At 37.2% G+C, this 257,702-nt stretch overlaps 6 long non-coding RNA genes across 9 annotated transcripts, besides 8 other annotated features; 3 read left to right on the top strand and 3 right to left on the bottom strand.

Moving 5' to 3' along the window:
- The first annotated feature begins 42,804 nt into the window (after nucleotides 1-42,804).
- On the top strand, nucleotides 42,805-103,269 carry LOC105376375 (uncharacterized). Its single transcript, XR_930599.2, has 3 exons — nucleotides 42,805-43,128; nucleotides 44,784-44,993; nucleotides 103,154-103,269. It is a non-coding gene; the product is annotated as an uncharacterized LOC105376375 (long non-coding RNA).
- LOC105376374 (uncharacterized) lies at nucleotides 45,254-51,850 on the top strand. Its single transcript, XR_930598.3, has 3 exons — nucleotides 45,254-45,332; nucleotides 46,765-46,970; nucleotides 51,747-51,850. It is a non-coding gene; the product is annotated as an uncharacterized LOC105376374 (long non-coding RNA).
- LOC107984197 (uncharacterized) lies at nucleotides 88,012-103,230 on the bottom strand. Its single transcript, XR_001747339.1, has 3 exons — nucleotides 103,122-103,230; nucleotides 102,203-102,400; nucleotides 88,012-88,780 (listed from the first exon to the last, which is right to left on the bottom strand). It is a non-coding gene; the product is annotated as an uncharacterized LOC107984197 (long non-coding RNA).
- A 16,719-nt stretch (nucleotides 103,270-119,988) lies between the features above and the next one.
- Nucleotides 119,989-137,767, bottom strand: LOC105376373 (uncharacterized). Of its 4 annotated transcripts, XR_001747338.2 has the most exons (4): nucleotides 137,639-137,767; nucleotides 132,479-132,633; nucleotides 129,723-129,895; nucleotides 119,989-120,051 (listed from the first exon to the last, which is right to left on the bottom strand). It is a non-coding gene; the product is annotated as an uncharacterized LOC105376373 (long non-coding RNA). The 4 variants fall into 4 exon arrangements; XR_930595.2 differs by lacking the exon at nucleotides 119,989-120,051 and having other exon boundaries at nucleotides 129,592-129,895; XR_007062036.1 differs by lacking the exons at nucleotides 119,989-120,051; nucleotides 129,723-129,895 and having other exon boundaries at nucleotides 132,335-132,633.
- On the top strand, nucleotides 131,228-159,113 carry MANCR (mitotically associated long non coding RNA). The gene is made up of 4 exons (NR_024475.1): nucleotides 131,228-131,249; nucleotides 149,618-149,845; nucleotides 151,573-151,697; nucleotides 158,095-159,113. It is a non-coding gene; the product is annotated as a mitotically associated long non coding RNA (long non-coding RNA).
- Nucleotides 145,412-146,611: an enhancer, noted in NCBI's record as "CDK7 strongly-dependent group 2 enhancer chr10:4704879-4706078 (GRCh37/hg19 assembly coordinates)". NCBI's record gives its function as "activates an origin of replication core promoter dependent on BRD2, BRD4, P300/CBP, MED14 and CDK7 cofactors, with strong dependence on CDK7, by STARR-seq in HCT116 cells {active_cell/tissue: HCT116}" and the evidence as "EXISTENCE:reporter gene assay evidence [ECO:0000049][PMID:35650434]".
- Nucleotides 145,412-146,977: a biological region, named in NCBI's record as "CDK7 strongly-dependent group 2 enhancer GRCh37_chr10:4704879-4706078".
- Nucleotides 145,827-146,121: an enhancer, noted in NCBI's record as "tiled region #14147; HepG2 Activating non-DNase unmatched - State 5:Enh, and K562 Activating DNase unmatched - State 5:Enh". NCBI's record gives its function as "activates a minimal TATA promoter and a strong SV40 promoter by Sharpr-MPRA in HepG2 and K562 cells {active_cell/tissue: HepG2 | K562}" and the evidence as "EXISTENCE:reporter gene assay evidence [ECO:0000049][PMID:27701403]".
- Nucleotides 145,847-146,141: an enhancer, noted in NCBI's record as "tiled region #4530; HepG2 Activating DNase unmatched - State 5:Enh, and K562 Activating DNase matched - State 5:Enh". NCBI's record gives its function as "activates a minimal TATA promoter and a strong SV40 promoter by Sharpr-MPRA in HepG2 and K562 cells {active_cell/tissue: HepG2 | K562}" and the evidence as "EXISTENCE:reporter gene assay evidence [ECO:0000049][PMID:27701403]".
- Nucleotides 145,995-146,977: an enhancer, noted in NCBI's record as "H3K27ac-H3K4me1 hESC enhancer chr10:4704513-4705495 (GRCh37/hg19 assembly coordinates)". NCBI's record gives its function as "activates a minimal SCP1, AML or CMV promoter by ChIP-STARR-seq in primed H9 embryonic stem cells {active_cell/tissue: H9 hESC(primed)}" and the evidence as "EXISTENCE:reporter gene assay evidence [ECO:0000049][PMID:30033119]".
- On the bottom strand, nucleotides 146,879-153,142 carry LINC00705 (long intergenic non-protein coding RNA 705). The gene is given in 3 exon segments (NR_015425.1): nucleotides 146,879-147,599; nucleotides 149,187-149,316; nucleotides 152,978-153,142. It is a non-coding gene; the product is annotated as a long intergenic non-protein coding RNA 705 (long non-coding RNA).
- Nucleotides 146,978-147,961: an enhancer, noted in NCBI's record as "H3K27ac-H3K4me1 hESC enhancer chr10:4703529-4704512 (GRCh37/hg19 assembly coordinates)". NCBI's record gives its function as "activates a minimal SCP1, AML or CMV promoter by ChIP-STARR-seq in naive H9 embryonic stem cells {active_cell/tissue: H9 hESC(naive)}" and the evidence as "EXISTENCE:reporter gene assay evidence [ECO:0000049][PMID:30033119]".
- Nucleotides 201,422-201,922: an enhancer, noted in NCBI's record as "H3K4me1 hESC enhancer chr10:4649568-4650068 (GRCh37/hg19 assembly coordinates)". NCBI's record gives its function as "activates a minimal SCP1, AML or CMV promoter by ChIP-STARR-seq in naive H9 embryonic stem cells {active_cell/tissue: H9 hESC(naive)}" and the evidence as "EXISTENCE:reporter gene assay evidence [ECO:0000049][PMID:30033119]".
- Nucleotides 251,076-251,577: an enhancer, noted in NCBI's record as "H3K4me1 hESC enhancer chr10:4599913-4600414 (GRCh37/hg19 assembly coordinates)". NCBI's record gives its function as "activates a minimal SCP1, AML or CMV promoter by ChIP-STARR-seq in naive H9 embryonic stem cells {active_cell/tissue: H9 hESC(naive)}" and the evidence as "EXISTENCE:reporter gene assay evidence [ECO:0000049][PMID:30033119]".

Here is a 257,702-nt window from a genome sequence, read left to right as displayed (position 1 = left end):
GTGCTATTTAACCCAGAATAGTTCAACAAACATTATCGGGTACTTATTATGGAGCCAGGCACTGGGCTAGAAGCAAGGGATATAAATATAATACCATGTTGGGAGGCAGAAGCAGGTGGATCACCTGAGGTTAGGAGTTCAAGACTAGCCTGGCCAACATAGCGAAACCCCGTCTCTACTAAAAATACAAAAATTAGCCAGGCATGGTGGTGCATGCCTGTAATCCTATCTACTCGGGAGGCTGAGGCAGTAAAATCGCTTGAACCTGGGAGGTGGAGGTTGCAGTGAGCCAAGATCATGCCACTGCACTCCAACCTGGGCAACAGCATGAGACTTCATCTCAAAAAATAATAATAATAAAAATAAATAAAGAAATAAATGTAATACCACCTGAATTGCTCTCCAGGAGCTTAGACTTATAAGGAAGGCAACCTTTAGATAGGTAACTTCACTTTCACATATTTGCATGTGAATATATACCCATATATAATAGGTATCTGAACTGCCCATTATGGTATACACAAAAGAGGAAAATAGCCTTTTCTTGGAGAATGAGAGGGTGCCTGAGTGGAGACATAAAAAATGATGAAAATATGTCTTCATAATAAATATGGTATAAAAAAAATCCAGGAAAAGAAATAGTGTGAGCAATACAGTAGAGTCACAGAAAGACAAGAAATGTAGCTTTTGTAGACCACAATATTTCAGGAAAAAGAAGAGATGAAGCTGCAGGCTTTTGCTAGAGATCCATTTTTAATATGCTGAGGAATTTATACACTTAGAGATGAAAGGGGTCTTTAGAAAGCTAAGAAAGAGGGATGATTGATATTCTACTTTGGATGGATGGTGCCGGGACTCAAGTGGATTCAAGTGGGGATAAGATTGGAGGAAATGACTAATGTGGCATTGCAAATATTTCAGGCAGAAGACAATGGCACTGGATGAGAAAGGATGTGAATTATTCTAAAAATGTTTGCAAAGCGAAACCAGCAGCATGTAAAAATGGCATCACGTCATCACCATGTGTGGTTTATTCTGAAAATGAAAGGGTGGTTTAATATTCAAAAATTAATCAATGCTAATAAACCATATTAACAGACTAAAGAAGGAAAAGCATATGATCATCTTTTGAGATGCAAATAAAACCCTGAAATAATTCAATGTTTATTCATTCAATACAATAAAAAGTCCTCAACTAAAAAAAAAAACCCACAAAATACCTACAAATGAAGTCATTTATTAGTAAAAGATTGAATGCTTTCTTTCTAAAATCAGGAACAAGAAAAGGATGTCCCCTGTTACTATTTTTATTGGTCGTTGTAGGTAGCTCAATAAGGAACAAGAAAAAAGAAATGAAAGCACATAGATTGTAAAAAAAAAAAAAACAAAACAAAACAAAAAAAAACTGTTTCTATTTACAGATAGTGTAATTGTGTAAGAAAATACAAATGAATCCATAGGAGGCTACTAGAACTGAAACATGATATTAGCAAAACAATGTTTAAAAACCAGGCCGGGGCCCGGGCATGGTGGCTCATGCCTGTAATCCCAGCACTTTGGGAGGCCGAGGTGGGTGGATCACGAGGTCACTAGATTGAGACCAGCCTGACCAAGATGGTGAAACCCCGTCTCTACTAAAAATAGAAAAATTAGCTGGGCATGGTGGCACGCGCCTGTAATCTCAGCTACTCAGGAGGCTGAGGCAGGAGAATTGCTTGAACCTGGGAAGCGGAGGTTGCAGTGAGCCGAGATCGCGCCACTGCACTCCGGCCTGGTGATGGAGTGAGACTCCGTCTCAAAAAAAAAAAAAAGAAAAAAAAAATCAGGCCGGGTGCGGTGGCTAATATGTGTAATCCCAGCACTTTGGGAGGTGGAGGGAGGAGGATCCCTTGAAGCCAGGAGTTTCAGATGAACCTGCCCAACATAGCAAGACCCTGTGTCTACGAAAAAAGAAAATTAGCTGGGCATGTTAGTTTGTGCCTGTGATCCCAGCTATGAGGTGGGAGGATTGCTTGAGCCTCCATGTTTGAGGCTGCAGTGAGCTATGATTGTGCCACTGCACTCCAGCCTAGGTGATGGAGTGAGACCCCCCCATCTCTAATAAATAAATAAATAAATAAATAAATAAATATCAGTTGCATGTTAATGTGCTAGCAATGAACAATTTGAAATTGAAATTTCAAGACTGCCATTTTAATAGCACCAAAAACCTAAAATAATTATGATGTATAAATGTAACAAACTCTGTGAATGACCTGTATGTCAAAAAATTTAAAAAAAAGTATGAAAGAAACATTGATTAAAGACCACCTAAAAAGACATGAAGATGTTCTCTAGTCATGATCTGGAAGACTCAAGTGATATTGTCATTTCTCCCCAAATTAATTTATAGAATTAATGCAATTTGAATCAACATGACACGTGATTTTTAAAATAAGAGTTGACACAGTGCTTCTAAAATTTAGTAAAAATTCAAAAGAATAACCCAAACCACACTGAAAAAGGGAGAACATAATTGGAGGGCTCACGCTACCTGGCTCAAGGCTCACTGTAAAGCTGCAGTAGTCAAGTCAGTGTGGCATTAGCAGAAGGATAGACACCTGAATGAATGAAACTGAAAAGAGTCCAGAAATAGACTTGCTAAATATTGTCAATTGATTTTCTACAAAGCTTTGCAAAGGCAATTCAATTGAGAAAGGAAAGTCTTTGTAGTAATCGATGCTGGGATATTCGTATGCATAAAAATTGCACTTTGACCCATATCTTGCACTGTATAGAAAAATTAACTCAAAATAGATTATAGACTTAAATATTAAAACATATAAAGTTTGTTTTTAAAATTGCTTTAAGTTCCAGGATACATGTGCAGAACATGCAGGTTTGTTACATAGGTACACGTGTGCCATGGTGGTTTGCTGTACCTATTGACTTGTCCTGTATGTTTCCTCCCCTTGCTCCCCGTCCCCCAACAGGCCCTGGTGTGTGTTGTTCCCCTCCCTGTGTCCATGTGTTCTCATTGTTCGACTCGTACTTATGAGTGAGAACATGCAGTGTTTGGTTTTCTGTTCCTGTGTTAGTTTGCTGAGAATGATGGCTTCCAGGTTTATCCATGTCCCTACAAAGGACATGATCTCATTCCTTTTTGTGGCTGAATAGTATTCCATGGTGTATATGTGCCACATTTTCTTTATCCAGTCTATCACTGATGGGCATTCGGGTTGGTTCCAAGTCTTTGCTATTGTGAATAGTGCTGCAGTAAATATACATGTGCGTGTGTCTTTATAGTAGAATGATTTATATTCCTTTGGGTATATACCCAGGAATGGGATTGGTGGGTCAAATGATAATTCTGGTTCTAGATCCTTGAGGAATCACCACACTGTTTTCCAAAATTGTTAAACTAATTTACATTCCCACCAACAGTTTAAAAGCCTTCCTATTCCTCCACAGCCTTGCCGGCATCTATTGTTTCTTGACTTTTTAATAATCGCCATTCTGACTGGCGTGAGATGGTATATCATTGTGGTTTTGACATATAAAATTTCTAGAAGTAAACTTGATGACCGTAAGTTCAGCAAAGAGTTCTTAGATATAAGAATAAAAACACTGTCCTTGAAAGAAAAGGTCAAATATAATTAATCAAAATTAAGAAATCCTGCCTTTTGAAAGACCCTGTTAAGAAAATGTAAAGACAAGCCAAACACTATGAGAAAATACTAGCAAAACATATATTTAATCAATAAGTAACATTCAAAATATATAATAAACTTTGAAAATTCAATAGTGAAGAAAGAGAGCAATAAAAATTGGGCAAAATATTTGATAAGACATTTCACCAAGATATATGAATAGAAAATAAACGTGAAAAGATGCTGAATATTCTTAATTATTACAGGAATTCAAATTAAACCACAATAAGATACTACTACACCTCTATTAGAATAATCAAAATAAAAAAGCACTGGCTACATAAGTGTCAGCAAAGATGCTGACCAAACAGAACTCTCCTCTATTGCTGGTAGAAATGCCAATGGTATAGTCACTTTGGAAAAAAACATTTAAAGTGGCTTTGTTTGTAATCCTCCCTGGAAACTGGAAACATGAAGAGACCTTTCTACCATATTCACACATTTACCCACTTCCAATCTTTATTTTACTAGGAATCTTTTAATGATAAACATATTCCAAATAAGGACCAATAAGGATTTTGAATATTAAAAAGTAGAGGTTTTTAAATTCTGAGGATTAGTGATAATGTACATGTTGGCACATATGTATTTTATTTTTACCTGTATACACTTTCTTATTCTTCTGCAAATCAAAGTATACATTAACCCTGAGACCCCAGCTCCTTCATTTCATCCTCACGTGATAAACTCTGGGAAAACTTTAAAACACATTTACAAAGGACATGATTGCAACTTTTGCATGCTCTTTCAGCAGAGCTAAATTCAGGATATAATTATTTTCTTTAAAAATTCGGTTGACTCAACATATTTTCTAAAGAGGAAATTCCAAGGCATTGAAAAACACATCTGTGTTATACAGAAAACATTTTCTAAGCAGGAAAAGTCTTTCTGACTATGCAAAATATCATCAGATTTTCAATTGCATGTTATCTCTATCCAAAGACTCCTTTTCCTTGAGTCAGTATGGTTTAGAAACATGGGCAAGCAAGTCATGGTAATGTCAGAAGCTTAGCCAAACTACTATGAAAAACAGATACTGTATTAAGGGATTTTCTTGGGACAAAACAGCAGCTTTTTAAGTCAGCTCTGCATCTCTGGTTTGCACGGTTAGGCTTGATAATGGCACGCGTCTCAAAAGCCCGAGATGAGCGATGCCTTCGCTGCTCCTCATAGACGTACTACCAACCACTGGTAATTATGTCTTTAATCTTTTGAAGTAAAATGTTGTTGATTCTTTTCAGCTTGTATTTTTCTCTACATCTCATTAAAAGCCTACAATGAGTAAAAGTAATAGATGAAAAATTGATGTGGATGATGGAATCTAGAAATGAGACTTGAGAGCCTGATGCATCACCTGTCCATCGCTGGTTTTCAACACATTTCTTCTGCCCCTCATGGAAGGAGGTGGGACCCACACTTCCAGCCCTTTGGAGCCCCTGGGGAAACTCTGAGATATTCCAGTCCCCACCTCTGTGTGTTCTGATGTCACAGGTCCACTCCACAGGAGGACTGGAACACAGAGGTCTGACACAACAGCCAAATCTAAGCTGCACAACTCTATACCTCTAACAAGCAGTTTAGAAAATATGCTGATATTATCGTTTTTATAAAGAAAACCATTTCAAAATTCTGCATGTTTCAAGAAGTTGGAGATAATTTCCTTTATTTTGAGGAAGACAATACTGAACTATGGGAAGATGGACAAGGTTAGTTCCAGCACAGAGAGTCAAGCTCTCGACAGACATTGGCCTGGACACACAGAAGGACAGGGTTCAATACTCTCTACCAAGCAAGAAAATCCTTCTGTTTCCAGGCTACTGGGAAAGCTAGTTCAGAAAAGGTGGGCTCCATATACTCTCATTCCTTTCTGCACCCCTAAAATCCTGAGACAAAGACATATTCCTAAACTAGGCAAATGTTCAAGCAGTCATTGTAGATTCTGAAACCAAAGGGAAGTGTGATTTGCCTCTTGTTGTATTTATTTGTTGTGTTGTTTTTGTTTATTGTTACCCTTCCAAGTCATAATAAGTAACATTTGAGAAGCTGCACTAAGGTGTCAAATGTCGCTCTTGATTACAGGTCAAGTACAATTTCGACAAATATTATTTTAATTGAGTGATTTCTTAACAACGCAGTGTCCTCATTCTGGTAGATGGGCCAAAGAGGCTTAGCTTTATTGCTTTGTTAAAAGTCAGTCACTCTGTGATGAAAGATGCTATTTTGCACGGGCTACTCTATAGATCTACATGAGAGACCTCCTTGAGCTGTGGCTACTTTTCTGCAGGGTTAGGTAGGGATGTGCTCTCCATGGTTCCTGCCAGCAGGAATCCCTCCCTTCCCCTTCCTGGTGCTCCTCCTCCACAAGTACACAGTCCACAGACCTTGAACTTAGGTAGTGAGAGTAAGAAAGGAAGGGAAAAGAAAAAAAGAGGTAAAAATAAACATCTATAAGTTCCATATACACTGCTGTGAGCGAATGTGTGTGCTTTAGCAGGAGAAAAATATTTTAGTATTGAACAAGCCAACTCAACCCGGACTTTTCCTGCAGAATCCTCAAATAATTAAGCATCCAATAGAAAAAATTAAGCCAGTATGTGACATCATCTGGCCTAGTTTCAAGAACAACTCTACATTAAACATTCTTCACTCTTTCACCTGATGGGCAGGTTGAAGTTTGGCATTGCCTTATACCCCATCCCTTGCTGAACACTGGAAAGGAAGTCACCCCTATGATTAGTGAACGTGTGTCTACTTGTCTGGTCTTCTTCTCGTTCAACAACAACATAAACTACAAAAGCCTGGATTTTTTCTAGTGCTAGGAATTTGGATCATTTAAAACATCTGATCAAATTCAGGTAAAATAAAACTAGTGCAGAAATTACCTATGAAAGAAAAATTGAATAAGAATAAAAGATCAGTGTGTTGGTTGCTTTCCCATCAAACTTGTACAAGGATAACATAGGCTCAGATATGTAAACATCTAAAAATTAAGAAACATGTGACATGAAATGTACACAAAATTTAAAACATGAAACTATAGCAAACTGGCTATGTACTGTTGTGTATTTGCTTAGAAACAGAATATTTCAAGAATTGAATTTAACAATGCATGAACTTATTTACAATTAAAAACAACTTTATAAGGCATATTTCTCAATTTTAATACCCAATCCAACAGCCCAATAAAAGTGGAGAAGCCCTTAACACTTCTTGTATCTTTAAAAGACTAACATTTTCTTTAAGACTTACAACTAAATCTTTAAATAAGAATTAGCTATTTTAACATTAGAAGATAACAATTTTTTAAAGGACTGCATTGTTTTTGCTCAGAGAGTTGCATAGAAAAGGACCTTATCCTCCCCTCTTTTTCTGCTACATACACACACACACACACACACACACACACACATATATACACATCCCCCTCACAAATCAAGTCTTTTCATTTAAAACAAATATTTTGGATGAGGTAATCCTAAGAGTGTCTGAAAGACAACTGTCTCTTTTTTGGTGGGGGAAAGAGTGGAATTGGAGAGAAATCATAAAAAACACTGATGTAGATAATTAGTTGAAGAAATAATATTCATGTTTTTAATAAAATTTTTAAAATTCATCTAAAGCGGTTACTTTATTCATTTGTTTTTACATTAATTCATCTAACAACTATTAATTAAAACCACTAGGAAGTGGAAATTAAAATACTTAAGCAAGTCTTTTTGGTTGCAATTAACAAAACCCCTCTGAGCTGGCAGAATGCAGCACCAAGGGCTGTGGTACAGATCTGAGGCACCTAAGGGAAGGCAGAGGGGCAGCAGGGCCTCCCAGGGAACCATGCCACAGGCTCGCTGTGACCCAAGGTGACAAACCTCTCATCTCTGTGTCTCTCTTCTGCTTTGTTCTTTTCTCTCCTTGCAAACAAACATGTTCTGATTTTGGGTGTGCATGAGTCAAAACAACCCAAACTCTCCTCAGCCCTGCCTGCAGGACACCAGTTAAGCGGCTTACAGACACTCGTTAGAGTTTGAAATCCAAATCCACATTCCAGGAAGAGAGCATCCTGTTGGCCTTGCCCTGCTCTCATGACATCTCAGGTTCATCAGTTATACCTAGAATGTTTCTCAGGAAGGGGTTTGGGCTTGGAGAGTGGATCCAGGAGTTGTGAAATCAGAACAGAGCTTTCAATGCAAGGGTGCCCAACACCCCCGCTTCATGATCTGATAGAAAATCTGATAATGTTATATAACCACACAAACAATGTTTGAAAGTCAACATACTGCCCTGACTGTAATGTAAAGGAGAAACAAAAGGAAGATAATTTAAGATAAAATGATATGATTTTAGTATTTAAATACTAAGACACACCCAACTGCACATCCATTATGTGTAAAATCACTGTGAAGGTGACAGTTACATTCAAATACGGAGCAATTTGATATAGGTGAGTTGTATCGGATGCTTAAATGCCATAAGAGCAATGCTCTTTGTGATGATTTTCCTGAAATATGGAGAGTTTAGGGTACATTTCTGAACTTAAACTACCATCTTCTCTCAATTTAAACATTAATTGAATTTCTATAAAATTTAGTGTATATTAAAACTATGCAAAAATGTGTGCTTTATTTAAGCTTGTGGAGGCTCAGAGAAATAGATTAGTGTCTGAGAGTCTGTGAGTAAGCAGCAGGGCCCTGGCAGGCTGTGCAGGAGGAGGATGGCTCTGCATGGCGGTGGCTGCTGTCCCACTCACTGTAGGACAGTCGGATCCCCTGACATGCTCTACTAAATAACAGTGACACCCACACCCATCGTGACACTTGCAGATATCCCCACACATTCCAGGTTACCGTGCCCATGAAGGGCCATGGTTTTTAGAAATACACTTCCTGAAAGAGAACTTCACAAGCATTAAATCCCATTGCTTCCCTGCCTTTCAGTTCCCAAAGCCTGCACTTTCTCCCACTGAAGTTTGTCTCTTCAAAGTTGCCAATGTACACCTTAAACACATTGGTAATGTTCAGCCCTTATCTTACTTGACCTATATTTCTCTGGCTACATTCATGCAGTTTCCCATGTAGACATCTCTTCTGATACCGTCTCTTTAGTGTTGATGCTCTTCAGATCTCAGCCCTACCGTCTCCACTTTTTATCCCACATGCTCCTAGGGGCATCCTTTTCTCTCTCAGACCTTCTGTGATTAGCTCTAGGCTGATGTTTCTAGCATTTATATCTTCAGTGCAGACCTCTCATTAGAGATCCACGGAGAATGTTCAGCTGCCTCCTAAAAATCTCCCTTCAACAGTCCCACAGGGACCTGAAATGCAACACCTATAAAACCAACCTTAACATCTCCCCACCCACCCACCTTTCCCCTGCCCCAGGGACCATATCTTAGTTTAATGGAGTAATAAGTGGAATAAGACACCCATAATCAAGAAGGTGTTGGCTGCCCTTCTGGGTGGGCAGAGCTATATTTTCACATGAGAGCACAGTTATCCTTGATCCTCTAAGTCACTCCAATGACTCTCTTGGTTATTGAAATGTTAGACTAGCAGATGCCTAGGCCCTGAGCAAAGACAATGCTACAATCTTCTGGTTCCAGGTGAGTGCGTGTGACTGTCTTGGGAAAAGCTGTGTTTCCCTAGGGCATTCGGTTCACGAAGAGTCTAGGCAAGGTGAATAAGAAGCCAAGGGAACTTGCAAGGAGGTGACTAAGACTCATCCCTCCTTTCCAAGGTAGGTAAAGAGGAACGTGGAGGCGCTGAGCTTGTGGCTCTGACCAAGAATCACTGGCAGACAATGATCCAAGGACCCTACAGACCTGGATATGAGGTTGGTGGGATGTTGTGATAGAAAATGCTGAAGATCCCAGTATCCAGTCTCCGCTCATTTTCAAAGTAACTGAACCTTCCTTCTAAGTTTTAGCTAGGAATGTGGCCACCCACACCAACCATATTCCTCCATTCCCTTCCATCTTCACAACGGAGTTCAGGCCAGTTGAATGGAGTGAAGGGAATGTGTGCGTGTGTGCATATGTGTGCGTGCGTGTGTGCATGCGTGTATGTGTGCGTGTGTGTGTGCGTGTGTGCGTGTCTGTGTGCGTGTGCATGTGTGTGTGTGCATGTGCACCTCAGTCACAGAGCTCTCTGCTCTGGACTTTTCTTTCCCGTCTGCTATAGAACATGGACATACCAGTGGCCTGGCTTCAAATCTACAAAGTAGAAAAAGCCTCCAGGGCACAGAATCTTAGCCTAGGTTTCCATGAACTAGTTATGAAAATCATAATTATTACCTTATTTGTATGAACTTCTAAAAAATTTATCATTGCCTTTAACTAGCAATGAGGAAAAAAGAAACAATAGCTTTAGCAGTGCCTCTGATCCACCAACTGAAACGTTAGATGATTTCATATCGTATCACAGTAATGGAAGAGACTTCAAAATAAGTGTATCGTTTATGCTCATCACCACTTCAAAGTGATGCTGGGCACCAAGTTCCTCCTTCAGACTGGGTTATTTAATGTCTTATTAAAGAAACATATGTTACCATAACACAGTTTTCAAATATTTTGTTTTTATATTTTTATATTTTGAAAACTATATTCATTTTGTTTCCTTTGTAGCCATCTGTTTTTTGTTTGTTTGTTTGTTTTTGCTCTTGCTCTGTTACCTAGGTTGGAGTGCAGTGGTGCGATCATAGCTCACAGCAACCTCCAACTTCTGGGCTCAAGCAATCCTCCCACTTCAGCCTCCAAGTAGCTGGGACCACAAGTGTATGCCACCACGCCTGGCTACTTTTTAAATTTCTTGTAGAGATGGGATCTCCCTATGTTGCCCAGGCTAGTCTTGAACTCCTGGGCTCAAGTCGTCTTCCCAAGTGCTGGGATTATAGGCATATAGGTGAGAGCCACCATGCCTGGCCATTTATATTATTATTTCTTTTTGAGGAGTCTATAGGCTTTAACATGCTGCCAAAAGAGAGCACTACATATGATAAGGGTGAGATCTGTTGCCTAGAGTGTGGTTTAATAATACTATGAGAGGAGCCTAAGTAAATGATTCCATACAGCAAACTGCTCCACAGCCTGGACCACTCACTGTGGAATTGCTACATGAAAGATGAATGAAATTCCATATCCTTTAGCACAGCCTCCATGTGCTTCTCTGTTTAGCAGGCATGGAATTGATTCTCCCTCAGTGTCTCCAAAAAGAACCAACCCGGCTGACGCTTTCCTTTTGGATTTCTAATCTTCGGAACTATGGAAGAACAAGTTTCTGGTGTTTTAAGCCACAAGTTTATGGTCATTAGTAATTGCAGCTCTAGCAAACCCATACAGATTTTGCTACTAAGAAACAAGGTCCTTCTGTAACAAATATCTAAAAATGTGGAAGTGGTTTTGGAATTGGGGGTTAAAGGCTAGAAGAACTTTGAGGCAAATGACAGAAAAATCTAGCTTGCCTGGACAAGCCTGTTGGGGGAAATATGAGTGCTTAAGGTGATTCTGCTGAGGTGAAATATGAATGCTTACAGTGATTCTGCTGACATGGAGACCTCAGCAGAAATCGCAGATGGAAATGAGAAAAGTGTTACTGGAAATGCTAGGAAAGGAAATCCTTGTTATAAAGTGGCAGAAATTTGCCTGAGTTGTATTCTGAGGTTGAGTGCAAAGGATAATTTGTAAGCAGTGAAGCTGTCTATTTAGCTGAGGGTATTTCAAGGAACGTGAAGAAAGTAAGGCCTGGTTTCTTCTTAATCATTTTGGTAAAATATGAGAGGAGAGAGATAATTTGAGGAAAGAATGTTGGAGCAAAAAAGGAACCAGGACCTGATGACTTAGGAAGTTCTGAGCCTTTTTGGAAAGCAAAGGATACCGTGATGAGGAAATTCACTGTGGACAGAGAAAGGATGTTCTATAATGAACACCAAGGGAGTGCCCAGAAAACTTTTCACTGAAAAGATTAGGCATGTATCGCGGATCCAATCTCAGCAGAATCCAGGAATAGAGACAGGGTTACCCAGGAAGAATTCTGGAGAACTCTTCTGTCTAGTGACATAGATTCCCTCGATATACACAGGAACCTATGAGGATTTTGAGAATGTTAAATCAGTAGAAACACGGCCAACTTTGACCCAAAGGGACAGAGACAAGACAAAATGAGAGAAAGTCATGGGACTTATAAACTTTACAAGCAGGAAACGCCAGTAGGGCTACTTGACAGCCAACATGCTCTACCCTTTCAGAAAAAGGAAGAATGACTCCAAGGACAGAGGTGTGGATGTAGAGAGCGACTGAGCTACCGCCACCTGCACCCAGAAGCCAGTCACAGCACTGCTGCAGGCCCAGGGGCAGGGGCCATCCACGGAGCTGCTGTGGGCCCAGGGTGTGCAGGATCATGCCGCAAAAGATTGTTCTCAGGCCGTAAAACCTAATAGAATGTGCTGTGCTAGGTTTTGCTTAATTCCAGTGTCCCCTTTATCCCTCCCGTTTTTCTCCTTTTTGGAATAAAAGAAAAAGCAATAACAAATGTCTTCCTAGTTTTAAATGGAGAAGATGTAAACACACCAATGTATCTTGGGAGCGGATAACTTGTTTGCTAGATTCAGAAGTCCACAGAAGGAGAGGAATATCATCACCCTAGGATGGATCCTTCCCAAAGTTTCACCCATATCTGATTTAGATGATTAGATTTGGTATCTTTGACTTGATAATATTTTTTGTGAGATTTGAGGCTAAGAATAGATAGTCCAACGCGTTAAAATTGTCAGGGATGTTGGGATGAGGTAGATGTCACCTTCTCATGGAGCAGACATGGATTTGGAGTAGACAGTAGGCAGATGGTAGAGGGCTGTAATGGTGCCTCTCCAAAAGATATGTCCACTGGGAACTTCAGAATGTGACCTTTTTTTGGAGTAAAGATTTTAGAAGATGCAATTAAAGGAAGAATTTCAAGATGACATCATTTTGGGTTGGGATTGGCCCTAAATCCAATAACTGGTGTTATTATAAGAGAAAGGAGATTCAGGTTTAAGACACATATACACAGCTCCCAAATGCAACCCCTGTCCTGACTCCAGCCCTGCTCAAATTGGTTGTTTTGGGGATAGAAAATTTCTTCTATTTGTTCCAATCAGAGTGATGTCCAGGACTTCATTTCATGATTGGGGAAGAGACTGGACCACAGGCTTGGAACTTCAGCCAGCCATTTGCTACCAGAAAGGAAGGCAGCCTGAGTGTGCAGCCCAGACACAAAAGACTGGTAGAACCAGGAAAATCAGAGGAGCAGAACTGCAGCATGCATGAAATTTCTTTTGAAACTTGAAATACAAGAAGTCGAATCCCTGAATAGACCAATAACAAGTTCTGAAATTGAGGCAGTAATTAAAAGCCTACCAACCAAAAAAGCCCAGGACCAGGCAGATTGACAGCCAAATTCTACCAGAGGTACAAAGAGGAAGTTGTACCATTCCTTCTGAAATTATTCCAAAGAATAGAAAAAGAGAGACTCCTCCCTAACTCATTTTATGAGGCTAACATCACCCTGATAACCAAAACCTGGCAGAGACACAACAAAAAAGGAAAATTTCATGCCAATATCCTTGATGAACATTGATGCGAAAATCTTCAATAAAATACTGGCAAACCAAATCCAGCAGCACATTAAAAAGCTTATCTGCCATGATCAAGTTGGCTTCATCCCCAGGATGCAAGGCTGGTTCAAAATATGCAGATCAATAAACGTAATCCATCACATAAACAGAACCAATGACAAGAACCACCACATGATTATCTCAATAGATGCAAAAAAGGCCTTTGATAAAATTCAACACCCCTTCATGCTAAAAACTCTCAATAAACTAGGTATTGATAGAATATATCTCAAAATAATAAGAGCTATTTATGACAAACCCACAGCCAATATCATACTGAATGGGAAAAGCTGGAAGCATTCCATTTGAAAACCAGCACAAGACAAGGATGCCCTCTCTCACCACTCCTATTCAACATAGTATTGGAAGTTCTGGCCAGGGCAATCAGGCAAGAGAAAGAAAGCGTATTCAAATAGAAAAAGAAGAAGCCAAATTGTCTCTGTTTGCAGACGACATGATTGTATATTTAGAAAACTCCATCGTCTCATCCCAAAATCTCCTTAAGCTTATAAGCAACTTCAGCAAAATCTCAGGATACAAAATCTATGTGCAAAAATCACAAGCATTCCTATACACCAATAATAGACAAACAGAGAGCCAAATCATGAGTGAACTCCCATTCACAATTGCTTCAAAGAGAATAAAATACCTAGGAATAAAACTTACAAGGGATGTGAAGGACCTCTTCAAGGAGAACTACAAACCACTGCTCAAGGAAATAAGAGAGGACATAAACAAATGGAAAAACATTCTATGCTCATGGATAGGAAGAATCAATAATGTGAAAATGGCCATACTGCCCCAAGTAATTTATAAATTCAATGCCGTCCCCATCAAACTACCATTGACTTTCTTCACAGAATTAGAAAATATTACTTTAAAGTTCATATGGGACCAAAAAAAGCCCATATGGCCAAGACAATCCTAAGCAAAAAGGACAAAGCTGGAGGCATCATGCTACCTGACTTCAAACTATATTACAAGACTACAGTAACCAAAGCAGCACGGTACTAGTACCAAAACAGATATATAGACCAATGGAAGAGAACAGAGGCCTCAGAAATAACACCTACAAGCATCTGATCTTTGATAAACCTGGCATAAACAAGCAATGGGGAAAGGATTCCCTATTTAATAAATGGTGTTGGGAAAACTGGCTAGCCATATGCAGAAAACTGAAACTGGACCCCTTCCTTGCACCTTATGCAAAAATTAACTCAAGATGGATTAAAGACTTAAGCATAAGACCTAAAACCATAAAAACCCTAGAAGAAAACCTAGGCAATACCATTCAGGACATAGGCATGGGCAAAGACTTCATGCCTAAAACACCAAAAGCAATGACAATAAAAGCCAAAATTGACAAATGAGATCTAATTAAACTAAAGAGCTTCTGCACAGCAAAAGAAAGTATCATCAGAGTGAACAGGCAACCTACAGAATGGGAGAAATTTTTGCAATCTATCCATCTGACAAAGGGCTAATATCCAGAATCTACAAGGAACTTAAACAAATTTATAAGAAAAGAACAACCCCATCAAAAAGTGAGTGAAGAATATGAACAGACACTTCTCAAAAGAAGACATTTATGCAGCCAACAAACATATGAAAAAAGCTCATCATTACTGATCATTAGAGAAATGCAAATCAAAACCCAATGAGATTCCATCTCACACCAGTTAGAATGGTGATCATTAAAAAGTCAGGAAACAACAGATGCTAGAGAGGATATGGAGAAAGAGGAAGTCTTTTACACTGTTGGTGGGAGTGTAAATTACTTCAACCATTGTGGAAGACAGTGTGGCGATTCCTCAAGGATCTTGAACCAGAAATACCATTTGACCCAGCAATCACATTACTGGGCATATACCCAGAGGATTATAAATCATTCTGCTGTAAAGACACATGCACTTTTATGTTTATTGCAGCACTATCCACAATAGCAAAGACTTGGAACCAACCCAAATGCCCATCCATGATAGACTGGATAAAGAAAATGTGGCACATATACACCATGGAATAGTATGCAGCCATAAAAAAAGTATGAGTTCACGTCCTTTGCAGGGATATGGATGAACCTGGAAACCATCATTCTCAGCAAACTAACACAGGAACAGAAAACCAAACACTACATGTTCTCACTCATAAGTGGGAGTTGAACAATGAGACCACATGGACACAGGGAGAACATCACACACGGGTGCCTGTCGGGGGTTGGGGGGCTACGGGAGGTATAGCATTAGGAGAAATATCTAATGTAGATGACAGGTTAATGAGTGCAGCAAACCACCATGGCATGTGTACACCTATGTAGCAAACCTGCACGTTCTGCACATATATCCGAGAACTTAAAGTATAATTTAAAAAGAAAAAAGAAACTTGAAATACTCTGACTTTTCAGTTAATGTGTCAATAACTTTCCTTTTTAGCTTGAGCTAATTCCAGTTGCGACTTGCAGGTTATATTTTTGTTACACTGTCACATTTGCTAATACAATTGATTCATAAGATTTAATTTACAGAATGCACAATATATTTTAAACCACACATTTGCATCACATATTTCTGAGTATATATGCTGTGAGAGCCTTGGTAATTTTATCTGAGAGCTATGTATTATTCAGAACCACTAAGATCATATCTTTCAATCCCTCATTTCATAAGTGAGAAACTGAGCCCATCAAAAATAATTGAAATTGTTCAGCTTAATAGATGTAGGTAATGATGTAGGTAGGTTAAAAATTAGTTCCTTTTGACACAAAATCACTTCTGCCAGCACAGGACATGTTTCATTATGTTCCATGAACTGTGAAATTCTTATTCCAAGTAACCAAGCTAAATCAGCTAAGAGAGGTTTGTGAATGTGAGAAGAAGTCCTCTCTCACACCTGGAGTAGAAATCGAGAACATACCATGAAAGATTACAGAATCCATTTCAGGCCTTGGAAGGACTTCCACCCGCCTCACAGAGCAACAGCTACCACCACAAAATGAAAGCTCAGGAAGAAAAAGAAGTTAGTGGGTGCAGCGCACCAGCATGGCACATATATACATATGTAACTAACCTGCACATTGTGCACATGTACCCTAAAACTTAAAGTATAATAATAATAAAAAATAAATTAATTAATTAAAAAAAAGAAAAGTAAAACAAACAAAAAAAAAAGAAGCAAAGTAGCTGCTGCTGTCCCACCTTCATTGATTGATTTATCTGACAAGTGCTACCTGTTACTTTATTCCAGGCCCTTTGCTAGTTCTTGGTGATGAATGATGAACAGAACTCAGGCTCTGCCCTTATGGAATCCAGTAGGAAAGAGAGTACAGCAAAGAGATAGTTGTAACACAGCTGGAGGGGGAATTCCTAGGGAGGAACTGGGGTCAGAGAAGGCTTCTCAGACTTCAGAGCAAGGAGGATTTAGCAGGTGGGAGTAGGGGGACAGCATTTCAGACCAAGAGAAGAGCATAAGCAAAGGTTTCTGACTGGCAGAAACAGGGAAAATCTGTGTCATTCACGTGGCTGAGGGATGGAGTGCAGGGAATTCTGAGCCCCCAAGAGAGAACCCCAAGACACCAGCAGAGGTAGAAGCTCACAGGAATCTCCACAAAACATAAACACCTCTCCATGAAATAATGATAATGAGTCCTTAGTTGCAGAAAAGGATTGAGTATCCGGCTATAATCTGGATAGAGACTTTGCAATTTAAAAAATCATTTTCAACGCAAGTGAATTTTATAACTTTTAAAGGCCATATGCCTACATCATTAGAAATCATATGTTTTGGATTTTTGCTTATAGAAGTATGACAGGTGGCTTTCCTTTCACACATTCTAAGGCATTTTCAGGTTTAGAAAACTGGAATGCATAATTGAACAAAATTCCTGTAAATAAACATTTATTTTTCTGTGTCTTTGCAGAAACTAAAAATTCCTCTCTTTAAAATATTACTGCAACATAATTTATCTTTCTGCAGAGAGATACCTAGATCACTTGAGTGTTTAAACATTTTATTTCTGACACAGCCTAGTCTCAATTGTTTTAATAACGTATTTTTTTCTTACTGTATACATATGTTTGTCTAATTACATCCTGGGTACTCTTGAAGTACTTTGAGCAAAAAGAGCAGATGTCAGTGTTTTCCAGCTTTATGTAAATTCTTTTAACATATGTAATCCCCCACTCAACTGTAATTTTTTTGTAATTAAGAAATATTTGAGGCCGGGTGCGGTGGCTCACTCCTGTAATCCCAGCACTTTGGGAGGCCGAGGCGGGTGGATCACAAGGTCAGGAGATCGAGACCATCCTGGCTAACACGATGAAACCCCGTCTCTACTAAAAATACAAAAAAAAAAAAATTAGCCAGGCGCGGTGGCGGGTGCCTGTAGTCCCAGCTTCTCGGGAGGCTGAGACAGGAGAATGGCGTGAACCCGGGAGGCGGAGCTGGCAGTGAGCCGAGATCGCGCCACTGCACTCCAGCCTGGGCGACAGAGCAAGACTCCATCTCAAAAAAAAAAAAAAAAAAAAAAAGAAGAAAAAGAAATATTTGTTGGATGCATCTTATCTATGTTAAACTATGTGTGCCTCATATATAGACTCTGGACTCCTTAGAATAATGTCTATAGTACTGGTGGTTAACCCATCACTTGCCACACTCCAGACATTCTAATGATGGTCAATTTGTCAGGGAAGCAGGAGCCAAGGAGGGACAATGTAATGCCTTTTTAGTTTAGTTCCATTCTGAGACTAGCAAAACGCATGCCTTGCCGGTCATGACCCATATTCATGGGATGTTTGTATTAAAGGAAACAGCTTAAAGGTACCTGCAAGGACACACTCCTACAACAACAGAGAGTCCAGATGTCCCAATACCCATAACAATATATGTTTTGAAGATAATAATAGTTATGCTTTGATGTACTCACACACTAGACGGTCAAGGCTAGTTTTCTTTAAATCAATACAGCAATAAATGTGTCAGGATGCCTGCTTACCTGCACGTAGATACAGCTTAGCTTAGTCTTTACATAGACAAGACCCCTATATAAGGAAAACTTAAAACAAAGCCTGGTGGTTTCTCCTCTTGCTTTCCGAGGGTGCCCTACTCTATAATAAAATAACTTTTAATAAACCCAGTTTTTTCACTGCACTTTGTGAATCACCCTGAATTCCTTCCTTCATGAGATCCAAGAATCTTCTCTTGGATCTGACAAATCCAGTAACAAATCTATTCCAAAACCTGCCGTGCTCTCTTAAATTTATTTTTTTTTAATTTTTTGGGGGGCATTTGGTCAGAACATTATAATTTCCATGGCCTTTTATTTGTTCTTCTTTTAGCCGGTTTCAAGAGTTCCCAAATCCTCAAAGTAGCAAGGCGACAGGAAGCTTACATTTAACCACATCTATAAATTGTATTCAATTTTTAAAAACACACAGGGTGTTAAAATTCTGTGATGCCTTTAATTATTCCTTATAGTCACACAACTGAAACTTCCTGTAGAGTAAAATGAGCTCATTGGTCGTAAAACAGCTCAAAAACTGAGTGTTCACCATGTTCATGGTGCTGTCATTTAAAATGGAATGCTCTATTTTATTTTTTTTTGTCATCTATATTGAGGTATAATTTACATACAACAAAAAGGAAACATTTTAAGTGTGTGCTGACAGGAGCATCATCATTGTCCATAAGAGTCATCCCAGGTTTCCTCCAACCCCACTCACTCATCTTTCTATCACAATTGCTCAGTTCAGCTGCTCCACAACGTCAAATAGATGGATGCACGCTGTTGCGTTTTTTTTATTTCTGGCTTCTCTTACTCAGCATGTTTTTGAGATTCATCCAGGTTGTGTGTTAGTCCTTTCTCATTGCTAAGTAGCTCTCAGTTATATGAATATGCTGCAATTTTTAAATTCATTTGCTTGTACCTGAACCATTGGGTTGTTTTTGATTTGGGGTTATGTACAAGTCTTGCCACGTACAAGTCTTTTTCTAGAAATAAGTTTTATTTATTTTGAGTAGGTATCCATGTGTGGGATTGTGTGGCCATAATTTTAAATTCACCAACAGCAGCATAGGAGGTCTGCAGTGGCTATGCATTTTCACTAAAAGTATTGTTAGTCTTTTAATTTTAGATATTATATTTGTTATAAACTGGTATCTCATTCATTATGGTTTTAATTTGCAGTTTTCTGATCACCAATGATGTTGAACCTCTTCTAATGTATTTATTGACCATTCTGTTGTGAAGTAGTACCTACTTAAGTCCTTTTGGCTTGTTTGTGTTATTAATTCTTATTGTAAAAATCATTTGTATGTGCTAGATAAATGTATATTTTTCCTCCATGTCTGTGGTTTCTAATTTTATTTCCTTAATGCTGTCTTTAGAAAGGCAGATGGTTTTACTTTTTATGATGTTTAATTTATCCTTTCTAAAAAAATGTATGTTTTATGCTTTTTGTGTTCCATCTATGTCTTAAGAAGTATTATAATTTTAGCTGTTACAATAAGGTCTCTCTAATCCACTTCAAATAAATTTCATAGTGTGAGATAGAGGTTGCTTTTCTTTTTCATACAAGTGTTAAGACACCATTTGTTGAATAATTTATCTTTTTCCATTGAAACGTATTTTTGTCATTGTAAAAAATTCATTGACCATATATGTATGGGTCTATTTCTGACTTTTTTTCTGTTCCACTGATCTATATGTTTAAATTTATACTAACTCTGAAATATCTTGGTTATTGTTGCTTTATAGTAAGTCTGGAAATAATATAGTGTAACTCTTTCAACTTCATTTTTCAAAATTATTTTTGCTTTTCTAGATTCTTTGATATCTACTTACATTTTAGAATGAGCTTATCAGTTTCTGTGGCAGAAATATCTGTCAGGATATGGATTAAAAATGCATTTACTGTATAAATAAATTTGGGTAAGAATTGATGTCCTATTGATACCATTGCCATACTGTATATTTATATTTGGATAGTCTTTTATTTCTCTCAACATTATGTTTTTCATCATAGATGTTATCCATAATTTTGTTAATTATATTTCTTGGTATTTTATGGCATAAACCACTTAAAATTATATTTTCTAGTTGTTTGAATATATTTAGAATTCTAATTTATTTTTTCCAAAGGGCTTGCCACCTAAACCCTTGCTAAATTTATTAATTAATTTTGGCAGATCAATTTTTGATTACTTAGGATTTTATATAGGAACAATAATATAATCTATAAAAAGAGGCTATTTTAGTTCTTCATTTTAAATCTTTCTTATTTTTCTTGCTTTTTTCCACTGGCTAGGAGCTCCAGTGAAGTATTGGCTACAAGTATGTAGAGCAGACTTACTTTCCTTTTTTTTCTTTCTTTTTTTTTTTTTTTGATCTTAGAAGAAAGACATTTGGTCATTCACATGAATTATTTTGTTAGCTATAGTTTTTTTTTTAACATGGCCTTAATCAGATTAAGACAGTTTCATTGTGTTTTTGACAGTTTTTCATGGATAGATGCATAATTTAGTCAAATGCACTTTTTGCATCTATAAGGTGATTATATATTTTCTTCTTATTCTGTTCTGTAGTGAATTACATTGATTGATTTTTGCTACTGAACGAACTTTGCATTCCCAGGATAAATCCTACTTGCTTGTGGTGTATTTTACTTTTAAATATTGTTTTACTTAATTTCTTAATATTTTGATTATGTTTTTATATTATTTAAATCTTCAAGTATATTCTTTTGATATCTTGTGCCAGGTTTTGGTATCAAGGTTATTTGCTCCTATGAAATGAGTTAGGGAACATTTTGTCCTATGTTTTTTTTAAAAAGCTTCTGGAATTGTTATTATTTCTACATAAAATATCTTATGAATTTAATAGTGAACCTATCTTATCCTGGTGTTTCCCTTGACAAAGATTTTGTTGTGAATTCTATTTTATAGTAAGAATACCTGCATGGGAATAGCTGTTTTTATACTATATTTATATTACACAGTATAAATACAGAGAGAATAGCTGAATTTAGGTATGTTTATAAATATAGCTATTCTTATGCAGCTATTTTCTCTCTTTCTCTGAATAATCTTACTAGAGTTCTGACAACTTAATCTCAAAGAAACAATTTCTGCTTTGTTAATTTTTCATTGTGTTTTGTTTTGTTTCATTAAGTTTCAGAAAACCTTTCTTTTTCTACATGCTGCTATTTAAGATAATCAATTTCCTTGTGAGAAATACTTCAGGTGAATATCACAAATACTACCATACTCTGTTTTCACTTTTATTCAGTTCAAAATATATCCTAATTTCTCTTGTGATTTTCTATTTGAAGCATGGGTGATTTTGAAATGTGCTATTTTATTTCTAAGTGGAATTCCTCTGGAGTTCTTATTGTGTTTGATTTAAATTGAAAAAACATGCCAATCCCAATTACTGGAGGATATCTTTTCTAGTAAGACTTCTGCAAATTTCCAATATATTTTTCCTTTTTTCATAGAATATTTAGAAATGTGTTGTTACAGTTCCAAATATTTAGAGGTTTCCTAGAAATATTACTAGTTTCTATAGACAAAATCTTGTTGATCAAACTAAACAGGGTTATCTTATGATATCATTTCATAATTTCTAGAGCAAAATACATCTATTGAAATATAGAAGATATTTTACTGTTAAAGAATTCTATTATATGTATGAGAGCTGCTGTTCTTTTTTTTTTTTTTTTTTTTTTTTTGACAGATTCTTGCTGTGTCGCCAAGCTGGAGTGCAGTGGCGTGATCAATCTTGACTCACTGCAACCTCCACCTCCCAGGTTCAAGTAATTCTCGTGCCTCAGCCTCCCAAGTAGCCAGGATTAAAGGCACCTGCCACTACATCCAGCTAATTTTTGTATTTTTTGTAGAGACAGGGTTTCACCATGTTGGCCAGGCTGGTCTTGAACCCCTGACCTCAAGTGGTCTGCCCCCCTTGGCCTCCCAAAGTGCTGGGATTACAGGCGTGAGCCACCCTGCCCTACCCAAGAGCTGCTGTTAACACCAGAGGTGTAGGCTATCTTGGGTCTGTTTTTAAGGGTCCAAGTTTTGGCTACAACATCCTCTACTGCAAAAACACTGGGTGTACGGTAGTACAAAAAAGGTTTGGTTAAAGTATTAACCAAAATATAAGTAAAATACAAGAAAATAAAATATAATCCACCATTTCTGAAATGGCTGCTCCATACCTTCTGAAGTCTCTCTTGAACCTCAGGAGATCACAGGGCTCCTCGTTCACCCTGACATCTTCACGGCAACAGTGCTCAGTTTGGACACTGAACTGTGGGAAGTACAGTAAATAGAGCACAGTTCACTGTGGGCTGAGCTTCCTCACTGTTGAGACGGCTGTGCTAGTCTCCAAGGCACAGATGCATTCACTGTCCCACGAATAAGATCTTAAGACGGGCCGTGATGCCTCCCACCTGCCTTCACTGCCCTTGATAGATGCCACCCTATCGACACTTCTCAGCATTTTTATCATCCTAGACACATTTATAATGGCATGTACTGCATTATTTTCCTGCACGTTTGACTAATTTTTGCTTTTCTGGATTATGGTAGTGACTCAAAGTATAAACTGAATTTATTTAATAAGAGTAGAAGAACTGAGGATAGGATACTGACATTATTAACATTAATGAAATGGGCAGAGAAGAAGATAGTAAATACGAATCTGAAAGTTATTCCAAGACATACGATGAGTAAGAGTTATTATGTAAAGAGAAGAGAGTGTCATTAAATACTCAACATTGTCAAATGAGTCAGAGAAATCAATTGTATGAAGAGTGACGCATGACTTTTTTTACTTGGCAATTAGAAGATCATGGATTAATTTTCCATGTACGTATTCAATAAAATACAAAGCACAGAAGCTGATGTATAAAGCATTAAGCTATATAAGGCAGTAAATAACAGAACTGATTAGAAAAAATATGGCGCACACTTAAGATGAAAAACTGTAAATCCATTAAAATGAGAATTGTGACAAATTTGTTGAAAAATCAATTTAAACATTGTTCAATTGCTGCTATGTATCTTGAAAGTGGTATAGTGTATTCTTGCTATTTTACTTTATACATTTTTCATGTTTTTCAAAACACCATGCTTGCTAGTATTAAGTTCTGAACGTCATTTCTTCTTTGTTACATCTCTTACTTAATGATAAAGATAATTTTGGCATATTAGTAAACCCCTAGATATGCAACTTTTAGCAGAATGAGCTTTCTAGCAGTAATTCAGATGTCTTAACTCTCCAATTACAATTACCTTTCTTGCCTGGAAGTGTGTTAAGACTTATATTAGATAAGCATCCCTTATGTTTTTCTCCAAAACAATTTTGGTCTACACCATATTTGCACATAGACATTATTTTTCATTCTCCTCCTATTTATTTTTGGCCGAATATTCTCTACTATTTTTAATTACTGGTGACTCAGGAAAGGATAATTTCTAGGCTTATGCCACCAAAGCAGATGCGTATGTTAGAAGAGCTATTTTACTTCGATCAGAAAGTCAGCATTGCCTGCTGAAGATGAAATTAATCCACCTTTTGTAGAAGCTTGATCACATTACCGTAACTCAATGACAAATATCACAGTATGATTATCTGTACTTGAAATTATAAATGTGTAAATCCTTACAGTATTCTATAATTGAAACATTATTCAAAATAATTTTCCACTTAAGTAATCTAAGTTAGTGTGCTTTTATAGTAGATTCAAGAGTCTATGGAATTTTGACCACGCCCTCATGCCCCTGGGTATTAGAATGTCGGGTGCATTAGTATGTTAGTGTATTGGTATCATTGTTGCTAATCCAGCCAGCCCTTCCTTATTTTGCCGTATCATTGCTGTTCTATTTGCACAGAGTGCTGGTGCTACTTTGCATGTTGAGCGTCGACAAGAAAATGACACAAAGCAACTTGCCAGCCATAACTTTACACTTAGTTCCATACATATTTGGAGTTAGCCGATGGCGTTTCAGCAAGCACATATTTTATAGGATGCCTTTAATCATAAGCCACAGCTTTTAATTTTTGTTCCTCTTGCCATGTTATAGATATGGCTGATGACATCTTCCTCCTTGTGGTAGATAAAGAAAAAGCACAAGAAAAATCATTTCCAGGCTGTGGTCTCACAGTGACTTGTGGAGCAAGCCTATAAATAAGGTACTGTGGATAATAAGCATGCTGTTTTCGTATTTTTTAAATCTTCCTTTTAAAATGCATTTTAGAAGGAATAGACCAAGCATGCATGAAATTTATGTAAGTGCTGTTGGCAGAAACATTACATATTTCCCCCTTTCAAATTGAAATTTTGAAACATTAAAACATGGTATTTATGACATAAAGTGAAATGTCTCACTCTATCCAAACATGTATTTCTCAGGCTTTCTATATTTATATAAAAAATAATGTTTCCCTTAACATTTTGCTAGTTTTCTCTCGTCATTAATTATATAAAGAGATCTAATTTAATATTTGCCAATGTTTTATTCACAAATGTGCTTCGTTGAAGAAGTAAATGGTTTAAATATTTTTATGATTTTATTTGGTCCAAACAGGTTTAGACCACCGTTTACCCAAATAGATTTGCTTTTGAAAACTCCAAATGGCAAAAAAGTTATATTTTTAGTATCAACATTTTGGATGTTTAGGGAAAGTTACTATTATATTGATATTGGTATAAATCGCAAATTTTCCAGCAGTCATTTTTAAAACCAGGATTTATTCAGACAGCAAGTAGTAAATTTATTTGAGATGATTATTTATACAAATAAAATATCTCTATTTGTTAAAACCTTAGGTACTGATTCTTATGAAGATGAGAGTCAATAACTCAGAAATAGCCAAATAATATTTGAAGGGAATTGACCTGCCAGTGGGGCCTCACATAATGTTAATCTTGGTTGTATATTAAAATAATGACAGCAATGATAGCTAACATTTCACGAGTAATTACTAACCACAAGGCACTGTAAGTTATGCCTTATATATATTATCTCATTTAATCCTCATAAGCAACTTATGAGGTAGATAATACTATTACCATTTTGAAAGCAGATAAAACTGAGGCTTTACAGATACTACAGATATTGTCCACTGTCATTCCACCAGGAAGTATCAGAAGGAAGTCTCTAACTCTATAACCTGTGGTCTTAGCCACTGTTCTACACAGTCAATGGTGAACAGAGGGGTGGGGTTACAAGACTATGGTACCTGCATGGATCCTAGAGGCTATAAATACATATATTTGCCTGGACAAAACTAACAACACGACAACCTGTAGTTGTTATTGTAACACTTTTCAATTTCAGATCAGGATGTGAGGTCTGACAGGTATCAGTAGCTAAGGGAACAGGCTGGACAGACTCTCTGATACCCTGGCTATCTTACACATTTTTGGGAATAATGATTGTTGTAACTGTAGGTTAAATGTGCTGAATTACAATGAACCAGTCACAACATTACCTTTTCCAAGTCATTCACGAAAGATGTGATGTTAGGTCAGATTGCACATATTTCTTTGGGGCATTCCTAGAATATTGTCCTTATGAAATTCCAATGCTGTATTTAAGAATACATTAAAGAAAAAGAGAGAGCTACCAATAGACTGATGAAGGAGAACCCATTTTGCTGGTGTTATCTGGACGTTGAGCTAAACAGGATGCAGGCAGTTGTATTCTAAAGTCATAACTATAAAACATATAATTTTTGAAATCTAAGCAAAGGCTATATAAATATAATTACTTTCCCTAAACTACTTATTGTCTTATTTCTAACTGTAGTAAGCAATTACCTCTCCAGCTAATATTTACGGAATCCATTTCAATAAGAAACAAGGAAAAAAGTAGAAGATTAATTTTTTTAGCCATACTTAACCTCTCAGTCACATTTTAACATGTCTTCACTGCTCCAAAATGTGGCACATATGCACTTGGAAATAGAAATTGAAGTTTGACTTGGTGGATATGGTCCATATATTAAAAGATACGGTCAGAAAAGGCATTTCTTGAGCTGTATCATTAACTTACTGTGAAGTATAGGGTGTAGACAAATGACTGCTAACGGAGCAGCCTACCTGTGTAACGGAACTTCAGTTTGGTCTGAAAACAATGGTCAGTGTTTGAATGTTGGGGTTTCACACAGGAGAGATGAATACAGTGGCTTTCCAGGGGCCGTTAATATGTGGAGTGGAGAAGCAGTCTAGGAATGGCCTTCTCACCAGGGAAGAGAGAACAGGAGTGTATAACTGTTCATCAACATCAGAACTGAAAGTTTTTGGTAAGGTATTACTTGCTGGTCATCTTCCAGACCCATTTCCATTACCTATTGGCTTTGTGTGGCTGTTTAGATAATGCCACATGAGATGCTCAGAATTTTGGACTGAGAAACCTGCTGATCAGCCAGATATATCCAGCGATCACTGGATTTTCTAAATAATTTCTGTTGTTCACTCTTCATTTCTCTACCTGGCAATCTCAGCAACTACCAACTCAAAGAGGAAGAAGACGTTCATTCCCATAATACCCTTCTTACTTCTCTAGGAAGCTGGTCTTGAATATCCTCAACTGCACAGAATTAGATCATATGACCCACTTAGCCACTTTTAAGGCCAGACATTCCCCCAGAAGAAGGGCCTGGGAACCATGCTCTCCAGCTGCTTCTGACTAGGGTGGTAAGACACACTAGCAGCTCGGTTTCATGTCAAGTGACATGGGCAGCTTTCTTCTAAAGCTTGATTTCACTGTGTGCCAGAATGCCTGTGTGGAACTCTAGTCTCAGAAGCTAAGCTATCAAGTTGTACTTGGGAAAATCCCAGGTGTGATGAAATTCTAATACCAGGGGCAACAAACCATGTCGTAGAGCTGGATAGGGAAAATACTGTCATTGGCAGAGTGAGCACACAAACATTACCTTGAGTCTGTCTTCGGTCTCTGGGGCTTGCTTCCTCATGGTTTTTCTATAGTGTGTTTTGTTATAGAAATAACTGCACATGACCTAAACACGTGTTTAGGGAGGACTGCTGCTCTCTCCACTGCCCCCAGGGTATGTTGTTGGATAGGTGATCCCTAGTAAATCCTGCTGTGGAAGAATATTAGAACATATTTCATGGATGCCTAAAGATAACGATGCTCCCACAACGTTATGTGAACATGTTCCTCACGGATAGGAAAGGGAATAGGGAAAGAACAAAGGATGTGGGGTCAGGGGCCCATAATGGAGGTTCAACTTTCAACTACTGAGTTTGAAATCCTGAATTCATCATTTACTTAAGAGAACTAAGAGTTAAGTAAGAAATTATCAAGCTCTCCTTTTATTAGCAGGGTTCTTTACTGCTATCGAAAGATAGAGATGCATGTAAGAAACTTGAGATTAAAGAGAAATAAGGTCACATTTTTGCAGATCCGAGTTAGAGCTCTAAATTTTGTTTCCCCTTAAATATTGCTTTTGACTGATTCTCTTCATGTGTGGGTAGAGTATCTTATAGTTCTGTATGTGTATTTTTATTTGTTCTTTTTCAGCTTCTGAAAATATTTCATTATGGCTTTTCAAACAATTCTCCAATATTTATTCTGAGCCTATTATGTACAGTAAGATACAATCATTAACTTTAAGAAACTTACAGTTCAGTTGAGGGGTCAGAACTTATGTGTATATAATCATACAACAATGTAATATAAATGCTAAATTTGTGACACAGACTAATAATGTTAAAGTATTGTAGTTGAGAGTTAACTGCAAATTGCTTGGGATGTCTAGAATAAAAAAACTTGGAGCTTATGGGATGCATGACATATGATACACTGCCAATAATAATAACCATTGTTAATGGTAAAAAAAAAATATGTGTGTGAATGTGTGTAATTTGGCTCCATAGACTTGCATCGAGAGAAGAAGGAGAGGTGAATGGGGGGAAATATCAGAATGATGACTCATACAGTTGTTGCAGCAATTAAGAGATTAAGAGGGATGTTTCATTGTTATAATGGAAAGGGGATAGAGAATTAAAGAGCTCTGCTTACTGTCATGATGGATTATATGCACGCAGCAGAAGAGGAAAGAAGTACCGCTGACAGGAAGACCTAGGGTCTTTTTTAGCCAGAGGTCTCTATAGACATGCCATCAATAGTAATGGCAACCGCAGTGTATCATCGTGACGATGTGCTTAATCAGGGCTCAGGTGTTGAGGATGTAGACTTGGGAGAGCCCCTTGTTGGTGTGCTTAAGGCATCCTGGTTTCAGTCAGGTCAGGTCCCCTCACCTAATACTGGCCTGAGGCCCAAGACCAAGATACAAGGACTGAGGCTGGTAAGTGATTTGAAGCAGTGCCTGATATTCATGCAAGAAGCTAGAAATGTCAGTTGCTGCTTGAGGTAAACATTTGTTTTCCAGAGTAAATGTTACAGCTTCTGCTTCTCATAACAGTGTCATTCAAGCATGTGTCTAAAGGACAGCAAGACATCATGGAAATAGCTTTCATTCTTAATCCATATTTGTGTTAAACTATAGAATCATTTAATCCACCAGCTCATTGTGATCATCAAAACAGAGAAGCTGCAAAATATTTCCTTCATTATAAAAATAAAACCAAGTGCTGCTCTCTGCTTCAGATTCCTTTTGAATACTAATGCATAAAAGCCAAGATTAAATTAATCTCAGCTGTCTCAGTCACACTTGGCTAATGAATCATAAAATAGTTTCATCTTCGTATGACAAGTTGCCCTTGATGGCAAATTAAAATCTTAATAAGGGTTTTTAAAATACGCATGCATATATACATGCACAATCTCTTTCATTAGAGCCCAATGTCAAAATACAAATTCTTGCTTTGCATTTCAGATATTGTAAACTTTTGAGAACATCTTCTAGATCTTTTTATCTGGTGGCTTCAAATTCTGTGTATGCAAATGCCTTTAACTTAACCTTCGAAATAATTGTTTTGGAAATCTTGATAGAGTTATTGGATAGTGGTTTGTTTTTAAAAATTATATGTATGTCATTTGTTAACTACTTACTTAAATAATGCAAAAATTAATGGTATAATTTTCTACCTCCCATGCTTCCTCAAGAACGGTGGCTTCTTTGGGGCCATGATGTAACGGAGATGTCAGAGACCAATTACAGAGGCAGATTGCCGCAGTGCTAGGGAGGAGAAAATTTTGGAAAAGGAGATGAAATGAATAAATAACAAAAGCAGTAACAGCAAATTAAACTTTAGCTTGAATTTTATATAGCACGTACTGGTAAAAATATTGTTTCAAATAACAGTGGCTGTATGGAACAGTGCTTCTCAAACTTTCATATGCACACACACCACCCGGAAATCTTGCTAAGTGTAGATTCTTACTCAGTAGATCTCAGGTGGAGACAAGAGTGCATTTCTAACCAGCTACCTGTGATGCTGATGTGCCTGATCCATGGGAAACATTTTGACAAGCAAGGCACAGCATAACGCACATGTAAATAGAATATTTTATTTTGTTGAAGATATAAATCCAATTTTAGAAAAAGGTGTATCTAAGCAGGTAGTTATAGTTTTTCTACATATGGCAAATTAGCCGGCTAACTTCAAATACCTTTTTCTGCCTACCTTTGAATTCTCTTTCTTGGAATTCTCAACATTGGCTTAATCTCATATGAGATTTGACTCAAGGGATTCCTAATGAGACATATTAGTTTAGTTGTTTTTTTAAAAGAAAAGTGAGAAAAATGGCAAAATATAAATTAAGAAGAAAAGCATAATTTTAAAATGATTATTACTTTTTTATTTGATTTGTTGGCTGGAAAAGGGTATGGCATTTTATATTTCTCAAAGTGGATTTAAAACAAGATTTAGAATATTACATCTAATTCTAACAATTTACTAATCATCAATAATTCTTACTTAAGCACCAAATCTGATGCTCACTGGAACAAGTATGTATTCAATTGTAATAATGTTTATGCCAGGTTAAAACTCCAATCCAAATGCCAAGACATTTAGAAAACTAAATTCTTAGATGTTATCTCAGGACTTTTTTTTCTCTTTTTCCAAAGAGAGAACAATGTTATTGATGCACTGACCTTTCTCCCAGATTCTAAACTCAAATGATTGTTTAAAAAGCAAAACTCTTACAGTCAAACTGCATACTTATTGTTTGAATGCTTCATAGCAAATCTCTTTAATAGATGTATTAGAATAAAATGTTTGTTGCACATCAATTCTATTATCCTTTTTTGTAGAATGCAGAGCCGAGGTACACTGTGACATCCAAGACTGCTGCCGGTTCTAGAAAAGCCGAATATAAGGAACAGGAGTCCGTTAGGGGCTTCTTTTATAGATGAGTCATATAAAACCATATGGAAAGACCCGAGGAAGATTTACCCATTGTTAAATTTAAATTCCTTTGAGTTATGGGAATTTAATTTTAGAAATATATACTTGGATTATGATATTTTTGCCTAGTGTGACAATACAAAGTGATAGGACTCAAACAAAAGATTCCTAACAACAGTAATATGCTACTCTTTCATTAGAAAACTATGAATCAGTGACTTTTAATGTGACATAACTGTTTTTATTGCAAAATATTTTCATATATTAAGTGTCAAATGACTATCACCTAAAACAAATTAAATTTTTACACATTTAAAAATTACGGGCATTACGTATTTTAAAATAAACTTTTTATTTTAGAGTGGCTTTAGGTTTATAGAAAAATTGTAACAATTAGAGGGTTTCCACACATCCCCCACTGTTTCCTCCTTCTGTCATTAGCATCTGATCTTAGTATGGTGCATGTGTCACAATTAATAAAGCAATATCAACATATTATTCCCTAAAGCCCCTAATGTATTTAGATTTTCTTGTTTTTTACCTATGTATTTATTTAATTTTTCTGTCCCAGGATCCTACCCCACCCAGGACACCATGTTAGTTACAGTTATTATGTCTTTTTAGGCTTCTGGCTATGACAGCTTCTCAGATTTTGTTTCTAATGACCTTTTTTGACGGTTTCAAGGAGTACTGGTTAGATGTTTTTCAAAATATGCCTAAACTTGAATTTGTCTGTTGTTTTCTTTTTTCTCATTATTAGACTGAGGTTGTGATTGTTGGGAATAAGATTACAGAGGTAAAATGCCATTTCTATCACATCAGTACTGGCTATTTGCTGTTATTGCTAACATATCACTGTTGATGTTAGCTTTGAACACCTGGTAAGGTAGGGTTTTTCAGGGGTTTCCATGACAAAGTGTCCGATTTTGTCCACTTTTCCACTCTGTATTCTTAGAAAGGGAAGTCATGGCTGGACGCGGTGGCCCAGGCCTGTAACCCCAGCACTTTGGGAGGCCGAGGCGGGCGGATCATGAAGTCAGGAGATCGAGACCATCCTGGCTAACACGGTGAAACCCTGTCTCTACTAAAAATACAAAAAATTAGCCGGGCATGGTGGCGGGTGCCTGTAGTCCCAGCTATAGCCTGGGTGACAGAGCAAGACTCTGTCTCAAAAAAAAAATAAATAAATAAATAAAAAATAAAGGGAAGTCACTATGTAGCCATTGCCACACTTAAGAAGTAGGGAGTCCTGTTCCAACTTTCTGATGGCAGAATATCTACAATGATTATTACGAATTATTTTGCATGAGAGATATGTCTATTCTTCTTGTTAATTGTTAATATTTACTTGTTAATTCATTCAGCTGTTGATATCAGTATGGATTCATAAATATTTATTTTATATTTTGGGTTATGACCCAATAGTATGTGCTTTATTTACTTTACTTATTTAAGTTTTTCCGTCTCTGGCCATTGGGAGCCCTTTCAGTTCTCTCTTGGGTTCTTCCAACATACTCATAGCATTGTGGGTTTGTTGTTCTTTTGTTTGTTTTTAAACTTTCTGACCTTCTGGCACTACAGTGATGCTAGGGCTTATCTTGTAAATTACCTGGACCAGTCCTGGACTCAGACATTTCTTCAGTAAGTCCTGGTTCCTTCCACTGGAAGATGGTATTAGAAACCAAGATCTAGGTGCTAGGTATGGAGGCTGCTATTGGTGGGTCATTGCTTCTAGGTCCTCTCAGTTGACACAGCACAGAAATGCAGGTGTGTACACTATCCCATGTATGTACGTGTGTCTGTAAATGTAATATTTTAATATATAAACATGTGTTTACCAAAACTGAATTAATAACATGAAGCTGTGTGCAAGTTCATACTGAGGCCTCCACCTCAACTCATAAGGATCATTGTAGCTGGCTCCTCTTCACTATCTATAACGTCCCACTCCTGAAATGAACACCAGGGTGGCAGCAGCTACCATCGATATACTTAACTGCTCAATATAAGTTTACATGCATAGTGGTTTCCCTAGTGGGAATCAACTTTATCAGCCAGACTGCAGGACTTAGGGACAGTCCCTTACAGACAAGTCTCATTTCAAAAATTACTCAGATCAGCACCTCTTTCCTCCATCCCCTTCAGGGAGGTTGTTTTATGCATTTTTAATATAGTTAAGTAAGACTTTTTCGTCAGATGTATTCTATGCTGGGCTCCCCTGACCTCCTAACTGATTTATTTTAAGCTTACATGCAGCAAGGTTTTACTCTTTGAGCTGTAATTTTCTGTGGGTTTTGACAACGACATGGTGTCATGTACTTATCATTACAGTACCATAAAGTTTCACTGCCCTGAAAATCCCCACACACTTCACCTACTCTTTTATTCTCTAACTCTGCCCTCTTTCTGACCATGTCTTATCTTTTTACAACCTCTATAGTTTTGCCCTTTCCAGAATGTCATAGAAATGGAATGGCACACTATGCAGTCTTTTCAGACTGGCACCTTTCACTTGGCAAGAAGCACTGAAGATTCACCCATGTCTGTGTAAGGCTCTGTGACTCATTCCTTTTTATTGTTGAGAAGTATTCCATGGTGAACCACAGTCTGTGTATCCATTCAAGTACTGAAGGACGTATTGGTTAATTTCTGTCTTGGGAAATTATGAATAAAGCTGCCATACATACTTGCTTGCAGGGTTTGGTCTAAACATACTTTTCAGATCAGTTGTGTCAATACTTAGGGGCATGACTACTGGGTCATATGGAAGACTATGATTAGTTTTATAAGAAACTGCTTAACTGTCTTCCAGTGTCTGCGACATTTTGTAGTCACCAACAATGAGCAAGAGTTCTGCCGGCTCTGCTTTCCTGCCAGGCATTGCTATTTTGGTGGGTTTAAGAATAACAATAGATGTGTAGTGAGTTTTGCCACTAGTTTAATTTATATTTCCACAATGACATATAATATTGAGCATCTTCGTCTTTTCGTGTGATACTTTTACCCTTGCTGAGGTATTCGTTCAAATTTGCCCATTTCTTTTCTTTTTTCTTTTTTCTTTTAACAGACTCTTGCTCTGTCGCCCAGGCTGGAGTGCAGTGGTGTGATCTCAGCTCACTCCAACCTCGACCTCCCTGGTTCAAGCAATTCCCCTGCCTCAGCCGCCTGAGTAGCTGGGATTACAGGAGCATGCCACCATGCCTGGCTAATTATTTATTTATTTATTTATTTATTTATTTTTAGTAGAGACGGGGTTTCACCATGTTGGCCAGACTGGTCTCAAACTCCTGACCTCAGGCAATCCATCCGCCTCGACTTCCCCAAATGCTGGGATTACAGGCATGAGCCACCATGCCCAGCCCCATTTCTTAATTGAGGCATTAGTTTTCTTATTGTTGAATTTTAAGAGTGTCGTATATATTAGAGTCAAGTGTTTTTATCACATATGTGTTTTGCAAATAGTTACTCATTTTCTTGGGCTTCCATTTTTATTCTGTTAAATGCCATTTGCAGAGCAGACATTTTTAATTTTAATAATGCCTGACCTATGAATCTTTTTTTGAGTGTGAATGGATCATGCTTTTGGAGCTGTATTTAGAAACTTTTATCAAACAGAAGGTCAGGTAGATTTTCTGCATTTTCTTTCAGAAGTTTTGCACCTTTGTATTTTACATTTATGTTTATGCATCATTTTGAGTTAATTGGTATTTTAATTTTTTATTTCCATAGGTTATTGGAGAACAGGTGGTATTTGATTACATCAGTTTTTTAGTGGTTATTTGTGAGATTTTGGTGCACCCATCACCCAAGCAGTATACACTTCACCCAATTTGCAGTTTTTTATCCCTCACTTCCTTCTCATCCTTTTCCCCTGAGTCCTCAAAGTCCATTATGTCATTCTTATGCTTTTATATCCCATTTTGAGTTAATTTTTGTGAAAATTGTACAGTCTGTGTCTAGGTTTTTTTTTTTGGAAATAGGTGTGCAACCGTTCCAACATAATTTGTTTAAAAAGCCTGTGTCTTCATTGAATTACCTTTAGGCCAACATAAAGAATTAAGTGAATGTGTTTGGATCTATTGCTTGGCTTCATATTCTGTTCATTGATGAATGTGTTTATTCTGTTTTTGAAACCACGCTGTCTTGATTACAATAAACTTTATAGCGAATCTTGAAATTGGATGATTTGAATCTTCTAACTTCATTCTTCTTCATTAGAGGACAATTCTAGATTTTTTGCATTTCTTCATACTTTTGAATCAGGCTGGTGATATCTAACAAATAACTTGCTGGGATTTTGAACATGAAATATTTCTTCATTTATTTAAATGTCATTTGATTTCTTTCATCAATTTTGTAGTTTTCCACATGTAGATACTTAAATATTTTGTTAGATTTGTTCTAACAAAAGAGTTCATTCTTTTGGTGCAATAGTAAATTGTATTCCTTTTTTACATTTTACATTCCAATTGTTTACTCCTAGTATACAAAATAATTATATATGTTAATATTGTTCCCTGTGACCGTGATATACTCATTTGTTACTTATATATATATATTTTTTAAATCTACAGAGTCATTCATGTGACAGTTTTATGTCTTCCTTTCCCATTTGTATATTTTCAATTACACTTTTTTGTCTTTTTGTGCTAGTTAGCATTTTGGGCATGATGTCAAGTGAAATCGTATGGGAGGACATCCTTGCCATTTCTAATCTTAAGGGAAAGTCATTAAGTTTCTCACCATTAGGTATGATATTAGCTGTAGGTTTTTGGTAGATATCTTCTTATCAAGTTGAAAAGGTTCCCCTCTATTCCTAGTTTGCTGAGAATTTTTATTTTGAATGGTTGTGAGGTTCGTCAAATGTTTTTTCTGCATCTATTGATATGAGCATATGATTTTTCTTCTTAGCTTGTTGTCATGATGGATGACATTGATTGATATTTGAATGTTGAATCATTCTTTTGTATACTTTACTTCAGGTATGAAATGATCCCACTTGGTTGTAGTGTATTTCAAAAAATACATTGTTGGCTTTGACTCACTAATATTCTGTTGAGCTATAATTATAAGACATGTTGGAGTCTAGTTTATTCTTCTGTAATGATTTTAATCTGGCTTTGGTGTTAAAGTAATTCTGGCCTCATAAAAGGTACTGGGAAGTATTCCTTCTGCTTCCATTTTCTGCAGTGAAGTTTATAAAGTTTAACCTAATTCTCCTGGTTTTAATGCCTAAGCATCACCCACCACTGTGCCTCACATGTCCCAGTGTATAATCTCTCTGAATCAATTTCTTTCTGTGTTGGGGAGGTATGGTTACTAGTCTCAGATTAATGGCTACAAATATACAGTTTGATAAAATAAATAAGACTGATAGATTAGTAGGCTGATTATAGTCTACAATAATTATTGTATATTTCAAAATATCTAGAAAAGAATAATTTAAATATTTCTAGCATAAAGAAAAGACAAATATTCAAGGTGATAGGCATCTTAATTGCGCTGCTTTTATCTTTATTGATTACGTGAATGCAATAAATTATCACATGTATCCTGAAAGTGTGTACATCTATTATACATCAATTAGAAAACATTTAAAAACTCAGAGAAGGAATCCTGGATGCCCGATCACTATTTATTCCACCTGTCAATTGGCCCTCCTGGTTTTGAACCCCATCTGATCACTGCATTTGCAAAACTCAGAACCTCTCGTTTTTTATCTTTCCCCATTCTTCAGTGAAAAATTCTCTTAGGATTCAGCTTCCTTTGTTCCGCTAAGTCGGTTTCCACCATCCCGCCCAAATATTTGTTAATGTATCTCATCCACTGCAGCCTCTCCTTTCAGTCACCTGTCTGTGAATTTATACTTCTTCTCTATAATTTCCTTAGGATTTGTGGAAGGAGCAGACATAGGCGAGCATGTGTCTAATCTACTACCTTTACCCAGAGTTTCTATAATTTATTTGCTTAGAAATGTTATGAAGCTTTTACAAAATCATATGACATCCATAATGCATTATTTAATAGAGCAGAACCTTACATTTTATGAGTTTATCGTTCACGCAAAAGTAATAGAAATCTGAAGGAGACTTGAAAGGCTTGAGGCTGAAAAACATCTAATTTATGGAATTTGAGAATTGTAGCATCTCTGGGGTAGAGTTGGGTGTTTCTCTTTGTGGCAGATCTTCTCCTTACTCTGGAATAAAATGATTTGATGAGTAAGTATAGTTTCATACACATGGTGAAGTTTCAGTATAAACTCATGCAGGATTGAGGTTGGAGCCTAGTCATTATTCTTGGTACAAAGGATTAACCCAAACGCAGTTTCTTCATTCAGAGCTACTGTACATTTATTTAGAAATGGAAATTGGGTATATAAACAAGGCAGCATCTTTGTACAATAGAGCATTTTACCCCTAATTTTAGATTTGAATTATTCAATGAAGAAACATGAGGCATATGCTTCCGGGAATGTGGAGGTACATGATCTCCACTCAATGCTCTGAAGAACATTCCATGGCAAGGACGTGGCTTGACTAACATGTCCAACTAACGATGCGCTCTTCTTTAGAAGGTTGTTTAAGAGTGGATAAATATGACTTTGGGGAAAATGGAATATTTCATTTGTGGTTTTTGGTGACCAAACCATTTCTGAGTTTCCGCTTTCCTCTTAAGTAAATAGCTATGTTTATTGTCAATTAATGTGGAGCAGGAAAGAAGACAGCACCCAGATTTCTGCCATTGTTTTGAGAAAGGATATTGGCAGGTTTTCCCAAGCCATCTCCTCCAACCCTCCTTGACACCCTTTGTCCTGGGATCTGGCTCAGTGGACACAGTTATGGGGGGTGGCACATATTCTCAGAGGATAGGAAGTTTATGGGGAAGAAGGGGAATGAAACCCACATCCAGAGACAGAATTATCTGAAACTTTAACATTCAGGGACTCTTGTTTGATAAATCCCTGCAAAATCCTGGGAGAGGCTTCCTCCTTGGCAATATGTTTCATAAGTCATGTTTTATAAATGGCTGCTTTTTATAGAAATTTATTTAATGAAGTAGAATCAGATTTTCTTCTGATTCAAAACCCCAGGAATGGATGAGTCATATGCCCATTTCCTACTCTAACTGCTCTCCTTTCTCCGCTGGAACTTTCTCAGCCAAAAGCATCATTTGGAAGAAGCAAAAACAATCTTATCTAAATGGATGTGTGCAGAGAGGACTTTGTATTTACAAATAATTTGTTTTATTTTCTGCTTCCTGTAGATGGAGCTAAATCCTTAAGCATATGTTTACATGTGATGGAATTCCCAGGAAGGAGATCTTTGAAAGACAATAATAATATCTGCTGCTGAAGGCTTTTAATTCTTTGGACAATAAGTGGTGCTACACTGGGCACAATTTGGTGCTAAAGAAAGAAAGTTATTTGTAGGCAGAATCCTGTACCTGCCTCCTAGTCTCTGCAGAGAACAGAGAGTTTGTTGTTGAATAGAAATGGCCAGCAGTGTTACTATTGCTGTATTTTGTATTTTATCTAAGGTCATATTCAACTTCTTTTTTTTCTCATAAAAAATTAAACTGTTAAACTGCCCATTATCCATTGTCCTTTTACACGGGTGTTTCCTGGTCTTGTCTGTTGCTCAATGTGATTGAATGACCATGTATGACAAATAGTAATGAGCTCATAGTATTTCCCTTAGTCAGTTAATAAACAGTGCATATCTTTGGAAGAAGAGACACACTTTATTACTTCCCCATATGGTTTCAAAGGGATGTGAGAGCACAATGAGTCAGGCCAACAGGAAAACTTAAAAAAAGAAACGGAAAAAAAAGTTTTTAAAGAATCTTATTGTGTTTCTCCCAAGTTGCTCATAGCAACTTGTTTATTAATTCTAGAAATAGGCAAAGAAATTTTATACCTTAATAAGAAAAGAAAAAGACAATATTTTAGGGAGTTTAAATAATATTTATATGGAAAACAATTTTATTAAGTGAATTCACATATGTCTTAAGTGCTTTTTAGTGTATCCAAGACAGCATTAGATACATGTTACTTCTTAAAAAAATAAATGACCCCTCAAAAAGTTTTTAAGACATTTTTCTATTTTTTTCCAATCAGCTTCCATTTTTGTAACTAGTATACTAATTCACGGCAAAGTAAAAACAAACCAATTATAACATAAAATATTACTTTGAGATATTTTGATTATTTTTAAACGTCATAATTATTTGAAATCAGAAAGCAAAAAATGCTGGAATCAAAGTTAATTTCAGCCTCCAAATGTTTAAACTGTGTATTAAAACCTCTCTCATCTTATGTAAATTTTAATTCTTTAAAGTTGTGACATTTTCAAAAATCAAATATATATTTTATTTGGATTAATACATAATCTTGCAGAATGAGTTTATTATAATTTTATTCATATATGAGCTTTAAATTTATATCCCAAATAATTCTCAGAAACATTGGAGTACTCAGTTTTGTAGGTTGGTTAGCATTTTGATGTATCATTTACTATTAGTTTTTAGAGGTTAGAGCATCAATGAAAAGAAATATTGGTAATATAGAGGCAAGTTCTGAAATCTGTGGTTTCCAAGTCAACATTCAGGATTATTCTTTTAAAAAAATATAATTAAATTTTCTCAAAGTTACATTTACTATATTACAAATAGTCTCTTGTTTTGATTTATTAGGAAGACGTTAACAGCATATTCTTTTTTATGCAGTTTTCTTAAGACTCCATTAAAACAAATGGCTTTCCGGTCCGTGCCCCCTTCCAGGTCAGCTAACAATTTTATATTGATTTGCAAAAGAGGCTCCATTATAAAAACCTTTTGTAATTATCTAAATTCCATGTGTTTAGGAAGCTTTTGAACCATCCAGGAATAAGCTAATTTCCGTAATGGTGAGAAAGAATTGTACAGTGGATACAATAAATGCTTGTCTACTTACTTAGGCTTGTGTTTGAGTCTGTAAGTGCATGATTTGCTAATTTTGTTAAAAAAATAGTAAAAATTCTAATCTTCATTTGTATTGTTTCCTATATAAAAAAGCAAACCATTAGCAATTATAGTCCTATTTCTTAGTCATATACTGTCAATCAGCTATCTTGAAGATGGAACTGGGAAACCAGAACTTATATTCAACATGATAAGGAAATTTGAATTCATTTTATATACTATAAAGTTTATAAAAGTTATTAATAAGTAACCATAAGAATGGATTAAAAAATATTTAAAGCATACCAATTGACAGATTTGTAAATATCATTGAAAAAGTCAGAGATAACTTGGCCGAGATATCTATAGCACCTTTACACTTTAAAATTTTAATATCAATATGCCTTCTTATGAGTTATGTGTTTGCATATTGACTGTGTTCAAATTTGTTATTTCAAATTCCCCTTTGTTTAGGACTCTTGAAAGCACACAGGACTAACTGAGTTAGGGCAATGGGCTTCCAGTGCCCTCTTGGCTGTCACCTTATTTAATAAGGCCTGGCTTGTGCAGTCACTAGTTGGATTGGATTATGTTCTTCCTGACATTTCCATTCACTCTGTTGCCCAGCCCTAAATATGTTAAGCAAGATGAGCTATCCTGGGGCCAGGATGATTTTCCTTCAAAAGCATCCTCATCAGATTTAAATATTTACTGCTTTCCCCCATATCAAAGTCAATTAAATAACTTCTCATACAATTTATGAAAGCCAAAAAGCAATCTAGAAAGGAACACATCCAAACCCATTGACTCCATTGTAGAAAGAGAAATGAAAACGTGGGTTTCACTGGAGTGTTCTGGCATGGAAGTAGTGTCTCTTGTTGACTTTAGGAATCCTGGAATGTGGCCCTAGGAAGGAAAACCCTTGAACATTAAGGGGCCCCTTAATGAATTTCTCTATTTCTCTATGATCTTTCTTTAGTTCCATAGCCCCCACCTAAGTAGAGGGTGAGGTCAGAGGGAATAAAGAAAGACATAAAGCAAATTATGCTGTCGGCTATCCAAATTGTACAACCTTATTCATGCTGATTATGTATTGCAGGCATATGCAAAAATAAGTTTGCATATCCTGAGCATATCCGACCTCACCTTTGTTGTGAATAAATCACAGACTGTCCTGGATTCCAGAAGAGTTCCAACCAGTGAAGCTGGCATTCCAGGAGAATCCTCTGATTCTTTTGGCAAAACTGAGTCAAGAACATATTGCCAGTTCTTCCTGGGCTCAACTAAATGTGGATTCCATTCACAATCACTTTTGCTTTGCATGTTGTGTACGCTTATGACCATCATGTTTATCAGCAGTTCCAGAGGGCAGCTGCGAGGTTGCTTCCAAATATTGCAATATGATTCCATAATGTTTTGTAGAATTTGGAATCCATTATTCTCATATTCAAGGACAGGTTTCAGATTTCAGCATTGAAAGATGTCTTCCCAGTTCTTTCATTGCTTTCAGGGTGCTCAGCTCACATGGCCTGAGACAGGAATTGTGCAGCCTCCACAGCCACCTAAACTATAGACTTTCTAGAGGACTCTACAAAAGCCTGTTTCATGTGCAGCATGGTGGAAGAATACAGTTAACTTTTTCAATACTAGAACCATAAAAATCACTGAAACTATATTACCTTTTTGTTTATCCTAAAAGAGACAAATATTCACCCTATCTAGAAACACAGAACATCTTCAAATGCACCTCTGCGTTGTTGAAAAAGGCATGTTTTGGGGAACTTTAAAGGTGTTGAATAATGAAGAATTCTTTTATTTATTCCTTTGATAATTCTACTAAAAGTGCATTTTTTAACAAGAAGACAGTTTCTTTGTTCTTTGTTCATTAACATTGCTGTATTCAACATAACTTTGAATCAAATTATCCCTTTCACAAAACTGCTCACGTTGTTTCCTGTTCCTTGGCACGATGAAGCCATGCATATGTATGACGCGTCACCAAGTGTCATTTTAGGAAAGACCCTGTTAGTGTGCCTATGGAGAGAAGCAGAGTTAGAGTATTGTAGCCATGGAAGCCACTTTACTTTGCAGCCTTTAGCTTCCTGGAGGGAATCTGGTGATGGGAAAGGAATTCCATTTTGCATACTACATTGTTAGCGTGCAAATGCTCCACTTATTTATATCATTCAATTCAATCTGGACATCTTACTTTAAAAATGTATATCTCAGTCCCTCTTTGAAGAAAAATATGATGAAAATATATGAATTAGAGCTCACAATTTTACATTATTTGTAGATCATAATAACGATCTTGGCATTTGTATTTACCTTACATAGAGATGGGAAAACATTTTGGAAGGTTTTTTGGAGCAATAGGAGAGGGGAATGAAATATCCCATTAAAACAGGAAGGACATTGCTGTCACCTAATCAGACAGCCTCAGGACTACCAGCAGATGGTGCAACAACCTATTTAATCCTCAGCATTATCAGAAAATAACCAAGAATGGCATCTTTCTTTGCTAATTAATTCTGAATACTCCTAAAAAATTATGACTTTAATGATAATAGCATTTAAAACGATAACCATAGAATCTGTAATAATTTTTTAATAATTATACATAATATCTGACTTTTTGAACTAAAAGAGACTTTAGAACTCTCTGGTCCAAGCCTTCTGTTTAACAGCTGAGGAAACTCAAGTTCTTAAGTTTAAACTTCAACCACCAGCTAAGGAGGGTCGTGATGAGTCTTGGTCATATGACAGAACCCATCGCTCATTGATTCAGCAACATTATCCCTCAGCAAATACGATTTCTAGCCCAATAATCAAAATTTGATGGGGTGGCGGATGGCATTTGATCATCCAAGTTAAGATTTTTCAGCAGATGTTTATCTGTGGAGACTCTTCTATTGTAAGAACATTCATAGTTTTAGAAAAGAGGCATTTTCTGGGAGAACATGCTCTCCTGTCCTCTCTGTTTCCAGCTGCAAACTAACGTGTCATTTTGCCAAATGCTTCCTGTCTAGCTTCTGGCTATTTCTGAGAGAGAGAGAGAAGGTGGGGGCAGGGGGAGAAAGAGAGAGAGAGAGAGAGATTTTTTTTTACACATTTGCTTTGTACTAGGAAAATATTTCTTATACAGTCAACAATAGCATATTAATGGGGATGATTTAAGGAGCCCAAGCTTCTATTCTGTTGCCAGAATGCCAACGGGAATGTATGCTACTTTTCAAAAAATAGGTGTTGACAATAGCCTGCAGTATTGCACTGTAGTCAAAGAAGAGTGCTGAAAGCTTCAGTTCATAAAAATGCTTGATTCATCAAAAATAATCACCTCACCTGATAATTGAAAGCTACAGAGAATTATTATGCAGCCGTGGACTCTCAAAAATTTATTCATTTTTGGTAATTAACATTATTTCTTCTTGATGATGTTGCTAAATGGCTTGAACCCAGTCTGAAGAACCATGCATGATCATTTATGCTGAAAAGAAAAGAAATTAGAAGCTTTTGTTGCACAGGTAAGAAAAGATAAATTTCTGAAAACCAAAATGTCCTACCAGGTCTATCCATATTTGTTTTATTAATGGGTAATGCTTTCTATTAGCTAATGAAAAGATGATGGTAGTTTAACAGTGGAATAACTTTTAATATATCATAATCAGAGAATACAAGGTAAGCAAAATTACAATCCAATGTCTGATTAGAAAAAAAAATTATTTTATGGAATTAAAAAATATTATTTTATTAAATAAAATATGGTTTTCTTTTGAAAGTATGTGGAAATCAAATTGCTAAGATCAATGCAACCATTTAACTGAGTTTCATTTTGACAAAAGGCAATCTGTGGCGATATTGCTTTAGAAGTAAGATGAAATGCATAAATTCAGATAAAACATTTTGCCGATTGCCTGGCTGAAATAACTGGTTATTATTATTGTTATTACCATTAGAAGACAAAAAAATGGTCTCCCAGTTTTCAGCATATGCTACTCTTAAGTAGAAGGACCTTTAACAAAAGCTAAGTGTCCAGGCCTTGGTTTACTCATCAAAGCAAATGACCACATCAGATGTTCCCTGGGAGCCTTCTGACATTTAGCATTTGGTGATTTTATCATCTCACTCCAAGTAAAGGAAGCAGCAAAACCTCTCTGATTGTATTTTGAGGTCTCTGCATAAATAACTGTAAAGCATATTTGACCACATTATGAGAAAATTTGTAAAATAAATTTTATTTGGAATGCCTACTTGAACTGGAAATTAACAATTAGAGGACATGACTTCCCTGATGTTTACCTCATTAGAAAATGTCTTGGACAAAACGCTGGCAAAAATCTTCTCTTGAAAACAATCCTTTATTATTTAAAAGGTGGAATTTATGCCCCCCAAATTTATCTTTCTAATGATATTTAACCCATTTTGCATAGCTCGTGTTTTCTTTTGTCCAATGTTTAAACTAGCTTTTATTTTTTTAATGATTAGAAGCTTGAACATGTAAAAAAAAAAACATTAATGACTTTCATAGCATGAACCAGGAAAACATTTAAAATCTGTTAAACCTAGTAATAATTATTTCAAAATGTTGCCTACTAATGATGACTTACTAATTATCACTTTGTTGTCTTAGTAACTACCTACCCTTGCTGAAGAGTTGACAGATTTTCAAATCTACAGATTGTGACATATAAGAATGTGTGAAACCTGGTGGGTGAGCCATCTTAGGCCTCAGTTTCTCCATGTGAAATGGGAGGAACTGGGCTGAACGAGATCTAGGTTGTCCTTCCATTCTGAGTGTGTTCTCTCAAGATAATGCTTGTGTTAATAAGGACTGCAGGGCTCAGTCAGTCAATGGGTTATGTTCCTTAAACCTTATCCAAAACATCCCGGGTGTTATGTGTTTCAAAATTCAGATTTTTTACATTTCTTTTGGATTTTATAATGGTAATACATTACAAAACAGTATATTATATAATCCCCCCAGCAAGGTATGGGGCAGCTCCATGTAATTAAGCTCATTATGGATTCTGTGGCCACTGGTATGAAATTGAGGGCGGTGACAATCAGGGACTCTAAATAGGTTGTCATTAGCTCAGGTCAGTTACTGTGGCTAAACACATTACGGACAATCTTTTTTTCTTTTTTTTCCTATTTGTTTTTACTGCATTTTGGATTTCAGAATGGTGGATAAAGATTGCGAATTTGCACAGCTATAAAGCTTACTAATTAAAGACTACAAACACAAAGAGAGCAAGCCTTGTGATGACTGCACAATAACGAGGATTCAGATACAACGTGGTCGCCACCTGACGCCCACCTCCACAAAAAGCCATTCTCAAAAGGAGAGAGACATTCATATCCAGAAGAGGGAGTCGGCTGTAGGGTAGAGGTATGAAATTCTCAGTCAGTTTTTACTTTGTTGGTTCCAGTATGATTTTCATTATCCTTACTTTTGTGTTTTTTATGGCAATGTAAACATACAAACTAGTGGGAAACAATGCGGTCTTTTATTAATTTGCAGTAACCCACATTGTAAGCAATGCAATGATTCAGACCTTAGTTATCAAGAGGTTTTATTATAGAACCACTAGTAACTCATAGACTCTTCCTGTTATGTGAAATAAATGAAGACCAGCCAACTAAGAAAGGCAAAGGCTATGTATTCTGAGCTCATCTGGATCAGAGGAGTCAGCACTGTCATTTGTGTTTGGCAGAGACTGAAAGGCAGGTAAGGGGCTGTGAAGCTTTATAGTGGAAAAAAGGGAAGGCTCAGTGTGCCCTGACTAGAGGCTGTTGGCTTGGGGAGCTGGAGGCAGGCTACCTAGAATTGGAGCATCCTATGGGATTGGCTAGGAGAGCATATTTGGTTTTCTCTGTTTGTTACTTAGTTGGGAGTGAGGGCAAAATTTAGAGAAGCTGTCAGTTATTAATCAAGGGGTGGTCATTTTGGGCAGATTGCTCAAAAGTGGAGTTTCTGGATGAGAGTACTGTTTTCTTTTTTTAGAGACAGGGTGTCTCTCTCACCCACCCTGGAGTGCAGTGAATGATCATAGCTCACTGCAGTCTGGAACTCCTGGGCTTAAGTGATCCTACTGCCTCAATGTCCCACAGTTTTGGGATTATAGGGGTGAGCCACTGCATCCGGCCCAGAGTATTATTTTCACATATGGTCTAGTTGTCAGCCTTTTGCGTAGTTGCCCTCTCAGTGTATGGCAGCTCCAGTGGTAGTTACAGAGTTTCTAAAAAGGAGAGACTCACAGGGGTAAATTTATGAATGGAGAATCTCAGGAAATTGTTATGACCCTGCATTTGCATAGAAAACTCCATCGTTTTTCTTGGGTTATTTGTTTACATGAAGAAGCTTCTGAGCAGGACCCACTAGACACAAGAGGTTGCAGGAGCCTGCGCTGCATCCTGCAGTCCACAGCTGCAGAGAATTTTTGTGTTAAATTCATCTCATTCTCATCAAGGAGCTGACATTAGCTTTCTAATTGTGATCAAACAGCAAAAAGACTTTAAGAACAGTCACGAATTTCAAATCTTAAATAAAATGTTCTCTTTTCATGCAAATCTCCCTCCTAATGAAGTATGCTACCAAATAATTTGCTTTGCAGTTCCCAGGGAAGTTATTGAGAAAATGATGAATGGAAAGAAGGGGGAAAGAATAGAAAGATTGGAAAGAGAGATGGGCCAAAGAGCTTCTGAGTAACTTGAACAAAATCAAATACCAGGAAAATTAATGATTAGTCAAACTAATCGATTTATAAGATGAATGGTCCACTCAGAATAAAAATAATGATATTAAATGGCAGAATAACTGCATTTGAGGTTATTGGAAGGAAAGAAAATCTCCACAGTGACTGGAGTTAATGGCCTGCTCCTGCCCTGCTATCAACTTCCTTCATTCAGAATATATATATTTTCTCTCTCTCTCTTCCTCCCATGGAATATTAATATCTATATGACTATTGGATTTGCTCACAAATCATAATAAAGCAAAATTATGATTTGAATATTACTCCCATATTTTGAGTACTCCCCAAAGTGCCTTTTGACTGATTAGAGTGATTTTTCATTTAGTGCATGAAGATACTGAGTTTAAAATGAAGGCTGTATACATAGCCCCTAAATTCATAATATCATTTTGCATTTTTATGAAGATGTTCGTCTGAAGATTTCAAAGCCCACTGCTGATTTAAGGTCATTCACATTCAGCCATGAAGCTGCTCTGAAGACACAGGAACTGCATAGCTCCCTACTGGGAATGTCAAGGGCTGTGAAAGGTCTAAGGTTTTATCCTACTTGCAACCAACAAGCTATGCAGCCACAGTTTTATGGATGCTGTCAAAAGACATGACACTCCTGGGTAAGAGACGAAAGACTTTACCACTTGTGGTGTAGTAGCCAGCTGGAGCATCTTGTGTTTTGAGTTAGTGCCAGTTGTCCCCTAAGTCCCACAGGTAAGGATGCAAGTTTTCCCAGATGGAGGCAGGGAAGCATGCAGGCATGGGGTGGTGATGCAGGAACGGAGCTCTGAACTTAGAGAACCCAGAGCTTTAATAATGGGTGGAAAGTGTATCATTCACCTGCTCTAGAAAAAGACATGGAGGGAGTCTCCTTCATAAAAGGACGTTTCATAGTGGTTGCTATTCAAATATCCTTGGAAAGATGGGCTGAGACACAGGGTGGCCAGTGCCTCTGCTCACAAGGTGTACCCAAATCCAGAAGCCCATGAAAAATTATCTTCCAAAACAATGATGAATTTTCCCATGAGCATACCACTCCACTGGCCACTATGATTAATCTGGTCAATTATTCCCCCTCTAGCATGCAGTTTAGGCTGCTAACAACAGCATGAGGGCAACCTGCTGTGGTGACCTAAGCTATGACACCCCACCCCAAGTCCGGGATGCAGCTAACTGAGCAAACTGCATGAACTGGGAGGCGGCCGACCATTGTTCACGCCTCTCCTTCGCGTATGTGTTTTCTACTGTTCTTGCACTGTAAAGGCAGAGGTTGCATCGGGCCCTTATGCAAAGCCCCAAATAATTACTGGCTGACTCTTCTCAGGGAACATTTGCTAACCCTGTCACAAGCCATAAGGTTCCACCACAGATTGCCCTGTGGCTCTCTCGTTACGTTTCTGTGTGGACGTTTCCACATGGTCTGAGGCATTCATCCAAGAAGAGCAGGATGTATTAGTGACTGCACAGATTCTGCCTTGGCCCACAAAGAGGACATCCAGGGCAGTCCTGGTCATCTGTAATAACATTGCCCAGTGAGTTGAGGCTGACCTGAGTACTGACTTGGGTTGAGTTGGTGTCACTGATCACTTCAGCCAAAGATGGGACATTTCTTAGCACCTGTTCTGATTGGCTGACTTCTATGGTCAGGATAACGGCTCTCAGGATGCGTATAACTGCCAAGTCTCTCCGGGAAGCTTCCCTGGGTTACCAAGGAATCCTCATGTCTGAGAGAGCTCCACCATCATCCAAGGGCCACACGGAGTTTCTTGCAATGCTTCAAGGTCTCCTGTAATAACTCCTATGATAGAAGTCACTGTGTTTTGGGGAGGTAGACTGCAGCATGCAGTTTTGACAGCATGACCAAGGTCATTGTTCAGGTCTGATTATTCAAATTCAAAAAACTGCAACCTCAGGCATAAAAGATTAAGGATGGAGCCCAAGTCTCTGGGTCCCCAAGGGGGACTGAAGCACATACTCACCCATCTGAATATGCTGGAGAACAGGAAGGAGAGACTCAAGCTTGTCTGGGTCTGTTGGATACAGACTCTCCCATCTCCACCCCATCAGGTCCTATGGAGGCCCAAGTTCAGCTGATGAAGTTAAGGGAGTGCTCAGTGCAGAAGGGTGGGAGGGCACTTGGGGCATTTTGGGGTCCTGTTTTTGTTGCTTCTGCATCTGATACAGCAGGAATTGAAGTATTGCACACTTGTCCTTCCCATTTCCAAGTGCTGCCTTCCCATCAGTAAGAGCCACAGTTAGAGAGGGACCAACAGGAGGATAACTCCCACATGCTTAGCATTCCAATAATGGAACACTAGGCATAAATTGATAAGATGCTTTCAATGCAATCAGTACTCTGCCAGGATTCACTAAGTAGAGAATGACTAAATATTTACCCATCTCCTAACAAAAATGCACAACTGAGGACAGATGTTTTGCACTTTTATGTGTCTACGGACTGTGTAAGAGGATTTGGCTGGGTCATCATCTTCTTCTTCTTCTTAGACTGGTTGATGGTGACCGTTCATTGATCCAATATGGTAAAGTCATGTCCTGGTCTGTGTTCTTCGGGGTCCACAACCCTCTTTAACAGCCTGTTGTAAGGTTCTCGACCACGTCACTGTCTAGCTAAACCATTCTGCATTTCAGTAGGTAAACCAGCAGGAGGGCTTAAAAACCACATTGCCCTGTCCACATCCCTATTTCTGATTCTTTTCTGGCCTGCGATCCTACATCTCTATCCTCACTTTAAACTGTTTTCCTCTTTTCTTCTCCTTTTTCCTGACCTCCTTTATGTTTTTCATTTCTCCTCCATCTGAATATACCAAACCATCCTTTTGCTTCCTCTTTTCTCTTCATTAATTATTCTAGGGGCTATTTTTTTTATTAGGAAGATGTATTATTTTAACATGCTTTATAAAGTTAGTGGCATTAAGGAATTAATGTCCTTGGAAACTCATACATGTTCAGCTTCTAGAAACCCCTGATTCCAAGGAGCAAAAACATGCCATCTCTGACAGTGTCCACAAGAACAATACCAGATCAGACGATAAAGCCAACACACAGCATAGCCAATGGCCACACATCCAGAAAACACTCTCAACAAATTTAACCCTTCAGTATTCACTGTAGCCAATATATATTCAATATATATAGCTGACTTTGTTTTTATATTTGATGAAGTCCTGCTATTTGAAATAAAATAATCAAACCAACAACAACAACAACAAAAACCCCATACATGGTGATAGCATATGTGAGGCAGTAGCAATTTCTCCATCTTTTCTGTCCTGTCTTTCCTGTTCTTCGTTCCCATGCTAAGAAGGGATGGATATATCTCGGAGATTACACAGGTTCTAGTCAAAGACTTCATTGTGAACGTTTGTTTCACATTTTCCCTGGATAAGGACTAATTAAAAGTTTGGAAAAGTATACCTTTTTTTTTTTTTTTTTTTGCAAACTTACCCATATTATGTGCTTTTTCTTGATACAGCTGCTAATCTTTGCTGTATATGTAGTGTTAGGAAGTCTACTTTAATACACACACACACGTTTAATGAGGTAAAATATGCATAACATAATTACCATTTTAACAATTTTTAAGTGTAGAGTTCAGGGGCAAGTACGTTCATGTTCTTGTGCAACTATCACCACCATTTTTTCTCCAGAACCCTTTTTATCATCTCAAACTGAAACTCTGCACCCACTGAACAATAACTCCCCGTTCTCTCCTCCTCCTAGACCCTGGTAACCCCTCATCTATTTTCTGTCTCTGTGTATTTGACTATTCTAGGTACCACATTAACGTGGACTTACACAGTATTCGTCCTTTTGTGACTGGCTTAGTTTATTTAGCATAAGATCCCCAAGGTTCAGCCGGGTGCCGTGGCTCATGCCTGAAATCCAAGCACTTTGGGAGGCCAAGGTGGGTGGATCACCTGAGGTCAGGAGATTGAGACCAGCCTGGCCAACACGGTGAAACCTCATCTCTACTAAAATACAAAAATTAGCTGGGCCTGGTGGCGGGCGCCTGTAATCCTAGCTACTAGGTAGGCTGAGGCAGGAGATTAGCTTGAACCTGGGAGGCGGAGGTTGCAGTGAGCAGAGATGGGACCACTCCACTCCAGCTTGGGCAACAGAGCAAGACCCTGTCTCAAAAAAAAAAAATTCAAGGTTCATCCATGCTGTGGCATGTGTCATAATTTCATTTCTTCATATTCCTGAAATACATTTCTAAATATAAATTTTTCATTACTGTTTTCATTTCAAGTTAAGTTTATCAGATCCTGTAGTCCAGGGACTTCAGTCTCTTTGAATTATGTCTTTCTTGGACAATTTGGGAGCTCTTTTGAGAAACTGAATACAATTTGAATACACTAAAATCTGAATCACACCATAGATAACGACATAGTGTCTTAGTGAGAAGAAATTTGATTCTGCTGACTAGGATACTAAAGTTTGACCTTTATGGTCATCTCTTAATAAAATAAAAGGAGAGCACTGGGCTATTAAATAGTTTATTCATGGATCATAGGGTGAATAAGACCTAGATCCTAGAGGAAATCCTCCCCACAAAGACACTCAGACTTTTATTCCTGTCAATGTTCTTGTGGATTTCAGGGAGCAATGATGGCTATAAATCTGCAACTCATAGCATTTCAGGCTAAACACATTCAGCCTTTATTACCATTGTTCATTTGACCTCTTTATCCAATTTTTTTCCCACCCACTTGCCAATATCACCTTGTTCTTATGTAGGCTGTGTTTCAGCCAGCTTAAGCCTTACTAACAAATGAGGTGAAATCCATCTGAGGAGGAAGCCGGGGCATGGTGGATTGAAATAGCTTGCCTCAGGAGCAGAAAATTTGGTGTGGATCAAGAAATAGAACTCCAAAGTATACCTTTCCAGTCATTGGCTTTAGCTGGAGCCAGCATCCTTCAATGAATCAGTCAACATTTACCTATCTGTTCCCCACAGCAGTTTTGCAAATCGCTTTCAGAAATCATTGAACCACTAACAGTTTATCCACTCTGCAAAATATACACAGCTCTTCCCATATCCAGGAGGGTTATCCCTTCTCAGCTGCGTTCAACACTTTTTACAACCCCTGATTTCAATAAGCAGAATACATCCACCTGCTTAGGGAAATTACTCTTACCATATAATTGCCTCTTATGTTGAAATGTCCATGAGACCCTCTCATGAAATAGGGGACAAGATAAAGCACAGATTTTCCCCCAACTCAAACATGCCTGTCTCATACATGTCATGCCCTTGGAAATGGCCAACACTGCTCTCTGCCTCCTGTTTAGGGTTAAGGCTTTCACTATCTCTTGCCACCTCTGATGAAATTACTAACAAATATATTATCCTTACCCTTTGTCTTCTATTCCAGCACTTCAAATGCATCAAAGGTCCAGAGAGAAGCTTCTTCTGGTCACCTTGATCTTGTGATGCAAGGCAGGTGGGAGCAAGGGCTCCACCTCTGCAGACACAGAGATGACGGGGTCGCCATGCCGGCGTTTTAGTCCCGGTTTCCTCTGCTCGAGTAGTTGGTGGCCTCCTGCCTGTTCCCTAACATAACTTCACTTTCCTTACCTGCAAAACGAAATTAGTATTTCCTCCCTCACAAGGTGCTTGATGCCCTTCCCCTTGCGTTTACTTTGCCTGAGAGACTATATCATATCTATGATTTTGTGAATGGGGCAAAAGGAATTGAGAGTGTCAGGGTATACCTTATAAATAAGCCACTAAAGGTTACATCCTCATTCCACAAACTGACCTAAACAATTTGGCTGTCACTAATAGATTATTTTGGTCAGTTATGGCATTTAGAGGGAGAAGAGAGAGTATATATATATGGGTGGGGTGTGTGTGTATGCGTGTGTATGTGTGTGTTTACAGTCAAAATACCAAAATATATCTATGTATATAAATATATTTGCTTTCTTTGTTTTTGTTACAATAAACTTGTACATACAATTCTGACACACATATTTTCATATGTAGGCACAAAAATAGTCATACAAAAAATACCACAAAAGGTAATAACAAAGTGGAAGAAGACATAGGAACAGAGAACAAACCAACACATAGAAAAAGTAACAAACATGGTAGATACGAATCCAGCTATATCAATAATCGCGTTAAACATCAATGGTCTTAAATATACTAGACAGTGGAATATTATTCAGCATTGAAAAGAAATGACCTATCAAGCCATGAAAGACAAGGAGGAACCTTAAATGCATGTTACTGAGTGAAAGAAGCCAATCTGAAAAGGCTGCATCCTGCAGGATTCTGACTCTATGACATTCTGGAAAAGGTAAAACTACTAAGACAGTGAAAAGATCAGTAGCTGCCAGGGGTTACGGGAAGGGGATGATGAATAAGTGGGGCACAGCATTTTGAGGAGGTGAAACTACTCTGTAGGATACTGTAACAGTAAATCCATGTCATTATATGTTTGTACACACCCATAGAACACCAGGAGGACAGCACCAAGAGGGAGCCCTAGTGTGAACTGTGGACTCTGGTTGGTAATGATGTGCCTGTGAAGCTTCATTGTTTGCAGCAAATGCATCAGTGTGGTGGGGGATGTTTCTAAATTGATAATGAAGGACGCCATAGGTGTATGGGGGCAGAGAGTTTATGAGAAATCTGTACCTTTTGCTCAATTTTACTGAACATAAAACTGCTGAAGCCATCATTCTCAGCAAACTAACCCAGGAGCAGAAAACCAAACGCCGCATGTTCTCACTCATAAGTGGGAGTTGAACAATGAGAACACATGGACACAGGGAGGGGAACATCGTCACACACCGGAGCCTGTCGCAGGGTGGGGAGCTGGGGGAGGGAGAGCATTAAGACAAATACCTAATGCATGTGGGGCTTAAAACCTAGATGATAGGTTGATAGGTGCAGCAAACCACCATGGCACATGTATACCTATGTAACAAACCTGCACATTCTGCACATGTATCCCAGAACTTAAAGTAAAATATATTAAAAAAATTAAAGTCTATTTTAAAAAAAGAAAAACAATCAGCTAACCTACTTTGGTAGCTCTGTTCTGCGCTGTCGGGTCTTCCATCCTAGCGTGTGACACAGGAGGGTTTCGCTGGCAGGACCCGCCCACTGCACATGCAGGTTCAGGTGACAGAGACCTCTGGAAAGATGAGGCCCGTGGGAGCAGGGGGCTTCTTGTTGACACTGAAGGTCAGGCTTCAGGAATGCCAGGGGCTCATAAAATCTTTTTCACTGAACATTATGCTGAGCAGGATTCATTTTACCAGTGAAAAAATATTTCTGACATCCTTTGTGCTTTTTAACAAAGCCTGTGGTGTGGATTTGCATGATTCTTAGATTGCTGAGTAACCACTTCGGGAGGGTTCTTGATTAGGGCACTAAAAATGTTAACACAACACCCGTGGGATGTAGATTAAGGTCAACTTGTCCTTGTGCGTCTCTCCTAGTGTTGATGGCAGAGTCTTAGTATTTCAGCTGACGAAATCTCTGCCCATTCTCTTCCAATGTTCCCTAATAAGCTACAGGAGGACAGAGACAAAAGTTTGACTTCATTAGTAACTTTTGGAAGTTGCCCAATTTAGGAAAAAGAGTTAATAAATCAGGAATTTTATAAGAACTTTTTGTTAAATCTGTAGTTATTCAAATCAGCCTCAGCATGATAAGACAACACTACAGGTTATTATAAATAGTTGAAAAAGAAAAATTAAATTCCAACCAAACAATTGATCCTTAACTTTTTTTTTTTTTGAGACGGAGTTTTGCTCTTGTTGTCCAGGCTGGGGTGCAGTGGCACAGTCTTGGCTCACTGCAACCTCCACCTCCCAGGTTCAAGCAATTTTCATGCCTCAGCCTCCTGAGTAGCTGGGATTACAAGTGCCCGCCACCAAATCTGGCTAATTTTTGTATTTTTAGTAGAGACGGGATTTCACCATGTTGACCACGCTGGTCTCGAACTACTGACCTTAGGTGATCTGCCCACCTCGGCCTCCCAATGTTCTGGGATTACAGGCATGAGCCACCACATCTGACCGATCCTTAACATGTGATAAAACAAATGTTATGTTGCTCAGCACATAGTTCAGGTACCCATTTTGAAATTCACTCTTCATCACACAGTGCCCCTTCTTCTCCTCTCCTGTGGAGACTGAGTTCTCATCTCCCTGTCTTAGATAGCATGAGACCCCTTTCTCTACTGTGGCCTTAGTGAACCCAGGAAGGGATCCTATACTGCACATGAGTGTGGGAAAGAGAGACTGTGGCTTGACGTCTTAGGGAACTTTTTTTTTCCAAAGGCTGGCAGAGACTCTTTCTTTCCTATAGTATAGTTCTTTAAACATCACACTCTTTTACAATCCTAACTAACTTTGTGATCGTGTCTTCCATAAATACCCCAGAATCCCAGTCAGAATATGCACTGTAGGAAGGGACTAGTCTGGGACTCAAATGATTAGATGAGTTCAGGGAATATGTCTAATGATGGATTTTGAGCTGGGTTTTTGAGTGTCGTTTTCAGTATCTTCATCATGTCCATAGCTATCATAGGCTAAGAATAAAACCAGACTGGTTTTCCCTAGTCAGCATTCTCTTTGTCTGATCTTCAGAGGTAAAGTCCAGATGCTGTAAGCCTTGACTGGTGCGGTGGTGTAGGGCTAGCAGCACGCTACAAAAAACGAGGGCCACGCAGTCCTGGGGAGGAAGACTCTACAAGTGCAATGTGGGGAAGGAGACTCTACAAGTGCAATGTGCCCGAGGCGGGCGGATAACTTGAGGTCAGGAGTTTGAGACCAGCCTGGCCTACATGGTGAAACCCAGTCTCTACTAAAAATACAAAAAAAAAAAAAATATTAGGCATTGTGGCACACACCTCTAATCTCAGCTACTTGGGAGACTGAGGCAGGAGAATCACTTGAACCCGGGAGGCAGAGGTTGCAGTGGGCCAAGATTGCGCCATTGCACTCCAGCCTGGATGACAAGAGCGAAACTCCATCTCAAAAGAAAAGAAAAGAAAAGAAAAGAAAAAAGAAAAGAAAAGAAAAGAAAAGATATCATTTGGGGATTCTGCTGCCTTGCCTGGGTCCTGGCACAGGAGTAGTGGATGCCTGACCATGCCTGGGTTGTCACCAATGAAAAATTAGCATCTGTAGGATTCTGGAGGAAAATGGCAGTCTTTCGGAAACTGAGCCATCTTTTAATACACTTTTCCAGGCTTCCTAATGGTCTGCTAACTACATTTTGGAACTTATCCAAAATAGATCTGGAGATCTATGTCTCCTTTTAAAAAATTAACTTACTTATCTTAAAATAAACTTTATTGGCAACAGTCTACCTTAAATTAAATGCACGTGTTTTTAATGTATAGACTGATGAGTTTTGACACATGTGACCACCACCTTGATCCAGACACAGAGCACTTCCATGTCTTCAGAATGCTCTCACCTGTCCCTTCACATCCCTCTGTCTACCCCCTACCCCACCCCAGGTGGCCTGAGCTGGTTTTCACCATTATAAGTTTTGCATGTTTTAGAACTTCACATAAATTGAATCATATAGAACATACTCTTTTGTATCTGACTTCTTTCAATTGGCTTTATGCTTTTAAGATTCATTAATATTGTGGTGTGTTAGATACACACAAAAAGTGTGCCCCTTTTTACTGCTGAATGGTGTTTCATCGCAACGTTTAGCGTAAATTACCGGTGGACAGGCATTTGGGTTGTTTCCAGTGTGACTATTATGAATAAAGCTGCTCCAAACACTAGTATATGAGGCTTTGGGTACATTGTTGTTTGCTCATTTTTAACATTGTCATAGATAAATACATTGGACTGGACTTTCTGGCTCATAGGTTTCATTTTATAAAAGGTACAGAACTATTTTCTACAGTGGGTGTGGAGTTTTACATTCCCACCAGCAAGGTATGTGGATTCCACGTGCTCCACATCCTCATTAATTTTTGGTAGTGTCAGCCTTTTTAATTTTAGCTAATCGAGTGTGTGAAGTGTTTCTCATTTTAATTTTAGTTAGCACTTCCATGATGAGTAAAGCGGAACATCTTTTCATGTCTAAGATTAAGAAAAATCTTAATACCTGAATATCTTTGTCTGTTCAAATAGTTTGCCATGCTTTTAAAAAAATACTTGGATTGTTTGTTTCCTTATTATTAACTTGTGATATATAAAAATTATTATGTTTCCAATACATGTGTATGTGTGTGTGTATGTGTAAGTGAGTCTTTATATCCTATATCATTTTTCTGTTTTTACTCTAAGTTCTGGGATACATGTGCAGAACATGCAGGTTTGTTACATAGGTATACATGTACCATGGTGGTTTATTGCAACTGTCAACCCGACATCTAGGTTTTAAGCCCCACATGCATTAGGTATTTGTCCTAATGCCCTCACTCCTGTAGCCCCCCACCCCCTCGACAGGCCCCGGTGTGTGTTGTTCCCCTCCCTGTGTCCACGTGTTCTCATTGTTCAACTCCCACTTATGAGAACATGCGGTGTTTGGATTTATGTGTGTGTGTTAGTTTGCTGAGAATACCGAAAGGATTATAAATCGTTCTACTATACAGACACGTGCACACGTATGTTTATTGCAGCACTATTTCCAATAGCAAAGACTTGGAACCAACCCAAATGCCCATCAACAATAGACTGGATAAAGACAATGTGGCACATATACACCATGGAATACTATGCAACCATAAATAAAATGAGTTCATGTCCTTTGCAGGGACATGGTTTAAGCCAGAAGCCATCATTCTCAGCCCCGCATGCTGACAGTTTTATATATACTTACTATTATATATAATATATAATATATAATTATATATATAATTTTTTGTATATTGACAGTTTGTCTAATTGTTTTATCAAATACTGATTGTGAACTTGTTTTAGTTCACCTATTTTAGTTCAAGGATAGTGTTTACTGTTATTCGTTTTAGTTCACTTCTTAATAAAGCTTGAGGTTTCAAGCTTTGCCAATAGATATATATTTATTTAGGATAGTATATCTTCCTTATAATTCTCTTTTTCTCTTTAATACTCTTTATTGTGAAGTCTGCTTTTATTATGTTGATATAGCTATGTTAGCATACTTTTATTGGTTTGCATGTTGTACATTTTCTTTCCTTGTAATTCAAGGAATTTGTCTTTTTTTAAAATAGCTTGTCTTTTAGGAAGTATATATATTGCTTTTTATCAAATGTGAAAAAATATGCCTTCTGATGAGATCTTTAGTCTAATTAAGTTTAACGTCATTGTAGACATAGTTGGATTTAATCATTCAATTTTGTGATTTTCTTTCATTTGTCACTTCTGTTTGTTCCTTTATTGCCCTTTAACTGCTTTTATTTTATGTAACTTATTCTTAGAATTCCGCTTTATTCTCTGCACTGCAATTCTGCACTAGACATATTTTTAACTTATTTTTAGTGGTTGCCCTAGGGCTGACAATATGAATCGTCAATTTATCAAAGATTATGTAGAGTCAGCATTTTACCATTTCACACCTTATACTCCACACCCTACAGTTCACAATTCACATGTTATAACTCATGCTTGCTGCCTCCTGCCACTCTCATAACACTCCACTTTCCAGATGTAACAGAATTATGAGATTGCAGTCTCACTCACCTGCCCACCATCATCCAAGCTCTTCTTGTCACACATCTTATATCTATATATGCTATAAAATTTACCTTATGATGTTATTTTTTAAACAGTTTTTAAAAGAAATTAGGAAAATGGAAAAGTCTTTTTTATTTTCCAACGTAGAGCTGCTTTTAGTATTCTTTATTCTTTTGTCAAATTCAAGTTTCCAATAGAAATCATTTTCTTTCATCTTGAGAATATTACTTGGCATTTCTTAGAGTTTAAGTCTACTGGTGACAAATTCTTTGGAAAAATCTAATTTTACTCTTGTTTTTGAAGGATATGTTTACTGGATATAGGGCTCTGAGCTGTTTCTTTTATGTTTCAGTACTTTAAAGCAGTCATTTTATTATCTTCTAGTATTATTTGATACGAATTAATAGAAAGTATACAACATTTCTCTTTTTTTGTAATACATCATTTTGCTCTGGTTGCTTTTAAGATTTCATCTTTATCTTGGACAGTGTTACATCTGCTTTTCTTTTTATTTATTCTGCTTTGGTGTGTAAGTTGAAGTTTTATTAAAACCTGGGGATTTTACAACTATTCTTTCTTCAAATACTTTTCCTCTCCTATCCTCACGGTCCTTCTGGAACTCAAAATATTAGCATACATGTATTAGGTTGTAGCATATATTATACTATACATGGATGCTAATCTGCTTGGTATTCTCTCGTGGGACCAGGAGACTCTGCTCGTTTTTCTTCAAGGATTTATTTTTCTCCTTTGTACTTCAGATGCAATAATATCTATCAACACCTTTGATTTACTGACTCTTTTACTCTGCCAAGCTTATGCAGTAGATTTTTTGGTTCAGGAATAGCCTTTTCAATGCTGGAACTTTTCATTTGGTTTCTGCCATGCTTTCCGTATCTTCACTGAGGCTGTGTCTCTATTCATTCATTAAGATCATATCTTCCTTTAATTATTTCAATATAATTACAATAGCTTGCTAAATCCAACATCTGTGCCATAAAAGGGATATATTTCTAACGGACTGTTTTTCACCATGGGTCATATTTACTTATTTTTTGTATATCTCATTTTTTTTTGTTATCGTGTCCTGGGACATTGTAGATGACACATTGTACAACCTCTGAATTCTGTTCTCATCCTCTGAAAAGTGTTGATTTTTTATTAGCAGGCAATACAGTTACTGCTGATGACTTTGAACTTGTATAGAATTGCTTTTTTAAAAATTGTATTTTCTTAAAATTACTTATTTATTTAGAGATAAAGTCTTGCTGTGCTCCCTAGGCTGGAGTGCATTGGTGTCCTCATAGTTCACTGCAGCCTTAAACTACCAGGTTCAAGTGATCCTTCTGTCTCAGCCTCCTGAGTAGCTAGGGCCACAGGCACACACCATAAAACCCAGATCACGTTTTGTTTTCGATAGAGATGGAGTCTTATTATGTTGCTCACGTTAATCTAGAACCCCTGGGCTTAAGAGATCTTTCCATCCCAGCCCCCCAAAATGCTAGGATTACAGGCATGAGCCACCATGCTAAACCTAGACTTGGTTTTATGCTTTGTCAGGGCTGATCTATGGAAAGACCAATTCATTTCCCTGAACCTCCGAAATCTCCCTTCTCTAAGGATTTTTTTGTGACAGATGATGTTTTAGGCTTTGTGAAGGTGGGGCCACAGTAGGAGTTACTCTAGGGGGTGGCTTCTATGCCCAAAATGAGACATCTGGGGACTCAGCTCTGTGCCTGAATGCTGTTGATGAGGTATCTTTAACGTCTCTCCATCATAGCAGGCTGGACTCCCAATGTCCTTCAGCAGGACTCTCCTATCTCTGTCCTCCGCTTAATCGCCCCTTAACATAAACCCTTAAGCAGGTTTATGTTAAGATGGGAGCAGTCATAGCTGCATAAGCATATGCAGCCCAAGCTCATGACGTGTCCCCAAAGGGATGCTTGCAATCTCCATGACACCCTCTTCTTCTGCCCCACAGACTCCCAAACCACCCAGACACTGACCCCTGCCTTCTCACCTCCCTGGAGTTGCCATTCTCTGCATGGGGGCCAACTTCCTGTACTGCTGTTCAGGAATTGGTCCCCCACAGAGAGCCAGGAGAATCGTGAGCTTCCTTTGTCCCTGTGGTCATATTCTTATGCTGCATATTCTTGTCCAATGCCTGAAAACAGTTGCTTCATAGATATGGTCTAGTTTGGTGTGTGTTTGTGAGACCAGACCATAAAAATTACTCCCTCATAGTCAGTGACATATTTAAAATTCTATTAAATAGTAATTTTTAGAACAATACCTCTGCTAATCAGAATACCTGACACATAATGAGTGTTTCTAGGGAAGCAGATGTGCATTACTCGAGGCGTTGGCATTGCCTTACTTCACTCTTACATCAGTCAGGGGAATTAGGATTTACTATCCCCATTTAACAATGTGAAGACTAAGGCTGAAGCAGGATGAATAATTTATTCAGTGTTATGTGCTAAGAAGGGCAGAGCAGCAATTTAAAGACAATTTTGAATGATTTCAAAAGTCATGCACATGATATATATCTCTACCCACAACACTTGCACATGCTGCCTTTACCAACCAAATCATACTGGAGGAAGCAGAATGTTTGAGCTGATAAAGAACCTTTACAGAAATGCCCAAGAAAAACTACCTGTCTCTAAATATTTTGGAAGAAACCTCTAAATAACGTATTTCTTGAAGCTGTGATTGCCAATTATTGATTCCCTGCAGAAAGCAAGCAAACAAATACATAAAGACAAATGGAGTACAAATTTTCTTGAGAACTAACTAGAAATGCGTATACAAATAAAAGTAAGGGTTTATTACCGTTTTGTAAAAATCTGAATACTCATGTTAATTTTTCTGAAGCGTAAAATAATCTGGTATGGGTGTTTTCGTCAGCTCTTGTTGCAATATTGCTGTGGAAAAAGTCACAAAGACAGAAAACCAAGAGCCTGTATTTCTTTCTCATGGGATTACAGGTTATTTGCAACTTACCTGGCTAAGCTGAACTCCAGAATTTGGACTAGAGGCTTCAGGATGCTGGTGCAGTTCAAGTCTGGTCCACATGTCTCCTCCTCCTTCGAGGGTCATTGACTACTTTGTGTATCTTCTTTTCATGACAGTTCATATGAGTGCAAGATGGCTCGATAGACTTGCACACAAGTTTAAAGATTTTTGTATACACCTCATTCCATTGTTAAAGCAAGTTGCATGGTCAAATCTAACATCTCTGGACAAGGACATGCATTCATACCACTCTACTGCACTGCAAGCTCACGCAGAGGAGCAGATCATAAAACGTGATTGATGCATGATGATGATAATGACCAACCTACCATCATGGACATGACCGTATGTTGATACTAAGCCTCTTAGTAAAATGAGCTAAAGAAACCAGAACTATCTGCCTTCAGCTCAGCTGTCTGATCAAAAACTTGAAATCTGGAAACAGTGGTATCTGGAAAACCTACTAAAAGTGGCTTTGGGAAAATATCAATTAATGTCAATTTCATTAATTATTCAGGGAAATCCAATCCAGTAAGCTAAAATATGAACATATGTGAACATGTCAATAAGATTATCTTTACTTTTTGAGTTCCTTTTCAGGATTTAGAATAATTTTGTTAAAGGGGGACGTGAAATAATTATAATTTTAATTTATTTGAAAAGACATATAATTGTATTTTAGGCACTGTAATTAAGTTCACTATTTTAAAGTTAGGCTATAAAAATGAACTCAATATATTTGCATATAATAAAATGTAAGAAGTATATTAGCTCTTGTTTCTTAAAATACAAATATATATTGGCTTTTGAAACATTTAGAATGTAATAGCTCATGCTATCCATTTCCTTATATTCTGAATATTTTAAATCAGAAATCAAGTCTCATTGAGTTTTCCAATTCTCACACAAATACAAGTTCTAAACTTTCCTGTAGAATTTAGAAGTAAATTATTTGACTACTTTTTTCACGCTCAAACATTTCTAAAATTTTAACTAACCTCATTAGTATTTATATCTTACCCCTCTTAAAAAGGAAATTTCATGTAATTATTATTTTTATATAGATTTTTAATGTTTTACTATAATACAGACTTATTTTTAAGCTCTAGCTGAAAAATACCTCTTAGCTCAGATATTTATTTTTTTACTTGGTACCTCTTAGTTTAGATGTTCATTTTTTTACTTAGTAGCTTTTATAGTATAAACTATTAGTCAAAGAATATGGTCATGTTTAAAATAAGGTATATTATTTATTGAATACAAGCAATAGTTCAATGATTTAAGTTCTATATTTATCTTCTCAGAGTAACTTTCTGTCAGTAAGAGGCAGATTTATGCAAACACATTTAATAAACAATAGTGTATTTTAACATCTTTAACCTACTTTTGAAGAAATATTCTATGTAATTCAAGAAAAATAATTTGAGTAACAAATATTATTCTTAAAATATATACATATATTTGACATTAAACATATATTTAAGAGTTTATTTGACATTTTCATGTATTTTTACAGAAATATCAGAGATGCTTACGTAGAATTTGGAAAACTTTAATTTTCACCAAATACTCATGTGCTTTGGGCTTACAGCATATGAATTTTGGCAGAAGAGAAGTGAACCAGAATAGAAGGAGGAGGGGATATTTAATAAGAGATTACAAAAATGCTTTCTCTGGGTAAGAGATGTGGTCTTCATTTAATGTTCAACTTAAAAAAATAAAAATTATACCATGGAAAATGTGTGATTTACAAGATATGTTAACAAGTAATAAAACCTAATAAGTGGATTTGTATTTTTTTAAGAGCATAAAAATATCAGTTTGGCTATTCAAATGCATTAGGCTGTTATTTAGGTCCTCTTTTTCTTTATGTGCCCAGTACTTTCATCTTTAGACCTTACTAATGCTAGATGTCTTCTTGTCTTACTTGATAGTTTTATATTATATTTTATTCAGCCTAGTGATGGGAAGAATACGTTTACAATATGTTTACATTGCACATTAGTTTCTTGTCATATTTCCAGAGATTGGATAATAACTGATAACAAGAGACAGGGAGGTTTTCAGGATTTTAAGTCCTTTTTTCTAGGACTTGCTTCTTTTTGATAAAGCAGTCTCTACACTGGGTCTTTATATAGAGTACTTTTCTCTCTGTCCATAAATAGACTTGGTTATAGGAGAAATGGCGGAACAGTTTGAGAGTATGGAGTTTCAAAGCAGAGCTCATTATTGATGTTAATAATTTATTAATTTATTAAACGTGGCATGTGGAGTGCTGTTCTAAATGCTTTCATGCATCGATGCATGAGGGTGCTGTGTGCAGTGATGCCGGGTCACATTGCCAGGATCATCCTCAAGGACTGAATGACCCATTTGCAGGAGTGTCAGGACAGTGGATGCTGACTGATCACAGCAAAGTCTGTCTCCAGGAATAACCCCTGGCCGAGCAAGCAGCCTCACTCCCACTGGAGGCATCCTTGAAGGGTCACGGGCCAGCACAGTTCCAGAAGTCCCCCTACATTAGTATTTATATTGTGTGATTAATTCAGCTACTTATGTTGCATTTATATTTATGTTTTTTGATTATTGCTGTGTCTATGTGTTTATGTTTTTTGACTATAATATTTATGCTGTTTGTTTAATTCTGTATCAATTAAAAAAAGGAATGAATTAATGGCATTCGCAGCAACCTGGATGAGATTGGAGGCTATTATAAATGAAGTAACTCATGAAAAGAAAACCAAACATCATATATTCTCACTCATAAGTGGGAGCTAAGCTATGAGATGCAAAGGCATATGACTGACACAATGGGCTTTGAGGACTCAAGGGAAAAGAGTAGGAAGGGAGTGAGGGATAAAATACTACAAATTGTGTGCAGTGTATACTGCTCAGGTGATGGGTGCACCAAAATCTCACAAACCACCACTAAAGAACTTGCTCATGTAACCAAACACCAGCTGTTTCCCAATAACCTATGGAAATAAAAAAATTAAAAGATTTAATGAAAAATAAGTCTAGAAGAAGTTCTTAACCCTTAGAGTCTTGTGGTCACAGACATTTAGATCCATATTTTTATATCAGCAAAATAATATGGTGATGAGCAAAGCACTTTGAAGCATAGAAACATTTACATTAACATAAAATTATATGGAAGAAATGGAATAATGTTTATATTCAAGGAGAAGAAAATGATGTAGAAATGCCAACTGTTATTCGAGCTTTTTCATGTATATTTTCAATGGATGATCTGAGAGATAAAATCATTCTGGTATTTAGATTTCACTACGTAAATTTAAGATCACATGTCTAATTTTTAGTCGACCTCTTTTTATTTCTAAAACTCCCATATTTGCTGATATGAAAATTACATTATTTACAACTATTTCAACTTATAACAAAACTTTATATTATAGTTTTAAATTTATTTTTGGTGTTAAAAACAGGCAAAAATTTCCATCAAATAAGGTGATTCCGAATTGTCTTTTGGCTAAAAATTCAGTCATGCTCTCTTATTTGTTCTAGCAGGAGAGTCAGTCTAATCCAGTCTTTTGTGGTGATCACCCATTCATGGCGAAAAAGAAAATTATTAGCAGTGAAAGAAGGAACATCATGAGGCAAACCACAAGCAGGAGGTAGCAAAAATGTTAAGATTTTTTGAAAAAGTACATTTGATTCAGTCAATTAGTAATTTAGGAATTCTTTCTCCCAGTTGATGATCTAAAGTTTTCAAATCCGAGGAAGGTCTACACCAGCCTCCTGCTCACCTTCGTAAGTCTTGACAGGACATAATAAAGAAGTCCAATGAGATTCATATTAATCATAGCAATACTTAATTAAACTTAGTCTTCCCAGAGCTGCCATACAAATTACCACAAACTTCATGGCTTGAAACAATAGACATTTATTTTCTCACCGTTCTGGGGGCTGGATAGTCCAAAATCAAGCTGTTGGCAGAGCTATGCTTCCTCTCAGGGCTCTAGGGAGCCTCCTTCCTGCCTCACCCAGCTTTTGCTGCCTCCTGTGTCTTGGCATCTGGCAGCATCGCACCCATCTCTGGGTCCGGCATCATAAGGGTGCCTCTGAGTCTCTTTGTGGACCCTCCAGTCTCCTACACGGGCACTTTCCCCGGATTTAGGGCTCACCCCACTCCAGTCGCCCTTATCCTGATCTTTACTTTAATAACATCCACAAAGATCCTATTTCCAAATAAGTCACATTCTGAGATTCTGAGTGGACATGAAATCCGGGTGGACACTATTTGACACACTGGCATTTTATATATGCCATGTTATCAAATATCCTTACCACTCAACAACAATAAAAAGAAAGTAACTGAGAAAGGAACTTGTCATATCTCACAGATGAGGCAGTTTAGGTAGACTGACATGTGCCAAAGTCAAAGCTGAGATAGGATTCCAGGATATAGGGTGACAAGTGCCATTCTCTGTGCACCAGCCATTCTGTGGTGCTGGCCATTGCCCTACCTCTCCACCTACTCCATGTCTTCATGAGGACCAGTGGTGCATGTCCCTATCACTAGCCTTGGATGGGCATCTCCTTGGTGTTGGCGTCACTGAAGGACAGGGAAAGGGAAGTGTTTTATGAAACTTTGCCTCCAAGATAGATGCAAGGTTCCAACTCTACACATCCTTCCCAGCCCATGAGATGACCTTGACTTAAATGACAAAGAAGTGCTTTCCAGCAGATGGAAGTCCTCTGTTCAAAGGATGAGTCCATAAGAGCCTGCATAGTCCAGCCCTTCAGGTACTAAAAGCATGTGATGCTCAATTAAAGCAGACAATCTGGCTTTCTGTGTCCTCATAACTGACCCTGATCAGAAAAATATGCTTAACCGCTACAGGCAAAACACTGCAGTGTGCTTCAGGTATCATGCTGATCTTATTACTATGTGACCTTTTACATTTGTGGCACTTATGTGTTGTCCTTAATTGTTGAGTGAGTATTATCAGGATAAGAAACATCTACAATTTTTTCATGCAATCCTTTTTTTAAGACTGCTTTAAAACGAAATATGTTTATCACCTCTGACATTTTACTCTATGTCTTTATAAAATAAGTATATTGTATCTGGAAGGAAATTATATTCCCTTGATATATTTGTAAAGACTGAGAAAAAGAATACATTTCTTCCCTCAAAATGGAGAATCACTATAAGCAGGTGTTGATGGAGTTATATGGAGGCATAAAGAAGGCAAACAATAATTCCATTCCTCTGCAGGACAGTTGGAGGTCTGACTTCAAATCTTTATCCAGTTATTCTATGGTTCAACTGGAAGAACTGCTTTATTTCCAGGCAAGAAACATCATTTGAGATTTTTCATGTATATTTTCAATGGATAATCTGAGAGATGAACCATTCTGGTATTTAGATTTCACTACGTAAATTTGAGATCATGTGTCTAATTTTTATTTTTTATTTCTAAAACTCCCATATTTGCTGATATGAAAATTACATTCTTTACAACTATTTCAACTTATAACAAAACTTTGTAGCTGCCACAATAGAATAAAGAGGACTTACTCTATTGCACATTTCAGAAAATTGACCCACTACCAGCAAGAGAGGCAGTGACATTATATTGATCAACTGGCAGGATTGTAGAATTCTATCGATCAACTCTTACTTGTGGCACTAAACACTCAAAACATTATCACCAGCATATTTACAAACTTTGTGGATTTTCTACATTTTCAGACTACAATATTTCTGGTCATTCCAGCTTTATAATTTCATTCGAACAAATATTAGAGCCAAACAGACATTATGCTTTTCTTCCCTCTACTCTTCCAGCTGGAATCATTGCAGGAGTTTTGCTCATCTGCCAAAACTTAAATCAACAGCTTTATCTTGTCAAGAGCGAAGCATAATAAGAATTACATCCACAACAATTGTCAAAGTGTGGTTCATACTTAATTATCATAATGGAGTTCTTAAAATAAGATTGAGTCAATATATACATACATACAAAGGTGAAAAGGCAAGTGGGGTATGCAACATAGTAGGATTACCATCAATCTCTGAAAATGAGAGATCTTCCCTTTTATATGAAAAGACAGACGGCGTCAGCCTGCTCAAGCTGATCTGGAAATAAACTACATTAGCATTTACAACAAACCCATGGCACTAAGAGAGATAAATATGGCCTATATGAATATATTAATGATATAGACTGATGATATTGGAAACATAAAGAAAATTAATACATTAAAATGATACATTTATTAAGTTTACTCCTTAACTATCTTATCAAAATAAAAAAGAATTTAATCTTAGATGTTTTGAAAAATTCAGAAAGCTAAGACTTTATGTAAGTTTGAATAAAGATATCACTATAAACTGATTAAAGTATAATGAAGGAACCTCTCTCTTCAGAATGGAGAGGAGCTGGGTATGGTGGCTCATAACTGTAATCCCAGAACTTTGGGTGGCTGAGGAAGGATTGCTTGAGCCCCAGGAATTTGAGACTAACCTGGGTAATATCGTGAGACCCCCATCTCTAAAATATATATATATATATGTATGCTTCTTGTGGGGAAACAAAGCAGTTCCTCCAGTTGAACCACAGGATAACTGGATGAAGACTTGAAGTCAGAGGGGCATGGTGGTGTGTACCTGTAGTCCTAGCTACTCAGGAGACTGAGGAAGGAGGATCACTTGAGCCCAGGAAGTTGAGGCTTCAATGAACTATGATCACACTACTGCACTCCAGCCTAGGTGACAGAGCAAGACCCTGTCTCTAAATAAATAAATAAACATTTAAAAAATAAAAATAGGATGGAGTAGATAGGAGAATTTAAGTGTAATCAGAACTCATGTTAGCTTTGCCAGGTTTGACTGTGTTGTATTGTCTAAGGAGGACACAAAACATAAACCTCTTCACCTCCTCCGTCCAAAAGTGCAAATCTGAACTTGCTATAAAATTAAAGTTGATGTCATTTTGCAAGACCTTTAAGATCATAGGTGAGAGCTTTCTCACAGTTACTTAAAATTTAGTTAAGTGAAGGTTCATGTTATATATAAGATTAGGATGTTTTTCCTAGTAAAAATAAATTGCAGTTGTAACATTTTCCCAAGATTAATGATACTAGCAGATTTGCATACAAGAATCAGGGTCATAATAACTCATGGTCATATGGTTGGACACACCAGACACAAGATTTTGTTGTTGTTCATGTGTTTGTTTTTTCATTTCAAGTGATTCTAATTAGTGATAAATGACTAATGTACCAGAGAATAAACTAGAATTATTTTCTTAAATAGAATGCTCAGTCTGTCAAAGTTTTCAAAATAGCACACTGCACAATGAAAAGCAAGCTCCCTGGAAATATTGATTGTTATTTAATATTTCCCCATTACCAGTACATCTTAACCAAAAGTAAATTTTGGTAAAAACTTATTCCTACAAAGTGACTAGAAGTTGTAGTATGGAAGAAAAGACATGTACTTTGTGGATACAAGATCCAGGGAAGCATGAGGACCCCCATCTAACAAATCAGATGCTGCTCAGAGCCTGAGAGCTATTGGAAGCCTTAAGAGGTTCATGTAGAGTCAAGTTCACGGACAGTGTGACCATATTTTTCCATGAGAATCAACGGGCCATTCCCCTTGCTGGAAAGGGAATCAAGTTACATACTGCAGGCTTGGATTTTATTTTAAAGTGTCATGCTCAATTAACACATATACACTAATCTGTTTTCTGAAGTTATATTGTCCTAGAATTCTGAATTGTGTTATAAATTATTCTTTTAAAATGTCCACAATAATCCTCTTCTGGCAGCTATCACAAAAATTTAAAGTTGTTCTAAAATCTACATCTATAAAAATAAACAAAATACCACAATTGTTTTAAAATGTTTTTCCTGCCATACTAATAACATCAACATCCAGAGTACTCATTGGCAATATAAAACTATAAAACTGACATTGGTGATATGAAGACAATATTGGTCCTACTCCTCCTGCCCTCTGTCTGGGGAAGACCTTGGTCTTTTTTTCTACATATTGACACATTCTCCACGGAGTATTCCTTAATCTCCTTTGTTTGAGAAGATTGCAATTTATCCAAGTTTCTTTTCCTTACCACACAATTAACACCTCATTATACAGTAGCTAATGCACTGATTATTTTTGTCTAGCAATTTAGCACTTGATAATAAATGATTCTGTTCTTCAATTTTCTTTGACTATGCTGCCTGGCTCCCAGTCCTGTTATAAACATTGTGTGCAGACCCAGGGCCTTACTGCCTGAGATCCAGCCCTGCTCCTTTAATTACGAGTGTGTATCATCTCAGGAAAATTACATGGACTTTTTTTGGCCTTCATTTTCTTAGTGCAGAATGGAGACCATGATAAACAATACAGTCATATGGATTGTTGTCCGAAGTAAATAATGATTACGTTCAAAGTATGTAGAGCTCTCTTGGAGATGTAGTAGTGTTATATAATGTTAGCTATCATCATCATTGTTTTATTGTTATAGTTATTTTTATCCTCAGTGCTGATGACCCTCAGACCATAGCATTTGAACTATGCCTTGCACGGGCTTGATCACACGGTGAGCCTTCCATGAATATAGTCTCCTTGTGCATGAGTGTGGGTGCGACTCATGTTTAAACTCTCAAAAACACTGCATTTGGTTACCCGAGTAGGTCTATGCAGCCATGAAACACAACTGTGAGATGTGGATGAGACAATAGTAGAGACATAAACTTATAACACATCAATAAAAAATGGTGCTGCTTCTAATGCAAAACTTTTCTGAATATCATGATGACACAGAGTGGAGGCATTGAAACAAGCTTGGGGAAGCTCTAAGGATAACATAAACGTAGCAACTATTGAAAACATTTTTGTTTCTTTAATTCTATTTATCTAAATAAATTCAACGTCATCATCTTTGAAAGTTCAAGCTGGGTACGGTGGCTCACATCTGTAATCCTAGCACTTTGGGAAGCCCAGTTTTGCAGATCACTTGAGCCCAGGAGTTCCAGACCAGCCTGGACAACATGGTAAAACCCTGTCTCTTACCAAAATAAAAAAATAAATAAATACATATAAAAAACATTAGCCAGGCATAGTGGCACACACTTGTAGTCTCAGCTGCTCGGAAGGCTGAAGTGGTAGGATGATCTGAGCCTGGAAGTTCGAGGCTACAGTGAGCCGTGATCGTACCACTGCACTCCAGCCTAGGCAACAGAGCAAGACTTTGTCTCAAAAAAAAAATATATATATATATATATATATATATATATATATTATATTACATATATATTATAATATATATATTCTAGAGCAGATTTAATATCAGGGGAGCATTAAATAAATTAGATACATCCACGTGGCAGAATATGATACACCCATTCAAAATGCCATCATAGAACATATCGAATGTAAGGAAAGTTGTTCATGATCAATGTTAAGGGAACAAAGGTCAGTATGGTTGAAGTTTCATGAAGAATGAAGAGGCGGAAGAGGAAGCAGAGAAAGAGGGGGAGGAAGAAGGGAGTAGCAGGAAAAAGGAGAAGGAGGAAGAAGGGAGTAGCAGGAAAAAGGAGAAGGAGGAAGAAGGGAGTAGCAGGAAAAAGGAGAAGGAGGAAGAGAGGGAGAAAGGGTATTTTCTTTCTGCTGAGTAAATTGAGTTTGAAACAAAAATATTTCTGACTGAAGAGTTTAATCTAAGCTTTGCATAACTTGAATCTATGCGTGAGACTCAGTATTATTGAGGAGGGGAGGTAAGAACAAGAAAACAATGTAAACGTCCCTTGCAGAACAATTTCTCTTGTTTAAAAATAGAGTACAAACTGAGATGCTGCACATAGCTCAGAAAAATCACATGTATATTTTTTATCTGAAAAAAAAAACAGATTAAGAGGACTATCTGGAAACAAATTTAATAATTGAGCAGTCTTAGGACACTCAGGGCAAAGGAAAGAACAATAAGGACAAATAGAAATCAACGTATATATGTTGTATGTATGTTTCTTAATTTACTTTACCTTAAAATCATGCTAAATAAGAAATAATTGTATATTGATCTAGAAAGCCGTCTCACTTTATAAACACTGCAAAATAAGCTATACATGCAGTTCTTAATTTGTTCCATTGGAAAATTTTTATAGAAAACACAAAGAGTATATATTTGCATGTTGTTTACATTTGCATGCCATCCCACGTGATTATTTTGAATTATAAATTAAAGTTAGTAATATTTATTCCATTTGTCATATTTAATCTTTTCTACTTTAACATTGTTTATTAGGATGAGAGTCATGAGACCTTTTGAAAATTAAAAGAGGAGGTCTTTAATCTGACTTGGTTATAGACACAGGCCTGGGGAGCTCATCAAGATTCCAAGCAGGAGACAATTAAAGTGTCAATCTAGTGAGATGTACAGGCTTTCTTGAAAACTCAAACGTAAGACACAACTTAGGCAATAAAATCTACAGGAAGTAAATGAAAAATGCTAGTGCTGACTGTCTATTCTGATCAATTTATTATTGATGTTGTTATTCATATATCAGAATGACTAATATATTCATAAATTTCAATTACATTACTATTACAGTCAGGTGGTATGTTAGTATTATTTATTTTATATAAGAATATGAACTAATGATATACATATATTTATACAAATACTTATATCCAGATAGATATTCTCCTCCATTCATGCATTTAGGATTCTATACCTATTCTCTAAAAAAAATAAATCTTTTCATGAACTGAATCAAAACTTCAAGCACTATGGCTATTCTCAATTCCCAATAGCAAACAAATTTCATGGTTCAATTCCAAATCTCTATTATATATGTGTGGCTTGTACTACCTAGCAATTTTTATTTACAGGTTAAACAGGAACATAAAAAAGTAAAAAAAATGCAAATAAAATTGGCAAATATATAAATAGCTGCATGTATAGGTGCTTATTTCATTTTCTAAGATGTCTGTATTTCATGTTATGGGTTGGAATTTGTCCTGAATACATTACAACCAAAGGCATGTTTTCACTGCTCAGCCAAGAAATAGTTTGTGGGTTATGAATTTGGTTAAAACTAAGATCATAAGGTGATAATAGGGGTGAATAGTTTCTGAATAGAAGAGTCACAGGTAAATCAGAAAAAAAGGAGAAGAAAGTAAATGTTTAGTGGCATCCCATTTTGGGAATAGATAGGCTGTTACATCAAAAAGAAAAAGACAGCAGTGAGATACGGGGGACAATAGAACTCTCCCACATATCCCTGTATTTGCTTACAAATATTTTCCTTGTCTGACGTAAAACAAATAAAAAAACGTACATTTCATTTAGATGCTGTGTATAGAGGGAGAACGCAGATACATTTGCTCTGGCAAGAACATTTAGTAGTAATTAGATGCCACAGGAAGAGGAGGTGGCTGAGACGGCTGAGATGGGGACTTGGAACAGAAATCTGACATGCAAGGGCTTTAAATACAAGACAAAGGACAGTCTGTAACTATACTAAGGCAGAGCTAGAAACTTCTTTCAGATACGTTATTTGAAGTTATTTGAAGAACCCCAGTAACCCTCTTCATAAAAAGCATCTTTATGTTGTTTTCTTTTTTAAAAAATTTTTCTTTAACTTCTGGGGTACATGTGCAGAATGTGCAGGTTTGTTACATAGGTATACATGTGCCATGGTGGTTTGCCACACCCACCAACTCATCATCCAGGTTTTAAGCCCCGCATGCATTAAGTGTTTGTCCTAATGCTCTCACTCCCCTCACTCCCCACCCCCTTACAGGCCCGGGTGTGTGGCGTTCCCCTCCCTGTGTCCATGTGTTCTCCTTGTTCAACTCCCACTTATGAGTGAGAGCATGCGGACAAACACCTTTATCTTAAAGAGTGTTGTCCAACTTGTTTCTTGCTCGTTAATGTTGCTGAGACAGATCTGTTTGAAGATATCCCACTATCTGCTTGAAGCCATCGTATTTTACAGCACACACACACACACACACACACACACCATCCTTGGACATGCCAGCAGATGTCCCTACCTAGAAAGTCCACTCTTCTGTTCCGTAGTCCCTGATGCATGGCTCTTTTTCTGACACACCTTTGTCCCGCCCCACTACAGTGCTTGGCAGAAATGGAGGAGAGAAAGAACATTTAAAATATGATGCCAAACATGGCCAGGCGCGGTGGCTCACACCTGTAATCCCAGCACTTTGGGAGGCTGAGGCATGCAGATCACCAGGTCAGGAGATCGAGACCATCCTGGCTAACATGGTGAAACCCTGTCTCTACTGAAAAACAATACAAAAAAATTTAGCCCAGTGTGGTGGTGGGCGCCTGTAGTCCCAGCTACTCGGGAGGCCGAGGCAGGAGAATGGCATGAACCCAGGAGGCAGAGGTTGCAGTGAGCTGAGATCGCACCACTGCACTCCAGCCTGGGCAACCCAGCGAGACTCCATCTCAAAAAAAAAAAGAAAGATATTATGCCAAACACAACCGTGTTCAAAACTGATTGCACAGCAGAAAAAAAATGTTACTGAACGCAAAAACTTATTTCAGCTGATTTTGGCTTTCAGGATGATATTGTGATTCCTATCAGGCAGGTGGCTTTTAGAGGAAAACGTTTCTAGTTTTGAGTTTGGAATTGTATGTAGCTACCTCCTTCCTAAGTGACTTGAAACAATAGAGCAAGAGTTTTCACTGACTGGAGCCAGTTCAGAAGAAAGTGTGGAGTTGTCCTAAAAGAAGAAAATATGATATTTGAAGAGCAGCAGGGAGCAAAGGGCCCAGAAATGGATGAAAGGCTTTGCCCCCTGGGGAGGAGGTCCATCAGCAGGACACTCTGTGAAGTGACTGGGGCTTTAGGTGCAGGCCACATAAGAAACTGTTGAACTGTGACACAAACTGTTTCATTACAGCAAAGTTCAGTAAAGATGTGTAGCACGCAATGTCCTCAAGCCTTTGGCATTGTGGAAAATTATTAAAAGGTGGTTACATCTTACATTTGGGTTTACTTATAAGATGGGCTACAATAAGCAGCTAGATAATTCAGCTGCAAACTGAAAGAGGAAGGAAGGAGGGAGGGAGGGAATGAGAGAAGGAATGAAGGAATGAGGGAAGGAAGGAATGAAAGAGGGAGGGAGGGAAGGAGGGAATAAGGCAAGGAGGCAAGGAGGGAAGGAAAAAAGGAAGGAAGGAAGGAAAAAGAAAGGAGGCAGGGAGGGAAGGAGGAAGAAAAAAATATAAATCAAAGATGACTATGAGAATCTCTACAGTCTATATTAAATTTTCCATAATAGGTGGGGGCTTATGCAGGTGTGTGTGTGTGTGTGTGTGTGTGTGTGATATTAAATAAGAAGGAAAGCCCAGATTAAAGGACTTGGAGACACATAGGTTATATTAAAATTTAACAACATGAGCTTGAACTATGGGAAGCAAGTATTCCATTTATTCAATCATCTGTGTAAATAATTTTAGGCACAACGTTAGGTTCTGGGGGACAGAGATATTAATAAAATGGTCTCTTTATCCTGGGTGTTATTTTTATTTATTTATTTGTTTATTCACTTTATTTATTTATTTATTTATTTATTTATTTGAGACGGAGTCTCGCTCTATCTCTGAGCCTGAGTGCAGTGGCGGGAACTTGGCTCACTGCAACCTCCACCTCCCTGGTTCAAGCGATTGTCCTGCCTCGGCCCCATGAGTAGCTGGGACTGCAGGCGCGCACCACCACGCCCAGCTAATTTTTTTGTATTTTTAGTAGAGACGGGGTTTCACCATGTTGGCCAGGATGGTCTCAATCTCTTGACCTTGGGATCCGCCTGCGTTGGCCTCCCAATGTGCTGGGACTACAGGCGTGAGCCACTGCGCCTGACCATGATTAATGAGTTAAGAAACAAAGTAGAAAGAAACCTTACATTTGGCGCAAGTAATGTGAACAAGCATACACTAGGTGAAACTTCCGAATATTCACAGTTATAATAGTTAAAACAAAAAGCAAAACTACGGAAATATAACAGCCATTTTAAGTTCACCGATAGGATGCAATTCTATCTGGAAAAAGATTCTTTCCATTATCTGGCAATCAAATGTCATTCAAAGACATCAGAAACTCTTGTAGACTCCTTGCCTTGCTTTTCCTGGATTTAAAAATCCTAGAGCTATTCTCACAGACCGTATGGGTCAGGGCTCCACACAAAACATAGCATTTTCCACCCTGGAAACTTCGCAATGGAAACTTTGCAAAGTTCGGGGTGGAGCTAAGGGAAACAAACAGGAGACACAGGAGGAACAGAAGCCAGGACTCTCAGGGAGTTATTGCCACTGCCCTGCCTCATGGGGCAAAAAGAGGTGGTTTCCAGAGCCCAGAAAAGGGCTGCAGTGTAGAAGTGTGTCACTGGACAAGGCCTGTGCCTTCTGCCAGTCAGACCCCCAAACCTCCTGAACCCAAGATCATGGGAAAGGGAAGCAAAATTTTTTTTTTCAAAATTTATCATTGTTTCCTTGGTTCCTAGACCTATTGACCTCAGGTATGACTAAGAGGTGGCACCAAACATTGCCTTCCGGTTTCATGCTTTACTGTGACCTTGCAGGGCAGTGCCTTAACAATGAAGGTGCCGTCTCCCAGCTAATGACTTAGCTGAGTCTTCAATAGGTCGTTCTCCATGTTGTGTTGCAACGTGGTGGGGCACATGGTCAACCACTGAATTTATATTTGTCTCAGGCGTCTACGGGTTGTCTGGGAAATTCTGCTGCTCTGAACTAGAACTGGCCAATCTCAGCTGGGCACTTATTCACCTGTGGCCAGCTCATGAGCAGGCTGGGAGCTGGCTGGCCTAGAATATTCCCAGCTGAGACAACCCAGTTTTTCTCCACCCATCTCATCCTCCAGGGGCTGGTCCAGCCTGTTCTCCTGGTTCTCAGAAATAGTGTGCCTGGGTTCTCAGAAAGAGTGTGCATGTTGTCAAGTCTCTTCTTGCAGCATGTTTTTTGCTGTCCCACAGGCAAAAGCAAGTCTCATAGCCAACCCAGAATCTATGTGGGAGGAAACTAGGAATGGGCGTGGAGACAGGGAGAGGTGGAAAATGAAGAACTTTAGTGCAATCTACCAGAGGTACGCTGGCCTCAAAACATAAGTTTGAAGGTGCTCCTTTTTAATTATTTTCTGGATGAGTTTATGAAACATTGTTTTCAGTTATTTCCTAAATGCTTAGAAGAGTTTCTCAGCAAAGTCATTTATGCCCAGATTTTCTCTTTTGGCATAGTTTCAATTACATTTAATCAATTACAGAATCAATTTGTTTAATAGCTAAACAATAATTTTAAGGTTCTCTTTCTAGTCTCAGTTTTGGTAAATTTGTATTTTTTAATCAAACTTATAATGTATTTTTTTCAATATTTGTCATAATGTGATGTTTTTATGTATGTGGGATTTGTAATCAGCCTTTTGTGATTCTTGATTTTTTTTTATTTGAAACAGAGTCTTGCTCTGTTGCCCAGGCTGGAGTGCAGTGGCGTGATCTTGGCTTACTGCAACCTCTGCCTCTTGGGTTCAAGTGATTCTCGTGCCTCAGCCTCCAGAGTTACTGGGACTACAGGCACCCACCACCACACCTGGCTATTTTTTGTATTATTAGTAGAGATGGGGTTTCACCATGTTGGCCAGGCTGGTCTCAAACTCGTGACCTCAGGTGATCCTTCCACCTCGGCCTTCCAAAGTGCTGGGATTACAGGTGTAAGCCACCATGCCCAGCCGATTCTTGATATTTTTAATTTGTGTTTTCTGTGTTATTTCTTGCTAGGATTTTATCAGTTGTGTTAATTTTTTAATATTTGGCTAAGAGGTAGTGCCATAAAATATAAAAGCAAGACATTCATACTGGGCAAGGAGCACCACCAGATTGTAATGAAGATCTGACATCTTTGAAAATAAAGTTAAAAATAAACAGTGAGATGGTTCATAATACACTGAACTATATCAGTAGCAAGGATGTGCACACGAGTTAAAATTTAATTCCTATGTGGAAATGTTGATGAATAAAAGAATATTGAACCTGGGGAAGCCCAGATCTGGGAATTCATGAAAACTATCTTCAAATAGTGGAGAGGCTGACATACGGAAGAGGGGTTAGTTTTTTTCTGTGCTTCCCCAAGAGGTTGGAGTAGGTAGGATTTACTAGTGAAAGTTATAGGGAGATGGATTTCAACTTCATTAAGGGAGACTATCATTGCTGTGCCAAGCAAGGATATCTTGGCTTAAGTTGTTCAAGGTGAAGCTGGATCCCTGCTTAGTGGAAATATACAGGGCTGTGGGTCTCAATATGTTCTCTCCCTGAGATCTTGCAGGAGTTCTGCGAGACCAAAATGTTTTTCAGAATTACACTGAGACCTCGTTTGCCTTTTGTGTTGCACTGATGGTGCACAAGCCATAGTGGAGAAAACTACGGATGGCTGAGCACAGATATGAGCAGCGGCATGAAACTACGTCAGCAGCGAGTTTTATTTTTATCCATTAGAACATTAAAAGGAATCAAGTGTTGACTTTATTTAAGAAACAGCACTAAAATAAATTAACTTACAATATCGACCCTTCAGTACACATCTTTTAAACATTCCTTGTGATAGCTGGGAAATATGCATACTTAGCTTCTGGAAGTCAAAGTATGATGATTATTTTAAGGAACAGCACTTGTGAGATACAGTTGTGAGTTGATTTTGTTACTTTTTCATGGAAAATAATTTTCAATTGAAAAAATAGCTAACAAGAAATCTTAGGTTATTCAGACATGGGTATTTAGTAGACATTTTCTTAAACAGAATAAACTGATCCTGTCACTTCAAGGAAAACAACAGATACTATTTGTTGCCAATAAATTTGAGCTTTCAAGTGACAGAATTTTGGAAAACATGGAACCACTATTGTGATCTTGAAGCTTCCTAGTAGCTACCTATTTCTCTTATGATATCAGTGGTGATGGTGTAAGTGTGAATTTTTGATACGATATATTTAAATATGTCAAATTTGGAGGAATCGAAAAACTAAAAAAATCTAGTAATTTCCAAGTGACATCATGCATGATGTTATGACATCATACATAGGTAAAAGATCCATTGAAGGTGGGACATAAACTCATGGATATTAATGTACCAGGGTACAGAACATTCACTGATAAGTTTTCAGATTCTACATTACAATTTTCACATTGATGCTTTTAAGAAATTACCGCTGTTCAAATTTTGGTATGGTATCACCTGAGGATAACCACAGTTATCTGAAAAGGCTATTATAATACCCTTCTTTTCCACATACATCTCTGTGTGATGCTAAAATTTTTTATATACTTCATCCAATACAACATATTTCAATAGCATGTATGCAGAAGCACATAGAAGTATTCAAAGAACCCAGCTATGCTCTGTAAATCAGACATTAAAGACATTTTTCAAAATGTATGGCAATGCATATTTTCCACTTCTAAAAAATATAGAAAAGATAGCAACTCATTAATAAATTGTTAACAGGGTATGGGTTTATTATTATTATTTTTAAATGAATCAATAAATAATCATTTAAATTGTTTCAATTTAACCCTGAATATGCTAAGGATTTATGGATATAACCTACTTAACCAAAAGCTCCTTAGGGTTCTCGAAAATTCTTTAAAATGTAAAGGGGTCCTGAGACCAAAATTTCCAGAACGATTATTACAGATCAGAGAGATGAACTCACCACATGAGCTTTATGAGTTTTTTTTTTTTTTTGAAAATACAACATTTGAACCCAATGTTGTCATTTTGGTGTAGAATATCTTGTTGACTTAGTTCCTTCAATACCCATGAGTAAATTCCCAAACATGAGTGATACCGATTGGTTGGCCAAAATGATTGGGACGAATGTCAAAATCCTTTCATTTTATTGTGTAAGCATGGTTTTATTTTAAAATAAAAGGGATTTCATACCTAACGCTTAATACACGTGTTCACTTATGTCATCTTTAAATAAATATTTATATCAGTCCAAAAAGCCCCTCAGCTCAGCCATAAGCTGACTGGTTCCAGAAGGTGACAGTAGTGTTACCCTATCAATATCTTAGGTGGAATAAAGACTTAAATGGTCTATACTTACATACAACAAAGGCAGGCAATTGTTGAGAGTCCTCTCTTAAAAATAATAAAAAAAACTTCAAATGGGTTTAAAATGTGTAGTATTCATTTTGTTTTACTCTTCCACTACGTTTTATGATTCCCTGGAAGGCACATTATATATTAATAAATGGCTGGTTTTCTCTTGATTTTTTTCACCTTATTCTTTCCAAATGGCAAAAATTTGTTTATGAGTGAACTTTAAAAGTTTGAGTAAGATGCTTCAATGCTAATTGAGTTTTTCCCTGGAGAAATCATTTCTAATTAAGATTTTTTAAAAACCTTGGCCTCTTGACCTAAACTTTTAAATGGCATTTTCTCATATTGTTATATGACAACCACACACATGTACCAACTGTACTCAAAATTGGAAATCTTCATCCCTAAAATATATCAAAGGTCTTCAGAAGAGTATTGACCTGGTAGTAATACGTAGTTTATAAATATGGTTATCTATTTTAAAAATCCATTAAATATAGACTGTTATTTCCCAAATAGTGAGAAAACAAAATTTTTTTCTTCTTTGTAACATTCCAGGGCACCTCAGTATGTAACTTTATATACCCAAGAAATGTGCTGTGACTTACAGGGTTGAGAAAACAATTGCTATTCTTGAACAGCCATTTTTTTCATTTGCTTAAGCAAATATTTAACAAATGTCATCTAAGTGCCACAAACTTTGCAACGCACCAGCGTAAAGTGGCAACCACACAAACATGGCTATAAGTAATATTGTTTTTGTTTCATGAAAATCTGACCCTGAACGCATCTGTGATCTGATATTCTTGAGTCCATCATGAGTATTAAGTGCTACTTTGCCATTGCAAATACAGAATAGCTCATGAATTGTTTCAGCATTTAGTATTAGCTCTTATTAATAGGTACGAGGAAGCACTCATTCAAATTTTTTGTGCCCAATAATTACATGGTCTTCACAATAATATTGTCATGTAGACTTTTCATCACCTCTGTTTTTCATACTGATATATATGATCTATAACAATATACCTAAGGTCAACCCATCTAAGAAAGTTAATATTGTGATCTATTGGTTTATTAGTTCCATGATGGTAGACATCATAATAGTTTTTTGAAATTACCTAAGTAAATAAACAATAAATTTGTTTTTCTAAAAAATCACTCTTAAGGTCTATTTTCTTTATAACAGTATATACAACAGAAACTTCAAACTAATACTTACAAAAAATTCAGTAATGTCTCTAAATTGCTAAGCACAAAACTGAGAAACAATGTCAGCTTGCAATGCCATTAGAAGCAATTTTATCAGCCAGTACATGTGCAGAAAGTTCCTGGAATCATTGGCTAAATGACTTGGTTTTCTTCTCATTCATACAGATGTATTAGTGGGATCAGCATTTACAAATAATAGGTGATGTAAAAATACAAAATGTAGAGAAGTGAATCTTTAATGCTTTTAGGAAAGATGATGAGTCCTACTGAACCTGAAATGAATGGTGATTATGATTTAGATAATGAGCTTCCAATAAAGTAGCCATGAGCTTCAGGCAAGTACAAGCTCTTAAGATGTGAGTGACATTAAAGACATTTCTCAAAATTTAAAGCAATGCCTCTTTTCCACTTTTAAATAATTTGAAAATATGGTAACTTTTATTAATAAATGTGTTAACAGGCTATGGGTTTATTATTATTATCACTTTAAAATGAATCAATGAATAATTATTTAAATTTTTCTCAAATTTCACTTTGAAAATGCCAAAGATTAATTGAGGTGTATTGTACATTTAAAATACACACCAGATTTCAAAGATGTAGTGTGAATAGAGGAATAAAACATATTTCATTCATAATTTTTATATTAATTACACACGCAAATGATAATTTTTGAATATATTGTTTAAATAATAGAGTTAATTTAGTTGGTTTAATTTTTTTAATGTCATTACTAGACCATTTAAAACTATTTGTATATGTCTTGCTATATTTCTATTGGCAGTAGTGGTGTAGACAACTGGTTAATAAAAAGTGTAGATTTTTTAAAAATTCGACCCCGCACAGTTTTTTTCATATATTAGCTCCACTTTGATAGTCAATATGAAACTTACCCAATTGTCCCATGGAACTGATGTTTACATTTTTTAAAAGAAACATAGAAATGGACACTCCCAGTCTTAAAACTCGAGAAGCTTACATTTGTCTTATCTGAGTTTCTTTCTCAGGAAACCAACCTTTAGGCCCACTGATGATATAAAGAAACTGAAATTCACCAGATCATTCCATCTGGAGAATGAGACCACAGCCTCCTCACTCATCTTGATTGCCAAACGAATCACACGTTGCCTGCTGACCAACTACTCGTCCTTACCCCTCCCTAATTGCTGTTTTTCTGCAGGTAGTACATTTCTTCTTTGCTATATAAATCTCCAATTTTAGTTGGTTGAGGAGACAGATTTGAGTGTGATCTGTTCTCCTTGGATGCTGCACCTGATTATAGCCCTCTTCCCTGGCAATACTCATTGTCTCAGTGATTGGCTTTCTGTGTGGCAAGCAACTGACCTACAGCACAACCCTGGTGTCGGGGTAACAAAAGTATTCTTGGAAAGGAAGGCGCTGATTTGCAATTAAGCTGTTTCTCATATGGCAACTCTGTATGGTATTTTCCACCCTGTTTAGAAGCTGTGTTTTATTTAATAATGGAAAACAAGTATTCCTCAAAATTTTCCCCGTAAATGGGCTTTCAAATGAATAGAATACTGGTCCTTTTTGAAATTGTGTGAAGATTCTTACATAATGCTTTATTCCATGTTTCTATGATTTAAAATTATGTTTCCAATTCCAATGGTTAAACACAACTTACTTACATACTCCCTACTGTCTGCTTTACACAAACTATTTCTTAATACTGCGGTTGACTGTAACATACTATTTGTATGCTTATACATTTGTTAAACAGCTCAGAATAAAACCCGGATATTTGAATATCTACCCCAAATATAAAAGTAGTATTTTGAGCAGAAACCTGTGATTTTTAACTGCCAACACTATAGTTATTCTTAAATAAAAGATAACATCTTTAAAAATAAACAAAATATGTTAATTTTAAACAGTAAAGGACATCAAAAAAATTTAATAAAAATGATTCTTTATGAATTTCTTTACTATTTATTATTTTTAAGATTCATATCCTGTGTTTGAACTCAACAACTTTTGGACTGGGTTAAGATATATCGTTAAATTCGGCTAAAGCAGTGTTGTCAGATGTTTAGGATTCATATAAATTATTACCCTCTAGTTTATTATCTTCAAATCTTTCTTCAATTATTGAAGAGTTTCATTTAAAATATATTAGAAATAATTTAAAAAGTATATATTTTATATTATATAGTATCACAATTATGAACTTAGAATTACAAAATTAAATTAAAAATCCAGATAATGTTTTCTATGCATGAAAATGTAAAATTTTGGAAATTTATTTTAAAATTCTCATATAATTTACTAAAAACCAATAATAAAAGTGAATGTTTCTAACTTAATGCAACTTACAAAATGTGAAATATTTTATCATAAGTGCCCTCACAATCGACTACTCTCAGGATGGCTAAATTGAACGTATCTCAAAAGTCAAGGTTGGTTAATCTGGCAATGTACTTTTGAACTTGGGAAATATAAGGCAGTTGAAAAATAAATGGCTTAAATTTTTACTTTCCTGATCCATAGCTGAAGTATTTCCATGGCTGTATGGGGATGTCATGTTTGAAAATGTTAAATTGAAGCAAGGTCTTGTGTTAGCACAGTGTATTTGAGGATTTATCATCTATTAAGGACAGACATTTACATATTTGAAAATGTTGATCTACGTGCACATAGCTTGTTTAAATTTGTGAATCACCTCTGCAATGAAATAAGTATAAAGACCTACAGTGTGATCTAATGTTAGAATGAGTCATAGTGGAATTATGTAGTCAAAGCAAACAGTGAAAAGACACACAATAATGTGGAAAGAAATAATGACATATTACTGAATAGTTAGACTTTGAACTTTAAAATAGATATCTGCTAGATATCATTCTAGGGCAAAGCCAACTATGAGAGAGTCATTTTTCTTTAAAAGGAGCTCTTTGTGGAGGCTAAATATAATTACTATTGTGTGATTTATAGACAGCTCTCGAGCAATGTGGATATTTTTATTCCTCTCTCTCTGAGTCTGACTGTTCACTGTTGTTACCTATTTGGATAAAATATCATTTTGAAGTTTGGCCTCTTTAAAAATTCTCTAGATCTACTGGTATAATTTTAATTTGGGACTCTGAATTTTATCACATGAAATTCTAAAAAACAACTATATTCTCAGTGGTCAATTTTCTTATATTACTTCAAAAAGAGAGAAGCTTTGAGTGAAATCCTCTTTACAGAAAGACAGTCTAAATTAGAGCTGCCTCTGTTTAAAGAAAAGTTTTCTTGGTTAATAGTGTTTATAGTATGTAATATGATCTAGCATGTGGTTTTTGTTTAATAAGAATATTTAAATATTAAGTTAATTCAGTATCTAACAATATATGTACGTGGGGACAAAATAATAAGAAAAAATATAGAATGTATAATACAAAAAGAGAATCTTTTTATGTGTCAAAAATGTGTATTCAGGAAATTGTTTTTACATTCTTTAAAACAACTGTTAAGTAGACAGAAATAACAAGATTAAGAAAATATCTATTTATGAGCCAGTATTCAAAAACAAACCACTAAGTGAAAATAGTTATACAGTTTTTAATAAATCTGAAAAAAACCTGTATGGTAAAAACTTGATTTTCTTATCACATTTGCACCCTTTCAAATACATAGATTTATTTCAGTAAACTTATTAGAGGAATGTTGACAATAAAGACATTCTACCTAAAATTATGCAACACGAGATATATAAAAACATGGATAGATGCATGAAACATTATGGATAGTAAAGGATATTTGAAAATGAAACGTTATGGGCAGTAAGAAATATTTGAAAAAAAAGAGAGATTAATGAGAGAAATTTTACCACTAAATATTAAAACACAATTAACCTCTAATAACTACTACTTTTATTAGTGTTGATCTGGTAAAAGAACATAAGACATTGTGTGGCAAAGTTGAGTCCCCAAAACTATCTGTAAGAATTTAATATATGATAACATTGCATTACAAATCAAGGGAAAGCATTGGTGAAAGAACGCAACTCAAAAACATATTTCGATTATTTTTTACTGCCTAAATTTTTAGGAAAAATTTAAAAACTGCATGTTTTATATTATGTACTATCACAGTTATGGACTTTAGAATTATAAAATTAAATGAAAAATCCAGATAATATTTTCTATGGATAAAATGTAAAATTTTGGAAATTTATTTTAAAATTGTCATATAATTTACTAAAAATCCTTAACTAATAAAAATGAATGTTTCTAACTTAATGCAACTTACAAAATGTGAAATTTATCATAAGTGCCCTCACAATCCACTTCCAAAATTCCAGGTGGATTTCACACAAATTTCACGATGAGATAAACGAAAGGAAAAGAATGAAGAAGTAGGAAAATAATAGAGAGAAAGGATGAAGAAAGTGAAGTAGTTAGGGGCAAATTTATGACTACAAGTTATGGATTTAGCTAGGCTTAGAAGCTAAAAGCAAAGATTACAAAATAAAATATTTTAGATTTGAGGGCATAAAATGTAAATATTTTTGGTCATTAAAAACACAATAATCAAGGCAGAGAATATGAAACAGGCACACACCTACAAACACACGCCCAGGTATAAGTGTGCACACACACCCAATGACAATAAAAATGGGCAAAGACATTAACAGACTTGACTAAAGAGGGAATATACATGGCTAATAAAACACAAGAAAATCCAATCCATTGATAATCAAATAATGGTAAGATAGTATATGGTGAATTTTTCTTTTTATAATTTTTGAGGATTAAAATTGTTTGAGGTGAAGTAATAGGATGAGATGGACTCTTAGACTATGCTATTTGAAATATAAATTAGTACAGTCTTTCTGATTATTATTTTAAAAATATGTATCAAGGACCTTAAAAATGTCCATGGCCTTTGATTCAGTAGTTCTATTTTTAGAAATGCATTCTGAAATATGAAATCATGATCAAAAGTATTTAGAACTTACCTTCAACATAAATATTAAAAAAACCAAGGACAGGTTTAATAGGTGGTTATTTACTAGCTAAATAGCATACTCATTTCTAAAGTATGTTTCCAATTAGGTTCAAATGAATGACCCAAAGACTTTCAATATAATCTTGTGTGAAACAATCAGGAGAGAACTGTGTACATTGCATAGTTTAATCTCAAAATGAAATATTGAAATGATAGGCAGGAAGTATACTAAAATATTGAAATTATTTTTCTCTGAGGTATGGGTTTGTATAGGATTTTTTTTAATGTAGGTTTTCTATATTTTTATTTCCATTTCTACATTTCTATTATTTTCACATATTTCCTTAATAATCACGAAAAATCATAACTCTTCCGAAAACCATTAAAAGCCTGTAATGTAAGAGCTATGCCACAGGGCACAGGGCACTCCCTTGCTGAAGCACAGACATTCTTTCCCTCAGTTAGAAAAAGTCTTCTCTAAGGAGGTAGAGCTTTTCCTTTTTTAACATTCATTATTAACACACACCTTACATCAACTTGAAAAGACATGTGCAGATTATAATGCTAAGTGTTTAGGAAAATTGAACCTAGGATTTCAAAAAAAGTGTTCAACAAAATTTCTACTCTTGAATGACAAATGAAAGCATTAGCTAAATGCCACAGGCCAGAAACTCATGCTTTCTAATGAAAAGAGAGGGAAGTAAAGATGAAGACTTCATAAATTATCTTTCAAACAGCTAAAAATAGAGAGATACTTATTTCAGTAAAAAATTATTTAACTTTCACAGCATCAATCACTCTTCATGAATTGACATGCACCTTCTACTCAGTAGGACTATTTCACTACTTCTTTTATGATAATAATTTGTTAACTCTTTGGGCCCAGATTAATGGAGGTAAACCCAATTGAGGACCACTAACTCCAGTACCAGTTCCTCCTTGAATTTCCTGGGACAGGAAGCCGACTTTGACTGAGTTTAGAGGGGCTTCACTAGCTGTAAGTCAAGAGCAGCAGCTCTGGACGGCATTCTGACAATTTCATTGCCAACCCATTTTGGTTTGCAAACAGGAAGTGTAGGTGCCTTGTAGACAAAATGGTGGCAAAATAAGATATTTGCCCTCCATAAAGAGAAGAATGTTTCCAATCACTAGACTCACCATGCCCTCTGGGAAATGAACTTTTCCCTTTGTTACTCATTGATTGATTGATTGATTCATTCATTCATTCAATGCATGTTTCAGGAGAAACAAAAAGTACACAAAAATAAGTAAAACTTAATAAATACTCCTTATAACTTTATAATCTAGCAGAGTAGGACATATTAGTCTCACACTTGTATCGTGTTCTTCTTCCATAATATTTTTACGCACTATGTTGACATAACCCGTGATGGGTAACCACAGAATAGTTCAACTGTTGACACACACCTATACCCTGCTTTACTAAATAGGAGGCCATGGGGGTGATTTTCTTTAAAAACCTGTTGCACACACACAAGCACACACACAATTTGTGGAAAGATTATAAAATAGAAATCTTCATAATCTATCTAAAATATAAATGATGAAAACATTTTAGAATTGTGTTTAAGACACATTTCTATGCTACAAATTCAATGTGCCTGTACCCAGTAATAAGCACCAGATGTTTGCTCCTGGGAGACTGGATAAAAATAAGACCCATGAATGACTTTGTGACCCATTTGGGGATTGTGAAATATGCATGGTTTTTGTAGAGAGATGTAGTTAGCTAACATACCTAAATGTAAGCATGTGACTGATGGGTGGTTGGGCATGGGGATGCAAAACTAGTTTTCCAGTTGGTCTTGTTTACTGAATGATCTCATGTTCTTTTTGCCCTGTGACCTCACCATCAGCAAAACAACATATCCTAGCTGATGGCTTACACTGGGCCTGACAATGAATAGGGAGGGTTTATTTGTTAGTCTGTGTGTGTTTGGTTGTTTTTTTCCTGGATTGCTTGCATAACAACCACATCAAGTTTCCCAACAATAATTTCTGAGATATTTTCCTAATTTTACTTAAGATACTCAGATTATATTGATTGGGGTCTCTTACCTCTTTCAGAAGGTAATCTTTTCTGCAAACTATGATCACTTTAAATAACTGGTTTGTAAGGTCAACATTCTCGACACTAATAGCTTTTCTAGACACTATATTTGCAGCTTGGGTGAAATGGCCCCAGATGGAGTTGCTGGGCTGTGACCTCATGCTCCACGTGTAGGGTACCCATAATTGTGTGTTTCCATTTTATTGAAATGTCCTATATGCAAAACTACAACTCTCAATGAGACTGTGCACAAGTGAACACAGTGTAAGATGTGGCCCTTTCTTGAGGTGCTGTTCTCAAATTGAAACTGACCCAATAGTCCCATAGATAGCTTTTTTGGATAAAGATAGGAATTGCCCCTTCTGGCCTTAAAGCTTAAAACTTACATTTGTTTTATCTGAGTTCTTTCCTCAGAAGAGGACCCCCAGGCCTCTCAAAAAGTATCAAAGAACTGAAACTCACAAGATCACGGCATCCAGACAATGAGACACTAGGCTCCTCATTCATTAGGACTGCTTCCTTACCCCTCCTTAGTTACTGTTTTCCCACACATGGTTACATTTCTTCCCTGCCATATAACCCCCTAATTTTAGTCAGTCAGGGAGATGGATTTGAGACTGAGCTCCCATCTCCTTGGCTGGAGAGACTGATTAAAGCCTTCTTCCCTGGAGTACATGTTGTCTCAGTGATTGGCTTTCTGTGTCGCCAGCAGCAGGACCTCGACTGAACCCTGGTGTTTCAGTAACAAAATGTGTGCTGCAGATTTACTGCTTTGCCTATTCTGCCAGTGGGGGCATTGACTGGAGTGTTTCAGTAGGGACAACCTTGTTCAAATAGATACTCTGAAATTTTATTATCATTTTTTTGTTTACTGAACCATATAACAAATTAAAAATCGCAAAATTCTAGTGATAACATTCAATTCCACCTCTGTAAGAATTCATATAAACTTTTAGTTTTTCTTGATAAGATGTTCTCAAGTGTGTTTTATGAAGTACTAATCTCACTGGCTGCTCTATAAAAAATGGGGTTTGTGTTGAAATAAGTTGGGACATCCTCCCACCTCTGTCTTCCCCTCCCATTGGGTTCCATATGTATTAGCACAGAGCACTAAGAAGAATAAAGGAACCTGATCACATTTGCTTAATCCAAATTTTTCAACTTAACTTGCCCACATGGCTCTTTTCAACAAAACCTGTATAAAACACCATAGAGACTGGATAAACATGAAACAAACCATTGGAAATGCTGACTCAGGGAGCCTCTGTCCAGCTGAATCTTGACTTCTCCTCTTCTTGTACCACACATGTCCTATTTATGTTCTGTGTGTACTCTCTAGTTCTTCTCTATCTCACCAGACTCCAGTTCTTTTTGTCTCACGTTGGTGTGTATTTCTCTGTAAAAAGAACTTTGTCATAATATACAAAAAATGGTAAATTCTGTGACTACATTTGCAAAGTGTGCAAAGTTCAGATTTTAAATGCTGGTTCTTCATTAACTGTATTTGGAAAGTATTACTTTTCTAGTGTTTCCTGTTAAATGCAGTAGGAAGTGGTGTAATTAATTAACACAGGATATTGTCTCTCCCTTTGCATAGTAGCCCTGTAGCATTTTGCCTATTGGATGTTCTAGGTCTGTCATCTTTTCTGTTTCTCCACTATAAATCCAAGATGAAGACAAATATCCTAGTGAACAGAAATATAGTCCCACTAAACTTCCTGCTTAACAACAATACATCTGCTCGAAGAAGCTCCAGAATTTTATTGCTTCACCATTTCATTCCCAGTATGGGGTGCATCACAACATTTTACTAACAGCACTAGTTACTGTATTAAGTATGATACAAAATTTCTGTTGATTTTAGAAAGAATAAATCATCCAGGTATAATTAGACACTTTAAAAATAAAAACTTTTATTCTCTATCTCTCTCTTTCACAATTTTCTGGAATTCCTTTCCATTTTTCTTTAATGTCTTTATTTGTCCTGAAAAGGACCGGGCATTCCATTTGCATTCACATTCATCTCAATGATGTCATGTCCACTTAGGTTCTGTCACTCATGAATCCTCACCCTTGAATTCATCTCTCAGTTTCCTGATCCACTTTGTCCCCACAAAAAGCGCCTACTTAAAAATGTGATGGTATTGCATTTTGTTTGCTCATCTATCTTCTTTTAAAGGCAACAGTCAATTTTGCATTCTTAGTAGCAAGCAGTGTGTGAACTAGCAAGTATCCAATAGTGGTTAAATAAATGGCTGATTTGTCTGCAACATATAATTCTTTATAACTTATATTTTGGTAACAAACTCTTCTAGAGATCCTAATTACAAATTGCTAAAAATTCATACCAGTTAAAATAATACCTTATAAATGTGCACGTATTTTCTATCATGCTGCTCATCATGTGCATACATGTTGTCTTTCTTTATGTGTTATTTTTATTTGCTATTATATAATAGTTTTTTTGACAATGCCTTTTTAATGGTTATTTTGACTGGCTGTATCATAGTTGAGTACTATGTCATTTTTTTATTGTTCAGTCATGTAAGTATGCAACTGTAAGTATTATTGTTCAGCAAACATTTTACTTCTTAGCTATTTATAGTTTGTGAATAATAGAACTAAAATTTGAATCCAGGTGGTCTGGCTCCAGAACTCCTGCTCCGAACTGTCATCATGCACTTCATATCTAGTCTATGTTTCTTAACATGAAATCATCAAAACAAACAGGTATGACAAGCTTTTTGGACAGAACAATGGTTTCATGCATTATTTTTAGAAGCAAAACTCTATAAGCCATGACAATTTCCAGGAATAGCATTGATTCATTAAAATAACCTTTACTTATTTGTGAGTATAAAATCATGCAGTATGGTAGTTCAATTTGTATTTTTCACAGAGTCAAAAAAGTTGTGAATGTTTGTTACCTAGTCATATTTTCACTTGTGAGAATTGTTTTTATATCTTTTGAAAATATGGCATGTGGAGATTTGATTGTATTTTTTGTTTTGAAACTAAGATAAACATTAAAATTTACCTGTTGTAACATGTACACATATATTTCCTAGTTTGTGTTTTTGTTGTAACTTTGTTATTCATTTTAGTTTTAGATGTATACATTAAATTTGTAAATGTGTTTTAGCTTTACATTTTCATTTTGAACTTTTAAATTCGTTTCATTTTTAAATGTTCTGGTCTGCGTTTCTGTCAACCTCAAAGTTGGAGGCATTATTACTTCCAATCGAGACTATCTTTAGCTTTTTAATGTTTTACCCCTTCATCCACTTGGAGTTTATTTTGGTATATAAATTTGCATCTAAGTATTTTTGTTCCAACGATAGCTATGAAAAGTCTATTTATTTTGTCTTCCCAGGTGAAACTCTAAAATCTATCATATGGAATTAGTCATGGTTCCCTCCACTACCATTCACCTGAAAATATTGACATTTATCCACCTACATAATCAAGTCCTAGAACCTGAAAAAAAATCTCATTATCCCATGCCACATCTCAGGTAATAGCTAAGGATGATTGTTATTTACTTAATAAAATGTGTGGGTACCTTTTTTCTGGGCAACGTTTTCCGAATTAGCTTTCTGCTCAATATTATATTTACTTGAACTACAATACCATTGGCCTTTGTTAAATTGCATAGAAATGCATCATGTTGAACCTATTTGCAGTAACTATATGTCTTCGGAGCATACCGCAATTCCAGGAAGAAAATGTGAGAAATCTTCTCTGGAATGAGAGCCCAGGACTTGGCTGCCAGTAACTGCTGCAGGAGAAACAGCCTTCTCTCCCCTGCGTTTGTGTTTCCAGCATCCCGGCCTCCCTCCACACTCTGTTACTTCCCTGGTGGAAGAGGGAGAGGATTATCTGAGTGGGAAGTTCAGAGAGAAGAAGCTGGCAGGCATGGTTAATCCCTTCACTCCTTTCTCTGGGATTCACCTCTCTGCAAGCTGTTTCTTCTTGACTCTTGGCTTTTGTGCATTTACAATAAGACCCCAGGCTCCAGGAAGGGAGCCCGGTGGTAGCACAGACACCTATGGCTGGGAGGATGGGTCTCCTAGTTCTAGGGCTCATTGTTCAGAAGTCCCTAGTACTGCAGTCCTCAGCCATATCTTCCCCCATAGCAGTAATAAGGCTGATATTTTTATCTCCCTCTACCAAACCTCTGCATTTATCTCTTAGGTGGTTCCAAGTCTGAGTGAGTGAGTGTCACTGGTTTTCTTTAAGTCCTCACAGGAATCCAAGATCAAGAATAAATGTGTTGAAAGAAATTAAAATATTAGCATCGTATATACTTAAAGATTCAAGATTCACTTGATCTACTTAATTGAATATTAGCAAAGATAAAAGACACGTTCTCATTTTTCTTCTCTTTGAAGCCTCATATATTCATGCTTGGGGGCTCAGGAGGCTAAAACATACTGAGAATATACACATCTGTCTTCCCAAATCTCTCCTCAATTTTCACAAAACATGTTTAAAAACTATTAATCTTGTAAACAAAAAATATTTGGTTTACTCTTATATTTAGAAAACTCTAAATGTCAAGGAAGCAAAAGTTACAGGTGTGGAATGCACTACCCTTAAATTTAGGGTGAACAGGTGATGGCAGCTGCCACCTGTGGGTTGCAGGGAGTTGACTGTGTGGACTCTTGCTCATGATGGCCTGTGAGTATTCACCTAACACTATCTGATAGCAATATTTTACAGAAATTGTCAAATGCCTCTAGTTTCTTTGCAACAGTCTTAAAGTAATAAGTGGCCAGACAATAGATTATAAAATATAGGGATGCATCCCTCTCAAGTTCAGGTCAGGTATTGTCTACCCCCAGCCCTAGACTATGGGGCCCTGGAAGGTAAATTCTCCTTCTTATTATTAGCTTTGTTATCAGATTGCCTCACAGTACTTATGTATAGCTGGCAATAAATATTGCCTAAAACAACATAATTGGATAATCTGCTAATGGTAAACATGAGTCTCAATAAGAGAACAGAAAAAGTAAGACGATCTGTTGAGCTTTCTTGTGAGCTATATGGTGAATAAAGTGTTTCTAATGGTTTCGTGTCTTTTAGATTTCAGGATAAATAGGTGCATATGAATCAGCTGATTTCTGTTACTGGAGTGCAGTAGTAGTACAGATTTCCCAAGCTTTGAATCAACAAACGCAGAAGTCTCTCTAACATTAGGCCCCTTCCCACTTGTTATTTTGTTGTTCATTGCTATGGGTTACCACATCTCATTCTGGAGAAAACAAAGCAGGTTTTCCAAAGTCAGGAAATCTTACACATCTTTCCAGAGAAGACCTTATATTCGACCCCATCTCAGTTTCCTCGCCTAACGTAGGAAGCAGGAGACTTCTCCAGTGTCACAAAGCTGATCAGGCATGAAAACTGAGTCTCTTAACTCACACACTAGAGTTTTTTGTTTAGCAGTTGTGACCTGGGGTAGACGCTCACTGCATGTATTGCCTTTAAGATGCCTGCTTTTGCACAATTCACAATTGCAAAGATAGGGAACCAACCTAATCGGCGATCCACTGATGAGCGGTAACGAAAATATGGTACATACACACTATGGATACTATTCAGTTATAAAAAAAGAATGAAATGATGTCTTCTGCAGTAACTTGGAGGGAACTGGAGGCTATTTTTCTAAATGAAGTAACTTGGGAAAGGAAAACCAAACACTGCATGGGAGCTAAGCCATGGGCATGCAAGGGCATACGGGGTGGTTAATGAACATTGGAGACCCAGAAGCGTGGAGGGCGGGGGTTAGGGAGAAAAACTACATATTGGGTACAGTATATACCACTAGGGTGACAGTGGTATATGCACTAAAATTTCAGACTTTACCACTATACAATTCATCTGTGTAACCAAATGGCCCTTGTACCCCTAAAGCTATGTAAATAATAAAATAAATATTATTTTAAAAAGAAAAACAAACAAAAAAGATGTCTGCTTTCTAAAAATCTAACCTTTAAAGACTGATCTGACAACAGTTATGAAGGATGGTGCTTAGAGAGAGAAGTTCTATTTTCCTGGGCAGGTGAGACAGTTCCAAAACAACAGCTATTTTTATTTTTCTTTAAATAGAGTTGCTTTTTTTACTGAACAAGACTTGCATTTATAGTAATTTTATGGTACAATATGAATAATGGTTCTTGAAATGCTATTTTTTCCAGGACAAATGTAAGCGCCAAGGCAGTTTTTTTTCCTATTCAATAATAATTATTTCCATTACGCAGAGAAATACTCAGATAAGTGGAACGATATCAAATTATATTTAAAGAAGCTAAAAATGTCTTGTTGGTTAATAGGTAATTCTAAATCAAATAATTAATTTTTTCTTTGTATTGAACCATGCAGAATAAAATTATTCTAATTCTATTCATCAAATAATTTAGTAAACATCTTTGTGTGTCTTTTATAGTTTTATATTCACTGTGCTGTGCTAGGTGTTGGGGATACAGAGATTCAAAAATGTGCAACTAATCCAGACTGGGAAGATAATTTCCTGAAGGCAGTGATATGTGGAGGTAGCTTTAAAAATGTGTAGGAGGTGGATGGGAATATCAAGGAGGAAATTCAGCATCGGAGAAGGTGTGAACTCATCAAAAACACACTTATTTAAGGCAGCAGTTCACAGTTCCAAGTGGCTGGGGCATAAAATTCAAGGTGGCAAATGGTGAGAAAGGAGAGTGGAGGGTCCCACTGGGAACTGATAGTGACTAGAAGGCAGGACTTGGACATCTGCTAAAGATTTAGGGTTTCCATCCTGAAGGCACTGGAGACTCCTAGCATGGGGTCAGGGCTGCATGAAGCTGTGTGGCAAGAATCATGGTTTGGAAAGACCACAAAGCTAATTATGGGATGGCTGAATTAGGGGGTCGAGGCTGCGCTCATTGGTGCCAGCTAGATGCTTGATGCACGGGTGAGGCCAGAGGAAATGGAGATTGGATGGAGATGAGGGTGGTCTGGAATGGACTGAAGAAAGCAGGGTGAGCCCTTCGCAGACCACTAATCTTATATTTTTAGAATATTTTATTTTAATATAATATTTTATAATATATTATTGGCTCAGTAATCATATGTATTTTTAAGTGATGATACCAAATGAGCTATAGTCACCCTACTTGAGGTCTGTGGAAAGGTATTAGTAGTTCCCTTCATCCAAAGTATTACAGACCTCATGTTTAGGCATGTTAAAAACTACAGAATGATCATCTTATTCTTTTTATTAGAAAAACTGTGGGAAATCTATGTGTTTCTTTCCCATGTATTAATACTGTTTGATGATAAGTAAGACAGTGAGCTTTTTCATCAGTTTTTGGGTTTATTCTGGCTTGTCTTTTGTTGCTTTTTCTTCTGATTTGCTTGGTTTTGAAGAAGTTGACAATCCTGGATGTGGACACTTTCTCCTAGAGGAGCAGGAGTGCAAGGAGACGGAACTTCTCTCTCAATGTGCAGGGAGATGCATTAGCTTAACAGCCCTGCCCTCTCATATTAGTCAGAGAAGCAGAACTTATAGGATATGCTATATATGTGTGTTTATTGTGTATATATGTGTGTATATATATACTATATATTACATATATCCACCTCCTACACATTTTTAAATACTTATATATGTAATACATATATATATACATATATATTACATATATATTACATATGTATGTATATATGTAATATATGTGTGCGTGTGTGTGTGTGTAAAGAGGTTTATACATTTTAAGGAATTAGCTCATATGACTATAGAGGCTATAGAGGCTGAGAAGTTCAGAATCTACAAGGTGGGCCAGTAGACTGGAGACCCAGGAAAGCACTGAGGTTGCAGTTTGAGTCTGAAGACTGTGTGCTTGCAGAATTCCTTCTTGTTCACTCAGGGGACGATCAGCCTTTCTTTCTGTTGGATGAAGCCCACAGCATTAGGTAGGGCAATGTGCTTTACTCAAAGTCCACCAACTTTAATGTGAGTCTCATGTGAAAACGCCTTCACAGGCAAATGCAGAATGTCATTTAACCATGTACCTGGGCACCATGGCTGGGGAGTTGATGCAAAACATTTCACAACTGCAACCCTCATCTCCCCGCCCTGCCCCTTCCACCTTCAGGAAAGAAGAGGAGAGAAGTGAGAGTCCTTTCCTTTCTCCCAGGAGCTGGATGCTCACCAGGGGCTGTGCTCTGCTCTCTGTGTTACACTGTGCTTCAGAAGAGCTGGTGCTGTTTCAGGTCTCCCTGATTTATGCAATTTCAATTCCATGCTACAAAATCTGAGTGCACTGGCAAAGAGCTTTTAGAAATAAAGAAGACATCAGATTCTAGACACAAAAGAAAGAGAGGGAGGTGTTTTGGCTTGGCCAGGACATGTGGCTGCAAGCTTTGGGGACAAGAGCTATGGGTCTCCTTGGCAGTTAACTGATTGGACTGGGCCTTGCTGCATTAGGCTCTAAGTCTTGTGACCTGGGCTGCCACCCATCAGTATTGGCCAAATGAAATTTCCAATTTGGGAGGTCACTTAAGCTGATGGAGCCTTTTCCACAGGATGAGGCACCTAACTGAGATGTGCCAGGCTGCAAGAGCAGAACGCTGAGCACAGGACACCAACACTCAGCACAGGCTGGGGTGGGGACTGAGGAAAACAAGGGTGCTGGGCCCAGCAGATGCAAGTCTCACTGGGGACCTCAGCAGATACCTCCCAAATGGCTCACACAGGAAGAGCAGAGGCTAGTCCAAAGCCCGTGTGGCTCCCCACTAGTGGGCCCGTTCATGTCACAACTTAAAGATTGATCAGCTCTTCTTGATTCCCCACTTGAATAGCAATATGCATCTGCTGGATATATTTCACTTTATCTGCAATCCAAACATCAACAATAGCCTAGAAAAATTGGCTTAACCCTTAAGTTCAGGTCGGGTAGACAGTTCACTGCTATTTCCTGAATTTCTTCATATTTCCAGAGAAGTCAGAATCTCATGATCATCTCTGGCTCTGTCATAGAACCAGTAGGTGTGCATGCAGTAACAGTCCAACACTGAGACAGCAAGGACTGCAGCAAAGAACGAGTTTAATGATTTCAGGGTGGCAAGCGAGGAAATGGGAGGAGAGCCTTAAATTTGTCTTCCTAAGGTGTTCTTGGCTGGGGTTTGTGAGGGCACAGTGGAGGGCAAGGGCTCATGGGCAACATCGCCAAAGGGCCCAGGGGAGTAGAGCCACATGCCCCCCCATTCCTATGGGCATCACCCCAAGCCACAATGACAAGCACCCTTCAAAGATTCGTAAGAGGGCTGGGGCTCAGGATGATTAGAGGATCATTCCTATATGCTTGATCCCAAAACACACCCTAGCAAACCCCATCCAGGGAAGGGACTCACATTGCCATGCCCCACCAGAGATGCCATGGCCAGGAGATTGCATCAGTCACTGGGGGATGGGACACTTTGAGAGTGGGCCTTGGGGATCAGGGTGCTTGTGTATGGGCACCTGAGAGCCCATTCCAGGAGGCAGGAAGGTAGCAGGAGTGGTTACCACATGTGAGCTGAGGCTCTGAGCCCAGGACATGCTCCAGTGTCCATGGAACTGCCCTTACAAAACAAAAGTTCCAACATGAAATTATCACAAAATTCAACACAATACCTGCAGACCCTGATGCCCTAAGTGTGGGGACTTCCTGAGCACAGGGCCTGGGTGACCACACTGGCCAGTGTCCATGAGACCATCCCTTCTGGCCAAGGCCTGCTGAGGTGCAGAAATTGCTGTTGTGGATAAATGCAGAGGAAAAAAGTGACCTCATGCAGCCAGCTCTCTTCCTGGTTTTTTTATGTGGAACTACCGGCCTGCAAAAAGCACCTATTTATCTAAGCGGGTCCAGGACATAAGAGTTTCCAGTTTTACAGGAGCACCGCCTCATGGGGAGGCCTACCCCAGACCAGCCTGGCTCCGATTGGGTGTGAAGGCACTTCCATACCAGGGAGTCCACTCACCCAAGATAAGTCACATCCTCCACTAGCAGCCTTATTAAGGGTCATATTTTGGTCTCTCATCAGCCTTGCTCTTATTTTTTTTCAATTTCTCAATCAGATCAAGGGCTGAGCTTATGTTATCAACTGCGTCCCTGCAATCCCAGTAAGAATATGCTTGGTTCTTGCTGAGGCTGACCACGTGTTAAATGCTTCCAGGCCTGCAGAGAGGAAGGGGCCTAAGTAATGTCTGTTCCTCTTATCCCCATGAGCATCAGTCTCTTTAAAGCCCCTCCTCAGCAAGCTGTTCTATAGACACACGCAATACTCATAGGCAGGTTGACCAGCACTCTCTCTTTCTTCCCCTGGTACAGAGGTGCATATGCTTCCAAACTTAAAACTCCAAAGGAAAGGAAATCTTGAATTAAAAATCTGTAAAGCAAGTTCCCTTTTACTGTCTCTCAATAATGAACGAGGTGCAGAATCAATAGCAGCATAGATGTATTCAGAGGGTAATCACAAGAGTTCATTCTGCTTCTGGCCTCGGCCAAGCTGTCCAGCCTCAGAGTTTATGTTCTAATAGCATAGCCTGGCCTTCCATACCCATGCCCACACGCCTGCTCCTTGCTTTTCTGTTTTGTTTTTTGTTCATGCTATTAACTATGCCTTCCTTGCCTGGCTGATTTTTATTCATGTCCCAAAATGTAGCTCGGAGTTGACTTCCTCTAGGGAGGGTTCCTATTGCCATTAAAGTCTCTTCCTTGCATATCCTTGATGAACTATTGTGGGTACCAGGGCCATAACTTCAATTACCATACTGTTTTGGGACAATCTATTTACTCGTCTAACTTCTCTTGCTAGACTTACAGAAATGCAAACACGGAAATCATATCTGTACCTTATTTACTCTTTTAAAGCCCCACCTCCAGTTTAGAGCTTGGTGTAGAGCAGTTCCATTGAAATACTGACCTGAGGACATTTCAACTTATATTTAGTTATGTTCTCATATTTTTCTAAGAGGTTCAAAACAAAACTGATAAACATGTTTTTAAAAAATGAGTATCTGATTGTTTAGAAATGCTTTTTACAGAAAAAGACTGATCAGATTCTAACAGAAGCAAAACTGCCTTTTAAACTATTTATTTTAAAGTTCTTCTCTCCCCATGTAGCTTTTACATGGTCTCGTGAGTTATGACATCAACTTCTTCTATGACCTCCAGAAAGCCGTTTTATGCCTCAGTTACTTTGTTGGTAAAATTAGCGATGATAACTACTGCTAAGCAATATTGATAAAAGTTGTTTGATTTGAAAGTGTTATAACTGAATGCTCCCAAACAATAATTCCAAGCACATTTTTCTAAGGTTCTGATGATTGTGTTAGTGATAAAGCAGAAGGATGGGGTTTCTATTTGACAGTCTGGTATTTCCATCTCTCAAATCAAGCTAGCAGAGTTAAATGTTCTGGTCATATTTAACTCACATCTCTTTTTTCCAAATTATTCAACTATGCCATGGAAAATAATATTTGCTTTATCCTATCATTAGACAGTATGCTGACAGGCTTATAAAATGACAAGATTTTTCATTTCAGTAAACCATATTTAAATCATCATCGTATTCCTTATCTATCTACTTGGAGGTAATTTGGTTTACTGCATTAATGTGAATTTTATATTTTTTGAGTCTTCACTCAAAATTGGTCCTATCATCTATTACCCAAATAAAGACTGTACTCAGAGATAATGTAGTATTAAAGAGAAATGTCTAAGCAACACAAATAATCTAGGAAAATTGTAAAAGAAAGTTTGAGGATAATGCTAAAATTTGAGTTTTGGCCTCAACTTGAGTGCATTGTGCCACATCCTTTGCTGTTAAGTTAAAATGCACCTTTGGTCAAATCATTTCCTTTGTCTACCCCCTGCTGTCATAGTTTCAGTGCTCATGTCTATGTCGATAAATTGTGAACTGCTAGATCTGATTTCTCAGTCTATTTTTATAATCTATTTTCTTTGGATATTTCAATTTGGATATTTCAACCTTTTAAGTTCCAGTGAGCAAGAGTAGACCAAAATTCATATTTGCATTCAACATTTGGGGACTAGGTTTTTTTTTTTATTACCACAATAAATATATGCAGAGTGATTTCTATGCGCGATAAGATTATAAGAGACTGATTGAATGGGTGAACTTTCCTTTGCTTCCTCAGTTTCCCAAGGCAGTGTGAGGGAAGTTTGGTGATCCATGCAGCTGGTGCCTGTGTCAGGTAGGAGGGTCCCAGGGATGGTGGGGGCACCGACTGCCTTTCCCTCCACCAGGAGGCTAGGGGGTGTCATAGTCCACTTAGTGTTGCTATAATGGAACACCTGATAGTGAGCCATTTATAAATAAGAGAAGTTCATTTAGCTCACAGTTTTGTAGCCTGGGAAGTTCAAGAGCATGGCCCTGGCTTCTGACAAGGGCTTTCACACTGTGTCATAACCTGGAGAAGGCCAAGGGGAAGCTGACACGTTCAAACAGAGGACTGAACAAGTGAAGGAGGCTCACTTTGTAACAACCCACTGTCACGGGAATCCAGTCTCAAAAGAGCAAGAACTCACTATTGCAGGAAGGACACCAAGCCATTCATGAGCGATCCAAACCCACGACCCAAACACCTCCCACTAGTCCCCACCTCCAGCACCACCACATTCACATTGGGAATCACATTTCAACATGGAATTTGACAGGGGACAAACTCAACTATAGCAAGGAGACTTTGCAGAAGTCAAGCCTCTGCCTGGAGTTACAGATGGACCCTCTACATTCTACTGCTTACAGGATCTGAGGTCCTATAGCACACTGTACTTGGCCTGCCATGTCCTGCAGAGAAAGAGCATTATACTCAGAAATGAAGGTGTTGTCATTTCCTCAAATCCTACCTCTCCTCACTGTAATCAGTGGACCCTCCATTACCATCAAACTGTAGCCATAGTGAATTGGGGGTGTTGCTGGTTAACCTTCCCTGTTTATACCTCATCAAATCTGGCCACTTCATGAAAGTCTGTTCTCAATCACATTTCTTAAATGTACCCTTTATTATTTCAGCACATATCTGCACAATCAGTAATTTTTATGAAAAATCAGAAACTTCTATTGAAATTAGGTGGTCCTGTTCTTAATCTCCCTTCCAGTTTTTGGTGCATCCATTCTTTCAGTATCACCTTTAACCCATTAGTTGTTGACTAATCATTTGCAGTGTTTCTGCAGTTGTGTCTACAAGACTCAAACTGACCCCTTGTCCTGGTCCCAGTGTTCTTCCAATTCCCACCACTCATCTTTGACATGAATGTCGTCACCATCACAGTCGCCCCCTAGCGTCCCAGTAACAGCCTGCACTGTGGATGGCTGCTGCTGGTTCCCGGGAGCACACCTTTCTCTAGATGACTTCCTTCCTGACTCCCCGGTCCAGATGGCTCTGTCAACTTGATCTATTTTTCAGGAAATGTTATTTGATTCTTCCATCAATCTCTGGAGCACAGTGACCCTGCCTTTGTTTTACCTGCCTTGGCAAGGGGCACAGAGCAGGAAATACTATATAATTCCCTTACAATTCCAAGTAGGGCTTCTGACACAGGTAAAATTTGAGGCATAGTGCCAAAACCATTTCTAAGCAGGTTGGTGCTCAGGGTGGGATACTACCCTGCTGTGAAGTGAAGGCACAGCAGGGAAGCAGGTGTGTCGGAGGCCCATTTCTTGGTATTGTGGCTGGAGAAACCTGTCTGTGACCTTGGGCATTTGTCTCCAAGTCTATTGGGGTTTGAGACTACAGTGGGACAATCAAGACCAGACCTGACACAGGAGTAAAATCTGAAAGTCCTCCCAGTCCTGATCAAGAGTGAGGAAAAATGAGACGGCTGAGCCCACAGAGGCAGGGACTCAGGAGCTGATGTTCAGGGGGGCTCTTTAAAAGTTGCATTTTGTAAACATTGTTAACGTGCTTGCTCAATTATTAGAAGACAGTAAGCATTTGGTAAACATTGTTAACGTGCTTGCTCAATTATGAGAAGACAGTGAAATCAACATAATACAAACTGAGGCCATTTACGCGGCTAAACTTTTTTGCACGTGGCCGTTTTAATTGCTCCTGTCTTTCTAAAGCAAGAGGAAATCCCATTCATTAATTTCTGTCAATCAACAAGAAAAGGATGACATTTTTTAGCCATGTAGCAATATTTTATTGAGGAAAAATCTACCCCTTTTTGGCTCTTACTGTAATAAGTATTCACCCATTTGATCATTAAGAAATAGATTCTAAGTTCCAAGGACACAACTCTTTCAAGTCAAAGGCATTATGTCATTATTTAAATTGTAATACATGTCAGCTTTGGGTCAGAACATGTGTTTCTTACCAGTTGCCTCATGTGTCGTACAAGCCCTATTTGGGAATTGCTTTCAGGGCTTTTTCTTCAGTCAGAGGGGCAAAGGCTGTAACTCAAGGAAGAAGGTGAATTTTGTCACTAATTACTGTCATTGTTCAGAAGGCAATAAACACTTTCCTTGAACAAGGTAATAGGTGAATCCTGCTTCCTGCTCCAACCACCAGCAGAAGGGTTTCTCCCCCACCTCTGGGATCAGCTAGGATAGTGTCAGTAGTTTGCTTTTGTTTGCTTATGTATGATGTACACGTTTGTATTATTTTCTTTAGAGAACTAAGTATATCAGAAGGCAACAGCCCATAATATAAGTTAAAATTGCATGCTGCATGGCTCTACAGTGTTTTATATATTTTTTCAAATTGAGTTCATTTAATAACCAAGTTGACTGTTACATTGGCAATTCCAAGTACTCAGAAAAGACATTACTCTACCTGTTTTATGTATGGATTGACAGTCAGACGTGCTAGATGACTTGACAAGTCTCCCAGTATTCCGAGTCAGTGGCCTTTCTTCCACTCAGTCCTGTATCACCTTCTCCATGGTGGGCTAGTTGAGGAAACCCTCACCTCAGAATGCTGGAATTCCCATTTAGCTTCCTGAGAAGTAGGAAGTGAGATTCTCCAGACCATCTTTAGAGAAAAAAAGGAAATGAGGGTAAATCGATATCCAGCTTATTTTTCAGAATCCCAGAAGTATAGTATTTAATCCCTTCCCATTTTTTATATCCTGTTCTATGTGGATGTAGTTAGGAATCATATAATGATAGTGGTTAATGAATATCTAATAGTGAATTAATATTTAACATTTCAGTTAGAATGGTAGATACTTTATTTACATTTTCTTATTCAATTGAATTCTTAAGACAATTTATAGATAAGATATTCCTTTTCTTTCTAATTTCCTTTTGAGAAAACAGTATTCAGAGATGTTGAACCATGGATCAAAGTTTACACATCACTAAATAGCTAACATGGGGTTTGAACTCAAACCTTGTTTACTGGAGAGGTTTCCAAGGGACACTACAGATTGGGCCAGCCCTGGCCAACACTGATGTTTTCCTCCTCCTTAATTCCTAAACCATCTGAAAGCTCTGTTCTGTATGGCACTGTAAAAAACAATGAAGAAACTTTGAATGTGCCCTTCAATAAAGGAGATTGAAGAGATGAGTGTTCTAATTTATTTTAAATCGCTGAGCTCTTTGGAAATGGGTTATCAAAAGCAGTGTCCTTAATCTGTGATTTGGACTTATTTAATGAGATTCTAAGTAGGTCTAAGGAGAATGTTAATGTTTCCCTTCCTGGAACTTTATAGCTTTCTACTTTTTAACGTTTCTTCTACATGCTCACTAACCCTTTGTCTATTTTGATGACATTATCCCACAGTGATCGTTCAATGCAGAGCAGCTGAGGAAGACTTCTGTGTCCAGTGGTGCCACAGGCTGGGTCTTGGACCGACCGTCCCCTTGAAAACAACCGAACATGTTGGATAGAACATGAGATTACAGAAGGGTAAGGAGAAGGATGGAAAGGAAGCAGATGACAAGGGAGAAACATGTGGACAGGAAAGAGAATTGGCAAAAGTTTTGAGAAAAACAAACTCAAAAAAATTGTTTTAACATTTAAGTTCAGGTGTACACGTGCAGGTTTGTTACACAGGTAAACTTGTGCCATGGGGGTTTGTTGTACAGATTATTTCATCACCTAAGTATTAAGCCTAGTACTCATTCATTGTTTTTCCTGATCCTTTCCCTCCTCCCACCCTCCACCCTCCAATAAGCCCCAGTGTGTGCCGTTCCCCTTTATGGGTTCATGTGTCCTCAACAAATTAAATTGGCCTTACCATCAAAACAACAAACAAACAAACAAAAAACAATAAAAAAGAAAACTAAAAGCCCCTTTAACAATAAGTAATGTGGCCAGGCATGGTGGCTCACGCCTGTAATCCCAGCATTTTGGGAGGCCAAGGCGAGCGGATCACCTGAGGTCAGGAGTTCAAGGCCAGCGTGGCCAACATGGCGAAACCCCATCTCTACTAAAAATACAAAAAAATTAGCCGAGCATGGCAGTGCACCCCTTTAGTTCCAGCTGTTTTGGAGACTGAAGCAGAAGAATCGCTTGAACCCGGGAGGCAGAAGCTGCAGTGAGCCGAGATGGCACCACTGCACTCCAGCCTGGGTGACAGAGCGAGACTCCGTCTCAAAATAAATAAATAAATAAATAAATAAATAATTTAAAAAATAAAATAAAAAGACAAAAAACAAAACAAAAACAATAAATAATGTGAGCTCGGCTTTCCCAATCTCATGTCAAGACCCATATAAATCAAAAAAATCAAAAGATTCCTTAGACAAGTAATAAAGTTTTTTTCTAAAAGCATATTTAACTTATTACTGTGGGAAATTTTAAAGCTATACGAAGTAGAATATCAAGGATCATGGACCTTCATGCGTCTATGACATAACTTGGACAATGTCAACTCAGGCCCATCTGTCGTCCCCTCCTCCTCTTCTCCATCTAATGGATTATTTTGAAGAAAATTCCAGAAATCAGAGTAACTACAATCATTACTCATTTATACAGATTAGAAATCTTACAAAATAGAAGCACAACACTATTCTTACATCTAAAAACTGAATAATAATTACCAAATCACCAAATTTGTGCCTGTAATCCCAGCTACTCCGGAGGCTGAGGCAGGAGAATCACTTGAACCCAGGTGGCAGAGGTTGCAGTGAGCTGAGATTGCACCATTGTACTCCAGCCTGGGCAACAAGAGTGAAACTCCGTCTCAAAAAAAAAAAAAAAAAAAAAATCTATTCTGTCTTCATTACTGTAGCCTCTTAGTTGGTGATCAAATTTACCTAATGGTTTCAATGGTTTTTAAACCTTTCATTTTTACATACTCAGTTTTATCATTGGTAGTGATAAAACAATATTCCTTTAGTTTCTAGATCCTTTTAGACTATTTCTATGGAGACACCTGAGTAAGCTTTCCAAGCTCTTTATTGCTTATTCATCTTCACCCTGTGGTTCATGGCAAAATTTGCAGGAAATAGTTTGGTCAGTCTATATCAGAGATTGACCACAGATAAGCTTTGAAGAGCATGGCTTGCTATAGCCAGAAGACCATGCCAACTGAGCCTCACATACTGTTTATGAATCATTGTGTGCAACTGTGCATAATCTCAGCTTCCTCCCAGTGTACTGCCTCATGCTTGCCAATTGTGCTCTAACTGCCTCTTGAAAGTATACACCCTTAATCTATTCTACAGGAGGCTTGGCAGCATTCACAGGTATTCCTCAACTTGCTGTAGATGCAGATGTCTGTGTTACTTCAGACTGCTTGCAGTGCTGTAAAAACAGCATTACATGGCGATTCTCAATGGCATAAGAGCTGTGCAAAACTATTATGCCTGAACTTGAATCACAGGATATGATTCAAAATGGACAAGGGAAATAACAGGAACTGTTTAGACGAGCATTTGTAAAAACACTCAGCAGTGACTTTTCTCCTTTGTCCTTTTTAAATTGTTAATCTCAAAATTTTAAAATCTGAAATCCTCCTTATTTTACTAAAGATACATCTAATACTAATCGTAAATAGTATATTAAAATTCGAAATTGAGGCTGAACTGGAAGTAAATTTGTTGTAAGTCATGCTTCGTAAACCATGGCCTTTGGGGTCTGTAACAGTTGGGTAAATACTTCTCAAATTCAGGCAAACAAGACACCTGACAAATATAAATTTAGGAAAGTTACTGAAGCAATTTATGATCAATATAGAGAAATTTAAGAAACAGATAAATACCATTATCCTTAACTCAACTTGGGATTTGCTCACAAAGTATCCTTCTGTTGCTTCTAAAACTTAGTCAATTACATAAACCAGGAGACTTGGCTGTGTGAGAAGTGGGCTGTGTTCATGATACCATGAGTAAAATCTATTTGGCTGGGAGCGGTGGCTCACACCTGTAATCCCAGCACTTTGGGAGGCTGTCTCGGGTGGATCACCTGAGGTCAGGAGTTCGAGACTAGCCTGACCAACATGGAGAAACCCCATCTCTACTAAAAATACAAAATTAGCTGGGCATGGTGGTGGGTGCCTGTAATCCCAGCTCTTCGGGAGGCTGAGGCAGGAGAATCACTTGAACCCAGGTGGCGGAGGTTGCAGTGAGCTGAGATTGCACCATTCTACTCCAGCCTGGGCAACGAGAGTGAAACTCTGTCTCAAAAAAAAAAAAAAAAAAAAAGAAAATCTATTCTGCTTCTATCCCTCTATCCCTCTCCCGCCCCATGAAATTTCAGTTGTCAGCTTCTTGGTGGGCTTGGTCTTGATTTAAATGCAGGAAGCACTTAATTGGCATTTGGGCAACAAAGGCAATAATTTTAAGCTGTTGTAGAAATGAAATATTAATATGAAATCCATTAACAGAAGATGGAGTTGATTCTCGATATCACTAAGAGTGGTCCATTAAACAAGTTACTTCCCTTGAAGTGGCTTCAAAATCCATGACTTAGTTACTTATTCAAACTATCAATTAGGATGGGATATTGTTCTGCACATCTATTGATTCAGATTCCCCAAAATGGAAACCAGAATATGTACATAGATAAAAATATTATAGAATATATAGAAGACATAAAGGGGTCACATTATTCCAGACATATACTGATTTAAAGTAGTTGTTTTCTAAGATGATCATTTATCTTTAATGAATCTTTCAACGTGAATACATCCTTTCTCTTTGAGAAATCATATAAAAGGTAATTGTGGCAAATTATATGTAAAATAATCAAGAATTCTATCACATTAAAAGTCAGGTTTTTTTTCCTGAATGACCATAGTTAAATGATCAATTTTTTAGTATTTTATATTATTTTAATGCAATTTTAAATTTATGGACAGTACAATTCACTTTTCTTTTGTGTCTAATTTGATAAATCCTGATGCATAGTCATGTAATCACCACCATAATCAAGATAAAAAAGAGTTCCTTACCCCCATACAATCTTCTAGTACTGACATTTGTAGTCAAACCACATGCCCATTTGTCCCTATAATTTTGTCTTTTCCAGAATGACATATGAATAGAGTTATATAGCATGTAGCCTTTTAGATCTGGCTTCTTTCCATTGACATAATGCATTTGAAATCCAACCAAGTTGATGAATATCTTAGTAGTCTATTCCTTTTTGTTGCTGAATTGTACCTATTCTATTGTATACATTAACCAGTTTGTTTACCCATTCACAATTGAAGGATTTTTTTCACATCATTTGTTGAAAATGCTGTTCTTTACCCTCGACTTGTCCTGTTACCCTTGTAAAAATAGTCACTTTACCATAAATGCAAAGGGTTATTTCTAGACTTTTAATTCTAATACATTGCTCTGTATGCCCAGCCTGTCTTCATTACTGTGGTCTCTTAATAAGTTTTGAAATTGAGAAATGTCAGTATTCCAAATTTATTCTTTATAAAGATAGTTTTGGCCAATTTAGATAAAGGTTAATACATTTTGTTGACTTCAAAAGTTTTTGGCTTTGTTGGTTACCTCTATTTGATTGCTATTACTTGTTTTATTTATTTTCACTTTAATGGTTCTCATTTCCTTTATTTTGCATGGGTTGGGTTTAGTTTAGTCTTCCTTTTCTAGTTTCTTAAGGTGGAACGTTGTTATTGATGTTTTATTTTTCTTTTTAAAATATTGGCATAACAGCAATATATATTCCACTGAGTACTGTTTTCACTACATTCCATATGCTGTGGTATATTGTGTTTTTGTTTTCATGAATCTCAATATATTTCATAGCTTCCCTTGGGATTTCTTCTTTGATGTATTAATTATTTAGGAATGTGTTAATCTCTGCACACTGCAAATTTATAAATTTTTCTGATTTATTTCTGTTATTGATTTTTAATTGTATTTCATTTTGATTGTAGAATAAACTTTGAATGGTTTTGATCCTTTTAAACTTACCGATGTATAATTTATGCTTACCATATTGTCTATCCTGGATAATGTTTACATGTACTTAAGAAGAATGCATTCTGCTGATTTGGATAGAGGGTATTATAAATCAGCTGTACCTTCCTTTGTTAAATGTCTTATAATTTTTTGTTGAAAACTAGAATTTTAAATATTGTTCAACAAATCTATCAACAGGATTTTCCCTTCCTCCCTGTGGTTTATTATTGTCTCTTTTGTTATTGCTGTTGTCGCTCTTTGTTTGTTTAGTGACTTCCCAGAACGAATTCCATAGTCTCTATTCTTTGCCATGTGCAATCACTAAGGCCTCCACTCAGTTTGTTGATGAGCTAATGACAGGTCACAAATTTCCTGAAATTCCTTGAACCAGTAAGTCTCTCACCCTCTACTGAGAAGTTCGGTGCATGTGTTGGGTTATGCCTTCACTTTCCAGCAGTTCACAAATCTGCCTCACTCTTCATTTCTTGTTTGAATGGAGTCTCAAGGACGGCCAGAAGTGAGAGGTTGAGGTGTTCTGAGGTCTTTCCTGGCACACACTTAGCCCTGTACAGGGGCACAATCTAGATTTCCAAGGGTGAGGTAGAGCTTTTCAAAGTCCTTAAGGTACAACTAATTCCCTATATATATTTTTTAGGCTTTTGGACAGATTCTTATTTGCCTCAATTATCATTGCTACCTCAGGCACTATTCTTATTTTTGCTTTTTTTTTTTTTTTTTTTTCAAATAACACAGGGCATTTCTCACTAACTGAGCTCTGAGGTCAAATAAAGATAAGGCCTGACAAAGATGCTTTTCTTGGTTGCTGTTAGACAGGACAAATGGTTTCAATTCTCCTGGAATAGGGAATTTCAGGGTAATCCGAAGATGGTCTTCCTCTTCCAGAGACTGCCAGGCTTCTGATTTTTAAAACTGCCATACTGCTTATGCTTCTGGTTGTCAAGAGTATCAAGAAACTAGGGAGAGGAGGATGCGAATAGGGCAAGTTTAAATGTCACAAAGCTTTTATGAAGAGTCAGCCTTTTTCTGGAATAAACACTCTGGAGAATGCTGCAAGTCTTTTGTTTATTTCTACAGTTCTGAAAAGGCTGATTGCAATGATTTTTTTTTTCTTTGCCAGTGATCTTACTGTTATTTTGGAGGAGAGGATTTTTGGAGGTCCACTATTTTTTAAGTACTCTCTTTGATAATGTCGATTTATGGTAAGTTTCAAATCAGGTGAAGTGGTTCCTCCAAATTTGTTCTTCTTTTTTAAAAGAAGTTTAACTACTTTACTTCATTTCCCTTTTTATATAAATTTGAGGATCAGCTCTTTAATATCTAAAAAGCATCCTGATGGAATTTTAATTGTTTTTGTATCATATTAAATGTATTTGCATTAAATCTAGATCCATTTAGGGCCAATTAACTTTCTAAAATGAGGTCATCAGATTCATATCTATAGTATATCTCTCCATTTAGGTAGGTCTTCATTTATTCTGTCATCAGTGTTTTGTTGTTCTGAATATACCAATCCCACACATAATTTTAACACCTAAATATTTTATTTTTGTTAGTTTCATTTTATTTATTTTTAAAATTTATTACTTTTTTATTGACAAATGAAAGTTGTATATATTTATGTTTTATAACGTGATGTTTTGAGCTATGAATTCATGGTAGAATGGTTAAATTGAGCTAATTAACATTTTTTATGATGAGAACATTTAAAATCTACTCTTTTAGTGACTTTTAAGTACAGAGTATTTCATCCAACATAATGTTCTCCAGTTTCTTCCATGTTGCAAAAATGAAAGGCTTCCCTTTGTTTTACTGCTGAATAATATTCATTGTGTATATATCACACATTTTCTTTATCCAACTATTGTTGATGAACCCTTAGGTTGATTCTGTATCTTAGCTACTCTGAATATTGCCACAATGGACATGGTAATGCAGCTATATTTTCGAGATATTGATTTCATCTCCTTTGGATATGCAAACCCAGCAATGGGATTGCTAGATCATATAATAGTTCTATTTTTAATTTTTTCTGGAACCTCCATACTGTTTTCCATAATGGCTGTACTAATTTACAGTCTTACCAACAGTGTACAAGGGTTCCATTTTCTCCATATCTTTGCCAACACTTGTCATCTTTTGTATTTTTGACAATAACCATTCAAACAGGTATGAGGTTTTATGTCTTGTGGTTTTATTTTGCATTTCTTTAGTAATCAGTGATGTTGAGCTTTTTTTTATATATATCTGTTTGCCATTTGTATTTCTTCTTTGAAGAAATGTATATTCAGGTTCTTTGCTCAATTTTAATTGGGCCACTCTTGAGTTGTTTGGATTTCTTATATATTTTTGATATTAAACCCTTGTTACATGTAGAGTTTGCAAATATTTTCTCTCATTCTATAAGTCATCTCTTCATTCTGTTTGCTGTTTTCTTCACTGTACAGAAGTTTTTAGTTTGATGTAATTTTATCTGTTTATTTTTGCTATTGTTGCCTGTGCTTTTGGAGTCATATTCAAAAATCTCTACCCAGACCAATATCATGGAGCTTTTCCAATATGTTTTTTTCTAGTAGTTTTAGTTTCAGGTTTGATGTTAAAATCTTTAATCCATTTTCAGTTGATTTTTGTATATGGTGTGAGATAAGGATCTAGTTTTATTGTTCTGCATGTGAATATTCAGTTTTTCAAACAACGTTTATTGAAGATACTGTCCTTTTCCCATTGTGTGTTTTTGGCACCTTTGTCAAAAATGAATTGACATTAAAGGTGCCAATTTATTTCTGAGACCTATCTATATCACTATATTTACAGTGGGTTTCTTGCAGATACCTTACCACCATACAGTCAAGTCTTTTTGTTTGTTTGTTTTAATTCGATTTGTCAATCTTTATTTTTGATTTGGTGTGTTTAGATTATTTAAATTTAATGTAATCACTGATTTGGTTAGATTTAATTCTAACATTTTTATTATTTTCTGATTGTCATTTTTTATTTTTTTATTTCTCTGGTTCTTCCTTATTATCATGGACTGAAGGTTTGAATCTTCCTCAGATTCATATACTCAGGCTGTAATTTCCATTGCTACTATATTGAAGGTTAGGGACTTTATGGAAATAATTAAAGTTACATTAGTTTATAAAGGTGAGGCTCTAGTCCAATAGGACTGGTATCCATGCAAGAAGAGGAAAAAAAACCCAGCACTGTCTCTCTGTGCACACACAGAGAAGAAGCCATGTGAGGACACAGCAAGAAGGTGTCTGTCTGCAGGGAAGGAAGAGAAGGCTTGCCAGAAACCGCAGCTGCTAGTATCTGGATTATGGATTTCTGGCCCTCAGAACAGTGAGAAACTAAATGTCTTTTGTTGTTTAATCCACCCAGTCTGTGATATTCTGCTATGAGAGTCAACATCAAGTAATATACTTGCCTTCATTTTTTTGCTTTTATACATACTTTTAAATATTTCATTTAACATGTGCTGTGTTTTAGCTATATCTCTTTTTACTATTTTAAGTGGTTGATCAAGAAATAAAAATATACCTGTCTAATGTCACGATTTTCTTTCAGTTATTATTTTACCTCCCAACATAGCAGACTTGCAACCAAATAGAATCATTTGGCCTCCTCTTTTTATTACAGTTGCCATGTGCATTACATCTGTCTATTTATCTATCAGTTATCTATCTATCTATATCTATCTATCTATCTATCTATCTATCTATCTATCTATCTATCTATCTATCATCTATCTATCTATATTAAACTGCCCCAGACAAGATTAGAACTTTTGTTTCCTAAGGTCATGTATATTTCACAGCTTTCTAGCAGTAGAAAAATATTCTATTACTTTGACCCAAATATTTACTATTTGTTTTGTTTTGTTTTGTTTTGTTTTGTTTTGTTTGAGAGAGGGTCTGGCTCTGTCCCCCCGGCTGGAATGCAGGGGGGTGCGATCTCGGCTCACTGCAGCTTCAACCTCCTGGGCTCTAGGAATCCTCCTGCCTCAGTCTCCCAAGTAGCTGGGACTACAGGCACATATCACCATGCCCACCTATTTTTTTTTTTTTTTTGTATTTTTTGTAGACATGGGATTTTGCCATGGTGACCAGGCTGGTCTCGAACTCCTGGGCTTCTGGGTTCCTCCCACCTCAGCCTCCCAAAGTGCTGGGATTACAGGCATGAGCCACCAAGCCTGGATGATATTTGCTATTTTTGTTGCTGTTCCTTCACACCGGGATTTTGAAGATTCCTTCTGGCATAATTGCACTTTAGTTCTTTTAGCATTTTTTTAATAGGCCTTCTGCTTGAGATAAATTACCTTAGATTTATTTAACGTGAAACTGTATTTCACAAAACAGTCACCCTCATGCCATTCTCATGCTCTTCTGGCCCTTGCCCATCCTCCTCAGACAGCTTTCCCTTCTGCATTCTCCATTTCTATTGGCAAAACATCCGAATTTCAAACTTGGGAGCCCACTTCTGCTCCTTTCTCTCCCTCATCCATGCCCTAGTAGCTACTATCTCACTATTATTTAGAATGGAAAAGAGCACATCTATTTGAGAAACATTTATGTTAAGTGAATAGGAATTACTGATGTGTGTCTTTGACATTAACCCATGAGCAGTGGTGTGCCTGTTTTATTTTGGTTTTGTTCTGTATCTACAGCTATTACAGCTCTATCTGTATCTACCTATGGCTATTATATTTATCTCTACGTATATATAAAATGTGCACCCATGTGTTATTTATGTAAACATACACACACTCTCACATGTATGTGTGTATCTATGTATGTATGTATATAATATACACACACATATTTATATACTGTAAATCTATTCATTCAGCATCTTATTCTTGGCTGTGTTACTATTAAGAATTCTCCATGTAGGTATATTTTTCTCTTTCAACTTCAGGAGACAAAATGAGAGAGCATCGTAACATTTTAAGTCAAAAATAGAATTTAGAATGAAATGTTCTAGCAGTTATCTTGTAAAGGATTTGGATATTTTTATATTATTTATTAAACCATGAAATGACATTATCTGAGAGTGTCCTACAACTTCAGCTGTTGTAATTTCACACCTCATGGTGGCCTCTGATTTCAAGGTTCCAGTGTGCTTTAGGGAAGCTTCTGCAGAACCAAATCCAGCATAATAGTTCAAAGGGGCCAGTTTGATGCCAGCAAAATGAACTAGAAAATTGAGTCAATTAACAGGAGAATTCAGGATAGATTTTCCCACTACATATACAAGACAAACATGAGTTTTACAGGACTGTGTAAATGACGGAATTGGTGGCTCGTTAAATGGACCTGTGGTTAGCATGGGAAACAAGAGGATGGGGCATCTCGTTGGGAGAAAAATTAGTGCTTTATCAGCTGCTCGCATCCAATGCCTGCACCAGGCTGGTACCTTAACAGCTGCTCACCACTCAGAGATACCAATCACGGCCCTATCAAACCCCCATTCTCTCTCCAGATCAATCAGTGTCTCTTCCAATCCTCCCTAACTGTGGTCTGGGTGACAGCCCCTTCACTTTGAATTTGATTCAGTCTCATGTTTAAGTCTTCACATTCTGTGGCTTCACTTGTGCCCCTCCTGTGATCTGCCGGCAGCTCTAGGTTGGCTGTGCCCTACTCAATCCTTGCTCTTTGTCCCCAGACCCCCAGCCCAAGCCAGATGCGAGACCCTTACATACTCTGAAAACAACGTTCAAACATCTCATGTCTATTTGAACTTTTCTGAAACTGGAAGAAAGGCTGCTATTACTTATTTCTCTTTTGTAGATGGAGAGTCAGGATTTGGCAAAATTAATTTGCAGATCTTAAACAGAGGCCTTCTGACTCCCAGGCCAGCACATCTTACATAAAATGACTCTGCATCCCATTATAGCCCTGAGTGAAGAGTTCTTGGCCTTCAGAGCCCTTCTTGGGGTCACTACTGAATTTAATATAGGGTCTTTCTGGCCATGTGATGTTTTAAAATTTGTATTCTAGGTATTTTTTTCTGGATATGAAACTCAGACTCAGTTCACTTCATTTTCATTCACTCAACACACTTCTTTTATTAAAGTGGTCTCTTTGGTAAGCCACAGAATGCACAATGAACAGCAGAGGCTGGTGTGTGGAAAGTGACAACAGAATATGTCTTTGCAGCCATCAGAATATGATGGTATTATGAATTGTGGAATAGTTGAGAATCCCATAATGGGCCTAAGGATGAACTGTTAAACCTAAGCTATATGTCAAAGAGAAGTTGTTTGTATACTAGATATCTATTTAACCTCCAACTGAAGGGAATAAAATACCAATTTTCATAACTAAATTTCAAATTATTTCATGGTGCTTTTCCAGAATTTCCTGATGTCTCATAGGGAGCTCGTATTAATATGATAATGTAGAAATGTAAAATGAGGTATATGGCATTTTCAAATACGTGCTTTATTTTTCTTTGGGAAAGTATATTATACTGTTGGGCTCATTCTCATGAAATTCATTGGCATGTGCATGTTACCCATCACCCAGAAGCAGCTGGCCTGAGAGATCTGATGGGATGCTGTTGTTGTTCATTTTTGTTGCTATAAAGGAATAGCTGAGACTGGGTAAATTATTATTATTTTTTAAAAGGTTTATTTGGCTCATGGTCCTGCAGGCTGGCAAGTAGCATGGTGCCGGCACCTGTATCTGGTGGGGGCCTCAGGCTGCTCCCAGTCCTGGTGGAAGGCAAAGGAGGTAAAGCTTCAATGGTGAGAGAGGAGGAAAGAGATGGGAGGAAGGCACCAGGCTCTTTTCAACAACCAGCTCTCAGGAGAACTCTTGCAGGAATTAACAGAGTGAAAATTCACTCATTATCATGAGGACAGCACCCAGTCATTCATGAGGGATCTTGATCCCTAACACTTCTAATTAGGCCCCACCTCCAACATTTGTTCCATCAAATTTCAACACGAGGCTTGGAGAGGTCAAATACCCAAACTATAGTGTATGTTTCTTTGTGAAGATTAAGTGATGCTTCTGTCTTGGTGGCAATGCCTCCTAGAACCGGAATAATATTTTTCAGGATGTGCTGTACACTCTAGATCAATGACCAATATATTAGTTTTTTCCAAAGCTAGAATCCATGGGTCCAAGATTGAAGGGGTGAAAATGGGAGTGATTTATCTCATTATTGCTCCTAGCGATTCACTGGCAAGACATTTTGCTTCTTCTTCCTGTGATATTGGGATCTTCTGGTCCCCAAAAGAGGTATGGGATTGTGATACTGTCATTAACCTGGGATTTAAGACAGGCTCTTAGCTTGGGTTTCCATAACAAACCACAGACAACGTGCCTTAAGCAACAGACAAGTATTTCTCACAGTTCTAGAGGCTGGAAGTCCAAGGTCAGAGTTCTTGCTGATTTAATCTCTGGTGACAGCTCTCTCCTGGCTGATGGATGGCCAGCTTCTCCCTGTGTCCTCACATAGTGCAGGGGGACAGAGAGATAGAGAGACAGAGATGTTAAGAGAGAGAGAGATTCGGTGTTTCTTCTTATGAGAACGCTAATCTTATCAGATCAGAGCTCCACCATTATAACCTAATTTACCCTTAATTACATCCTTATTCCAAATACCATCATGCTGGAGGTAAGAGCTTCAACATATTAGTTTGGAGTAGATGCAATTTAGCCCATAGCAGATGGACACCAGGCCCCTTTGGGATCTCATGCCAGTGAAGCAACAGGCCAAGAAGAGTGTTCCTCTACTAGAGTAGTAGAGGTCGTCAAGGAAGTGCTGGTCAATGCTGCTCAATTAACCAATAATTCCTTCCTATGGTCAAGGAAATGCTGGGTTTATATCCAAAGAGGATAAGTAGATGTGTGTTTGAAATTATGAAATCACCTGGGGTGCTTGTCATTACTTCCATGTTCTATAAAACCGGCTGTTGTTTAATTTTTCAATACAATGCTACAACTCAATACAGGCAGGCCTCCTAACGGTGTAGAACCTTCTAAAATGAAGAAACCAGCCATTCTACAAGGCAGGGAGCCACAGTTAGCTATGGTGCTTTCCAGGAGAAAAGAGAATATGAAAGGGGCTGTGGAAGAAGCAAGTTACCATTATCAACTATGATCATGTGAGCAGTGGCAGAAAGAAGGACTTGAACAGTGTTGAATATATTTTTCCTGGCCAGATGCAGTGGCTTGTGCCTGTAATCCCAGCACTTTGGAACGCTGGGGAGGGCGAATCACAGGGTCAGGAGATTGAGACCATCCTGGCCAACATGGTGAAACCCATTCTCTACTAAAAATACAAAAATTAGCTGGGTGTGGTGGCGCGTGCCTGTAATCCCAGCTACTCAGGAGGCTGAGACAGGAGAATTGCTTGAACCAAGGAGTCAGAGGTTGCCGTGAGCCAAGATCTCACCACTGCACTCCAGCCTAGCAACAGAGTGAGACTCCATCTCAAAATATATATATATATATATATATTTCCTTATGTTGATTTGTGTATATATTAACCAACTCTTTCCTTTTATTCCTTTCTTTCATTTTTATACAATTTAAAATAAAATATATTAATAATAATTAACTTTATATCTCTGTATTTAAGTTACAGGATATCAATGGAGGACTGAGAGGACTCAGCTAGATGAATGAACTTTCACCTAAAAGGATTTTGTGGCCCATTTTTTGAAGAGCGTTAAGAGGTACATGGTTGTATGTAAAACAATTGCATAATATTAAACAAAATGCATGATTTTGCTGTTTTATTTAATTGGAAGTTGTCTGCTGAGGAGTATCATGTGTGAATGCCAATTAACAAAGCGTGCATCGTGGTCATTATACACTGTACCGACGTAGTTAACTAGAAAAGGAATCTGCCAATTATGGCCCGAGGGATAGATTCTGCCCACTCTCTGTGTTTGTAAATAAAGTGTTATTGAAACATAGCCATACCTACTCATGTGTCTGCTATCTATGGCAACTCATGCTCTAGAATGGCCTGGTTGAGTAGCTGTGACAGAGACCGTATGCTCTGTAAAGCCTAAAATGTTTGCTATCTGGCTATTTACAGAAAATTGCCTGTATGTACATCTATATTATATGTATATCACGGTCATGATTGCAATAATTTATGAAACTCTACTCTGACAATGTCTAAGTCCTTACTCACATTGGTGTTTCTGTCATCCAAACATAGTCATACACATAAACTTTATATAGCCATTTATACTGCCTGCATGCCTTCCTTCCTTCCTTCACCTTCCTTCCTTCCTTCCTTCCTTCCCTTCACCTACCTCCCTTCCTTCCTTCCTTCCTTCCTTCCTTCCTTCCCTTCACCTACCTTCCTTCCTTCCTTCCTTCCTTCCTTCCTTCCTTCCCTTCACCTACCTTCCTTCCTTCCTTCCTCCCTTGTCCTTCCTTCCCCCCACGCTCCATCCTTCTCCCTTCTCCCTTCCCGTTCCCCTTCTCCTTCCCCTTCCCCTTCCCTTCCCTTCGCTAAATTGTGGATAAAGAGAGCTATGCAGTGGCAAGTCCATTTCCCCAAAACCTACTCATCTGTTAGGAATGCTGAACAACTCCCTAGCTTCTCCTTCTAGCCCTCCTTTAACACAGACATAGGCTGGAGCATGTTATTTGTTTTACTGAACGGTTTGTTGTTTAGTTTTTCTCCCTTTAGAAAGATTAACAGTGATATAGCTAAGATAACAGCTTTGATTTTTTTGTTTGTTTGTTTTGATTTGTTTTGTTTTGCACACGTTACCTGGTGCTCCTAGAGGAAAGTCTGAAAGCGTTAAGGAGAAAAGATACTAGTCCTGCCTCTTTTGGGACTCCAAAAGCCCCAGGAGCCACAAATGAAAACACTGGCAGTGGGCAGGTGTTGGAGATTCCCCTTGGGCTGGCAGATGTCACCCCATCTATTCTGAATGACGAAGTTCACACCTGCTTGATTGTTAAAATTTGCTTTTCCATATGTTCCATTTATCTGTTGCTATATAAGAAACCACTCAGAATTTAGTAGCTTGGCTTAGGTTCTGCTCACCACGTGTTTCTGCTGCCTTCGGTGTGGGCTGGGCTGACTTGGTGACTTTCAGCTGGTAAATATCTTGGTGATTCAGAATACATATTAAAAAATGTGTCTAGGTAATTTCACTCCCTCCGTGTCTTTGGTAGCTTCAAAATACTTTGATTCCCATCTTTCTTTATCTTCTAAAAGCATGGTCCTCTATAATCTCTGATCTTTTTGTGGATCATATTTATATACAAATGTAAAATCACAGAATTTGTTTCACATTTTATTTGTAAATTTTTATTTTATAATGGGAATTTACCAAGCAAAATGCCAGGTAAATATTAAAATATTCTTATAGTTATGATATTAATATTTAAGGGACTCAAGGAGTTAAAGAAATATTCGTGTGTGTATGTGTGTGTGTGCCTGAGTCAGTTTGAGTGTGTGAGCATATGTGCGTATATGTGAATATATGTGTGTGCATATGTGTGTACATGTTTGTGTGCATATGTACCTGTGATCATGTATGTACATGCATGCATGTATGTGTGCATGTGTATCTCAATCCTGCATCACCTTTCCTTCAATAGTAACAATAGTGGTCATTTCCCCAAAATTATAGTAAAATTATTCTTTTTCTTCTAGTGTCTATTAATTTTACCTGTGGGAATAATTTATTTCAGGGCCATCTAACCTGATATAGGCTGTCTTGCAGAAAATAGATTTAATCCAAGATTAAAAAAAGGAGAATGAATTCTTTCCTGCTACAGGATAAACCCACTATGGCCGATTAAGCTGAAATAGAAGAACTCAGGCAATGGAGTGCTTCAGAAAAGAATTGATTTTTGATATTCATTCTACATATAATCTAATCACTCTCATTCATATCCCTGTAATATACATTTCATTACAGCTTTAAGACGTATCCTTACATAGGAATAATCAGTGAGAAAGGAGAAAATATGTATAAAGTATCAACTTGCTTCTGACATCATGAAAAAAGGTAAAATTCATTTTAAATCCCTAAAATAGTGAGATGTCTTCCTGCCTCATTTTTCTTCCCTTTGCGTCTCAAATCTGAATTCTAGGAGAGGTGTGCATTCCACCCCCACTCCAAAAAAATCCTAGTGGTGGGAAAATCAGGCCAACTGTCAGGCATGTGACTATGTTCAGTTGAGCTCTAAATATCATAAATGTTTTCTTCTATATTTCATATTTTCTACTCTAATAATAATGGTGTCATGAAAATACCAACTTTTTCCTAAAGCACCAAACTATTCTCTAAACTTTAGATTAGTAATAGAGAATCCAAAGGATAACATATTGCTTGATCTATTTGGACAACTTAAATGTAAAAACATAGACTTTCTTGGAAGTTGTAGAATATTTAGAGATAAAGAATATTCACTATTTTATTTAATATATCAAATAAGTATTAATTCCTCAACCTTTCTTTTATTTTTATTGTTGAGACTACATTTACCATAAAATGTGGTAGTTTTCAAATAAACTTCCACGAGGTAAATATTGAAATCAACCAACTTGTATTTTTCTTCTAACCTAAAGACATTATAAAATTCACAAAATTTCTTTTAGTAACAGGAACCAAAAGAGAACATCAAATTCTTTCTCACTGTGTTTCAAATTCAAGTCACAGAGTCATTCAAACAAAATGGAACAAAAATAGAAACAGATTGGCTCAAGTCAGTGAGGGTCCTGGGCTGGGTACTCCCAGCCTAGTCAGTCTGGTGGCCCAGGCAGAGCCTGTAAGACCGTGTCGGGTCCAGTGCTTTTGACGCTTTATCCTGCAGACCGTTCCCCACATCACAGCAGACATCCCCTGAAGCTCCACACTCCCCTAACCTTTGCACTCACGTTCTCAGAGGAGGCTTATGCTCTGTTTTGCAGCGCCCATATTAAACCTCAGATATATTGTTTTCTAAAGTCATGCTTTTGTGTCCAGACCAGGAAAAGAAAAACTCATTGCCAGTCTGTGCCATGTCCACCCTGTGTTCAGTGACATTGAGATGCACTAGACCAGGCAAGAAGAGTTCTCAGCAGGAAGGCAAGGAAGGCTAATATCCCCCTGAAAGAATAAAGAGGAGGAATGCTGTGCAGGATAAAACAGATTATGAAACTTTAAAGGTGAAATGATTTTTACAAATACTCTATTTTAAGTATCTCATGTTATAGATGAGAAAACCGAGGTACCTGGAAGATTATTTGACTTTCCACAGTTGTGTTGTAAGCAGTGACCCCCGCAAGAAGAGAGTACTTCCTTCTGGTTGCTCCTTCTGAAACCTTGCAAAAATTTTTGAAGATAATATATATGGGACATGTTAAGGAGAAAGTTATTTGCTTTATTTATCTATTTGATTTATACTTAGGTTTTTCTATGGGATGCTTCCTTGTATCTCCAGTATTCACCTCAGCCCAAGCTTACATCTACATGAGTGTGTGCATTATATGTATTGCATATTGTGTAGCAGGTTCACGGTGCCTGCTTACCCACTTACCTGAGTCCCATAAGACAGAACACACTCACACACAGCATGTTGCATGAAGTAGGTTTCACTCACAGATAGGCAGCAAGGGACAACAGAGGCCTAGGATTTACAGTAAGCCAGTCTTCCAAGGCTCAAGAAAGCTGCCGAGGGAGATAAGAGTCTCATCTGAAACTACCCCACTCTCACTACTGCTGAAAGCAGCTTTGTCTTAGGTTTTATACTCTAGGGTCATGTGATTATCTCAGCTACAGTGCTGAAAGATTTCCTGTTTTAAGGGGGAACTAGAACAGAGCCCAGGCTATTGCTGCCAGCCAGGGATGTTGTATTCCCAGCACATTCTACAGTTATTCTTGAGACCTATAAGTGAGAAAGGAGGGAGAAATTCCTGCATATGTGTGTGTGTGTGTGTGTATGTGTGTGTGTGTGTATGCATGTAAATGAGAGAGATAGATCAATCCACATGGTGATTCATTTATTTAATGCCATGAAAGATAAAGCAATTATAACATTTGCATCTAGAACTTAAAATTAACGGCCCTTGCCATTGAATAGATTACTTTTCTCTCTAAATTACTTTCTAGCAGTATTTACACACCTACAGAAACATCTCTCAGAATAGAAGAAAGCATTCAACCAGATCCTTATCACAAACTCTAATCCCTTCCAGCTGCTTATAGTAAGACACAAATATGTATCATCCACATGGACCCACCGATGTGTATTGAAGATCCACATACACAGTTAGAGGAAACATTCAATTTTCCATATGCCTTCTATCTTCCCCGTTTCTGATCCACAGGCCTTGTGGATTGACAGAGACATATAATACAATATGCATTTGGCCTTGTAATCTTTCTAAAAAAGCCTGGAGTCACTGAGCTCAAGGAATGAGTTGGAAGGACAACTTCATTAAACTGAAACGCTGAACAAACACCAACGAAATAAACCAGAAGAATTTCAAATAACTGGACCTTTTCCCTGAGCCATCCCTGACCCTTTCAATACCAGGTCCCAAATGAAGAAGTAAATAAACAGCACTTTGAGGTAAATGTCAGCACCTTATTGCAGAAACTTCTATTGCAGGACGTACCTTCCAGATGTCTAATAAAAATTATAGCAACCCCAAGCATCACCTGATCTTATTGTCACAACTTTGAAAATTTTTAGAGTATTTATACTCAACAGTACAAATGTGTGTGAGCATAAACACATGGACACATATATAAATAACTTTGTATATGTATATATGGCAAAAGGTGTAAATATGTGATATATCCAAACCCACTTGTACTCTTTGGAGAACTCAGTAGTAGACAGCAAAGTCGTGATGCCTTCAAGATTCAGCAGGTCCTGTGATTCCACAGGAAACCAGCCAGTCCGGCAGTTGACAGGCACTGGATTCCTGCTGCAGTGGCCGGGTGGGGAGAATTACCTACAACATTAAGGATCCAAGTGGAAAGAACTAGCAGCCAGCCTGACTGCATCTTGTCCTAATCAAAAGCATGTGAGGTTTTTCACATCTCCATTTGTCTCTTGTTTAACATATGATTTGGACATTTTGGGGAAGAAATCTAATTTCAAAATTGTGTACATATGTTTATTGAGAACTCTCATGCTGTTGGAAAGCACATCACTTTGAATGACATCTATCTTGTGCACTACCTACTGGGAGGCTCAGCAATCTTTTTTTTCTGTAATCATTTTCTTTCAGCAGAAAATATTATACTGTTTCTGAATAACTAGCAGTTACATACTATATAAACTGTGCACTATATATACTATGTGCTCTCTAAACCAACTATGTCATAAATGTTGGTACTGCATATTTATGTCAAATTAATGTGGTTTACTGAATTTTTCTATTCCCTGCCTAGGGTAAAACCCAAAATATATAAATATTTCTCCCTAAGTTTTCCCTCTCTGCATAAGCTCCAGATAAACTGTAAAATTGTTTTCTTTATTTTAGCATATTTCAAGTTCATGTGTAAAGACATATACCTGAGGTCTTGGCTTATCCTATCTAAATCTCTCACAACTTTCAGAGTAAAAACTTTGATAATTCCCTACCAATCATTACCCAAGAATAAAACTAAAAATAACTTGAAGCGATTTATCATGTATCTGAGTTTCAATACCAGACACAATGCTCACCAGACTGAGAGAAGTTGCAATGAAATTCCACTGTGATGAGCACGTAGTTCAGGTGGGAGGATGCAAAGCAACCACACACTACGGTCTTTGTTCCTTCTCAACTTTAATACGTGATTCAATCTTTCCACAGCCTGGGAAATTCACCTAACTAAACCTAATGAAGAAAACCTATGTTGTTGGTAACCAAATACTGAGTTGGAGATCAGAGCTCAGATTCCTGCTCTAAGTTATCAGCAAAAGCAGTAAGTTACACATCATTCCATTCCTACATGTATTTATAATTTTTTTCTACTTTTATCTATCAATCAATCAACAGCTATTTTAATCTATTCTGTGAAAGACCCTGTGCTCATCCACCTAGCAGATACAGAGAAGCATAGAAAGAAGCCTTGCTGTCATGGAATTTATGAACTAGATAAGAAGATACAGTAACAGCCCCAGTCCCGTGTCAACATCTGTAAATGTCCTTCCAAGTGCTTCTGCAGTCAGTACACACAAGCTATCCTACACGTAGCTTCTATAGTATAATTACAAGCTAGTGTAAAGCTATATGTAATTTATAAATACAAAATAAAAGATGCAATTAATGTTGTATGATCTCAGAGTTGTGAGTAATGTTTAAATTAACGCATGTAGGAGGTCAGACATAAATTAGGCTCTGCGGAATGTGTGGGGCTGATTTAAAGGTAAATGCCCCTGAAGTGTCCTCTCATGTCACTGCTGACTCTGCAACATCATTCCCCATAGGAATTTACATTTCTAGAGCTCACTTTTGGGTTGTTTCCAAAACAGCTTGTTTCAGGAAAGTGAATTGGAATAATCATGGTTGGTTTTCAGTTGTGTGCAACAAATCGGTTTTCATCTGATGACCCTTTGTACTCTTCCTATGACCCTACACAACTACACAGCTTGATTATTCAGTTAAAGAAAGAAGGCTGAGTGAGCAAAGAGAGGCCACAGGGTCCTAGTTCATAAAACTTTGCAGGGACAAGAAAGTGAATTGCAATGTTTACTAGATAGACATGTGTCCAGCAAAATTCATCAAACTCCCTAAGAGGAGTTATTGTAGGAACTACAGGGCAGCCTTGCCGTGGCTCACAAGGCCCTGCCCTCAGACCCTCCTTCCAACACTTCCAAAGTAGTCCAGCCTCAGAGCCTTTGTGCTTGCAGTTTCCTCCACCTAGAACACTCTTCCCCAAGATATCATCTGTTCTCATTTCCTCATTTCCTTCACTTTGGCTAAAACGTCACCTCTGCAGTTAAGACTTGTTTTACGTCCATCTTAAAAATAGCCAAGGGCACAGCTGTTTTCCTCATCAATCACTGGCCTCACTTTATTTTTCTTCATTGCATATATTGAATCATGACTTCTACTTTTTAATCTGATGTTTATATATCTACTCCTCTCTGTCCCCACCATCTGCCCCCACACACATACCATGAAGCCATGGAAGTTAGGTATTCTGTTTTCCATTGCTCTTTCCCTAAAACCTAAAATATTGACTGGCACCTACTGGGGTCTTGAAAGTACCTGTTAAATGAATGCATTACAAGCTAGTAGGAATCACAAAACAGTCCATTTTGGGGTGTGTGATATTTCCAAAGCATTGAAACATTCCAGATCAGAAACCAGAAAACTGCGCAAATGCTGCTATTGTCACTTGCAAGTGTCTCTTTCATGGAGAGACACTTAATCTGTGAAAAGCTCACCAAATCCAACCCTCTGGATACTTCAATCGATTTATTGTGTTGTGTATGTTGTTCTCAGCGATGCTGCACTGAATACTGGCATGCCCCAGAAAGAACATGAAGTCATCTAGACACAGATTGTTGTTATTGTTGTTGTTAACTACATGGAGATGACTTGGAAATTGGATTGATCTATTACTTATATCAAAACAGGGGCTGTTTGCTAATGCTGCCCCTGCTCTTCAGGGCTGCTCTGGTGTCCCTGAGGCTTACTAAATCTCCTTGCATGCTTTGCATTTTTGGCCCTTCCTTCCAGTTGCCTTGACCATCAGAGGTTATTCTTCCAATGAAAGATCACTTGATAGAGATACCTATAAAATGTTTTCCTCTTGCTACAAAGAGTCACAGCTGGCTTTGTCTCCCAATCCCTGCTGGTATTTTTCCATTCTTTTTAAATAGAACTATAAAGAATACCTAGCATTTCTACTGATGCTATTGTTTACATTAAAAGAAATTAGAATGTCTAAATGGAATGCCAGAGACTCCTTCAAGTAAAATTATATTATTGTATTCATGTATTCATTCATTCACTCAACAAACACTGATTGTGTCACTGGCATGAGTCACATGGTATGGTAAGTGCTCATGCTTGAAGATGGATTAAGATGCAATCTCTATTGTAAAACAAACTATTGTCTGAATGGGAGTGGGGCTATGGTAGCCCAATTTTTTCTTTTTTGCAATGATCCAGGTAGAAGAGTCCTGGAGACAGAGTAGTCATTAAGTCAGCCCTCTCTTCTCTTCTTGAAAGCCCCTCAACCAAGTAGGTAGTACTCTCATGTAGCCACTTGGTGACGTTTGATCTGATTTGTGTCCCTTTTTTTGCCCCTTTTCAGTACTGGCCCATACTCCTTCAAAGTCACCCAGACCCTCCTTTCAGCCATCTGTTAAGGTTACAAAGCAATTCAATCACTCCTTCATGTAGTGACTGTCAAAGATGGTTGTGTTACATGTCATAAATTTAACCATTATTAAGGACTCCCAAAGTGCTGTGCTGAGCCTCAACCAGGTACTTTTAGTGATGCAAACTTGGAGGCTCCTGGAAGACAGTCAATAAAATAATTTTAGATGAGGGGAGACTCATTCTAAACATGATTCATCCCTCAGTACCACGGTGGTAATCTGCCTTTAGGAATCAAGTAATGTCTCATTGAAATTTGAGGACAACGCCGGGATCATTGGCTTATGCCTGTAATCCCAGCACTTTGGGAGGTCGACGCTGGCTGATCGCTTGTGCGCAGGAGTTCAAGACCAACCAGGGTAACATGGTGAATCCCGTCTCTACAGAAAATACAAAAATTAGCCAGTCATGGTAGCATGCACTTGCAGTCCTAGCTACTCAGGGACTGAGGAGGGAGGAGCACTTGAGCCCAAGAAGTTGAGCCTGCAGTGAGCCATGATCATGTCACTGAACTCCAGCCTGGTGAACAGAGCAAGAGTCTGTCTTAAAAACAAAAAAGAAATAAAAGAAAGAAAAAGAAAATTGAGGTTAAATGAATACTATATTGATCCCAATAGTTATTCTTAAAGGTACTGTCTTTCAATATCCTCACCCATCTAATCCATAATGTTTTCTCCTCTCTTTCAAGCATCATTTAAAGTATTTCTTCAGTTTCCAGGGGGCAAAAAGATTACTGAGACTGCTCTGAAGTCCAATAATCATAAACAAAAATACAAGAGTGGCATCACTGCTAGGCAAAATTTATATCCAATAAGGAGACTCAGGCTTTCACAAAAGACAAATTCATGGCTTCCTGTTTTCAAAAAGGGAAGTGAGTAGGTAACTTTCTCTACAGGTGTGTGTCCAGCTGGACTTGAGAGAAGTGTAGCAACCAGGCAAGGGCCAGGGGATGGGGTAGAAACAGAAAGCCCCATTGTCTTCACCTTTGCCACCTCTTCTAATTGAGATCTAAAAATTCTTCTTTTCTCTCATTCACTTCTGGTAAAAAATCCACGTGCACCAGGAAGGCATGACACGTTGATGGAAGTAGCTCTTCATACTTCAGTGTGAATTTAAAAAGCTGATTAAAAATTTAACAAAAGGAAAGAATAAGTAGGGAAGTGCTGGTCATTTGACAGGAGGATACTCCCTGGTAAAAAAGAAGCTTATGGGTATAATAATAAGTGGCATTCACGACAAAACACACAGGGAAGTTGCTTAAGAGCCACCTAGCTCATTTGAACAACAACTCAAAGATCATATTAAATGGTAAGCAGAAGACATTTAATTCCTTACTCGAACAAAAGCTAACATGGCCCATATTTATTTACATGCTTGTACTGCATTTCCAAAATGATAAAAATATTCCCCTTTTGTTGTCAAGATATGAGTGCTTGCATTCAAAACAGGCTTAATGCCTATCAGTCCATTGAAGCTCATTAGCCAAGAGATGATTACTACCTTAACACGAACGATGTATATCTTAGCATGCTTTATTCAGCTAAAAGGAGTTTTAATCCTCATGCATTCTGACTATGATCTGATAAAAGTTTAATGATACATTAGAGCAGATGCTTTAGATTTATTTCTATGAATACCAAAGCAAGCCTTGGTTGAAATAATCTAGCCATTATCTTTTTGGGTCTTACATAGTTTTCCATGACTTATGTTATTATTTCTGTGTTTTTGCAGTTATCAGCAGAAAGTAGTTCCCATAGCTTTAGAATTGGTTATTTGTGTTTGTTGTTGGCCTTAAAATACTGTATTAATTCACATAGGGACACAGACAGATGTATGTTTGGATGTTGAGCTGTAATTTTTCATGAGCTGTTACAATAGAGTCTCATGGCTTCCGCTCGAACTTCATTTCCCTCTTCACAGTTAAAGTGAATATAAAACAAACACAAATGCTTATGTGCAGCAATTTTCTCCCACAAATAGGTCTGCAGTTATCTCATCAGGAAGATATATTGTATTTAAGCCTTTATTTGCCCTCTTTCACACCCAGTCAAGGTGGCTTAGGGAGTATCATTTTATCAAGTAGAATTAGAAGCACTTGGTAAGTTGCTCATCTTATGTATAAACCTGAAATTAACCTGTCGAATAGAAAATAATGAGAAACTGATTCAGTTCATCTGATGCTTATTTCTTGTGACTAACCTATCATTTAAAAGAACTAGTAAAACAGACATTTTTGGCCTGAGTTAGCTATATATTTACAATGGTTTTCTATTTCTTTTTGCACTTAAATATTTAGTTCCCTTACCTTTAAAATAGAATGTATTTTAAGAAATATTCTGGGAATGAAATGTAGAAATAACATATTATATACACTTCTGTACTTCTGCTGAAGTTTATAATATTCTGCTTCTTAAATACGGTTTATTATTTTATAATGTTGTTATTTTCACATGTATATTTTACGTGTATATCATGATAGTGTTTTGTGGATAAAAGCCAACATTGCATTCATTTGGGATCCTTCTATCACAAATAGCACAGCACATAATCAGTATATAGTAAATATATAAATAAAATTTATAAAAAATATATTATCCTGTGTAAATATTATATGCTAGGTTCTGAATAAATAAAAAATACAATATTCAAACTGAAAACTGAATGATGACATTCATTAACTGTCTTGCTTTTGAATCCATAAACAAACAATTTATCTGAAGACGTTAGGTGATGGCCGGCCCTAGGGCCGTGACTTGCAGAGTGTCCTTCTTTGAGAGACTTTCTCATTGGAAGCCCAAAACACTGTCCAGGGAAATCAGAGGCCACACCCAGGTCCTCAGAGGCAGACATAATGATCTCTCTGTTAACTATGCATTATAGCCATTGTACCTACTCCTAATATTTTTGTGAAATTTATTTGAATGATCGATGAACCTTTCAGCAAAACCCAAAGAAAAGAGAGAATTCAATTTCTAAAGGAAAATCATACAAGAGAAAATAATTTAGAAATATTTAACAAGATGTATTTACCTGACTCTTAAACTCAGACCTGAAAAGAAGAAACACTCAGGTTTTTTAGTTCAGATGCTTTGGGGGAGCACATACACTAAAAAGTCACATACTGTTTTGAGATAACTTTGATCTCATCAGAAAAACATTTGGTGCCGGGAGCGGTGGCTCACGCCTGTAATCCCAGCACTTTGGGAGGCCGAGGCGGGCGGATCACAAGGTCATGAGATCGAGACCATCCTGGCTAACACGGTGAAACTCCGTCTTTACTAAAAATACAAAAAATTAGCCGGGCGTGATGGCGGGAGCCTGTAGTCCCAGCTGCTCCGGAGGCTGAGGCAGGAGAATGGTGTGAACCCGGGAGGCGGAGCTTGCAGTGAGCCGAGATAGCGCCACTGCACTCCAGCCTGGGTGACAGAGCGAGACTCGGTCTCAAAAAAAAAAAAAAAACCTTTGGGAGAACGTAGCTTCTTCTTGTTCATAGGCTTGTTCAAAAGCTTTTGCTAATGATAAGTGAAAAGCAGTATACTTGATTATTATTTAAACCTCTAGCATGCCTTAAGACAAAATTAGCAATGGGGTAGTGAGGTTGTGAAGTGGCAATGGAGGTGATGCTGGTAGAAGAAGTAAAGGAGAGGAACGAGAGGAAGAGAAATGGTTAATGTGTAATGAGCACATATTTTCTGATGGTCATTGTCGTGCTAATTTAGTCCTCCCTGCCATCCTGTGCGATAGGTTCTTACTTTTGTTATCTTCAATTAATGGATGAGGAAGCAAAGTTTGCAGCAGTGACCAAGTCACTTAACTCAGGTCATTTAGCTTGTTCTCTCTCGCCCGGGGTCCTGGCTCTCCAACCTAAAGCATAGGCCCCATGTACACAGGCTTTTGCATTTTCCAGCGTCTCTCATTTTCCAAGCTGGTTTTTATATTTAAAATGTTATGCCAAAATAATTTTCAGTGATGTAAATGCCTCTCAACAGTGCTGTCTTCCCTGAGGTTACTTTTAACCCAGAGAAATAAAATTCTAATGATCACATTTGTGTCAAGGCTCTGGGAAGATTATCTGCTCAGAAGAACTTTCTAAGGATTTGTACCTTTGTATTCCAGAAGCAGCTGCCCAATTTTGTCTATTCGTTGGCTCTTAGAATATTTCGTCTATTCTTTGGCTATCAGAGAATACTAAGCAAGGAAACAAGCAAAAAATAAACCAACAGGAATTTTGCTGTCTTATTATGTCCTAGTTTCTTAACTGTTTCTGTCTACTTCCCTCCCCACCATATTTCTTTTCATATGTAAGTTTTTAAATATTTGATGATGGTGATGGCGCTACTGAAGTGAAAGATTTATGTATCACTTTTATAGTCCAAAGCAATGCAATTTTCTTGTGATAAGTTAAAATATTAAAGTTAACCATATTTAATTTTAGCCATCAATCTTTCCCTACTCCTGTTTTCAGGATTTTTTCTTTTTTGCAAGAAAAAATGAAATTTACTAGTAAACATTGTTAAAAAATTTTTAGGCAAATTAAATTAATAGAGTTTAATTGAGCAAAGAACAAATTGCTGATTGGGGCAGCCTCCCGAGGCAGGGTAGGTTCAAAGACTCCAGCACAGCCACGTGATGGAAGAAGATTTATGAACAGAAAAAGGACTTACAGAAAATGGACGAGAGGTGCAGAAACACCTAGATTGCTTACAGCTCTGCGTTTGCCTTATTTAAACATGGTTTGAACAGCCGGCCGCCTGTGATTGGCTGAAACTCCATGATTGGCACAAGAGTAGGTAGGTCACAGTCTGTTTACACGTCCAGTGAGGTTACAGTTCATTACCTACAGAGAAACGTTTAGACTGAACTTAAAATATGTAAGGAGGCAGCTCTAGGCTAAACTTGATTTAGCAATATAATCTACTAATTCTTTTTGTAATAAAATTATTTAATTTTCAGGTGATAAGATGAAGTATCAGTCATTGAGATGTTTCATACCCAGTAGAATCTGGGGTGGATATTTGCTTTTGTGAATGGCCTTCACATTAGGAAGTGCATTTAGGAAAATCGGGTATTGCATTTTCATGGTTATTTGAGCTCAAAGATTTTATTCCTTTATTGGCCAGATCATTTGGTACAAAGATCAACTAGAAAGAAAGTTTCATGTATTGAGTTTTTGGGAAGGGCTGTTTTAAATACTGTTAAGACGACTGATTTATCTTTCTTTACTTAGTAGGGGGAGGTAGGAGGGGCATACCAGAATTCAGAAGTGCGACCACCATAACCACTTCACTTTTCAATTTATTTTTCAGTTCTAGGATATATAAGCAGACAAGGAGGGTCTCTAGGAACCATAGGAGTTTAATCCACGTGAGCCATCAGCCTGATTTACAGCTTCCTGCCCTGCAGCCTGTTCTTCCCTAAACCCTGGGTGGACTATAGTAACCTAGTTGGTTGAAACCAGCTCCTGACAGACCCTGGCAACTTAGAGATGAACCCTGGTGAATCTTCCTCATGACTGTAACGTCTCCATCCTGGAGGAACTGTAGTTCCGTTATCATAACATGTAACCCATGTGTTGCCATGATGACACTGTGTCTGCACCGCTGGGACCCCTCATCTACATGCGATAATGCACCCTCTCCCCTCTCCATCACCCCATAAAACCCTCCTGCCACTTTCCCTCAGGGAGACACTGCTTTGGAGAATACACCCAGTGCTCCCCTTACTTGAGCCAAGTAATAAAACTCCTATTGATCAAAATCTGCATTCTCGTGGAGAGTCGTTTGTTGCTTGACAGGTGAATGAACGCTGTTTGTTTTTTTCGGATAACAAATATGAGGTATTAAACAAACAAACAAAAAACCCCAGACTTGAAGCTTTCCCATAATAACAACAAAGAGTTTGAGTAAGAATTCCACAGCTTGCCTTCATCTGTGGCAGACTTGCATGAATCATTTTCAAATAAAGATAATAACTCAGTTGGTCTTGTAGTCCAAACAAAATGTGCTACTTCAGGAACATTCACTTCCTATGTGGACTTTGCTGCTGAGTCAGTGTGAGACCTTGAACAAGTCTCTGTTTGTTTCGTACCATTCAGATTTCCTCGTCTGTAAACATTAAGTATCTACATTCACTAAAAGTAGTTCTGAATGAATGTTATTTAATGGTGCCAATGATGTTGGAGGATACCTGTGGTAAGTGGTTTAATTTATTTTTGCAAGTTGGTATAATATCCATACTATATTGACCTTAAAATAGATGGACAATGTGGATATGTGGATGTTTTTGTTATTGAGAAGGGGGTTGACTGAGAGTAAAGGACAGTTTGATTTGTTTTTCTACATTAGTCCTATTCATCTGGCAAATGTGAAATCTCCATTTCGTCATTCATGTTCCTAAGGTGGGTACTAGATATAGTTACATTTTCTTGCCAAAGTAAAACTTGCATCATATACTTAGGAACGTGTGGAGCACTTCTCAGAGCTGTGCTTAATCTCAGGTGCCCAGAAATGTTGAAACTTGTTTACAGAACTTTGGACTCATCTCTGATTTATTAACTCAAGTTATTCCCTGGACCTATAATTAACATCTCACCAGCCTGATATTTTCCTCAACCACTTAACACAAAAGAATGATTATGGAGCTTCACATGCAACATTATCCCTTAAAATTGACTCTAAACAAGGATTTAAAATAAGGTTGTTTCCATGTGCACAGGTGATCAAATCATTGTGTGATAAAACGATAGATTTTTTTATGATGTGTTTTCATATCTCTGTGACCTTTTTTGTTAGAGAGGTGATACCATTGAGTCCCGGGAGACTTAGGCTAACTCTTAATATACAAAAGGATAAATACTTTCTTCTTCAAATAATTCCAAGCTCGTTTTACTCCTTTAAAATAATTTTTAGATATACTTGTCAAATTCTGTGAAATATTCATGTATGAATTTTGATTGAAACTTCATTAATGATGTATTTATCCATTTCTTTTTCTTTTTAACTTAAAATTTATATTTGTTTATATAAAATTTCTGAACATATTATTTTTAAAAACTAGTTATAACTACTTTAGAATTTTTGGTAGCTATTATGGGAAGTTTCTTTGTATTATTACTTTATTATTGTTACATTATATAATTGTTTTTATTGGAAAATAATGATATTTATTTGTATATTGATCTGGCACCATAAAGCTTTCTGACTTTTTGTTTTAGTTGCTTATTTACATATTATCTTAAAAGTTCTATGAGTATGGTCATATGAGCCAACAATAATGATTTTACTAATACCAATTCCTGTATTAGTTTCCTAGGCTGTTGTAACAAAGTGCCTTGACTGAGTGGTTTTGAAACAAAGAGAGCTTATTCCTTCATGGTTCTGGAAGTCTGAAGTCTGAAATCCAGGTGAAAGTAGGGCCGCACCCTCTCCAAAGCTCCAGGGAAGAATCCTTCCTCTCCTTTAGTTTTCTCAGTGGCCCACAGTACTTGGCGCCCTGTGGTTTTGCGGCAGCAGGTCCACCTCTGCCTCTGTCTCCACATGGCTGTCTTCCCTATGTGTCCATGTCCAAATTTCCCTCCTATGAGGAAACCACAGATACCATGTATTAGATTATAGATCCCTCTAATCCATGATTACCTCATCATTAAATCTGCAAAAAATCCCATTTCCAAATAAGGTCACATTCACAGGTTCCAGTTGAACAGGCATTTTTAGGGGGCTGAAGGGTGGCACTAATTAACCCAGTAAACTCCACCAGCTGGCACCCCAAATTCATGTTCTCCCGTGTGCAAAATACATTTACCCATGTCCCCCAAATTCTTAACCCATTTAAGCGTTAACTCTAAAAAATGTCACATTAATATCAACTCAAAAAGTTACAAATCTCATCATTGAAATGATCTAAATTAGGTATGGGTGAGACTCTTAGTTTTCATCCATACTGGGGCAAAGTCCCTTCATCCACAGAACTGTAAAACTAGAAAACAAATTATCTGCTTCCAAAACACAATGGTGGAACGTATGAGGTTGTCTCTATTTTGCCTTCATATTCTGAAGAATACATTTGTTGGATGTAGAATTGTGGGTTGGCAGTTTCTTTCCTTGCATTACCTTATAATATTTTTCAACTGTCTTCTCACATCTAAAATTTCTGACAAGAAAAAGATATTTGAAACATTTTTTGCATGTATGTAATATGCCATTTTTGTCTGGCTTGTGAAAACATTCTTTCTTTGGCTTTAAATACTTTGACTATTACATACTTGCTCATTTTAATGATGTTTGCTCACACTTGGAATTTACTGAGCTTCTATAATCTGTAAATTTATCTTTTACCTAATTGAAAAAGTTCAGTTTTTTTTTTTCAATAATTGTGTGTCTGTATGTCCCATTTTCTTTCTCTTCTGCTGTGGAACTGCAGTTACATGGATATTGGAACTTCAGAGATTATTTCACAGGTCCATGAAGCTTTGTTCACTTTGCTTATCAATCTTGGTATTGTTCAGATTTTAAAAAGTTCTGTTGATCTCTCTGACCCCTTTCTTTGTCAATTCTATTATTCTGTGAAGCCCAATTAGTGTGTGCTTACTGCATACATTGTATTTTTCCCTTCTTGCATTTCTTGTTTGTTTTGTTTTGTTTGTTTGTTTTTGTTTGAGACAGCATCTCACTCTGTCACCCAGACTGGATTGCAGTGGTGCAATCTTGGCTCACTGCAGCCTCCACCTCCCAGGTTCAAGCGATTTACCTGCCTCAGCCTCCCAAGTAGCTGGGATTACAGGTGCATGCCATCACACCCAGCTATTTTTGTATTTTTTGTAGAGATGGGGTTTCACAATGTTGGCCAGGCTGGTCTCGAACTGTTGACCTCAGGTGATTAGCCCACCTCAGCCTCCCAAAGTGATGGGATTACAGGTGTGAGCCACTGCACCTGGCTGATTCTTGCATTTCTGTTTGAGACTTTTTCCTAGTTTCTATTTGCTGATGAAACTATTTGTATTTTGATTATTAAGAGCATATTTCTTTTTACACTACTGAGTGTAGTTAAAATAGTTAAAATAATATCCTATGTGCTTATTTCAACATATGTTCATTTGGGTATTGTTTTCCATAGGTTGTCTTTTCTCTTGAGAATGAATGAAATATCCATTCTTTCTTCACCTATTGACTGGATTTGTATTGTTTCTTGAATACTCTGAAGATGTAGAGACTGAATCCTGTTATAATCCTTAATAGAGTATTGATTTTCTAAATTTTAGCGGACAATTATTTTAGACTCATGAACATTGTGTTTTGAACACAGCTCAAAATTCATTCCAAAGTGCTTTGATCCTGCCTTGTGTATGCATGGTTTAAGGTTGGTTAGTTAATTGGCTGAAATTTGTGCATGGGATCTGGGCTCCCCGTCTCTGGCCATCTCCTTTCTGGAATATCTCCCTCACTTTCTGGTGGAAATGATTATTTCAAACTCTGTTCTCCAGTTCTTTAGAACAGAAAAAGTATGGGTTTTCTATCAAGGATTTACTTATTAATGCTGACTGCAATCTGCATTGAGGCTAAAATAATTGAGAACACAGGAAAATTACCCCATGCCATTCTTTCTTCCAAATTGATTCCCTCCTATAATCTTTCAGCCTCTGCTCAATCTGCACTGCCTCCAGGCTACTATTCAAAAAATTTATCCAGGTTTCGAGTGGTTATTTGTGGGGAAATTGGCCTGGCAGGAGCATCTTTGGCCATGCCTGAAGTGGAACACATACAAAATGCTTTTTTGCATTGTCTTTGGCTGAAGCCACTAATATTTCAACTTCCCAAAATATGTCTCTTCTTCATGTATTAACTTGGGATTTTCACAATTCTTTTATAATATTAATTTGGACTACAAATTTGTGCGAAGATCGAAGTAGAATTTAATTTGTTGTAAAAAGCATTTTCTCCCCCAACTGAGTCCCATTCAGATGGCTACTTCACTTGGAGTATTTTTGTCCCTATATGGGGGCATTTTCTCTTATTATTAATAGTAGCTTTTCAATAGTCCCCAGATTTTGCAAGTATCTACTTGAAATTCAAGTATAAGCTTAAGACAGTAACTAGTCTCTTATCTCCTCTTCTCTTATGGGTATTTAAACCTCAACCATTTCACATTCTTCTTTTCATGCTGAGAAAATTATCTTACACCCAGTAAATATGCAGAATCTTTAAAGGACTGAAAAAAATAGGGAAATGTTTAACGTAGTTATCAAGGTAGGTACCTCACACAAGAAACTGCTTGATGATGAACATTTAAGTTTCAAAGCAGGAAAGATAGCCCTTGTGATGAAGGCGATTAGAACGTGATACAAATGACTCTTAGTTTTTCAGTGGACCAGAGCAACAGTTACTGGTTAGTTCAACAGGTGAGACTCAGTCACAAAGAGTTTACGGATCTCGCTGAAAATAATGAAGACAGGTACCATGGCAGAATCACTACCCTATACACAACTGACTCTCTGAGATGAGTGCCTAAACCACATGGCAACCAAATAGGTATTATAATTAGTTTGTGAGAAAGTGGTAATAGTACTTGTTGCAAATCTTGATGTTGTTTTATTAAACAAAACTAAAATATAATTTTATTTAATATTAAAATAATGTTGCAAATATCAATTGATGTAAAATTTATTTGCAGAATCAAAATTCCTATAAGGAAGTATTATAACACTAGGAAGAAAATTATTTTAAGACAGTGACTCATGAAAAAGTGTTATGTGCTATCTGCGAAAATATGCCAATACTCTCTTGGCTGAGAATACGCCAAGAAGATCTTTGTAGTTTTGAACATTATCTTTATTACTTGATTAGCCACTTTTGGAACTGTAAAATGTAATTTAAATGGCTAAAAAATGAATACATTAAGACAATAAGCACTTTAGGCATTTATTATGAACCTGCTATATTTTTATGAAAATGCCTATCAGCTTATTATTTCTTTCAAACTCTAGTCAATACCAAATCTCATTTTTGATTTATGTTTTCCTAATAATGAATTCTTTATTGAATTTAGTTACATGACACTGAGAACAAAGATTTTGCCTCTGGCTGTTATCTAAGCAAGGAAGCTCAAAAAACATTATCTACATACTCTTAATTAGAGAAATCCCTTAAAATATTTTAAACTTCGTGAAAATTCAGACAGTCAGGAGATGCATTTATTATTAAGATTATTTTCAAAACCAAAGCCTTATTAATAAAAAATGAAATGAACAACGTGACTTTTGAAGTTTCAGTCTGTCCACAGCTAGCTGTATAACTTTGGGAATCTTATTTAAGATCTCCATTTCCTAATTAGTAAACTAGGAATTCTATTAACGTCTTCAAAAAATTGTTGTGAGGAATATATAATATATGCATAAAATGTGGACACAGTATTTGGGCCATGATAGTAAGTGTTCAAGAAAAATTTTTTTATAAACTTTCTTCCCTATATTCACAATTTGTATTGTAATTTTAAATATATTTTTTAGAGTAAACCATGACATTTTATTATACATTTGTTTTCACTTTAAATGGATCTTAGCTACAAGGTTGTTTGAACAATATAGTCTATTCTAATCCATCAAAATAAAAGACTAACAAAATAGAAATTCGAAATCTCATAGTGAAGTACACTAGCAATGAATTCAAAGATATAAAGAGAAATCTCTTGTGAGAAATAATAAATCCAAGTCACGTTGGCTTAAGTGATTTCTGGAAATAGAAGAGAATAGGCCACTCTTATTTGCCTGGTATTCCTGGGGGATAAATTGTGCCTTTACAATGAAACTAGTGGTGGCTTGCCCTGCCTGTCCTCAATAGTATAATGTCAGTGACTGCCAAGAATGCAGCTTTCCCAGGATCAAGAATGGAGCCTGCTTCTTTACCATGTTTCCAGAATGATATGCATGTTGCTTAGCCAAATAATTAAATACTTCACATTTTAAGACTTGTTGTTTTCTCTGATTATGATAAAAACAAAATAAAGAAAATATTTGTTAGTCTGAAAAGATATGGTAATGGGATGTCAGGGGAAACGACAGAGTAAGGATCTCTGAAGTTTTTCCAATCTATAAAAACAATGAGAATGCTTTCAAAAATGAGCAGAATCAATCCTTTCAGGACTTGGGAAATTAACCAAAGGCTTGTAACAATTCAGCAGGTTTATTCAAAAAAACTAGTTTAATCTTGGTAAGAGCAGCACATTTTATTGAGTGTTAACATTGCTTTTCTTTTCTCCTCATTTCCACCCCCACCGGGGATGACAGCCCTAAAACTCGCACACAGTAGTAGGAAAACCAGCAGCCTGCCAGCCACTGGGGGCCAAAACAAGTTTGGGGCTTCATCAAAACCCAATTCCAATAGGATCGTCACTATTTTAATTGTCTGATGGTTCCTGGAAGACCCTACTCACAAGGCTTGCCTTTATTTGACCTGACTCAGAGCTTACTCAGAGCAACGGTCTTTCTGCAGGGCATGTATTGAAAGTAGTTAGGAAAATAGAAAGTCACATATATGCATACAGCTGTGGACGTGCTCAGAAATCATCTGAAATGGCCATAAGCTCTCACCTCTGGCTCACCTTTCGGCGCTGCTCAAGCAAAAAGTGAAGGATAAGGCAGAATTACCAAGTGCCTGGTGGAGTCCTGAAGGCATGCCTGAACTCATATGCAGAACCCATCAGCGAAGGCTAGAAGACTGATTGCTTCCAGGCATTTACGGAAATGTCTTTTGAATCATTAGGTGACCACAAAGCTAAGCAAGCAGAGACTTCAGTGATACGTGTGACAAAGAACAGAGACTTTATAGAACTGGTTCGGAAAATTAATTAATAAGAAACAGCAAGAGAAACAAGCAGTGGCAGCAACAAACACCAGAAAGGGAGAGTATCTGATGTCCAGTGTTTACACATTATATTATTAAAAATTTCCATTTTCAAAAAACACTTTAAGTCAACTATTATATACATGCTTAAACTGGGTTGAAGACCCCCAAATCCATGCCCACTCATAAACTCAGAATGTGAGCTTATGTTAAAATAGGGCCTTTAACTATATAATTAGTTAAAATTAGATCATACTGGACTAAAGTGGTTCCTAATCCAATATGACTGGTTTTCTTATAAGCAGAGGGAAATTTAGGCACAGATACATATAGAGAGAGCACCAAATGAACACAAGAGTAAAGGCAGAGGCATACAATTACAAGCCAAGGAATGAAAAGGATTGTCAACAACCACAAGAAGTTGGAAGACAGGCATGGAATATAAATTCCTCTAGAGCCTTCAAGGGGAGCATCACCCTGATGACACCTTGATTTTGGAATTTTAGCTCCCAGAACTGTGAGATAATAAGTTTCTATTGTTTTGAGCTATTTAGAGTGTGGTAGTTTATTAAGCAATCCTAGGAAGCTAGTACAATTCACAAAGACCTAAACACAATCACATCTATAATTAAAATATGAGACTATTTCACCAAATAAAGACAATCAATAAAGAAATAGAAGTTATATTTAAAAACCAAATACAAATTCTATAGTTTAAAATTGCATTAGCTAAAATAAAAAAAATCAACAGGAGGTTTGAGCAGGCATATAAAAGAAATTAGCAAGCTAGCATATAAATCAACTGAGATTATCCAGTGTAAGGAGCAGAAGGAAAAATGAATGAAGAAAAATGGAACTATCCACAGAAACCTATGGAACATTAATAAGCACAGCATTATACACAAAATGGAATTCCAAGAAATAAAGAAGAGAAAGGGAAAGAAAGAATATTTAAAGACACAGCGACCCCAAAAGTAACAAATATAGTTAAAAAATTACACATCCAAAAAGCTAAAAAGATTATAAATAAATGCATACATCTATGCATAGAAACATTATAATCAAATTGTTGAAAGCCAAAACTAATAGAGAATCTTCAAAACAGCATGAGAAAAATGATCCATTATGAATGAAAAAAATCTAAACAAAATTTAGAAATGACTTATTTTCAGATGCAAAGAGGCTGGAAAACAAGATGGAGACATAATCAAAGAGCAGAAAGAAGATACTTTCAACCAAGAATTCTGTATCCATCAAAAGCTACCCTTCAAAATTAAAAGAGAAGTTGAGATTTCTCAGAAAAACAACTAAAATAATTTGTCACTAGAAGATCTGCCTTATAAGAAATAATAAAGGCTGAGTGCAGTGGCTCATGCCTGTAATCCCAGCACTTTGGGAGACTAAGGAGGGAGGAGTGCTTGACCCTAGTACTTTGATACCAGCCTTAGCAACATGGCAAACCCTTGTCTCTACAAAAACTTTTTAAAAAATTAGTGAGGTGTGGCGGCACACCACTTTAGTCCCAGCTACTCAGGAGGCTGAGATGAGAGGATCACTTAAGCCCAGGAGGTCGAGGCTGCAGTGAGCTGAGATTGCATCACTGCATTCCAGCCTGGGCAACAGAGTGAGACCCTGTCTCCACAACAACAACAACAACAAACAAACAAACAAAAAACTGAAGGTAGTTCTCTAGGTTGGAATGACAAGACACTAGTTAGTAATTCTAATCCACAAAACTAAATGCAGTAAATAAAGAGCACAGGTAAATATAATTAAATAGGTAAATATAAAGGACAGTATAAATGCATTCTTGTTTGCAACTAGTGTAACTATTATTCTTCTGTATGATTTATAAGACAACTACATAAAACTAATTATTAATCTGTTTGACATGCATGCATAAAGATGTAATTTGACAATAGCTCAAAAGAGAAGTCAGAGAAGAAGCTTACAGTAGTAAAACTTATTTTATTATTGAAACTAAATTAGTGTTAATCCTGACTAGCTTGTCATAATTTAAGATATTAATTGTGATCTTCAGGTAAACAACTAAGGAAACTTTTCTAAATATTAAAAAATGACAAGAGAATTAACATAGTATATTTGAAAAATGATTTAATTTAAAAAGAAGGCAGTAATAGAGAAATAGCAGAAAGCATAAGCCATAAGATTTTTAGAAAACAAATAGCGAAATGGTAGATGTGAGTGCTATATTAAGAGTAATTACATTAAATGTAAATGAATTAATAGTCCAGTAAAAAGTCAAAGATTGGCAGAATAGATTTTAAAAAGTGATCTATGCTGTCTGTAAGATGCAGACATTAGATGGAAAGACAGTTGTTGTAAAGAAATGATAAAAAATGATAGAACAGGCAAGCAGTCGAAAAAGGAGAGCCGAAGTGGTCATGCCAATATCCAACAAAATACTTTAAAGTAAAAATTGTTACTGCAGAAGAGTATTTTATAATAGAAAATGGTCAATTCATCAAGAAGATATAAAAATTAAAAACATATATGCACCTAACAACAGAGCCCTAAAATACATATAGAAAAAAATAATAGAATTGAAAGCAAGAAGAAACAACTTGACAATAAATTACCAATTTCAATATCCATCTTTCAATAATATATAGAACATTTAAACAGCAGATCTGCCAGGAAATAGAAGACTTAAAGATAATATAAACTAATTAGACCTGAAACGTATGTATAGTACTCTCCATTCAATGACAGAAGAATACACATTCACCTAAAGTGCGCATGAAACATTTTCCAGAATTGACTATAAGATTATAAATTATAAAACAATGATGAAACAAAACTATTTTTAAGTTAAAAGTATTAAAATCATGTAAATTTGTTCTTTCACCACAATGGAATGTAATTTGAAATCAGTAATAAAAGAAGGAGAAGGTCACAAATATTTAAAAATTAAACAACATACTCCTAAATAAACAAGAGATTAAAGAAGAAATTACAAGGCCAATCAGTACTCTGAGGTACATGAATTCAAAACTACATCAACTCTTACGGAATACAAGTAAAGCAGGGCTTATAGGGAAATTTATAGCTGTAAATGCCTATATTAAAAAATAAGATTAAAAATATCAATAACCTAACCTTCTACCTTAAGAAACTAGAAAAAATATTAAGCTAAACAAAAGCTAGGAAAGAAAATATTAAAATTATAGTAGAACTAAATGAAATAAAGACTATAAAATCAAAAGAGAAAATCAACAAAACTGAAAGTTATTTCTTTGTGATAAGATCAATAAAATTGACAACCTATAGCTAGATTGACTGCATTGGAATGAATAGTTGTGCCCCACACTCCCAAAATCATATGCTAGAATTCTACCCCTCAAAGTGGTAGTATGAGGAGATGAAGTATTTGAAAGGTAATTATGTCATGAGGGTGGAGCCTTCATGAATGGCATTAGAGCCCTTATAAAAAAGGAATCTTAAAAAATCTTGTCCTTTTTCCACTATGTGAAGAAACAATGAGAAGACAGCAATCTGCAACCCAGAAGAGGGCCCTCACCAGAACCCAACCCAGCTGACATCCTAGTCTTTAACTTCCAGCCTCTAAAACTGTGAGAGATAAATCTTTGCTATTTATGAGCCGCCCACAATGACTAAGAAATTAACTAAGAAAAAAGAGAAAATACTTGAATTAATATTATACAGGGTGAGATAGAAGACATTACTATAGAACTTGTCAATATAAAAAGAATGATAAGAAACGTCTACTAACAAGTGTATGCCAAGAAAAAATGAATAATCTAGAAAAAATAGACAAATTATTTGAAAGATATACAACATCAAAACTTACACAAAAAATCCTCAGAATAGAATTGTCACAAGAAAAGAGATTGAACTTATTATTTTAAACCTTTCCCCAAAATATGCCATACCTCTGTGGCTTTACTGGTGAATTATACCAGACATTTAGTGAAGAACTAACAGTACATACTCACAAACTCTTCCAAAAAAGTGGAAGAAAACAAAGCACTTCCCAGCTCATTCTATGAGACAAATATTTCCCTGATACCAAAACTAGAAAAAATATTATAAGAAAAGATCTATAGATAAATATTCCTTATGAATATTGATAAAAATCCTCAATAAAACACCAGCAAACTGAATCTAGCAACACATCAAATAGATGTATAGACCATGATTAAGTAAGATTTAATCCAGGAATGCAAGGTTGGTGTACCACATGAGTATCAATCAGTGTAATACATCATGTTAACATAACAAGCAACAAAATACATTTATCACCTCAGTAGACACAGAAAAAATAAAATTTTCATAACTAAACACTCAACAAACTAAGGCTGTAAAGAAACTTCTTCAACCTGATAAAGAGTATTTCTAAAGAAACATTCAATTAGCATCACAGTTAATAATAAATGATTGAAAGCTTCCCCTCTAGGATCAAGGAAAAGGACCATGATGCTCCCTGACAATACATCTATTTAACATTGTACTGGAGGTTCTGGCCAGGGCAATTCATCAAGGAAAGTATATGGACCACATCCAGACAACAGTCTCTATTGCACATGACATAATATTTTGTATTTTAAAACTTAAGGAAATCTCAGAGTATGCATAAAAATAATACTACAGCAAATAGATGAGTTTAGCAAGGTTGCATAATGTAAGATTAATATATACAAATCAGCTGAATATATACAGAAGCGAAGAACAATTTTAAAATGAAATTAAGGAAACAATTCAATTTTTAATTCCATCAAAAATGATAAATACTTAGAAATACACTTAACAAAAGAAATATAAAACTTACTCACCAAAACAATAAAACATCATTGAAAAAATTATGTTTTATCTTTGAAACAAAGAATATACTGCTAAACAGTATATAAAGATAACTTGTGTTCATGTGTTGGAGGAAAATATTGACAAGATGCTTTGCTACCCAAATTTTTGAACATATTTAATATAATCTCTGTCAGTATCTTAGCAGGCTTTTATTGCAGAAATTAAAAAGCTGATCCTAAATTTATATGGAAATACAAGGGATCTACAACAGTCAAAACAATCTTGAAAAGAACAAAGCAGGACTCCATCTTTCTGATTTTAAAACTCTCAAAGCCACAGTAATCAAGAATGTGTGGTACTGGTATAAGGATAGACATAGAAATCAATGACCTAGAACTGAGAGTTTAAAACCATTGCATATAAGATAAGCCAGTTTTTATAAGGGCACTAAGACAATTCAGTGGGGGAAAGAACAATCTTTTCAACAAATGGTAATGGCACAAGTGGATATTCATAGGAAAAAGAATGAAGGTGGATTCCTACCTCATATAATTAACTCAAAATATATGTGTTAAAATGATAAAACTCTTACAAAAAAAGAGATATAAATATTTCTGGCCTTGGAATAGGCACTTTTAAAAAATAATGTAATGCCTAAAGCACAAGCAAGAAAAGGAAAAATAGATAAATTAAACGTCATAAAAATTAAAATGTCTGTGCATCAAATGACACTATTAAGAGTGAAAATACAATTCATAGAATATGAGAAAACATTTGGATATCATATATGTGATAAGGGACTTGCATTCAAGACGTATAAAGAATATTTATAAGCTCACAAGAAATACACAAATGATAAAAATAAATAATTTTAATAGACATTTATCTAAGGAAGATAATGTGAATGGCTATCAAACATGAAATAGGAAAAGATGTTCAACGTCATTAGTCGTTGTCAAAATCTCAATAAGATACCACTTCATACCCACTAGGGCAGCTATAATAAAAAAGACTTGCAATAACAAGTATTTGAGATGAGGTGAAGAAATTGGAACCCTCCTAATTGTTAGTTACAATGCAAAATGGTGCAGCTACTGCAGAAATCAGTCTGACAGTTAAATGATTAAACTAGTTACTATATGACCTGGCAATTCCACTTCTAGATACACACCCTAGAGAAATAAAAACATATGTCCAAACAAAAACTTGTACATCAAAGTTCATAGCAGCATTTTTTTTTTTTTTTGGTCAGAATGTGGAAACCAAAAACAAATATAGCCAAAATGTGGAAACAACCAAATGTCCATTTAAGAGAGAGTGAATGGGTAAATAAAGTGTTGCATAGCCCTACAATGAAATATTATCCAGCCACACAATAAGTGAAGTTCTGGTACATGGTAACATGTGGCTGAATCTTAAAAACATTATCGAAGATAAGGAAGCTAGAAATCTTAATATAAAAAATATAAAATGTCCAGAAATAGTATATCCATAGAGACAAAAACTAGATTAGTGTTTGCCAGGGCTGAGGGAAGAGGAGAAGTTACTGCTAGTATGGAATTTCTTTTTGTTGTGTGAATACATTTGGGAATTATATAGTAGTGATGAATGTGCAACTTTGTGAATACATGAAAACCACTGAAGTGTACACTTTAAAATGGTTCATTTCATAGTATGTTTTTATCTGTATTAAAAAACAGGCCAGGCATGGTGGCTCATACCTATAATCTCAGCACTTTGGGAGGCCAAGGTGGGTGGATCACTTGAGGTCAGGAATTTGGGACCAGCCTGGCCAACATGGGGAAACCCCATCATATCTAAAAATTAAAAAAAAAAATTAGCTGGGCGTGATGGCACACACCTGCAATCCCAGCTACCTGGGAGGCTGAGGCAGGAGAATTAGCTGGGCCTGGTGGCGGGCGCCTGTAATCCTAGCTACTAGGTAGGCTGAGGCAGGAGATTAGCTTGAACCTGGGAGACAGAGGTTGCAATGAGCCGAGATGGCAGCACTGCACTCCAGCCTGGGCAACAGAGCGATTCTCTGTTTCAATAAACAAACAAACAAAAAACAGTATGTGACAAAAATATAGCCGTGGAATGAGGAAACAAACTTTTATCATTTATAGCTAGAAATGGACATGTCTAGATATAGAAATTATTTTTCAGATGAGCAATGCAAGCATTCACTTCTTATATTTCAAAGACCCTCAGCTTTGCCACAAAATCCACAAGGGCATATATTATACAATTGTTTAACAGATGTTGATTTAGTGAAGTCAATGAGTCTTTAATGTCCATTTATTTATGTAGTAATGGTTGAGTTCCACCTAATGACTCTAGATTTAGTTATAACAGGATTTCACATATTTGGGCAATTCTTTATATATTTTTCACATTACTTTATATCATCCTTTCAATAACATTTCAGTTAGACTTGGGCATTTTTGTTCCCATTTTATGTATGGAGAACCTAAAGAAATGAGAACTTCAGGGTTTTATTCAAGATTGTGTAATAAATGATGGAGGCCCTACCAGTCCCAAACCCTCATTCTTAAATTACCTCCAAATACATCAAAGGGAGAACCCACACAAAGACAAATATCCACGTTAAACATTTCATGAGAACGCTTTTTCCTGCTAGCTTAAAAAAATCAAGCTGATATGTAGTTTCATGGTAGTGAATGAAACGCTCCTTAGACTTTATTTTTAAAGCCATTCTTCTTTGAATGGTTTGAAGAACCTGCAGTAACGCTCAGCTCTGCCTTGTGAAACAGAATGTTCATATCATCTTGTTACTCTTTAAAAAGACATTTTGGCTCTGAATAGTTCACAGATTAAAATAGGTTAACACGCAGGACGTTAATCTCTGTTTATAGAAAATACCGAGACAGATGGAGAAGTAATTATGAATAAAAATAGATCTGTTTCTCAAACAGATTCCTGTACAGAGGCATTTAAACATCAAAGAAACTGAAGGCAGGGGCAGGGTGAAACCTAGCCCGTTGCTTTGACACACCGTCCTGGAGTGACAAATAGGATATTGACAGGGGAATCTGTTTAAGCCTGGAGCCATAGCTAAGCTGGACTTCCAGTAGCTTCTATTATAAGTAGCTTTTTCTGTGCCACCTAGATTTATTTGGCTGTGCCACTGTAATTTTGGACTGGAACTGAATGAACACAGTGTTGGTCTGAATACTGCTGATCCTCTGCCTATAATAGGATCAACTGACATTACCCAGGTTGCTGAGGCATGTGAAGTGCCTCTGTAACCAAACTCCACCCTTGAGTCAGAGCCTGGTAATCCCTGGAGACTAACAGACATCCACGTGTTCTGCATGATTCATGCAACTGCTATCTGCAGACAGTTGCTGGGTGAAACGCCCTGTTAAGTGTTTACTCATTATGGCTACTTTGCCCAACTACCCTTGAGTTATTTTGACTTGGACTAGAAAGGAAAAAACGAGAGCCAACAAAATGGAACAAAGAATTTGCCCTTTCTCCTGAACATTAGGATCTTTGGTGATTTATGTGTAGCTTCCCTAGGATAATATGAGACTCATGTTTACAGGGAACATGGAAATCCAGGAAACAGAGACAGAAGTCACCAAAGTGAAGAAGCAGAAATAAAAGCCAGGCTAGTCGGGATAGTGTACAGATATGCAGTTAATATAATTACAGCAAAAACAGGCATACTTGTGCCAATCTTTAAAAAAGCGTTTTAAATCTGGGGTCCCCAATCCCCAGGCTACAGACTAGTACTGGTCCGTGGTCTGTAAGGAATGCACAGCAGGAGGTGAGTGGTGGGCAATTGGGCACAACCGCCTGAGCTCTGCCTCCTGTCAGATCAGCTGCGGCATTAGAGTCCCACAGTAGTGCAAACCCTACTGTGAACTGCGCATGCCAGGGATCTAGATGGTGCTGTTTATGAGGATCTAATGCCTGAGAAGAACAGTTTCATCCCCAAACCATCCCCCACCTACCACATCCGTGGACAAAATGGGTCCCTGCTACTGTTAATATTGGGGACTGCTCTTTTGAACGATGGTAAATGATTTTACTCAGTTTTGTTTTCTGAAAAGACTGCTTCAAATTAACTTTTTGAAGTTTTCCATCAAGTGTGTGTGACAAGTAAAGGAAATACTGCTACAAAAATATGATAATGGACTTGCCATTATTTAGCATGTTATTATTGCCCAACAACATTTTTTTCCTGGATGATAAGTATTTATTAGATATGACGGTTACAGAAAAATATAAGCATGAACAGTATGCATCTATTTGAATGCATAAGTGTGTTCACAGGTGGTTTCAGAGAGAGAAATTGAGAATGAGTTGAGGGGAAGAAGATTAAAAAGGAAGGGGGACTCAGAGATCTGCAGTGACCCAAATATCAACAAGGCTTGGGAACATTTTGGATCCTGACAAGGGGCTGCTCTCCAAACCACGTGTGTGCTCAGCGTTGTACACAGTTCAGTTTACTTCATGTGTTGGAATTCAATGGTGCCAAAGTACATTGGCAAACAAAGTGGACAGAAGAGATAATCTGCTTGTCAGCTAGAGACAGACAAGAGGCATGGAGAGGGGTGGCTGAAAATAGGGCCGTTGGCATGCGCTCAGGGACTGGAGTGGAGGAAAGTGCTTGGGGGCACTGCAAATAGCACTGATGGGGAAATCTAGGAGGTTGGGTCACACTGAGCCTGTGAGCCACGGATCAGGAGAAAACAAGACATGTGATAGGCAAACCCATGGGCTTCTGATGCAGGCGCTGTGCTGTGTTCCTCATGGGGCTCCTGGCAGATGGCTTGGGAGAGGGGCTTGTGTGCCTGTAAAGCCGTCTCCGGGGACCTGAGCTGCGAGGTGTGCGAAGTAGCCTCTCGCTCCTCATAGGCAGTTCTTTCACATATCTGCCAGAGGACGGCTCTTCTGCAAGAAAGAAAAGGAAACACAAACGGAGTGGAGGAGTCCTGTCGAGCAGCCAGCCCTGATGCTTTTAGTTCTCTCCCTCTTTACAGAGTTCACATCCACGCATGGCCACAGAGTAGGAGAGGTCACTGCTACGGTGATCAATTCATATCAAAACTACAATTATTTGCATAGCCACTGCCAAATATAAAGTGACCTTATATACATATTCTTATCTGGCATACACCTTTGGTAAATTCGCTAAAAAGGAGATGTTGCAGCACTGTGTTCTTGGCTATTTTGTTCACAAAAACACTTGGATCTCTTAAGGTAATATGAGCAAAATCTGGTTGTTTTCCAGCATGTAAAGTAGTTTAGTTGCTATAATATGACTTTTGTCCATCGAGTCACTTATTCACCTCTGCCACTGAATACTAACGTTTGGCCCTGAGACTCTCTGGCAGCAGGCACAGAGCCTAACCCACAGTGGGCTCTTGCTGTCTATATTTTTTTGAGACGGAGTCTCACTCTGTCTCCTGGGCTGGAGTGCAGTGGTGTGATCTCTGCTCACTGTAACCTCTGCCTTCCAGGTTCAAGTGATTCTCCTGCCTCAGCCTCCCAAGTAGCTGGGATTACAGGTGTGCCCCACCACATACAGCTAATTTTTGTATTTTTAGTAGAGAAGAGGTTTCTGCATGTTGGCCAGGGTGGTCTCTAACTCCTGACCTCAGGTGATCTGCCTGCCTCAGTCTCCCAAAGTGCTGAGGTTACTGGCGGAAGCCACCGCGCCTGCCCCCTTGGTGTCTATTCATGGGTCCAGTACAGTGATGCAATTGGAGGGAGTGGGGGGGAAGGAAGGTGACTTCTGTCTCTGTTTCCTAGATTTCCATGTTCCCTGTAAACATGAGTCTCATATTATCCTAGGAAAGCTACACATAAATCACCAAACATGCTAATGTTCAGGAGAAAGGGCAAATTCTTTGTTCCATTTTGTTGGCTCTCATTTTTTCTTTTCTAGTCCAAGTCGAAATAACTCAAGAGTAGTCAGGCAAAGTAGCCATAATGAGTAAAGATGGGGAGAGACAGAGAGGGTAAGGAAGGGAGAAGAGCAAGAGATAGCATGGAGAGGGAAGGGGCAGAAGAGAAAAGAATGAAGAGGAGGATGAGACTCAGAGAGAGGGAGAGAGGGAGATAGAGATGTGCAGAGAAAGGAAATCTTTCAAGAAATCTACAAAGTGTCAGGCACACCTTCTTGATTGATTTTGGGATGCCTATAAACAGCTATATAGTAGACATTAGGGGTGTGCTGGGTTTCTTTCATTTACCTGCATTAATTCTTCCCTTTTCCTACATAATTTTTCAGTCAGGGAAGCTGATTTCTATAGATTGTATTGCCTGGGCTCCCATGTGGTAGGTGGGAGGAGGGAGATATTAGCACAGGGTTGGCATTCATGCCTTCCTCACCCCGTGGCCCCAAGTTCTAACAGTGGTTAGGTCCCCTGGAGATGCAGTTTCTGTCAGGGACCCTGCTTTGGGGCTCCAGAGAGTTCTAGTAATAGAATAGAATTTTCCGTTATATGTCTAATTTATACCAAGAACCAAGAGTACCTGACTACGGCATACAGGTTACAAAAATCAACCTCTCCATCAAACGTGTTTTCCAAGAGCATCTCTTGAAATGTATTCTTCTCAACTGACAGGACAGAAAAGTAGGAAAACTGTGAGCCAATCCAAAAAGCTGCATAAAAAAGACAAGACAAATTTTTAGATTAAATTTTACTGTTAAGTTTGCTCCACAGAGGCATAGTGGAAGGCAGTGTTTGTGACACTCTTGCAGTTAATACACACACGAGAGTCACATTTCACCAGGCGTTTGGGGAAAAGTGAATCGACTAGAGGAGGAAAGAAAGCTGACATCCACCTCTTTCTTAATTCTTCCAATTCAGTAGCAGTGAGAAGCTTTTGGTACCAGTTGTTTACATGGGGCTTCACTCATTTCATAGCCTTTTCACATTATTTATCTCATTTGTTCTTCACAGCATCTCATGCTGTGGTTACAGCATCAATTGTGATGAATATAGGATACTGAGTCCCTCCTAGAAATGACTTCAGGAACTTCACCCCCCAACTCCACAATCTGGGAATGGCAGACAGATTCAGCACCAGGAGAACATCACATAAAGGACAAGTGTGTATGTTTAAAAATGGCAAGTTTCGGCCTGGCATGGTGGCTCACGTCTATAATCCCAGCACTTTGGGAGGCTGAGGTAGGTGAATCACGAAGTCAGAAGGTCGAGACAATCCTGACCAACATGGTGAAACCTTGTCTCTACTAAAAATACAAAAATTAGCTGGGTGTGGTGGCTCACACCTGTAATCCCAGCTACTCGGGAGGCTGAGGCAGGAGAATTGCTTGAACCCAGGAGGCAGAGGCTGCAGTGAGCCGAGATTGCTCGCTGCACTCCAGCCTGGTGAGAGTGAGATTCCGTCTAGAAAAAAAAAAAAAAAAAAAGACAAGTTTCTGCTTGACTTATAAGACCTAATCCAATGTATTTCTAAATCAAATAACAGATAGATGAAGGCATTTTTAAAGCAATTATCTCAGGTTTTCAAAACAGGTTTAAGAATGCGGTATCAAAGCCTGGACTAGGTTTCAATATTTCAGTATTTACAGATGACGTCTCAGAAAACAAAGAAGCCGTTATTGACAAGTGCTTTCCAGGCCAAAGGCAAGTGCCAGGGAGTATAGTGACAGTGGATTTGCTGCCAAACTGATGATTTTTTCTTGTTTTCTTTTCAGCCCTATTTGTCCTGGGCTCGGAATGTTGATGCAGCTATTTCTATTTGGTTATGGGTAAGGAAACGCTGCATTTATCACTGTGCCTACGTTTTCCTTCAAAGAGGCACGTGTAACTGTGTTCAATTGCAACTGAGAGCGTATTTTAAAAAGGAATTTGGCTTCAATGTCATTAACTGACCTTAAATAAATTGCTTGTGAGATTTTACAATATTAAACTTAGCTCAGAAGAAATGCTGAAATTAGTAAATAATGATTTTTAAGAACTTATATATGTCATCTTTTAAAAAACCTGCTACTTCAAATAACTTCAAAGTGAGGAAAAGCTTTTATCAGCTTTAGAGTTAAAATGCAGATGTTAATCGCAGGTTAGGATCTTGATAATTTCTAAAAAGACAAATGCAGCATTATTTGTAAAAGTACATACAGTCGTGTACAGCATAACAACGTTTTGTTCAACGAAGGACCACATATACCATGGTGATCCCTCAAGATTATAATGGAGCTGGCAAACTCCTGCCAACTCATCAGGCAGTCGCCACTGTAAGACTGTAGCAAAATGCATTAGTCCTGTGTTCGTGGTGATGCTTGTGTACACAGACTTACTGCACTGCCAGTCATATAAAAATACAGCACATACAATAAGGTATAGCACATAATACCTGACAATGATAATAAATGATTAGGTTACTAGTTTAATATGCTATAGTTTTTATTGTTATTTTAGATTGTACTCTTTATGTTAATATATTATTAAAAGGTCAGTTGTGAAACAGCTTCAGGCACTTCCTTCAGGAGCTATCCAGAAAAAGGCATTGTCATCATAGGAGATGCCAGCTTAATGCGTGACGTTGCCCCTGAAGACCTTCCAATGGGGCAAGAAATGTAGGTGGAAGACAGTGATAATGATCCTGACCCCGTGTAGGTGTAGGCTATTGTGTGGTTTGTGTTTTAGTTTTTAACAAAAAAGTTTAAAAATTAAAAAATTAAACAATATAAGAGCGCTTATAGAATACGGATATAAAAAGAGACAATATTTTTGTTCAGCTATACAGTGGATTTGTGTTTTCAGTGGAGTGTAATTACAAGAGTCAGAAAGTTAAAACAAAGTGAAAAGTTTATACTGTAAAAAAAGTTATAGTGGGCTAAGGTTAATTCATTATTGATGAGAGAAATTTTTTTGTACATTTTGTGTAGTCTAAGTGTACAGTGCTTGTAAAGTCTGCAGTAGCATACAGTAATGTCCAAGGCTTTCACATCCACTCACCACTCGCTCACTGACCCAGCCAGAGCAACTTCCAGTCCTGAAAGCTGCATTCATGGTGAGTGTCCTACACAGGTGCATCATTTTTATCTTTTATACCATATTTTTACTGTATCTTTTCTATGTTTAGATATGTAAATACCATTGTGTTACAATTGCCTACAGTATTCAGGACAATAACAGGCTGTACATGTTTGTTGCCTAGCAGCAGTAGGTGTGTAGTAGGCTCTTCTGTCTAGTTTTGTGAAAGTTCACACTATGATGTTTGCATAACAACAAAATCACCTATGGATGCGTTTCTCAGAATGTATCCCCATTGTTAAACGATGCATGGCTCTGTGTGTGTATGTGCAGGACTCTGTGTGTGTGGTATATGCATACCACATACGCACACATCCACACTATACTATGCACTCTACATATATACAACTACATAGGCAAATATAAAGCTGCATGTGCATAAATACACAAACAAACACACATACATATGTATAAAAGGTAATGTATTGATATTAATACTGACAATGTGTACTAAGCATATATTTATATACCCTTAAATGTATATTATTTTAATACATACTATATTATGTTATATACTAATACACTTTTTTAAAACTGAAAGAAATCTCGTTGCCAATTTGTGTTTCTAAATATGATGTCCATATTTTTTCTGATTTTATTACTATAGCTGTGATCACGTCATGTAACTTAATTTTGATGATGTTTCTCACAGTATAGTTTGAGGGTATCCAGCCTCAGATTATCTGAGGATGTAGCTCAAGATTTCCTAATTTTGCAAACAGCAAGCTTCCCAGGAGATTCTTAGATTCCTGCTAACAAAAGGCGGAGACTCACTGGACAGTTACTGAAGATAGACAGTAGGGGGCGGAAGGGCCCACGCTTCTTTGATATTGGTGGCTTTGGTTTTTCAGTGACGGGGGACACTTTGACTTCAGGTATGTTCTGCATTTAGAATTTTCAAATGAACGTTTCTTGTCTGTTCCCTTCTTTTTTCTGCCTCCAAACATAATGTCTATCATTGTAAAAGTAATAAAAAATCACTGAACAAAATTTGGAAAATACCAAATGAATAACAATAGAAATAAAGTAAAAAAAGAACCACTCAAATTCCCATCATCAAGAAATAAACATTCTGATAATATTTAATTTTATTTTCCTATATATATTGTGTGTGTGTATATATGTATGTGTATATATATACATATATTCAAAATGTATTATAACACAAAATGTATAAAATATATAATAGTATAAACAAAATTATATTATATATGTCATTTTCATGTCATATGTCAGATATAGCATATTAATACATACCCAGTTTTCTAAAATGCTGATCTCTTTGAAATATTCAATTATCAATTGTGTTTCTTTCCTCACTGAAGTTCCTTTTTACGACTTTTGGTAGTGAAGAGATAAAGTTCATTACAAAACATGCCAGGCTTAAGCAATTTTCCAAAGGGATTAACGAATTGCAGTGGCCGCAGGCTATGTAAAAATTTTTAAAAGGTGGTGTCTCTCATATTCTTCAGCATAACTTGGGTCACAGAAACCCAGGCATAAAAATTCATTGTGAACTCATATTCTACCATGGCCTGACACTGGTAAGTTATTTTGTTGCAAAAGCCTTAAGCAATTTGAGATGTCGAAGCACGTTTTCAAGAGTTAGCACATCTCCATTGTCTATAAACTGCATGCATATTTTATGCCTAAAAAATATTTCATCTTCTGATTTTCTAGCTTTCTTCTGCAGGTTGTTTTTTTTTTTTTAGAATATTTTTCAATCATTTTAATTCTCTATTGTAAAACTTGGAAATCTCTACTTATGGACTGCCAAGAACAGTCTGAAATTAAATCAATTTACTCTCACTCTTAGTGAATATTTTGGGAGTGCTAGGTATTGAATGTGTCCCCCAAAAGTTCATGTGTTAGAAATGTAATCCTTCTGCCCCTATGATGAGATGAATGGATGAATGAGGGCTCTGTTCTCATGACGGGATGAATGTTGCTGTCCCAGGAGTGGGTTTATTATCACAGCAGCGTTATTCTTGTGCCTGTGAGCTCTCCCTGGCTCCCTTGCTCCCACTCTGAGCATGTGATGCCCTCTGCCATGAGGTGAGGCAGCAAGAAGGCCCTCACAGATGCCGGCACTGTGGACTTCCAGCCTCTAGAACTATGAGCTAAATAAACTTTTTAATATAAATTACCTAGTTTGTCATCTTTTGTTACCAATAAGAAAAGGCAATAAGACCGGGAGGTTCTATTATGATGTCATTCATGGGAAAATGGTAGACAGGACAGAATCTTTGCTGGCTCCCTAGATACTGCCTTGGAATGTTACTCTTGGAAAACAGTGGCTACAGAGTGATGCCTTTCTCCATAACTTTAATTTACCTTAAGAAAAGCTTTGAGTGCTACTGAGTCGGGAATGAAAAACCTAGAGAATGTTCTGTCCTGTGGGAGCAAGGAGTATAGTTAGTCCCTGTATTACTACCCAAAGGGGCATGAGGCTTCACCCTCCTTGGGCTCCCTAGGGACTTATAATGCCTTCCTGTAATTATCGGGCCAGTTAATTTAATACTAATCCACTTAATTCAGTTAACATCAGATTTGTCCTAGGGATCTTGTTACATCCTTTTGTATACTAAAAGAGAAAAAGAAAAAAAAAAAGATTTGCTTCTCTTTCAATATTCCTGGGAAGTTGGATATCCACATGGAAAAGGCAGATCTCTAGTTCACAACAGATAAAAAATAAATTTTACTCAATGTGAAATTAAATGTAAAAAATAAAACTTCAACATTGTAGAAGAAAATATAGAAAAAGCTCTTTAGGTCTGTGAAGGAGAAAAGAATTATCGAAATCAGGCCATAAAGAAAAAGTACAAGTCATAAAGGCAATAAATATACAAATAGAGTTTAACCTCTGAAACACTTGACCGAATGTTCTGAGGTAAAAACAACAAACCAGCCATTGAAGGGAAGAACAGATTGACAGTGCATATAACACAGAAAGAAGTAGTAATCAAACTATTTAAAATTGCCTAATAAATCAAAAAGAAAAGACCAAAAAAGGAAAAAAAAAAACATTGAAGGATAAGAATAAGCAATTGACAGAAGAAGAATTTGTAATGGTCAATAAAGAGATGTAGTAATTTTTAAATTATAATAAACAATGGAAATAAACAGAATGCCCATTAGCAGGATAGGTGAATATACATATTTTTGTACGGTCATAAACTGGAGCGTATTATTCCCTAGATTTTTGTATTTCTGAAATTGTTTATTAAAATAGTCTTAGTCTCTCTAACAATTTAAACAAAGCCACTAAAAGGACCTGGTGCTATATTGTAAATTAAAATTTACATGCCAATGGAAAGAATTGAATTAAGCATAGTTCAGTTTGCATTTTTTTGAAGCAATGTATTTTTAAAGACAAAATAACTGAACTAAGATAACAATTTATATAAAAGAAAATGGCTGTTTCTGCTAAATAGCCTGTTGCATTTGAAATCTTTGCTATCTCTGTGGAGACCAGGAGCAATCTAAATGGAAATAAAGTAACTTTATAATTGTAAATGTGTATTTGAGTGAAAGCTAACTTTAGGGAATAGTAGAGAGTAAACTGGGTATTCACAGGTAAAGAGAGATAATTTCTAGAACAAAAAATGTCAGCCAGAAGAAATGGGCCAAATATTAGTGTCCTCGTTTGGATTTTAATGAAGTTGTCAAATTTATGGGCTATGATAACTTATAATGGGCAAAAGAATGTTAAGTAGTCTAGATGGGAGAGGGCAGAAATTACAACAACAAAAAAATTCAGACACCAAATGATGACACAATCTTCCAAATTATAAATCTGATCTCATTTTTATTCAGTGACATTTGATATCTCTCAACTTTCCACACTTTAATATATTCAGTAGTAAATTTGATAGGATTGAAAAAAATGACACTATAATTCCAAAGTCTTTTGCATAGATCATTTCTGAGAATCTGTGCCTAACCTAACCTCATTTCCAGAAACTTCTCAAGCTGCCCCATGTCTCAGGTGAGTAGAATGGAAAAAAAGACGCGATTAACTGCTCTAATATTTTATTTAAATTTAATATAAGCATTTGCCATTAGTTTACAAGTAAATGCTTTAATACGTCAAGATTCGTAGAGAAGATTCTGAATCTTGAATTTTGTCGATGACTCAGTGTTATGGAAAATCTAGAACAGCAGGGTCCCACCTCATGGTGACAAGAGATGGAATGTCCTAATCGTTTAATTATTGGTTGTAAAACCTATCCCTTGCAAAAACAGGGAGGCTTTTACGACGGCATTGTGTCTGCCTGCTAGCGCCCCAGGCAGCTTCGCAGAGCTTCCCAGTGCTGATGAGATGGTGGAGACTGCTTTTGTGATGATTTTCCAGAGTTTGTTTATTCATTTGTTCAAATAACATTGACTATGTGGAAATGATTATTTGGTGCCATTAAGAGATTGATTGTGTCTCATTCTTAAAAGTTATAGACTTTATAAACAAATGTTATCATTATATTAAATACTAATTTAAAATACAATAACAATTACATTATAATAAATACTATAAAAAAATAGAAAAATTATACATCTTGTCAGTCCAATCAACTGTAAAATAATATTACATGAGATACTGCCATAATACTTTTCAAGTTTCAAAATTGAAATCGATTAAACCTGTTTGAAAACCTATATACATGCGTTAAGCAAGATGCTACAGCTTATTTCTCTACTAGCTGGCTGTGACTTTCCCTTTCGTTTTCCCTATTTACTCTATTAGTGAGGAGCCCCTTATCTCGTATTTTAGGTCCACATTTGTACATAGTTCACAACAGGAATTAGTAAATAAAAGCTGCTGACAGCAGTACTTTAATTTCCCCCTGAAGCTCATTCATCTGGGAGGTAGCCAGCCTCTGTTACACCACAAAGACCTGGCTTCAAGCTTCCCGCCTTATTTTATGAGAACATCAGCCTCTCAAGTCCAGCTGATTATTTTGTTTCTTAAGCTACATCAGTATAGAAACAGAAGGAAAAGTGGAGGAAGTTAGGAGAATAGACCCTGAGTGTAGCAAGTAGTAAAGGTTGACAATCTGCTGGAGGAAAGTCAGCATGCAAAAGTCCAGAGATAGCTAAAACACACAGTACGAGGGGGAGTGGACATGAAGGGCAACCCAGACAGTCCGGATGCTTAGCTGAGTGAGCATCAGTCACCCCAAAGCCTGACTCATCTCAAACACCTTGATTTTCTCTACTGTATACCCCACACCTCACCATGAATGGAGAGTTGCTGTGGTTGATTTCACTCCTGAGTTACCATTTCTACAGATTTCACCAACAAGAACATGAGTGATTGTTTCAGTATTGACCTAAACTTTGACTCTTGGGGTTGAGACAGTTTTCTCAATGAACTGAGTTTGAACCCTGGTGGCAAGGTGGGTGCCAGGTGGTGTTGATGGTAGGACAACCCAGAGCTGTGATGACTCCCCAAGAGCACGGCCTATGAAACCTCATGGACTTGGCATGTTGTTGATGGAACATCCAAAGCATTGCATGAGATTCTCAACCATAAGGGATGGTCAAAATTAGTGTCACATAAGAAGGTACAATCAATTTTCACAGTCACTTCACTTTTAAGGAGGTAGAGTCAGATGTCCTGGAAAATAAGAGAAAACTAAGAGAAAATGAAAATGAAAGCCAAAATGGATCTCTTTGTGAAATATGTTCAGAGCATTAGAGAGTAGAGTAAAATGGTAATTCACAGAACTCCTCACCCATGAAATGAATATCTTGTGAGCAGGTTAGTCTTTTTCCATCTATTGAGTCAGAATCTGGGTGAGTCACACACTTCAGGTGACAGATGCCAAAACACCCTCAAAATTAACCAAAGGGTGCTGCTTAGCCTTGCAAAGCAAATACAAATATTCAAACAAACATCTCTCCAAAAGGCACCTCTCCACTTTCCGCTAACTAACCGTCTGTGCTATGTCTTTACCTAGAGCCCCGTGCTTGGGATGGGAACAGACGTGTTCCTGCGCAGCCCTATTATTTTCTTGTCAGAAGCCTGATTAGAGTGATGGAGAGGTTTATAATGTGTCCTGTTTTCCCCTGTAAAAAACACATTTCTCCTAAAGCCATTTAATATTTCATTGCCAGAATATCCAGTGATATAAAAATTCTGAAACCCTTTATTTTCTGTTGTATAGGTAAGAAAAAGAAAACATCAATTTACAGTTTACATGTAAATCCCACAGATAGCACTTAAAATCAAGTAGTAGATAACATAACCTGGCAGCCATCATAATGCTCAGCATTTTATAATTCAAAAAACATAACAATCAGGTTAAACAAATAGTATTTTTTATTAAATGTCACTCAATCCCAGGGCTGAGAATTCATTTGTGTTTTCCTCCTAGACTCAATCACCACAATTGCAATCAAAAGACGGCTTTAGTTGGAACCTGGAACGTGCTAATCCTGTCAGGCAGCCTGTGATTCTGGAAGTGAAGGAACAAAAAAAAAAAAAAAAAGGGAAAATTTCACATAAAATTTCCATATGAGGAAGAAGATGGAAACTTTTGTGTTGTGCGTTCAGTAAAACGGGCACTTTCTTAAGCAGGTGGCAAAGAAAGCCTGAGAATCCGGCCTGACTTTTTCATTTCAGAACCCTGCATTTCCCACACAGAGGAGATAGAGCACAGCCATTGCATGGTAGATCCAGCTTGCTCTCACAGCCATTGTGCAAATAAACATACATGTGGCAAGGCAGTGCAGTTTTCAGTTGTTAAAAGTTCTGTCATGCCACGAGATGGAGCAAAGGATAAACGCTGATGTAAACAGGCAACAGGACTCTGACTCCACACCCCTGTCTGCACGGAGGATGCTCAGTCCTTACACAACAAAATGTGAGATGCTTCCAGTCACCTCCTGGCCCTGACCCCTGAGCTCCGTGCTCACCCCACTGGAGGTCCTGGCAGTTCTCCGAGCAGGCTGTACCTGTCTGGGGTGATCCTCTCCACTTAATGTTAGACATTAAGTTCCCTGTGAAATCTGTTTTGACTCACTGAGGTTATGAATATTTTATCACAACTATCATCATATACTACCAAATCTCCAATTTTCTTATCTCCATTACTAGACTGTGAGCTCCCTGGAGGCTGGACCTGGGTTTGGCACCGAGTGGCACTCATACATACTTCTTGAATAAGAGAATGTATGTACACAGTGGCATGAAATTGATTTGAATTTGTTGGTTTTCTTAAGTGCTAAAGTTGTAGACAGTTCAGTAAAAACTATAAAGCGGTTACCCTGTAAACCATGAGTACTATTAATTGGAACCTCCTTTCTTACATATCCACTTGTGTTTCTGTTAATGTTTCCAAAATAAATAAAGAGCAGGCTAGAGGGAAACCTCCAGTCCTTAGAAACCACGGCACAAGAATACATCTGTATTTGCACTCTGAGCAAGAGACTTCCTGTTGTTGTGTATGTTTCATTAAGAGATCTGGGAAAAATTAGCCTTGTACCAGGATCTGAACTATAGTTTGAAAGTGTTTAGTGGGTACCAATGTTAATGGCATCATTTTTGAATGATATACAGGATATTTTTAAACACTTTCCTTCTGTTCCATTTTTACACTTTCATTATGTTTGCCAGCATTGGGCAGTTGGTTGCATTTACTGAAGTTTGAATAAAAAAATCTAAGATGAGTTACCAAAACACCTGCTAAACTCATCTTGCAAGATTGGTCAATAATAATTTTTATATTAGAGTCTCCCCTCTCTATAGACCTTCAATAATTATTTTTAACATCTGTTTTTCACTTCCAGTGTTATTTTAATTTTACTTCTATATAGGTTTCTATGGATGTCAGATGTTCCAAAATGATTTTTAGTTGTCATAAGCAAAATTGTTGTCATTTTGATAAAATTCCAACAGTGGATTCCAATTTGTTCATTCAAAAATAACATAAATTGCTGGCAAAAGTCAGTAGAAGATATTATATTTATATTTACATGGATTAAGCTGCCAGGAGTGCTATCAGAAAATTTAAATTAACATGGAATGGGATGAAATTTCCCCAAGTCAAAGATACCAACAGAGAGGCAAAGAGAGGTGGTCAGTGGTTAAAGACAGATGAGCAATTAAGGTACTTTCTTCTTAATAAAGATTGAGTTTGTACTTTGTCTTCTTGAAGTCTGGCAGAACATTTCACAGTAGTGGTTGGTGTTTGTAGTTTTGGATTTCCATATTTGAAAACTATACAGTACCTCCATCAGATTTGTTGTAATGGATCCAAATTTGGAAAGTTCTTTACATATTTAAAATGATACATGAGTGGTTCCAGATTCTCCATGGGCCTGATTTCTGGCTGACCAAGGGAATCTCTATTTGTGTCCTTCTCAGGGCTTAGATGCCTGCTGTGCTCACTCCTGCCGAGAGGCACGGCCACCATCTGCAGCTCCTGGCTGCACTTTCTAAACAGCTGCCTGGGTCAGTTCTTTTGACTAAGATATAGCCGAGTTGTACAGTTTACAAATGAATGGAAAATCATCACCCTACCAAGTCTTAAATGGTTATGACTCCATCACTCAAGAAACTTCAGGAATCAACATTTGGTGATCTGAAATACACTGAAGCGTCCACGTAGTGATGTTTGTGTGTTAGATTCTGCTCCATTTTCCAATGTCTTCCCCCATTTTCAGTCAACTCTTCATCTCTGCAGTGGTGGCTTTAAAACATGTCTACAAATGCCTTGACCGTCTTTCCAGTGGGAGGCAGAGTCTAACTCCCTGTCCCCCGAATGTGGGCTGGCCTTTGGGAAGAAAAGAATAAGGTTGAAGTGATGCTGCCCAACTTCTAAACCCAGTTCCTAAAAGGTACCTTTGGCCTTTCTCTCTCGCTCACTCTCTGTCTCGCTCTTTTGGGATGCTTGCTCTGTGGGACTGGCCATTCTAGTGTGAAGAGGCCCAAGTCATCTGGAATAACCAAGTGTAATATTAAAATTGTGCTTAAGCATAATATGAATGCAGAGTGATTAGTCCTGGGAATGGAGTAGAGGCTACGTGTTACTTTCCTGGGTAAAACAACAAAAACTTCTGTGTCTCTGTCTTTTTCTATAGCAAATGAGGGTTGGGGATGGGGCCTGTATGGATGGTGCAGGTGGTGTCTTCATCCTGAGGCTTTCTTATAAGACTAACAAACACTTGTACAAGTCCTTGCTTTCTTGTTCCTTGTTTTTTTTTTTTTTTTTTTTTTTTTTCTTTCTTCCTGAGACTGAGCCTTGCTCTGTCATCCAGGCTGGAGTGCAGTGATGCGGTGACGTGATCTCAGCTCACTGCAACATCTGCCTCCCTGCTTCAAGCGATTCTCCTGCCTCAGCCTCCCGAGTAGCTGGGATTACAGGCACGTACCACCATGCCTGGCTAATTTTTGATTCTTAGTAAAAAAGGAATTTCACCATGTTGGCCAGGCTGGTCTCGAACTCCTGACTTCAGGTGATCCACCCGCCTCAGCCTCCCAAAGTGCGGGGATTACATGTGTGACCACAAGGTCATTTCCTTGTTCCTTAATTATTAAATTTTCAAAGGCAATATATTGAAATATATGGGAATGTAGGAAAATAAAAAATGTAGTCAGAATAAAAACTCTACAGCCTTACTTCCTGCTGACATCATCTGGCCACAACTTTGCTCAAAAAATTCTGGGTACGTTAAGCCGTTGTGGCAATTGATTTTCATCACAGATGAATTTTGTTTTTTGTATTTTACTTCCATTTTTAAGTCTAAATAGAAGATGAATTATATGTTATGTAGGGTTTTTCATCTTTTGGTACCTCTGTGTCAAGGATAAATATAAATTGAAGAATTGGAATGACTTTCCCACTGCCAGGAATGGAATGCATTAACATTTAAAATTCACTAATTCTATTGATCTTCTAAGGGAAAAAATTGTTTAAGTTGTTCCTAAATCTATCTCTGACTTGTAGGCCCGTGAGAAGCAAAACCACAGCAGGAAGGAAGAATGTGATACTCACTATGTTTAGAAGGGAAGGAGTGGGAAGAGTCCAGTTTCCTTGTATTTTATTCCAAATTCTTTGTTTTTCTGTGCTGTTTCTTTTTTCTTTGCTGAGAAATTGATTATTCTAAATTCCCCCCTCACCCCATCTTGTGCGTTACGTATGATCAGCAGTAAAAAGACCACACATAATCCAGATGAGCTCCAGTATTGCTTTTAATTTCTATGGAACTGACTGTGTAACTCTATTAAGACTGATGACAAAAGAACTATTTTTGGTGCCTCTTAGAAAGAAACACACTGGAGCCTGTTATTTTCAGTAACCCTGCTGTTCAGAGAGAAAAGCACCAACAAAGCTACTTTTTTTTTTTTTTTATCAAATATCACTAAATTCTCCTGCCTCTGTGGGTTTATCCTTTAGTCTATACATTTGACCAAAAGTGCAACACATCAAGGCTGAACAAGCTCTGCTGGTTGCCTGATTCCAAAAAAAGGAATCAAGGATGTATTGCACTTTTGTTACCCACAGATTATGAGTCTTGAAAACTTTCTTTTTTCTCATCAAATGTTTAACAAGGATGTCGTTTTAGGATCTTATCATGGGAAGTGGTCTGGAAATGTGATCTTTATTCTTCTCAATCTCTGCTTCCACAAACACAAAACCACTTTGGCCGATTCAAATTAAGGTTTGACTGACTTCACCAAGAAACCTGGAAAAAACCTATGATGCCAGAATGTTAAGATTTCCCTTAAACCATTCTGTGTATTCGCAACTCAATGGTGTGCATTTAGTAACAACAGCAGGCTCAGCCTGTTCAGTCATTAATAATCACTGTGTGGAAAAGAGTCCATGGGCTAGTAATCTAGCAAGAAAAAATGAAGTCGAGGGAGCTTGAGTCATCAATGAGAGTGGAGTGAACTTATATTAAATCTCTAGCACTACTCTACAGGATAAATGTGAGAAGCACAATGGAGGTATAATTAAGATAATTTGGAGAATATTTATGTCAGTTCTGAGAACAGAAGTTAAAATAACTGCAAGGTTTTAAATTTGGGTGATTAATAGACTGCAGTAGCTCTAAAATAAAAAAAATCATCAGAAAGAGATGTAGAAAGATAGAGTATAGATAAACAAAATTGGGCTATGTAAGATTAGGGAAGAAAAAACTGGTGATGGGAAATAATATTGTTTGAAATATTTGAATAGTGTAATAGAGAGCATGGTAAACTTATTTCATGTTTTATAGGAGAAAGATTTAAGAGGAATAAGAAAAATTAGGGAATCTGGATCAAAACATTAAAAAATATATCTGTCCTAGCAAAACAATAAATTTAGAAGCCTTGGTAAGAAAACTTCCTCATGAACAACACTAGTGATGTCCAAGTTGAGGTTAATGGGCTCTGAAGTTGCAAGAAGAATTTTTACTTAGAGTGGGAAGCAAGTCATCCTTCACTCCTCCTTGTTCCTGACTTTTTGTTCAGCTCACATATACAATCTGGGACAATGTCTTGTTAATTCTGTATGGTTATGCAGTGAACTAGTGTTTATTGTGTGTTGCACACCAAGTCAGGTACTCAGGTTGCACTGGTGAAGAAACACAGATGTTTCCTGTTCTTACGGGTCTTACATTCTAGTGGGAGTGTGAAACAGTAAATAGAGAAACTAATATATAAAATTATTTGGGGTAATTATACGTGCTGTAGAGAAAAAAAAAAAAAGCTGGCTAATGAGTTAGATGGACCAGGGTAGCTGTTTTGGATAGAGTTTTCAGATATTTTATCTGTGAGAAGTTGATATGTGAGCAAAGGCCTGAATGTGGAGGAGGAGCCAGGTAAGCACATCTCTGAAGAAGAGTTTACAGGCAGAAGGATCATCCTCTAGAGGGCTTGAAAGGAGATTGAGAGGTTTGAGGACAAAGACCATTCTAGTGCACCTGGAGCAGAGTAAGCAGCAGACAGAGTGATGGAGATAAGATTCGGGAGAAAGAAAAAGCACTCACTCATGCAGGCCAGGGACCATTGCAGCAAGCCAGATGTTACTCTAAGTGGTGTGTTGGAGCCACTGCAGGACTTTTGGAGGTGGTAGTTATGATTCTGGTCACTCTAACTTCTGTGTGCACATCGACTGGGAGCTGGAGGGTGGGGACAAGAGTGAGAAGAGAGTGAAGGGTGAGAAAGCCTTTGCAATGGTCCAGGTGAACATTCACAGTGACTTTGAGAGGAAGGGCAATGTGGAGAAGATAGGGAGGGATGAATCACTGCCACTGCAACAGGGATAAGTTTTTGGCAATTGAGCCAAGACATATTGATGAATTGCTTATATGTGCATGAAGGGTCTAGCCAGGAGAAGGGTGGAAAGGGAAGAAGAGGAACCAAAGTGATTTTAGGTGTTTGTCTTTAGCAACTGAGTGATATGCACAGAAACAAGGAAGAATGGGGAGGAGTAGGCTGTGGGTGTGGCAGGAATTGGGAGAAGATTCAGCTGTCTTGGTTGAGCCCAGTGTGTGGAGTTTACACAATATCCAGGTGGAGATACAGTGTATCTATATCTGTATCTGCCTATAGGTCATGTATGGCTATCCACACACATGGATTTTTTATATTGGACATTTAGAAAACTGAGAATTAAAATATGTATATTTGGTACTGTGAACCCAAAAGTATCTGAGACAGGTCTCAATCAATTTAGAAGGCTATTTTGCCAAGGATAAGGACATACCTGTGACAGCCTCAGGAAGTCCTGATGACATTTACCCAAGGTGGTCAGGGTATAGTTTGCTTTTATACATTTTAGGGAGACAAAATATATCAAACAATACATGTGAGGTTTGCATTGTTTTGATCTGGAATGGTGGTAGAACTTGAAGCAGAAGTTCCAGGTCCTAGGTAGATTTAAACATTTTCTGATTGACAGTTGGTTTAAAGAACTATTATCAGTACAAAGGAATTTCTGGGTTACAATAAAGGGTTGTGGATACTCAGGTTTTATCATGCAAACGAAGCCTCCAAGTATAGGCTTTATAGAATAGACTGTAAATATTTCTTAACAGACTTAAGGTTTGTGTTGATGTTAAATGCTGGTCAGCTTTTCCTGAGTTCCAAAAGGGAGGAGAGGATAATAAGGCATGTCTGACTCCCCTCTTCCCTGAACTAGTTTTTCAGGTTAACTTTGGAATGCTTTTGGCAGAGAGGAGGGGTCTATTCAGATGGCTGGTACCGGGGGCCACTTAAAATTATCTTTGGTTGACAGTTTCATCAGTGTATAGAAGGAAAGAGATGAAATCACCAAAAGAAAGACTGACAATAACAAAGAGAGGTCTCAGGACTAAGCCTCCTGAAGAATGGGATTCCCTAGATGGATAGGATGGTCCCACGGAGATTGTCAAGAGTCACGAAGTACGAGTGGAAAACAATTTCTACTGTAGCAACATGGAGTCAGAACAAGATGGAAATCGAAGATTGGCTGTTGGACGTGGTAAAGTGAAAGTCCTGTGAACACTGAAAAGAAGCAGGTTTGATGGAGCACTGGGGTGTTTGATTGGAGTGTGTTCAAGAAAGAATGTGGGGGAAGAGTGTGGGTGGCTTTAGCAAGAAGATTTGTTGTTGAGGGGAGCAGAGACAGCAGGCAGCAATGGAAGAAATAGAAGGCCTGTTTTGAATTTAAGATGAGATGATGTCTGTACGTAGATGTGAGGCAGAAACTGATGATGCAGTTATCATCAGAAAAGAATGAATTGCTAGAGCAAAATCTTTGAGTAGGCAAGAGGTTATGGCAAAGAGTATAGAGATCAGTAGATTTATGGTGGTCAGATAAGGCAGATCAAAGTTTTCATTATATTGCTTTATTTCTTAATGATGTAAAAAGGCAGTTCTTTGGAAAAACATGACAAAGGGAAAAGACTAAATGCATATGGAGAAAGAGGAAGTTTTGAAATCATGTACTCAAAAAGGGGAAAAGCAAACTTACTAAAGAAATGTAAAGGGATTGCTGGACAGTACTGAGGACTTAGTTGATACGTGTGATTAAAAAATAAAGATGAGTCCATTCATTATGCTTGCATTTAAAAAAATACATTCACATTCAGTTGATCCAGTATGGGGGTAAAGTAGACTGAGGTATACAATTATTTGAGTTACAGTTTTGCCAGGCTAGTATGCACACAAGAGAGAAGCAAGATAACGGAAAGTATTTGTAAGGAAATGGTTGTACTGAGTATATTGATGATGAAAAACCTAAGTTGGGAGGAGAGGAAATGAGGATTAAAAATGGAATATGAACATGGAAAAATTCACTTGAATGTGGTAGGTAGATTCTCAAGATGGTCTCCTTGAGTTACTCTGGTGCTATGGTTGTGTTAAATGACAAAAAAGATTTTGAAGATGTAATTAAGGTTGGTGAGCCATTGACTTTTAAGATAGAAAGATTGTCCAGGTGGGCTTAAGTTAACTTCATGAGTCCTTTAAAAGCAGAGTTTTCTCTGAGGATGTAGAAGTTTGAGAGATTCCAAGGACGAGAAGGATTTCATGCACCATAATAGGCTTGGAAAAACATGTTATGAGGAATGTGCACAGCCTCCAGGAGCTGAGATTGGCCGCTATCTAACAGTCAGGAGGAAAGGAGGACCTTAGGCCTACACCAACTAGGAGCTGAGTTCTTCCAAAAATCTACATGAGTTTGGGAATGTATTGTTCCCTGAGTCTCCTGAGAGAGCTCATCCTGACTCGCACATTGATTTCTGCCTTGTGAGATGGTAAACAGAGAAGAGAGTTGAGCCTGCCTGGATTTCTGATCTATGGTCTAGGAACTCAATGATAGGTGTAGTTTTAAGACATTATGTTTGTGATATCTTGTTACACAGCAATAGAAAACTAACACGATGGCCAAAAGAGTGTAGATTTTACTGAATTTGAAGGTAAGAAAAAAGGAGGAAGTATTCAAATAATCAAATGCATAAAACTGTAATTTTGGAAGTGAGACTGCTATTGGTGTTACAACAACCTTACAGTGTGAAGAAAAAAGAGATGTTGAGGCAAGTTGTAGGAAAAACTATTTAGAAGACAGAAGATAAGAAGGACCTTGGGTGCCAAGAGCAGAGAGAATGTGGAATTAGACATTTGGCCTTTCTTCCCAGTGACACCCAACGCCATCTACCCCCCAACCCCACTATACCTGCATTTCTGGTCCTTACATATTGTGGCCCTAGAAAGCCTTCCTTGTCTTCTCCAGGACAAAATGTGTAGTTTTGTTCCTCCCAAAATTTGATTTCAGAAAAACTAACCAAGTATGACAGCTTGTTTGCTTACCTGTTTTATAAAGCACCTTATAAGTGGGCATTGTATGCTGTTCACCACTCAATATCCAGCACTTGATCAGGATTTCCCATGGGATTGGTTCTCCTTTCTAAATAGAATCCAATGTTTATTAAAATAAAAGCATATTAATGAAAATTCTGAATGTCTAATATTACATATGTATGTGTACATGCATATTCCTTCCTACTTAAATTTAACTTATTTGCATTAGCTGAATGATTTCCCTTACTTCAACAAAGCCTCATTTTGTCAATTTTGTCAGAGCTCCTTGGGGCTCTATTACAAACTAAGATGTACTTTCTGTGTCTGTATTCTGTGTGTTGTCAGAACTAGCACATCCCTAATGTCACATAACTACTTACGTCCTCCTAATTTGGATATACACTGGTCTGGCCAGAGTGGCTTATTCACCACCTTGGCAAAATCAAACAGATTACACGCACTTTGACAAAAGAAATGGAGGCATATTTTAAATATTTGTTTTTCAAAGCACACCAAGCATATATTTTTATGGCTTAAAAATATTAAATCAATTAATCACAGAAATTAAAATGATAATACAAACAAAGCACATAAACTAGAGACACATTCAAGTTTCAATATATTACCATTACAACTCTCACGGCCATTTCAGCAACAATTGGATGTAGTGTCTAGAAACAGACTACATAAAAAAATGAAAGCAATTCATTTTTGTCATGGGGTGAACTTATAATTCAAGTTCCTATCTGTAATTTCCTGTGCTGGTAGTACATTGATCTCAACAGGATTATTGTCTGTGAAATAACAGGGTATAAAATAGAATTTCCCACTGGGACAACGAAATCCTATTGAATAACCCTGAAAGGTGACATCTACCCTGAAGTTTATTATAAGTATACATACCCATTGGATTTGGTCTTTTCTCCTCTGAAAGCCCTGCTTTCACTGGGCCATGTAGGTGGAACCTCAGGCATTAGTATTCCCATCACAGATGTTCAAGGGAATTAAAAACTCAGAGCCTACCAGAATGTTGTGCATACAACAGGAACTTAATAAATGAACATACACATCTATACCTATACAGACACATTCTTGTCTTTCTTGTAACCTGACTGGGTGACTTCAGTCCTTTAAATACGTAAACTCTAATTTATCCAAGAAGAATTTGTCCTAAGCATTTATAATTATATGCATTCTTTTCACCAAAACAGTCCATTGTAACAGAAAAAATAAAATTACATATCCAAGGCATGCCAAAAAAATACACATTTCTAAGCTAAGTGTCTGCCTTAATAAAATATTATGGTAATATTCCCATACCAACAATCATAGCCCTACAATTATTATGTTATGTTGTTCAATATTTTAATGGCTGCACAATATTTTCCTTTTTCTATTAAATATAATAAGGTTTGGCACTTACTATGAACTTCCTTCCTGAAGTTCATGCTGTCTAAATGTAAAGCAATATTGATATAATCATTACTTTATCACACATACTTTTGGTGTCATAATAACTCCTTGGATAATTTTGGATCAGTATCATCATGCTGACTACTAATTTACAAGAAAAATGTTCTATTAACTACTTATTGTATTGAAGATAGCCTTTATTTTGTCAAGAAGTATTTGTTATTGTTATAGAGAGTTTTGTGTCAAGATTATTCACATCTATCCAGAGCAGTATTAGAAATACCAGCAGAAGTTTCCTGTAGGACAATAATACCAGCATACAGTGGGTGTATCGGTAAGAAAAGTTCTCTTTCAACTATTCATTCTGTATGATAAATGATCGTTTTTTGGCATCAAACTTGATTTTTCCTAGGAGAATTGCTTCTCTTACCCTGAACCTTCTAATCTTGGCTGGGCTTTGAAGCAGGTGCCTTACCCTCTTCAAACCATACCTGGGCACATGACTTGAATTCTGAAAGAAGTAGCTTAATTTCTGAAAATTAGAGTGAACAGCAGCATTCTGAAAAAAGTGATTATTCCAAGTCCCTAAACCAGCAATCTTCAGAGCTGTCCCAGCTCCCTTCCTTTCTGAGGCTGGCTTTGGCATTTTCTCATTTATTTGAGGTACGCCATGTACTTCCAACACATTCCATTGTTCCTTGTTAGCCAAGTTTCTTCATGTTTCCTGCCAGCAAAGAACTCGAATAGGACAGGCCCTGTAATTGGGCAGGAGCCTATTAGCATGATCTCCAGAGAGGTCTGTAGACAAACTCTCATTCCAGGCATTCAATTCTAAGCTCAGAAACTGATGTGGACCATGCTCCATTGGTAGGGAGGCTGCTGGTGATAAATGGAAAGAAATCTGTTCCTAGCTGAGCACACTGTGACAGACCTGTGCATGATTATTATACCCTGAACAATTATCGTGCTGTGTGATTACATATTGACAACTTAAAACTAGCCCTAATAAAGGGTTCCCTAACAGATATCTATGCCGCTAGCCTACATGAAGAAATAACTGCCCCAGATTTGATATATATTTTCTCTTATGTATGGGTTTAAAGGAAGAGACTTCTAGGTCTAAAAGGTCATTTGCTCATTCCGACATCATCATGCACAACCGTGTAATTCCTGGTGATGATTTTGGCTTCTGGAAGTTTAAACTTCTGTTCTAGATAAATATTGATTTTTCTATCAGTTGTACCTATTCCGTCGCCTTCCTTCTGCATCTTTATGTATGCAGACCTTGTTTGGTTTTAGTCTTTTAGTTTGAGCAACTAGTAATGTGTCAATCCAATGGTTGATCACTTGTGATTTTTGTATATTGATCCAATTCTAAGTAATCTTTTCATAATTTTGTGTTATGCATTATTTCCTACATTTAAACATAGTAGCCTGCTTATTGTAAGAAAATAATTCAAATATTTAAATGTTAAAAAGTTGCCCTTAATGTTGGTTGTTTATTTGTTTATTTTTGTTTTTAAATAGAATTAGTTACCTATAAGACCTGGTTTCTAAATATAGCCCTTTCAAAAAGCCTTGTAACCATTAATATTCAAACTCAGATGCATTATTTTTTAAGTAGATACTAGCAAAACCTGTTGGGTTAACTCACAGAGTTGTTAAAATTGAATGCTACAGAATCAAAGATTTCTACTCCTGGAAGCAAATTTAGACTACAATAGTCCAAACCTGTCATTTTACAGATATAAAATTGAGGTCCAAAGAGTGTGAGTAAATTGTCAAGATTCGGGAGCTTTAAGGACACTGTAAAGGATATAAAATAGATTCTAAATGTAATGTGCAAACCAATGCAAAACGAGACAAAAAACAAAAAACCCAGAAACTGTAATGTGATGTAAAATGGAAGATTATATGCTTTCCATTAGTTCTTCGAATCAGTTTATTCCTAATATGGCACGTAGGGTGATTGAGGAGTAAGATGTGATTTGTGTAAGGGAAAGTACCCAAAGGCTGAGAACTCTGTCTGACAGAATTATAGAGATTGAAAGGAAACCTTTAGGAACGTTGTTTATATTTGACATAGATCACCTGTTTTTATATCTTTTCTATGAAATGATGGCATCTGTTAAAGTTGGAATAGTGAAAAAGAAAAGGGACTTCTGGAATAATTTGCGAGTTTTTACATTTGTATTTATCTTCATTCTTTCCTGAGAGGGAAAAATGAATTTGATAGATTGCATAATGTGTTTGACCTTATTAAGAGATGTTTTGCATTTATACGGAAGAGTTCGAAAAAATTAGAGATCGATGGTTAGAAAACTAGGGACATTTATTCATTCATACTTTAGTTTTTGCCTTTAACACATTTTACAGAGCTCCTCCATCAGGCATTGTTTTAGTGTACCAACAAGACAACGGCTGGGTGGTAGTTTGGGAAGTGTTGCAGCTGGCAGTTTGGAGGAATGGCAAAGGCGCCAGAGGCTGAGGCAGAACAACATTCAGAAGGGCTACAGATAGGCAGAGGGCAATCAGCCCAAGCCAGTGTAGGGCCTGCCCTTGACTACAGTGGAGGTGGGAAATCTTGGCAGGGCTTTGAGCAGAGACTTGTGTGTCAACAGGATCATGCTGGCTGCCCTGTTGAGAATGGAATGTAAGGGCAAGGACAGAAGGAATGTGATGGGTGAGTAGGATTATGTGTGACCTGAAGGGAAGAATTGTTTGTGCCTTGGATGCAACTGTGGTGAAAGGAGCCTAGACTGGGGACATATCTGAGGGTAAACCTGCCACGACTTGCAACCTGCATATGGGATAAAGAAAAGAGTGAAGGGAGAAGTCAAGTTTTTTGGCTTGGGGAAGAGGATGAAGTTCCCATTGGCAAATGTGAACAATTTCCTGCAAGAGGCATTTAGGGACCAGAGTGGAGGTCATGGAGGTTGTGTAAAATCAGAAGTTTCATTTGAAGCATAGTTATGGTAAATATCTATTAGTCATCCAAGTAGTCATGTAGGGTGGATGGTCCAATATTCAAGTTAGGATCCAAGAAAGAAGTCCAGGCTGAATGCAAAATATGGTGTTATTGGCAAGGAGATGATATTTAAGCCTTGCATGCAATCCAGGTCAGGAAGGGTGTAGGCATGGGTAGGATAGTGGGCTGGTCCAGGGGCTGATCCCCGCATTACTCCAGCCTTTTGTAGGTGAGGAGACAAAGGAAACCAGTGAGAGAGCGGAAGGAGTCACTAGCGAGGTCCAAGGAAAGCCAGTGTTCTGTGGGGTTTTAAAACAAAGTAAAGTGTTTTTAATGAGGGGCAAGTGATCAACTGTGGCAAATGTTGTCACTAACTCACGTATTAGGAAGATAAAAATTATCACTGGATTTAGTAACCTTGTTAAGAGCAATTTTCAGGAAATGGGGCAAAGCTCATCTGAGTAGGTTCAAGAGTGAATGGAAAGAGGATGTGGAGACAGCAAGGGCATGAACTTATTTTGGGAATGTCTTTGAAAAAAAGAGCAGGGAAATGGAATCATAGAAGCTGAAGTGGGGTCAGGAGAGGTTTATTTATTAATTTTTTGTATGCCTGTATACTAAATGGAATTATTTAGTAAGAGGAAAAAGGAAATAAAAAAATCATTGCATCTATTTAGTTTTCTAATGAATTTCCCACAAAATTAATTTTAACTTTGTAGGTCTGTAAAATTTCTCAGCCCTGATCAATTATTAGACAAATTTACATGTCCACAGAGGGTTGAATGGTCAACAGCTCTCCAGCATGATACAAAAGTTCATGCAATCATTTTCACCCTTATTTCAAAGCTGTGAATCATTTTCCTGAGTAGTGACATTTATGGGACTTTGTGCCTATTGGTAAGAGTCGGCTTTGCTTAGAGCACAGGGTGTCCAATGAGTATGATAAGAATATCTGGGTATAACATTTGATGCTAGTTTGGGTTCTCATTCAAAGGATGCAAGTCATCAGGAGTGAGATGGTAGGCAAGAAACATTATTAGTTGCTCAAAAATGAAAAAAGAAATGGTCCAATATTTCTTTTTTGTAAACAATGTCTATAGAGGTAAGATGTAAGCAATGCATATTTATTTTTAACAATATTAGAAAAAGATGAAGGGTGTGACTGAATTGGGTTAAGTAAAAGTTAAATTCTGATACTTCACAATAGGAAATCACAGCTAATATCTAAAATTGGCAAACCAGTAATATCAGTGTGAAATGAATATTCAGAAATAGAGAGTGCCAGAGGAAGCTGAATGGAGAATTGCTTTCTCCTGGGAGTGGCATTAGGGGCAGGCGGTGATGGGCTAGGAGTAGGAGACTGCTTTCCATGAGGTGCGACTTACGCTGTGGCTCCTCAATTCAATTTAAACATAGAGAAAGAGGAGCAGAAGCAAGGCTGTAAAGTGTGGTGGGCAAAGTTCTACGTGTGGGACCTTTCCCTCGGGCCTCGTATTTTCTAAGTGAAGAGACGTATTATGTGAAGACCTACATTCTCAGTATATGCTGCTTTTAAAGTTGACACAATTACTTCAAAATGCATTCTTAATGTTTAGGTATATGGGACATTACTTCATACCTACAGGGTCACTATGAAGCAAGTGAAATCTTAAATTTTATTTACTTTCAATCTGCATTCTTTTATCCAGATTTATTTATAATACAATTTATTTAACAACATTAGAAATTTTCTCACTGAGCCTCTACATGCGGTAGCCAAAAGGTATAACATGATTGTTTTAAATAACGAAAGCTAAGTAGACTCTCATGTGTTAAAGGGACTTTCCCCTTTTTTCCACCTATTACATTTTCTTATTGAAGGTTAAACAGGGTAACAAATGATATGCAAAATTTTTTCCTGTGACAGTTACCTTGACATGAAGTATAATCAGCATATATTTGAAATCCCCAGAGAAGAGGTTCTAGTTTTTGTTTTTTTTAAAATCATAGGTTTAAAAAATTCTAAAAGAGCAATGAATAACAATTATACACTTAGCTCACTGGAGATGCTGAGAATTTGGTTACAGTCTAATAAAGACCTTGAACTGTGGGGGTAAATCTTTCTTTTCTTTTTCATTTTCTTTTTCTTTTTTTTTTTATTTAGAAAACAGCATTAAAACAATCTGATATTATGGCCGTCAAAATGCTTATCCAGGCATTCTGCAAAAAGTGAAAATGTCTATATACTTGTGGCCAAGAAAGAAAAGAAAACTATCAGTTTCTGGCTGCTTGAGCATAAATCTGAAGTCACTGTGTATCTATGTAAACGTAAAAGCAAAAGAGGAGATGTGTCAGACTCCGTGGCACCAGGCTGATCACAGAATAAAGTGAAGAAATTCCCCCTGCACAGCTGATGGTGCCTGTTGCTGAGACAAATACAGAGAAAAAACTTCTTACTATTTTCTACCATTGTAGAGTCTCCTTTTTTTTTTTTTTTTTTTTAAATTTAAAGAGTTCCTGCACATGGTAGATCTGACTACGAATCGGGGAGAGTAGTTAGAATACTAGCTGGCTTGCTCTACTGAAATTTCTGAAGAGATAACTCTTCTTGAAAATGGTGGTACATATCTAGGAAATGGTTTATGTAAATGGTATCTTCAAAAATGAAAGAAAAAGGAAAGAAAATACTGCTGTATATTTTGGAGTCAATAAAAAGTTGTTAAATGCCCCATAATTCCTGACGTCTCTGTCTTCCATTATGATGACAAATAAATTTTTGAAAAGCTAATTCTCAGAATGAAAACTCTGAGAAACGGCAAGACTGTCATATATATTATATATATGATACATATGTGCATATACACACATGCATATTTATGGTGTACATATATGTGTATATATATATCTTAAATTAGCTATAGTTATTGTAACACAGAAAACAATAGCACACGAAAAATTATTAAAAATTGTTTTTGATAATCCCAGTTGATCAATTAATCAAATTCACAAAACTTTGAACAATCCAATGCCAGGTACCCTGGCTAAGGATAAGAGGATCAGCGTGGGCCTCCTGTCTTACCCACGTTCAGGGCTGATCATGGGGTCGGTGACGGAAGAAGTTTTTATGACCCTTTCCAGAGAGAAGCATCCCTGCCTCCTTTGAAATGCCACTGCAATTTATCTCTGTCTTTCTGATGCTAGAAATCATTATCTACACATTTTGGTTATGTTAATAACTTAAGGTTAGTAAGCTTTTATTAGACTCAAAATTATTTGATAACATCCTTCCCTTTTTCTCTGCCACAGTTTCTGTAAGAGAAACAAGAGGGTGTTCCCAGCATCTGTTTTGTACAAGTTGTGCTAATAGGTTTTTGTTTGCTTGTTGGCTTGTTTTGCTTTGCTTTGTTTTCTAAACATTGATTGCTTGCAAGATGAAGCACCTGAGGTTTGGAAATTGTGTGTTTAATTCATGCATTAAAACAAAAAATTCGTTGCAATAGCTTTAGGGATACAGGGAGCTTTTGGTAACGTGGATGAATTGTGTAGTGGTGAAGTCTGGGCTTTTGGTGTATTTGTCACCCAAATAGTGTACATTGTACCCAGCGGGTAGTTTCTCATCCCTCCCTCACCTCTACCCTCCCTCCTTCTCAGTCTCCAATGTGCATTATAATCCTTACTGCCTTTAAGGCATGCATTTATTATGCTACGCTTCCATGTTTTTCTCTAGCTGTGTCTCGCTTTGAAGCCCAGCTCTCACCTTTCTAAAGCAGTGTCTCAGTGACTCGGAGAAGGACCTGTTCAATATCATTGTCAATCCATGAATATGAATGCCTAAGTCACCTGCTTGGCTCCACTGTCTACTCAGCACGCCCTCCTTTGTTTTAGAGGCTACCATGGTGGTGTTTCTTCCCCTAGTGACTCATTTCCCCCCACCTATTTTCTTCCCATTTCCTTAGTTTCCCCTAAGACTGGAAGAATGCAGAGAATGGAGATGGGGTTGTTAAACTCAGCACTGCTGCTTCGGCTCCTGTTTTCCTTGGCCACTGCCTTCATGATCACGTCTAACAATCCCGTCGTTCTGTTGGCTTCGGGACACCTTCCTTGCAGCACTCACCACCTTCGCAATTTGCATTTATTTTTCTTCATATTGAGGACAGTTCTCTCCCTCATTGAAGTGCAAGGTCTCTGAGGTCCAGGCAGCATCTATTTTCCTCTAACATTTGACTTTTCGATCCTTGCAACAGTGCCTGGCTCATGGACCTGTTTACGTAATAAACCAATACATAGATCATTGTTGGCACTCAGAAAACAATACCCCAACGTGAAGGCCTCAGCAGTTTCTTCAGAAGCAAAAGTTTTTCTCTGACCTTCTCCTGCCCTCCTGTTTCTCAGTCCCATTTCCAGAAATCCAGCCAAAAAAACTAAACAGTATTCTATGTAAAAACTAGCCATAAAGAAATTATCTGACCTTCTTTTTTTGACTACAGGTCATCAGACCCTCATTCCTCAAAGGGCGCTGCCCCACACCCGGAAGGAAGGAGCGCTGCTCAGAGAGGCCAAGAAGAATCTAGACAGACAGGCCTTGCAGGGTTTCCCCACTCAGTCTATTAGCATCAGCTCGGGCCTTTTTCGTGTCGTCATATTTCTGCATAGCCGTCCATACTTTGTTGAATCTAAGGATACATATGAACAATTTCCCATATATTTTTGGGTCTCCCTTGTGAAGGCTCTCGTGTAGATGTCATTAAGTACATTTCTGTGCCTTGTCATCACTTATTAATCAATCTGCTTCATGTCAGTGATTTTGCTGTAGGACTTTCTTCTTAGTTCAGCTAAAAGCCGGGTTCTTATACAACCATAAGAGATCAGGCTCACAGACACTCTGAAGGGTGAGAAGGGCAGGGCTTACTGGGTGAAAAGGGAACAAAAGGGAAACAAGGACTCTCAGCAAAGCGAGACTCCACCCCAGAACAGGAGAGGCCAGGCTCCTCCCCACTGCAAAACAATGGCACAAACTTTCTGAGGCTCCATCCCGTTCTCCCCATGCGCAGGCTGGTCGGAGGTTCTCTGGGGACCCCTTTATACTCAGCTGTCTCAGTTTTTCAGTGAACCAAGGCCAAGGCTCTTGGCCCTCACATCATCAAAAAATGAAAGTTGCCTGTAGGGTTGTGTATATTTTCCCAATTCAGTATTTTATATTTCATTTTATTTCCTTTTTCTAATTTTTCTAGTTAGGATTTCCACAGAAGCATATTAAACCCTAAAGATGATTGCATGCCTCCTGGCTTGTTCTTGATTTCACTGAGGTGTTTGCAGCCGTATATGATTGAGCCTAATATTGAATGTTACTTTGAGATATGCTTTTATCAAGTTTCAATGATTTGTTTTTCCTTCCGTAGGGATACATGCTTAATATTATCAAAGGCTTTTGGCAGTTGTGAAGTGGTCCTCTGGGGTCTTTTCTTCTACATATTAATATGGGACTAAATTATATATTTTAAAATATTGAATCAATAGTTCTTGGGGATGAACTGTACCTGGCTGATACATTATTCCTTTGATATACTTTTGAAGTATAATGTGTTTCAATGCTCTCAGGTTAGTTTTTTTCTTTTTTGTCTATAGGTTTTTCTCTTTCATTTTAGAGTGCTTTCTGTCCTTGGCTTTGGTATCAATTTAATTTGGTTTCACAAGAAGAATAATTTTACAACATTAATTTTTCCCTGTGTTCTGGATGAATTTCTCAAAAGGAAGACATTTCCTTTTCTTAAAAGTTTGAAAAAAGTTGTTCATTACATTGTCTATGGTGATGACGTTTAGAAGGACAACTTTTCAAATTACCTCAGGGTCTCTTTAGGTATCTCAGTAATAGTTTAGTAATCGTATTTTCCCAGGAAGGCCTAGAATCATCTGTTTCTTCAGATTTTCAAATCTGTGGCATGGGCTTGCCCCGTGCATCTGGTAGGCCACCTTATAATTCTTTCCATTTGCTCCGGTTCTGGATGGTTTCTCTTGCCGTGTCTGATTCATAACTCCATCCCCAGCCCCCTGCAATCTCCTTCACTGGCTGGGGGCTGCCTACACAGAGTGGAGCCTCCTATAGGTACCTGGACTACTCCCTGAGAGGCGGTTCATGCAGAGAGTTCACATCAAACAGCTCCTTCTCCCAACATAGACCACAGGAAACAGAAACCCTAGACTGCTGCCCCATCAATCTAATTTAAATGGAGAACTGAAGAATGTTGCACAAGGCTGGAAGCTGCCCTTTACTTGGACACGTAAAGGTCCCATGTCTAAGTTCTTCCCAGCATTGTCTTCATAGTGATTTTAATTTTCTTTGCTGGGGTCCACGCGGTCTTGGCAATGGCAAACTCCTCCTTAGATACTTGTTCCTCATAAAAGCGCACTCATTCAAGCATTTCTTATAAGACCAACCATCTCTTCCTTTTTCATTTCTCTCTTATGAAGCCATTGTGATATTCTAAATTGGTGTGAAGCCATGAACGATTCCACGTTTCCATGGAAGAGCACATGCACTCCTCACATGTGCAGGTCTCACCTCGCTCCAGATTTACAGTGTGCAGTATTCATAAGGTTTCGAAGTGGAATGTACTGTAGAGCATTGCAAGGTTATTTAATACTTGAGAGCCTACCATTAGCCAGCTAAGGAAACGAAGGTAAGTCTAAATGGAAAAGTTGTTCCCAGACTTCAGGGAGCATATGTTTTTGTAGGAAACAGGCAATAAAAATAATCAAACCTTGGTAGTGTGCAAAGTGTTAGAAAGAAAATAAATAAGATGATGTAATGGTAGTAGAGCAGGGAATAAGCCAGTGTGCACTCTACAAGACGGTCAGGAGCAGATGCTCAAAGGGTGAGAATACCAGCCATTCATATCATGAGCTGTGGCTGGTGTTCCCACCCTTTGAGCATCTGCTCCGGCAGTTAAGGAGCTGCAGGGCAGAGTAGTTCACACCAAGTGGGGAGGGTAGGCAGGACTCCACTCTAAGTGTAGCGGGAAGTCTTTGATGGGAGGATTTTGTCTAGCTCAGTCTCATTTTACTGCTCCTAAAGAGGGGATTCTGAAGCAGAGGGAAGGGTAGGAAAGTTGCTAGAACCAGTAAAAAAATCACTATGAGTGGGCAACAATACTGGCAGTGAGGAAGAGGAGGAAGGCATTGACTGTAGAAATATCTTGGAGATGAATCCTACCAACCTTGATGTTTAATGTCGGACTTAAGAAACGTGCATGGCATTCACTAAGATGTGAAAGGTATGGCTGTTTCAAAACAGCAGTAACTCTTTGAGACAAGGTATGGCTGTTTCAAAACAGCAGTAACTATTTGAGACTCATCAGAGGTCCTAGGCAGCAAAGTAGGCAACAGAATTGGGTGTTCTGTTTTTTCATCAGCTTGGGAGTGACATTTTGCTAAGCCCAGCCTTTAAGGTTTTCTCTCAGGCTATCTTATAATCATCTTCTTCATTTTGCCAATTTCAAAATGGGAAATTGTCTTGCTTTCTACTGGCCATTTCTTTATGAACCCACAGCACTTTATAGTCTTCTATTGATACCATCTCTCTTTGTTGTATTACATACACTGAGCACATGTCTGTACAGATAGGTTAAAATAGCTGAGGCTTTTTTTTAGATAAAAATATTCCAGGAAAAAGAAGGGATCCAGATAAGTTAGTATTAGAATATCTGCAAAGATTTACTTGTTAATTTTTATTTTAATTTTTATCTAATTTATATAACTTTACGGGCAGATGTTACATTCAAATTTTGTGTATAATAGACAAGAAAACTTTCAAAAACACATTATGGAGAAAACAATATAGTGTTATTAATTTAATATTTTTTCAAGTAAGAACATTAAAAGCATAAAACTACAATTTTGTGACACCATTATTTCAAAAAATTAATGATGTTTTAATACCTATGAAGGAGGAAGGGCGATAATTTCTGAAGACAGTTTTTTTGTTTGTTTGTTTAATTCAATAACTGTAAATTTATTTTTAAAAAAGTCATAATGTTGCTCTTATTTTGCCCATTTCTCTCTTGATCTGTGAAAACATCCTCATAGAACTTTAGTCCAAGGACAGCAATTGGTATCAGAGCGTAAGAGATGGAAGAAAACAAGTGACACATTCTTTACTTCTGCTTAGAACTGCTGATTTAGAGTATCATAATGACAATACCCTATTTTCTTCTTCATTCTCATTATTATTATTATTATTATTATTATTATTATTATTGAGATGAAGTCTTGCTCTGCCACCCAGGCTGGAGTGCAGTGGTGCAGTCTCAGCTCACTGCAACCTCTGCCTCCCAGGTTCAAACAATTCTCTTGCCTCAGCCTCCCGAGTAGCTGGGATTACAGGCGCTCGCCACCAAGCCTGGCTAATTTTTGTATTTTTAGTATTTTACTTATAGAATTCCATGATGCCAAATTATATTTTATAGATAACAAATAGAGAGCTGTGTCCCCTGACTTGTCACCTCTACAGAACACATTGAGATAACAGGAAACGGCCATATATTCTGGAAAGAGAAGAGGCTGAATAAAGAGAGATGAGGATCCTTGGGGGAGAGACTTGAGTGACCACAGTGGGAAAACATGTCACTCCTTCCTGGGGAGAAAGGTCAGGTGTTTGAGTGTGCGACCCCTGAGTTTCACAGTAAAGGGGTCTAGTTTGGATGCAGTTGAGAAAGGCCACTGGCTACTGATGTAGCCTGAGTCCAAAGAGCAGAAAGTGAAGCCTGTTAGTTACAGAGATTGCTGAGGACCCCAGAGGGGTGCCTCAGCATTGCAGGACTGTGAGTGGAGCCACTTCACAAGAGCAAAAGCATCAAAAATGACCATCTTGAGCTGCCCTGAAGTGCCAGCATCTGCTCAGCTTTGTATATGATTACATTGCATCCTCATGACAACCCTATAAGGAGGTCATAATAACTTGCTCATTATTGAATGGTTTTGTATTCTAATTAGATTATCTAGTTATCACTTAAGAATCTGTCCCAAAGCTTCTTATTGTTTCTAAGAGCACAGTTTTGAAGTATTTTCAAATAGGAAGCTTCCTGGCATATGATTTTCCTAAGGACACACATTTAATGGATCCTAGGGTAGAGTGCAGCAGAATAAAGTTTGAGCTGCTTGTGCAAAGCTAAGTGTGCAGGATATGCAGGGCCCAGAATCAAGGTAGGCCTAGCTGATGCCTCCTTGCCTTTAATTGCTCCCTGTGTTCTGCCTAAATCATTTAGACTGGGCCTGTACAAGAGGAGTGAATTTTATGATGAAAGGGAACCAATGACTTCCTAGCTTCATGTCCCCACCACTGAATGAGTGTGGCCCAGCTATGCCCACCCCTAGCCTGCAGGGTGCAGTTGAGGTAGCGCCAGCTCCCAGGCTGTTGTTGGGAGCATAGGCTCCAGGCAGAGGAGAAATGGAGAGGAGGAGAGGGAAGGGGAGCCCGGAACAGGACCACCTCCACATGGACTTAAGGAAGGAGAAGCCCTATGCCCATGACCTTGCTGAAGAGGACAAGTGGAGGGTATTTCAGGGAAGAAGAGAGGCTGAAAGCATCCCTACAGGAAGAGGAGCCAATGCCACAGTCATTGGAAGCCGTTGCTGCTTCCATTGTCCCGTGATGGTGAGAGGTCACCCTGGGAAGACAGCCCATGCACAGCCCCTTCCTACACCCTCTTCCCCACTTCCAGTAGAGATGTGTTCTTAGGAAAACAAACCTTGAGGAAGCTTCTGTATACAAGGACCTAAAAAACGTGCTGTTAGAAAGAATATGAAGCTTTGGGATGCTAACTAGACAACCTAATTAGAGTCTCAAAATACACATTCATCTTACTGCAGGAGATGTCCAAATGCCTGGTCCTGTGGTCCTGTCCAGTAAGAATGAAAGAGAAGCCAAGAGTTACCAATTGCAAGGCTTAATGCCAGGTGTACATTTGTGCATCTGTCCATTGAATAATTACAAAAACATATGTGGAATTACTTACCTTTTCCAAAGAAGAAAGCTGGAGCTTGGATAGGTTATAAGTAGAAATACGTAGGATCTTAACTAGAAAGTGAAGGAGTTGGCCTTCAAAAGCTGCTCTGTCTGACCCAGGAGTCTTTTCTGTGTGGCTGCTAAAGTCATCCACACTGTGTATTGCCCAGTATGGAAATTTCAAGAATTTTTTGCTTTGGATGAGGAATCCGTAAAAATCCTAATGACCCCTCATATGGTTTGGCTGTGTCCCCACCCAAATCTCATCTTGAATTGTAGTTCCCATAATCTCCACATGTCGTAGGAGGGACCTAGTGGGAGGTAATTTAATCATGGGGGCGGGTACCCTCATGCTAGTATGGTGATAGTGAGTTCTCACGAGATCTGATGGTTTGAGAAGAGGCTTTCCCTGCCCACACTCTCATTCTTCTCTCTCTCCTGCTGCCTTGTGAAGAAGGGCATGTTTGCTTCCCCTTTTGCCATGATTGTAAGTTTCCTGAGGCCTCCCTAACCCTGTGGAACTGTAAGTCAATTAAACCTCTTTCCTTTGTAAATCACCCAGTCTCAGGTATGTCCTTACAGCAGTGTGAGAACAGACTAATACAACCCCTCTTTCCTACAATGTTTCCAATCACGCATAGTCCTTGGCTGGATCAGCCGAGGGGCATACCCTGACCAGGAGCAAAGTTAGGTCTCAAAACCACTCACATTTCCACTGTCTCCTTCTGCCCACCTTTTCAGAGCCCTGCAAAACACTCCTGATCTATAAACTATCACGCAGACCAAAATCACATACAGCAGGAGCTTAGCTGTGATTACAGATGTGCTGACATAATCAAAATTCTCAAACCCCAACTGCTTTTCTTTAGAAGAAAGTGCAGTATGCTGCCAGGGAAGTGCAACTTCAGCTATCTTTTTATCTGGTGTGAAGTGAGAATGTAGTGATGTCCAGTTGGATTTAGAAAAGGGAATGTTTCTTGTAATTTTTTTGGAGGGTGACCTGGGATCCAGCTTTATGTTAAAGTTTCTAGAATGCACCTTCTTGTTTATCAGAGCTTAAGCATAACTATTTCCTCCCACCCAGTGGTGGCTAAAGCTTTGAGACATCTTCCACCACATCCAATTGTTAACAATGCAAGCTAACCTGAACGGCGAAATCAAAGTCAACTATGCAACCTCAAATTGAATGTCTTGCTGTATCCTTCTACAAGAAGAAATTTTTGCTTGTAAAAGTTCCTGGTCAGGTCAGTGAGGGAAGAAAGGAAACTGGCAGAGAGGGAGTCAGAGAGAAGAGAAAGAACAAACAAATGACCAATCGTCCCATTTACCAAATGCAAGGGCACAATCTAGACTGTTTCCAGTATTGAAGACCATTGCCTGGATACGTTTACTGTGCAAATAAGTGGAGATATAAAAAGAAAAATATTAGATTGGTGAAAAAGTAATCGCACCAACATAATGTTTGCAATTACTTTTGCACCAACCTAATAATTAAGAAAATATTTATAAGCTTAGAGTATGTGATTGCTATTCTTACTGCCACTACCAACAACTCATTCCTACTAATCCATTGCTTTCCAGAACAGTGATTTTATACTTTTTAAATGAGAGTGCAAGTAAGAAGGAGCAAAAATTTCCACAATCCAAAATCTCCTTTTCCCCACTTTTCTCTGAAAAAGATATCAGTGACACACAAAGAAATGTCATGTCCAAAGAAATTTTTGGAGAGATAATGTTAAAACTTTCTTCATAATGAGATAAGGATGCTGAACAATTTTGCCGTCACACACACATGTTTAAGAGCACTTAATGCAAATTGATAAAATCACATTATGGATTAACCAAGTCAAAGTGCTTAACTTGAAAATGATTAGAGTGTACTATTTAATTTTTTTAAATGGAGAGCTGCCATTTTAAACCCCAACTTAGGAGAATATTGATACAAACAAGAGCCAAGCGTCCTACAACTGCAGGGTTTCCTCCCTGGCATTGACTAGGAAGCTGCGTTGTCCCCCAGCAGTGAAGTAGGTGGACTTTATGGAAGGTTTGTTAATTGGAGTCCTCTATGAACTCCACAAAAGTGCTAATTTTAGTTCAGGAATAATACATTTTAATAAACCTTAATAACTCAGTGATTCAGTTTCAAATGTATGGGCTGAATAGCCCTTATCCTACAGAAAAAGAACATCAGTGGAATGAAGTTATTTGCTGAAAACCATACTAAAGGGGTGAGTTGACAATATTTTTCTTGATTAAGAGAAGCTGTGTAGACAACCATGAGACTGTCACTGTACTTTGGGGCAGGATCTGCAATCAAAACTATACTGAATAGGAAACATAATGCATCATATTCCTCCCATGCATCTAGCACAACTAATACATTATTTTATGAAGTCACAATCTGGAAATCAGTCTTCAGAAAAAATTCCATACCCATCCGATTGCTTTAAGATTTTAAGTTTTTCCTGGACAGAGAAAGGAAGTTCTGGAAGGAACACTCTGGTCATTCAAGGCTTTGCCCTGCCCTGTAGTGGAAGCCAGACCTTGGGCCAGGGCTTTCCCTCCAGTCCTTAGTGCGGTCTGCTTGTTTAAAGGAAATTTGAATTACAAGAAGGGCCAGGCAGGAGTCAGAAAACAAAAACAAATAGCAAAACCAAAAAGCAAATAGCACATCAGTTTTTGAGTGTGCTGGTGAAAGGCACAAGGACGAGAAGTGTAGGGGGCAGAGAACACTGGAGCAGCTCCGGGATAGCAGCTCCGAGGAGCACCCAGAGAAATGTGGTGACTTGGAGGCTGATTCACAGCCTTCTGTCCCCAAGGGTACAGAAGGTGAAGCCAAAGAGAGATGGCTTATTAGTTAGAAGAATACAAGTAACATTGTCTTTTGCTTTTACCCAATTGTCTGAGAGAGAATTTTATGATAAATAGTTTTCTTAGGGGGAAATTGATGTGACGGAGGTTGTGTTTCACACATTTCCAGCCCAGTTGTGCTCACTTGAAAATTCAAAGCAGGAGCAGAAGGCAGTTCCAAGACCCCAGTGAGAGGAAGAGGGGCTCACTTTTCAAAGCCTGAGCCTTTGTGAGCAGTGGAGGTGGGGACAGGGGCACAGAGGGAGGGAAGGAAAACAAGCATCATCCTAGCAAAGACATAAGAAGAAACAAGGGGGAAAGAAATTTAACAGCTGCTGTTAAATTACACACAGAAGTGTGAAATATGGGGGAAAGCGAGCAATGTCTGAAGAACATTTTTGGAAATTTGAGATGTGTGAATGACTATGTCACCCCCTGATTCATCACTTGAAGAAGATCTAAAATAAATGGATAGATTATTTTCCAAGAACATTAACTTTAGATGATGATGTCTTTAGTGTGATGTTGAGCTGAGACTGACCCTGGGGAGACCCGGCTTTGCAGAGCCTACACACGTGTTCATTGATGAAGCTTCCATAAAGAAACGTTCTCAAGCGTAGTCATGGCCGCCCATGTCTATCCTTCATCTCTCCCCAGGTCAACCAGCCGCTCCAGATGCCCTTATTTTGTTGATGGTAGCACTAATTTTCTAGCAAAGAAACCATGTCAGCAGCTTCCTGATTGTCCTGAGCTTGCCATCTTATTAGTCCTATTGCCAGCAGGGGAGGGGAGAGAGTTTGTGATGATTTCACATTGAATAAGTATGGTGTTGGAATTTATAATCAACATTAATCATCTTTAGTAATGCTGACTGTCCTCTGAAATGCAATTTCCTCAGGTAGTGTGTTCATGGAATACTGCTACGGTGTCATATTATTACACACATCCTTATATGTAGCAATTTTAACAAATTACATTAACATAAGAATATTTGTTAATTATGCTATAAGTTAAATCTTTTAAATAAGTGTGTCAAATGTCTTATCCCTGAGCTGAAAGTGCTCCCATTATCCAAATGGTCATGACTTTGCAGATGATTCCAAGTATTCTTTAGGGATTGCATCACTGTAACCTTATGTATCCATTCATGGTACAGTTGTGAGAAGTAACTCTCTTGGTTTTATGCAACTATATTTATTATCTTAAGGTTTATTTTTGAATTCCTATGCCCTATTATTTAACCTCTGTCTCTTTTGCTTCCTTTTATTCATCACAGTTTTATTTTTTATCTTCTTTCAGGAACTCCCTAGCAATTTGGTCTTACATCTCTCTTTTCTTTGATAGGTTCCTGTATTTTCTATCTCACTAGCAGTCACAATTTGTGGACTTGGGAATTATGTCCTTCTACAATTCCTGTAATGATCACATGCCTGCTGTTTTCGAGTCAGAATCAATGTTTTCTGGCTAAATATTATTGCACATGTCAGAAGTTCTTAAGTTGGTATATACCGTCATACAAACAGCAATGACCAAGAATTCAAAACGCCCAAGTTTTATGCCTGACCTTACCCATGAGCCCTTGTGTGAGCTGCTACGGACATGGTGTCATCAGCTGTGGGATGAGAATAGTCACATTTACCTCACTCCTCTTACACATCTGTCGTTAGAGACTTTTTATGGCGATGTAAGCTTGCTGATCAATCAATAATTGTTTCACAATCTGTATTACTGGCTTACGGTTGAAACCTATCTGGATTTAGGAGAAGCGAGAAACCAGAAGTGATACAGAAACTGAGAAAAAAAAGAAAAAAAAAAAACAACTTGCATTTGGCAAATAGTCACAAGCACACTTCTCAAACATAAAAACATCAATGTAGGTATTTTCTGTGCAAAACTAAATATGTAAAAAAATAAAAAAGAAAGTTAAAATAGGTAAATGGATAAGTGGCAGAATCTTTTCTACTTGAAGACAAATGGACTTTTTTTTCATTATAGAAGTCATTGTGATTATAAGAAAAGTGATCTAAAATGTATTAACAGAAATGCCAGTTTTTTTCTTCATTTCATTATCTGAGTCAAACACATTCTCTTTACATTTTAGAGGTGAGTTTGATTCCTAAAGCATATTCTGCTCCAAATTGTATTCTACTTATTTGCAACCTAGAAACTCATTTATTAATTCCTACAGAATAATGATGTTAAAAGTTTTTATAAAGAAGCTATAAAATTGTCAAGAATAGACAATCATTTTGAGACATTTGTGTAATAATTTGATAATGGCATGTTGTGGACAGAGAGTGAGAATGAGAGAGAGAGTGAGGGAAAGAGAGAGAGACAGACAGAGACAAAGAGAAAGAGACAAAGAGAGAGAGAGGCTGAATATTTCTCCATAAATCAGAACTCAGAATAAATGCTGCAATGTAGAACTCATACTGAGAGGCAGTTTAGTAATTCATAGGGCCTGGTTTCTCCTGTCTGAAATTAGCATTGCTGGCAGCTGACACATCACGTATTTCAAAGTCATCACATGCAGAAAGGTTCTTAACTTCAGTAAAGGCATGGCTTTTAGCAAATCCCTTGCACATGATCAATGATTGTTTTAAAATTACAAGCTGGAGATAATCACCCGATATGATCTATTAGAGTTTGGGCCTTTTCCCTAAATGCTTTTAGAAGTAGGAAGGGCATCATATTAATTCTTCTTGATATTTCATTAGTTTCTTGTCACTTGTTTCATTAGTTATATGCTATTTCACGTTGGTGTCAATGACACAAAGCTAATTTCTTGACATATACTTTTTTATGAACCTCATGAATTGTGCTCACTATGGAAAATGGGCTGAATTTTTTATTGGTTTATCCTGAATGAATGATTATATTGAAATAATTTACTTTGTAATTGTTGCCAAGAAGGTACTTCCACAAAAGTGTGTACATTTGTAAAGAAATGGTTTGGAGGGAATAAAATTTTACAGTATTTGATAGACAATGAATATGAATAATGTAGTCACCATATTCACTGAAACTTCCTCTTAAATCCTGCCTCATAAAATAAAGGTGATTTTCATAGTCTAACCTAACTCAAGAAAATTTTTTATTTTTAAAACCATTGATAGCGACAACATTTTAAAAGGTGGAAGAAAGGCCTCAAAATATTTGACTTGAGAAATTTGCCTATAAAATATATGAAAACAATAGGGCATCAATATGTTTAGAGGATATAAAATTGCTTTTGTGTATTAGAACCTTAAAATAGTAACTATACTATAAAAATAAGCATACCCTTTAAATTTTTTTAATGTATTTAAAGAAATAAGGAATTCACTGATCGAGTTTTGCAAATTATACTATGTAGAAAATATGCTATTTATTTATTTTATTATTAATGGTATTTTTCATTGATAAATCATAATTATACATGCATGGGGTACAATGTGATGTTTGATACATGTATACAATTTTGAACGATTAAATCAAGTTAATTAACATATCCATCACCTCTCTTACCTATCATTTCTTATGATGAGACATTTGAAATTTACCCTCCTAATTATTTTAAAATATACAATACAATATTATTGACTATAGTCACCATGCTCTACAGTAGATCTCAAAACCTATTTCTCCCTTCTACCTGAAACTGTGTACCCTTTGATCAACAACTCCTCATTCTCTCCCTTCCCAATCCTCAGCCCCAGGTAGCCACCATTCTACTCTATACTCTATGAGTTCAATTCTTAGATTCCACATATAAGTAAGCTCATGTGGTATTTATCTTTCTGTGTGTGGCTTATTTCACTTAACATAATATCCTCCCAGATTTATTCAATCTGTTGAGGAAATCCTGTCATTGACATTTAAAGGCTGAATAGTATTCCATTCTGAATATATACCATGTTTTCTTTATCCATTCATTCACTGATGAATGCTTAGGTTGATTATATATCTTGGCTATTGTGAATAATGCTGCAATAAATATGAGAGTGCAGATATCCTTTGATTTCAGTTCCTTTGGATATAAACTTAGAAGTGGAATTACTAGATTATATGGTGGTTCTATTTTTAGGTTTCTGAGGAAACTCCATATAATTATTCATAATAACAGTATTGAAAATTGTTTGTCTCTCTGTCACACTTCTCATTTTGTTCATAAATAGTTTTCAAATTTTACTTAATTTTCTATTTATATTTTCTTGGAGTTCACTGTACCTCTTTGAAAGGACTATTCTAAATTCTCCGTCAGTCTTTTCATAGATCTCCATTTCTTCTGGGGTCTGTTACTAGAGCTTTATTGGTTTCTTTTGGCGGTGTTATATTTCCATGAGTTTTCATAATCTTTGTTTCCTTACATTGATGCCTGTGCATCTGAGGAGATGGCCAACTCCTCAGGCCTTTGCAGGTGTCCTTTGGTGGTGACAGACCTTTATTATTTGGTCTAGCCTGGGATTTTGGATGGGTCAGTTGGTAGCAACCCTGGACAGGCAGAGAACCTTGGCGTCAGGTTCTCTAGTTGTGCTGGGTCACTTCCTGTGCTCTGATGTTGAATGGTACTGCTGACTGTGCTCCATGTGCTGAAGATACTACTGGCTGGACTCTACCAGTTGCTGTCTGGGCTTTGTAATTATCTCTGATCAGGTTGTGCAGGTTGTTTTCCTGGCTAGGCAACACTGTTTTTGGGGATCTGTAATTGGGCATAGCCATGTGCTGGAGCTTCAAGGCTGGGTGAGGTCTCTGGGTTTTAACGTGGCCACGTCTGGTGTTGGGGTCAGAGGTTATGCTCCACAGATATGTGTGAGCTTGGGTTTGCCTCTCAGCCAACAGTAGGCTTAGCAAGGCACAGAGGCTTGGTAGAGTCACTGTTCAGCAGCTGTTGTTGAGTGGGGCTATATGCTCCTTCTATGGGTAATTGGTGACTTGCACTTGCCTCCTGTCCTGTGGAAACCTTGAGGAGAGCACCAGGGCTCTGTGGAGAAGCTGGCCAAAGACTTGAGCCTGGTAGACCTATGGACCATGCTTTCTGCAGCATAAGGCTGTTGGCTGGTCTCTGAGTTATGGTGCCTTCATGGACTGGAATGCAAAACAACAGCTGAGGTCCATGGGCTGGTCATTGGGAGCGCCACTCCCATTCTTGCTTCTAACTTACCCCAGGTAGTCTAGCCATGTCAGCGCTCCTAGTGATTTTTTTGGGAAAAAACAGGCATGAGGCTCCAGCAAAGGACCCCAGAATGACGGGGAAGCTGAATGTCCACCTCCAACTCACTTTTCCCACTATAGAAATCCTGAAAGGAGGGGAATCCTCTGTGTGCAGTGTTGTGCTGGTGCAGGAGTGGGTGGCATGGTCAATATGGCTTTTCTATCTGAATATGGCTTTTTTTCAGTTTTTCAGCTTGAGGGAGTGTTTCAGCCTCATTCTCAAGTTCTGGGATATTTATGAAGATATTCTTTTCTGTGGATAGTTCATAGTTGGGTTTCTGTTGGGGGCATGAGCAGCCAGAGAACCCCTATTTTGTCTTGCTGAGGTCACTCTTTCAGAGAAGATGCTATTTAAAAAGAATGCTTTGTTATTTCTAAAGCAACTCTGTGAGTGTGGTGATGATTTTCACATATTTGTCTCTGCTTTTATAACTACATTAGTATAAAAATGAGATTTAAAAAATCACACTTGGAAAAATCTTATGTTGGTAGTTTACAGCTATTCTACTGTTTATTATGTGTGTTTGTGAGTGTGGCCAAAGCAACATAAAGGGTATTTTCTGAATGTTGATTGAAAGGTGGGTGTTTTATCTACAGTATGTTTTCAAATGACTTACTTTCTGTTGCTTACTATTGAAAGATAAATCCTGTTAACTTAGAAGGTCATTTTTGTTACATTATGATTTTTGAGTAAATTGGCTTAGAAATAGACATCTGGAGAATTTAAAAAGTGTTAAGTTTCCAACCCACTCTCTATGATCCAAAATTTAGAAGTGCTAGTGTTGGAGAGCACAACTAACATCAAAATTACAGTAATAACACGACCAATGGTGTCTAAATTGTGCTAAATGTTTCTGAATTCCTTTTAGATGTTTTTGATAACTAAAATTTACATAAATACTCCTACATTTACTTTATGAAACAAAATAATGCAAAAACAAAGGCAAAGGCGCTAAGTAATACTGTCTAATGGCCCTTCTGATGCTGCCTGTGTGAAGGAGCTATTGAGATTTTTTTAAATCAAAACATGAGCTCTATCACTCTAGTTTATATACATTTTATTTCTTCACAAATGTGCTACCAAAGTTTGCTCACCAAAAACCATTTGTTGTTCTACACTGGAGGATGCGTAAAATATACAATGATATCTGTCTGCCTAGATTTTGAACTGGGTGGGGTTTTTGGCATAGGGTAGAAATGAGTACTTGCTAAGATAGAGAAATGAGAGGTATATCTTAGCATCAAGCTACATGAATGCGATGGTACACACATTAGAAATGGGTATAACTTAAGTCTTTTGAATTTGTAAGAAGTATTATTTGGGAAATATATACGTAGTAAACATTAAAGAAGACTTGAAAAGCTGATATTACCATTCATAGGAGATTTTTTAAATAAATAACTTGATTTTTACCTTTTAATGTCTTCCATGGTTTGCCAAAAATTTTCACATATATATATAAATATGACTCAGACACAAATATTTTAACACTACTGATTCTATGAGTTTAGTATTTGGAATTAGAGAGAGGTGATTATTTCTCTCATTAGCAAGCAGTGTGATTGGTGTGAGCTTGGGAAGTTTCCTGAGAAAATGTTCTTGTTTGTTCCATAGTGATGAAAGCTGGCATTATTTTGAGGATTAAATAATAAGAACCAGTGTATAAATAATTGGCTTTGAGCATAGTGACTGTCATATATACAATATAGAGTATGTTGAAAATTACCATTATTCATATGGTTAAGAATGATTTTTAGCAGTATTAGCAATATGGAAGAGTAATCACATTTGAAAATCGCTTCAGCTATAAAAACAAAAAGAACAATGGCGAAACTTGTCAAAATCCACTCCTTCAGGACCCTGGATATTAACTAAAGTCTTGCAAAAATCCAAATAATGTTTATGGGAAAATAATTTTAATAAAACATACTTTTTTTGGCATTTTAATTTATCCTATTCCTAGCCCCTCCCCTAGCTCTGCGGCAGCCTTGAAAACCAACAGCCTGAAAAAGCAGCAGCACAATCAGAATAGTTTGTAGCTCTCTGAAAGCCCCTTCCACACAGAATTGTTACCATATGACTTGTCTAGGAGTTCACTGGAAACTCCCATTCACAGGGCTTGTTTTATTTGACCTGACTCTGAACTTACTAAGTTAGAACATAGATGTCCAAAGAGGGCTTTGAAAAGCTCCAGCTTATTCCTGGGAATCTAGATGGTTACATGCATATGCAAGGCTGCACAGGAAAGATTTGAGAAGACCTTATGGCTATGTACAAACAGGAAGTGAAGGCTAAGTCAGAGCTAAGAAGTGCCTCCCAAAGCATTAGATGCATGCTGCAGTAAGCTTAGAGAGCCCCCCATCCAGCTTGGGAGATTTAATTATGCAAAGCACTAAGGCAACCAAGAAGAGATTTCCATGCTCACTTGTTCTATAAAATACAGACTTTCAAGAATTAATTCTGGAGAGTCACTGAACAAAAACAGCAGCAGCAACAACAACTAGTAGCAACTAAAAACAGCAATAAGTAGTAGCAATAATAAACCAGGGGACTGAGGAGGAAACCTTAACTTGTAACATTATTTAAAATGTCAATTTTCAAAAAAAAATATGAAACATTTAAAAAACATACAAGTATGGCTGATGCATAGGAAAAGAAAATCAATCAATGAAAAATGTCCTTGAAAAAGGACAGGTGTTGGGCTTACTAGACAAAGATGTTAAATTAACTGCTGTAAAAATGTTCAAAGAGCTAAATGAAGCCATGCACAGAAGTTAAGGAAAGCATGACAATAGTGTATTATCAAATAAAGAATACCAAGATAGAGATAACTATTACTAAAAAAGAATTAACTGGAAATCCTGGAGTTGAAAAGTCTAAATGAAGAGAAAGTAGAATAGTAGCTGAGAGCAAAGAATGAATACATGGATTATGTAATACAAGAAATAGGATATTACATTAACACCTTGAAAGAGGCCTAAAGCAAAAGATATTATCTCGTACCTCAATTATACCAGATGCCTGGAAAAGTGAAGCCATATATTGATGACACTACTCTTGCTTTTAAAACTTGACAAGATTGAGTGGAAATTTAAAAATCTGAGTAGCCTCACTCAGAGACATTTTCATGCAATTTAAAGGCGGAATGGAGTAATTACCAAAAATTAAATGGAATTCTTATCATATGTCCATGTCTTTTGAGTTGTATATCTTTTTTTTCTGTAAGGAGTCCATGGCCAGAGATTAGGGTGTGAACTGTAATATTATGATATAATATATATTTTATCTCTGCCCTGGGTTCCTGGCACACAGCTTCTAAAATCCTTATAGTTTCTGAAGTGATAAGTGTCTTTTTACATGCTAATGAAATGCCTGGAGGCTGAGGGCACTTGGACAGCCTTGGGATGAGTGGCCTGTTATCAGGAAAATCAACCATGTAATTAGAAGATTAGAACTTTCAGCCCCACCTTCAACCTCCGGAGAGGAAAGAGAGGCTGAAGGTTGAGTCGATCACCAATGGCTAGCGATGTAACCAATCATAATGAAGCCGCCATAAAAACCCAAAAGACAGGGTTCAAAGAGCTTACAGATAGCTCTTTGGAGGTTCCTGGAGAGTGTCATATGATGGAAAAGGCATGGCCGCTCTTTGCGCCTTTCTGCGTACACTGGCACATGCATTTCTTCCGTGTGGTTGTTCATCCCTATTCTTTTTAAATCCCTTATTAACAAACCACTTAAGGTAAGTGCTTCCTTTAGTTCTATGAGACACTAGCGAATTAATTGAACCCAAGGAAGGGTTGTGGAAATCTGGAATTATAGCCAGTTGGTCAGAAGCACAGTTCACAACCAGGGTTTTGCAACTAATATCTGAAATGGGGTGAAGTCTTGTGGGACCGAGTCCTCAACCTGTGGGATCTGACACTATTGATAGGTATTAGAGAATTAAATTGAATTATCAGACACCCAGTTGACGTCCATTGGAGAGATGATTGTTGATGACAGAAAATTTCCGACACATTTTTGTGATCAGAGGTGAACTGTTTTATCAAGTGGTATGTAAGGGTAAAAGGAAAAAACAGTTCTTTTTTCCTTCACAAGTACAATAACTGAGAAAGAAAAATAAATACTACAGGGGTTTACAGTAGTTCGACATAGCAGAAGAAAGAAGCAGCAAATTTGAAGATAGGTCAGTTGAAATTATCTGATGCTAGGAACAGAAAGAAAAAAAAGAAAAATAAATCTTAGGATTCCAGACACCATCAAGTATACCAATATATGCATGGTGCGAGTGTCAAAAGGGAAGGAAATAATGAAAGCCTGGAAAAAATATTTGAAGAAATAATGGCCATACACTTCCTAAATTTTATAGAAAACATTAATCTCCACTTCTAAGAAATTCAATGAAAGCAAAGAATAAACTCTTACTATTTTAGAATAAATTCAAAGAGTGGCACCCCGCGACACATGATAATCAACTTTCTAAATACAACTACAAAGACAGGGTCTGGATAGTAGGAAGAAAAATGAGGCTGATTTAAGAAAGGAGATCTTCAATAACATCAATAGCTGCTTTCTCATCAGAAACCAAGGAAACCAGAAGGCAATGAGATGTCATATTCAAAGTGTTTTAAAAAAAAGTCTGTCAACCAATAATTCTATATTCATAAAACTAGCTCGCAAAATGATGAAGAATTTAATACATTCCCATATAAACCAAAACTGAAAGAAATCATTGTTAACCTACACTTTCTATAAGAAATGCCAAAGAAAATCTTTCAGCCTGGAAAAGTTTTTCAGGCTAGTCAGTAACTTGAATCCATATGAAGATGGGCAGAAATAAAAACATGAGTTAATTTAACTATATAGGTAAATGTAACTATCATAAAAACATATTTTTGTGGGAAAATTGTATGTGTGTGTGTGTGTGTGTGTGTGTGTATATATATATATACACATATATATAAAAAATTGTATATCTAACACTAACCCTAACCATATGTATATATAGAGAGAGAAAGAGAGAAGTAAAAATATTTTTGAAGAATTGGCTCACATAATTGTGGGTGCTTACATGCCTAAAATCTGTAGGGCAAACTGGTAGTCTAGAAACTCAGGAAAGAGTGGACGCTGTAGTCTTGAAGCAGAATTGCTTCTTGCCTCATAAACTTTAGTTTATGTTCTTAAAGGCTTCAATCGTTTGGCCAACTCATCAGAGGAGAGATACAGATAGCAAATAAGCATTTTAAAAAGATACTCAACTTCATATTCCACTAGGGATTTGCAAGTTTAAACAATGAGACACCACTACACACCAACTTTTCATTAGCCAGAAATGAAAGACATCAACAGCACCAAAACCTGGTGAGAACATGAAGAATTTATTGCTCTTTGGGATGCAAAATAATATAGTCACTTTGGAAAATAATTTGGCAGTTTCTTACAAACAAAATATACTCTTAGTATATATCCCGCAATCACACTCCCTGGTGTGAATTGAAAAAAGTCCCAGATGAGTTGAAAGCTTATGCCCACAAAAAATTCTACACACAAATGTTTATAGCAGCTTTATTCATAGTTGCCAAAACTTCCTGGCAACCAAGCTGTCCTTAAATAAGTGAATGGATAAACAAGCTGTGGTACATTCACACAATAGAGTATTTTTCAACGACAAAAGTAAGTGAGCTATCAAGTTATAAAACTTTATTAAAGTACTTTAGATTCCTATTGCTAAGTGAAATAACCTTATCTGAACATGCTACATGCTTTATGATTCCATCTTTATATCATTCTGAAATGTGGAGACAGCACAAAAGACTAGTGGTTGTTAGGGAATAGAAGTAGGGAAAAAAGAATAACATGGTGGAACACAGAGGATTTTTAGGGCAGTGAAATTGCTATGTATGATACAACAGCGATGGACACATATCCTTATATGTTTGTCAAAAAACGTAGAATGTACAACAAAAAAGTGAATTTAAATGTAAGCTATGAACTTTAATGATAGGGTGGCTCAATAATCATCAACAAATGTCCCACACTGATGCAAGATATTAATAGCAGGGGAAATTAGGAAGTGCGAGCTCACATGGAAACACTCTGTAATTTCACTTATTTTTCTATAAACCTAAACGGCTTTAAAAAATAAAGTCTATTTTTTTTAAAAAAAGTAGTAGAACAAACTTGACAAACTTACACTTTCTGATTTCAAGCTTACTCTGATCCCACATTGAAAAAAAATTGTGTGATGTCTGCGCAAGAATTTGGATGTGGATCTATGGAGTAGATTTGAGAAAACAGAAATAACCCCACATATTTATGACCAATTATTTTTTCATAAAGGGAGTTAGATAATTCAATGGGGAAAGAAAAATATTTTTAACATAAGTTGAAATAAAGAAATTGTACACAGTCCTAACACCACATATACAAATCAACTAAAAATGGATCAAACAAATCAATGTCACAGCTAACTTTTAAAACCCTTGGAAGAAACCTAGGTACAAATCTTTTTGACTCTGAATTAGGCAATTGTTTCTTTCACGTGGTACCAAAAGCAAAATTAATTAATTAATTAATAGATAAATAGATAAATTGAACTTCATAAAAAATTTGAAATACTTTGTTTCAAAGAACATCATTAATAACATGGATAACCCACAGAGTGGGAGAAAGTATTATATGCATATCCCATATCTTATGGGATTAGTATCCGGAATACATAAAGAAATTTCACAACTCAGTAATCAAAAGGCAAACAGGCCAGTGCAGTGGTCACGCTTGTAATCGCAGCACTTTGGGAGGCCAAGGTGGGTGGATCATCTGAGATCAGGAGTTCGAAACCAGCCTGGCCAACAAGGTGAAACCCCTTCACTACTAAAAAAAACCACAAAAATTATCTCGGCTTGGTGGCACACACCTGTAGTCCCAGCTACTTGGGAGGCTGAGGCAGAAGAATTGCTTGAACCCAGAAGGCAGAGGTTGCAGTGAGCCAAGATCGCACCACGGCACTCCAGCCTAGGTGACAGAGTGAGACTGTATCTCAAAAAAAGAAAAAAAAAGGCTAACAACCCAATTAAAAATGAGAAAAAAACATTACTAAAACTTTTTGAAAGTTATAAACACAAATGGCCATTAAGTACATAAAAACATGGCCAATATGATTACTATTAGGAAATGCAAACCAAAACCACAATGAGATACCACTTGACACCCACTAGCATGTTTATAATAAAAAAGGACAAACAATTGCAAATGTTGATGAGGATATGAAGAAACTGAAACCCTCATACTTTGCTGTTGGAAGTATAAAATTGTGCAGCTACTTTGGAAACATCTTGGCAGTTGGAAAATTACTGTATGACTACAACAATTCCATTCCCAGGTAGATATTAAGAGAACTGAAAACACTGGTCCACTCAGAAGCTTGTACAGGAATATCCATGGGCGCATTATTCAAAAAGCCAAAAACTGAACACGACACTAATCTTTCATCAATGGATGCATGGAGAAGCAAAATGTGATATGTTTATCACAATAAAATATTATTATTCAATTTTAAAAAGAAATGAAGTAATGGCACATGCTACAATACGGATAAACTTTGAAAGTGTTATGCTAAGTGAAGAAAGCCAGACACAAAAAGCTGTGTATTGTATTATTTCATCTGTATGAAATATCCAGAATGGGCAAATCGATAAAGACGGGAAACAGATTAGTGATTGCTGGGGCCTGAGAGGAGAAGAAACGGTGTGACGAAGTGCCACAGGGCATGTGGTTTGTTTTTGGGGCTATGAAAATGTTCTGGAGTTAGAAAGTGGTGATGATTGCACCGCTTTGTGAATATATTAAAACCCACTGATTTGAATGCTTAAAAGAATGAGTTTTATAATATATAAACTATGCCTCAAAAACGAATAAATAAAAAGTAAAAATAACTAAAAATTAGGTGATTAAAAAATAACTAATGTTAGAGTTTCATTAATACCTTGGTCTCGTAAGTTTTTCATCAGATCATGTTAAAACAAAATTGAACTGGAATATAAAGTGGATATGTTTCACTTTCTCACGTTAGCCTGACTCAGTGCTTTGGGATTTGAGACTGGCAGGCACAGAACACGAATAGAGAGAGAAGTCAAAATGAAGTCAAATTGAATATTTCGCACAATAAGGTAACATTTTTGACTTTGAATGTTTGAAAAAATACCACAGTCGCCTGTTTCTATTTTCTTTTTCTTGATTTCACATCGTTCTGATAAATAATTAGGAATGTATGATACTTTCTCCATCTGAAAAAAACGGCCAAATACCCTGTTGCAGCATCATCTTCACATGAAGGGTAAATGCATTCACTTCTCCAAAGAAGAATTTATCATAATGACGTTATGTGTTTCAAAGAGAACGTAGAAGCCGTTGGTGTTTGAAATTTGTGCTTGGCAAAAGACAGCTTGTCTCTTCAAAGAAAAACATGTTTAAGAGGCTAACAAGGTTTTCTAAACATCAAATAGCTTTCCTAAAAATATATATTTGGATTATTTAATTATAAATAAATAAAAATGAGATTTTAATTTACTTCTGTCCACCCAAGAATTTAAAAACTCAAAAGTAGGAGAGCAAATAGAGTGGAAAACAATTGAAAAATAAACATTTAGAATTTTTGGAATCTAAAATTTCTAGAATCTTTTTGGAACCTATAATGTGACAATGTAGAAAGACAATTTTTTTCGTTAAAATTCATTAGCTTGATCAATATGGTTACAATTTATTGGTAAGAACCATTTGAAAGGTTTTTTATAATTTGAGAGCAGCAATGAGTTTCAGGTTTGAATAGTCACTGTGATTTTGGAACAGAGAAAACAGACATGAATCCATGCTATGGTCAATGTGTTATGCAAGAGATGTAGATATGATACCTCATTTTATTTGTCCTAAATTTTTCTAATAACTTAGGCTGGAAAATATACCTTTTTGTTTTTCTGAGCACACTTGGAAAGCTCAATATAAAAGGTGAAATTTCATAAACAATCCAATGAACTTTATCATATTAGGCTAGACCAAAAGGACATGTTAGATAAATTATATTTATCATTCAATTATATTCCATTTAATTTGATTTTTTATAGGTCTGAAGGAAGAAGGAAAGATGTCTTTAATCCATTTAAACCTATCAGTACATTCTCCTGATTCTATCCAGATAATAACTAGAGCTTCTTATACATTCTAAAATACCAGATTACCTTGCATAATATTTCTATCTGTTGAATGAATTAGGTAGATAGACAATTGGAAATCTTCTCATAATTTGAGTGCTTCTATTAGTTGCAATGTCTTAAGTCAAGAATATATATATTGTGTTTATTTTTTGGTCAAACATGTTAAATGGGAAACTGTATGTGAAAAATTATTGAAAGTGGCAAGTGTTTCACACATACAAGGCATACGGCAAGAATCTGAGCTGCGTTATAACTGGATAATTCATGGATACGAGCCCTATTCCAGCATAAGCAAAATTCAAAATGACTAGCAATTTAATATATTTGTGTTGATTACTGGTCATATATTTACCAGTGAATCTGCAATGCATTGGATGCATGCAGTGCAGGCTTATCGTCATCAGCATGAAACATGGAAACATGAGCATGTAATACATGCGTGACTCCACTTTACCCAACCCCAATATTCCCAAACTGTTTCCTACACAGAATCAAGCAGTGTGCAACAGAATTATACACATGAAGGAGCGCAAGTGTTCAGGCAGTTGCATTACATATAAGAAGTTATAAAGTAATATCAGAAGACATTCTGTTTAGACAGAGCTTCTGCAATTAATCTTAATGTGTGTTTTGCATCCACCACTGCCAATGACTATGTCCTTGGGGATTCTGTTGACAGTCCTGGAGATCTACTCTGCAGGGAAATTAACTATAATTGTTAAGATAAAACAAAACATGTCTTTTGATATTACATGAAGTTACATTTTTATATTGGGATTGTTGTGACTTTTAAGTTGCATTGCAATGATGACTGAATAAGTAAACTTTTTGCTTAGTGATCATAATGAATCTCAAATTATGAGTGCTCAAGAAAAAAATGTGTGTGTGTTTAATTTCCCTAATAATAAATTAAATAGGCAAAAATAATTTTAAGCCAAGTGGAAATAAAGAGTGATTTAGGAATTGGGCAGTTTATGACCATACTATGTTAATGTTAATGAACAAAAAACCTTATTTATTTTAGTTAAGTGGTTTGGGCTTATTCTTTTAAAATTGTATCATGTAGCTAACAGAGTCATTAATCATTCAATTTTAAGTGAGCATAAAGTCAGTACCTTTGAGAATAAGAAATGAAGAGAAAAATACCTCAAAACCTAATGGGAACAACGACTTCTACAAGAAAATCACTAGAAAGAAAGCTGTTACACATGGCATGTTGAAATTCACAATATGAAGCAATTAAGAGAGCTAAATTAAATCAACTTTGTTAGCCTGCCAGAGTGAAGGAGTTTTCTTCTTCCACAGTCTAGCTATTATTAAACCAGGCTATGTGTTTTGTGTGTTTCCAGCTTAGCTCTCAGAATGCTGCTGACTTGAGAGATGGCAAGGAGATTTATTTGGGGAACTTTTTAAATTCACATCTAAATCCTTAAATATAATCAGGTAACAGCTCAAATATTCCAACTGCTTGATTGTTAGAAGTTAAAGCAGTTCAAATTTCTCTTTCTGCACTTCACAGTTTATTTGTTTGTTTCATTTGCCTTGTTTTATACTTCCATCATCTCTTAAGATGATATCATATTGCATAAATCCTGTACCTGCTTCCATCAATTAAAAATTATAGCCTCAAAGCTAGATTGCTATTTTATTCTTCCTAGTACTGTCACTGCAGACATCAATTCAATAATGGGAAAGAATAATAGGTTTGGGACTTTTTGTTAAATGTAAGATTTCAGGGTTATTTTGCTTTTTGCATTTATTTCATTCAAGGAGGGAAAAAACCTTGAGTGTACTAAATCTTAATTTCATATAATTATGCCAAATTACATTATCCTAACTATTGTAATAGACACCACTGATTAAGAAAATGTCTTTTTGATTGTGACTAAAAGGAACATTAAAAATCTAATTGAAGACAAATTAAATTCTCCAGGGATTTGCCACCTGAAATTTCAAGCAGTAGAAGAAACAAAATATGTATGGCTTTTTTTTTTTTTAATATCAGACTCATTCTGAAGAGTTATGCCTTTTGCTACTTCTTTTTTTCTTATTTTAGGAAACAAATATGTTGAGTGCATAAAAGACAGAAGCATCATACACCATCTTTCACTAGAAAAAAAAAGGCAAGCCGTAAAAAAGAGCCAAATACGCAATTTTAAATGTTCTACTAGCCGTATGAAGAAATAAAAAAAGAGAAATAGGGGAGATTAATTATAATGGTAATGTTTATTTAACCAAATCTATCAAAAACATAGCATTTCAACAAGTAGTCAATAAGAAAAAGCAATTGAGGTACTTCACCTTTTTAAATTGTTGCACTAAGTTTTCAAAACTCCATGTGTATTTTACGTGTGTGTGTGTGTATATATATGTATACTTGTATATATATATATATATATAAACTTACTCAATGCCGTTGAGATTGTGATTGAAATTTGTTTTGTAAGGCTGTGGGACTTAACAATCTATGTTAAGGATAAAGCCAATCACCTTTTAGAAAAATGTCAGGCACTGTGATTTACCCCACATTTCTTTCCACATTCTTCAGGAACACAATGTTGATTTTGCTTAGGAATCTACCTTTTGAGCAGGTGACCTTGTCATGCTCTCTGGGGTAAGTCCCGGGTGAGGTTGGGCTCCCTGGGCTGGGATTTGCCTCTGCAGACCCCTATTAGGAAGCACTCAGGATAACCCACCCTGGGAGGGAGTGGCACAGAGGCCTCCGAGGAGGCTCCAGCCTAGGCCACGGGAGCTCCGATGCGTGGAGATGCCTCCTGGGATGTCCTGAATTCAGACAGAGCCTGGGTCACGTTCTCCACATCAAGCCGACATCAGGCGTGGACTGCGCCGGGAGGGGACATGAGCTTGGGCAAGGCAGCTTTCTTCCATGGCCTGGGTGCTCAGCTGGGGCCCTCAGCTGGCAGCACGCCCAGAGGCTAACAGAGCATTTCGTTTTTGATGGGGGCCTCTCTGAAATGCTGAATAATATGATGCTGTTCTTTCAAAACTATCGGCTTCCAAAGCCTATGAAGAAGTCTAGAGATGCAATGTACAACATGAGGAGAGTAGTTAATAATACTGTATTGTGTGCAGGCACTTTACCAAGAGAGTAGATTTTAGGTACTCAAAAAAAAAAGAAAGAGGGAGAGAGAAAGAAAGAAAAAGGAAAGAGAAAGAAAGAAAAAGAAAGAAAGGAAGGAAAGAAAGAAGGAAGGAAAGAAAGAAAGAAGGATGGAAAGAGAGAAAGAAAGAAAGAGAAAGAAAGAAAGAAGGATGGAAAGAGAGAAAGAAAGAAAGAGAAAGAAAGAAAGAAAGAAAAAGAAAAGAAGGAAGGAAGGAAGGATGGAAGGAAGGAAAAGGAGCAAAGAAAGAGAAAGAAAACTCTATGAGATGATGGGCATGTTAGTTTGTTTGACTGTGGTATATATAGATAAATATATCAAAATATCATATAAACCTTAAGTATCTAAAAAATAAAAATAAACTAAGAGAATTGTACAAAGCACTGGGCAATCAGGTAAGGCGTCTGTGGTGGGGTTCGTGGCCCTCTGGGTGTCCTAAGGATGGAGGGTGTTACCAATCACTATCTCGGCTCACCTGCGACCAGACCAACTGTTGCTAGCCATGACGGTGCCTTGCTACACTGGCAGTAAATTCTCCTCAAATGGGAACAAAGGAAACCCCTCTTCCCTGCTAGCAGTGGGGAAGGCGTTCAGTTCCAACCTCCAGGCTAGCCTGAGTCCCCTAGCAAAAAGCCTTTAAAATATTGTTTACTCCTATAAAAAGACACAGAGATTCCCTCTTTCTTCTGGATATGAAGCCTGTGAGAAATTAAAAAAAAAAAAAAGTATGCTTTCCTCTTTTAAATAGTAAAGTAAGTACAAAATAATTTAAACTTCTTTTTGATCAAGGAATGTGTTATATCAGTAATGTGTGCTCTCCTAGAAGCAGGGGATCAGCTTTAATTAAAGGGAAGCTGCAAAGAAAATCCTTTGAATGTAAAATAATTTTGTTTACACTTTATGTGGTAGTGTAATTTTTTTCCTCATGTTAGCTAAAAAATTGCAACATTTATTTTTAGGGAGCAAAACCAAAAATATATCTGCTAACTAATCAAGTTGAGACAAATAACTTACTCAAAAACGTGACTGTTCTTCATTTATAAGTGACAAATAACTGTTATATTTTTCTGCCACCCAAAACAAAAAGTTAAAGACTTCCCTGCTGTCAAATTTACTAAACTAAGATGTGTTTATATATAGTTTGTAATCTTTAGGCTCGAGGGAATTACTTACAATGATAAAATGTTTTTGTTGGAAATATGTTAGTGTGAAATACGTGTCTGTCAGTTTTCTTTTGTAATTAACATGACATATTTAAAAATTTCTATTCCTAAAAATAATAAAAAAAAACCAAGGCTTTAACAATGACTAAAATGTTTTTTAATGACTACAATGCATTTTAATGGCAAAAATTATCTTTTAGAAAAGTTTAATGAGAGAAGTTATAAGGAAATTGAAATATGCCTTACAGTTTCTAAACTTACATTCATGTAGGGCTTTGTTTATCCAATAGTGTAATGAAGAAAGTTACTCTGTGGACTGGCGGAGATGCTAAAGACACAAAATGAAAAGAAGAGAAGAATATGAAGTTGGTGACCCACTGAAGTTGATTACATCTGAAGTTACTGTCACTGAATTTTTAAATTATGTATGATGATAAATTTCCATTTTGCTCAAACTCCTTGATAGAGGACTTTATGTTACAGCCAAAAGCAGTCTAATTGATACAGAGAGATCAAATATGCACTGGAATTATGTCAGAGGAAGTATTGTGTAGTGATTAAGATTGTGAGTTTTTGCATCATTTGGCAGTAGCTTCATGTGTATGACTTTGTCAATTATTAAATTATAAAATAAATTTGGAGTGGAAGTGAGGGAGAGGAGTAGAAGGAAGAAAAAATATCAATTCTTTCGCATGTAGAGAAGCAGAAATAATGTGCAAATTATCAGGAGAAATTCTGAAGACATCATAAGAAAAATAACACAAATAAAAAGTCATCTTGAAGTGATGATGTAAAGAATATAAAATCAGTGTTAAAAATGAAAGGAAACATATCCAAAATATTGATATATGTATAAAGGAAAACTCACATTTGCAAGTTTGAAAGATAAGGATTTCAAAATATAGAACACACTTGGCAAATGATTCAGTTTATGTTTTGTACAAGAGACATATCTAAAACAAAGAGAAAAGTCAAAAGTTAGAAACATGGGGAGATGCAAACAGGCATGTTAGATATACCAACAACAACCACAGCTATTGCCATGACAATATCAGCTACAAAGCAACTGGGATCACCAACCAATCATCTGAATCCTGCAAGTTTGGGCAACATACTACTAAAAGGATCCCGGGCAGACACTTTGTAATGATTAGAATACAATACGAAATGAAAATTTAGCATTTATAGATTTCCATAGATCACTGATACTTATTTTAAAAAGGACAGATAATTTAACAATAAATGGATGTGAATGTATTAGCTATGAGAATTTAATTGATGCTGAATTTCATGACAGCTTAAGTGGTCATAAACGGATGAAAACATAGTGGCCTTAAATACTAAATTAAATTAAATTGATTATATTAAACATATTTTTTAGAGAATGCAACTTCTTTCAAATCCTATTAAAAATCTACACACACACACACAAAATTTTTTTTTTTTTTTGGAGACAAGGTCTGCCTCTGTTGCCCAGTCTGGAGTGCAGTGATGTGATCTTGGCTCAGTGCAACCTCCACTTCCCAGGCTCAAGTGATCCTCCTGCCTCAGCCTCCTGAGTAGCTGGAACTACAAGCACATGCCACCATGTCTGGCTAATTTTTCTATTTTTAGTAGAGATAGGTTTTTGCCATGTGGCCTAGGCTGGTCTCAAGCTCCTCCTGGACTCAAGTAATCCACCTGCCTTGGCCTCCCAAAGTGCTGGAATTACAGGCATGAGCCACTGCACCAGGCCTAAAGAATTATATCATATATGCCATTGATATGGTTTGGATCTGTGTCCCTGCCCAAATCTCCTGTTGAATTGTGATACTCGGTGTCAGAGGAGGAGCCTGGTGGCAGGTGACTGGATCACGTGGGAGGGTTTCTCACGAATGCTTTAGCACCATGCTGTTAGTGCTGTCTTCACCATATAGTGAGTGGTTCTCTGGAGATCTGGCTGTTTAAAGGAACGGCATCTCACTTTCTGTCTCTTGCTTCTGCTTTCGCCATGTGATGTGCCTGCTCCCACTTCACCTTCTGCCGTGAGTGAAAGCTTCCTGAGGCCTCCCCAAAAGCAGAAGCCACCATGCTGCCTGTACAGCCTGCAGAATTACTAGCCAATTAAACCTCTTTTCTTATGAATTACCCAGTCTCAGGTGTTTATAGAAATGCAAGAATAGACTAATACAGCCATAAAGAAAATTTTAAAAACTGTCAAAAATAAAGAAATGGCATAACCAACTTTATCTATAACAATGCAATCAAACTAAACACGGTAATAACAAGACTAGAAATAAATAAAACCGTCATCTGCTAATTTTTCAAAAGAGAAGGAAAGGAAGAAAATGTCTCTTTAAACAACTCAAGAGGTCAAAAAGGAACTCATAGAAGAAATATTAAACTATCTAGAAATTATATTAATTCAATTCCCAGAGGACAATCAATGCTTTATTTTCTTTATTAATAAAACAAAAGTCATAAATGGATTAAATATTTATTCTTAAAGACTTTGGAAATTGGAAGATAAACTCAATGAAAGCAGAAGAAAGAAAGAAAGAAATAAAGATGAAAGCAAAAGTTAATGAACACAAATGTGGAAAAAGCGATGACCAATATATATATTCCAAATATCTTTGGGATAAAAGCAAGCAATAAATCACTTAGTTAAGATAAAAAGGGATATGTTAAAGGGGATAAAGTCTCAGAAAAGTAATTATAAGATTTAAATGCTATGCAAATATATCTGAAAATATGGGTAACATGGCTAAACTTCTAGCAAAATACCAAATGTCAAAACTGATTTCATAAGAGAGAAAATATATTTATATAAATTACATTAGAAAATAAAAAGAGAATATTTTCAAAAGTCTAAGAAATAGATAAATCCCATAGCCACATACAATTCAGAGCAGATAGGGCTGGGGAGAGTTAATTTTAAAAAAATTGGGTGTGTATAAATTTAGAAAAAGAGAGGAGGAGACTTTATTTCTTGTAAAGGGTTACAGCCTACAAGGTGGCTGTCTCACAGGCTGGGGAGCACAGCCTCCAGCCAAGGCCGGAGACAGGCACTTCGAAGGAGGAGAGGTTTGGGCAGGAGCTTTATGCTGAACACATTGGCTAAACATACATATTCAACAGGTAAGAAGAAGAGCTATGAATATTCATGAAGGGAGTGCTGACACATGCTTAATGGGCAAATGTGCATGTTACATACAACCCATGTTCACTTTTGGTAGAGACAACATATTACAATGAGGCCCTATATGTCAAAAGATCTTTTCGGGACACGAAGGCCCATGAGTGGTTCTGAGCCTTCTGGTTCTCTCTACAGAGATTGTAGACCGCCCAGAATCAGTCCATGGTGGATGATCTTAGCTGGAGAAAGTTACTGAAATTAGTCTCTTGTCCAATCAAAGCTGGGGTCATGGCTGATGAAACAGGGCTCAGTTAAGCAGCATCTGTGGGCTGCAAATTGTTTCACTATTGCTTGTCTCCAGGCCAGGGCTTATTTAGCTGCTGGAGAAAAATTAAAACCCTGTAGCAGTGAGAACACAGTTTATTATTCAAGTGTGGGCTGTGTGACTTAACCGTTGCCTGACACGGCCTTAGGTCCTGTTTGGAGTTTGGTATCTTATTGCCAAAAGGACTCTGTTCTGTCAGTCTTATAATGATCTCTATTTTAACATTAATGCTGGTCAGTTGTTTTGTCTACACAGCAAAAGAGAGTGTTATAATGAGTCCTCTGACCTCCCGTTCCGTCATGACGGGAGGAACTCAGTTTTAATGTTTATCTGGGGTCTCCTTGGCCAAGAGGGGGCCCACACAGTCAGTGGGGGCCTTAGGATTTAATTTTAGTTTACAGGAGGCAGGGCAAAAAGTCTCCTTGCTCAAACTCTTTTTAATAATGTTTTGTTTTGAGATAATCTTAAAGTTATAGAAAACTATACACCCCACATCCACATTTCCTCTTCAGCCATGTGGGGCTCACTGCGGACTACATTCTTCTCCTTTACAGCAAAAAGCCCCAGCCCAGGATCCCAGACTGCATTTGGTAGTCAGGGCACATTAACCACCTCCAGACCAGGACAGTCCGTTAGTCTCCCCTGGGCATCAGGAGCATAACTTTTTCAGAGATTATAGGCCAGTCATTATGTTGAATGCCCCCGATTTGGGGCCAGTCTTAATGATTAGATTCTTAATGATTAGATGTTTCTTAATTATTAGATTCAGATGATGCTTTTTTGGCAAGAAAAGTACAGAGGTGGTGATGGCTTCCTTCACTGCATGCTACCAGAAGAAAAATAATGTCAATTTGTTCCACCACACTGATGGCAACTTTGACAGGTTTCTCCATTGTAAAGTTAGTCTTTTTTTTTTTATGTTACAATAGATATTTTGGGGGAGATTTGATATATTTTGGCTGTGTCTTCACCCTAATCTCATTTTGAATTGTAGCTCCTATAATTCCCACGTGTTGTGGGAGGGACCTGGTGGGAGGTAATTGAGTAATGAGGGTGGTTCCCCCATACTGTTCTTCCGGTAGTGAATACGTCTCACAAGAGCTGATAGTTTTAGAAGGGGTTTTCCGTTTCACTTGACTCCCGTTCTCTCTTGCCAGCCGCCATGTAAGATGTGCCTTTCACCTTCCAATTGTGAGGCCTCCCCAGCCACGTGGAACTGTGATTCCATTAAACCCCTCTTTTTCATTATAAATTACCCACTCTCAGGCATGTCTTTATCAGCAGTGTGAAAATGGACTAATACAAGCTTCTTTTGGACCATACAGATTCTCATCATTCATGCAACCTTCATTCACTATTTTAGCATCCAATGAGGTTACTTGTCTTGATTAATTACAATTCTGTGCCAAATAGTAATTTTCTAATCTGAGAATTCCTTTTATGTTTTTATTAATTGGTAAGGAAGAACTTTTTCTTCTCCTCACTAGTTTATTTAATCAAATGTAGACTCATGGTTGTCTACTTTATTCAACGGAATGTAATCTGTTAACATCAGTATTTATTCTAATGCTTAAGTTCATGATTTAGCTAATGGAAACCCTTTCAAGATGGCTCCTCTGTCCTTCTGACATGTCGCCATCTCTAAATATTTGATTAAAAAAATAAAAATAACTTAGAACATGAAAAAAGAAACTGTTAACGGAGCATCTTTTTCTATTCTATATATATATATATGTATATGTCATAAGCCCTTTGACTGGCACTATCTCCCCTGGTGTCATCATTTCTAATAAATAATTAATTTATGTTTTATGCATACACATAGAACTACATAAAGCTTATATAGATATTTTGACTGATGCCTATCTCCATTAAGAAAAATCTGAAAATTGAAAACACATTCACTCCACATAAGATAATGCAAATATGTAAATAAACAGAGGTATGCAAATAAGATATGCAAGTAAACAAAGCGTTATATTTTATTTTTTCTTTAAAAATTATCTATTCAGTATTACTATAATATCACTGTAAACTTTTCAAGTGATTTTAAATATTCACCTTTTGAGTGTATGCTATTTCATTTTCTCTAACAAATAGAGTAGCTAATTTTTACCTACGTAAAACTATCAGGACTTGTCTTTCCAAAATGATACCACATTTTCAAGACACAAAAATCTTTCTGACACCTTAAAATATGTAATTCCTGTTTTATAAAGGGCAAGATCTGCAAGAGACTTAAAAATGGTAATGTTTATTCAGAGGTAATTTTTTTCTTTATTTCACTTTTATTACAGTTGGACTATCTGTGCTAATACATCGAGAGATAGATTTTTAGAAAAAAACCCTATTAGATTGAGGTATATTTTAATTTTTTTTAAGATTATGGAAATGGATTAGAAATATTTTGACGCTTTTTTCCGGTTACAAAAATGAATTAGAGAAAAGGTAACTGAAATGGCCAGAATTGCCTTGAAAATTGGTGACAGAGCTTGAACTGTAGAATTCGGACATGCAGATTTCAAACAGGTAATAAGCTCTTAGTTCTAAGCTTGTACCTTAATTAATTGAAAGCAAGCTCTGCTAGGAAGAATCATTCCAGGTTTGGTGGAATTAATGATATATTGGATGTTTCTAAGTGACCATATTCTTGTAATTGCATTATATCTCAGTAAGGGGCAATGTGGAACGATAAAGTCAGCTACTGAAAGCCTTTGTTTTTGCTTTTATCGTTTGAGTTTTAAGATAACTATATGCTCTACTTAGTTGCAATGATTTTGGCATAGTGTTTAGCTCCTACTTTGTTCAGCAAAAATGGATTTTCTTCCTCAGGCTTATTACTTTGATAGTCACTTGAGCAACAGTGTTTCTAAAGCAATTTTGATCATGTCATTGGACATAGTTTAAGTGAGACAGGCTGACTGAGGCCTTTTCGTTTCTTACTATGGGTAATTGCTATTTCTACAAATGTCAAAAAGTGCCATGTTTTCACAGAGCTGTGGACAACATTGTCAATTAAAGGGCAGCAAAATGTGAAAACAATTTCAATGCTTTATGGGTATCGATCTAGGAATAAACAATAGAAATTCATATTTAATACTCAGTGTTCTTGCTTATAAATCTAGTGCTTATAAGCTGCAAATATCCACTAATACAGTGGCTCTAGAAAATGGAAAGAAAAGGATCTTGGTAGTTCTTACAGAAAAACAATCATGACTTTCCTTAATTCTTTATATCAGTTCTGCCAAGTCATATGCAGCCAATATCCTAAATTCAAGTTCTATTTTGAGTAGACTTCTGTGCTAAAATTTTTCTTTGGCGTGTGTTCATGCAATAAAGGGAAGGTTTTAAGTGGCAGTTGTTATGTCCACAGGAAATTATAATACAGTCTAGAATTAATTGAGAATAAGTGGTTGCTGGTGAAGTCGTGAAATGGCCTTGACAAATTTCTTTATGTCTTTATTTCAACTGTTCAATCAGCAAAGATTTAATGCCTTCTCTGAGCAGAACATTGCTGTGTGTTAATAAAGAATGAAATTTAATTTCCTCTATTCAGCGGGAGATAAAAAAATCTTTTAGTCCTAGAGGAGAAGGTGGACAAACGATTTCTTATGCAGCTGTGGAGGAATTTTGTGAGTTTCCTTGGAAGTTCTCCACATCTCCAGGGAAGGTGCCTCTCTTAGGCTCAGTCATGGACCACACTGGTGCCCTGGACCTGCTCACGGTGGCTTCTTCCTGGCAGGCACTCCATCCTGTGAAATCCTGTGGACCATTGTTCACATATGAGGCGGGTGGGGTTAGATCAAGGCCAAGCCCATTAAAGTCCTTCCATAGTAAAGAGTACAACACGGCTTGAAAAGGAATATTCATAATTAGAGTAAGCAGAACTTTCAGTTCTGAGGTGGCCCCTGCAGGGATCATATTGTTGAAAGGGTCATAAGACCATGAGCTGCACTCCCAGATCATGCAGATTTCTCATCCGTTGGGGCTGTGCTGACCCCCAGGGTTTTGGGTGTGCATCCATGAAGAACTAGAAAAGTCCTGAAGAGTGGAATCCATTTACTACCTCAGATTCTTAGAATGTGTGTGTTCTATGTCCCTCTCCTGGTTTTCTGATAACTCGGTGCAAAATTGATACATAATTTGCCTCTTCATTTTCACCAATATATTTTTTTTAATTTTAATTTTAATTTTATTATTATTATACTTTAAGTTTTAGGGTACATGAGCACAATGTGCAGGTTAGTTACATATGTATACATGTGCCATGCTGGTGTGCTGCACCCATTAACTCGTCATTTAGCATTAGGTATATCTTCTAATGTTATCCCTCCCCCCTCCCCCCCACCCCACAACAGTCCCCAGAGTGTGATGTTCCCCTTCCTGTGTCCATGTATTCTCATTGTTCAACTCCCATGTATGAGTGAGAACATGCGGTGTTTAGTTTGTTGTCCTTGCGATAGTTTACTGAGAATGAGGATTTCCAATTTCATCCATGTCCCTACAAAGGACATGAACTCATCATTTTTTATGGCTGCATAGTATTCCATGGTGTATATGTGCCACATTTTCTTAATCCAGTCTATCATTGTTGGACATTTGGGTTGGTTCCAAGTCTTTGCTATTGTGAATAGTGCCGCAATAAACATACGTGTGCATGTGTCTTTATAGCAGCATGATTTATAGTCCTTTGGGTATATACCCAGTAATGGGATGGCTGGGTCAAATGATATTTCTAGTTCTAGATCCCTGAGGAATCGCCACACTGACTTCCACAATGGTTGAACTAGTTTACAGTCCCACCAACAGTGTAAAAGTGTTCCTATTTCTCCACATCCTCTCCAGCACCTGTTGCTTCCTGACTCTTTAATGATTGCCATTCTAACTGGTGTGAGATGGTATCTCATTGTGGTTTTGATTTGCATTTCTCTGATGGCCAGTGACGATGAGCATTTTTTCATGTGTCTTTTGGCTGCATAAATGTCTTCTTTTGAGAAGTGTCTGTTCATATCCTTTGCCCACTTTTTGATGGGGTTGTTTGTTTTTTTCTTGTAAATTTGTTTGAGTTCATTGTAGATTCTGGATATACATATATTTTATATATATTTTCACCAATCTTAAAACCCACACCAGATTCTGTAGCCTGGTCTGGCTCAGATGACCTCTTTTGCCATAAAAATGGAGATGTGTGACTCAGTTAATGATAGAGTCAACAGACCCTGCTGCATCTCTGGCTTGGGTGGATAATGATGACAGAGTAAACAAAGTTCATAGCGTTTTCTATTGCTTGAAAATCTTCACTGTTTGACTCTGTGTGTCAAGAATAAAATAGGGTGGAAATTGACCTTTTGACGCTCACTGGCCAAGTTCATTCACTTTTCATTATCTATTTATTCAGCAAGTATGTATTGAACACTCGCTGTGTCCCAGGCACAGGTCTAGCTGAAGACAAGAGACACTTGGGGTGCTCACCTTCTAGTAACTGGGGACAGACAATGATGTGATGTGAAAATAAATTACATAGTGTGTCAGGAAGTCCCATGTGCCATAGACAAATAAGAAACAGAGCAGTGAGAAGGATTGGGATGTAGGGAAGGGATTGTTGAAGTGTGAGGTGAGCAAGCAGACAAGCCTCATTGCAAAGCTGGCCTCTGAGCAGACATGAAGGAGGTGGTTGGTAACAATGGGAATACCCAGAAGAATAGCACCAGGGCAGAGGGAGCAGGAAGTGTAACAGCAACATGGTGAGGAGCAGATGCAGGAGCAGGGTGAGGAGGGATGTGCAGGGAGCTGTTTCCCCAGCATTGAAGAGCCCTGGCTCTGCCTCTCCCTGCACTCACTCCCTTGGAATTCACATCTAGTCTTAGGATTGTAGACACTTTCATGTACTGAGGACTTCCAAATTTATACTTCCTATCCATGCCTCTCTTTCTTTCTTAGATAACACATGTAGAGGGGTGTAAGAAAATTTAATTCCCTAAATAGGCGTTGTATGCTGACTGTTTTAAAGAAACAGTGTTTGGGCTATCATCTAGTTTTGTATTATTGATATTTCAGAAAGAAACGGCTAAAACTATCAAGGATTGAAAGAATGCTCTGTAAACTAGGTGGCCTGACCAGCCTGGGCAACATGGTGAAACCTCTTCTCTACTAAATATAAAAATTAGTTGTGAGGCTGAGGCAGGAGAATTGCTTGAACCCAGGAGGCGGAGGTTGAAGTGAGCTGCGATTGCATCACTGCACTCCAGCCTGGGCAACAGAAAGAGACTCTGTCTCAAAAAAATAAAATAAAATAAAAAAGGTGCCCTGGATTACCAAGGATATTATCAGATTATTCAGTAGAGTAAAAAGTAGTGTACTGGATTGAGTGTAGCATTTTGCTCACAAAAATTAAAAAATCATTCCATGTGGTTTGAGAGGTATGACATTCTGCTTGAATAAAATCCACCTCACCCTAAAATATACAATATTTATAAATTACTATTATATAGCTATGCATTTAGATTAAATGCCCCTTGGTCAAAACAGAAACAACTTGACTAAAACAGGACTCTTCTAGCCAAACAACAAAATTAGCATTTATAATATGTAAGCCAGTGTTAAGCCACAGCAATTGTAAATATGTGATCTTTACCTACCTGTGAATAGCTTTGTGTTAAAATTATACTCATCTCAGCTATTTGTTCATGATGGAAAATACACAAAGAAATTTGAAGAACTAATAATAGCTATTGCTTTTTGTTATGACAGTTGACTCTGCTATTTAATTGTTAGGTAAAATACCATTCTCTGCAACTGGAAACAATGGTAACTTTCTTTCATGCTATTGCAATTGCCTGATGAATCAGAGTCCTGGTAGGCTGCAAAGGCATAATAATAAAAGTGTGTCATAAATTTCTCTATGCAATTATCATATTTCATGCCTTATTATTAAATGGAACTTTGAATTTTTCTACTTAGGTAGAGTTATGATTTTTTTTTTAATAAAAGCTCTCTTATTCCAAGGTGTTACAATATGATCTGTGGTATACATGACTCCACGAGGGGGCTTGCATCACTTGTGATTGTAAGGGCTGAAACTCAGATGTGTATACTGGTCCATTGGCCTTCCTCATTTCCCCCACCTCCCTCATCCCGCCACACTCAAGCAAACAAATTCATCACAAATGATGCAGGTTGCTTTCTTCCCCATCCGCCTATTGTCTGAACCATCGTCTAGAAGGAGTTAGTTCAAGCTTCTGTGTCTGATTTGTGGTGCTCTGTGGGCATCACTCTATCTCCATTGCAAATGGTATCCCACGATGCCACTGGCTTTCTTTCACTTTATTAATTATTTATTTATTTGAGACAGGGTCTCACTCTGTCACCAGGCTGGAGTGCAGTGGCCTGATTATAGCTCACTGCAGCCTCGACCTCCTGGGCCCAAGAGATCCTTCCACCTTAGCCTCTTGAGTAGCTGGGACTATAAGTGTGTGCCATCATGCCCAGCTAAGTTTTACTTACTTTTTTCTTTTTCCGGTAAAGAGGTCTTAGGGTCAGGCTGGTCTCCAATTTCTGGCTTCAAGGGATCCTCCCACCTCAGCCTCCTGAATCATTGGGATTACAGGTGTGAAAGTACATAATTTTCTGGAAAATCTGAATATTTTAGGCTATGCAACTAAATACATATTATGAGTATTCAAAATGTATCTCAGAAGAATAATAAAATAGTCCAAAGGTATGTGTTGATTATTATCAACTTCTTGGTCTATGTTATTAGCGATAGACCATGAAATGGAGTTAATAACAAAGCAGAAAAACACAAAATGTGACTATACTAGGGAAATGGATCTTTGTCCTTAACAGATTCTCAATGCCAGGAGATTAATTTTGTAAGCACTAAAGGACCTCTTGTGACACTAGGTTAAACTGACTTTATGGAAATAATTCCTATCCAGTTTTGTAATAGAAGGTGATTTATGCTAATGTAATCCAACTCTATGGCTCTCCAGCACAAACTCTGTTGGTCTTATTAATGATATGGCCCAGTTAATAACCACTCCCTCCAGCTAGGGTCACACTTTCCATTTTTATATATTCCACTGCATTAGAGGGGTACCATCTACTTTTCCCCTGCTACTTGATAGCTATACCTTTTCATCACCTTAAGCATCTTTGCTAATGAGTCTTTAATACAAGAAAAATGCTATGGAAAAACACATCATGATTTTATTAAAATAGGTGTTACACCTGAGACAGAATCCTAAAGCCTGCAGAATTCTTACCACCGTAACTCACTAATACAAGAAAAATGCTATGGAAAAATACATCATGATTTTATTAAAATAGGTGTTACACCTGAGAGAGAATCCTAAAGCCTGCAGAATTCTTACCACCGTAACTCACTTATCAAAATAAATATGCATGCATGAGCTCTCCAGTTATTAAAAAATACATGCTTATTATGAAGTGTTAAAAAGTATGGGGAAGAGGAAAATATCCTGTAATTCCTCCACCAGAAATCCCATTAATAAAATAAACACCTATATACACACTTTAAAAATATAATTCTATACTACATTATATTATTGTTTCTTGAACATTTGTCCCTGCTGCTACATATTATATAGTCTAAATTCTGACTTTTCTGACTTTATCACGATTTGTTTGACCAGTTTTCTACTATTAGACAATTAGGTTGTTTATTTTTTACTCGTAAGATATAGGGATAAACTTCCTTTGATATAAAACATTTCATTTATTTGTTATCATTGCCTTAGGGTGTTTTTGTTTGTTTGTTTGTTTGTTTGTTTTTGAGATGGAGTCTCACTCTGTCACCCAGGCTGGAGTGCAGCGGCACAATCTCGGCTCACTGCAACCTCTGCCTCCTGGGTTCAAGCGATTCTCCTGTCCCAGCCTTCCAAGTACCCGGGACTACAGTGCATGCCACCATGCCCAGCTAATGTTTGTATTTTTAGTAGAGACGGGGTTTCACCACGTTGGCCAGGCTGGTCTCAAACTCCTGACCTTGTGATCTGCCCACTTCTGCCTCCCAAAGTGCTGGGATTACAGGCGTGAGCCACTGCACCCGGCTGGGTGTATTTTTAAAAGTAGCCTTTTTCATTCAAAAGGTTTGAACATTTATTGCTTCAATATGTATTCACAACTGGCATCTATAAAGTTTGCATTGATTTGCAGCTTTGCTATCAGTATATAGATTAGCATTTTTCTGCATTTGTACTAACATGGGGTATGAGATGTTTTAATCACATACATTGGGTGGTAAAAACTATATTTTACTGCTCTTCTGACATCTATTACTGCTATAATAATAAAATATTTTTATGTGTTTACTTGTCCTTTGCTTTTTCTTACATGTATTACTTGCTTATAATTTAAAAATTTTTCTATTGTAATGTTGGCATACTTCTCATTGACTTATATGGGACTTAAATATTAAAATGTATCATCACAGTTTGTTATATGCCTTTTAGATTTGTTTTATATTAATCTTTGCACACATTGTGAGCATTAACTCAGGGACAAATTGTATATAAAAAGGTCAGGAAATAGTTGGTAGAGTCCATTTGCAAGTAACTGGGATAAAAATGTAATTAGATTTTTCTATTTCAGCACAATATTCCTTATTTTTGAAATATACCTGAATAATAGATGTACAGCCCATTAACCATCTTGTCCAGGATATTCTAAAGGACAAGAGCACTTCATAATCATAATGATAATATAAAAGATAGTTAGGATTTCCTGAGTGCTTACTATGTGTAAGGCATGTGCCAGGGAGTTCACTTCCTGACAACTATCCCACAAAGTAGATATTCTATCTATCCCTATTTTATGAACAAATAAACTGATCGTTATACAGTAACATGCACAAGATTACAAAGCTAGTGTATGTTCTACCACAATTTTACTCCAGCTAAGATTAAAAATCAAGTTCATAAAATTACCTCCTGTTTTCAAGGTAGAAAGAGATTTTCTGCAATAAAATCTTAGAATTAATCTATTAAGCTGAACTGTATGAAATTATTCTTTTTCTTTTTTTTTTTTTTTTTTTTTTTTTTTTTTGAGACGGAGTCTCGCTCTGTCGCCCAGGCTGGAGTGCAGTGGCGGGATCTCGGCTCACTGCAAGCTCCGCCTCCCGGGTTCACGCCATTCTCCTGCCTCAGCCTCCCAAGTAGCTGGGACTACAGGCGCCCGCCACTACGCCCGGCTAATTTTTTGTATTTTTAGTAGAGACGGGGTTTCACCATTTTAGCCGGGATGGTCTCGATCTCCTGACCTCGTGATCCGCCCGCCTCGGCCTCCCAAAGTGCTGGGATTACAGGCGTGAGCCACCGCGCCCGGCCTCTTTTTCTTGTTCAATAGAGATTGAATATCAATATTATATAGTTCAAACTAATTAATTTAAAACTGGAAAAGACCATAGAAAAATTATATTTCAAATAATTGTAAAGTAAATTTTTGTTTTACAAAAATACCATTGTTAAAGCCCAATTAATGCATTTTACAGAGGTCAAAACTGAGACCGATAGAGTTTAAACAGATAAGTAGCAAAACGTTAAATTGGAACATGAAATCCAGCAATTTGTAAAAATAAAAATGTGTCATGGCCAAATGGCCTTTATCTCAGGAATGTAAAGGTGTTTGTTCATAAAGCAATGAAATCCACCATCTTGACATAACAAAAGAGAAGATTCATGTGATAATCTTATTAGATGCAGATATATCATTTGCCAAAATGCAACAAATACTCTCAGCAAATTAGAATTACAAGGGACCATTTTCAGATGATAAAGGGCACCTACCAAAATCATTAGCCTAATATTTCACCTAATATCAAAATACAGGAAAGGGTATGGGCTTTCCCCACTTTTATTCAGCATTGTGTTGGATTATCCAGGCAGTGCCATGAGGCAAGATAAAGAGAAAACATCATGGCAATTGAAAAGGAAGATGTAAAGTTGCCTTTATTCTTGGAGGTCATTATCATTTATATATAAATTACGTAGAAATTTACAAAGCAACTACCAGCAGTAGTAAGTGAAAATAGTGTGGTGGCGTGATGCCTGGTCAAAAAACAAAAAGAATTATATTTCGATACTATAACAGCAAAAACCTGGAAACATATAAATACTAAGGGATTTTTTAAAATGCTATTTAGAAGAGTATAAAAATCATAAAGTATTTGGGGCTAAGTTTAATGAAGGATGTAGAAAGCCTCCATGCTGTTTTAAAAGTACAGCGCTTTAAATAGAGAAATTAAAGAAAGATATCAAAGGATAGTTATACCATGCTCATGGATTGGACAATAATATGTTGTGAAGATGTCAGATATGTTGATTGTAGTATATACCTAAGGGTAGGGAAGCAATCACTTCAATGTTCCATAGACTCACTGGACCCGGTATGATATTGTCCTGGCCGTCATCCTCCCATTCTGAGAGGAGTTTGTGATAGAACCTCAGGTGTCAAGGAACCATAAACGCTGAACAATGTTTTCCATTATGTCCAGCTATTCTCCAGTGTATCGTTATCCATGTACAGTTTAATATGTTTCTTGGAAGAAGCACAGGAGGAATCATTACTGTACATACTTGTATGGTATGGCTGGGTATTTTCTCATGGAAATTTGGTCTCTCTGACAAGTTCAATTTCTGAAAATTGGCTTAATTCTAGAAATTGGGGGACAATTTTCAACATTATTTTGAGGAAGTATTTTTCAGCCACCTGATCATCAGTCTTTGAGTTTTATTATTGTATTATAGGAGGATCAATGTCCTTTGTTATTTTTGAATATGTGATAATTTTATCTACTTTTTGTTTTGTTTTGAATTTTAGCGCTAACTTGTCTATTATCTCCATTGCTACCAGGAAACCTGGATTAGAAGCATGTGCTGCTCTCAGACCTGGCCTACAGAGAAGAACTGACACAGACTTCCTTAGATGTGTTGTCTTCCTGTCACTGGTGCATTCCTTATCAATGTGGTAAGTAGTGTATCCTCTGGGCCCTCCAGCAGAACATGATTGACTAGTGAGTTTTCATATTGTCTCTAGCATATCTGCTTCTCTGAGAATTTTCATCCTTCTCTTTTCACTTGCTAAGGCAGTTCTAGTAGTTCTATTTCCCTTAGAGTGGCCCTGTCATTCAAACTTACAAGAACACTTTTAACTGAGCAGCGTTTCCTGGGTTCTCTCAGCAAGACATGGTCCACAGGGGTCTCATCCCTCCTGGGTGTTAGATCCACATTACAGGAGAGTCTCCAATGTCACCAAACTCTTCCAAATCTAATTCTGTGGTCTGACTATTGATCCAGCATCCTTGGGATCTAGTCTCATGAGTATTTTCCTGGCTCCTGCTGTTCATCCTGGAAATGATCATTTTTCTCCCTTTGGTTGGCCCAGTACTTCTAGTTTTTGATCCGGTGGCCAGGGAGAAAGGTCAGAGTAGATCCTTGTGAGGTGTGGTGAGCGGCAGGCTGCCCTGTAAAACAGAGGACTCTGTAGCATTATTAAGAATGGGGGGAGACCTAGCCTTTCATGTGATGCCAGCACTAACTATGATTAGTTTCATTTCATTCTCTATAATTCTGTGAAGCATGTATTATTAGATTGATTTTTCAAATGATAAAATTACTTTCAAATGAGAAAGTAACTTAACTTTTTGGAGGTACTAAAACCAGTTTTTGGGCAACTTTGATTCAAATTGAAGTAGCCTAGCTCCAGAATTCATGTTTAACCATCACTTCTTATTTTTGACTACCAAAGAAAATGAACTAAAATATTACCTGCTGTTATCAGAAAATTGTTACCAAGAATAAAAAAAAAAACCCAAAACAAAACACAGTAAAAATAAAAGCCACTGCCTCAACCTGTATTTTCCACATCCTTGAGGCATACTCACATCTGGTATCAAAACAAACTCTCAGATAGGACAAAGGAACTCATCATAAAGAAAACATAATTATTCCGTGTGGTATTTAATCACGGTGGTACATGCATTAGAAACATTTGGACCATTCGTTAAAACTGTAGGTTTGAGGGCCATGTATCTGATCTGCTGATCAGAATATGTTACAACAATTCCCTGAAGTCTGCATTTTTAAAAGCTCCTCACTCCCATGCCACCTTATTCTGATACACACTGTAATTTGAGAAAAAGTTACCTCACTAGGGAGGCACATAGAGTTAGTTACCATAATGTTATTCAAATAAAATATAATCTGAAAAGATTCCAAGTGGCGGTTGATCAAAGTTAATATGCGTTTATGAGAAAGCAGTTTATTCATTATAGGTTACAAGTGGTCCCAGGATGGTGGGAGGATAATGCAATCCTTTGAGGAAAGGAAATATTTAGGACTAAGTCAGATATTTTGGTGTCCTGGAGTCTAGAGCAGAGCCCTAGTCTAAGGCTGGGTAACTGAACAACTTAGCCAGTGGTCTATTGAGAATGAAACGCTGGTCTATGAATAGCTGTGACATCAGGATGCCTTAGGGGGTTCTGGGACTCGAGGCCTCTGCTGATGTTCATAGCTTGCATTTGATCATTAGGCCATTGGTCTTCCTGACATTATGTCTTAATTCAGAGCTCCAGAAAATAGAGAAATGAGGCAGCTTTGACTGCTAATTCAGCTCCATGGGGGACCTATTGGTAGACTTAGCACTGGGCTACAAGGGACCCAATGAAGGAAAACTGTGCACTTCTAGCAAAATAATTCCATCCTTTTATGTTTTATTGAGCTAGTTCTTCAATCCCTATTTTTAATAAAACAATTTAAAGGTAAACTGCATATCCATAAATAGTCCATCAGATGTTTGATTTTCCAATTTGTTTTATTGACATTTCCTCCCGTTTCTCCTTCCTAATATATTCTCAGCCACAGCCTCTCTTTATTTCTGGACAGTGTCAATGATGACTATTAGGTGCTTTTTTACTGAGCAGTCCTGGTTCATGATGCTACTGAAAAGATAGCTTTCAAATACTAACATACTTTGCCTATGACAGAGTTCAAAAGCAATTTCCTTCTAGTTGTAACAAAAGAATATTATTTTCATCACTGCTTCTGTGCAGAGTTATTTAAGGTGGTTGAGAAACACTGTTCCGTTCTTGATTTTTAAAATGTGATACGCAAATTATGCCATTTTCACAGCATGTTGCAAACCATGCTAGATTACTGACTGTAGTACCTTATTCTGATTGAGCTATTTGGTTTAGAAATGTTTCAGTGTGTGCTGTTGACCACCTTTCGTCTGTTTATGAAGCATCTATAAATGCTGCCTAATGAACTAGGATTGGTCATCGTTTCAAAACTTTCATGTATTTTCCAATGATTATTTAAATGTATTGCAAATCTTGGCATCTCAAATTCTGTCTTCAACTATTGACCTCTTAAATTTTGATTATTAGACAAATACTATTTCCTGGAAAGATCGTTTTCATAACCTTCATTGGGTGAGTTATGTCAGCTTATGAGAGCTATTTGAGATGTGTTTCAAGAACTCTTCATCCTTGTTCCCTTTTTGCTGCTAATGCCACATCTATAAAGATGTTAAAAATAGAGTGCACCTCCAGTAGATGTGTTTATAATTTCTTCCAGGTCTACCAAGGGCATTCCTAGAGTTATTAAACAAAAAACAGGTGAGGTAAAGTTCTAATTAAATTAAAGTGTCAGTTTTGTGTTAATGGAATTAGTGTTGTTTCCAGCCCTGCAGCATCTTCCAATGGCGGGACGATGAACTATTTATTTAATAGTCAGGGTTTTAGTCTTGATTTGGTCAGCAACTGATTTAGGAGTTTGTGCAATCCAGTTCCTTTATCTGAGCCTTTGTATACCTAGTCAAAAATAAAAACAATATGTAATGGGAAGGGGACCCAATCCAAGGTTCCTTACCTTCCATGTTGAATAAATGGTGTTATCCTAAGTTTGTATTGGAGAAAAATCATTTACAGAAATATAAATCCTCATTATACTTTGCTTCCTCCCCATATCTGGCTGGATTAGCTTTTTCATACTAACCTGACTTAACAACAATGGCTCTGGTTTGCCTACAGTGGTGATATGAACTCAGGGATGCGCATTCCTCATAGAAGATATTCTTTGTCACCCCCAACTGGGACAGCTTAAGAGGCCTAAATGTTGTGGGAAGAAAAGGGCATTTTCCAGGAATGAGTTACTAGTTATGTAGTTATAAGCTGGAGAGTGCATGTCTGGGCCCTGTCTTCTCTTGTGGACAATGGCAGGGCCCAGAAGTGCCCGTCAGCTCTGACACTGACCCACTGGCATGGTTGCAGAACCCTCCATTGCTGGCCACTCTCCCTCACTGTGCACTTGACCTAAATCACCACACCAACAAAGCCAGGCAATGTTCTGGAGGTCATTCCTCCACCAGCCAAAACAGGGTGGCTCTCCCCTTTAAGGACAGGCTTGGTGAGGTGAAGGCCTCTTCCCTGAACAAGAAGAAGGTCTCTGGAAGCACAGTTAACCCATTCCCTAAGAAAGCATTCTTTTCACCACATTTGATTAACACAAATGCCATTGACCTTGACTAGGAATAAGAGGGATTTTGCTTAGTTCCCAGATTAGGACAGAAAGCACACTTAGCATTTTTTTCCCCCCAGAAATGCACCTTTACTATGTATTACAAGCTTTCCAACAAATTTTGGATTCTTTGAGGGCATGCATGAATTTAGGTGACAGACAAAATGTGGTCGGAATGATAATGAACCCAAGTAAGATTTGCCTGATTTCAGGTTTCATGTTCTGTGCATCTCCATTGTATGCAACAAGGGTATCAGGTTAAATGCCAAACTTCTTCATAAGAGGAGCCCTTCCATTAAAAAGTTATACAAATAAAAGAACTCGCAAGGTCTCATTTATGTGTTTTTTCCTTTTTTTTTTTTTTCTTTTGGAAGCCTGTTCTTTAAACTTCACTGAACAGTTGGGTTACGCAGGGGCAGAATTTCATTTGAAGTGAAACTGGCCTAAATCATTCTTCCGGAACTCTGCCAAGGGCTAAATCAAGAATGTGTGGCATCCAGGTCCATTAGGGGTGAAATGTAACCAACTCCAAATGTTTTCTGCTTTCCTGATGGAAGGCCGCTTCATAAAGTGGCTGTTGAATATTAAACAGCCTTTTAGCCTGAAATAGAATCTCAATATTTCTCTAGTTTCTCTCATGAAAATATTGTTTTAAAAACATCAACAATAGATGGATACAATTCTTCACCTATTTTACCTTTACCAGTATATTGTTTATGGTAAAATTTTAAGTTATACAGTATAATTCACACTCTGCCATATAATATTTTTTTCTATTCTTTGAAAACAAAATAAATAGTAACTTTGAGACCTATGATAAGATGAAAACACATTATCATCTTTTTCTCCCTGATGTATAACCAACCACATTTAAATATATTGTATTTCTTTCTCATTTGACTGTTTTTTTTTATTCTGTGTTTCTATGTCTTTATGTACATGAAGGTATTTATATAAGCATAAATATTTACATGCACATGTGTATGTGAGTAAAAAATAAGAATTGCTTATTGTGCATTGCAATTTCCTGCATTTGTTCAAGTATGGATCTTAGATATTCATATGTTTAACAAATATTTATTTAACACCTATATGCCAAGCACTCTTCTAAGTTTGGGAGCTAATATTCTGCTTTCATGAATTTTATATTCTATTGAGTTGCAACATTATTGATTTTACAGTTACTATTTGGGATGAAGCACATACATTTGTGGCTTTCTACAGTATCAAAATTATTATAGGGAAAGTATAAGTAATTGAGGTTACTATTTTTTATGAGCTCTATTGCTTTATTTATACCAATTGCTAAGTGCAACTTGTTTTTGTCTTCATCAATTCCATTTTGCTACATTCTATAAATATAATCTTTATATAGGAAGCACCCTCTAACATTTATTATTTATATTTTAGATTTTAATATATATTACCTAGAATGAAAAAATAACACACAAATTTAAATAAACATACAGTCATTTATCTTCTAAATTAATTTGTTGACAGATAAGGTAGCATAGAGAATTTGTACTCAGTATTCCTAACATACTTTGAACTTCTTGAACATACTTTTCTCTGTTCAAATCAATCATACTTAATTGTTTATTGGATTATGAAAATTATGCAAGACAGCTTGTAATAATGTATAAGCTACAACAAGATGATACATTAAAGTTAGTGGTAAAATGAAAGTGAAGACGTGTAGAGGCATATATAGAGGCATACGTATGCAACTAAAAAACATTCCTGATCATGGATAACTTAGTTGATGTCCATGCTCCTCAACCATAGTCATAGTCAGAGAATAAAACGATTTAAGGATCTTAAGAATACAGACGCTAGGGTCCCATCCCACTGATTGGCCCCCTGAAGTGGTGGCCTCACCATGTTAGATTTTTAAGAATTTCAAAAGTGTTTCTAATCTATAGCCAAAGCTAGAGAACTACTATTTTAGTTGGATCATAGATTTGTCTCCCAGTTTCAGGGCAGACAATGCAGTGGAAATTTCAGTTATATTAGAGGATAAGCCACCTAATTAATAATGTTCATAAGGTTAAAAACAAGGCAATTTTTCAGGATAAGTGCATCATTTAGTGGTCTTAGAACTGAATGTATTTTTCCTAGGGCATGTTCATGGGAGGACAAACTGTCATAATGAACAGCATCCCTAATGGCATCTCTACAAGCAGTACATGATGACATCTGTGGGACTCTTTCTTTTAACTCCCTGATTAGTGATACCACATATGTTCCATTGCTATTAAGTTTTCCAAGCACCTGTATTATTAAAAAAAATTAGAAAAAGTGCCAGTCTGTGGAAATCTTTTGCACCAAAATATACGGAAGTATTACATCTAGCATGTTTCTAGTTGACATTGATCAGTTGCACACTAATTCTCACTGTATTGATTATGTTATGTTGAACAAAGGACTCCCATCACTAGAATTAACAAGGGAAACAGCCTATAAAATTAATTAGGGAAGAAGGAAGGGTAAAATTAATCCCAATAAATGGTAAGGAAAGGATTTATTTTAGTAAGACTTGTACATTTTGCACCAGCAAGGTTAATGTTTTATAAGTATCATTAGTCTCTGTAAAGGGTTGATACTAGGAAAAATTGAAAATGATGAAGCTTTGAAGTCTAATCTATATTCCTTTAGCCATGGTTTTGGAATTAGACTTTATGCATTATCTAATTTAGAATTAGGCTTTATGCATCAACTTTCTATGTCTATGTCTACATTTTTTGGTGTGGCAGAATCAGTATTCCCATCAAAACAAATTAAAAAGGTAGCATTATTAGGAAGCATGAAATATTTAACATTAAGATTACAAAAACAGATTGTAAAAGTTTAATACTGTGACCTTCAAAAGGATGTGTTATAAAATACAGAAATCAACACCCTTCCTCAGTGTTGACTGGGGAGTCAATTATCAGTGTCATTATGCCTGAGGGCAGATCACTGATCATTTCTATTATCATAGCTATGATTGCTGTTGCTACAGTTCCTAAACACTACTCAAACCCTATCGTAAGCACCCACCATTTCCTGGGTCCCAGTTTCCAGTGATTTAGGAGGACGAGGTTGGAAATCAAAATTTGAAAGGTTGCCAAACCTCAGTGTCAATGGATTCTTTTTTATGAAATATTTGCTGTAAAAGACACTGTAAAATAACTCAAAAAATACATTCATATTTATTAAAGTAATGGCATCTCAAATTTTATGCTAAAAATCTTTTTATTTCATGTGCAGCAAAAGCCTAGAGTAAAAGCCTTCAGGGCCACTGTAAACATTTTGGAAAATCATGGCTGGCACTGCAAGTCCAAGTACCCGTGGGGTCTCTACTGTCTTGAGAGACATGGTGAGCTAAACTCTCAGTACTACTAAGAAGGACTCACAGTATGAGGACTAAAATTTTTGAAAAAAAGAAAATTTGAACACATGTGAAGGAAAGGAAAATTTTGAAAATGACTGCTCTATTCTCCGAAGTTGTTAAAAATACTTCCTGCAAGTTGAAAAATGGAAAAAAAATCGGCTCTTGTGGGCTCCTTTTTAGCTTCTATTTTCAGTAAAATGGAATGCTCTTTGTGTAGCAGGATTTAGTGATACTTAGATGTGCTTGAACCCAGGTATGCAAGAGGGGCTCAGAAGAATAGAAGGATCCAGACTGCTTACTGGCAACCTGATAGAGAGCTACACCTAAAAAAAAGACAAAAACCACTGTAAGGCAATGAGCACAGCTGTAGCAATCATAAAACAATGAATGGAGAAAAATATCAAAGGCAAGTGTGGCAGAAGTGTTGGTAAAATTATTGATCAATTTAGGCACTGATCCACTGAAGCAGCACAGGAAAACAAAACAAAGCAAAAGCAGGAATATTTTCTAAAGTCTAAAAGTGATGTGCTCACTTTTCTTATGAAGAACAGGAAAGGGAGCATGAGGCACTTGATGGACTTGTGTATTAGAGTGCAACTGCTCAGAATTAAAGACAACTTTTCCCAGGGTCCAAACATCTTTGTCCTGCTCCTCCTGCTGTGAGCTGTGGATTCTGCCATCTGTCTCAGAGTTGCAAGATTACAAGAAAGCTGTGAGCCACGGTTGTTGTCTCATCTGAGGGTCAAATGGGGAAGGATCTGCTTCCAAACTCAGGCAGCTGTTAGCAGCGTTTACCTTCATAAGGGTGTTGCAGTGCGATAGAGGCTGCTGTAATCTGCTTTCAATGGGGTCCTCTCCACACACCAGCTTCCAGTCCACAGCTTGCCTCTTCAGTCTCCAAAAGAAAGAGTCCCCTGGCCTAATGAAAGCCACATCCTCCATGATGTAATCACATATATAAACAGAGACATCTATCACATTTGCTGCCTTCTGTTGATTAAAAGCAAATCACAGGTCACACTCAAGAAAACGAGAGGGGATTCCACACGGAGAATTCACAAAGCTGTGACTGCTAGTAGTCAGAGACCATTCGGTCACCTTATTGTCTGTCCAACACAAATATAGATGCAAAACTCTTAATAAAATGTCACCAAGTAAAAACAAAAATATGCAGAAGAGACTATATATCATGACTAAGTGGGGTTTGCCACAAGAATGCAAGATTGGTGTAATATTTAGAACATAACCAATATTAATTCTCTATGTTAACAGAATAAAGCAGAAAAATCATATGAAAATCTCAATAAATGAAAAAAGGCATTAACATAATTCAACTTTCATTAGTGATAAAAGCTCTTGACAAACTAAGAATAGAATGAATCTTTCCTAACTTAAAGAAGAGCATCTAAGAAAAAACCTCAGCTTGTATCACATTTAATGTTAAAATACCTAATGCTTTCTACCTATGATCAGGGGTAAGGAAGGATTTTTTTCTCAGAACTTTTGTTCATCATTGTACTAGAGATTCTAGCTACTAGGGAGGTTGAGGTGGGAGAATCACTTGTGCCCAGGAGGTTGAGGCTGCAGTGAGCTATAATTGTGCCACTACATTCCAGTCTGGGTGACAGAGTGAGACCCTGGCTCAAAAAAATAATAATAATTGACAAGCTGGTTGATATTTTTGTGGAAATGCAAAAAACCTAGACAAGTAAAAACATTCTTCAAATTGGAGAAACAGGATGTAGAACTCATGACACATAATATAAAAATATAGCAGTAATTAAGACAGTGTGGTAAAGATAAAAGTTGCATCAATGGGACAGAATAGTCCAGACGATGACCCACATTTTGTTCCTTTGCACAACCTTGTGGTTCCCTTCCAGGGTGGCTCCGCACTCAGCCCTGTGATCACCTGAGTAATGGGAAGTCAGTGAGTGCAGTGCCTGCAGAGGGAGCATGCTTGCCAATCACCATCACCCACTTTTGCACTTGTGCCAGAGGATGTGCCCAAGCCAACCTGAGAAAGATGAAAGACACATGGCTCAGACACTCCATTACCCCATCCCAGGGCCATTAACCTGCCAGGCATGTGAGTGAGCCTGTCTAAAACAGCTCAGCTGAGCCTCGTCTAAATTGAAGACTTGCAAAGTCATGGGTGAAATGAGAATTTATTATGTTAAGTTTTTTGTTAATGATGGTTTTGAGGTCATGTGTTAATGCGGCATCATTTTGCTGTAGGTAAGTGATGTCCTTATAATTAAATTTGTAAGTGCTTATCAATGTATTTGTACTTACAATCTATCTCAAAATCTCACCTCAAAGAAATTCTCATTTCTTTACTTTAAAAGGTTATTAGTATTATTGAGGTATTTTGGTGTATGGGGGGTAGTAGTTATTTGGAAAGCCTTGTCATTCATATTATGGGTTTGATTTTTTCCCGTTGGTAGCACAGCAGTCCACTTTTCTAGTACTAAAGCTTGTGTTGCTGCTGGATCCCAAAAAGTAGCATGAGATTTGGAGAGGGTATTGTACACAAATAATTGAGTTCCAGTAAAATTTTCTAAACATCCATCTGATTTGTTTTTTTCCACCAGAATCCAAAATTCTTATCAAGTTATCTTCAATCTATGCAAGGAAAATATTTATCCCAAAGGAGGATTTTCAGAAGATGACACATGAGGGGCATTCATCACAGTCAAGTCTTTTGTTTTGAAATACGGAATCTGCATACCTACTGCTTTCCAAGTTTTGTAAAAAAAAAAGAAGAAAAAAGCAAAATGCTCTGAGAATTATCTAATTCATTTTTGCATAAAGAATTTCCATTTTCTATTTTTCCGTTGTCTAATTCACTTGCATAAAGAATTTTCTTTTTCATGTTTCAATTCACATCTAACAAATGTTATCATACTTTTTCAAATACTCTTTATTTCATTCACTGTAATTCCAATTGGCTTAGTTAATAATCTTACATGTGTAAACCATCCTCAGCCTTTAAATAAGGTTCTTGTTCTGGGATTAAAGAAAAATTTTAATCAATCAATTAATTACTAATTGCATTTTGCATTTAGCACCTACTGCCTCTGAATTTTTTAACTGAAAATATACCTACTCTTATATTTTTATTTTAGCGTTTATTTTTCAAGTCTGCTAGTGACAATCCAAATTATATTTTTTAATCCAGATATTTTTAATTTAGAAATTAGGAGAGGAATTTTGGTAAGCCACACTATCCTCTGAGGAGCAACTGAATATATTAGAATTCTAAATGGTACCACACGATGGGAAAAAAATGGCAAAAATAATCCCAAAGTCTATATTATGTTGAAAACTTCAAATGAAATTCTAAGTCTTCACTAACTGAATGGACTCATTTTTGGCCCAGCGGATGCCAGAAAACCCTTAAGATTGAATTCCTGGACATGACAGGATGGGCGGTGAGGTATGGCTCATTATACTCCCTCACTTTTGGGGTTTAGACACAACTGACCAGCATAGATGTTAAAATACAGATTATAAGAATGGCAGAACAGACTCTCTGACAATACGATATCAAATTATAAACAGAACCTAAACCCATGGCAGGCGAGGTTTAAGTCACTTACCTACCCTTGAAGAATAAGCTTGTTCTCACTGCCATAGCTTTTTTTTTTTTTTTTGTCTTTCTCTAGCAGCTAAATAAGCACTGGCCTGGAGATAAGCACTAGTGAAAGAATTTGCAGCTCATCCACTGCTGGACCCTGATTAAGTGACCCCCTGTTCCACAAGCCATGACTCCAGCTTTGACTGGACAAGAGACTGATTTCAGTAGCTTTTTTTCATATAAGAAGACCATTGACTGTGGAATGATTCCAGAGGCTGCACACTGTCAGGACTTCATGTCCTGAAAAGACCTTTTGACATGTACGGCCTGATTGCAATGCATTTGAATGTTGTCTCCACCCTAAAGTGAACATGGATCATATGTTACATGCACGTTTGTTCAATGCCCATGTGGCAAGACCCCTTGATGAATATTCGTAACTCCTCCTGTAACCTGTTGAATATGTATGTCCTACCCCAACCCCTCCTCCTTCATGGTGCCTGTCTTTGGTCTTGACTAGAGGCCAACCTGCAGGTTGGCCACCTGGCAGGCTGTAACCCTAAGAAATAAAAACTTCTTTTCTCCTTTTCAAAATGTATAAATTGTGATTTCTATTAAGTCAACAATGTCCAGGAATAATGTTATTCTTGAGACAGTTTTATGATCTGAGCTTTGTTCAAAAACTGGAAAAGTTACAAAGTAAAACCATAATTTTCTTTAGTGGGTTAACTGTGTGCCAATTTAAATTTAATTTTTTCAGCTGTGTTGAGGAAAAATTTATGCCTCCGAAGCTGCACATGTAGAAATTTCACAATTTGAAGAATTTTCACATATGTATGCTGGGTGAAACCACACCATAATCAAGATACCCAACATTTCTACCTTCCCCAAAAGTTTCTTCACACCGTTGTGCATTCATCTCTTCATTCAACCCTTTCTCTGCAATCAATGGTTTACTTCTCGTCAGTATGGATTAATTTGCAATTTCAAGAATGTTGTATAAATGAAATTATAGAGCAGTACGTTTTTGTCTGATTTTATTCACTCACAGAATTATTTCAAGATCCATCCATATTGTTGCATGATTCAGAAGGCTGCTCTTTTTATATTGCTGAGTAGTTTTCAATGGAATATACTACATTTTGTATATCCATAAGCCTATCATGTGCATTTTGGAATGTTTCCATTTTTTTGGTAATTGCAAATAAAACTGCAATGAACACTCATGTATAAGTCTTTGTATAGACATGTATGGCTTTCTTTCTTGGGTAAGTAATTACTAGTGGCAGAGCTTCTAGTTATAGTAGGTTGCTGTGGTATGAATGTGCATCCCTCTAAAATTCACATGTTGAAATCCCCTCCTCTAAAGTGATGATATCAGGAGGTGGGGCCTTTGTGAGCTTATTAGGCCAAGAGACTATAGTCCTCATGAAAGAGATTAGTGCTCTTCTTTATATACATATATGTATGTATTTTTTAAATTATACTTTAAGTTCTAGGGTACATGTGCACAACGTGCAGGTTTGTTACATATGTACACATGTGCCATGTTGGTGTGCTGCATCCATTAACTCGTCATTTACATTAGGTATATCTCCTAATGCTATCCCTCCCACCTCCCCTCACCCCACAACAGGTCCTGGAGTGTGAGGTCCCCTTTCCTGTGTCCAGGTGTTCTCAATGTTCAATTCCCACCTATGAGTGAGAACATGCGGTGTTTGGTTTTTTGTCCTTGTGATAGTTTGCTGAGAATGATTGAACAGGCAACCTACAGAATGGGAGAAAATTTTTGGAATCTACTCATCTGACAAAGGGCTAATATCCAGAATCTACAAAGAACTCAAACAAATTTACAAGAAAAAAAAAACCCCGTCAAAAAGTGGGTGAAAGGTATGAACACACTTCTCAAAAGAAGATATTTATGCAGCCAACAGACACATGAAAAAATGCTCATCATCACTGGCCATCAGGGATTAGTGCTCTTCTAAAACAGACTTCAGAGAGCTCCCTCACCCCTTCTGCCATGTGAGGACAGTCAGAAGGTGCCGTCCATGAACCAGGAAGCCGGTCCTCACTGGACCGCGAATCTGCTGGCACCGTGATCTTCAACTTCCAGCCTCCGCACCTGTGAGAAATAAATTTCTGTTTATAAGCCACCCAGTCTGTGGTGCTTTGTTGTAGAAGCCCAAGTAGACTACGAGATAGATGTATTTTTTACTTGTCAAAAAGAATTGCCAAATTTTTTCCAAAGCTGTCACACCATACTCACCCACTGTTTGAGAGGTATGTGTGTCCTATGTCCTCACCAGTCCTTGGTGTGGTCACAGTCTTCAGTCTTTCCAGAAGGTGTTTGGTAGTAGCTTGCCTGTTTTAGTTTTAGGTTTTATATTAATGTCTGTGATCCATTTCAAGTTACTTTTGGGGTTTCTACGGTGTGAGTAAAGCACCTGTGTCTAATTTTCCAGCATCATTTTTTGAAATAACTTTCTGCTTCCCATTGAATTGCCTTGATATCTTTGTCAAAAATCTACTTAACATACATGTGTAGGTCAACTTCTAAACAAGTAGTTCTGAATTAAGGGTAATTTTTTGCCCAGTTGCCCCCTAGGGAACATTTGTTAATGTCTGCAGACAATTTTGCTTGTCATAACTGGAAGATACTACTATTAAATAGCATTTGTATATAGAGGTCAGAGATGCTGATAAAGTCCTACAAATCACTGGGCAGCCCCACAACAAAGAATTATCTGTCCCCAAATGTCAACAGGCCAAGATTGAGAAGCATTCTCTACACATTCTCTGTAGTTTCATAGACATAGTCATCTGTTTTTTCACCAATACCACATAGTCTTGTTTACTGTAGCTTTAGAGTCAGTTCTAAAATCAACTGGAATAAATCCTCCAACTTTCTTCTGCTTTAAAATAAATCACTTTTTATATTTTATCTTTATATATAAAAAAACTATAGTTTTTTATATTTCCATGTGAGTTTTAGATACAACTCATCAATTTTTATAAAAGTCATGCGTGTATGTGTGGGTCTATTTCTAGGTTTTCTATTCTGTTCAATTTATCCACGTGTCTATCCACTATGAATTACCACACAGTTGTGATTAGTGCATCAACATAAGCCTGGAAACTGGATTGATTCCTCCCACTTCATTTTTCCTTTAAAAATTGTTTATTTATTCCTATGTCTTTCTACATAAGTTTGAGAATAAACTTGTCTGCATCCACAAAAATTTTGCTGGAATTTTGATAGACACTGGATTGAATCTGTATATAAACTTGGAGATGACAGGCGTCTTTACTATGCCGTCTTCCAATCCATGGTTATGGTATGTGTCCTCAGTTATTTAGCTCTTTAATTATTTCATTAGCATTTTAAAGCTTTCAGCATACAAGTCGTATAGTCCTACATATATATATGACAGGGTCTCACTCTCTCTCATCTAGGCTGGAGTGTAGTGGTGCAATCACAGCTCACTGGATCTTTGAATCCCTGGGCTCAAGAGATCTTCCCGTCTCAGCTATCGGAGTAGCTGGGGCTACAGGTATGTACCACCATGCCTGACTAATTATTATAATTATTTTGTAGAGGTGGGATCTCTCCATCTTGCCCAGGCTGGTCTCAAATTCCAGGGCTCAAGCAATCCTCCTTCCTCAGCCTCCCAAAATGTTGAGATTACAGGTGTGAGCCACTGTGCCCAGCCCTATATAAGCTTTATTAAATTTATGCCTATTTCTTTTTAAACAATTTTAAATGTTATTTTATTTTCAATTTTCTTGTTCATTGTGTTCATTGTTAGCCTTAAAAATACACATAAATTTTGTATGTTTATCTTGTATTCTGTAATAACTGAGTTCAGTAACTAGTTCTAGAGTTTCATTTTGTTTTGTTTAGATATCTTGAGATTTTCTATGTAGACAATGAAGTCGTGTGTAAAATAGAGAGTTTTATTTTTTCATTTTTGTTTTGTGTCCCATCAATTTTTTCTTGCATTATTGCATTAACAGGAACTTCTAGTAATATGCGAAATAACAGTGGCAAGAATAGAGATTTTGGCTTGTTCCTCATCTTAGGGGGAAAACATTCAGTCTTTCATCATCAAGTAGAACAAGCTGTAGAGTTGTTTTCATTTATGTTTTTCAGTAGAAACTCTTTATAAAGTTGATGAAGTTCCCTTCCATTAACATTTTTCAGAGAATTTTTAACATGAATAAGTGATGACTTTTGTTAAAGGCTTTTTTCTGGGTCAATCGTTAAGAGCATATGCTTTTCTTCTTTAGCTTGGCTTGTTAATATGCTGGATTGCATTACTGGATTTTCAAATATTGAACAACCCTGTCCCTGGAATAAACCCACTTGGTCATGGTGGGCAATTCTTTCCAATATTGCTAATTTTTACTTGTTAATATCTTGTTAAAGATTGTTGATTGTAGTGCTTATATTCTGGAGGGATATTAGTCTGTAGTTTTTGTGTACTTTCTTTCTGAGTGTTGGTATCATGGTAAACCTAGCTTCATAATATAAATTGGGAAATGTTTTCTCCTCCATTATTTACTACAAAAGATGGTATAGAATTGATGTTAATTCTTGTTTAAACATTTGGTGAATTCTTCAGTGACACCATATGGGCCTAGGAATTTCTTGTTAAGGGGGTTCTTACATTGTCAATTTGATTTCCTTCATAATTGTAGGGCTATTCAAATTATCTACTTCATTCTGGATACACTGTGGTAATGTGTGTTTTTTGAGACATTGGTTTACTTCACCAAAATCATCACATTTACAGGTGCAGAGTGGTTTGTTATCTTCCCATATTATCCTTTTGATATCTGCAGTTTGTAATGATGTTCCCTGTTTCATTTCTGATATTGGTAATTTTCATCTTCTCTTTTTGTCATTTTTACTAGAAGTTTTAGTGATCTTTTCAGAGTACCAGCTTGTTACTGATTACTGATTTTTTCTCTATTTTTCTGTTTTCCATTTCATTGATTTTGCTCTTATCTTTATTATTTCATTCCTTCTGCTTGTTTGGAGTTACTTTTCCTTGAGGAGATAACATAGATTATTGATTTAAGCCTTTCCTCCTTTCTAATATATGCTCTTAGTGCTATAAATTTTCATCTCACATTCCTCTAGCTGTGCTCCACAAATGTTGCTAGGCTGAATTTTCATTTTCATAAGTCCAATGTATTTCTGTAATTCCCCATGAGACTTCTTTGATTCATGGGTTATTTAGTCATGTTTACTTTCCAACTGTTTGGGAATTGTCCTGTTATGTTTATGTTATTAATTTCTAGTTTTATTCCATTGTGATCAAATAGCACAATGTATACTTTCAATTGTTTTAATTTTTTGAGGTTAGTTTTATGTCCCAGGAAATTATCTATCTTGGTTTATGTTCTGTAGACACTTTAAAGGAAGGTGAATTCTGCTGTTGTTGGGTGGAATGCTTTAAAATGCCAGTTACCTGTGGTTACTGAATGATGTTGTTAAGTTTTACTATATTCTTGCTAATTTTCTAATTTTTCTACCAGTTGTTGAGAGAGGAGTGTTGAAGGCTCAACTATAATTGATATTTTTTTTTTAAAAAAATGATCCTCTGTAACCTTTATAAGCTTTTGCTTCAGATATTTTGTTTATAATATGTGTGGTGCATACATTTCTAGGATTGCTGTTTTCTTAGTGGATGACCATTTATTAGTATATAATGCTCATGTCTGCATGTAAGCATTTTATTTGCTCTGACGTCCACTTTATTGAATATTAACACAACCATTACTATTTTTTGAAAATTGGTACGTGCATAATATATGTTTTTCCATCCTTTTATTTTCAACCTGCCTCCATCCTTATATTTAAAGGGAGTTTCTTACAGATAGCATACATTTGAGTCATGTTTTTTGGGGTCTGCCAACCTTCGTCTTTTAATTGTATTAGGACCGTTGTCATTTAATATAAAGATTTATGACAGAGCTTAAATTTGCATTTTTGCATGTGTTGTAGTGTGTTCATAGCGACTCCTTCAAGCATTTTTATAATGACCACTTTAGAATCTCTGAAGCTTTGACGTGTCTGACTTCCAGTGTGTGTGTCCATCGCTTGCCTTCCTTCATTCTCTATGAGACTCTGCTGTGGTTCTTGTTGTAACAGTTGTTTACACTGAAATCTGGATATCTTGGTTATTATGCTTTGGGATTTTGGATAATAGAGACATTTTTTGTTTTAGCTGGGTTCTTCCGGCTGCTCCATCAGGGGTTGGCTGAGCACCATGCTGTTACTGTCACCTGTGGGTATACAGTTTAAGTTTCCTATCTGTCTTCATTAGCAACCGTGGAGGCGATTCCCTGGTACAGCTGGGGGTGGGACTTCTGGTCCTCACTAGGCTTCCACTGGTGAATTCCTGATGAAGGGAACAAGCCCCTCTTTACTGCTTCCACGTGGCCCCTGGTGATGCCATTTGAGGGAGTTGGACTTGCTGCTGGGTGTCCCGACTCACCGGAGCCTCACCTGACACCGCAGGGTCCGGGGCTGTGTCTCCCCATTGTGCCTGGTGGGGCTCTGCACTCAGCCCTGGCTGGTGGGGGCATGGGTGGGCCTGCAGTTTATTAGGTGATGTTTGGCTACAATGGAGCATTTTCTTCTCAAAACATTCTGTCTTGCAAGGCTGCTCTTTTCAGATCCTTTTTTTGGTCATTTATTGCCTGTGACCTTTGCGATTTCCAGGTTTCTGCAATTTTCAGCTCCAATTGTGGTTTCTATCTGGGAGAAAGAAAACCCGAGCATTTCACCCCCATGGTTTATCTGGAGTCCTGGGCTCACTCACTCATCCGCCTCTTCTCTCCACCTTAAGAGTCTTTCTGTGTTTATACGTATATAAAACATTTAAGATTTTTGTTGTGCTTAGTGGGAAGAAAAGGGGAAAGCATAAATACTTTATCATCCCAGAAGTAGAAGCAATCTTTATTTTTTAAATGGGTTAAAGTGTCCTTTGGAGGAAAGTCTCTGGGTTCAAAAAGCTTTCCTAAAGTTCACATGGGAAAATTCAAATCAGAATGATCAGTCAAATAAAATATATCATAAAATTGAAATTTCCATGAGACTCACATTAAAAAGTCATTTAATGAAGAATATACATGTAAGAGCAATGTGTGAGCACCATTTAGTTTTATTATGCCTCTACCAGCCAAAAAACTCTCTAGGTGGAACTGACAGAGAATGAATGAAAAATTTTAGTATTTGAGGGTCATTATATCCCACTCATGCTTAATTCCAACCAGAGATCACATGCTTTGCATTCAATTTACACCCAATGGCAAGTCTGCACCTCATCTGTAGTCCGAACTTTGTCAGAGGATATAACAAAATGTGTGATAACAGGTACTGTTTCCCAAAGATTGAAGAATTTACATATTACATTCTCTAAATTCTTGTGTTTTATTCTTCCTGTGTATTAGTTATATGTGATAGTATGATTTTATATGTGTATATATAATAAATATATATAATAAATACATATAGATATATCTATATACATATAATCTCTATATATATAGAAAACTAATATATATAACTATATATATATAGAAAACATATATATATATATATTTTTTTTTTCATCCACCATTCCTGGCTCATAACTCCCATAACCCTAGTCACATCTTTTGTTGTAATGTTGGGGTGCTTTAGGCCTCAGGAGCAGGCTTCAGGAAACAGAATCTCTCACTCTCTCTGATCTTCTCCAATCCTCCTTTCACCTGCCCTCTTGGCAGGACTCTAATCTGACTCTCACTTCAGAGAGGGTCCTGTCCCATACCCTGGAGGAAGGAACACTGGACAGACACTCTGAAAGAGTCTGAACAGACAGGCCTGGCTGGGTTTAGATCACACGTTTTTGTGAAATCACATTTCCACTCAGTCATCTATGCTTCAATCATGGACAGCCAAAGAAGTCTCCCTAAAAGGCCAAAGGACAGGGTTCAAGAGATTCTGGAGAGCTGAACACAACTCCATGGGGACACAACCTGTGCTCAGGGTTCTTCCAGACCTCACCCCATGCATCTCTTCTTCTGGCTGTTTATTTCTATCCTCTACATATCCTTTATAATAAACCAGGAAACGTGCTTCCCTGAGTTCTGTGAGCCTCTCTAGCCAACTAACCAAACCCAAAGAGGGTGTTGCAGGAACCCCATTGTAAAACTGGTTGGTCAGAAGTTCTAGAGGCCTAGACTTGCCTGTTGTCTGACGGGAAGGGAGGAGAGCCCTGGAGACTGAGGAGTCCTCAAGCTGCGTGGGATCTGATGCCGCCTCCAAGTAGATGTTGGCACTGAATTGGAGGACACCCAGCTGGTGTCCACTGCAGAAATGAGTGCCTGCTTGCTGGTGGAGAGAAATCTCCATAACTCAGAAGTCTTCTGTGTTAATGATTGTTTTTGTTTTGGTGTGAGAGCAGAGGAAAAACATAGTTTGAGTTTTTTCCAGATGTTATACCACTTGCTTAATATTTTACTTTAAAACTAGTGTAATATAAATTTTTAAAAACTTCAACAAGGAGAAACATATATTATAAAAGCTATAATATGTCAGGAAAACATAATTTATTATATACATGTATAAATAATTAGAATTACAGAAATAAACTAATGTAACACATATATATAGAGAGAATATATCACATATATAGAGAGAATATGTTCACATATACATAGAGAGAATACATTAACAAATAAAATTTTATTGTCAATAAAGGAGAATGAGCTTAATTTTTTTAAGTTCTTAGGTTCTACTTCCAAATTTGACAATTATTAAATAATATAATTTTTAATATTTTCAATATGTAATAATAATCCCACAAACAGCTGTTTAACATAATGCAACATAAGCCAAAATTAATAACCAAGTTACAAAAAGCTCTCTTCTAAGTGACTATGAAAAATAAATCAAAACTTTTATTACAAAATAATTAGAGATTGATGATAGAATATTGTATATCAACAGACATAAAAGGCTGTCTCCTACAAAGACGAAACATGAAAAACTTTTAGCTCAATGTGCTAGAAGAAATTCACAGTGTAAATTTTAAAGAGATAGAATGCAATCAATATACATACAAGAAGAATACATATATTAGAATATTTTTAAAACAGAATGGATAATTTGAAGAATTACTTGGATAACATTTGAGGGTAATTAGTACTTTTTTTGGAGTTCCAATTCCAGTTAAGATGGGAAAGAACTTCTAATTTCTGCTAAAATGTAAGAAACTTCTAGATAATCTGCCATGTCATAATGTTCTTGAAGGCATCAGAGTTGGAGATACATAGATATATTTTTAAAAAGAATCAACAAACCAACCAAATAAACAAACCCACTAAGTCCCAAGGATACAGCCTTCCCAGGTGAAAAGTGACACAGAAGCCTTTATATTTGGGACCTGCTGGGGACCTTGGGAGGCAGTGCAGGAAGAGTTGTGGACCTAAAATAAAACCTAGGTTTGCTTGAATTAGAAAAGATCAACCAAAATCAATAAACCTGTGGTCTGATGCTTTTTCAGGTTTGAATCTGGACAAGCCTGAATGCAAAGATATCCAATATTAATGGGAACATTGCAGAGAAACCAAGGCTGGGAGGAATTGGGAGGCAGAAGAGAGCTTTCCTCTCAAGGCGTCAGTGTCTCATGGTCTCAACCTGGTGGTCTCCTAGTCTCATGGATTTTGAAGTTAAGAAGACTCAACATCTCACAGTCTTAAAGTCTTCAGGTGGCAAAATAACACATCTTTTGATTGACTGTATGAAATTGATCAGCCTTTCACGCACATATCACCCTCACGTCCCCGCAGAAGGAAGGTCATCTTCCCTTGGTTGGTGGGAAATGCATGTGTGTGTGCATTTGCACGTGTGTGTGTGTGTGTGCATGTATTGCATATTTTCTACTTTATCCATGGCTTCTACTTCAAAAATACACACAGCATATAATAAAAGGTTAAGAGTTATGCACCTTTGCAAAAGAGACCAATAATCAAGAGGAAAAAAGCAAACAGAAACAAACTTTTAGATGACACAGATGTTGGAATTCTTTGACAAAGATTTTGAAATAACTACAATATGTCATAGAATCTATTCATTAGGAAGAAAGATGCACCAGTTAAAAAGGTAGAGAACCTCAGGAGATATTTAAAAATTATAAAAATAAAATTATTTGAAACTTTTAGAATTGAAATTTCATATCTGACATTTCTTGATTATTGAATTAAAAAACTGAAACTGAAGCTATAAAATTAAAAAAAGAAAAATTTTATGATCTTGGCTTACGTAAAGATTTCTTAGATACAAGACTGAAAGCAAAATCCATAAGAGAAAAAATTGATAAATTGGATTTTACTGAGATTTAACAAATGCACTTCAACAGACACTGTTAAGAAAACAAAAAGACAAACCACACACTGGGAAAAAATATTTGCACAGCACATATCAACAAAGAACTTGTACCTAGATTATAAAAATAATTCTCAAAATAAAATAACAATAGAAAGGGCAAACTATTTAAACAGACTCGTCCCCAAATAAGACATGTCCATAGCAAATAAACATATGAAAATATGCTGAAACATTATTAGTTTTAAAGAAAATGCAAATTAAATGGCAATCCAGTACCACTGTACTAGAATGGGTAATTCTAACTAAAATGATTAAATTAAATTAAATTAAAGTGGTTGACCACACCAATGACTGACAATAATGTGTGGGTCAATTGAAACTATCATATGTTGCTTTTGGGGGTGTAAAATGGTACAGTATGTTTGGAAAACTTATTGGCAGTTTCTTACAAAGGTAACCTACCTTGACCCTATGATCCAATGATTTCGCATCTGTGCATTCACAGAGAGAAAAGGAAATAAGTGTCCTTAGAAAGACGTGTGTTAGGTTGAGGAACTGTTTGGAGCACAGAATTTGGGGCCAGCACAAAGAGGGAAGGGTGTAAAGAAATAGGTGGGCGTGAAGCCACCTCCATAAACTTTGTAGATTAATCAGAGAAGAAGGGCTGGGAAGAAATGGAAAGGAAGCAAGTTTGCAACACGTTCAGTGTTAATCCTAGGTCAGCTGCTTTCTGACCTGCTTCCTCATATTTGTTCAGTTCCCATTGTCCTAGAATCACATGGACCCTGCTACATGATTATAGGTCCCTTTGACTGCTCAATAGATTACAACTTGAACATTATGAAACGTTGTTTTCCCTTTGAGACATTTCTTCAGGTCCTGCATACTGATGAAACCTCTATGTCAGCTGTTTCCTTATCCTGATGATTTTACCTCCCTTGCCCCCGATGAATCAACAGCCTCAACTTTCTAGCCCCTTGCTGTCTATAACCCCCTTAAAAATCCCAGCCCAGAACTCATCAGGGAGATGGGTTTGAGGGTCTCCTCCCATATTCTCAGTGGGTGCCCTGCAATCCTTAAACTCTGTCTCTGCTGCGGTCTCAGTGTAATGGCTCTGTGACTGCAGCGAGCAGATGTATGTGGTGGGCCTGTGACAGGTGTGGATGTCAGTGTCAGGAGCTGAGCTAAGCTGAGCTGGAGAGAGTAGAACTGCCAGGTGTCTGCGTTGCTGATTAAGATAACAAAAAATAGTGAGAGTAACAGTGCAGCTTTTCCTTGCTCACTGAGATGGCATAGACGGGAGACTAAACTACACAAAGCTCTGACTTCCCCTTCCACTGTCCCCCATGGTATGAACAGGTTGGGGGTCAAGCGAATCAGCATGGATGTCGGAAGGCTTCTCACTGCCAAGGGGAGGAGGAAAAGGAGAAAGGGCTAGGTGGAAAAGCACTGAGCACTGAGTCAGAGTGAAGAGAAAGGGCTCCTCTTTCTCACCTCCCTGATAAGGAAGTCTCTACACAGGTGCCTGAGGAAGGAATCCATCAAAAGCTCCCCATAAAGAGATGCCTGAATGAAGTCATTTGATGAGAGTGCAGGTGTACTAGGAGCATGGCGGGCCAGACCCTCCAGAATCCTTGACTGCAACTCCTTTCAGAGACTGCAATGCACTGGCTGTGCATCAAGAAGTCTGGTGTGGGGAGGGCAGCTTTCTATGGAAGGCCTGCCAGGTAGAGCCTTTGTAATTATTTATTTTCAGGTCTGACAATCACATATGGTGTTTTTGGCAGGGAACCAGATCCTCAGTTGGGTCTTGGAGGACCTCACATGTGTCTTATTAAGGAACTTGGACTTTAAATGGTTCATCAAGTTTGCATAGAAAGATTACCCCAGCAACAGTAGAGAGTATGAATGCACAAAACATTTGGAAAAGGAATGACTCAAATTAGGGCCTTAAGAGAGTCTTATAATAATCCAAAATAAATTAGAGGCTTGGGATAAGGTATGGATTGTGACTTGACTGGTTGCCTTCATAATCCCCTCTACTGCTGCTGTTATAGAGGTTGAGAGCTAAAATATTCAATTCCCAAGATTCCTTTTTAGCAAGTATGGATCATATGACATAATTCTTGCCAGTAATATATGTAAGAAAAGCTGTTTATAGTTTATAGCTTCCAATAAAGTGTTGGGCATGTCCCAGCCAGAAGACAGTCATGCCCTTCAGAGGTTTCCTGTCTTGCCCAGGCCCAGTGTGAAGCACCTGAACATACAGGATCTTCCTAGTCCTTCAGGATGAAGCCACAGGCAGTGACTGTTAGAACAAGAAATCTAATAAAAAGAAGCCTATAAACCAACATCATGTTACATGAGTAAGCTCTGTCTTTCTATTGCATGCTACTGACAATATGATGGTAGAAATAGGAAAAGAGAAGCGCTTGGGGCAACTTAATGAATGATGGTTTCTTCATTAAGATGGACACCCGAAAGGGGATGATTTCGATATATCTGAGATGGAAATACAAATGGAGATGGCCAGCTCGCATTTGAACAGATATCTACTGCTCAGGGCTAAGACTGGTGGGCAACACAGATTGGCAGCATATAAACTAGAAGTCATAGTTGAAGCTGTGAGAATACTTGAGTGTTGAATGATAAGGATATAAGGCCAAGCAGAAAACTGAAGAAAAGAAGGCCAGAAGACAACAAAACTGGATGGAAACTGTATAGTGAATTTCAGACAAATTAAGGAAATACAGCAGGTGATGGTGTCTGTGAAGCCATAGTAGACTCCAATTTCAGGAAAGGGTGAATGCTGCCCAGTATTACAGACTGGCCACTTCGGTCTATTCTGTGCATTCTGTTTCAGTGAACTGGTGGTGGCAGAAGCCACATTTCCAAATCCAAGTGTCCAGGGCAGTGTAGATGGTTCTCTGTTCTTTGATCCAAAGAGTAATCCCTTCTGGGGAAGCAAAAAATGGCTGGTCCTAACATAGCAGGATATTCTTTCTCTTCATCAAGGTGGTTGGAGAAGCAAGAAAAGGGTCTTTCCTTAGAGAGGGTGAGTGGGAGTTAAGCTTTATTGCTCGTGTTTGAGTAAACTCCTAGTCTGGTCTCTCAATCTTTACAATTTGTTTAAATTTTTGCAAAGGCAGCCACAGCATCTTAGAAAGAAATGTCTTTAAAATACTATGTTAAGTTTAGGCATTAATATTGTCGAATGATCGCATTAAATAATTTTAAAATGATAGTTTAATGATCAGAGTTTAAAGAATTTGCATTGGACAATTGTTGAAATGAATCATTTAAAACTGTTCACAACTCACTTTTTCAGAATCTCTAAAAGACATAAAGCAACATATCTTTTCATAGGTTTCAATAATTCTTAAATACTACCTTTATTTACATAGAATTATATTTCCTATTGTGCTTTTGTTTCTTTACTCAAATTATTCATAAAGCTTTCAATAAAACAACGTTTATGATCTGAATATAATTTTATCCCCTGCATTCTGGAAGGATGCTGTCGGTTTTTACAGAACGTCTTATAAAATGAATGACAAGATAATTGTGTGATTAGCACATGGATGGTTAATGACTGGGAAAATGGGTCTAACATAAAGAAACTCGTTAAAATATATTGGATGGCAGGATCTAGCAAACAAATGAGTTAAAACAACAGCTCGGTGGTATCTAATTAACCCTAGAAAACCTTAGGGAGATAAATATATATATTTTTAATTTCCCTAGATCATAAACTAAAAAAATAATATTTGCTTTTAAAGCCATCAGGAAGCTCCTCCCTTCTCTTCTCGGTTCATAAAAGTTCTATAGTCTGTCCCAACTCTTGGTACTTACCAGGCTTTTATAGCAAATGAGAAAATAGTAAAGTTAATGCCCCTTAACAGGAATTTCATTTGCACCGGTTTCATTCTGAGTATGACAAATTCATTCAATACAACTCAATCTTTACACAAAAATGATTTAGGATGGACTATTAGATTTGTACAGTATTTGAACTTTCCCTTTCAGCTATGAGGAAATCATCATGTCTTTAGTGATAAAGACTCTTTAAAACAACTGAATTTCAATACAAAGAATAACCTCAAAGGTTGAAGATTAATTTGTTATAAAATGTCTCCATCTTCTCCTGCTCATACCTATCCAATGGCATCTTTTTATTCCTGTTTCTTTAATTTCTTTCCCTTGAAGGTTTCTCACTCTGTAGCTTTCCTGCTGGAAGATGCACTTTCCCTTTCTGCCCTAAAGGACGAATTACTTCTAAGTGAGTTAACTTTGCCATAACAGTTCCCCGCCCTCCTCCCCTGCCCCCCTCCCCCCGCCTCCTCCCACCCGCCCCCGCCCGTTAGTGTGTGCCATATGCATTGTATGCTAAAATAGGTAGTGGGGAATTATTTTTTCCTTTAAAAAGTGTGGGGGGTCTCAGATTCTACCCTTTGATCTTTAAAATCCTTGGATAATGTACTGGGCAGTTAAGAGTGAGCATAGACTGTCAAAAAACATTACAGTAACACATTGTATGCCTGTCTCAAAATATCACATGCACTTCATAAATATATACAGCTATTATGAACCCATAATAATTAGAAATTAAAAATTGAAAAAGGAAAGAAATAACAGAACACCCTAACAGAGGAAGTAATATCATTTAAAACATCTATATCTCCATTTATTCTGGATGCACCAGACTAAATATTCAAATTTTTAACAACAAAATTAAATATCAAACACATTGCCTATAAAAGTGAAATATTCTTCTTTTAGCCTATTCCCCTGGCAGGATACTCATGCATATTTTAAATACATATAAGGGGTTGGGGGTGGTCCGAGGCACAGCTACACCAGTGTAATTTAGTGAATCTACCATCCTAAAATCTTCCCTGAAGAGGGAAATGGAATTTAGTTAAATGTTGAAATTTTTTTGTTTAATTATAATGGCAACATACTTGACTCCAAATCTCTCTTTAAAGAGCTTCAGAAAGTCAATCAAAATTGTTTTTTGAGTTTTTATATATTTTTTAAATGTTATGGCTTCTGTAGAGGTTCTGTGGCTTTCTATGCTATGAATGAATAACAATTATATTTTTCATCCAAAGAGATGAAATATTTACATAACTGAATTTTAGTATATCCTATGCACTTGGGCCTGTTTGTATTTAAACCCAGACACCATCCCAACAGTTTGGTAGTTTGAAAATAAACCATAATATATTGTTCTGAATAAAATTACATGAATATTACATGAATTTGAGTCATTTTATTAGTAGACTATATTATAAAGGATTCCTTAATATTCAGATATATAATAAGCGATTGGACAGAGAAAAGCATTATATTGAATATGTTTTCCCCTTTATTGAAAATCATTTCTCAAGCTGCAAAAACAGTCGGAAGGGCCCGAAATCCACATTAGTATGTTCATTTGGTGACATTGTTTCGGAGCAGTACAAGTAAAACCTTTTAAGAATGTCATTTCATGGATTACTAGTTTTAGGTCAAAAATAGATGGCATGTGTCTTTATATAACCTATAGAATCATTAATCAGTAATGTAATTATGCTCTTCACTGTATGCCTTCATCAGTTCTGAAAGTGAATACATTGTTCACATGAATTTTGAGACTTACATGGGTATCATGAGTGGCTGGCAATGTTAAAATAAAACAAATTGTGTTATTTCAGCCATACAATAACAAACATCTTTCACACTTTGAGAAATTAGGGAGTGAATGCTATTGAAAGCAATTCGCAATCAGAAGATGGCTATGTAACTTAGAGATTGTTTTTAATATAATTGCAACCCATTACTGCTAAATAATTTAGGAGAAATGTGGACATGACGTGCATGGTCTAAGAGGCTTGGAGGAATAGCAGCTTTTAAAGAATTCAATATAATCAGCTAACAATCAATAACCAAACTTTAGGAGCACCTGCTCAAAGGCTCTGTGTTCATTTCGAAAGGGAGCAGCCTTATAAACACGCACCGTGACATAGCTGTCAATCTTTTTAAAAGTCTGAGCCGCTGTTCTCTTCCCTTCTCAGCAGCAATTTCAAGCTGTCTCCCAATCTTATCAAGCCTTTGATCTTCAAACTGGACTTTTTTAACTTAGATATTTCATTTAGCAGGTCCTGCGTAAGCCCCACCTCTTCTGAGAAGCCGTCCTCAATCCTCCATCTATGGGCATGTTGTTTCTTCTAAATGACACTCTACATCCCACCACCAGGGCCATTCCACATCATTCTCTAATTATCTTTTTTATCTGCTTGTATCTTGAAGTAGATAATAAGTTCTATAAATGAAGGGGGAGTATGTCGATCTTATTTATTCTTGTTCATTTTATCCTCCAAAATGAATTTATCTTCTGCATCTAGCAAAGGCCATGAAATAAAACAGATGCTAGAAATACTTGAATTAAAGTAAACTTAAAAAGTATACAGTTGGCTGGGTGCGGTGGCTCACGCCTGTAATCCCAGCATTTTGGGAGGCTGAGGTGGGTGGATTACCTGAGGTCAGGAGTTCGAGACCAGCCTGGTTAACATGGTGAAACCCTGTTTCTACTAAAAATTAAAAAAAAAAACAAAACTGGGGGTGGTGGTGGGCACCTGTAATCCCAGCTACTGGGGAGGCTGAGGCAGGAGAATTGCTTGAACTCAGGAAGTTGAGGTTTCAGCGAGCCATGATTATGTCACTGCACTCCAGCCTGGGCAGCAAGAGCAAAACTCCATCTCAAAAAAAAAAAAAAAAAAAAAAAAAAAAAAAGTATACAATCTAGGCTGTGAGAAAAGGCATGCAGAATGTTAAATAAAACCTGATAGGATACGATCACTGTCAAGAAAAGTTAATACAAAAATTAAGAGATCAGGGTGAGGGCAAAGGTCACCCAAATGCCAACTGGAGAAGGCATTAAGGAAGACAAAGATGAGATTGCTGCTAAACAGCGAAGAGTACAGGGTTAGCATAGAAAACACGAAGTAGAATCAAAGCTGCAATTCCTGTAAGCTTGTTAGGGAAGCCACATTTACCTGTTGTCTCTGTTCACTGTTTTACTGGATGAAGAATGAAAAGATAAATGAACAGCTGCCTCATACCAATGCCAGTGCCTACTATAGTACCAGCAATCAATATTTTAATTAGTTCATTCGAGTTATAGTGATTAAAGTAATCAAAGTATAGGGTTGTAATTTATTCAGTAACTTAACAAATATTCTCCTAAAATTTAGGAAGAGAATGACCAAAGGTGAACAGGCACAAGAAGAACTTTGGAACAGCTAGACCAAAGAGCCCGGAGAAAAGAAGTTTGGATAAATAGGTAGGCACCAGGTCACAGAGGACCACGTTAAATATTTTGGATTTATTCTTAGAGCAATGGAAAATATTGAAGGGTTTCAACTGGGAAAAATTACATAATATATATGTGATAAGGATACGTCACATGGCTCACAACGTGGGGAGTGGATCTGAGACCAGTTAGGAGGTGGATTTTGCTCTGTCAAGAGACAATAGTGATTTGTATAGTTCAGATAGAGTGGGAAGGAAAAGAAGTGGAAACAAATCAGTAAATATGCTATTGAGCTGACAGGATTTGAAAAAGAACTACATGCGAGGGAGAAAGAAGAAAATATCCACGACTTCCAGATTTCTAGCTTTGGCAACAGAGTAGGTGAGAATTTACCAAGACAGAGGGGACATTGAAAGATGACTAACTTGAGGTGGTAGATACGGAATTTGTTTTGGGTGTATTGAGTCTGAGAGGCTCATGGGACATGTAAGAAAAAATTTACATTTTGCAAATGGATACATGGCTTTAGAACTGAGAAGAGCAGTGTGAGACAGAGAAATGGTGACGTATGTGATTACCAAAGAAATGGAAGTGGTGATGATGTAGAATACTGAGGATCTCCAGAGAAGACATCCATAGTGAACAGAAAAATGCAGTCCTGAAGAGGATGCTGAGGTGGAGAGGCTGAAGAAGGGGTGGAAGAACAAGAGATTGTTTCAGAAAGAAAGAAGCACCTAAACTTAATAAAAAGACGGAGAGTATATAAGATAAGAACAAGCAATATCTGTCTGCTTTGAGACAAAGAAAGATGAACACAGATACACCTACACTTACAAAAAATGCTAGATAAACAGCACATTATTGACTTTTTTTGAACCCACTCAGAAAACTGTGATTGTAGTACAACCATGCAGCTGGGAATATGAGGAGAGATGGGTGCCTGCTGAAAGAAACAGGACTGTAACAAGAAAAACCTGGAATTCTATTAAAAAATTTTTCCACAAACTGAGAGGGATCTGAGAGACCAAATAATGACTCAGACAAGTCCACCTTGGCGAGTAGATGAGTTTATTTGGATTTACGTATGAGGCATTCCCAGATGGCAGCAGGATAGCTGCAGAGGTCTATGCCGCCTTTTCTTTTTAAACCACTTTTAAGCTGATTTTCTAGCTGTTTGCCTACTGCATTTAAACAATGAGACTGCTTTTCTTGGTAGTTGCTCAGACACTCTCTGGGGTGTTTCAGTTTTTAGAAACACCTGCTCCTCCTCTGAGTCCCTTGGCGTTGGCTGAGTGCCTGGCCTTCAAGGTTCAGGCAGCAGGCAAAGACCCTTGACTGAACAGGTGGGAGACCCGTCAATTATGAGGACCTAAACATTTACTTACCATGGGCAAATGTCAATGGATGCATATAAGCTGAGACTCTTTAATGGTTTCTAAATGCCAAGACTGTGTAGCTCCAGGGACTGCAGGTCTTGTGCGGGCGTGACATTCTCTCTCAGACTTTTCTTCCACACACCTCACAAGGTTCAGACAGAGAAGATGAAGTTAGTCTGAGGCTGGCACCTTGCTTTCCATACCTGAGTCCTGGCCACATGAAAGCTTAAGAAAAAAAGACACAGTCATGGCCAAGCACACAATCTACTTACCTCTGTTTCTATCCATCTACATAAAGTGTCTGGCTTTCAGCAGACATATGAAATTCAAGAAAAAATAAAATTTTCCCCAAAAAGAAATCATTAACACTAGATATGAACATGACACAAACAATACACCAGGCAAGGATCACACAGGACATTTAAAACAATAACATTTGAAAAGCTGTAGCAAAACAGAGACAACATGCAAGACCATGTGGATAATTTCAGTAGAGAGGTAGAAATTAAAAGAATTAAATGTAAATGCCATAAATAAAAAAACACAGTGACAAAGATTAAAAATGACTTTGATGGGCTAATTTGTAGATTTCACACAGTAGAGAAAATAGTCAGTGAAATTGAGTATGGGTCAATAGAAATTACTGACACTGAAAAGAAAAATAAATCACAATAAAAAAGGAAAACAATGAAACATTCAAGAGCTGTGGAACAACATCAAATGATTTAACACATGTATAATTGAAATTTTAGAATAAGAATAGAAAGAGACTATAGCAAAATTAAGTACTGGGAGAAGTATGACTGAGGTTTTTTCTTTTTCAAAATTAAGAATAGATACTAAACCACAGATCCAAGAAACCCAGTAAACAACAAACCAGTTACACACACACACACACACCACGCATTGCTAAGTGCATATCATATTCCAAGTGCTAAAATCCAAAGAAATGGAACAATTTGAAGGTAGCCAGAGAATAAAAGATGCATTAACTGAAGAGTAACAAGAACGCAATTATCGGAGGCTTCTCATCAGAAACCATGCTAGCAAGAAAAAACACAATTATATCTTGAAAGTGATGCAAGAAAATTAAATCTACCCAGAATTCTATATCAAGCAAAAATATCCTTAAAAATTGCAGGAGAAATAAAGACTTCTTCAGACAAATAGGAATAAATTGCTGACAGAACTGCAATACAAAAAATATTTGTGGGGGTTCTTCAAGGTTAAAAATTAGAATAGAAATTTGGATCTTCACAAAGCAGTAAAAAACCCTGAAAAGAGATAAATAAATATAAAATAAAATGTATTTTATTCTTACATTTTCCAACTTTCTTAAGGTATAATAGCCAAGTAAAATTGTATGTAAGTATGGTGTACAATGTGATGTTTTGATAGATGAATACAATTGTGAAATGATTACCATAATCAAGGTAATTATCACATCCACTGCCTCACATAGTTATATTGTGTGTGTGTTTGTGTGTCATGAGACCACTCAAATCCAAACTTTTTGCAATTTTTAAGTATAATAAAAAACGACATTATAACTAATGTTTACCATGCTGTACAACAGATCCCTAGAAATTATTCCTCCTGGTTAATTCAAACCCTGTACCTTTTGGACAGCATTTCCCCATTTATCATCCTTTCACCCCTGGAAGTCACCATTCTATTCTCTGCTTCTAAGAATTCAAGTATTTGCATTCCATATGGTAGTGAGATTCTGCAGTATATGTCTTTCTATGCCTAGCGTATTTCACTTACCATAATGTCCTCCAGGTTCATGCAAGTTGCTGCAAATGACAAAGTTTCCCTTTTTAAAAGTAGACTAGTATTCCAATGAATATATACAATGCTCAATAACCCAAAAAAGGCCAAAAAAGGAGAAAATGGAAAGGAAGACAAGTGTAACCATTAGAAAATGGCAAAATCTTAGACTGTAATCCAACCATATCAATAATTACCCTAAATCTGAAGATCTAAACATATATGTTAAGTGACAGAGACTGTGTGATTAGATGTGAAAAAGGAGGATCAAAGTGTATGCTATCTACAAGAAATCCACTTTAAGTGCAAAGATATAATTAGATTAAAAAAGAACAGATGCATGAGTACTAGCTGACACGGGTTTTCTTTTTGAGATGATAAAAAGTTCTGAAATTACATAGTGATGATGGTTGCAAGTGTCTGTGAATATATGAAAACTCATTGAATTATACACTTTAAAGGATAAGTGCTACGTGTGAATTCGATCTCAGTAAAGCCACTATAAGGTAAAGTCATAGCCAAAAAAGTGAAAGAATAAAGACTGATACACCACTAAAACGTTAATACTCTTCAAAAAAGGTAAAGTGTTATATTAATTTTAGAAAAGTTGAAAATAGAATATTACATAAAGTGATAAATGATCCAAAAATATATCAGAATCCTAAATGTATGTACATATAAAAATAGAGCTTCAAAATACATGAAGCTAAAACCGATATATTTGGAAAGAGAAACAGATAAATCTATAATTATAGTAACAACTTAATAACACTCCTTTCTGCAATAAATATACAGAAAAATCAGTAAGGATATGGGTCACGTGAACAATATTTCCAACCAATAATGTCTAATAGACATTTATAGAACATTCTAAGGAGAGTAGAATGTACCTTCTTTTTAATGAAACATTCAAGAAGGCTGACCAAATTCTGGGTCATGAAAGAAACATTAACAACTTTAAAAGTACAGAGATTGTATAAAGTGAGTTCTAAAACAATAACAGATCTAAAATATAAATTGAGAACATAAAGCTATCTGGTAAATTCCCCCAGATATCTGGAAATTAAAAAATACACTTTTAAATAACCTAGGGATTAAAGAAGATTTTTGAGGTAAGCTAAAAATCTCCATTGTTCTTAGCTACATTTTTAACTCCAGAAATTTCTAAATATATGATCTAGATTGGGATCGGTAGAGTAATGACTGGCAGGTGCAGAAGTTAAGAATATGTGTTTTGGCTGTGAATAACGGTGTGTTGGAAGCTAGATGGATTCAGGTAATTTAAGTATCTAGTTTTGTTGCATTTTTAAAATATCCATGAACTGTGCATATTTGAATGTCTGCATGTGACAGTCACAAGAGGGAGAGTTTAAAGATAGTAAGGGAGTGGACAGTACAAATAAATAACAGTAGGTTTCAAAGAAGGCTGAAGAAAATGGCATTCAGAGATCAATAAAACGAGAGAAAGAAAAGGAGAGTCGATTCAAGCAGGGATGTAAATTTGTCATCAGTAAGTTGAAGAGATTCTTGTCTGACAGGAGCTGCTGTCCTTGCTGCACTGTTACCTTGGGTCATGCAATCCTGGCGAAGTCAGTCTCCATTTGCTTCCATTTTCTTCTCTGAAAATGGAGATACTTACAACAATCCTAAGAGTTTTTGTATCAAAACAAAACAATACAAGAAGATTGTTTTTAAGGTGACTAAAAATTAAAAACCTTAACACAGTGTTTGCGCATGATAGAAAATGAATGTGTACTATAGACGATAGATATATACCACCAGACTTGAAATGTTAGTGTTGGAGCCAACACCAAACTGTGTGTGTGCAGCCAACACCACCAGTGTCACTGCACGCACAGCTGCCAGCAGGCCCTCCACCCCAGCTGCATTGCCGCTGACACCATCGTGAACGACCTTAGGGCGGCAGGCCCTCTGGCACCCGCCAGCACCCCACTGCCGCTGACAAGTGTGCACCTCCCTGGAGCTGCTGCTACCGCTGCTCCTGGCACGTGCAAACATGGGCGGATCCCATCGTCACCGCACTGTGAAACGCTTTGGCTGACACCACCCTTTGGAGTGGAGTGACCAGCAGTCAGGGAGCACCTCAGCCACACCCAGCACAGTAGACTCCTAAACTGGAGGAGCCAGAGAACAAAGTCAGGGCCCAATACAAGTCCCCAGAGTTAGAGCCCACAGTCCAGGAATTGGGAGCTAAGAGCTGACCCCCAAAAATCTTCCAGGAATGAAATCATTCGGCTGAATCCATCTTATATCACAATCAAACCCTCAAGGTCTTCAAGTAGGAAACAAAAACAAGAATAAAAAACATCCAAAGGTCAGCAACCTCAAAGATTGAAGGAACATAAGCCCACAAAAATGAGAAAGAACCGGTGCAAGAACCTGATGACTCAAAAACTAGAGGGTCTTCTTTCCTCCAAATGACCACATCATCTCCCCTGCAAGGGTTCTGAACCAGGCTGAGATGGTTCAGATGACAGAAATAGGATTCAGAATATAGATAGAAATGAAGATCTTTGAGCTACTGGAGTACGTTGAAACCCAATCCAAGGAAATGTTAGTTTTTTACACTTTAAAGACAGCTTGCTACCATTTTATAGATAAAAGAATTTAAGTACAGAACAGATATGTGATTTGCCAAAATCACTCAGCTGCAGTGTGCAAAATCTAGGCCAAAGTGCATATATGCCAACTGCCTTTGCTTCTCTCTCTACTGCAGACTTCCTTCTGCAAGCTCCCCATACCTGTTTGCTCCCAGCTGTATAATAGAGTGTCTCATACACACTTTGTAAAAAATCAGACCTTTATTTAAAATGACTATTTTCCTGTTAGAAATATGGTAGATTTTAATTAATACAAGAAATGAAAGAGTTCTAGGCTGGTATAGTGATGGATGTAATACATGTGACTCATTCAGTGATCTAAGAGCCAGCACAATAATTGTCCATATTTTAATTATAATCATATTGAAAAGTCACTCTGGGGAAGGGATGAATCAAAAAAAAAAAAAAAGAAATTTTGAAGCAAGATGACATCAAAATCAAGTTCTAAATGCAACTCCCCAAGAATCCAAAGATCTGGTTCTTTCTTTACATTTTAGTTTCCAGTTTAAGATGCCTCACTTCCCCCTTGCTCCAGAATACCCATGCAACAGAGAACATATGGCACAGAATACGATATACTGTGGCTTCAGTGTTGATCGTATGAATCACACTGTCTCATTATAAACTATTAAGTGAATGGGTGCATCCCTGTGATAGGTAAGAGTTGTGTCCTTTGAAACCAAGATCCTAAAGTATTTTCTGTGCGAAAGCATTTTGGTAATTCCCAACCCCCCCAAATCAATCAGATGAGTAAAAACCAAAACAAAAATAAATACATGCCACAAACTGTAGAAACTGAAAATACTCTATTTTAACCTATCTTTGGCTCTCAGTTGGAATGGGACTACTGGTGGTATTTAGAAGAGAATGGCTCAGCAGTAAGCCACAGACACTGGCTCATGCATCTGTGTATGCTGCTTCTAGAATAGGCAGCAGGGAGCTAAGTGGAAAGGACGAGATACACCAGGAAATAATCAGGTGGGTCCAATACCCAGCCCCAGGCACACACCTGCCAGCAAGCGGAAATGTTCATACAATGTGCGAGGGAGGAAATCAAGAGGAATGGCTGAATTTTTCATGACTGCAGAATCTGCTGAGGAATTCTGTCTGACCTTTGCAATGTCTGATTCTCATCTCTAAAGCAAATTTTATTAACTGCCAAGCCAACCTCCAAAATTCTCTCACGGAAGAAAAGTTATATTGTGGACACGCTCAACCAACTAATTCATGATTCTGTCCATTCAGCAAAAGAAATTTTACTTAATTTTATCAGATTGCCAGGCTTTCTTAAGCCCCGATTTCTGTGTATATTTTAGGTCTACAAAATTCTTTAACTCAAAGGCAAGCCCTTATCAATAAATTAAGGTCAGAGGTTACTTCTTAATATTCCAGCTACTCTGTACAATAAGGTTAATATATTATATTCTTCATTTTTTTCTTTCTTTACTGGAAAAATAATGGCCCACAAGTTACCCTGAATTGCAAACCTCTTCATTGAACCATATGAAGCTGTTTCTGGAGATTTCATTGTAGAAATTAGAATATCAAGGTTGAGGGATACAAATTTCCAGGGAGGGCTCCCAACTATGAGGTGGATGTTCTCACAAATAACCCTTCAATATAATATAAAAGAAAAGAAAAAAATGTGACACATTTGTGCATAGGCTATGTTAGGCATGCAAATTATTTTAAGAGTCACCACTTGTAATTTGGCCATAAATTTTCAATAAACATTTACTTGTACCAATTTATTTCACTATACATTGTTTCTATCATCCTAAAATGTTTTTATTCTCATTTTCATGAAAGTATATGTATGTGTTTCTGTGTGTATATACACACACCTATATAAAGTATAAGATCTCATTGTAATACGATGATATTTTAAGGGAATATTACTAAGCCTGGGCAAATACATTCTGTTGTTTTGTTCAAAACAAACCTGGTATTTATCAGGTTACAATATTCCTTATCTATTTATTTATTTAATTGAGAAAAGTTAAATATCAAAAATTAAAGTATCATGTGTACAACATTATATACACACACATTGTGGAATGGCCAAATCAAGCTAAATAACATGTGTATTATCTTTGTGTGGTAACAACACTCAAAAGCTACTCTCTTAGCAATTTTCAAGTTCACAATAAAGTATTATTAACTACAGTCATCGTGGTATACAATGGATCTCTTGAATTTTTTCCTCCTGTCTAACTGAAATTTTTAATCTTTTGACCAACATCTTCACAATCATCTCCAACATTCTTTTTTAAATATTTGAAATTAGAATTAAGAGGTTTTGAGTATTACTTATTGCTTTTAAGTTAATTATTCCAAGGTCTATGTACCTCTTTTTCAGAGGATTTCTATTTAAAAAAAGGAAGTAATGTAAAATCTGTAGAACCTCTTTGTTAGATGGTATAATCTTCTATTCTGCTTGTATGTTTTTATTAGAAAACATTGGAAATTAAGGTTTCCTTGTGCCTCATTAAGTTAAGAGAGTTACAATTGGATGCCACCTTTGTGCCTGCCTCAAACTAAATAAGATTTGCAAATAGGTGTCCCCTGTAACTGATCAATGTGATTATTTGTATTAAATCACCCGCCACACACATCTTAAGAGCAGTCATCTGGTCCTCTTGATAAAGCTGAGCTATGTGTTCAGGGCCAGTCCCTGTGCCCGTCCCTTAAGTGGGTAAAGCTAGCCTGTGGTGTGTGTGTGTGGCTGAGGTCAGGAAGGGGGCTGCCTGGAGCAGAGGAATTAACATCTCAAAGTTACTGGTATTGCTGCTGCACAAACCATCACAATGAGCTTCTGTCCCTTAGTATCTTGAAATGTCCTCAAAGAAACTCTGGCCAATTCAGAAGATTCTTATCTTCCAGATCCTAAAATTGTAGACCCATAAGTCCATTTAAAGTTTCATTATGTGACTCATACCTGTAGTCCCAGCTTCTCAGGAGGCTGAAAAAGGAGGATGGCTTGAGCCCAGGAGGTGGAGGCTGCCATGAGCTATGATGGTGCCACTGCACTGCAGCCTGGGCAACACAGCAAGAACCTTTCTCTTTAAAAAATGTTATTGAGTAATTTAATTATTATACTATTGATTGACTAATAGATAACATTTTACTAGATATAGAGAGCATCTCTTGGGTGGCTTCACTGTAAATACAGATCTAGTTTTTATCATCTCATTTTCTAAATGTTCTTATGTTTATCTCACTGAGTAACACTCACTCATCCTAGATATGACCAGACACCATTATCATCTTTAAGCCTGAGGTATTAGAAAAATAAGCCACTGATACTGGAGATATTTAAAGAAATATGATTTGTTTAGAGATCATTATTTGAAATATAAAATTCCCTCTAAAACCTAAATATTTAAATGATTGGTAATCATATTTCTAGCTACGTTTATCCAGGTAAATTATACTCATTCATTATTACCACTTAGCACTTTTAAACCAAGTAGATTTATTTCATTTCTATCAACAATTATTATTCACGTGTGCAATTCATATGAAATTCATCTTAATGAAACTCACTAATTTAAGTAGAATGTTCTCAGGTCTTCAGTCAAGAACCTAACGATGGTTTCATTTCCCTCTTTTCAAAATAAAATCCGTGTGTAGTTAATGATATAATGACTATAATGCATGGAAGATGTCAGAAATTAATGTAATGCCTTGCAAGATGTGAATTTGCTTCTTGTAAAGAATGGGTGAAGTGTGCGGTGGGAAATGTAGCACTCACCCAGCTTTAATGCTACTCAACGCCCACGAAGCCTGGAGCTTCAGTGTTAAATCATGATTTTATTCTTTGCCTAAATCACTTTTTCCTTTTTCTTCAATATTTTTGTATTTTATTTTTTAATTAACTGAATCATAGGAAGTAACTGCAGTGCTGTAAGCCTAGGGTTGTAATTTCAAAACTAGTTGAGAAAATATAAATTACTCATTTTCCTTTTCACTGGTTATTGCTCTTTGGGAAAAAAAAAAGACAACAGTGGGGATATTAGGGATCTTCTAGTCCAATTTATTTTATGGATGAGCAAACTTAGGCAGAGAGAGATGAAGCAAATGCCCCAAATCAAACCAATACCTCGGAGCAGAGCAGTGTGGCCACCCAAGCCGCCCTCCCAGTGCTGCCCACACACCAGCCAACGTCCTTGGTGGTTCCCAGATTCAACAGGAGCTTCTTCCATGGAACTTTCATTTGAAAACAACACAGATGTGCAGGTCTTCTCTGTCTATGTACACACAAATTTAAGAATCACATTTCTCCATCAATAAAAGGCCTTTGCTTGTCTTTTCCTTTAAAACCTCCGAGTTAGGAAATTAAATAAAGGGGTAGAAGGTGGCTTTGCTGGGCTCCTGCCTCCCTGCTCTGGGCCCTGGGCCGTTCCCACAGATGCCTTCCCCTCACACTCTCTGGCATTGGACCAGGAGGGAGGATCACTCCCAAGAGCTTCAGGAGTGTCCCCGCCAGGAGTATTTGCAGTGAAGAAGGTGCAGTCTTCTGTTTAACGATCTCTCTCCGGTGAAGGAATGTGCGATAGTCTAGTCATGTTGATAGTTTTGGACCAACAGTCCTGCGTGTTACCGCCTCCATTATGCCACAAATATTTATTCATATACTTATTTATATCCCTTGTTCCCAAAGGATTTGTGGCCATTCCACACCCTATAGGAAGCTGGTGTTTTGACTATGTTTAAGGCAAGTCTTCTGCAGCTTTTAGCGTACATATTGTAAGGTTTTAGGCACTTTTAGTCTTTACCTAATACTAAGATCTATCAGACTGTCCCTAAGGCTAACTACAAAAAAATAGATAAATGAATAAATAAATAAAATGGCAACAAGTAAGAATAGTAGCTGATCATCAAAATAGCCATATTGTTTTAAGTGAAAATTTTTGCTTATACAAAAATAAATTGAAAAGCCATATACTCAAAGTCTAATAAGCTCCTTTATACTAATAGGTGAAAACATTTTATCTCTTAGTAAAATGTTAATGCAATGTAAATGATGTTTTTCTACCTTAAGTAAATGTACCCCTCTTGACTATAAATTAATAGAAATAGATATAATTATAAGAGTTTAAAATACTCCCTTTTTTTAAAAGTAACATCTAAATTATATAAATATTAAAATCTAGAAAGGAAACAATACATGATTGGGTCAGCATCTTACTACAAGCATCACAAATTCATTATTAATTTTCTATTATCAAGTAATTTATTTCTGTGTATTAAAACATACAGGGTCCCACATAAATTATTGTTAATTGCATTAGTGTCATTTGTAGTGCTATATATGTTTCACTGAGCTTTAATGAGAGCTATTTAAATATGTACTATAATAAACATATTACACATCGAGTTTTTTTCCCCTAAACCTGCAGTTATGAAAGAAAAATGTAATCAGAAATCAAGAGG

Source organism: Homo sapiens, chromosome 10 (assembly GCF_000001405.40).
Source record: "Homo sapiens chromosome 10, GRCh38.p14 Primary Assembly".
NCBI lineage: Eukaryota > Metazoa > Chordata > Mammalia > Primates > Hominidae > Homo > Homo sapiens.
This window is presented reverse-complemented; position numbering and strand designations above follow the sequence as displayed.